Source organism: Conger conger, chromosome 7, assembly GCF_963514075.1.
Source record: "Conger conger chromosome 7, fConCon1.1, whole genome shotgun sequence".
NCBI classification, from domain to species: domain Eukaryota; kingdom Metazoa; phylum Chordata; class Actinopteri; order Anguilliformes; family Congridae; genus Conger; species Conger conger.
The window spans coordinates 41,979,815-42,268,172 of NC_083766.1; the positions used below are offsets into that span (position 1 = coordinate 41,979,815).

Below are 288,358 nucleotides of genomic sequence, written 5' to 3' on the forward strand. Positions count from 1 at the left end.
CCCCCTATGGTTCTTTTCTAATATTGTGGACATATACTTTCACGTAAATTCACCGAATATGGTATGCATATGGGTCTCCTCAAGACACACACATTTCTCATTTGCATCCCTTAACTTTTCCAAACAGGAAGTGAGCTATTCTGGATTTTGTGTGTTTTTAAGTGTTTTTACACGTACCAAACTCTGAAATACTCCTCCTAGGGGGTTCATCACATTCACACCAAATGTGGTGAGAATGGTCTCAGGATAATCCTGATGCTAAATTGAAAGGATATTTCTGATAGGTCAAACGGTACGGCTATGGCGAGGCGTACAATTTGAGGTCTCGCTGCGGCAACAGGAAGTGGTCGTAATTTCATTCTAGATGGTCTGATCTGGTTGATATTACACAGATATGTTCGTTGTGGGAGTGTAATCACATCCATATCCCAAAAATGACTCAATGTTATCGTGCCACCATCTGGCAACAGGAAGTGGCCTTAATTTTACTCGACATCTTCCGATGTGGCCGAAAATTTAGAAATATGTATATTGTTGGAGTGTAATTAAATCCATATTCCAAAAATGACTCAATGTTATAGCGCCACCATCTGGAAACTAGAACATTGAATGAACTTAATATCACTCAACATCTTCCGATGTGGCTGAAAATTTTGAAATAGGTTTATTATTGGAGTGTAATCAAATTCAAAAACCATACACGGCTCAATATTATAGCGCCACCATCTGGAAACAGGAAGTGAGTGTTATATCATTGATGCATTCCAATAGCAACACCAACATCTTCATTGATAAAAGGGGAATTCCTGTGCACACTATACATTGCCAAGGAAGGTGATTATTTCCAAAGTGTGTACATATTGTTAAACATGTCATTGGCACAACTATGCCACCAAGGCGGTTGCGCCCATGGTGCTTGGGCCCGTTCATTGCTGCTTGCAGCTATATTTATTATTATTATTCTTTTTTCTATATGCAAATGGGCCTTTTTGAGGTGCTTGCCATGCATAAAAAGTCTGGGAATTTTGCAAACACATCAGAAATGAGGACCTTCAGGAACGATTAGATGCTCAGACCTGGGCGTGGCCGAGGGACTCCACAGCGCCCCCTATCGCATTGTCATCTATTGTGGGCAGGCACTTTGAGCTACCTTCACCAAATTTAGTACGCATATAGCACTCCTCGGACCAAACACATTTCTAATTTGCATCTAATCAAATATACAAACAGGAAGTCAGCCATTTTGGATTTTGTGCGTTTTACACGTACTGCACTTTTAAGTACTCCTCCTAGGGGGTTCATCACATTCACACCACCTGTGGTCAGAATGGTCTCCGGATATTCATGATGCTAAATTGCCAGGATATTTTTGATAGCTCAAACGGGACAGTCATGGGGAGGAGTACAATTTTTATGTCACGCCGCGCCAACAGGAAGTGGCCGTAATTTCATGGTCTTCATTGTCTGATCTGGCTGATATTTTAGAAATACGTTTATTGTTGGAGTATAATCACATCCATATCCCAAGAACGAGTCAATGTTATAGCGCCACCATCTGGCAACAGGAAGTGAGGTCTTTATCATATTTGTATGCCTTCCTGCTAGGGCATTCATCACATTCACACGAAATGTGGTCAGCATGATCTTAGGATAGTTATGACCATAAGCTGTGAAGGGATTTTTGATATCTCAAACGGTATGGAAATGGCGAGTCGTACAGTACACATATTGCGTGCAAAAAAAAGACTTTTTTTTCGACATCGTCCGATCTGGCTGATATTTTATAAATATGTTCACTGTTGGAGTACAATATGAAATATATACATATCAATCGGGGCGTGGCTAGACAGCGCCCCCTATAATTATTATTCTCTTTTTTTTCAATGTATTTTGCATTTTTGAGGTGCTTGCCATGGATGAAAACTCACGGAATTTTGCACACACATGAGAAGTTTTGGCGCTCAGGATGTATCAGATGCTCAGACCTGGGCGTGGCCGAGGGACTCCACAGCACCCCCTAATGCTTTGTCTTCTATTGTGGACAGGCACTTTGAGCTACCTTCACCTAATTTGGTCTGCATGTGGGCCTCCTCTGAAAAAAGACATTTGTCATTCGCATCGAATCAAATATGTGAACAGGAAGTCAGCCATTTTGAATTTTGTGCATTTTACATGTACTACACTTTTAAGTACTCCTCCTAGGGGGTTCATTACATTCACACGAAATGTGGTGAAAGCGGTCTCAGGATAGTCATGATACTAATTCCAAAAGATATTTTTGATATCTCAAACGGTATGGTCATGGCGAGGCGTACAATTTTCATGTCACGCCGCGCCAACAGGAAGTAGCCATAAATTCATGGTCTACATTGTCTGATCTGGCTGATATTTTACAAATATGTTCACTGTTAGAGTGTAATCACATCCATATACCAAGAAGAAATCAATGTTATAGCGCCACCATCTGGCAACGGAAGTGAGGTTTTTATCATGTTTGTATGCGTTCCTGCTAGGGTATTCATCACATTCACACCAAATGTAGTCATCATTTTCTTAGAATAGTCCTGACCCTAAATGACGAAAGGATTTTTGATATGTCAAACGGTTTGGCAATGGCGAGGCGTATAATACACACGTTACGCCCAAAAACAGGAAGTGGGCTTAATTCCGTTCTACATCATCTGATCGGGCTGATATGTTACAAATATATTCACTTTTGGAGTGCAATCACATCCATATCCACATTCATCTGGGCGTGGCTACACAGCGCCCCCTATGGCTTTTTTCTAATATTGTGGACATATACTTTCTCGTAAATGCACCACGTCTGGTAGGCATAAGGGTCTCCTCAAGACACACACATTTCTCATTTGCATCCCTTAACTTTTCCCAACAGGAAGTGAGCTATTTTGGATTTTGTGTGTTTTTAAGTGTTTTTTCACGTACCAAACTTTGAAATATTCTTCCTAGGGGGTTCATCACATTCACACAAAATGTGGTCAGCATGATATTATAGCCCTGACACACAACTATGAACTGATTTTTAATATCTTGGAATGGTATGGCTATGGTCAGCCTTAAAATTAACTTGTAATGCTGCCCAAACAGTTCATGTTTTAATACAATTATGTATTAAATCATTTCAAAAAGGTATTAAATTCTACATTGCCTGATTTTGAGGCTACAACTTTTCACATATGTTCATTGTTGGAGTCTCATCACATCCATTAAGCAATAATAGTTCACTATTTTCGCTGGAGACTCATTATATCCGGTCTTAAAACTTCAACGCAAGTCGCAAATGACTCTCCCATTTCTAATACGCGACTGCCATCTACTGGCAAAAGTTGGTATTGCATATATCTTGCAATGACGTTCAATGTTATTTGGTTTAAAAAAAACCGTGTTGTAGCATTTTAAGGACTCAATACAAAACAGCTGTTCGGAAAGTTAGCTTGAAAACCAAGAGGCGTTATTAAGGAATTCGAGCCGTTTCTATTTGACTTCATTCGATTGAAGTGAATGCCGTAACCCAATTAAATGTAATTCGCGTCGGAATACACATAATAGCCTACACTGTCAACGTGAAATAAAAATATATAGAGTTTTAAATCGATCCTATATTGGGACATTTGTTATGATGGCTGGTGCAACGGGCATTTTCGGTACCGTTGACCATAATCGAATGCTAGCATTTATATCATTACACTGACCAAGTCCTGTTAAAAAGCACATCACCTTTGTGGAAACAGTGAAGTTGTCTACACAATCTATTCTAGTCACAGACTAACTGCGTCGCTGTAACTTCCCCCCATTTCTGATACGGGGATTCCATTTATTGGCAGAAAGTGGAACTTTTATATTTTTCTTCCTTCAAGTGATTTTTCAACGATAGGTTTTTGTTTTTTTTCTAGCGAGCCAGTAGGCATAACGATGTATGATTTACAGCTGCAGCCTACGTGACAAAATGTATTGACAACACCCAGCCCGACGTTTCTTTGAATCTATTTTCATTTTTGAATAGAATATCTGAAATAAATATTAAAGACATTTAATGACTGTCTTTAACTGGCAGGAGAGTAGCATATATTTAAAAGAGTCAAAAGTCAAAAAGAAACGTTAACGTTTGAGATGGCTCTGGTCGAACTCTGTGTTAACATGAGACCGTTATGTTCAACAAAGGTATGGCATGCAGGTCGTTGCGAGATGACGCGCATTGGCTAACAGCAGCCAGCCTGTCCACTGTCTGTGTGAGTCAAAAAACAGGTCAGCTACGTTTGTTTACATGAATAGAAAACTTTCAGTTCAATCGCCAGCTATGTAAGTTTATTTTGCTTGTCATTAAACACGAATTAAGAGAACATACAATTTCGCTAGGAATTTTTGACTTAATATGAAAATACCGGATTGAGGGCAGAGACTTGGCATCTCCTTTAGATTTGGCTGAACAAATGCATTTCAGGCAGCATAATTACCGGTGAAATGGAAAAGAATGATGCTGGCTAACTCGACGTTTAATGCAATATTATCCGACACTTCGGAGAGAAATTATTTAACCAGGATAAAAGGAAACATACAACTTTTGGCCAATAGATAACGTACGTGTATAAGAGGGCAGTATAGCTTAATGGTTCAGACAGTGGATTAAGACATGTAAGGTCCGCGGTTCCATCCCCGGTGCGGCCACAATAAAGTTGAATAGTTTCTTTACGCCAATGGTTTTATTTTGAGTGCATATTTATAACCGAATGACTTCTCAAGCGTAAATTGTGCCTCCCGCTGTAAAATCTATTGAAATTAATTAATCTCTGCTCTCCATACAGGACTGGAGCATATTATTACACTGTGCAAGCAAGAAGTAATTTTTGTTTCATTCTACATTGTCTGATGTGGCAGAAACTTCACACATGTTCATTTTTGGAGTGTAATCTCATCCATATACCAAGAAAGGCTCAATGGCATAGCGCCACCATCTGGCAACAGGAAGTGGCTTTAATTTTACTTGACATCTTCCAATTTGGCTGAAAATGGACAAATATGTTAATTATTGGAGTGTAATCAAATCCATGAACCATACACGGCTCAATATTATAGCGCCACCATCTGGCAACAGGAAGTGGCTTAAATTTTACGTGACATCTTCCAATTTGGCTGTAAATGTACAAATATGTTAATTATTGGAGTGAAATCAAATCCATAAACCATACACGGCTCAATATTATAGCGCCACCATCTGGCAATAGGAAGTGAGGCTTATATCATTGATGCATTCCAATAGCAGCAGAAACATCTTCATTGATCAAAGGGGAATTCCTGTGCACACTATACGTTGTCCAGGAAGGGGATTATTTCCAAAGTGTGTACATATTGTGAAACATGTCATTGGCACAACTATGCCACCAAGGCGGTTGCGCCCATGGTGCTTGGGCCCGTTCATTGCTGCTTGCAGCTATATTTATTATTATTATTCTTTTTCTTCAGGCAAATGGGCTTTTTTGAGGGCCTTGCCATGCGTAAAAAGTCTTGACATTTTGCCCACACATCAGAAGTGGTTGCTGTCAGGAGCTCTCAGATGCTCAGACCTGGGCGTGGCCGAGGGACTCCACAGCGCCCCCTATCGCATTGTCTTCTATTGTGGGCAGGCACTTTGAGCTACCTGCACCTAATTTGGTGGCCATATAGCGCTCCTCGGTCCAAACACATTTCTCATTCGGATCTAATCAAATATCCAAACAGGAAGTCAGCCATTTTGGATTTTCTGAGTTTTACACGTACTACACTTTTAAGTACTCCTCCTAGGGGGTTCATCGCATTCACACCACCTGTGGTCAGAATGGTCTCAGGATAGTCATGATGCTAAATTGCCAGGATATTTTTGATAGCTCAAACGGGACGGTCATGGGGAGGAGTACAATTTTTATGTCACGCCGCGCCAACAGGAAGTGGCCATAATTTCATGGTCTACATCGTCTGATCTGGCTGATATTTTAGAAATACGTTTATTGTTGGACTATAATCACATCCATATCCCAAGAACAGGTCAATGTTATAGCGCCACCATCTGGCAACAGGAAGTGAGGTCTTTAACATATTTGTATGCATTCCTGCTAGGGCATTCAGCACATTCACACCAAATGCGGTCAGCATGATCTTAAGATAGTCCTTACGCTAAGTTGTGAAGGGATTTTTGATTTCTCAAACGGTATGGAAATGGCGAGTCGTACAGTACACATATTGCGTGCAAAAAAATGACTTTTTTTTCGACATCGTCCGATCTGGCTGATATTTTACAAATATGTTCACTGTAGCAGTACAATATCAGATATATACATATCAATCGGGGCGTGGCTAGACAGCGCCCCCTATAATTATTATTCTCTTTTTTTTCAATGTATTTTGCATTTTTCAGGTGCTTACCATGGATGGAAACTCACAGAATTTTGCACACACATGAGAAGTGTTGGCTGTCAGGATGTATCAGATGCTCAGACCTGGGCGTGGCCAAGGGACTCCACAGCGCCCCCTAATGCTTTGTCTTCTATTGTGGACAGGCACTTTGAGCTACCTTCACCTAATTTGGTTTGCGTGTGGGGCTCCTCTGGACAAACACATTTCTCATTCGCATCGAATCAAATATGTAAACAGGAAGTCAGCCATTTTGAATTTTGTGCATTTTACACGTACTACACTTTTAAGTACTCCTCCTAGGGGGTTCATTGCATTCACACGAAATGTGGTCAAAGTGGTCTCAGGATAGTCATGATACTAATTCCACAGGATATTTTTGATATCTCAAACGGTATGGTCATGGCAAGGCGTACAATTTTCATGTCACGCCGCGCCAACAGGAAGTTGCCATAAATTCATGGTCTACATTGTCTGATCTGGCTGATATTTTACAAATATGTTCACTGTTAGAGTGTAATCACATCCAAATACCAAGAAGAAATCAATGTTATAGCGCCACCATCTGGCAACGGACGTGAGGTTTTTATCATGTTTGTATGCGTTCCTGCTAAGGTATTCATCACATTCACAGCAAATGTAGTCGTCAATAGTTCCGACCCTAAATGACGAAAGGATTTTTGATATCTCAAACGGTTTGGCAATGGCGAGGCGTATAATACACACGTTACGCCCAAAAACAGGAAGTGGGCTTAATTCCGTTCTACATCATCTGATCGGGCTGATATTTTACAAATATATTCACTTTTGGAGTGCAATCACATCCATATCCACATTCATCTGGGCGTGGCTACACAGCGCCCCCTATGGCTTTTTTCTAATATTGTGGACATATACTTTCACGTAAATGCACCACGTCTGGTAGGCATAAGGGTCTCCTCAAGACACACACATTTCTCATTTGCATCCCTTAACTTTTCCCAACAGGAAGTGAGCTATTTTGGATTTTGTGTGTTTTTAAGTGTTTTTTCACGTACCAAACTTTGAAATACTCTTCTTAGGGGGTTCATCACATTCACACAAAATGTGGTCAGCATGATATTATAGCCCTGACACACAACTATGAACTGATTTTTAATATCTTGGAATGGTATGGCTATGGTCAGCCTTAAAATTAACTTGAAATGCTGCCCAAACAGTTCATGTTTTAATACAATTATGTATTAAATAATTTCATAAAGGTATTAAATTCTACATTGCCTGATTTTGAGGCTACAACTTTTCACATATGTTCATTGTTGGTGTGTCATCACATCCATTAAGCAATAATAGTTCACTATTTTCGCTGGAGACTCATTATATCCAGTCTTAAAACTTCAACGCAAGTCACAAATGACTCTCCCATTTCTAATACGCGACTGCCATCTACTGGCAAAAGTTGGTATTGCATATACCTTGCATTGACGTTCAATGTTATTTGGTTTAAAAAAAACCGTGTTGTAGCATTTTAAGGACTCAATACAAAACAGCTGTTCGGAAAGTTAGCTTGAAAATCAAGAAGCCTTATTAAGGAATTCGAGCCGTTTCTATTTGACTTCATTCGGTTGAAGTGAATGCCGTAACCCAATTAAATGTAATTCGCATCGGAATACACATAATAGCCTACACTGTCAACGTGAAATAAAAATATATAGAGGTTTAAATCGATCCTATATTGGGACATTTGTTATGATGGCTGGTGCAACGGGCATTTTCGGTACCGTTGACCATAATCGAATGCTAGCATTTATATCATTACACTGACCAAGTCCTGTTAAAAAGCACATCACCTTTGTGGAAACAGTGAAGTTGTCTACACAATCTATTCTAGTCACAGACTAACTGCGTCGCTGTAACTTCCCCCCATTTCTGATACGGGGATTCCATTTATTGGCAGAAAGTGGAACTTTTATATTTTTCTTCCTTCAAGTGATTTTTCAACGATAGGTTTTTGTTTTTTTTCTAGCGAGCCAGTAGGCATAACGATGTATGATTTACAGCTGCAGCCTACGTGACAAAATGTATTGACAACACCCAGCCCGACGTTTCTTTGCATCTATTTTCATTTTTGAATAGAATATCTGAAGTAAATATTAAAGACATTTAATGACTGTCTTTAACTGGCAGGAGAGTAGCATATATTTAAAAGAGTCAGAAGTCAAAAAGAAACGTTAACGTTTGAGATGGCTCTGGTCGAACTCTGTGTTAACATGAGACCGTTATGTTCAACAAAGGTATGGCATGCAGGTCGTTGCGAGATGACGCGCATTGGCTAACAGCAGCCAGCCTGTCCACTGTCTGTGTGAGTCAAAAAAACAGGTCAGCTACGTTTGTTTACATGAATAGAAAACTTTCAGTTAAATCGCCAGATATGTTAGTTTATTTTGCTTGTCATTAAACACGAATTAAGAGAACATACAATTTCGCTAGGAATTTTTGACTTAATATGAAAATACCGGATTGAGGGCAGAGACTTGGCATCTCCTTTAGATTTGGCTGAACAAATGCGTTTCAGGCAGCATAATTACCGGTGAAATGGAAAAGAATGATGCTGGCTAACTCGACGTTTAATGCAATATTATCCGACACTTCGGAGATAAATTATTTAACCAGGATGAAAGGAAACATACAACTTTTGGCCAATAGATAACGTACGTGTATAAGAGGGCAGTATAGCTTAATGGTTCAGACAGTGGATTAAGACATGCAAGGTCCGCGGTTCCATCCCCGGTGCGGCCTCAATAAAGTTGAATAGTTTCTTTACGCCAATGGTTTTATTTTGAGTGCATATTTATAACCGAATGACTTCTCAAGCGTAAATTGTGCCTCCCGCTGTAAAATCTATTGAAATTAATTAATCTCTGCTCTCCATACAGGACTGGAGCATATTATTACACTGTGCAAGCAAGAAGTAATTTTTGTTTCATTCTACATTGTCTGATGTGGCAGAAACTTCACACATGTTCATTTTTGGAGTGTAATCTCATCCATATACCAAGAAAGGCTCAATGGCATAGCGCCACCATCTGGCAACAGGAAGTGGCTTTAATTTTACTTGACATCTTCCAATTTGGCTGAAAATTGACAAATATGTTAATTATTGGAGTGTAATCAAATCCATGAACCATACACGGCTCAGTATTATACCGCCACCATCTGGCAACAGGAAGTGGCTTAAATTTTACTTGACATCTTCCAATTTGGCTGAAAATGTACAAATATTTTAATTATTGGAGTGAAATCAAATCCATAAACCATACACGGCTCAATATTATAGCGCCACCATCTGGCAATAGGAAGTGAGGCTTATATCATTGATGCATTCCAATAGCAGCAGAAACATCTTCATTGATCAAAGGGGAATTCCTGTGCACACTATACGTTGTCCAGGAAGGTGATTATTTCCAAAGTGTGTACATATTGTGAAACATGTCATTGGCACAACTATGCCACCAAGGCGGTTGCGCCCATGGTGCTTGGGCCCGTTCATTGCTGCTTGCAGCTATATTTATTATTATTATTCTTTTTTCTATATGCACATGGGCCTTTTTGAGGTGCTTGCCATGCATAAAAAGTCTGTGAATTTTGCACACACATCAGAAATGAGGACCTTCAGGATCGCTTAGATGCTCAGACCAGGGCGTGGCCAAGGGACTCCACAGCGCCCCCTATCGCATTGTCATCTATTGTGGGCAGGCACTTTGAGCTACCTTCACCAAATTTAGTACACATATAGCACTCCTCGGACCAAACACATTTCTCATTCGCATCTAATCAAATATACAAACAGGAAGTCAGCCATTTTGGATTTTGTGCGTTTTACACGTACTGCACTTTTAAGTACTCCTCCTAGGGGGTTCATCACATTCACACCACCTGTGGTCAGAATGGTCATAGGATGTTCATGATGCTAAATTGCCAGGATATTTTTGATAGCTCAAACGGGACGGTCCTGGGGAGGCGTAGAATTTTTATGTCACGCCGCGCCGACAGGAAGTGGCCGTAATTTCATGGTCTACATTGTCTGATCTGGCTGATATTTTATAAATACGTTTATTGTTGGAGTATAATCACATCCATATCCCAAGAACGGCTCAATGTTATAGCGCCACCATCTGGCAACAGGAAGTGAGGTCTTTATCATATTTCTATGCCTTCCTGCTAGGGCATTCATCACATTCACACGAAATGTAGTCAGCATGATCTTAGGATAGTCATGACCATAAGCTGTAAAGGGATTTTTGATATCTCAAACGGTATGGAAATGGCGAGTCGTAAAGTACACATATTGCGTGCAAAAAAAAGACTTTTTTTTCGACATCGTCCGATCTGGCTGATATTTTAGAAATATGTTCACTGTTGGAGTACAATATGAAATATATACATATCAATCGGGGCGTGGCTAGACAGCGCCCCCTATAATTATTATTCTCTTTTTTTTCAATGTATTTTGCATTTTTGAGGTTCTTGCCATGGATGAAAACTCACAGAATTTTGCACACACATGAGAAGTGTTGGCTGTCAGGATGTATCAGATGCTCAGACCTGGGCGTGGCCGAGGGACTCCACAGCGCCCCCTAATGCTTTGTCTTCTATTGTGGACAGGCACTTTGAGCTACCTTCACCTAATTTGGTATGCATGTGGGCCTCCTCTGGACAAACACATTTCTCATTCGCATCGAAAGAAATATGTGAACAGGAAGTCAGCCATTTTGAATTTTGTGCATTTTACACGTACTACACTTTTAAGTACTCCTCCTAGGGGGTTCATTGCATTCACACGAAATGTGGTCAAAGTGGTCTCAGGATAGTCATGATACTAATTCCAAAGGATATTTTTGATATCTCAAACGGTATGGTCATGGCGAGGCGTAAAATTTTCATGTCACGCCGCGCCAACAGGAAGTAGCCATAAATTCATGGTCTACATTGTCTGATCTGGCTGATATTTTACAAATATGTTCACTGTTAGAGTGTAATCACATCCATATACCAAGAAGAAATCAATGTTATAGCGCCACCATCTGGCAACGGAAGTGAGGTTTTTATCATGTTTGTATGCGTTCCTGCTAGAGTATTCATCACATTCACACCAAATGTAGTCATCATGATCTTAGAATAGTCCTGACCCTAAATGACGAAAGGATTTTTGATATCTCAAACGGTTTGGCAATGGCGAGGCGTATAATACACACGTTACGCCCAAAAACAGGAAGTGGGCTTAATTCCGTTCTACATCATCTGATCGGGCTGATATTTTACAAATATATTCACTTTTGGAGTGCAATCACATCCATATCCACATTCATCTGGGCGTGGCTACACAGCGCCCCCTATGGCTTTTTTCTAATATTGTGGACATATACTTTCACGTAAATGCACCACGTCTGGTAGGCATAAGGGTCTCCTCAAGACACACACATTTCTCATTTGCATCCCTTAACTTTTCCCAACAGGAAGTGAGCTATTTTGGATTTTGTGTGTTTTTAAGTGTTTTTTCACGTACAAAACTTTGAAATACTCTTCCTAGGGGGTTCATCACATTCACACAAAATGTGGTCAGCATGATATTATAGCCCTGACACACAACTATGAACTGATTTTTAATATCTTGGAATGGTATGGCTATGGTCAGCCTTAAAATTAACTTGTAATGCTGCCCAAACAGTTCATGTTTTAATACAATTATGTATTAAATAATTTCAAAAAGGTATTAAATTCTACATTGCCTGATTTTGAGGCTACAACTTTTCACATATGTTCATTGTTGGAGTGTCATCACATCCATTAAGCAATAATAGTTCACTATTTTCGCTGGAGACTCATTATATCCAGTCTTAAAACTTCAACGCAAGTCGCAAATGACTCTCCCATTTCTAATACGCGACTGCCATCTACTGGCAAAAGTTGGTATTGTATATATCTTGCAATGACGTTCAATGTTATTTGGTTTATAAAAAACCGTGTTGTAGCATTTTAAGGACTCAATACAAAACAGCTGTTTGGAAAGTTGACTTGAAAACCAAGAAGTGTTATTAAAGAATTCGAGCCGTTTCTATTTGACTTCATTCGATTGAAGTGAATGCCGTAACCCAATTAAATGTAATTCGCGTCGGAATACACATAATAGCCTACACTGTGAACGTGAAATAAAAATATATAGAGGTTTAAATCGATCCTGTATTGGGACATTTGTTATGATGGCTGGTGCAACAGGCATTTTCGGTACCGTTGACCATAATCGAATGCTAGCATTTATATCATTACACTGACCAAGTCCTGTTAAAAAGCACATTTTTGGTTCCTTTGTGGAAACAGTGAAGTTGTCTACACAATCTATTCTACTCACAGACTAACTGCGTCGCTGTAACTTCCCCCCATTTCTGATACGGGGATTCCATTTATTTGCAGAAAGTGGTACTTTTTTTTTTTTTCTTCCTTCAAGTTATTTTTCAACGATAGGTTTTTGTTTTTTTCTAGCAGCAGTAGGCATAACGATGTATGATTTACAGCTGCAGCCTACGTGACAAAATGTATTGACAACACCCAGCCCGACGTTTCTTTGCATCTATTTTCATTATATGAATTGAATATCTGAAATAAATATTAAAGACATTTAATGACTGTCTTTAACTGGCAGGAGAGTATCATATATTTAAAAGAGTAACACATGAAGTCAAAAAGAAACGTGAGCGTTTGAGGTGGCTCTGGTCGAACTCTGTGTTAACATGAGACCGTTATGTTCAACAAAGGTATCGCATGCAGGTCCTTGCGAGATGACAGGCATGGGCTAACAGCAGCCAGCCTGTCCACTGTCTGTGTGAGTCAAAAAACAGGTCAGCTACGTTGGTTTACAAGAATAGAAAACTTTCAGTTAAATCGCCAGCTATGTTAGTTTATTTTGCTTGTCATTAAACACGAATTAAGAGAACATACAATTTCGCGAGGAATTTTTGACTTAATATGAAAATACCGGATTGAGGGCAGAGACTTGGCATCTCCTTTAGATTTGGCTGAACAAATGCGTTTCAGGCAGCATAATTACCGGTGAAATGGAAAAGAATGATGCTGGCTAACGAGACGTTTAATGCAATATTATCAGACACTTCATAGAGAAATTATTTAACCAAGATAAAAGGAAACATACAACTTTTGGCCAATAGATGGCGTACGTGTATAAGAGGGCAGTATAGTTTAATAGTTCAGGCAGTGGATTAAACACAATAAAGCACAATAAAGTTGAATAGTTTCTTTAAGCCAATGGTTTTATTTTGAGTGCATATTTATAACCGAATGACTATTCAAGCATAAATTGTGCCTCCCGCTGTAAAATCTATGGAAATTAATTCATCTCTGCTCTCTAGACAGGACTGTAGCATGTTATCACAATGTGCAAGCAAGAAGTTGTTTTTGTTTCATTCTACATTGTCTGATGAGGCTGAAACTTCACACATGTTCATTTTTGGAGTGTAATCTCATCCATATACCAATAAAGGCTCAATGGCATAGCGCCACCATCTGGCAACAGGAAGTGGCCTTAATTTCACTCGACATCTTCCGATGTGGCTGAAAATGTAGAAATATTTTTATTATTGGAGTGTAATTAAATCCATATTCCAAAAATTGCTCAATGTTATAGCACCACCATCTGGCAACAGGAAGTGGCTTTAATTTTACTCGACATCTTCCAATTTGGCTGAAAATGTACAAATATGTTCATTTTTGGAGTGAAATCAAATCCATAAAGCATACACAGCTCAATATTATAGCACCACCATCTGGCAATAGGAAGTGAGGCTTATATCATTGATGCATTCCAATAGCAGCAGCAACATCTTCATTGATCAAAGGAGAATTCCTGTGCACACTATACGTTGTCCAGGAAGGTGATTATTTCCAAAGTGTGAACATATTGTGAAACATGTCATTGGCACAACTATGCCACCAAGGCGGTTGCGCCCATGGTGCTTGGGCCCGTTCATTGCTGCTTGCAGCTATATTATTATTATTTTTTCTCTTCCGTCAAATGGGCATTTTTGAGGGCCTTGCCATGGCTAAAAAGTCTTGAAATTGTGCACACACATCAGAAGTGGTGGCCGTCAGGATCTATCAGATGCTCACACCTGGGTGTGGCCGAGGGACTCCACAGCGCCCCCTATTGCGCTGCACCCCCCCCCCATCGCATTGTTGTCTATTGTGGGCAGGCACTTTGAGCTACATGAACCTAATTTGGTACGCATGTGTGGCTCCACAATTCAAACATATTTCTCATTCGCATTGATGCAAATATGTGAACAGGAAGTCAGCCATTTTGACTTTTGTGCGTTTTCACATGTACTACACTTTTAAGTACTCCTTCTAGGCGGTTCATCACATTCAAACCAAATGTGGTAAGAATTGTCTCAAGATAGTCATGATTCTAAATTGCCAGGATATTTTTGATATCTCAAGCGGTATGGTCATGGCGAGGCGTACAATTTTCATGTCACGCCGCGCCAACAGTAAGTGGCCATAATTTTGTGGTTTACATCGTCTGATCTGGCTGATATTTTACAAATATGTTCAGTGTTGGAGTGTAATCACATCCATATGCCAAGAACGACTCAATGTTGTAGCGCCACCATCTGGCAACAGGAAGTGAGGTCTTTACTATATTTGTATGCTTTCCTGCTAGGGCATCCATCACATTCACACCAAATGTGGTCAGCATGATCTTAGGATAGTCCTGACACTAAATTATGAATGGCATTTTGATATCTCAAACGGGATGGAAATGGGGAGGCGTAAAATACACATCTTACGCGCAAAAACAGAAAGGGGGTGTCATTTCGTTCCACATCGTCTGATCTCGCTGATATTTTAGAAACATGTTCCCTGTTGGAGTGAAATCACATCCATATACACATCCATCTGGGCGTGGCTACACAGCGCCCCCTATAGTTATTTTCTTATATTGTGGACATATACTTTCACGTGAATGCACTAAAAATGGGAGACATGTGGGTCTCCTCAAGACACACACATTTCTCATTTGCATCCCATAACTTTTCCGAACAGGAAGTTAGCCATTTTGGATTTTGTGTGTTTTTAAGTGTTTTTTCACGTACCAAACTTTGAAATACTCTTCTTAGGGGGTTCATCACATTCACACCAAATGTGGTCAGCATGATATTATAGCCCTGACACACAACTATGAATTGATTTTTAATATCTTGGAATGGTATGGCTATGGTCAGCCTTAAAATTAACATGTAATGCTGCCCAAATAGGAAAATTATGTCTTAAATAATTTCAAAAAGGTATTAAATTCTATATTGCCTGATTTTGAGGGTACAACCTTTCACATATGTTCATTGTTGGAGTGTCATCACATCCATTAAGCAATAATTGTTCACTATTTTCGCTGGAGACTCATTAAATCCAGTCTTAAAACTTCAACGCACGTCGCAACTGACTCTCCCATTTCTAATACGCGACTGCCATCTATTGGCAAAAAAAAGGTATTGTTTCTCGTTTTCTGGGATAAAGTGATTTCTCAACGACAGGTTTTATTTATTTTTGCGAGCCATTAACCATAACGATGTATGAGTAACATTGGCAGCCTACGTGACAAAATGTACTGACAACACCCAGCCCACAGCAACGTTTTTTCTCATCTACCTTAATTAACTCGATTCAATAACTAAAATAAAAAACAGGCTTTTACTGGCAGGAAAGTATCATATATGTAAAACATTAACACATATAATGCATATATTGCATTGACGTTAAATGGTGTTAAAAAATCGTATTGTAGCATTTTAAGGACTCAATACAAAACGGCTGTTCGGAAAGTTAGTTTGAAAACCAAGAAGCCTTATTAAGGAATTCGAGCCGTTTCTATTTGACTTCATTCGATTGAAGTGAATGCCGTAACCCAATTAGTAATTTGCATCGGAATACACATAATAGCCTACACTGTCAACGTGAAATAAAAATATATAGAGGTTTAAATTGATCCTATATTGGGACTTTTGTTATGATGGCTGGTGCAACGGCCATTTTCGGTAATGTTGACCATAATCGAATGCTAGCATTTATATCATTACACTGACCAAGTACCGTTAAAAAGCATATTTTAAGCTCCCTTCTGGAAACAGTGAAGTTGTCTACACGGTCTACTCTAATCACAGACTAACTGCGTCGCTGTAACTCCCCCCCCCATTTCTGATACGGGGATTCCTTCAAGTGATTTTTCAACGATAGGTTTTTTTTTATTTTTATAGCGTGCCAGTATGCATAACGATGTATGATTTACAGCTGCAGACTACGTGACAAAATGTAATGACAACACCCAGCCCGACGTTTCTTTGCATCTATTTTCATTATATGAATTGAATAACTAAAATAAATATTAAACACATTTAAAGACTTAAAGACAGGCTTTTAACTGGCACGAGAGTATCATATATTTAAAACATGAACACATGAAGTCAAAAAGAAACGTCAGCGTTTGAGGTGTCTCTGCTCGAACGCTGTGTTAACATGAGACCGTTATGTTCAACAAAGGTATCGCATGCAGGTCGTTGCCAGATGACACGCACGGGGTAACAGCAGCCAACCTGTCCACTGTTTGTGTGAGTCAAAAAACAGGTCAACTACGTTGGTTTACATGAATATAAAACTTTCAGTTAAATCGCCAGCTATGTTTGTTTATTAGGCTTGTCATTAAACACGAATTAAGAGAACATACAATTTCGCTAGGAATGGTAACTTAATATGAAAATACTGTATTGAGGGCAGAGAGTTGGCATCTCTTTTAGATTTGGCTGAACAAATGCGTTTCAGGCAGCATAATTACCGGTGAAATGGAAAAGAATGATGCTGGCTAACTAGACGTTTAATGCAATATTATCCGACACTTCGGAGAGAAATTATTTAACCAAGATAAAAGGAAACATACAACTTTTGGCCAATAGATGGCACCCGTGTATCAGCGTGCAGTGCAGCGTAATGGTTCGGGCGGTGGATTAAGGCACGCAAGTTCAGCGGTTCCATCCCCGGTGCAGCCACAATAAAATGGAATAGTTTCTTTAAGCCAATGGTTTTATTTTGAGTGCCTATTTATAGCCTCATGACTTTTCAAGCATAAATTGTGACTCCCGGTGTAAAAACTATGGAAATTAATTAATCTCTGCTCTCCATACAGGACTGTAGCATGTTATCACAATGTTCAAGCAAGAAGTTATTTTTGTTTCATTCTACATTGTCTGATGTGGCTGAAACTTCACACATGTTCATTTTTGGAGTGTAATCTCATCCATATACCAATAAAGGCTCAATAGCATAGCGCCACCTGCTGGCAACAGGAAGTGTGGCATAATTTCATTTCACATTGTCTGATTTTGCTGACGCTTTAGAGATATGTTCCATGTTGGATTATAATCACATCCATGTTCCAATAAATGCTCAATGTCATAGCGCCACCTGCTGGCAACAGGAAGTGGTCTTAATTTCACTCAACATCTTCCGATGTGGCTGAGAATTTAGAAATGATTGGAGTGTAATCAAATTCAAAAACTATGCATGGCTCAATATTATAGCACTACCATCTGGCAACAGGAAGTGAGGCTTATATCATTGATGCATTCAAATAGCAGCACCAACATCTTCATTGATCAAAGGGGAATTCCTGTGCACACTATACGTTGCCCAGGAAGGTGATTATTTCCAAAGTGTGTACATATTGTTAAACATGTCATTGGCACAACTATGCCACCAAGGCGGTGGCGCCCATGGTGCTTGGGCCCGTTCATTGCTGCTTGCAGCTATAGTTAATCTTATTTTTGTTTTGCACTTTGAAATTTTGAAAAGGAAGCAAGAATGATCATTCACTTGGACTAATGTTCTCTTGTTTTGTCCTGTTGTTTATCTTACAGTTTTCAGTGAAGACCTACACTCCAGCTTATATTTCATCAATGCATCTGTGCAAGAAGTAGTGTTTGCCAGCACTACAGGGACCTTGGTGCCCTGTCCCGCAGCAGGTGTACCACCAGTAACGCTGCGCTGGTACTTCGCCACTGGGGGGGAGATCTTTGATGTCCCAGGGATCCGCCATGTGCACCCCAATGGCACCCTCCAGATCTTCCATTTCCCCCCTTCAAGCTTTAGTAACTCAATCCATGACAACACATACTATTGCACAGCTGAAAATCCTTCAGGGAAAATTAGAAGCCAAGATGTACATATTAAGGCCAGTAAGTGGACTGCTCATGTTATACTTTTTTGTTCATAAATGCATTGTTTTGTGGTTAGTGGTTATTTTTATTAGCCCTCTGACATATAAAAAGTAACTCCCAAATTATATAATCCCTTTTGGAATACGTAGATAATTTAGGTATCTTCATTGTAGATATTTAAATGTATGTATGTATTTCATCTTCATTTAAGTTAAGTATAGTATATCATTAAGTATAGAATTATGCTTATATGATATACAAATCAATACAAACAAAATCACTGAGATCACATTTTTGCCCCATTCTAATAATTCAGGTGAACATTAACCAAAAGCTAAGCTCCTGACCTGTATCTGCATGATTTAACACTTTTATCCAGAGTGCCTATATAAATTAGATCAGAAGATAACACTCTATAATATACACTCTAATGCAGGATCTATCAATGAAACACACAAGTTTTATGCTACAGTGCTTACCAACACAGTTTGTGTACAAGCGCTGTTGAAAGACTGATACAAGAAATGTGGTCCCAAATGGGAAATGAAACAAGTGCAAAATCTGTGAGTATATTGCCTCTGACTTTAATATCCAAAATTGTAAATGCACTGTACAGAGCACCACTTCAGGATTATAAATTAGGCTCTTTGAGAGAAGGTTTGAATCTTAAACAGTCTGCCCAGTGGTGAGTGCATGTTGTTTGAAGTACAGTAGACATATACAGGGCTGTTGTAGAGGATCTGTGCTGATACACCCTGATGGAGAGCAGGCTGATGTTTGTGTTTGGGCTGATCAATTTAATTTTCTTTTGACTTACCTTCACTTAAAACATAGCATTTTGTGATTAATGATTAATGCTTTAGATAAAATGTGCAAACATCTTAGAAAACAGCATACATTATTAATATTTTTTGAATGGATAGGTTTAAAATAACAATAGAAAAATGACAGCATCTGTCATTCTAGGTCCTATCAACCTCAGCTCATTCACAGAGAAGGGATACAGTGTTGTTTGAGGGTTTGAGGGTGTTGTTGTTGCAATTCCTCTCTTAACAATAAGGAGTCCAAAATTAGCGATTGTATCTTTAAAAAGAAATATGTAGAAGAAAAATGTGATTTTATATATAGTATAACACATTTGTTCATATATGGCTTCAACAAACTGCCTCCTAAATCATGTTTTTCCCTCAATGTGTTTGCTACCTCCAGTTTTACGGGAGCCCTATACTGTTCGTGTGGAGGACCAAAAAGCCATGAGAGGCAATGTAGCTGTCTTCAAGTGCATTATCCCTGCCTCTGTGGAGGCCTACATCACTGTTGTGTCGTGGGAGAAAGACACGGTCTCACTTGTCTCAGGTAGGCCCCCGGTTATTTATTAATGCATCAAGCTTATGTGGAACGTTCAGCAGTAAAATAACCGTGTTTTTGGCTTTGCGGTAGCTGTGGTAGAAGTTACACTTTCATGTGTTATTCATACAGTACATTTATGAATAAAATGCCTTGTTAATGAGAGAGGAATATCAAGGTATAAATCAGGTTTTAAGCAAGAGATTTGCAAAGGCTTCGATAGGCAGCTGCACTGTAAACTAATTGCGCGAGCTGGCATTTGGTTGTAAGGTTACGTAACAGCATGCAGGTGAGCTTATAAATTGAATTGTCATGCCAGGGGGGACAGAGGAACCAGAAGCAGACACAGGGGTGTGGAAAAAATGGCAGCTTTTAATGACGTAAGCGTAATCCAGACAGGCGAGGGTTCAAAACCGGGAAGGCAATCCAAAAAACAGGGCAGAGGTCCACAAAAACAAGCAAAGAGTCCAGGGAAGCAGGCAGGGGTCATACACAGAAATCCAGAAGCAAAAATCAACGAAACAACAAGACAGAATGCCACAAGGGCAAGGGCTCAAGAACAAGGGGGCTAGAACAGGGGTAAAGCGGTAAAGGGATAAAAGGAAACAGGAAACAACAAACTAGCAAGGTGCAACTGAAACAGACAGGTATAAATACACAGGGGAATGAGACAAACTACGTGGGGCATGGGAGTGAGGGCGGTCTAACAAATAAACATCAGGTGAGACACATGAAAGGGTAATAACACAATAACTTCCTCGACCTGTCGGCCGCCTTCGATACAGTCAACCATGAGATTCTTCTCTCATCGCTGACTGGGATGGGTGTCATAGGATCTGCACTCGCTTGGTTTTCCTCCTACCTCTCTGGTCGCTCCTACCAGGTGACTTGGAGGGGCTCAGTCTCTGACCCACACCCCCTACAAACTGGAGACCCGCAGGGCTCAGTTCTTGGTCCTCTCCTCTTCTCGCTATACACCACGTCTCTTGGTTCTGTTATCTCTTCCCACGGCTTCTCTTATCACTCCTACGCTGATGACACCCAACTCTTCATTTCCTTCCCCCCCGACACCCAAATCACCACACAGATCTCTGCCTGCTTGGCTGATATCTCTGCGTGGATGACTTCCCATCACCTGAAGCTCAACCTTGCCAAAACTGAGCTTCTCTACATCCCTGCCAAGTCCTCTCCGTCAATCGACCTCTCACTGACTGTGGAGGACTTTGTAGTTTCTTCCTCCCGTGCAGCAAAGAATCTTGGGGTAACTCTTGATAACTGCCTCACCCTGGCTCCACAAGTATCCTCCACTGCCAGAACCTGCAGGTTCTTTCTGTACAATATATGCCGTATCTGTCATCTCCTGACGGAGAAAGCCACCCAGCTCCTAGTCCAGGCGCTCGTAATTTCCCGCCTGGATTACTGCAACTCCCTCCTAGCCGGTCTCCCAGCTTGTGCCATCAAGCCCCTCCAGCTGGTCCAGAATGCTGCAGCCCGCCTGATCACCAGTCAGCCCAGGCCGGCTCATGTCACCCGGCTTCTCATTGGCCTCCACTGGCTTCCTATTGCCGCACGCATCCAAGTCAAGGCCCTAGTATTGGCATTTCAGGCTGCTAAGGGGACTGCCCCACCTTACATACAATCCTTGATCACTCCCTACACCCCAGCTAGACCACTCCGGTCTGCCAGCTCTGGTCGCCTTATGGTTCCCTCACTACGAGCACCTGGCGGTCGAGCTGCAAGTTCACGCCTGTTTTCCGTTCTGGTTCCTCAGTAGTGGAATGACTTGCCTACCACTGTCAGGACAGCAGAATCCGTCCCCCTATTTTGACACAGACTAAAAACACACCTTTTCAAACTCTACCTTAGTCCTCCCTTCTGATTTCCCCCGCCCCCCTTTCTGATATCCCTATCCCTCTTGTCTAACCCCCCCCCCTGCCAAATGACTAAATGTAAATGTAAATAAGGAGGGGGAAACAAAGACGTGGACTGGATTCACAAAGACACACATGTAATACAAACGGCTCTGGACTAGGGAGTAGACAATTGCACAGAATCAGGAGATGTAGTGATGAGAGACAGTTGCGAACTCTTCGCTGAAAGTAAGCAAGTAATCAGTGATAGAATAGGGAGGCGGAGTTACAGAACAGAATTGAAACTGGAGATGCGTTAGTAAGTTAGTTACGTGATTAAATCTAAACTACCCAAATTAAGTGACTGTTAGTTTGTTAGTTAGACAGACAGTAAGTGTATTAATATGATTAGTACTGTGCAATATCTAAATAGGTAGTTGTTAGTAAGAATAGTGTTTTACAACATTAACTAGAGAAAGAAGACGGAAGTAAGGAATGCAAGATTGGGAGGAAGGTTGAACCCTGAAACTACTGTAAATACCCGAATAGTGGAACACGCAGACAGTGGAGTGACTTGGGCTCGTAAACATTCAGACACAGACATTACAGGGGAAGACGAGTGCAAAGACTAGTTAATGTAAACAGAACGCCAGATATGAATATGAAAAATAATAAATTACAAGAATAACGATGATAAACTAACAGACAGATAACAGGAACATAACATGAATAGCAAATAGGTTTGCAGCATCGCAGGCAGTGCATGATCTGTTTCAAAAGAGATGGAATGAACCAATAGTCTATAGATGAGGAGGGGGGCTGAAACTTATCGAATTCTGCATTGGTTCAGGTGTGTTTTTAGGGAAAATTATCTGCCTGTGCTGCGATTGCAATTAAAGTTTTAAAAATGTGAGAGGGCATGTACCCCCTCAGTTTGGATGCGCATGGTGCCACTGGCAGTATCTTTTCTCTTCCCATTCTACTCCAGCCAGCAAAGCCCCATGCCAGCATAATCCCATCACAGCCTGTCTCTAGTCACCGTCTGATTTTTCCCTCCACAAGACTGGAGTACAGTATGCCAGTTGTGTCACTTTGCACTGTATTGACCCAGTTCCCCCACAATTGAAGCGATAATTCACATCAGTTAAATGGAACACTCTTCTCTTCGATTGTTTCCTCCCCCAAGAGGGAAATTTGATTAATATGGGGCATTTAACCAACTCAATAGACAAGCTAATAATATGGGTGGACAGAAGGCAAATACAGGGATTTGGATCAGTTTTTTTCATCCACCAAAGTGAAAGAATAAATTCTGAAATTCTAAATTCTGAAATTCGTTCCCTTCACTATTATGCTGTGGATATTGCATGGATGGATTTTTGACATATTCGTATATGTCATATATAACAAAAATATTTATTTTTTGTTATCTTAATTTCACTTCAGTAAGGACATCTGGGTATACCCAGAACTGATCACAATTGCATACAGTATTATTCTGTCCTCCAGCGTGCGTCCTTAAAGCACGCATTCGACAGATAGATAAACAGTCCGTACTTGAGTGATGAATGAAGAAAATTCAGAATTCAGAAATAAAGTTATTTCTTTTACTGGAGCATTGTCATGGCTTCTCTTATACAGAATCTATGAAACTAAAATAATAACAAAGAAACTAATCCGTTTCAGTTCGAAGTAACCCATACAACATCATGTATTCGTAATCATGTAAATACCCTAATAAAGCAAACAATGAGCAAATTCGCTGAATGAATTTGCTGTCTAAGTACAATGTGGAAATCCACTACGTTAACTAAAACACCATGAGGATTTTACTGGGTGATCTGCTTATTTTACACAGCATCACAATATGAATTCACTAAATATTAATATGTAAGAAATCCTGAAACTCAGGGGAACAATATCACTCACAAGCAAAGCTTCTCCAAGGCTTGAACACGTGTAGATGTTTTTAGATTAGACTGAGAGCTTAGTAGTGTATCAACTACTGTCCATGTGGGACAAAATGGCTGACGTGGGTGGGACTCCCAGGGAGAGGAACCACCTGACCCCCTGTAAACAGGAACTAAATCATAGCTGCCATCCCAAAAATGGCCAGTAGGTGTCACTAATACACAGGATCATTAATGCAGTATCTAACATTACATGACAAGTATTATGAAAAGATAATTTGCTTTAATATAATTGTATAAATTATTAATATTTCCTATGGAGCTAATTGCATGGGTGCTGGCTTAATTACTGAGGTCTGCTTGAATTAGCCGCCAGAGCTAAATGTTGCCAGAAGCCAGAATAAAAGTTTATACGTTGTTACATCAGTATGTCCACCTCACTGTTTATTGTGCTTTAAGGTAGACGTTGTTTGATATTTAACAATATTTTATTGGTTTCGGTGAAGATCAGCAGATACACAATCTAATGTGTATGTCCACTGACATTGACATGAGAGCCAACAACAACAAACCCATTTATTCCTGAGGAATATGCTCTTGCTAAAATTGGTTGCTTATACTGTAAAAATGGTAAACACATTTTCCTGTCATCGAACTGAGCATGACTGGTAATAGTCAGTAACATAGTTTTATAATGTGTCATATTTTATTGCCATCAACAGTCAGGGCATTTGAAAATGTTGCCATTTCCCATTTTCCTCCTTTTTTAAAAAACGACAGACTAAGGACTAAAATGTAAACGGATTATGACAGCCTCTCATCGAAGAGATTAAAAGCATTTCTGTTTCATTTAGTAATGATAGGCCTTTGCATGAAATGCAAGTTAACATAACAATAATGTAAAAAACAATAGAGAGCCAAAGTGTGACATCTTTTCTGAGTTCAGTGCCAGAAGAAGATTTACCAAATGCTTGGTTTGATATTGCACAAATTGACATTAGCTCAGGAAGAATAATTTGGTTAAAGTGCAGACTGTCACCTTTAATTTGTGGGCATCCATATTGGGTGATCCATGAAGGATTTACATCCCTTTTTATATACCCCCTCCCCCCGATTTTAAAGGACCAAAAGTAATTGGACAGTTGACTTCTCATTTCTGAGTCAGGTGTATTCAGTTGCTGCCTTTACGCTAACAAATCACATTTCCCCAGTAAGGAGTGAGTGACTGCACAGTTATATTGACAGATATATGTCACTGTTACGACCTCTGTCGTAAGATTTGTTATGTACAGTTGTGCATCTTGTATGGATGCTATTGGCAACTTCGGTTTCCTGTTATTTTCTTTGAAAAGGCCAGCAGTCATATTGATCTAGGTAGACTAGCTCGCCGAATCTGTAATGTTCCTGTATTTGTCCTGTGTGTATGTATGTTTATTCTTGTTATTTATTCATTTTTGATATTGGTTAGTGTTTTCCATTACAGTTCTCATTTGTCATCCCCTGTTATGTCTGCGTCTGAATGTTTACCAGTCTAGTCACTCCCCTGTCTGCGTGTCCCACTATTCGGGTGGTTACGGTAGTTTTCAGGTTTTCAACATTCCTTCAAAAACTCGCGATTCTTACTTCCTGCTTTTTCTTGGTAGTTAAATGTTGTAAAGCACGATTCTTACTAACTACTACTAATCTAGGTTTTGTACAGTACTAATCCGATTAATACACTTACTGTCTGTCTAACTAACTAACTAACAATCACTTTTATTGGGTAGTTTAGAAATATTCATGTAACTAACTCACTAACGCAATCTCTTAGTATTTCTGCACTATTCTGTAACTCCGCCTCCCTGTGCTATCCCTGATTACTTGTTTAGTTTCAGCAAAGTGTTCGCACCTGTCTCTAACTATCACTACGTCTTCAAGCTATGCAAATGTCTACTCCCTAATCCGGAGCCATATGTTTTACATGTTTTGTTACGTGCATCCAGTCCGCGTTTTCATCTCCCTCCCATTATTATGTTATTACCCTTTTATGTTTCCCCACCTGTTGTCTATTTGTTTAGCCCACCTTTTTCCCAGCCCCGCCTAGATTGTCACCTTCCCTCATGTATTTAAACCTCAGTCTCTGCATTTTTCTTTGTCAGAACGTTGATCAGTTTTAGTGCCGAATACCTTGTAAGCCTAAGTCTTGAGATTCTTGATAGACACCCCTTTGCCTTTTGATTTCCGAGCCTGCCTTGCCCTTTTGTTTTGTTTGCTTTTCTGGTTTTCGACATTCTGCTTTGTTTTCTGGTCTTGATTCTTGCCTTCGTCATTTTGTACTTTAGCCTTTTGATTTTCTGGATTTTTGACCCCCTCGCCTGTTTTTTCGACTATTCTTTTGCCTTTCATTTTAGTCTTTGTATTGGATCTCCTGGCTACGATTTCGGACTATTCTTTTTTTTCAACTTTATGTTTAGATTTCGGACTATTAAACACGATTTTTGGATTATCCCGTGGTTTGCGTTTGGGTTCTCAGAGCCGTACATAACAGAATCCCTTTGTGTGACTTGAGAATTACTGATTACTTTGATTGACTTTTGTGTGGCCATATTTGATTGACTTTTGACTCTTGCTTTAGCCTTTTTGATTCATTTACTGACTGGATTTTGTGTATGCCTCGTTTTCTTAGTCCCTTTTTTGTTTGCTGATCGGATTTTTACCCTTGTTTCATCCTTTATTACTCTGATTACTGCCAAGTTATTTTTCGTTTGTTTGCCCCAGTATATCACATGTGTTCGACCCTGTTCGTCCACCTGGACTTTGAATTTATTTTGTCCCTCTGCTCACAATATAGTTGCTCCACTCATTTTAAGTGTTTCCAGCTGGATTGCATCCTTCCAATGGGACACTTCATTATTCTGCTTTATTATTTTTGAAAGTGATCCTGGGACAGGGATAGGGGTATCAGAAGGGGGGGGCGGGGTAAGTCAGGAGGGAGGACTAAGGTAGAGTTTGAAGAGGTGTGTTTTGAGTCTGCGTCGAAATAGGGGGAGGGATTCTGCTGTCCTGACAGTGGTAGGCAAGTCATTCCACCACTGAGGGACCAGAACGGAAAACAGGCGTGAACGTGCAGCTCGACCGCCAGGTGCCCGTAGAGGGGGAACCGTAAGGCGACCAGAGCTGGCAGACCGGAGTGGTCTAGCTGGGGAGTAGGGAGTGATCAGGGATTGTATGTAATGTGGGGCAGTCCCCTTAGCAGCCTGAAATGCCAACACTAGGGCCTTGAATCGGATGCGTGCGGCAATAGGAAGCCAGTGGAGGCCAATGAGAAGCGGGGTGACATGAGCCGACCTGGGCTGACTGGTGATCAAGCGGGCTGCAGCATTCTGGACCAGCTGGAGGGGCTTGATGGCGCACGCTGGGAGACCGGCTAGGAGGGAGTTGCAGTAATCCAGGCGGGAAATGACGAGCGCCTGGACTAAGAGCTGGGTGGCTTTCTCCGTCAGGAGATGACGGATGCGGCGTATATTATACAGAAAGAACCTGCAGGTTCTGGCAGTGGAGGATACTTGTGGAGCCAGGGAGAGGCAGTTATCAAGAGTCACCCCAAGATTCTTTGCCGTACGGGAGGAGGAAACTACAAAGTCCTCCACAGTCAGTGAGAGGTCGATTGACGGAGAGGACTTGGCAGGGATGTAGAGAAGCTCAGTTTTGGCAAGGTTGAGCTTCAGGTGATGGGAAGTCATCCACGCAGAGATATCAGCCAAGCAGGCAGAGATCTGTGTGGTGATTTGGGTGTCGGGGGGGAAGGAAATGAAGAGTTGGGTGTCATCAGCGTAGGAGTGATAAGAGAAGCCGTGGGAAGAGATAACAGAACCAAGAGACATGGTGTATAGCGAGAAGAGGAGAGGCCCAAGAACCGAGCCCTGCGGGACTCCAGTTCGTAGGGGTTGAGGGTCGGAGACTGCGCCCCTCCAAGTCACCTGGTAGGAGCGACCAGAGAGGTAGGAGGAAAACCAAGCGAGTGCAGAACCTGTGACACCCATCCCAGACAACGATGAGAGCAGAATCTCATGGTTGACTGTATCGAAGGCGGCTGACAGGTCAAGGAAGATGAGGACAGAGGAGAGGGATTTTGCTTTAGCAGAGTGGAGTGCCTCAGTGACCGCGAGCAGGGCAGTTTCAGTGGAGTGGCCACTCTTGAAGCCAGACTGGTTGGGGTCATGGAGATTGTTGTGGAGAAGATAAGTGGACAGTTGGGAGCAGACCGCCCGTTCCAGGGTTTTAGCGAGAAAGGGAAGAAGAGAGACAGGCCGGTAGTTGTTCAGGGCAGAGGGATCAAGAGTAGGTTTTTTGAGGAGGGGAGTGACTCTGGCCCTCTTCAGGGAAGAGGGCATGGTGCCGAGAGGGAGGTGTTGATTAGAGAGGAGAGAAAAGGGAGAATGTCCTCAGATATAGACTGTAGGAGGGGAGAGGGGATGGGGTCAAGAGGACAGGTGGTTGGGCGGTGGGAAGTAAGGAGTTTCAGTGTGTCGGCGTCAGAGAGGGGAGAAAAGGAGGTTAGGGAGTTGGGGAGGGTAGGAGGGTCAGCAGGGGTGGAGGGTTGGGAGAAGGAATTGCGAATAGCAATTTTTAGGCCAGAGGTGTCCAATCTTCGTCTTTAGCTGACTGGTAACGCGTTCGTTCAACAAATATTTGGACAAGTGAGAGGCCGGGGTTCAAATCCCACCTCGGAATTTTTCACCTGTTACACACATACACCGACCCTTTCTGGATAAGGACACCCCTGGTTTAGGCAGACAGGACCAGAGTTTTTTTTTTTTTTTTTTTCATTCCTGCTCCCTGTTCTACCTTCCATTTGACCCTAGACTGGGTCATAACAGAATTGGGGGAGTTTTTATTTTCTTCTTTAGTGTGTCGGTGGCACAGAGTAAGACTGACTGGGAGATAAAGTCAGTGCTGTACGAGGAGTAGGGCATCCTACCTGAGGAAGACAAGCTCACAGGTGTTGCGTCTCAAATGAATGAACCATGGACACTGTGTCCTAGTGTTGCACGCTCATCTCTGGGGGATCCAATGTTCACTCTTCGTTTAAAATAACTGGAGCCAGTTGGCAGAAATACTAGAAACAGTTCCTAAAACTCCAAGATTTTGATCTTGAGACTGACCAGGAGATTAAGATAAGGGAGCTGCATACCAAGGAAGCCCACTCCTTTGCCACTTAAATCTCAGGTAGGTTTTCCTACTGCGGCATCTCCCATACCAGCCAATTCCTGGTCTCCTGTAGACGCATCCTGTGGCAAGGGCACAGTTTGTGGGAAGGAAGCAGGTGCTTGTAGTGAGGGAACCATAAGGCGACCAGAGCTGGCAGACCGGAGTGGTCTAGCTGGGGAGTAGGGAGTGATCAAGGATTGTATTACATTACATTATTACATTACATGGCATTTAGCAGACGCTCTTATCCAGAGCGACGTACAACAAAGTGCAAATTAAACACAAGAACAAGTGCAAAGAGGACCTGAGAGGACAGTATAGTTCCGAGTCCTAGTGTAAACATGCAGAAAATCAGAACCCTTTAAGAGTACAATCAACTTTCAAACTAGCATACCACAATTGCAGCTAGAATACAAAAAATAACAATACCTATACAAGTAACAATATCTATACAATCTATACATAAGTGCCATTACAGTCTAAGGCTAATCATGGTGGTGAGTTGGGAAGGAAAGGTGTAGCCTGAAGAGATGGGTCTTCAGTCTGCGCTTGAAGGAGGTCAGAGACTCTGCCGTTCTGACATCCAGGTCATTCCACCACCGTGGGACCAGGACAGACAGCAGTCGTGAGCGTGAGGTGCAGGTGTGGCGAGGAGGAGGTGCCAGACGGCACAAAGTGGCAGAATGGAGGGGTCTTGTTGGTGTATAAGTCTTGATACGGGATTGAATACATACAGGGGCTGACCGTTTAACTGCCTGGTATGTGAGCACCAAAGTTTTAAATTTGATGCGAGCCATAACAGGCAGCCAGTGGAGGTTGCGGAGCAGGGGGGGTGACGTGAATGTCTGGGAACATTGAATACCAGACGGGCTGCAGCATTCTGGATCAGTTGTAGGGGTCTGATGGCAGATGCTGGAAGGCCAGCCAGCAGAGAATTGCAATAGTCCAGGCGGGACAGGACCATTGCTTGAACAAGGAGCTGAGTGGAGTAGGTGGTGAGAAAGGGTCGGATTCTCCGGAGTGGTTGACCGTGTCGAACGCCGCAGAGAGATCAAGAAGGATCAGGACAGAGGAGAGAGAGGTTGCTCATGGAGCCTGAAGGGACTCATTGACAGAGAGGAGGGCAGTCTCCGTCGAGTGGCCAGGTCTGAAGCCGGACTGGTGGGGGTCCAGCAGGTTATTCTGTGAGAGGAAGGAAGAGAGTTGGTTGGAGGCAGCTCGTTCAATGGATTTGGATAGAAAAGGAAGGAGAGATACCGGACGGTAGTTTTGAATGCAGGAAGGGTCTAGAGTGGGTTTCTTTAGGAGCGGGGTGATGTAGGCCCTCTTGAATGATGAGGGAAAGCAGCCAGAGGACAGAGAGGAGTTAACAAGGGAGGTGACAAACGGGAGGATGTCAGGCGTGATTGCCTGAAAGAGGTTTGAGGGGATGGGGTCCAGGGCACAAGTAGTAGGGCGGTGGGAGAGCAGGAGGTGAGGCACATCAGCATCTGTAAGGGGACAGAAAGAGGAGAAAGAGGGGGCAGACACAGAAAGGGAGGCAGGCATAGAAGTGGTGGTGGTCGCGAAGATGCTGCAGATATCTGCAACCTTCCCGTCAAAAAATACCGCAAAGTCATCAGCAGTGAGCGAGGACTGAGATGGTGGGGGAGGTGTGCTGAGGAGAGAGGAGAAAATGGAGAACAGTTGACGAGGGTTAGAAGTGGAATTCTGGATTTTTGTTTGGAAGTAATTTCTTTTGGCAGTGGTGATAGCAGAGGAGAATTCCGCCAGGAGAGACTGGTAGGAAGACAGGTCCAATGGGTCTTTTGATTTCCTCCACTTCCTCTCAGCTGCACGTAGGCTGGGCCTGGAGGAACGTAGAAGGTCAGAAACCCATGGGCTGGGAGGGGAGGATCGAGCAGGCCGGGAGACAAGCGGACAGACAAGCGGACAGAGAGAGTCAAGGGCTTAGGAGAGAGAAGAAAGCAGTGCGGAAGATGCGGAATCAGTGGGTAGTTTGGAGAAGGATTCAAGAGGAGGGCGGGAAGCGGTGACTCTGGGGGCAAGGGAGGAGGGTGATAGAGAGCGGAGGTTACATTGGACAGAAACAGTGGGGGTGAGAGAAGGGGAGGGAGGCAGAGAGGCTAGGGGGATGGAGAAGGAAATGAAGTGGTGATCGGACTTGTGTAAAGGGGTAACAGTGGAGGAGGAGTTCCTCAGAAAGATCAGGTCGAGAAGGTTTCCGGCCTTGTGAGTTGGGGGAGAGTGATGCAGAGAGAGGTCAAAGGAGTGAAGTAGTGGTAAGAACGCAGCAGACTGGGAGGCTTCCAGGTGGATGTTGAAATCTCCCAGAAGGATAAGTGGGGTGCCATCCTCAGGGAATGAGCTGAGTAGAGTGTCAAGCTCATCAAGGAAACTTCCCAGGGCACCTGGAGAACGATAAACGACGACAATATTAAGTTTAACAGGGTGAGTAATTGAGACAGCGTGGCACTGAAAGGTGGATAGGGATAGGTCAGTGAGGGAAAACGCAGAGAATTTCCAGGAAGGGGAGATCAGCAAGCCAGTGCCACCTCCACGGCCAGAGGGCCGGGGGGTGTGTGAGAAGGAGAAGGAGGATGAGAGGGCGGCGGGGGTGGCGGTGTTCTCTGGTGTAATCGAGGTCTCAGTGAGGGCAAGGAACTGTAGGGACAGGAGGGAGGCATAACCAGTAATGAAGTCAGCCTTCCGTGTGGCAGACTGGCAATTCCATAGCCCCCCTGCAACTGTGAAGTTGTCACAGGGGGTCAGTGAGGGGTAGCAGAGGTTGGTGGGGTTCCGTCGCTGTGGAGGGCCACGTCACTGGAAGCGCGTTCTGAAGGGGAGAGAGCAGACTGTAATGGGGTGCTGACACACCATACCATTCCAAAATGGGAGGGAGCGTCGCTCTGAGCACACCTATATAAACTTAATTACTAATGCAAACTAGCGATCTAATAATTATCCTAACAATTGCAGCGTCCAAAGTATCTAACTGATTCTGATCACCTAATCAGAATAACAGAACCAAGCGAACTGCCGGCAGCTGGTGAAAAAACACACTAGATTCGATAACTAATAACAAAAATGCAACACACCTGGTCTAACTAACGCAGCAATTTGACAACAAGTCTACAACAGCTGATAGACTAACAAGATTTCCTTTTTACCTACTGCTCACACGCAAAAAACACAGAAACAATACTTGTTGGTCTTCAACTACACACAGCTAGTGGAAAAACTGCACTTCACTGTATGTAAGGTGGGGCAGTCCCCTTAGCAGCCTGAAACACTAGGGCCTTGAAACGGATGCGTGCGGCAATAGGAAGCCAGTGGAGGCCAATGAGAAGCGGGGTGACATGAGCCAACCTGGGCTGACTGGTGATCAGGCGGGCTGCAGCATTCTGAACCAGCTGGAGGGGCTTGATGGCACACGCTGGGAGACCGGCTAGGAGGGAGTTGCAGTAAGGAGCTGGGTGGTTTTCTCCGTCAGGAGATGACGGGTACGGCGTATATATTATACAGAAAGAACCTGCAGGTTCTGGCAGTAGAGGATACTTGTGGAGTCCTCAACAGTCAGTGAGAGGTCGATTGACGGAGAGGACTTAGCAGGGATGTAAAGAAGCTCAGTTTTGGCAAGGTTGAGCTTCAGGTGGTGGGAAGTCATCCACGCAGAGATATCAGCCAAGCGGGCAGAGATCTGTGTGGTGACTTGGGTATCGGGGGGGGAAGGAAATAAAGACTTGGGTGTCATCAGCGTAAGAATGATAAGAAAAGCCATGGGAAGAGATAACAGAACCAAAAGACATGGTGTATAGTGAGAAGAGGAGAGGCCCAAGAACTGAGCCCTGCGCGACTCCAGTTTGTGGGGGGTGAGGGTCAGAGACTGAGCCCCTCCAAGTCACCTGGTAGGAGCGACCAGAGAGGTAGGAGGAAAACCAAGCGAGTGCAGACCCTGTGACACCCATCCCAGACAGCGATGAGAGCAGAATCTCATGGCTGACTGTATCGAAGGTGGCCGACAGGTCGAGGAAGATGAGGACAGAGGAGAGGGATTTGGCTTCAGCAGAGTGGAGTGCCTCAGTGACCGCGAGCAGGGAAGTCTCAGTGGAGTGGCCACTCTTGAAGCCAGACTGGTTGGGGTCATGGAGATTGTTCTGGAGAAGATAAGTGGACAGTTGGGAGCAGACCGCCCGTTCCAGAGTTTTAGAGAGAAAGGGAAGAAGAGAGACAAGCCTGTAGTTGTTCAGGGCAGAGGGGTCAAGAGTAGGTTTTTTGAGCAGGGGAGTGACTCTGGCCCTCTTCAGGGAAGAGGGCATGGTGCCGGAAGAGAGGGAGGTGTTGATTAGAGAGGAGAGAATCTCATAAATAAGAGAAATCCATTTGAAAATCCATCCAACATAATTTCTTCCGTCAGAATTTAAATAAAACGTTAAACCTTTATTAATATTATTTTCAGGCTACCTATCTACATAGCCAAAAAATAATAACACATCTTATTTGTCGGCCTCTTTGATATTGAGCCCAACCGGATGATATTAGCGATGATATATGCTTGGAGATAACTAATGCACTAAATGCAGTTTGCATTTACAGTACTGGCATAAATTGATAACACTACGCAAGATGGGGGAGACCAGAATCATACTTTTTACTCACCTGTGACTCACTCAATTTCAGCAGGTCATATAAGAGTAATTTCAACCCTAGTGCAACCATTTAAGTCTTTGGTAATATTATGTATACCTTTCATCCTCTTGCATTAATATAAGAAAACTGACAAAGACAACCTGTCACTTTAAGACAACCAACCTTGATATGGGGCTTGTTGTCACAAAAAGAGTTTTCAGTAAATATTCATAAATATTGGAGTCACCAAATAAGTTCTACGTTTGTAGAAATTAATATTACAAATATGTTTATTTAGAACACTCTGTTTAAATTAAACAGTTTTACCACCAACTTTAATGGACATAACCAGATAACATTTCAAATGTGTCGTGATGGACATTTGATTTAGGCTATAGATTTGACATGATAAATTACATGTGACAACTAACCACAAAGTAAATGCATCCCCAACAGTGCATTTTTTCTAGAATTGTAGCTAGTGACCACATGTTGTAGCCTAACGAAAGAAAAACCAATAGAAATGATAGCCCTCCCTTCACATTTTTCAAGGTTGATAATAATTTGAAGATTAATTAATAGGATAGACACATAGATGAAAAACATCAATTAGTTTTTGACATGAAAACAATAATGATATGTGGCTTATTCATGAAATGACTCTGACCCCGAAATTGAACATTTTGATCCCAAAATCTTTGTACAGCACCTTCTAGGGAGTGAGATGCAAGCAGTGTGACAACCAACCCGTGTGACAACCATATCTGGTCTCCCCTACATAAGACTGCTCTGTGATGTTGGTAGTAATCAGTACATCATGGTAGGTGTAGTAATCATAACTTTTTTTTAAACAAACGGTAGAGGATATCCAGAAACAACCTAACACTTTTAGGTGTTTGCTCAATTTAAATATATATATTTATATATATATATATATATATATATATATATATATATATATATATACTTATTAGAGCAAATATTTCCACCGGTGCAGTTCTAGGACACTCCTGGCAATCATAGTTTGTAATTCAAATGAAAAGCTTGTTCAAATGCGTTCTCGTTACAGACAGGTGTGTAAGAAAAATAATGAAATACCATACCCGAGGGATCACAGTGTTACGGCGGCGGGGACAGAGGAACCAGAAGCAGACACAGGGGTGTGGAAAATGGCAGGTTTACTAGCAGGTGAAGGGGCAGACAGCGCGTCGTCAAAAAGCAGGCCAGGGTCAAAAACCGGGGGGTCAATCCAATAAGGCAGAGGTACAGAAATCCACAACACACAAAGAATAGTCCAGGGAAGCAGGCAGGGGTCAAAACAGGACATCCACAAAAATCCACAAAGGCAGGGACTGGGAAACAAGGGCAAGGAAACAAGGAGACTAGAACTGGGGGAAGGGATGAAGGGCTCAGGACTCAAAACAGGACAAGTACAGAAACATTACACACAGTCTATATATAAAGAAAAGAAAAAAACTGTGAACAATATATACAATGTAACTGATGTGTTTTCCTGCTTGTGGGATTTATATGAAAGACAAACTGAACAGCATACGATTCACAAAAACTGTTAATTGTTTTTTTACTAGGCTGATCATGCGCGCATTGCATGACAAAAAGGTCAGAAATTAGAAATAGGCAATGCCATGGACTGTGTTTAGTCTGGGTTAAGTAGGTTTGCGGTGAAAGGGTGAAATTCAGACCTGTCTGGCCACAAAATTGCAATAAGCTAAACCAAAATGGCAATGAGCTGCTTGAACTTGACTGACACACCTCCTCCTGCTTCAGAAGCGAGTCCCGAAATTACCAGAGGCATCTGGATTGTCCAGAAAATTTTTAATCAACAGCACGCCTGATTGCAACTCACATGGCCCCTGTTGTCAGCACCGGTACTGATGACAGTAGGTCAAATCAAAACAATTTGGTGATTGAAATCCATCAATAGTGGTACACTGTAAGTAGACTTGTAATTCAAGTAAAAATGTAACCCCAATTCAGTTAACTTTTAACTGCTCTAACATTTTTGCATTCAAGCTAGGTTTTGAAACAGCTAGTAGCTGATTGACCAGTTCAGATCAGCCCCATACAAAACATGGTTTGACCAGCTTAAGCTATGTTTTGGAACAGCTGGTAGCTGGTAATTTCAAGGTAGTCATAGCTGGATTTTACACAAGTGCTGCCTACCAGCTCCATTGCCATTACCACCTGTAGCCCCTACCTCAGGTGATTGTTCCTATGAGATATGTGGGCACTGTGTACCATGTTGTGGATTATGTAATGTGTTGCTTGGCCAAGGCAGGTGATAGGAAGACACAAGAGGACAACAGATGGTGTTGAGGTTGATTTATTGGCACCAAAGTGCAGATTATTTACAGTTATATATATTTTTTTTAAACTAGAAAACAAAAACTGAGAAAAACAGAAACAGAAGTACATTATAAACAAGGCAATATATTGGTATTGATATTGGTCTAATACTAAAAAAGTGCATAGTACATACTACAACTGACTCAGCCCCCTATCAGTGCTAACTGAGCACCTTATACTATGTGACCTGCTCAATCAAAAGTCAAATTGACCCCAAAACGTATTTTGAATTTTATAAACTACTTGTATGTAAGCTTACTTATTATACCAAAGTTATTTATCACTCTCCTCCAGATATTGTATCCCTTTGCATTTTGAGTGCCAACAAACCAACAAACCAATGGAAGATTTATTGAGGCTGGGAAACTACTGGCACTGAACTTGTGGACTAACAAAACTCCAGGGCTGTATAAACCCTTTAAAACTATATTTGCATATATATAACATTTACATTGGCAATAACCCTGTCCACTTCTCCCTTTGTGGTTGAGTTACATTACATTACATTACATTATTGGCATTTGGCAGACGCTCTTATCCAGAGCGACGTACAACAAAGTGCATACCCATAACCAGGGATAAGTTTGCTGAAAGACCTTAGAGGGAAGTACAATTTCAACTGCTACCTGTACAACAAAGATAAGGACAAGGGCCATTTTTTATTTCTTTATTTTTTTTAATTTTTTTTTTGAACAAAGAAACAAACAAACAGAGCAAAAGTGACCAAAGTTAATTACCCAAACACTGCTTACCTAGCCAATTAAAAATACCGATACACAAAGCAAGTCACAGAGACAACAATTAAGGTTCACAGGGAGGTAGGGAGGGATGGGGAGAGGTGCTGCTTGAAGAGGTGTGTCTTCAGCTTGCGCTTGAAGGTGGGGAGAGATTCTACAGTTCTGACCTCAACGGGGAGTTCGTTCCAACACCGTGGAGCCAGAACAGACAGTAGTCGTGAGCGTGAGGTGGAGGTTCGGAGAGGGGGAGGTGCCAAGCGGCCTGTGGATGCTGAACGAAGAGGTCTGGCAAGGGTGTAGGGTCTGATGATTTTTTGTAGATAAGCTGGGGAAGACCCTTTAACTGCTTGGAAGGCTAGCACCAATGTTTTGAATTTGATGCGAGCCATGACAGGCAGCCAGTGGAGGGAAGTAAGCAGGAGGGTGACGTGTGTGTTTGGGAAGGTTGAAGACCAGACGAGCTGCTGCATTCTGGATGAGTTGGAGGGGTCTGATGGCGGACGCTGGGAGGCCAGCCAAGAGGGAATTGCAGTAGTCCAGGCGGGACAGAACCATCGCTTGGACCAGGAGCTGGGTCGAGTAGGGGGTGAGAAAGGGGCGGATTCTCCGTATGTTGTATAGGAAGAACCTGCAAGATCGGGTCACCGCCGCAATGTTCTCGGAAAGGGACAGTCTGCTGTCCATCACCACACCGAGGTTCCTTGCACTGGGTGACGGCGTGAGTGTGGTATACCCGAGGGAAATGGAGAGATCCAGATGGGGAGAGGTATTAGCAGGGATGAATATCATTTCAGTCTTGCCTGGGTTGAGCTTTAGATGGTGGTTGTCCATCCAGCTCTGGATGTCCATCAGGCAAGCAGAGATATCGTCCGCATAGCAGTGGTAGGATAGCCCATATGCAGTGATCACAGGGCCAAGGGAGCGAGTGTAAAGAGAAAAAAGAAGTGGGCCAAGGACTGAGCCCTGGGGAACTCCTGTGGCGAGGGGCCGAGGTGTCGATACCGAACCAGCCCAGGCAACCTGGAAGGAGCGACCAGAGAGGTAGGACTCAATCCAGTCCAGGGCTGTGCCACAGATGCCTGTTGCTGACAGGGCAGACAGGAGGATGGAGTGATCCACAGTGTCAAAGGCAGCAGAGAGATTTAGAAGAATGAGGACAGAAAAGAGGGAGGGAGAATGAGATGAAGTGGTGATCAGATGTATGCAGAGGGGTAACCGTGAAATCGGAGCATGAGCAGTTCCTCACAAAGACAAGGTCGAGGACATTGCCCGCCTTGTGGGTTGGAGAAGAGTGTTGCAGGGAGAGGCCGAAGGAGTGGATTAGCGGTAGGAAGGCAGCAGCCTGGGAGGCTTCTAGGTGGATGTTGAAGTCTCCAAGGAGAATCAGTGGGGTGCCATCCTCAGGGAAGGAGCTGAGAAGGGTGTCTAGCTTATCAAGGAAGTTTTCCTGGGGCCCTGGAGGACAGTAGATAACTGCAATGAAAAGGTTAGTAGGGTAGGATACTGCAACAGAATGGAATTCAAAAGTGGATATGGACAGGTCAGAGAGGGGGAGAACAGAGAATTTCCATGAGGGGGAAATTAAAAGACCAGTACCACCGCCACGGCCGGAAGGCCGGGGAGTGTGCGAGAAGGAGAAGGAGGATGAGAGGGCAGCGGGAGTGGCGGTGTTGTCAGGTGTGATCCAGGTCTCTGTGAGGGCAAGGAATTGTAGGGAGGCATACGCAGGGATGAAGTCAGCCTTCCGAGTGGCAGACTAGCAGTTCCATAGTCCCCCTGTGACAGCAAAGTCCTCACAGGGGGTCAGCGGGGGGTAGCTGAGGTTGGAGGGGTTCCGATGCTGTGGAGGCCCACGTCGCAGGGGGGGTCTTCGAGGGAGAGAGCAGACTGGGATGGGGGGAAACATAACATCACAAACTGGGACGGAGCAACTTCTATGCAACCAGTAGAAGTGATTAACAGGTAATAGACAAACAAACTGGCTCAAGCCCTAACCCTTGCTGTTCAAATGAACAATTTAAAAATCTACATTACCGCGTCTAGAGGAAAGTCCGCAGCGATACTAAACACCTGGTCAGAATGATGCACTTACTGACTAAGGACAACTTTCGCGAGTCTAATATACGCTAGCGTCGCTCTGACACGCCTATTTAAATCGCCTACAATTGCTCACAAGCAATATCAAATCAAAGCTAATCTACTGATAAATAGCTTAAATAGCTGTGGAATTTAAGACAAATGTTCAATCACTCTACAGGTATGCAACCAGTAGAAGTGATTAACAGGTAATAGACAAACAAACTGGCTCAAGCCCTAACCCTTGCTGTTCAAATGAGCAATTTAAAAATCAACGTTACCGCGTCTAGAGGAAAGTCCGCAGCGATACTAAACACCTGGTCAGAATGATGCACTTACTTTTTAGTTATTGAGTTATTGAGTTATTGAAAAAAATGTTTCCGTTCATATTTATAGAATAAAAAACTGTGATGTAATAAAACTGCAAAATGGCGATGCCAAATTGTTAAGACTCTCTGCTGAATGCTTGTTAAATGCTTGAACGCTATATTCTTTATAGTTAAAATTGACAGTAAAATATTATATTTTACTGTAAATTTGCCATTGAGACATGAAGATTATGAAAGCCAAGATATTGTTCTTCAAAATGAAGATGAAAGCCTAAAACAGCCAAAACATTTTTACCTAAACATTTTTACATAGATTTATGTGAAATTGGCTGTCATGACTGATTATGATAGAATGGGGAGCACACCTTTTACCTTGTCAAGACAGCAAAAATAAATACATGAAAATGAGAAAAACTAAGAAAGCAAATATAACTGAATAATAGATCATCAGAACAGAAATAATGAAATAATTTTGTTATTACCTAAGAAGTAAAGGCAGCAGAATTATTTATGATGACAGAAATTGGTTTAAAAACTGGCGGAGTGGTGAATTTAGATAAAACTGAATTTAGCTATACTTCATATAAAAGGATTTAATGGAATGATTAATGTCCACATGATATGAATCACCATATAGTTGATGGAGCACATATTCTTAATGTGCTGCTCGTATTTATTCCATGTTGTGATACATTCCTCTTGTAAATAATTAGTGCCCTTAATCAGAGTTGATTCAGCCTTAATGAGACCAACATGTTTAACATGTTGCTTGATTCTGTCTCTCTCTGAAATGGGCATTTAAATCATTAGATGAAGGAGACATGGGTGTGGACCATCACAAAAATCAGGCTAAAAATAAACTGTAGGTCGCAGACCAATTTTGCTGTGAAAATATCTGTCTTCATTATATGACAGAGCTGTGACAATCATAATACATTCCTTGACACTATTGCTTTGAAAGTGGACATTATCTTTGGAGCCAGAGATGTGCGTAACCTTCAGTAATTTTGTTTTAGGCTATGGTCCAATGCAGTTTGATCCAATACTGGCTGCTAAAGACATTTGAAAGTATCTGTGCTGATGAAGTCCAATATATTATTACATAATAACACATGTCATAATTAAGCTGCTGTGAGTGAAAACCAAGTTAATCAGAGTATGATTTACTTCTCAACAAAATAGGACTGCTTAGCAGCCATTTGAAGCTGGCTGTTTTAAAGCTAAATTCAGCAGCAATTCATAAGCCTTAATGTTTTTACTAACATGCCATTAACCTGTCATGTGGCTTTGAATTTATCTTTGCCTTCAAATTAATAGCTTTCCACGTTTCCACTTTTTAAATTAACCATTGACAGAGAAATTCATTGGAGGGGGCAAAAATTAATGTAGGTTTTTATATGTATATTCAATAGTGTGCATTTTCTTTTCTTGTGAGCAAATCGGGTTTTTGTGAAAGGTACAATAGGTAAGATTTTGACCATTCCCTTCTGTAGGGGTCCTCGCACGGGACTCCAAATTATGTAGGGTCCTCGCACGGGCCGCCAAATAACGCAGGGATTTTACTCTCTACGAAACCGGGGCGCCAGTTAAACGTTGTGTAGCAGTATAACTGCAAAAAGTAATCAGTCTCATAAAATTACTATTATCAGGAATATCTAACCACAAATTTAGTATTTTAATTAATAATTAAAATAACCAATACTAATGATTAAACATACCGATAACCTGAAGGTTGGAAGTTCTTCGAAAGACTGCTTTAACTCGGCTCTCATGTCTATGCGATTCCAAAACGGACACCGGGGTTTAATAAAATATATTTATTAAACAAACATACAAACACATAACAGATAAACTAACGGGAAGTTAGTAAGGAAATTTAGTTTGGTATGTGTGTGTGCGTGTGTGTGCGTGTGTGTGGCGCGCGCAAGCGCGCGTGTCGCTAGAGTTCTGGGTGTGGTAATGAGTTAGAGTTAGCTGTGAGAAGGGACTACTTGCGTAGTTTTACTCTATATATGCGCAAAAGACGGCGAATCAATTCACGTACATATATATGTAGCTAACCAAACACATTACAATGGTTGGATGGTAAATATTGAAACACAGATTCACAAAAACAGTTAAGACTAAACTAAACACTGGCTATGCCTGAATGTTTGTTTTCTTACTGAGTCCATACGCATTGCTGGATCCAAAAGACATGCTGTCCTTGTAGAAGCGGCGATGGTGCTGTGAATGGTGTCCGGGAGAGATGCGCAGGCTGGGGTGTTCCCGTCTTAGCAGCGCGTTGTCGTCTGATCCGCTGGTCCTTTTCCAGGTGTAAAAGTTCGTTGCTGTTTCGTTGTTGAGCTTTATTGGGGTAAACTGATGTAGCGTTCCGCGTACAACAATTTCCACTCACTATAGGCCACGTAGTTACCGCGAGGTAACTGGGTGTGTCCGTAGGCCTGGTAGTGCGCTGTGCAGCATTCAGCCTCTGTCCGAGTCTCGGAGCAGATGAGCTGAAGCGACTGGCCAAAAGGGGTGCGTCGAAGAGAAGAAGCAGAAGAAGAAGCAGAAGAGCCAGAAGAGAGATCCCAAGAACGTGTCTTGCTCTTATACGGGACCGTTTATTGCTCCCGCCATTACGGGATTGGCTGAACCAAGTTAGACGTCATTCGTGGTGGACGTCGCAGAATTTTCCTGTGGGAATGTGGAAGTTGTAGTCCCTACATCCCCCCTGTGGTCTCAGGATGCGGCTGAAGCCAGTGTTCCTCGAGAGCACAAAAGTCAGTTCACAGTCCACAGGTCAAGTACATTGGGTCGGTAACACAGTTCACAATTGACTGACAAACATCCAGGCATTTATCAACAATTAACTAAACTGGTCTAAAACACATGATACAAACAATGTGAAACACTAAGGTCGAACAGTGAATACATTGTCACAAAACATGAGAAACCTTGGTGAAAGGGTTAGTCGTTTTGTTAGTTCAGGTGTTTTGTTAGTTATTGGATGGTGTCCAGAAGGTGGAGCACCAACAGGAATGACCCAGCCATGAAAATGTTCAGATGATGTAGGGGTCTAGGATGGAGAGGCTGTAGCCTTTTTGGAAGTCTTGTTCAGACTGACCAATTGTTCTAGTCCCTACAGTCAGGTTGCTGACGAGGGTTGTCATCTGAAATATGTGGGGGCATTTTCAAATTAGGGCAGCTTTCTGTATCCAAGCTTAACCTTATGGCTGTGTCATCAGGAAGGAAATGGAGAGGCGGTCTCATTTCTAAATGATGTGGTAAGCTCACAAGTGGTCTTGTCTTGCTTGGGGAAGAGGTGGAGTAAGGCACACTGGGGTGTGGCAATATACTTGTAAAGATTACACTGTAGTTTCTACATGCAATACTTTATGATGGTTCAGTAGGTGTAGAAAGAAGCAATGAACGTTTACGAGTTATAACAGGTGTCGGATTTAACTCTACAGTACCTACTTACGATCTGCGTTTGCTGCTGCTACATGCAAATCTAAGTGGCTGCTATAAACTACCTGTTTATTTTGCCACCCCCCTTTGGTAGGAAAGGTGTGCAAAAGAAAGTGGTCAAAGCTTCAGCTGGGAGTCTGCCTGTGAGGAGACCACGGCTATAGATCAGTCTTATTCAGTCTTTTGATGGAGGTTGAACAAGACCAGATAGCTCTTTGGAGTGGTTACTCAAGGCATACACACTACTGAACAAAGGTTAGAGGCTTTAGTTGTCCTCCGAGGAACTGAAGAAGCTCTCTTCAGACAAGGTATCTTCCCTATCAGAGTCATGCTGGTGACTCTGAGGCTTGGGCCTACCGGGTCGGTCTTCTCTCCAATTCCGGCTGGAATCAGAGTGTGAGAAGCGACCACGGTGGCTCTTAACCGGGAACTTACTCACATGCCGTTGTTTTGAGCCATTAGATTTTAATGGGGCAACTTGGGAAGTGCCGGCGGGCTTGGTTGGAACAACGTGCTCAGCTGTTTCCAATACCTCGTTCCTGGGCACAATCCTTAAAGTGTCCCAGACCATTTGGGCTTCATTTCTTAATTCAAGGGCTGAGTGCTGGCCCCTTGAAAACAGTGAAACATGAGTTCGGACACAGGGGTGCAGGTTGTGCACAAAAAGGGATTTGAAGGCTTGATCTTCATCTAAGCCTGGTCCGTTTCTGCCCTGGAAAAAAGCATGTTTAAGACGTTGGTAAAAGTCTTTTGGTCTTTCTGTACGGCTGTGTTTAACCTCCACAGATTTGATCATGGCTGTGGCCTGATCAAACCGTGGCAGGTACTCAGCTACCAATGCTTCACAAACCTTGGGATAGCTGGAACGAACCTGTGGTGGAAGTTGTTCCATAAATGTATGGATCTTTCTGGTAGAGGTTTTCCATACCAGTCGTACCTTTTCTCGATCGGTTGCCCTGGGCAGATCCGAGAGACAGTTGTCAACTTCTCTCAAGTAACTCTGAATGTTAAATTCGGAGTCCTTCGGGTCAAATGTGTGGACATACTTCGCCATGGCCTCTAGCTCCTCAAAGCGAAGACCATGTGAAGTTGCACTAGTCTGCCTGTTTGGGGAAGGAGAGCCTGAAATCACATTTGAATGTGAATGCGTTTCATGTGGAGCTCGACGTCCTCGGTTTGGTTTAGAGGGTGGAGCTACAAAACTGTCATTCTCACAATGGTTGGCAGAAGATGAATTGTCGCTGTCAGTGTACTGTACAGAGCTGTCACCTATCCTCTCAGTTATAAAGGGAAAGCTAGCGGGATTAGCGTTGCTTTTTGTGTGCCCAATTAATAACGTTAGATCTCCTCTACCGTGTCCACGGGAGGGTTCCCTGACCTCCTCACGAGAGGGGTGGGCATGGAAGGTGCAATCCTGTACTTGCCTGACTGTTTCTCCCTTGGGGAGATGGACCACCGTTGGGATGGAGTCCCCCCTTTCCCTCTCCAGGGAAGAGGTGGGCAAACCATTGCATGGGTGGTCAACAGCACTGCAATCTGAGGAGACTGACGAGTCTCCATCAGAGCAAGCTGTGGAACCGGGATCTGACAAACCCGAATCAATTTGTGACCCCCCTTCCCCCGCCTTGTGGTGTAAGGAGGAAGCAGGAGATGGGCAAGCCTGAGAAAGCAGGCTTACAGAAGAGAGTGGATGTGGTAGCTTGTGGCATCCACTCTTCAACTGAAATAATTCCTCTCTGTAGGAACAAAGATCTGATTCGGCTGAATGCAGATCACGCAAGTATTGTACTGCTTTCTTGCCAACAGTTTGAAGCTCAAGTAAAACACTGGTGTGTTGTCCTTTGAGGTATGCCATCTCTGATTCTAAGTTTTTGTTGCTCTGAAGAGCAAGACTAATCTGTCTGGCAAAATTCAAGACCAGACAACTTAGAATTGGGTCTTTTGACTGGGTGGGTGAGTGACCTTTCTCGTTGATTAAGGAGAACATTTCTTTCCTACAATCAGTGAGGTTCATCTGATTCAGGAAAGCTACGTAGCCAGGTGCTAAACCTTGGGCTAAAAAGGAAAGGTACTCATCAATAGATATGGGTTCCATATCTCACGCCAAATAAAGCTAAAAGCTGAATCAGTAACTTAAGAGGGTACTCTTGAAGTTAACTATTTCACAAGGGCCTTGAGCTCCTAAAAGTTGGCAATGAATTGGTCACCAAAATCACAATCCAACATACAAGTTGTGATGAAGGATAAAGAATTTAAAACGCTCTTTGAATATTCTCTAACTATAGTACAAGGTAGCTATAGCATCACACAGGGACTCGAGTTGCACTAGCGGTACTGCAATGCAACAACAGCAAAATGACCGAACATATGGCGGATATTCAGACCGTAAAATAGGAACTGTGATGCTGATCACATTAATCCTAAATACCAGAATGTGATTGGTTGAAATTACAATTAAATTTGGATTTAAATGTAAAATTCAATTAATTATTAAAATTACTTTGACAAAGTAATTATAATTAATAATACAGTGCGGCTAATAATACTATTATTGATAATACGTATTATACCGGAAGGTAAATGCCAATCAACAAACTACCGTGTAAGATTACGAATGTAATGCCACAATGTTACACGAGGGGGCAGTATATTGAGAAAGCGGCTCATGCAGGCTTTCAAAAATGGTACAAGGGTGACATCTAGCGGTATTTTCAAAAAATTGCACTGGTGGCAATTTAGCTGAGAAAGAATGCCGAGAATTCGTTCTGGAGTCACGTGACATGAGCCAAAGCTCGTCTTTCTCACGCAGAGCTCCAAATTAGGAAGGGGAATTCGTTATGAAGTCACAAGACATGAAATTTGAGCCAAAGCTAGTCTTCCTCACATGGGGCACCAAAATATGTAGGGGTCCTCGCACGGGACTCCAAATTATGTAGGGTCCTCGCACGGGCCGCCAAATAACGCAGGGATTTTACTCTCTACGAAACCGGGGCGCCAGTTAAACGTTGTGTAGCAGTATAACTGCAAAAAGTAATCAGTCTCATAAAATTACTATTATCAGGAATATCTAACCACAAATTTAGTATTTTAATTAATAATTAAAATAACCAATACTAATGATTAAACATACCGATAACCTGAAGGTTGGAAGTTCTTCGAAAGACTGCTTTAACTCGGCTCTCATGTCTATGCGATTCCAAAACGGACACCGGGGTTTAATAAAATATATTTATTAAACAAACATACAAACACATAACAGATAAACTAACGGGAAGTTAGTAAGGAAATTTAGTTTGGTATGTGTGTGTGCGTGTGTGTGCGTGTGTGTGGCGCGCGCAAGCGCGCGTGTCGCTAGAGTTCTGGGTGTGGTAATGAGTTAGAGTTAGCTGTGAGAAGGGACTACTTGCGTAGTTTTACTCTATATATGCGCAAAAGACGGCGAATCAATTCACGTACATATATATGTAGCTAACCAAACACATTACAATGGTTGGATGGTAAATATTGAAACACAGATTCACAAAAACAGTTAAGACTAAACTAAACACTGGCTATGCCTGAATGTTTGTTTTCTTACTGAGTCCATACGCATTGCTGGATCCAAAAGACATGCTGTCCTTGTAGAAGCGGCGATGGTGCTGTGAATGGTGTCCGGGAGAGATGCGCAGGCTGGGGTGTTCCCGTCTTAGCAGCGCGTTGTCGTCTGATCCGCTGGTCCTTTTCCAGGTGTAAAAGTTCGTTGCTGTTTCGTTGTTGAGCTTTATTGGGGTAAACTGATGTAGCGTTCCGCGTACAACAATTTCCACTCACTATAGGCCACGTAGTTACCGCGAGGTAACTGGGTGTGTCCGTAGGCCTGGTAGTGCGCTGTGCAGCATTCAGCCTCTGTCCGAGTCTCGGAGCAGATGAGCTGAAGCGACTGGCCAAAAGGGGTGCGTCGAAGAGAAGAAGCAGAAGAAGAAGCAGAAGAGCCAGAAGAGAGATCCCAAGAACGTGTCTTGCTCTTATACGGGACCGTTTATTGCTCCCGCCATTACGGGATTGGCTGAACCAAGTTAGACGTCATTCGTGGTGGACGTCGCAGAATTTTCCTGTGGGAATGTGGAAGTTGTAGTCCCTACACTTCCTATCAAGACCATTCCCATCCTATCATTGAAAATTTGTGTTTATAATCCTTAAATTTGGGTTTCAAAATATGCAGTCACTTGGTACCAAAACATCGTATAGCTGTACAATAATTTAAGCTCATTGGTTGAAAATTGGTTATAATTGCCACAGCCAATGGCATTTCAACATCAGTGCGTTCACAGAGAATGAGTGGGATAAACAGTGTTGTGGTTTCAGCATCTTTGTTGCTGCAATTCCTCTCTAGACTGTTACAAGTCCAAAATGATCTGTTGTACCTTTAAAGTCTGTGTTTATGCTTCTTCTTGTTTTTGTTTTTATGTATTTCATTTTGAGTGCGCAGGAACAAATAGGTGTATTTGTTTATGCCCATGTTAATGCTTTTTAGTGCATGTGAGAGTCTGTGTATATTTCTTGTAATGCAAGAAATCTGTGCTTGTGCATACGTAAAGTTGTATATACAGGATAACATGCTGCCGTGCTTGTGATGTCGTGTAGCAAGTTATTTCTGTTCTTTATCTTATTTCATTCATAGGTTGTCTATTGCACATCTTCATCTGGTTAGTTTAATTGCCATGAAGCCAATATAATTATAAAAGATTAATATTAACAGAGCATATAATATTCTGTTTATTAATGAAAAGGATGCAATAAATAAGTGAATGAATTAAATTGCACTAGTATTGAACCATTTTCTTCCTGGTTGGTGGATCCTGTGCAGGACTAGAGCCTAATCCTGTGTTCACACTATGAGCGATTTAGTTGATCAGTTGCTGGAAGTTGCGGGCAGCAACATGAACAAACTGGGCAACTGAGCAATAAAAGAGCCGATAAAAGTTGCCCATGGCTTAACTTTTTGCAGACATCGCCCGTCAACAGCCAATCAGAATCTTGGGTTTCATATTTGTTGTAAATAATTGTTCCGCCTAGTTTTGGGGCCGAAAGATTGATGAACAGCTTGTGATGATGGTACATTGCAACAGGTTTTATAGTTTAAGAGGATTTACAGGATAAGCGGCTTAAAAATTATGCTTGTTGTGCAATGACTGTTGCCAAGTTTACAACAGTCTGTCACGTTTCAGGTCTGTTTCGCCATGTTTTATGTTCATTCATTTTGTCTTAGTCTTGTATTGTCTTATGTATTATGTTAGTCTAGGTTCGTCATGTTGTTTAGTTTATTTCGTGTTACGATTTATTTTCTCGTCATGTCTAATTATGTTTCGTTACGATTATATTACCTTGTTATGTTGAGTGGTTATCATCTTAGTTTCGTTTTGTGTCATGTTTTGATTTATGTTTATTGTTACGGAGACTGGTTACTGTTTAAACATACACTTTTACATGTCTTTCCGCAAACCTTGCGTTCCGCTTTTTCTCTCTCTCTCTCTTTCTGTCATTCACACCCTAATTGTTTCCATTTGTCTATTTACTAAAACTACTAACGCTAGATCAGGATTGGGTAGAACTAACAAACTAATCATGTGTTCATGTTACCTTACGTTTCTCGTGCATGTCATTTACTAATTTACTACTGCTAGGACAGGATAGGTTTATTACTAACGATTACTAATTACCTTGTTAAACTTGTCATCCATCGCACCTGTTTTCCATTTCCTTGCTACGCTCTAACTAATTGTCTACACCTGTCTACACCTGCATGCGAAATTGTCTGCCTCTAGTTTACGACGCAACGCTTGAGCATTATTACTGATTGATTCACGTTAAGATCCAAGCCTGTTTTACCGACCATCGTTTATTGATTTCTGTTTTGTTGACCATTGTTTGTTTTTTGATGACGTCTTCGCCTACCGTTTTGTACCTTTGCCTCGCTGATTGTTTCATGATTTCAACTTCCGCATTGCCCTCGACTACGACTCTGCCTGCCGTCCGCCTGTACTTCTGCCCCGCTGACGGCTCTCCTGCTACCGGACCTTCCTGCATGTCTACCGACTACGAGTTTGCCTCTTCCCTCGGCACCGTGCTTTTTGTTTGTTTAGTGTTTGTTTGGCTGGATCTACGTGTATGGACTTTGCTTGTTTTGACTACGCTCCTGGGATTCGTCCCGAATAAAGCCCTGCCGGGACTTTATCTAACCATTGTTTCTGAGTCGTGCATTTTGGGTCCAACCCCCACGCACCCGTCTCAGTCATAGGTTGAAAAAATAAAAGCATCGCCAGGTAAAATCGGCTTAGGAGCACTAACGCTAGCTAGTATAATCGTACGTAACATGATAATTACCTATTGTCATTCAATACTTATCAGTGCCATAACACAAGGGTTGGGTATGGCAAATATATGTATTTTGCTCTGCCAAAATCAGTTGCATCGACCCCAATACTCGTAGGCTTTTTATATGGCACTGGATGGCTATTGCTAGTGGTGTATTTATTTAGAGATGATCGGTAGCTGCTAAGTTAGCAACCGAAGATATATCACTAACTAGCAAAAGCAAGTAATAATTATCAGTCTCATTGCACAACCACAGGAACTTGAACAATAATTGATATCTTAAATGTTATATTGTGTATTGCCGTCCTTCACTTCAATTGATTAGCTGCATGAGATCACAATGAGGAAACAATGGGAAGCTCTTGTCCCTCCCTCAGCCTAGTACACTTGAGCGACCCGTCAACCAAATCACTCAGTGTGAACACGGGATAAGGTATATATGTACCTCTATATACAGTGGCAGCAATAATTATTTGATCCCTTGCTGATTTTGTAGGTTTGCCCATTTACAAAGAATGGAACTGTGTAGAATTTTAATCATAGGTACATTTTAACATTGAGAGACCGAATATCACAAAATAATCCACAATAACAACATATTCATTTTATTAATTTATTATCGTATTTTTTCATGAAATAAGTATTTGATCCCCTACCAATCAGCAATAATTCTGGCTCCCACAGACCAGTTAGTCTTCCATTAAGAAGCACTCCTAATCTCAACTCATTACCCAAAACACCTCTGTCAACTCGTTACATCGTTATGTAGCTGTATAAAAGACACCTGTCCACACAATCAATCAGATTCCAACGTTTCCACCATGGCCAAGACAAAGGAGCTGCCTAAGGACATCAGGGACAAAACTGTAGACCTGCACAAGGCTGGGATGGGCTACAAGAAAATAAGCAAGCAGCTTGGTGAGAAGTTAACAACTGTTGGAGCAATTATTAGAAAATGGAAGAAACACAAAGTCACCGCCAATCTCCCTCGGTCTGGGGCTCCACGCAAGATCTCCCCTCGTGGGATATCAATGATCATGAGAAAGGTCAGGGATCAGCCCAGTACTACACAGGAGGAGCTTGTTAATGACCTGAAGGCAGTTGGCACCACAGTCACGAAGAGAACCATCAGTAACACACTACACCGTAAAGGATTAAAATCCTGCTGCGCGCGCAAGGTTCCTCTGCTGAAGAAGGCACATGTACAGGCCCGTCTGAAGTTTGCCAAAGAACACCTGGATGATCGAGAGGAGGCCTGGGAGAAGGTGATGTGGTCAGATGAGACCAAAATAGAGCTATCTGGCATCAACTCTACTCGCCGTGTTTGGAGGAAAATAAATTCTGAGTATAACCCCAAGAACACCATCCCCACTGTGAAGCATGGAGGTGGAAACCTTATGTTTGGGGGTGTTTCTCAGCTAAGGGGACAGGACGATTTCACCGTATCGAGGGGAGGATGAATGGGGCCATGTACCAGGAAATTTTGGGCGACAACCTCCTTCCCTCAGTGAGAGCACTGAAAATGGGTTGTGGATGGGTCTTCCAACATGACAATGACCCAAAACATACTGTTGGTAACACAAAGTTTTACCAAATAATTAAAGTGACCGTTTTCTCAGGAAGCAGCAAATCCGATGTTTGTGTCTTGAGTCAGGAAAGTATTTATTGCAGGAAGCCAGCATGAAGGATTCACACAAAAGTATCCATCGAACCATTGGAGTTCGGGGACTTTCTACAAGTACATTTGCATGTATTCAAATTTTGGTGCTAAATACAGTGTGACCTCTGATTGGTCATTTGTTATACAGGGTTGCCCTATGGGCTGCAATTTCTACCGCTGTGTTTTATTGGTTGTCTGTAAAACAATGGAAGCTTCGTGTGGACATTAACATGCATATGTGAAGTTTTTGTAATACACAAATCTGTCTGTCTCCTAACAATACGGACAAGGCAACAAATGAGTGGCTCAAAAAGAAGCATATTAAGGTCCTGGAGTGGCCTAGCCAGTCTCCAGACCTAAATCCCATCGAAAATCTGTGGAGGGAGCTGAAGCTTCGAGTTGCCAAGCGACAGCCTAGGAACCTTAAGGATTTGGAGAGGATCTGCAAAGAGGAGTGGACCAAAATCCCTCCCAAGATCTGTGCAAACCTGGTGAAAACTACAGCAAACGTCTGACCTCTGTGCTTGCCAACAAAGGTTTCTCCACCAAGTATTAAGTCCTATTGTTCTACATTACATTACATTATTTGCATTTGGCAGACGCTCTTATCCAGAGCGACGTACAACAAAGTGCATACCCATAACCAGGGATAAGTGCGCTGAAAGACCCAATACTTATTTCATGTGAAAATATATTAAATTTATAAAATTCATATCATGTTGTTATTGTGGATTATTTTGTGATATTCTGTCTCTCAATGTTAAAATGTACCTATGATTAAAATTCTACACAGTTCCATTCTTTGTAAGTGGGCAAACCTACCAAATCAGCAAGGGATCAAATAATTATTTCTCCCACTGTATGCGTCTCTGTATGCAAGTATGACTATATGCTAAGGCTACCAATCAATATTTCATTGTACATTCAATGAGCACTTTATTAGGTATTTATTCCAGTTAGAGGTTTGACCTCTATCCACTTAATAGGTTTGACACGTTGTGTGTTCAGAGATTCTCTTCCACACACCGCAGTTGTAATTCATGGTTATTTGCATTACTGTCACCTTCCTGTCAGCTTTGGCCAGTCTGGCCCTTCTTCTCTGACCTCTCTCATTAACAAGGCATTATTGCCCACAGAACTGTTGTGACGACCATGCCCGGTCTTTTTCAGCTGTTGTTGTAGCTGTCGTCCAGCAGGTGGCAGTGCTGCATGCCATCCCTCCCTTCCCCTGGAAATTCTAAGTGTTGATTTGATAATTAGTTGATTAGTCACCAATTTTCCTGGTTGTTAGCACCTGGGAAAACCCTTGATAAGTGGCTTCACCCAGATGCTCAGGGGATTGATTTCTTGTTGGCTGTGTGTTGCTGGCTGTTGGTATTTTGGGGACTTGTTATTTTGGACTTCCATACTCCACTTGCACTCACACTCAAACAAAACCCCAAATTGATTCACTCTGACATGCATTCAGACAGAAACAGATTATTTCACATAAATTATTTCAAATTATTTTCCTTGTCTGGTCTCCATGTTTTGTTGTTGACTGCACGAATGCTGGTCGTAAAACTGTTGTGTGTGAAATCCAAGGAGATCAGCAGTTTCTGAGATGCTCTAACAAGCCTGTATGGCACCAACAATCATGCCACAATCGAAATCACTGAGATCACATTTTTCCCCATTTTGACATTATCTGAAACTCCTGACCCGTATCTGCATGATTTTATGCACTGCACTGCTGCTGGATGATTGGCTGATTAGATGATCACATGAATAAGTAGGTGTACCTAATAAAGTGTTCAGTGAGGGTATATTCATCATGCAACTAGTGTTTCATGTTTATTTTTCTCTTCAGGAATTTCCATTTTATTTAATTGTGTTTATGAAAATAATGAAAGTTAGCAGTAATTATTTTTTTTACCATCATACCTTTGATAATTCTTTTACTTGAAATTATTTTCATAGTTGTTCACATAATGATGTGCATTTACTCCATTTTTAAAAGAAGTATCAACGTTAGTAGTTAGTGCAGTCGGAATCTGCATCATAATTAATTTGGTAGGCAGTGTGGGTGGCATGGTGGTGCAGTGAATGGCACTGTCACCTCACAGCAAGAAGGTACTGAGTTCAAATCCCAACTGAGGGCCTTTCAGTGTGGAGTTTGCATGTTCATGTACACATGGGTTTCCACTGGTTACTCTGGTTTTTTCCCACAGTCCGAAGACATGCATTAAGCTAATTGATATGAATGTGTGAGCTAATGGTGTGTAGGTCCTGTAATGAATTGGCAACCTCTCCAGGGTGTATTCCTTCTCCTGACCGACTGCATGCTGGGTTAGGTTGCTTTCACAGTGCAGGCAATTCTGGCTTGTTTTTAAAATCTGTTCCTTAGGACAATCCACACTATTGTTTGTATGTGGCTTTTTCTTGGTTTGCTGCGCTGTTTCAGGGGGAAAACCTGCAGAAAATCTGCAGGGTGAATTTCAGAACTGTACAACAGTCATTCACTGCATGAATCAATGTGTTTTCAGCAAATTTAGCCACACAAAATGTGTTAATTCAAGCTGAGAGGACCATTAACGCTAGAAATATAGCCGTGAAGACAATTCAGGAGATTGTTAAAAAATATGCGATATCTCCGATAAAATAATTTAGCAATTAGCTATAGGAGGGAATCCAGCAAAATCATTGAGAACTAAATTATCTAGTTAAATTAGCTAGTTAGCGACCCATAGATAACTATAGCAAGCCATATTCGATGAAGTACATTTTGTATTAACGTTTGAAGCCCAAATGATCAGCTACAATTCTACGGCACTGTTGAAGCCAAACTATCATTGTTTGATAGGAAGTGGACTGCCCCCAGCCGATTTATCAGAGTCCACAAAATGGTCAAATACATTCTTGGGAAGGACTCTTCGGTTCTGGCTGGTATCTCAGGTGGTTTAGAGAGTGGACTCAGTAGTGGACCACCTGAGCCGATGGAGTAGCAGAGTGAGAGTCATTTAAGAAGTAACTATAAAATATGAAATAAATGAGTATGCCTTGTATAATCACTCTCTTCTCTGTAGGCTGAGCACTGCTTTTAAATTTTTTGCAAAAAACCGCACTGCAATTAAAAGTTGTAATATATACATGGTATATCGGGTGATCAAGTTCGCCTTCCAGGTTGTTTGCGATCTCTTAAATAGATTTACGTGCAAATCTATATTCAAGAATTAACTTTTCGTCTGTCATGTAGTCTAGAGCATTTTCTCTATCACGACATTTTCTTCCTCCAATGGCAAAAAAAACTCAGCTATTCCTTTGTTGACTGAGATTTAAGGTAATCTGTAGCTAACCTTACATTTTATTGTCGTTAAGGTGTTTTATGCAACACTTAACGGATTTTAACGGATTACTTAAGGGAAAATGCAATACTTAAGGGTGTTTTTGAGGGTTTCTGACATTTCACTTTAGGAAAGTCTCAAGAGACACTTCAGGGTTTGTTGCGCAACTCTCTTAAATTTAAGGGAAACTGAAGGGAAACCTTAAGGGGAAACTACACTTAAGGTGTTTTATGCAACTGGGCACAGTGCCTATTTGATCATCTGATAATTTTTTTATTGACATTTTTTTAAAACAGTAATACCGCAACACGCAAAAATAAACTGCTTACATGCCAAGGTATCATCCTAATACACAAGCAAAAAAAACACAGGTAAAGACTACAGTTAATGTTTACAGGGAGTTAGGGAGGGATGGGGAGAGGTGCAGCTTGAAGAGGTGCATCTTCAGTCTACGCTTGAAGATGGCAAGAGATTCTGCTGTTCTGACCTCCACGGGGAGTTTGTTCTACCAACCGTGGAGCCAGAACAGACAGTAGTTGTGAGCGGGAGGTGCCAGGCGGCCTGTAGTGGCCAAACAAAGAGGTCTGGCAGGCGGTCTGGCAGGCTGACGATTCTTTGGAGGTAAGCTGGGGCTGACCCCTTGACTGCTTGGAAGGCTAGCACCAATGTTTTGAATTTGATGTGAGCCATGATAGGCAGCCAGTGGAGGGAAGTAAGCAGGGGGGTGACATGCGATCCAGGTCAGGGCTGTGCCGCAGAGAGATCTAGAAGAATGAGGACAGAGGTGAGGGAGGCTGCTCGTGCAGCATGGAGTGATTCACTGACAGAGAGGAGCACTTGCTCTGTCAAGTGGCCAGATCTGAAGCCAGATTGATGGGGGTCTAGCAGGGTGTTCTTAGAAAAGAAAGAAAAAAGTTTACAAGAAGCAGCTCATTCTATTGTTTTAGATAGAAAAGGAAGAAGAGATACCGGGCAGTAATTCTGAATTCAAACATGGTGGTGTAATTCTCCAATACAACAGAGCTCTCAGTGAAGCCAGGGTTCTCTCTCAAAAAGTTTTAATAGATGGCACTCAGGCCCCCAGGTTGGTGGTGCTTCAGGTAGATGGAACTTTTGTATTTTGATACCACCTTAAAGGTAATTTCCTGCATTCTGGGGCCTTAAAAAACACACACTAAAATGCCTTCTGACAATGACGGTTAAAAAGCAAATGTCCAAATTTATTTTAAATTAATTAAGAAAACACCATTAATTTCTCCCATAGACCATCTATTGTTTTTATCTGGAAGCTAACACATTAGCTAACAAGCCCAAATGAAATGTCAACTTACCACTTACAGAAGGTATACTTAGCTAAGAACGTTTCTGGAAACACGCTTAAACGTTAAGGTAGAGCTTAAGGTATAACTTACGAATGACATAGCGTTAAGAAGGCTTCGGGAAAGCAGCCCTAAGCAGTGAGACGTTACGATACGTCTTGATTATTATTGTTGAAAATCCATTTGAAACCATATATAAATATAGTTTAAATCTGATTTGAAGAAATTGGATTTCATGTGGATTCTTCTCCATAAATACAATCAGATTCCAGTTATATTTGGCCTGCCTGTCTGACCTTAAAGGTACAATAGGCAATTTCGGACGTGTAACGGTTAAGAGAGGAATTTCAGCAACAAACAACCTCAAACCACAACACTGTTCCCACAGTCTATGAATATATGTAATATAAAGCATTATTATACAGTTCAGTGTTCTTGTGTACTGTTCTGGAAAGCTGACAGTGATAAACGCAACAGAGCCTGCCGTCTTTTCCTAGTGTTCTAGTAAGAAAATGTTCGTTGAACAAGTGACTTTATGAAATCTTGACTTTGGTGTCCTACACAACACTATTTATATTTTTTGTCTTTTTTAAGTTTTCACTTTAACTAACCAAATATATTATGACCAAGCAAGTTATTTGGCTATGTAACTAGCTGGCTATATAACTAAGATATGATAGTCTACCACAAACGATACAACTGTAACTTGAAGAAATAAAGATTTAGCTAAACTCAGATGATTGAACACATAGAGATAAAAGTGTAGAATGTGTAGCTGCCTGAATTGCACTCCAAACAAGCGATCACTGAAACTCTGTATACTATTGCTTATATTCATAACAATATCTAGTTATAAATAGAAATTGTCCGAAATTTCCTATTGTACTTTTAAGGACTATAAACACTGGCAGAGGGTGAGTCAACATGTCAGTGAGCCTTTTTCAATAATAGGAAGGGATTTACAATGGTCTTGCAAGAATGTTTTAACACAAAAATCTTACCTACATTGACATTTTTTACATTTTTGTCATTTGGCAGACGCTTTTAATCCAAAGCGACTTCCAAGTGCATAGGTTCTTCCACAAGTTAAAGCATCACATCCATAACTAGTAAAATACACATGAAGTGTTGTTCTAAACATGGAGTCATCATAAGTGCAATTTTTTTTTTTTTTTTTTGATGAGATGAGAAGGTCACAGTCATCTGCAGATCCTTTACAACCACCTCACTGTGCCCTTCCCCCTCTCTAGGCCCATCCCTTCCTTTTCCACTTTCTCCCCCCTTACAGACTCTGATGTTTCTCAACTCCTGCTCTCCCACCGCCCTACAACCTGTGCCCTTGACCCTATCCCCTCTTCTCTTCTCCAAACTATCACACCTGACATTCTCCCATTTGTCACCTCCCTTGTCAACTCCTCCCTGTCTTCCGGCTGTTTTCCGGCATCCTCCAAGAGGGCCCACATCACTCCGCTGCTAAAAAAGCCTACCCTGGATCCCTCCATCATCCAGAACTACCGCCCGGTATCTCTTCTTCCTTTCCTTTCTAAAACTATAGAACGAGCCGCTTCTACTCAACTTTCTTCCTTCTTGTCTAACAACAACCAGCTAGACCCCCATCAGTCTGGCTTCAGATCGGGCCACTCGACAGAGACTGCGCTCCTCTCCATCAGTGAGTCACCCAATGCTGCACGAGCAGCCTCCCTCTCCTCTGTCCTCATTCTTCTAGATCTCTCTGCTGCCTTCGACACTGTGGATCACTCCATCCTCCTGTCTGCCCTGTCAGCAACGGGCATCTGTGGCACAGCCCTGGACTGGATTGAGTCCTACCTCTCTGGTCGCTCCTTCCAGGTTGCCTGGGCTGGTTCGGTATCGACACCTCGGCCCCTCGCCACAGGAGTTCCCCAGGGCTCAGTCCTTGGCCCACTTCTTTTTTCTCTTTACACTCGCTCCCTTGCCCCTGTGATCACTGCACATGGGCTATCCTACCACTGCTACGCGGACGATACTCAACTCTTCGTCTCGTTCCCGCCGTCTGATACGCAGGTTTCAGCCCGTATCTCTGCTTGCCTGAGGGACATCCAGAGCTGGATGGACAACCACCATCTAAAGCTCAACCCAGGTAAAACTGAAATGATATTCATCCCTGCTAATACCTCTCCCCATCTGGATCTCTCCATTTCCCTCGGGGATACCACACTCACGCCGTCACCCAGTGCAAGGAACCTCGGCGTGGTGATGGACAGCAGACTGTCCCTTTCCGAGAACATTGCGGCGGTGACCCGGTCTTGCAGGTTCTTCCTATACAACATACGGAGAATCCGCCCCTTTCTCACCCCCTACTCGACCCAGCTCCTGGTCCAAGCGATGGTTCTGTCCCGCCTGGACTACTGCAATTCCCTCTTGGCTGGTCTCCCAGCGTCCGCCATCAGACCCCTCCAACTCATCCAGAATGCAGCAGCTCGTCTGGTCTTCAACCTTCCCAAATACTCACACGTCACCCCCCTGCTTACTTCCCTCCACTGGCTGCCTGTCATGGCTCGCATCAAATTCAAAACATTGGTGCTAGCCTTCCAAGCAGTTAAAGGGTCTTCCCCAGCTTATCTGCAAAAAATCATCAAACCCTACACCCCTGCCAGACCTCTTCGTTCAGCCTCCACAGGCCGCTTGGCACCTCCCCCTCTCTGAACCTCCACCTCACGCTCACGACTACTGTCTGTTCTGGCTCCACGGTGGTGGAACGAACTCCCCGTTGAGGTCAGAACTATAGAATCTCTCCCCACCTTCAAGCGCAAGCTGAAGACACACCTCTTCAAGAAGCACCTCTCCCCATCCCTCCCTACCTCCCTGTGAACCTTAATTGTTGTCTCTGTGACTTGCTTTGTGTATCGGTATTTTTAGTTGGCTAGGTAAGCAGTGTTTGGATAGTTAACTTTGGTCACTTTTGCTCTGTTTGTTTGTTTGTTCAAAAAAAATAAATAAAATTAAAAAAAAAAAAAAAAAAATGGCCCTTGTCCTTATCTTTGTTGTACAGGTAGCAGTTGAAATTGTACTTCCCTCTAGGGTCTTTCAGCGAACTTATCCCTGGTTATGGGTATGCACTTTGTTGTACGTTGCTCTGGATAAGAGCGTCTGTCACAAATCAAATAGCCTTAGCACATAGTTAGCACATAACATTATCAATTGGTTCTTTTTGTGGAAGTAATGTTATAACAGACTGGGGAATAAAGTAACCAGCTAATGTTAGCTAAATTTACACAAGATAAGTACAGCCTGTTGCCATTAGAAAAATTACCAATAGCCAGACAGCAAGTAAGTTTGTCACGTCCATGCCCTTCTATTGTTTTTCCCTTTTCTATGTTCTCTGCTTTCACTCCTTGTTTTACCTCTCTCCCCATTACATATCTCTGCCCCCCACTCCTTATATGCATTTCCTTGCTGTTTCTTGGTATCTGTTCCCCAGCACTTACACCTGTTTATCGTTTAGTTAATTGGTTAGTATATTTAAGCCTGCCTGTTTTGTTCTTTTGTGGCTAGTTCGTCAGTTCTGTTTCCCCTGTGGTAAGGTTGTTCACTGGTCAGTTCTAGCCTGTTTTCTGGCTAGGCTAGGCTAGGCTAGGCTATGTTATGTTATATAACTCCTGCCTGGCTCTTTGGTCTTTCTGGATCATGTTTTTGTACTTTCTACCCGGTTTCTGAACTTATCCCTGGTTATGGGTATGCACTTGTACGTCGCTCTGGATAAGAGCGTCTGCCAAATGCCAATAATGTAATGTAATGTAATGTAATGATGGAATGCACATGTATAGATTTTTCTGCCTTTTTTTCTTTCACGGTATCCTTTTTTCCCCCTAAGCTGCCTGCTCCTGTGCATGAGTGACTCCGAGCTGAGCTGAGACAGTGAATCGGCATGGTATTACGTGTGACTCTTGGTGTGATAAAGGCACATTTTTTTCTGAATTGTTTTTGTTGCATACTGCACCAAACTGCATCTCCACCTTCTGCTTGCTGTCTGACCCATTTTCCTCTGAATAACAAGACTCAAACCCATCACAGAGGAAAAAAGCCATATACACATTCTGAGCAAGAAATCATAATGTAGCATGTCAAGCATGAGGCGAGGAGAAAGACCTCGCCCTCTCTGCATGGCTGTTTCTCACCAAACGTTTGCATGTTAGTCACCCCCACTCCACTGCAGCGTGGGGACCAGAAAATAGCTTATTTGTCCACTTCCCTGTTTTCCTGGCTGCACTCAATTTCAGCTGGAAATTTCAACTGTATGCACCACCATCCCTCCTCAGACAACAAGCTGGAAGCTGCCCCAATGACTGCAGAAGGGGTTACAATATTATTTACAGTGCAATCCATAAGTATATGGAGATTACTACAATTTCTGTTCTTTTGGCTCTGTACTCTAGCACACTGGATTTGAAATGAAACAATCAGTGTGATGACCGGACTGTCCAAATCTGGGGGAGAAAGTGGAAAAGGAAGGGATGGGCCTAGAGGGGGGGAAGGGCACAGTGAGGGGGGCAGTGGTTGTAAAGGATCTGCGGATGACTGTGACCTTCTCATCGAAGAAATCTGCAAAGTCATCAGCAGCGAAGGAGGAGGAGGAGGCGGTGCGTTGAGGAGAGAGAAGAAAATGGAGAAAAGTTTCCGGGGGTTAGAAGCGGAGTTCTGAATTTGTGTTTGATAGTATTTTGCTTTGGAGGCAGTGATATCGGAAGAGAATGCCGCCAGGAGAGACTGGTAAGTCATGAGGTCTGAAGCGTCTCTGGATTTCCCCCACTTCCTCTCCGCTGCGCGGAGGCTGGCCCTGGAGGTACGGAGGGTGTCAGATATCCAAGGACTGGGAGGGGATGTGCGAGGTGGCTTTGAGACAGGGGGACAGAGAGAGTCAAAGGCGGAGGAGAGAGATGAAAGGAGGGTGGCAGATGCAGAGTCAGCGGGGAGTTTGGAGAAGGATTCGAGAGGGGGGAGTGAGGCGGTGACGGTGCTGGCAAAGGAAGAGGGTGAGAGGGAGCGGAGGTTACGGCGGGCTGAGGAAGTGTGGGTGGGAGGAGGGGGAGGAGGATGGGGAGGAAGAGGGAGGGAGAATGAGATGAAGCCATCACACGCCAAGCCGCTAGAGAGAATTATGGGATCTTGAATTGAGGGATACATTTGCACATTTGAGTAAGGATGGAATCAAGCCTTTTGAATAGAAGCTCTGCCAATGATGAACAGTTATTTGAAATCAAATTTACTCAACACTATAAATGAAGCTATATTTGATGTACACACATACACACATTTGTATGTTTGTTATACTTTATATTTGTTGTATTTTTCAAGCTTTGGCAATATGTCATGCAACCTCATGCCAAAAAGCACATTCCAGCTTCCCTGTTAATTACAATAAGTAGAATTATTTAATTTGGCTTGTTCATGTGTCAGTATTTTCCCTTTGTCAACTGAATTGTGTGTGTAATGTGGACCTGATCATACTGATTGCAGAGGTAACCTAGAGGTATAGAAAGGGGAAACTTTCTTCCAATTTCAATGCATTCCCAGGTTGTTCTGCATCCAGGGTGACCCATCTTTGACATGCTAATGCAGATTTCTAGGTCTGAACTCTCATCCTGGGACTTCTGCCTGCAGAGATAATTCCTCATGTGTCACTTGTCAGGGCATGTGAAATAATGAGACTCAGATATCCTATTTCAAATCAATCTCATTAAATTATTTCAATTTAGCTACGTTATTAATAACGGACTCAATAGTAATGATTGAATAAATCATTCAACAGTCATACAGTTGAATTAATATTATGAATTCAACAACAACTTATATGAGTTCGATTTTATATAAGTAGGCTCAAATATCATTCTTAAATAGCTAGTTGGCTTAGTTCAGTGTTGGAAAAACATTGAGACGGACAACCGGTTACAATAAAGAGTATTTAATGAACACAAATTTTAATCATAAACACAGCTAAATAAAAAGGGCGTGACGGAAAAGTTATGTGTTGAAGAGGGAAGAAAGATGGAGGACAAAGGAATGCACGTACACGTATGCCCGCGTCGAGAAAGTGAGCGAAGGAGACAAAGGAAGAGAGGAAGAGCACGTGTATGTGAGTACACGTAGCGGGTGAAGAGGATGGGGGAAGGAATTGGTAGAGAATATAGCTTGGGCCTTATAATGGTGGACTATGTTTATAGCGTGTAATGGCGCGTACACCTAGTTGAAATTTGGGTGGTCAAGAGACAAATTAATGTAATTACCACAACAAGGGTACTTACGCTTTGGGAAGCGTTTCTGTGAGTTTGCGGTGCTTGATTAAATTAATTTAGAAACTTAGTTCACGTAATTTAACAGTCCACTGACTATAAACCCGGAGAGCCGTAGGCCATTCTCTAAGGGTTATTTGTACGGAAGAGAGAGAGAGCGTAGAATGTAATGGATGATAATGCGTCAGTTGTAAACAAAACAATTTAAACAAAGTTACACAAATAATTAATCTAGAAGATACAATGTATTAGAAAATGAACAAGACTAATGCCCAGATGCGCAGCCTTACTTGGTGGCGAATATCCGATGATATTTAACCAGTCTCAAATAGCTGGTCGTCATCGGTAGGCAAAGTTTCTTGTTTGGAGAATCTGGGATGCTCCAGGGAATGAACGCTGCCCAGGTACCGTTGTCCTGGGGGAAGGGCGTCTCTGGCGGGACCAGGGAAATGGCCGGTCATCTTCTGGCTCCAAAGTTGATTAAAACCGCACAATGTATGTGCGATCTCCGATAAAATATCGGGTCCTTGCAAGTATTCAGATATATCATTTTAGAACTAGCAGGCCCAATGAATAGAACCGTGATCAAGGCTTCAGACACAAAGGGAGTGTTCTTTAAATTAATTAGGTGGGAGTCTCTTTCGGAACGAACAGCACAGGATAGCCGTAGGTTAGAAAGAGGCCGTTAAATTCGCGCCTGAGGCTTTTGTGAGGTCCAGCAGTTGCGTATTTCCGGCTGATACTGTATTGGTTAAATGTCCATTAAAATTACAGTGGGAGGTGGCGTGGATTGCGTCATCAATGGCGTAGACAAAGGCTTTTCCCTGTTTCAAAAAGTTATTACGTTGGCCCCAACAGAAATAACAGAAAGTGAGAGAGCTTACCGGCTCTCTGATTTGAATCAGACATAGTAAGACTATTATACACACTTTTCCACAAGGGCGGAGACAAAAACAAGGAAGACATGATGATGACAACCTAGGATTATTATTATTTAGTCTCCAAACTCCAACCTTGCCCTTGCTGTAAGACCGGAATGTGCTAGCTACCCCCTTCTAGGAGAAGCAGAGACATTAAGGTCAAAGGCTGTCTGTCTGCTGGGAGAGAGACTCCTAGTAAGCACTTAATGTCACACACATTGTCAATTAAGAATAAATTAAGAAAATTACCCTTACAATATCTTCTGTAGAATTTTAAAGAGTGTGACGGTCCAGAGGACCGCACAGGAGAAATGAACGTGTAGCTGTGGCGTGTCAGTGGCCGACAACTGACTGGGCAGTCAGATTAGCGCCCCTCCTGACGGGCAAGGCTAGGGCTGCTTACGTCAGCATGGACCAAGAAGACGCCTTGGAGTATGAGCGGCTGAAGGAAGCCATACTGGACAAGTACGACATCGACCAGGAAACGTATCATCTTCAGTTCCGAGGAGCCCAGGTGGGTGATGAGGAGACCCCCAAAGAACTGTATGTGCGCCTACGAGACCTTTACCAATGATGGGTACAACCACGAAACCACACCAAAGAGCAGATCGGGGAAACGATCATTCTCAAGCAGTTCCTCTGCCTCGTGTCTCCTGAGCTCCAGGTGTGGATACGGGAGCGCAACCCTGACTCTGCTGCTGAGGCCGCTTCGTTGGCGAATGTCTTTGTGTCAGCTCGTCGCAAGACCCAACCATGGACGTATGCCAAATGGAAGGGGAGCAGAGAGTCCAACAAACCCCATCGTCAGCCTCCAGCACCCAAGCCAACCAGCAGCGAGGGTAAGTCTGTGTTTGATAAGGGTGGTCTGGCCAAGCAGCGCCTTACTAAGTCTAGTAGCCCCAAGGCCCCAGTGTGTTATCAGTGTGGACAGGAAGGTCATATTAGGCCCAAATGCCCCAATAACCCAGACAACCAAGCTAAAATTTGTACTGTGCCTAGAGATAGCTCTCCCAAGAAACACGTAGCTCTCTACTGCTGCTGTAGTTCTGAATGGGCAGGAGGTTAGTGCACTTGTTGACACAGGTAGTATGGAGTCCTTAGTATCCGCTGACCTAGTCCCAGTACACATGAGGAGCTACACTGAGATGACCCAATTACGCTGTGTTCATGGGGAGGAAAGAGCATATCCAACTGCCAGTGTACATGTTGAGGTGTTAGGACAAACGTACCTGCTTGAAGTTGGGGTGGTAGATAGTCTGCTATATCAGATGATTTTAGGGCAGGATTTTCCTACCCTGTTGGACCTAGTACCTGCTAAAAGAGAGTGTAATGTGACAGTGACCAGAGCAATGGCTAAGAAAAGTGAGACAGAAATGCCACTTGCGGCATTGCCATGGTATGACAGTGAGATTGAAGCTCAGCCAGGGAAGACAAGGAAGTCTAAGAGGCAGAGGAGACAGGAGAAGTTTCAGTTTGGGGTGGCTCACAGTGAGGAAGAGTCTAGCCCAGAGCAGCTGGAAGTGCCTATACAGATTCCACAGGATATTGGGTTATTGTAGCAACAGGATCCAGACATTCGCCCATTATATCAGCAGTCTCAGAAGGAAGAGCAGCTCAGTGATAATGGGGGAGAGCAAACAGGACATGGGTTTTCACTCAGAAATGGGTGAGGGCTGGAAGCAAGGATGGTAGTTCCTCAGAAGGTCAGAGACTTAGTCCTTGAGTTAAGCCATTCTGTCCCCTGGGCAGGCCATTAGGCAGACAGAAAACCATGGCCCGAGTCAGCCGTCATTTTTACTGGCCCAAGATGTCCAAAGACATTGCTGAGTTTTGTAAGACTTGCCCTGAGTGTCAGAAAACAGCCAGTAGATGTCCCCCTAAGGTCCCCTTAGAGCCCCTTCCAATAGTGGGAACACCTTTTAAGCAGTTGGGGATGGATGTTGTGGGCCCCCTTGAGCGTAGCAAGGCTGGGAATCACTTTATGCTGGTCATCACAGACTATGCCACCAGATATCCTGAAGTTTTTGCACTGAAGGTAGTAAAAGCCAGAACAGTAGCTACCTGTCTCATGCAGCTTTTCTCTAGAGTGGGTTTCCCTAGAGCCATAATCAAGGATCAGGGGTCTAACTTTATGTCCCAGCTCCTTAAGCAAGCCTATAACTTGTTAGGGATTAAGCGCATACGGACTACCCCTTATTATCCGCAGATGGATGGATTAACTGAACGCTTTAATCAGACCCTCAAACAGATGTTGAAAAAGTTTGTGGACGAAACTGGCACTGACTGGGACAACTGGCTCCCGTATGTTCTGTTTGCCTATCGTGAAGTCCCACAGGCCTCAACTGGATATTCGCCATTTGAGCTGCTTTATGGACGTGATGTGCGTGGCCCCTTGTCGCTGTTGAAGGAGGCCTGGATGGGAGAAGAGCAAGTTCCCCAGACTCAGAACAGCCTCTCCTATGTGCTGAAGATGAGGGAGAAGCTGAAGAGCATGGCGGAGCTGGCTCAGGAGAACCTTGAACAGGCGCAACAACGACAGAGGACGCACTACTGTCGAGGACCCGGCCCTAGGCCCCCCTGATGAGAGATTGACGGGGGATGGGTTAGGAAGGAATGCATTGTTAACCTCTCACACACGCAATTGAGGTGGTAGCAAGAACGCCCGTAAGAGGAAAAATATGTGGTTCAAGATAAATTTACAACCGTTTATGGACACTGAGGAGTCTGAAGTCAGAGGACTTAGATTTAGGGTTTCAGAGAGCAAGGCTAAAGGTCACGCGTAGAATGTGTTCTAGCATGACCGTGGAAGATGCTCAACATGCTGAACGGGTAATTGGTGACCCAGGGAGTTTGGCGTTCAAAGAAACAGTAGATGTGATAACATACTTAGTTGACACGTGTGGGCTTGCTCCTACAGGGGAGGGGCACAATGCCTGGTTAAAGCAACAGGATGAGGAAAACAGTGAAGATAATTGGGAGATCAAAGAGTATGAGAAGATGGAAAAATGTAGGAGAGATAAGGAAAACGGAAAGGATGTCAATACCGAAAGAAGATTAAGAGGCTTCAAGGGCCTTCCTGATTATAGTACAAATAATTTATCGGATAGATTCAAAGGACTAACAGTGGAGGAGTTAAATGATGAATTACACTCAGCTATTAGCTGGATTTCTTTTGTAGATCCCTTAAGGCGCCACAAAAAGGGGCACCTGAAGAGTGTATTGAGATGGTGGCAGGCACTAACTTCTGGCTTGCATGAGGTCAAGGTGTGGAGGAAGTCAAGGAGAGACTATGAAATTGAAACAAACACCAGTGATGAATAGATTCCTTAAAAAAATACAAAAAAGCTAGTGTTTTTCCACTCGTATATTGAGATGGTGGAAACATGAGCTAAAGGGGCACATGAGATAAAGTATTGGGGAAATTTCTTTTGAGGTATGAGAAAATGACAGTAGGACAAACAGAAGTAATGAATATAGTCATTAAAAAAGTTGCATAAGAGATAAATGTCTTCCCACTCGGTATACTGGGGGCATTTCTTATCAAAAAAAGGTACACTCTTATACGAATAAAGGATATATAAGGAATAAGCTTTTAGACCTTAGGATAGCATCTTAGAATTTTGCTTCAGAAGATATCTATATGGATATGGAGAGAGGAGTGACGTACGCGGTGCGGACTCAGCCCAAGAGTTGTGGCAGCGGGACTGATGTCGAAGAGGTGTTCATGCGCATCCCTCATCATACAGAAAAGCTGGTGAAAGAGTTAAAGGGCTTTTACGACATGCTTGGAGCCGTGAACTGCACCTGGAGGCCAACAGACGGGATGCGGGGTTCCTCCACGCTACAGAACACCTTCCTGCTGGACCCACGCAAGAACCTGAAGCCTCCCCCCCTAACCTCAGTGTCAGTGAGGAGAGGCATATGCTGCGGCTGCACTGAAAAACCCCCAACGTGTTCGAAGACATACCAGTGCACATCCCATACAACAGGCAGGAGAAGTACGAAGTGCAAAGTCACGTCTTTCGAAAGTCTGGGTCCTGATCCTGCCCCAGATTCCCAAACCAATGCAGCTGTTCAAAGAGCTCACCAACAGCAAGGAGGAGGGATCAAATCCCGCAGAAAACGAGATAGCTATATTTAGGGCATGGGTGGTAATTATAATCTATATTACTTGTAAAAGTAGGAAAAGTAGTACATAGAAGCTCAACGTTATAAGTTTCCTTTCATTTTTATGTCTTATTTTTTAGTAAGATACTAATATACTATATACGATATAAATAAGTAGTAGACTTTAGGGGTGTTCGTACCCATTGTATTAATGGAAGTTCAGTAGCTTTTATCTCCGTGAAGGGGGAGCCATAAGATAAGGTAAAGGCCAAAGAGGATGATGGGTATTTTAGGGGTGTACCTTGAATTTCAACATCATGGTGGAAAGGTGAATCAGAAAGAGCTAAAGGGGTATATGTAACTTGCATGTGATCAGCAAACTGAAAGATGATATATATCCTGTAATTTATATAACTCTATTCTTTTGATTGATTATAATAAAGTATATCTTACTATAATCATATGTGATAAAGATTCTTTTAGAGGAATACATTGAATACAGGACATCGTATACCAGATTTGCATCACACCCTTCACTTCGAGACTGGGCTGGAAGTTCAGTAGAACTTACCAGGGCTCCAGAACGTTCGGAGTACTTGAGTTCGTCCCCGAGACACCTCATGGTGAGGTACTGCTCGTGGGAACGTGAGGTCTGAGCTCGGCAAGGGGTCCGTGGCTCACGACACTACGACCAAAAAGCCAAAGCCAGGAATTTCCAAGTTGGAGACAAGGTGCTGGTGATGCTACCCAATGACAACAGTAAGCTGCTGACAAAGTGGCAGGGTCCTTTCCAAGTCATTCGCAAGCTGGTCCACCACGTATGAAGTTGCCAAGCCAGAGAAAAAGAGTTCCAGACGGGTGCTGCACATCAACCTCTTGAAAGAGTGGTGTGAGAGACCCAACCCGAGTGCTGATGTGCTCATGATCCGACGTGTGCAGGATGAGGATAAAGTAGAGGAGCAGTCACCATCAGAGGGCGCTCTCGACCTCAGTCACCTCTCCCCTGCCCAGAAAGCTGATGTCCGTCGTCTCTGCAATCCAGCCTTGTTCCAGGAGAAGCCAGGTCACACCACGCTGGTGGACCACCACATCACCCTGTGTGAGGGGGCAGTTCCCTGTCGCATGAGCTACTGCATCCCTGAACGTCTCCTTGCTGCTTTGAAGGAGGAGGTGGAGGAGATGAAGACCATGGGCATCGTCGAGCCATCCAAGAGCGATTGGTGTAGTCCAGTCGTGTTGGTGCCTAAAAAGGATGGGACCTGTGTCGACTTCAGGTACCTCAATTCAGTCTCCAAGTTCGACTCATACCCGACACCGAGGATCGATGAGCTGATCGACTGTCTGGGTGCTGCAAGGTGGATGACGACCTTGGAACTCAAGAAAGGTTATTGGCAGGTCCCACTGAGCGACGCTACCAAAGAGCTAACCGCCTTCCGGACCCCGTGGGGCCTGTTTCAGTTCTCTGTGATGCCTTTTGGGTTGCATGGAGCCCCAGCAACTTTTCAGAGACTGATGGATCAGGTGCTCACGGGAACCAATGGCTATGCGGCAGCATACTTGGATGATATCATCGTATACAGTTCATCTTGGGAGGGGCATCTCCAACACCTGCAGGATGTGCTGCAGAAGATTGAGGCTGCAGGCCTGACCATCAATCCGGCCAAGTGTGCCTTTGCCAAGAAGGAGACCGAGTATCTGGGCTATGTGATCGGTGGAGGGGTCATCAAGCCACAGGTGCAGAAGCTGGAAGCCATCCAGAAATGTCCCCTGCTGCAGACGAAGACTCAGGTGCGATCCTTCCAGGGCATGGCAGGATGGTACAGGAGATTTGTGCCAAACTTCTCTGTCAGGGCGGCTGCCCTTACAGACCTGACGCGTAAGAACTGTCCAGTGCAAGTCCGATGGTCGGAGGAGGCCAGGATGGCCTTTCAAGACATTCAGACTAGACTGCCTTATGTAATGAGCCTGTTTTGTACTGTCCTAACTTTGAACAGCAGTTTGTGTTGCAGACTGACGCTTCTGATACAGGCATAGGAGCTGTGCTGTTGCAGGGTGAACAAGGTGATCGACATCCGGTGGCCTACATCAGCCGGAAGCTGTTTCCGAGGGAGGTGCGCTACTCCACGGTCGAGAAGCAATGCCTAGCGGTCAAATGGGCCCTTGATGCTTTCAGGTACTACCTCTTGGGCCGCGAGTTCCTCCTGGAGACAGACCACTGACCATTGCAGTGGATGCATCGCATGCGTGATTCGAATGCCAGGATCACCCGCTGGTATCTGTCCATGCAGCCATACCGGTTCTCCATCAGCCACGTTCCTGGACGAGACAACACCACCGCCAACTTCCTCTCCCGCCTGCCGGCGTGAGACCAGAGGTGGGGGGGTGTGTGACGGTCCAGAGGACCGCACAGGAGAAATGCCCAACTCAGCTGCTACACTCACTCACCTTCACGCTACATACATGAAGGGTCTCACATATATACTGATATTACGTGATGCTCAACTTATGTGAAGACCCGATACATTTTACTGATAACATAAACGCATGGACTTGTGCCAACGGGAAGACGCACAAGCTACTGGCAAGAGCTATGCGGCTACCGCAACAACATCTGCACTTTATTCTGTGAGTTTTTTCAGTGGTAAATTTCTCCCTGTGACCTGAAAAAAACTTACTGTTGAAAATTAAATTGGTTTGCTCTAAAAATAGGCTCACAGTGCTACTGACACTGGTGTAGCTACGTAGCCTATTTCCCTCTAAAACACAACTGATTGAATATTACCAGTAGCAAACTTCACTTTTATTAACCTTAAGCTGAAATTGTACTTCCCTCTAGGGTCTTTCAGCGCACTTATCTCTGGGTATGCACTTTGTGCTCTGGATAAGAGTGTCTGCCAAATGCCACTAATGTAATGTAAGCTGCAGTCCCCTCCAAAAGCATTGGAACAGCAAGGTGAATTCCTTTGTTTTTGCTACGTTGTTACAAAGACAATTGAGGTCAAAAGATGTGCATGAGATGGCAGATCAGAATTTCAGCTTTGATTTCCTGGTATTTTTATCTAGATTTGTTAAACAACTTAGAAGATATCACTTATCAGACCACCCAATTTTTATGTGAGCAAAAGTATTGCAAAATGTGACTGACATGTGTTTCTTGTTACCCAGATGTCTGAATGAATGTCTACTCTTGGTTTTAGCCTTGGGATTTGCCTGTGAAGACTGCATTTGTGTTAGGAAAGATAAACCAACACGAAGACCAGAGAGCTGTCTTTGGGAGAAAAGCAAGCCAATTTGAAGCTGAAGAATAGAGAATCATCTGTGAAGAAAAAAATCAGTCAGTGACATTACAAACAATCTCCACAGGGCAGGGGTGAAGGTATCTCAAACAACTGTTTGAAGAAGACTTTGAGAGTAGCACTATAGAGACTATACCACAAGATGCAAACTACTCATCAGTAGTAAGAATTGGAAGGTGCGATTACAATTGGCAAAGAAGTACAGAGATGAGCCACAAGAGAAGGGATCTGCTCATGATCCAAAACATACAAGTTCATCTGTGAAACATGATAGAGGAAGTGTCATGGCTTGGGCTTGCATGGCTGCTTTTTTTATTTTATTTTTTTTAGATATTTTTTAGGCCTTTTTCAGCTTTATTGGACAGTTTATAGAGACAGGAAGAATGGGGGCGAGAGAGAGGGAAAGACATGCGACAAATTGTCAGACGGTTGGATTCGAACCGTTGACGTCGCGACAATGAGCATGCGGTCAGTGCTCTGCAGGCTGCGCCACCGAGACACCCCAGGGCTCACTAATCTTTATTGATGATGTAACTCATGATGGTAGCAGCAGGATGAATTCTGAAATTATGGAGAAATGCATCCAAACTAACCAAGAGGAAATTCATCATGCCGCAAGATAATGATCCCAAACACATATATCAACAAAATACTTAATTAATTTCTTGAAATCAATTAGGTAACTATTTAAGTGTGCTCCTCTGATAATAATTTGGTTGCTGATTCAAAGAGAATATTTGATTGAATCCTCAGCAGCCTGCCCAGTGGTATGTTGTTTGAAGTAGACCACCATAGTTACAGTACCCATAGGAGGTATTAATGCATTGTGTGTTGGAAGCTACTAGGGCTGATAATTCACTATCATGGGATATATTGGTGTAAAGGCTCACCAAATCAAAAGTGGCAAGTATACAGTGATCACCGATGTTATGCAGGGATTCAGTAATATCTAACATATGCCCCATGTCCCGGTTATAAGAGGGGAGCATTCATGGCTTCAAAATGAAATCAACAAACTTGGAAATATTCTCATTCAAGGAACCAACCTAGTATGCTACAGTGTATTGTTGTGTGTTTTATTATGTATTTAAAAGAATCATACAGCTGTGTGTGTATTTGGCTACAATAGTTTTTATTTATTATTTTCCTTGCATGTTGAAATGAAAAGGTATGCCATGAGAATCAATGCTTAACAATAATTGATTTTTATGGCAATGAATTATTTGAATATAAAAGACTATGCTTTTTGAAATTCAAACAACCTGTTCATTGTTAACATCAATGTCCATGCAGACAATCTAACAAAAGATATGATTTTATTAAAATGTCCCACATACAGAAAGTTTTAATTTATTGAGTTCTGGAATACAGATGTCAAAGTGATTTTTTTTGTGATTAAACAACCAGCTGTAGTTATGCTTCCGTAAGACACTCACCAGGCTGGGTGTGTAAGGATGAGGAAGGTGCCTTTGTTGCTTGATAAAAATCAAAGATCGATGGCAAAGGGTTAAAGTGCCAGTATGGTAGCACAGATGCATGCAAGGAGCACTTTCTGTTCATAGAAACAATTCATTTTATTCCCAAGGACCCTCCCTTCACCCTTAGCTTCATTAACCATGTGGACTGCTGTGTTTGGGAGGGAAGTAAGGCATCAATTCCTGAGAGGTGACTCCAACAGCTCTGCCAGGTAGGAGGAAGAGAGGCATCAGATGGATGCTGATATCAGAGCTGGGAAACACAAGGTGACATGAAGGAGAAGACTGCAATGATATGCATGGTATGAATGCAATAATGTGAATGTTTTATGACAAAAGGATTTTCGGCCCATCTAAGCTTGTCATTTCACCAACTCAGCTTCTGCAGTTTCTTTGTTCTGAAAGATCATATGGATATTCTTAATTCACCTTTGGAGTCAACATAAAAATTGAGAGCTTCATGCCACCATTGTAATTTCCTTAAATTCACCAGTATCTTTTATTTGAACAAGGTACAAGGTAATTTTTAATTTTAAGCTGGAAACGTGCTGTAAACTAAAAAATAATAGTTATTGACATAAGCTTTATTTTCCAACATGTGGAATGTCTTGCATTTTTCTAATTAAAAACATTCCCTGAAAAACAGGATCCGCAATTATTGGCACCGCTGGTTTAATATTTTGAGCAAACAGCCTTGGCAAACATGACAGCCATGAGTATTTTCCTATAATTTGTGATGGCCCAACTCCATATGTGACAGTAGGTATGATGTGATTCTCCTTGTATACGTTCCTCTTTTGCCACCAAACTTGTTGATTGTGTGTATGGCCAAAACCTTCCATTCTGGTCTCACCTGACCGTAGCACTCTCTTCCAGTCTTAATTCCAATGATGTTTGGAAAATTATAGATGCTTGGTTTTATTTATTGTGCTCAGTAAGGGCTGTCTTCATGCCACCCTTCCAAAGAATTTGCTGGTATGGAGGTGCCATTTTCTGTTTTTCTTTTTAGACTTAGTGACCCCAAGACACAGCCAATCTTGGCAGTTCTTAAAGAAGTAACATGGTGGTTGGTCACACTTTCTAGGTTTTTTATGCAATTTGCACAAGAGGGCAATGAAGAAACACAATAAACGTATGAAATATGTCCGTTCTTAAGTTTTGGAGAAGTATTCATTAGAAGTTTATTGTCCTATTTTCAACCAGTTGGGAATGTTCTCCTTCTAGTGTGTCACACGAGGATAACCACTCCTCTTATCCCTCCCCTATAATTCATGACCCATAGTTTGTGCCGCTGGCCTCCAGGAAAGACAATGCAAATATTTGACTAACATTAGATTCACTGAAATTAGAGTGCATTTTAAGGACTATTAGACTATTTCTGGTTATATTGATTCAGCTCGCTTGCTAGTTTGCATTCATAAGGCGGCGTTATCGATATCGTTAGCGAGCTACTTTGCTGTCATAAGGACGTTATAGTTGTGCTTTTAACTTAACTTGGATAGCTAGCTTGCAAATACAGAAAATAATGATGCAGTCATTGACTCATTAGCACCGTTGCTAATCTCATTGTCGCTCTCACTTGCCAGCGTAATGTTAGCATTTTATGTTTGCTGCCTTATTTACTTGTATCTGACTCTTCCCTTTGAAGCTTTTGAGTTTGAAGATTTTCCTCTTTTTTTTCCCTGCTTTCGTTTTCCCGATGTTAGACGACATTTCTCAAATAGTTTAAGTATGCTGTGAATGTATGCTAGCTTACAATGTGATCTGCCACTAAATAACTGAAAACTCTGGCTTGCATAAAAGGCCAGTCAAAAGCATTTACTTTAGGCCTATGGGAATGAGACAGTGCAGTGAGGAGGAGGGCACGCAAATAAGCCTGCATTTTGCGTAAGGTTTTGTTTTGTTTATTAAGCATAGTTTTATTTGTAGGACTTCAATTAACATGATACGGAAGCATATGATTGATAAAAAAAGATTTAAGACATCCTAGGGAGGCCCCTTCAGCAGGGCAGGCCCTGGGCTGCAGCCCATGTTGCTCATTGTTTTAACACAACCATGCTTTAAAGTGGTATGTTTTACCGTTTATGTACTTTTTGTACCGATTACCTGACTTGTGATTATCATCTGTGTCTTCTGAATTGCCAGACGTTGTGGGTTGATGGTGGCACTGTCCAGATTCAATCAGCCATCCCGCAGCCCAATGCCTATATTCATTTAATTATTACATTGCATGATATTAGTGCCATTTGGCAGACGCTCTTATCCAGGCCGACGTACAACACTGAAAGACCCTAGAGGGAAGCAAAGATAAGGACCAGTGCCCGGTTGCATAAAACACCTTAAGTATTTCGCTGAACTCTGACACTTAAGGGTTGATTTCCCCTTAGCTAAGGGAATTACGTGAGGGTGTTGCATATAAACCCTTAACTGTTTCCCTTACCTAAGAAAACCGTCTAAGTGCTTTGCTGCAATGGTTGACGTTTTACTGTAGCAAAATTTGACCGTAACCATGGATGCGTTATCTCATCGGTTATGATCATTGACTATAGGCTGTACAATAAAATAAGGTTTTAACCCCTAACCTATGGTAGCCTAGCTATATTTTAATTTGCGAAAATGGAAAATACGGAAAACAAAAAAGGAAACCAAACTGGACGGATGAGGGGAAGTGAAAATAAAAAACATTTTAAAAAGCGAACTCAATCCGACTGACAGTGACCAAAAAGAGAAGATGTGGGATGAAATAATAGATTAGATTAACGCTAAAAATATAGCCGTGAAGACAATTCAGAATATGAGAATATGCGTATCTGTGAAAAAAGAATTGAGCAATTAGCTATAGGAGGGAATCCAGCAAAACCAGTGAGAAATAAAGTAGCATAATAGCTAGCTAGTGGACACCTGAGCCGATGGAGTAGCAGAGTGAGAGTCATTTAATAAGTAGGCTAACTATGAATTATGAAATAAATGAGTGCCTAGTATAATCACTCTTCTCTGTAGGCTGAGCACTGATTTGAAAATTTTAGCACAAACCTGCAGTGCAATTAAAAGTTGTAATATATATACGGTATATTGGGTGATCGAGTTCGCCTTCCAGGTTGTTTGCGATCTCGTAAATAGATTTACGTGCAAATCTATATTCAAGAATGAACTTTTCATCTGTCATGTAGTAGAGAGCATTTTCTCTATCATGAAACATTTGCGGAGGGACATTTTCTTCCTGCAATGGCAGAAAAAACTGAGCTATTCCTTTGTTTACCGAGACTTAAGGTAATCTGTAGCTAACCTTACATTTTACTGAGGGAAACTGTGGTTAAGGTGTTTTATGCAACACTTAATGGATTTTAACGGATTACTAAGGGAAAATGCAATACTTAAGGGGTGTTTTTGAGGGTTTCTGACATTTCACTTCAGGAAAGCCTTAAGAGACATTTAAGGGTTTGTTGTGCAACTCTCTTAAATTTAAGGGAAACTTAAGGGAAACCTTAAGGGGAAATTACACTTAAGGTATTTTATGCAACCGGGCACAGGGCCTATTTGATCATCGGATTTATTTCTGTTTTTTAATTTTTTTATTATAGTACCGCAACACGCAAATGTATGAGTGAACCGCTTACCTAGCCAACATCCTAATACACAAGTAGATATCACAGGTAAAGACAAAAATTAAGGTTTACAGGGAGGTAGGGAGGGACAGGGAGAGGTGTGTGTTCAGTCTGCGCTTGAAGATGGCAAGAGATTTTGCTGTTCTGGAAAAGGAAGGGATGGGCTTAGAGGGGGGAGGGGCACAGAGAGACTATATGAGGGACTGCTTTTTTTCACAAAATGTTGTCCCATCTTGCAATTTTAAACAGGAACAATTACCAATGTGGTTGTGCCTGCAATCAATTTATATAAAAAATGTAGACACGAAATTGACTTTAACCCATGTTCAAATTCACGTTTTCAAATGAATGTCTCCTAATCATATCGCAACTAATTCTTGTAGCATAGACTATAAAACGATGCAGTATGTTGAGATAACAAGGAATTCAACAAGGCAAAATTCTAACAGGACCCAGCAAGTTATTTCGGGAGCGTGTCTATGTTCCCACAGCTCTATGTTCCCACAGCCCTATGTTCCCGCAGCTCTATGTTCAGTTGACTTCACACTCAGCAGGCTGCTTGCATGGGGCCTGAAGAAATCCAGTGTATGTTTGTGCAATTTAGACACCGTACACGTTCAATTATCGTTTTTAATGAACAAGCAAACAAGCGAAATAAGAAAAAAAAAATACACTATTTATGCAGTTCACTTAAAACTGGAAAGGGCTCTACATCAGTACTTTTCAACCTTTTATGTGCCAGGAACAGGCATCTGCTGTCCTTTGAGGACTATTTTGACATCTAAATATATAAAGTTCAGTTTACGCGATCAATAATAAACATTTAATTTTGAAAAAAAATTAAATCTTAGAAATGTGGGAACATAGGGCTATGGGAACATAGGGATGACCCCGTTATTTCAAGCGGAGTTTTAAAACGGAAGAATGTAGGCCTTATAAGACAAAAAAGCAAACTATTAATTCCTCCTTCCCTTCCACTAAACATACTCCAGACAAATGTGAGGAGAGATGATACAAAGTAGCCAACTTTCCTCATCACGGAAAAGGGAGATTTTGATTCATAATGAGAATCTCAGAGCCACTGGTCTCAGTCCAATATTCATCTCATGTCTGAAATGTATACCCAGGGAAAGCCCGCAATCTAAGCTGCTCGGACATTTCCAATACGTCCTTTCTTGGAGCATGGTCTCCACCTCTGTGCATGCATTACAGCCATCTGCTGGCAACTCCTAACTGAGTTAGGTTCTAAGACCATACACATCAGAATTGTTATACAAGGCACTCATTCTTATTCCTGCAATTAGGATCAAAATCGTGTTATTCTGACGCACTTATGACCTTTTATTCTGTTTTATTCTGAGCAATTTTATACATCTCGGCTGTTGTGGTAAGAATGTGAGACAGGGAATGAAAGTAAGCTGAGGATGTGAACAGCATAAGAGTACTTTGGATGTCTTCATAGCAAACCATTGTAACACCTGTACGACTTCATTCACACGCTCTTTATTGCAAATCTGTCATGAGACGATAAATATGAACATCACCAAGGTCATCAGTTTAATCAATACAGGGAATAGTGATGCGGAAATGTTGTCAGGATAAGGGTGGCCTGCCAAAAGGTGTTTCTTGGCTGTGGGAAATCAGCTGATAATATGAAACCTCCCGGGCCATCTTTGCTCAGATCTGTGTTTAGAATGATTCTTCCCATTCTCACAACCACCACCAAATGTGATCACTTGAATCCAGTGCTGTCTGAAATTCTTGCAATGTTCCAACAGTAGGGGGGAGTGTATATTTAGAATATATTTCTGTATTATATTATTACTAATATAGGCCTACATTTCAAGAACACAAAATCCACGAACTCCGCCACAAAAGTAAACTAAAAGTAAACAGTAAACTAGAAATTTTAATAACTTCATTCTGTGCAATAACTGTCATTTCACAAATAATGATGGCCAGGATCAGCATAGCATTATATTGTCAGCTACATAGGTTAAAGTTGAATTAAGGTTAGGAAATCAGATGCTAGATGGGCAGCGTCACCGAGGTGAACTCAAAGTAATTTTTAAAAATACATTTAATATCTCTCCAACCAAACACAAGAATGGTAGATTGTGCACTCAACGCATGTCTATGGTCCTCACAATAAAGAACACAGCATAACGTTTTTGTTTATATGCTCAGTATGAGTTAAACCAGTGATTGCTATTCCACTGAATACAGACATCAATTGATCATATTCAACTTTGCAGCTTCTAGATGTGATTGGTGTGCAACATATATTTTTCCTCTGATTGCACTGCGAATATTGCTTTAAAATGAAATGCATATTTACACATATACGGTCTCTTCGTTTGACAACGTACAATAACTTTCTTTAAAAACTGTCAACGCTGGTGAAAGCTCTCTCTCCCTCAAAAGGAACTGCATCGTTCTGTCCCAAATTCATCTGGTATAAATATGGTGAAAAAAAGACAAAGGGGAGAAAACCTTCCAGTAGTGTTATGTTTGAATATTTGTTTCTTTAATTTTTTAGTTAGTGGGGCACAAATCTTTCCTTCAGAAATAATTCATCTCAACCTGTTTAACTTATTTTTAATTGATTGACAATATTCATGCGTCAACATGTTAGAAAAATCAGTTTCAATGACAACGCAGTGGTGGAGACTTCCCCTGATTTTCCTTGAGTATCAATACAATAATTCACAATGCTTTGTAACATCAGATATAGTCAGCTCCCCACAATAAGGCAGTTTTGTGTGAAGAAGGGGGAATAAGAAAAATGCAGAGGAAAAAAGGGAAAATAAGAAGAAAAATGAAGAGGAAAGAAAATAGAATGTGCTTAGGATTCTTGTGCACACATTTCAGTGAAGCATTTTTTTTTAAACATGGTGAATTAATGAAAATCAGTGCTTTTTTCATTTTAAGGGAACATTGGTGTTGATGAAAAGGTTGTGAGTTTGATCCCCACCTGAGACATGGCAGCTGTCATCAAAATCTCCCACAATGTGTTTAAAAGCTGTGTTGCAATATTTTATTGGTGAAAATGGATGGCGCAGGACAAGACATGATGCGAAAGAAAGGGAACCGTGAGAAAGGGAAAAAATGGATGGGCAGAATGAGTCCTTAATGGTCAAAAATGGAGTGCAGAGAGGTGGAGATTTGATTCGTATGAAGCAGAGCAGAGCATGCGATTGGAAACAAATGGAATGGAAAATGGACCATGTGATTGGTTTTTGTTAGCCAGACTCTCCTACTCTCGGTACCACACTCACACTTGGTGGGTGGAACAGATCTGTTAGGGGTTATGTGTCTTGCTCAGGGACACATTGACAAACCCAGGATGGGGATCAAACTGGCAATCTTCCAACAGCCAGACTGATCTTACCTTCTGAGCGAATGTCCTCCCGCTTAAAAATGTTTATGCATTAATGTAAAACCCATAGAAACTAATGTTTTATCTGCTCCAAAATAATCATTTCAGACTAGATCTTGTAAGGGAAAATTGTTTGGAACTGAGCTTGCATTTTTTAGTTCTGCAAATCCATCTTCAAAGAAATGCCGTTCATCAAAGACTCAAACTTTGAAATGTAGACCAATATTATATTTAAGGCTCATCATTTTCTGATTTTATTATTTATTTAAAAATCTTTATTTTTAGTTTATTTTTCATTTTAAAAAAGGTAGAAATCGGGTTATAATAATGCGCATTTCCGGGATAAATATTTTAGTTTCATTTTTAAACATTGTCCATTCTTTTAACCATCGGCTTTGTGATTGGAGTAATGATTGCACTATCCTGGAGATTGGATACATTGCACCTGCTATTTCAACTGCACATTTAATGACGTTCGCACGGTGACATAAACAAGAAGGCCAAACATTGCCATAATAATGACTAAGTCATTCCAATACAAAATACTAAGGAATCCTGTTTAATCACTTAACCCTCTGGGGTCTGAGGGCAAAATGAGGAAAACTGGTGACTGTGCCATGCTCTGAAATTTGTGTCATTTTAATCAACTTTAAATAAAGTGTTTCATATCTTTGTTTTCAGCACAAACTGAGCTACAATATTACGGCAACAGTAAGAAGGTCAGAATCATATGTTGGTTGTAAATTGCTCTAGAATTACACAAAGTCAAGATTCAAAGGTTTCTGGTAAAATCTCATAAAGTTAATCATCCAAATAGAAAGGAAAGTTGATCTGATCTTGTCGGTGTCACCGGCAACACCGCCGACCCCAGAGGGTAAAACTGCACCGCCAGAGTACATTTATTTCCATTCAATTCTTTTTAACAGTGAAAGTCATAAAACTAACAATTCTATTTGTATCAATTATTACTCCTGTTTTAGCAACAACAGTTCCTTATTTTTTGTGCGGTGACAAAAGAAGTATGGCGTGACCTGAACTTCTATGCATTTTCGAACTTCACAGACGACATGAATCAGGATAAAATTGGTTCTCTTTTCATGGAGTTACTTGTTCCTGCTTCTGTCTGGGAGACACAGAACCAAACACCAATTACTTTTTGATTCCAGGGCCAAAGCTGCTAATTATAACTATTATAGCTGTAGCTGCAAGTAACACCCTTAGCTGGTTGCTGCTGCAAAACAAGGAGTCCTTAGGCATTTGCTTTTATTGCACCAAAGAAAATGACATTAACTTGCTTTTACGACCGTATTTTCTCTGTGACCATGCTGTCTTTCAAAACGCACACCCAAACGGTGCAAAACTCCACTGTGGCAATGGCAATGGTCCAGAGAACCAAATCCATAATAGATTATAATTCCAAAAACATTTCAAGGAGAACATCAAGAAGAAAAAGAAAATAATTATTGTGAAATTTGGTTGAATCCTTTTTTAAAAATCCGGGAATTTTTCTTTTTTTTTTCAATAGTCGCCTAATACACAGTGGGTCTCATTCATGAAACGTGAGCAGAACGAATTTGTGTGTAAAATGTGAGTAGAGGGAAATTTACGGGTTTTTGGCATTCATCAACATTTTAGTAGCTCCGATCTTTTCGTAGCTACTAACAAAATCTACACCTGCTGCTGACCACGCGTAGTGCTTGTGTAAATTCAAGAATGCACATAAATAATGCCTGTCACTATTGGAAATTTACATTTTAATTCATATTGCGCTCTGTTATGTAAACAATACGCAGATGCCTTTGAAACACGTGATATGAACATGACAAACAATTAAAAATATAACACATTTAGTTAAATTAGTTGGCAATTAGCAGGTTTAAGATCCAGATTAGGTTCATGATTGTGAATTATCTATGAAAATCGACTCAATAGATTACACATTCTTTGTGATGCATTTGCTTACATAAACTGGAAAAACTTTCATTCCGTTAATGTGCAACTGATCTGTGAGGCACACGCTGCTACTCAGGCCGTTGTGGAGCGCACAAATGGGGTCTTGAAGGCAAGATGGATCTGCCTGGACAATAAAGGTGGTACCCTTCTTTATGCACCCGGGAAGGTGTGCAAAATAATATTAGCCTGCTGTGTCCTGCACAATGTGGCCATTAAACAGGGCCTTCCCCTGCCTGAAGTCCCCAATGCAGAGCAACGACTGCCTCCGGAACCAGCTCTTGGGCCTCGAAATGCGGCTGCTATACAGACACGCCAGGGACTTGTAGAACAATTTTAAGGTAAGTGTTGCTAAGACTGAATAAGCTGTGCACATTTTAGGCCGACAAGCTTTGCAAAAAGTTAGTTTCATTTGTATTTTGTTTTATATTTATATACAACATCCTGTTTCAGTAGGCTACCTCGGTTCATTTTCAGGTCATGCTCTTTAAAATGTATACAAATAGGCTATATTTAATTATCAGAGTAAAAGAGAGTAGCTTGATTATCTTGTAGTAAATAAGTGTTTTCCCTGGATAAACACAGACATCACACAATACTGACAACATAACACTTTATTGTTGAGGATGCAAAAGTGCCTTGCAGAATTGTTAATTTCTTGGAGGGACGTGTTGATTTGGTTGACTGCTGTAAGTAGACTTTCTTGATTCCTCAGGACCTCATCCGTAAGGACAGCCAGATCACCTCTTCGGCCTCGGTACCTGGGTGCAGCAGGAGCAGCAGCGGCGGCAGCAGGTGGTGTAGCTATATCATGGGAGGAGCACTCGCCAGCTAGAAATATGAGACAACGTTTGTTTTTTTTCGTTTTATGTGAGGCTCTTTTTTCATTTGAAAAAAACATTAAATAAATCTTATTTGAAAAATGTTTAATTTACATTGGCTGCAGACTGACTTATTTTTACATTACATTACGTGGCATTTAGCAGACACTCTTATCCAGAGTGACGTACAAAGTGCAAATCAAACACAAGAACCCGTGCAAAAGTGGACCTGAGAGGACAGTACAGTTCCGAGTCCTAGTGTAAACATAAAGAAATTCAGAACCCTTGAAGAGTTGTTTGGAGCTGTACAGTATAAAACAGAGCTTTAGACTATTAAGATTCAAATAATTTGAAGACGATGCATACAAAACTGCAGTGGGCTATATGTTATCCGTATCCTTTCTTGAAATGAATGTTAAATAGCTCTACATTCCGACACTGATATCCATTACGCACCATATCGCGCAATATAACATTACTGGTTTCCCGTTTCCACTTCATTCAATCCGAAGAGAAACCCCCACAAATGTTCTGTTTGTTTGGTGGGACTGTACGACCTAGGTTAAACTATACTAACCACTAAGCTATCAGTGATGGTTTTCAGAATGTATTATGATACAACAATTATCACCTTACCATCTGGGTTTGATGTTGTCTCCAGTGGAGGCATGTCGGTGTCTCCAGCAGGTATAATTCCTGACAGAGAGGTCTCCCCAATAATGCCAGCGATGCACTCGTCAGCAGGTGATATTTGTGCCTGTGACCCTCCTCCTCCTGTGGCTGATGCATGTTTTTTTTTGTGCGCTTATGCGTTTCTTTGCCTCCAGTTTCATGTCAAACCATTTACGTTTAACCTCGGATATGGGGCTATTGTCTACAGAGGCAACATTAACAGCATCTGTCACCTCCTTCCAGGCCTTCGCTTTGCCTGTCCCTGTCACAACACCACTACTGATAGAAGAAAATAAAATATTTTTTACCCAATAAAATATATTTCACCCAAGATGATTTCGATCTCCGCTTTTCTTTCTTTCCTTGTTTGCGCCATGATGACTGACAGGTCGACTGGATGCGTCTACACCTCCTTATATGGCAATCATTGTCTATTCATGGGCGGGGATTTATGCTAATTGCTGATTACCGGGAGCGCGCTTTCACTTTACGATGGATTGGCATTCATGATCATACACATGTGTTTACGATCAGATCTGAGTTTCCCACGGCGTTCATGAATCCGGAGTAGGTTTTTAGTAGCGTGGACATTCATGTGCAAATCATGTGCACATAGATTTACTAACTTTTCATGAATGAGACCCAATGTTTGTAGAATGAGGTTGTAATTGTGTAATTGTTTGCTCATAAGAGGGTACGATGGGAATAGAGTGCTACAGTTTGTAGTCCTAAAACATTGAACTAATTTTGATTTGATTTTGATTGGACTATTTACATTGCATTGCAGCGTAGGCTACTATTTGCAATCAACTCAATATTGAGAAATTAATGCATTAGTGGATTAGTGAAAGGACACAAATGTAAAAAGAAAAATGAGAACGTGAATTTAAAGTTTAATTTTTTGCTTGTTATAAGACGACAGAGCCACCCCGTTTTCAGACCGTGTCAGTGGAATGTGGATATTGGTTTGTTTGTACCTATAACATGGAGAAATAAGCCCTTTCTTTTTTTTCTAAATTTACGAGAGGTCAGCGTATGGTTTTTTCTTGTTTGCTCAAAAGAGGATAAAAACTATACTACCTTTTAACCCACAAATAGTGATTTCAAGTATATTTGCAGTCTGTGGCGTTCACACATCACCAGTTAATCCAAAAATTGGGTGAAAAAACATTAGTTTTATGCTGCTAAAACACAGATTTGTTAATAACTCTTGATTCATTTTTCAAATTGCCATGCCACTCACACTGTAAGCCCATCATTCTTGTGTAAATGCAACAATGCAAAATCCCTATGTTTCAACATGCCCCGTGTTAGTTTGTGCCCCGGTCTCCCCTACATTTTTACCCAGAAATGTATAATTGAAAAAAAAAAAAAACATTCTACACTACAGGTCATAATACTGTCACTATTTATGTATTTATGCTTATTCTTGTTATTTATTCATTTTTCATACATCCTTGTTTTCCATTACAGTTCTCATTTGTGATCCCCTGTTGTGTCTGCGTCTGAATGTTTACCAGCCTAGTCACTCCCCTGTCTCACTATTCGGGTGTTTACGGTAGTTTCGGGTTTTCAACATTCCTTCCAAACTCGCGATTCTTACTTCCTGCTTCTCTTGGTAGTTAAATGTTGTAAAGCACTATTCTTACTAACTACTACTAATCTAGATATTGTACAGTACTAATCCGATTAATACACTTACTGCATGGACGTGCGGCCAGGGTAGGCAGGGTAGGCAGTGCCTACCCTATGATAATCCAATCAAAATTACCAAACAAAACAAAAATAAAAATAAATGTTTTACATGTAAATGTAAATAGTTTTTCTAATATTTCATGTGTTTTATTGGTCCTGTTCTTTTTGCTCAAAACGGAGTCTAAAACGGCGTTAAAATATGTCGTGAGGCGCTAGGCTGTACAGGATATGCTGCAGCACTCCGTTTCATTGTAGTGGAAGACGCGCGCCCCCGCCTCTCGTTACTCTCAGTGGAACAGGCGCGTCCTCGCCTCTCATTACTTTCAATGGCAGAGTAGGCAAGAGCTCTTCTGCCAACCCTGCTGAGGATTCATTCATTCAGGTGACTTCAGAATCCATGCGTATTGCCTGGTTTGCGTGTTTTACAGTAGCCAGGGTAGGCAAGCCTACCCTGGATGACGTGTCACCTGTGTCATATATGTGTCATCTGCGCGAGGCTTCCAGCCATAACGGCGCGAAACCACAAGGTGCTTAGAACCTACAACACAGTCAGAAACATGTCGATGCAACAATTTCACAACTTTAGTAAGTTGGTTTTAATTAAAAAAGGCAGACCAACACCAGCACTTCCCGAACTTCATCAACGCAAGGGACAGAAAATTGTGCGCTCCTTCCATCAGGAGTGGTATGAAAGAAGAGAGTGGCTTTGTGGCTCAGCTAGCAATAGCAGGCTATACTGTTTTCCGTGCTTGCTCTTCTCAAGGGAGAGAGACAACGTCTGGGTAGGAGCCGGCTACTTTTAAACGAACTGTTGTCGATCTAAAATGAAGACAGATTCAGCAACTGTATGGCTTATTTCTCGCTTCAAATGTTTTCAGAAACACATTTCAGTGAACTATTTTCGTAATATAACAGACTGTAGCAGCCAGGCTCGTTACTTCCGGGTCCGCGGGAGACAGAGACAGACGAGGCAGGAAGGAGAGCCAACGGGCCAGCAGACCGCTTTATTTAACACCAGTCAATAATGTACCTTAAAATAGGCAAAAGCGGAGACAGCATTAAATACATCGCAACATAATTATTTCCCATATTATTACCATTTTTTCAAAGTCGTCTTCTTGTCTCTCTGCTCCGTTTCCTCCGTATCCGTAAGCTTTGAAAAAACGTGCACAAGTATGCACGTAATGAACGCAGATTATGGACAGAACGCTCCGTCCGGATCCGTATGTGTATTTAACGTAGAGCATAAATGGGTCTTAACTAGGTTGGCAACTATTAACTCGCAAGGCTTATCACAGAGAAGTGGTTTTACAGTTAAACAGCATGATGTAACCAGGGTAAAAGACAAATTAATGAAAGGAACAAAAGAGAAAAGAAACAAGAATCAAGCGAGAAACAAACCGCGACTGGCGTCGCTCGCCCGCTTGTGCCAGCCGTGGCTATCTAAAAATACAAACAAACGGAGCTATTGTTATGCAAAGGCGAGACGGAGACTCGCTTGCGTAAAACTCCAAAAAACTCTTCTTTGCGTCACAAACTGGTGGCATATCCGCATACGTCTTCACCTTCTTGGGTGCCTGGGTAATGGACTCTACAAACAGGGAGAGAATACTGATAATCCAAACATGGGCGAGATCGCCGTGAATTATCTAGATTTAAATGTCCTGCGGGTGAGTGGCCACCACAACTGATCTGTTTTAGGTTTACTTTATCAGATAAAGATTCCTAAGTTTAAAATAGCCGCTTTAGAAGCAAGCGTACCTGGGCTTGGATGCCTCAGCACATGGATACACAGCTCTTCCTGAACACCACGCAGGACCCCAGCTAGTCGTTTCTGCCACGGCCTATCTAGAATGAGCCCCGTAGTGGCAGACCTCCTCGGTCCCGCCCACTACATTGTGTTGGTGGATTTTTGGAAAGCTTTGTGTGATTCTTAATTGGGATGTAGTGTGTAAACTGTGCAGTGCTTTGAATGACACTTTGAATGAAAACGCATTTGTAGACTACCTCTTGCGCCCCTAATTTAAAAAGTCTAACTAGGCCTAATATCTTTGAGAATTTCATTTAAGAATATCCCTTGCCTACCCAGTCACCGACCTCACCGACTTACTAACTAACTAACAGTCACTTTTATTGGGTAGTTTAGAAGTATTCACGTAACTAATTCACTAAAGCAATCTCTTAGTGTTTCTGCACTGTTCTATAACTCCGCCTCCCTATGCTATCCCTGATCACTCACTTAGGTTTCAGCGAAGTGTTCGCACCGGTCTCTGACTATCACTACGTCTTCAATCTATGTAAATGTCTACTCCCTAATCCGGAGCCGTATGTTTTGCATGTTTGGTTACGTGCATCCAGTCCTTCGTCTCCCTCCTGTTATTATGTTATTACCCTATTATGTTTCCCCACCTGTTGTCTATTTGTTTACCCCACCTTTTTCCCAGCCCCACCTAGATTGTCACCTTCCCTCATGTATTTAAACCTCAGTCTCCGTTTCTACCATTGTCAGAACGTTGATCAGTTATAGTGCTGAATTACTTGTACGCCTATTTCTTGAGATTCATAAAGACACCCCTTTGACCTTGATTTTTCGAGCCTGATCAGCAGTTTCTGAGATACTCAAACCACCCTGTCTGCCACCAACAATCATTCCAGTCATATTTTTTCCCCATTCGGATGATTTATGTGAACATTAACTGAAGCTCCCCTATCTACATAATTGTATGCATTGCACTGCTGCCACACAACTGGCTGATTAGATAATCGCATGAATAAGTAGGTGTAATAATGTAAAAATCATAAAGTGCTTGGTGAGTGTATATATTTTAGCAAGCCCAATTCTGTCTGTAATTTGAAATGTAAAGTTAGGCTTTTAAAGGTGTGTTCATGCTGCGCAATGCCAATGTCAGGATTGTGGGACAGAGGAACCAAACAGACTCAGAGTGAAGGTGAAAAAAGGCAGGCTTTAATGAACAATATGGCAGATCCAAAACGTAGCAATTCAGTTCAAAACCAAGAAGACAGACAGGCAAAGGTACCAAAACAAAAACCAAAAGAACAGGTAGATATCAGAACCAGAAAAATCCAAAAGCAGAACAGACAGAAGGCACAGATACGGGGAAGCTAGAACTGGGGTAGGGAAGACAAACTAGCAACGAGGAACTGCAAAAGGACAGGTTTAAATACACAGGGGAATGACACAACCTACAGTGGTGTGAAAAAGTGTTTGCCCCCTTCCTGATTTTCTTATTTTTTTTAATGTTTGTCACACTTAAATTTTTCCTGATCAAACAAATTTAAATATTAGTCAAAGACAACACAAGTAAACACAAAATGCAGTTTTTAAATGAAGGTTTTTATTATTAAGGGAGAAATAAAATCCAAACCTACATGGCCCTGTGTGAAAAAGTGATTGCCCCCTAAACCTAATAACTGCCACCCTTAGCAGCAACAACTGCAATCAAGCGTTTGCGATAACTTGCAATGAGCAGGCTGGTTCCTCCAAAACTCTCGACGATGTGTGCTAAAAGTTTATCAATATATCTGTATTAAAGTATGATATGTACCCTTTATAGTTCCAAACTGATTCACTGCTAAATTGTGCTAGGATTACACAGTGAGCCCAGCCAGGGGGGGGGGGGGGGCGTCTTGAACTGTGGAGACCAAACTGTCAAGGACACGGGCAGAGCAAGATATGACTGTACAGCTGATTTCTCCGGGACTCTCAATGTTTCATGCCAGGAGTGTATCTATTTGACCTAGAACATTAATTATAGCTGAGCTTATGAAAACGCAAGAAACCACAGTGAAAACTGTTGAAATGAGAGCAAAGAATAATTAATCAAATGTTTAGTATGTCTGTATATTAGAAAAGTATATTAGAAGTGAATATTAATTAAATGTTTAGTTTGTCTGCATATTTTCAATGATTACTGCTGCTTAGTTTGTCTTATAAAAGCGAAAGATACAGAGTGACGTGTATGGATGACGTGTTAGAGGGAGGGCATCCAGAACTTTATGAGGTCTGGTAGTTTGCCAAGAGCAGGTGCGGGGTGAAGTGAGGACACGTAGTTGGCAGAATGCCCTGAACTTTGTACAGAGTTGGCAGAGCATAAGGACCGTTGGCAATTTGCCACAATGACGTTGTGGGAGGAGCGTTGGGAGGAGTTACGATAAGAAAAGTGTGGGTGATTTGCCAGAATGAGGTTTTAGGAGGAGTTGTAGGTGGAGTAACTGTGTATAAAATGGGTGTACAAATGCCAGTCGGGGTTCAGTTCTGGAGAGCTGATCCGGCTTTATGCACGTGTGCTAATAAAGTCTGATTTTCCTGAAGATCTTGCTGCCTGGTGTCGTCTTTTCCCTCGCGAAGATGTTTTTCGACAAATTGAAGATTTGGACTCTGTCGTTTCCTAGACACGACAGGTTTTCGAGCATGAACCGCCTTTTTAAGGTCATGCCACAGCATCTCAATAGGATTCAGGTCAGGACTTTGACTAGGCCACTCCAAATTCTTCATTTTGTTTTTCTTCAGCCATTCAGAGGTGGACTTGCTGGTGTGTTTTGGATCATTGTCCTGCTGCAGAACCCAAGTTCATTTCAGCTTGAGGTCACGAACAGATGGCCGGACATTGTCCTTCAGGATTTTTTGGTAGACAGAATTCATGGTTCCATTTATCACAGCAAGTCTTCCAGGTCCTGAAGCAGCAAAACAGCCCCAGACCATCACACTACCACCACCATATTTTTCTGTTGGTATGATGTTCTTTTTCTGAAATGCGCTGTTACGTTTACGCCAGATGTAATGGGACACACACCTTCCAAAAAGTTCAACTTTTATCTTGTCAGACCACAGAGTATTTTCCCAAAAGTCTTGGGGAACATCAAGATGTTTTCTGGCAAAATTGAGACGAGCCTTAATGTTCTTTTTGCTCAGCAGTGGTTTTCGTCTTGGAACTCTGCCATGCAGGCCATTTTTGCCCAGTCTCTTTCTTATGGTGGAGTCATGAACACTGACCTTATCTGAGGCAAGTGAGGCCTGCAGTTCTTTGGATGTTGTTGTGGGGTCTTTTGTGACCTCTTGGATGAGTCGTCGCTGCGCTCTTGGGGTAATTTTGGTCGGCCGGCCACTCCTGGGAAGGTTCACCACTGTTCCATGTTTTCGCCATTTGTGGATAATGGCTCTCACTGTGGTTCGCTGGAGTCCCAAAGCTTTAGAAATGGCTTTATAACCTTTTCCAGACTGATAGATCTCAATTACTTTCTTTCTCATTTGTTCCTGAATTTCTTTAGCTCTCAGCATGATGTCTAGCTTTTGAGGATCATTTGGTCAACTTCACTTTGTCAGGCAGGTCCTATTTAAGTGATTTCTTGATTGAGAACAGGTGTGGCAGTAATCAGGCAAACAGACATCAGGTTAGACACATGAAAGGGCAATCATACAATAACAAGGGAGGAACAAAGACGTTTGATTGGATTCACATAGACACATGTAATACAAATGGCTCCGGATTAGGGAGTAGACAATTGCATAGATTTAAGGAATGCAGTGATAATTGGAGAACAGGTGCAAACACGTTGCAGAATTAAGGCAGGCAATCAGATATAGAACAGGGATGTGGAGGTACAGAGCAGTGCAGAAATAGAAAGAATATGCGATTAAACTATAATTACCCAAAACTAGTGAATGTTAGTTTGTTAGTTAGACGAACATATTAGTGTGTTAATATAATCGGGATTAGTAGATTAGTGCCATCATGAATGGAGAGAAAGCGGGAAGGAAGTAAAGCGAGACGGGGAAGGAATCGTGGGAAACCATAAAATTCCAAGTGACTCTACATAGAGAAGTACATAAAGACACAGACATCACAGGGGAAGACGAGTGCAATGAATCATGAAAGTAAATGGAAACCAGACATGAATATGAAAAATAATAAAGTTCCAAAAACGCAGAACCTGACAGCCAATTTCAGACTGTAGACATCCATGGTTCTCCCCTGAAGCACTTGCTCTCCCCAGCTGCTTTTTTTTCAAACCTCAGCCCAAGCAAAGGAAGTCTTCCCATACAGCTTCGGCATACAGATGCTGGGCACCCAGTTGGCACACTAGAGAGCAGTGAACCATGACCATGGACCACAAGCTGACTGAACCAGCTGCTCCCTGGGCAACACATTTACTAATGTGTGCCTCCCCTGTGGAACTGTCAGTTGGCACTGCCCAGATTCGGCAGTCATAGCTGGATTTCATACTTTTAATCATTCTGTGATGTCCAAAATGTCCAAAAACTGTAGAGCATAAAATTTAGGAATGAAGATAAAATAATTAATGAATGTAAGTACTTCAAATATGAACTACATTTTTAAGCTGAAAAAGGGATTTTATTCTTTCACATTTTATTTTTTTGTACTCACATTTGCACATAGTGAGTATCTGTGAGATAAGTTTAGAAGTGATTGGACTAAAAATATCAGTCATTGCTACTCACTCACACTTTTAATATTCACTGAAGATGCTACACAATTATATTGCATCATGCTCTTGTAATATCATTCATTATTGCACATCTCTACTCTTTAATACATTTTCACATTTGTCATTGTTCTTTACATTTTTACATTCCATAAACATTTCCTCTCACTATTTATTTCTGTTTAGTAGTTGGCAAATATATTTCCTTTGATTCTTCCGTACATTGATGTTTGGGGTTTTCTCCTCCTCCCTATGAAGCACATGATTAAAACAAGTGAAACAAAACATCTATGGCTGGATCTATGGCTAGATGGTGTCGAACCAGCAATTCTTCTGAAATAGGAAAATCTATTTGCTTGCTTACAGAAGCCTCTTGCCTAATACTTTAGTTCCACTTGGCAGCTGTTAGCAAAGAGAGCACTGTGATTTTGCATAAATATAATTTTGATGACAAAGACATTAAACAAAAAATTTGCATATAGGTCCCTTTACATAATCCATAATCTGAATTCCTTAAAGAAATTTCAAGAAGGAACACATTCAATTGCGACCATGTTGCTTTTTGACTGAAGAGAGTAACTTCCATTTTTACTCCTGCCTTATTGTCTTGTGAATATGCCTTTGACAATAATGTACTGCATATTACAGATATAATTGTACATTGCAGTGGCTCCCTCTTCAAACATTTGTTGGTCTAAAAACTTTGTTCATCAACCATGCACCATTTAAATTAACCATTAAAACCATGTTAATTGGGAACACATAGACCTGCATGCTTTTCCACAAAATCAGCATTTTATCTTTCGATACAACCAAGCAATTCCGTGAATATTTTATTTATTTATTTTTTTCAGATTTTTCCCTTTTTCTCCCAATTTGGTAGCCAATTGTACCTCGTCTGATTCAATTGGAGGTAATCGTATTAGATGTACCGCCCGTACCCCGTCCCTCGGCGGCCCAATTATTGCCAATTATTGCTGCCCCACGTGAGCCGGCCAAACTTGGCTTTTGGCAGGACCGAGAATCGAACCCCAGTCCCCGGTGTGCAACTGCAGCAAACTGCAACCGCAAGTCTGCTGCGTCTTAGCCTGTTGCGCTACCGCGGCTCCCCCCCCGTGAATATTTCTAAGAAATATACGAAATGTACTGAGGATTTTATATTTTTCTTTATTTAATTATATTTTTATCATCGCTTTCTATTTCTCAAATGCCTCCTAGATACTGCAACTGTGGCTTTTGATGGGTGTGCATCCTGCTGGTGGAAATGTGTGACTCGTCTCACTACAGTCAGGTTTTTACCCTCCTCCCATTAAAAAAATAAATAAATCGCCTGAAGACACTGAACCAAACATGAGTGTGCCTGTGTGTGTGTGTGTGTGTGTGTGTGTGTGTGTGTGAGAGAGAGAGAGAGATAGATAATCTATAATATAATCAAATTAAAACCCCTCATATTAACTATGGCTCACAGATAAAGTTTCAACTTCTTTTTACCTTTTCTTTGATTTTTTTATAGTGATTATGTGGTAGTGACCAGTGCATTATATCCCATTCTACATATGATGTGCTTGGACTGCTTCTGAGTGAATATCTTCTGTGCACACGGTGGATCACGCCCAAACTGGACTAAACCATGGAGCAGGGGTATACCAACACAGAGATCTGTTCTCAAATACATAGTACCTACTTGATATTGTTCTTATCTACAGTATACAAGCTGTCAACAGGAATGAAAAGAAGAATATATATATATAGCGCTGTACTCTCTGTATTTCCATGTGACATAAAAGGGATGGGTGATATTTGGATTATTCCTGATATACAGGTTTAATTCTTTGCACAAAATGAGACATATTTGATGTATACACTCAGTGATCACTTTATTAGGTAGAAATGTACACCAGCTTGTTAATACAAATATTTAATCAGCCAATTATATGGCAGCAACTGAATGCATAAAAGCATTCAGACGTGATCAAGCGCTTTAGCTGTTTTTCAGACCAAATGTCAGAATGGGGAAGAAATATGATCTAAGTCACTGTGGAATGATTGTTGGTGCCAGACAGAGGGGATTGAGTATCTCAGAAACTGCTGATCTCCTGGGATTTTCAGACAACAGTCTCTAGAGTTTGCAGAGAGTGGGGTGAAAAACAAAAAACATCAGGTGAGCAGCTGTTCTGCGGGCCAAACGCGTTGCCAATGAGAGATCAGAGAAAAGAGGAAAAGGGGCACACAGGAAGGTAACAGTAACACAAATAACCATGCATTACAACAGTGGTATGCAGAACAGCATCTCTGAACCCACAACACGCCAAACCTCTAAGTGGATATGCTACAGCAGCAGAAGACTTAATAAGTCTATATGTATATATATATATGTATATGTATACAGTGCATCCGGAAAGTATTCACAGCGCTTCACTTTTCCCACATTTTGTTATGTTACAGCCTTATTCCAAAATTGAATAAATTCTTTTTTTCCTCAAAATTCTACACACAACACCCCATAATGACAACATGAAAGAAGTTTTTTTTTTTTGCAAATTTATTAAAAATAAAAAAACTTAGAAATCACATGTACATAAGTATTCACAGCCTTTGCTCAATACTTTGTTGATGCACCTTCGGCAGCAATTACAGCCTCAAGTCTTTTTGAATATGATGCCACAAGCTTCCTAGGCACACCTATCTTCAGGCAGTTTCGCCCATTCCTCTTTGCAGCACCTCTCAAGCTCCATCAGGTTGGATGGGGAGCGTCGGTGCACAGCCATTTTCAGATCTCTCCAGAGATGTTCAATCAGATTCAAGTCTGGGCTCTGGCTGGGCCACTCAAGGACATTCACAGAATTGTCCTGAAGCCACTCCTTTGATATCTTGGCTGTGTGCTTAGGGATCGTTGTCCTGCTGAAAGATGAACCATCGCCCCAGTCTGAGGTCAAGAGCGCTCTGGAGCAGGTTTTCATCCAGGATGTCTCTGTACATTGCTGCATTCATCTTTCCCTCAATCCTGACTAGTCTCCCAGTTCCTGCCGCTGAAAAACATCCCCACAGCATGATGCTGCCACCACCATGCTTCACTGTAGGGATGGTATTGGCCAGGTGATGAGCGGTGCCTGGTTTCCTCCAAACATGACGCCTGGCATTTACGCCAAAGAGTTCAATCTTTGTCTCATCATTTTGTTTCTCATGGTCTGAGAGTCCTTCAGGTGCCTTTTGGCAAACTCCAGGCGGGCTGCCATGTGCCTTTTACTAAGGAGTGGCTTCCGTCTGGCCACTCTACCATACAGGCCTGATTGGTGGATTGCTGCAGAGATGGTTGTCCTTCTGGAAGGTTCTCCTCTCTCCACAGAGGAACGCTGGAGCTCTGACAGAGTGACCATCGGGTTCTTGGTCACCTCCCTGACTAAGGCCCTTCTCCCCCGATTGCTCAGTTTAGACGAGCAGCCAGCTCTAGGAAGAGTCCTGGTGGTTCCGAACTTCTTCCATTGCCACTGTGCTCATTGGGACCTTGAAAGCAGCAGAAATTTTTCTGTACCCTTCCCCAGATTTGTGCCTCGAGACAATCCTGTCTCGGAGGTCTACAGACAATTCCTTTGACTTGGTTTGTGCTCCGACATGCACTGTCAACTGTGGGACTTTATATAGACAGGTGTGTGCCTTTCCAAATCATGTCCAATCAACTGAATTTACCGCACAGGTGGACTCCAATTAAGCTGTAGAAACATCTCAAGGTTGATCAGTGGAAACAGGATCCACCTGAGCTCAATTTTGAGCTTTGAATACTTATGTACATGTGATTTCTTAGTTTTTTATTTTTAATAAATTTGTAAAAATTAAAAAAAAAACTTATTTCATGTTGTCATTATGGGGTGTTGTGTGTAGAATTTTGAGGGAAAAAATGGATTTATTCCATTTTGGAATAAGGCTGTAACATAACAAAATGTGGGAAAAGTGAAGCGCTGTGAATATTTTCCGGATGCACTGTATGTATATATATATATATATATATATATATGTGTGTGTATATATATATATATATATATGTATATATATTGATATATGTTGATATCAGATCTGCTTTTGCCCACCATTTGACTGTCTGAGCAGATAAATGCTTTCATGCCAGTCATACACGATCCATAGACTGGCAGTATCATCATCACAAGCAATTTTTCATAAACAGGCAAAAAAGTTTTTCTTGTTTTCTCAGGAACAAAAACTTGCTGATGCAGTGTCATAGTAAAATGGGAAGTGTTAAATCATGTCCCTATACAGACAAATTTTTTTGCATATCATCACAACAATGATAGAATACAGGCAATATGAGGCAGTTGTGACTGGGCATTTCAAATTAGAAATGACAAACTGACTTTTTAAATTAAATGCACCTCAAAAACCTTCAAACTTACCAAAACACATTCCCTTGGCTGAGAAACGGTTTTGTTACTACCAATACATGAATGATGCAAAGCCTGTGGAGCTAGTTTAGGCAGACAAGTCGAGAAGTGCCACCCCTTCACATGTTGATGTCTAATTGGAGGGGCTATATAAACCTTACCTGTTCCTTACCAGCATCCTTACCTTGCTCATTTAGCTTGCTGTACTGCTCTGGAAATCATACAAAAGCTGCCCTGCTGCCTGGCTCTTTCTGCGGCATCGCTCATTTTGGTATCCTGTGTTGCCGTTGCTCATATTGCATACCATTGCTGGATTTGGTAGCTGCATTTGCTTGAATTGTCCTGCTTATTCCTGAATCATGCATAAATGTTTTTGCGCTCCCACCACCACCCCAGCATCCAACTTTCCCATGAGGGAGGGGGTTTGTAGTCACTCCCTGTTTTGGCTTGCTTACAACAGGGAGTGATGAGAGGCAGAGCCTTGACGGCAAAGTTTGTATTTACATTAAACCTCAATATATACTGACTTGACTAAGTGGAGAGGCTAGAAATCTCAAAGTAAGTGGACTTACTTAAAAAAGTATTAAACCTATTGGCTACAATATGGCCTCATTCAACCTACTACCACCGACAATATGTTGTTAATGCAGTTCCAAGATCGACCACTGGTAAAGATAATGAGATTCTGTATGCAGATAAAGTGGCTTCAGAAAGTATTCAGACCCCATAAGTTCTTGCACACTTTATTGTGTTGTAGATTAAATTTTAAATGCATAACATTGCCATGTTGGCCCATCAATCTACACTCAATATCCCACATTTCTTTAAATTTATTAAAAATCAAAGACTGAAATCTCTCATTTACATACATATTCAGACCTTTTGCTGGGGCACCCTTAGATTATGGGCAGCTGTATCCTTGAGATGTGATCGACGTGATGAGATTGATTAGACATAGTTTAGAAAGGTACACATATTTCTGTAAGGTGTACTATAAGGTCCCACAATTAAGACTGCATATCAGGACAAAAGCCATGAAGTGCAAGGAACTCTGTGATAAAATTGTGGCAAGTCATAGATCAGGGCAAGGGTATAAAACCATTTCTAAAGCTTTGAGTGTTCCCTGAAGCACAGTGGCCTCAATAATTCTGAAATGGAAGGAGTTTGGAAGCACCAGGTCACGGTAACAGCTTCGGAATTCCTCTGCAGAGACGGAAAAACCTGCCGGAAGGACAACCCTCTGAGCAGCACTCCATCAATCAGGCCTTTATGGTAGAGTGACTAGATTGAGTAGCCACTAAAAGGACTCTGAGAGCATGAATAAAAAGATTTTCTGGTCTGATGAGACTAAAATTGAACTCTTAGGGAAGAACTCCAAGCACTATGTCTGCCAAACACAAGGCACTGCTCATCGCCTGGCTCATACCATTGCTACGGCATGGTGGTGGCAGCACCATGCTATGGGGGTGCTTCTTAGCAGCAGAGACAGGGAGACTGGTCAGAATTAAGGGAAGGATGAATGCAGCAAAATACAGAGAGGTCCTTAAAGAAAACCTGCTCCAGAGTGCATGCAACCTCAGACTGGGGCAACGGTTCACCTTTCAGCATGACAATGACCTGAAGCATACAGCCAAGACAACACTGGAGTGGCTTTGGGACAAGTCTCTGACTTTCCTTGAGTAGCCCAGCCATTTACATTTGTGTTACATCATGAGAACGGAGGTTACATCATGCAGCTCTCACTTTTACAGAATACTTAAGCTGTGTCAGATTCGATTTTGGTCAAAAATGAGATATGCAGACTTCAAATACTCGTCTATCATTTGGTGATAAATCCATTCCGCATCACAATGAGAAAATATGAAAAAAAAAAAAAAGTATATAAAATCTACCCGAGTCCGGTCGTATTTCCTGTTGGTCCTCCACATTCTTCTTTGCTGGTGCATCAGCTGTAGTTTTGCAAATGAAGTGCTGATGAAAATGACATATATGGTAATTGACCATTACCATGTACGTCAAAATAAGCTAAGCTGCGCCCACTCTCTCGACCACGGTCTCAACATTCCTTCAAGATGACGCTACCCATAACGTAAACTCACTGTGTTCCGAACAGAACACAAGGAAGTAGTCACTTCCACCAGAAGTTAACATCCATTCAATGGTAGTCTTTCTCACGAGAAGTGTGGTTTATGATTATAGTTGCTTTTTGACTATCCCAGACACCAAAACACTGATTGATGTGAATTGGACCAATATTTATAGAGAAAATGACAAATAACTGCACAAGCCCGAAGGTCCAAACTGCCTGCCCAGTTCGTAGTCTCTGGTTAGCAACAGCTTCCCCACCACAATGTCCCAGTGGATCAGCATTACCATGTCACTGTATGCTGGAATTGAGTGGGTATGTGACTCATACCAAGTTTTTATGAAAATGGAAGGAATCACACTTTACACACACAAAAAAACCACTGCTGATCAAGGAGTATTTTTAAATTTATTCTTCATAAAAGTTGCACTGTTGAACATAGTCAGCTAACTTCAGTGAGTCGACATTACCATTAAGCCAGCTACTGCAAGAAATAATGGGTTGTTGATGGAGGTCTGATACCATTTCTTCAAGGTGACAGCCTTACATTATGCTGTTGAACTCCTCATATGGGTGTCCAGTTACAAAATGCTTTGATAATGACAACACACATTTCAATCATGAATAAAAATAATGACTTGGAAGAAATAAAGTAAGCCAAGTAACTTAACATGATGGCACAGCTACCTATAGCTAATGTTAGCCGTTGAACATTTATTGTGGTGAGTCAGTGTGGGAAAGTTAGTTTTATGTTCAATGTTGCTCTTCAACCAAACAGGCCACAGTGCTCAAAATAACCGTTTAGTAATCAGAGGAGCTGAGAGAATAAACACTTGTTTTATCGCACTTTTAATATAACAAAATATTTTTGTCAATAACTTTGAAATCACAATTATAACACATCCCAGTGTGGGAGTGTGGCACAACATTTCATTTATCCATTGAGCCCATTATTTATTTATTTTATAATATTTATATGTATGCAACAATTCTTCATTTTTGTGGCTCAGGCTGCTCATATTTAGGGACCGTCTGAAAAGTGGTATTGTCTGAAAACAGGTTTTCACATACAAATGTTAATAACTTTCTAATCACAGCACTCAGAGTGCTCACATAATGTGTTGAGGATCAAGAGGACATGAACATATGGGCACAACTCCTGGTTCCTGGCAGGAGTTCATGTTAGAACTTATTATTATATTAAGAAAAAATATATATATTTGTTTTAATAGCAAAAATCTAATCAAAATATTCTCCAATTAATGCCATTCATTAGCAACAGCTTCCCCACCACACAGTCATTGCTAATACAACAATGCAGTGCGTTGGACAATGCTCACTTCAGACACCAACACCTTCCATTTAAAGCTACTAGTAGCTCACTGTTCAAAGCCACAGGTCTTGCCAAATTTCCATCACAAAATCTACTTAATCTTATTTGAACATATTTTTCAACCACGATTGGACTTTCAAAATAGCCTAGTTTGGTGTGAAAACTGCAGACATGGCAACACTGGAGGCTGTGCCATCACCTAGCCACATACTTTGGTCGAAACAAATAAAATAACGTAACTAAGATAACACGCTTCTTTTGGCCAATCTTTACGGAACACTTGATGGGGAAATGAGTGCGATGGTGTTGGGAGTAAATCTAGAATCTCTCTAATGTATTATTTCAGTTGAATACAGAAAAAGTCGTTGCTATCGTCGGTATATTTTCTTCAGTGAATGATTTTGATCACTGGTGGGTTTACCATGATGTGACACATTGGAACTGGTAATCGCCATTGTATCGTTTACATTCTGCCTTCTGTCACCAGAATGGTTGTGGCGAGGGTTTATCCGCCCTGTGGCTCCCCGCCGAGATTCCTCAACCACAATTGTTTCTCTCACTTGCCCCTTTTCATCAATTAGGCCTTCTGCGCACACAATTAATTGTCTTCTCACCCCTTTTAATATCCCTTCTACAGGGAAAGCGTGTAACCTGAAGCCACTTGCCCTACTTTTTGTGCTCTAGCTTTGAACTTTCTCATTAATAGATCTGTATCACTGCTGTACCATGCTCTGGTTTTATGATCCCCAAAAGGTACGTCTAGTACTTCAGCATCTTCTGGTGGGTACAGACAATTTTTAACTTCCTCTTTATAATCTGTTAATCTCCATACTACTCTTCCTTCTCTATTTATGGCTTTTCGCCTAAACCTCATAGGTCTGGTATCTGTTTCTCCACTTCGGTTAACCATCAGCAGCCAGATGGGCCCGTAGTTGTATGTCTGTTCAATAACATTTCTTAGTTGGTCGTCTCGTTGTCTACCCATAATGGGCTGGGCGTATGTTGACTTTTCCTGACCTTCCTAAAATTTGTTGCAACTGTCGTTTACTTTTGGGTTGTGCAATTTGACTAATCTTATTTTTGAAACTTTCCGCTAGGGCTCGTCCCTCCTCTATTTCAAATCCCAGATAGTTGACTTTGTTTTGCCCTATTTGACTTTTCTTTAGGGATACCAGTAACCCATGTTCCTTCAATCGTTTGAGGATTTTCGCAATTGCTGCTAGATGCTCTTCTTCAGTGTCATAAGAGAAGAATATATCATCAATGTATATCATACAATCAATACCTTCAAGGATTCTTATCATTTCCGCCTGAAACACATTTGGGCTATTACAAAAACCCTGTGGGAGCCGTGTCCACACATATGCCGTGTTCTTAAACGTAAATGCTGTTTTGGCTTGACTAGCTTCATCGATTGGTACACTCCAGAACCCATTAGCTAAATCTAGACATGTTTTGTATTTTAGTGCCTGTATCGTTTTCAAACTGGCTGACGGGTGAATCATTTGTCTCCTATCTGGTGCGGTGACGCGGTTCAGTGCCTTATAATTAATCACTATTCGAAAAGTGCCATCTGGTTTGCCCACGGCTTGTAACGGGCTATTTGTTATAGTTGAAGTTACTCGCTTCAGTACCCCCTGTTGTTCTAATTCAGCAATATTTACCACCAGCTCCTGGATAGCTGCTGCTTTTACAGGGTATTGTCTTTGGTATTGATGTATTCCTCCTTCTATTGTGTATGGTTTCATGTCGATCAAACCACATTGATTTTTACCTATAGCATATTTGCCTTGCATTAACACTTCTTTCAGCTTTTTAGGGTCGCAGTTAGTTAACTCAATCTGTTTATCAGCTATGCATATCGGTTTATACCAATTTAACCATTTTAATAACCCTAGTTGTTTAGCTGTTGGAAATCCTATTATGTTTATGTCTCCTGCTATTGCAGGTCCAAATGGCCCTTTAACTTTTTCCATCAATTGCATAGTTCCACCTATTCCCATTACTATTACTTAATTTCCTGTTGACTCCAGGTCTAAGCCTCCAGTTATCATATCTAGTTGGGCTCCGGTATCGATTAGGTACTCAACTCCATCAATCTGTACATAGGGTAGATTATCTTTCTCAATTATTGTGTAATGTTTGATCTCTTTCTCAGGGAGGCTCATGCCCTTGTCAATTTCCTATTGGGGGGCTGTCTGCCGGCGTTTTTCTAAAGCTGCTTGTCTCTGGGCCCGGATTTCCGCTCTCTTCTCCACTGTAAGAGCAGCCCACTCCTCGTCAGAGTATTTTTTATATTGCGTTCTTTTTGACCCTAGGTCTGATCTAGCCTGTGCGGGTGTGGAATCTTCCCTTCTCCTGAGATGTTCAGGTATTGGGTTTGACGGAATTCTGGGTGCAGAGGGGTTTGCTGTCCCTCCCTTTTCTGCCTTATCTTTTCTTCCTTTTTCTTTTTCCTTCTTATCAGCTGCCCTTTGAGCGTAGTATTTTGACACTCAATCTGAGCATTTTACTGCTTCTCTCATTTCTGTCATAGTGCTTCCTTCGGGGAGGGCCAGGAACCTTTCATGTCCAGGCCTGTTTCGTGTAACCTCGATTAGGGCCTCCTGCAACTGAGAGGCGGGAACAGTAGCAGCCAGGTCATTAAAAACATACAGATGGCTGCTGCCTTCTTTTAGGCTTACTTTTGCATCTCTTAATGCTGAGATTAGCCCCTGATTTAGATGATATCCAGCTTCTGCCAATATCTCATTGTCTCTGAGGCTCGTATTAATCTCATATAGTAACTGTACAACAGGGCCTTCGATCTAGTAGGGTGTTGCCCATAAGGGGGCACATGACTCAAAATTGCAGTTATATTTGGACCCAATTGAGCGGGATGTACATCTGCTGCTTGGGAGATTATCACCTGACGCGCCGTATCCTGTTGAGCCAACAGTAATCTCCGTTCATACCATCCTCCCCTTTGATTATGCCCATCTAATATTCTACTAATTGCCCATGACACACCTGCTCCAGCACTCTGGCCAAGGTTGCATGGATCCGCTAAGTGCAGCGGCCAAGGAAAAGGCCTCTGCACTTCATGGAACAGTGATTCAACCGCTCCGAAATATACTTCTATATGTGGGTCTGGCATATCACTAACAGCCTAACTAACAGGGCTCAGTCCTTGGCCCACTTCTTTTTTCTCTCTACACTCGCTCCCTTGGCCCTGTGATCACTGCACATGGGCTATCCTACCACTGCTATGCGGACGATACCCAACTCTTTGTCTCGTTCCCGCCGTCTGATACGCAGGTTTCAGCCCGTATCTCTGCTTGCCTGAGGGACATCCAGAGCTGGATGGACAACCACCATCTAAAGCTCAACCCAGGTAAAACTGAAATGATATTCATCCCTGCTAATACCTCTCCCCATCTGGATCTCTCCATTTCTCTCGGGGATACCACACTCACGCCGTCACCCAGTGCAAGGAACCTCGGCGTGGTGATGGACAGCGGACTGTCCCTTTCCGAGAACATTGCGGCGGTGACCCGGTCTTGCAGGTTCTTCCTATACAACATACGGAGAATCCGCCCCTTTCTCACCCCCTACTCGACCCAGCTCCTGGTCCAAGCGATGGTTCTGTCCCGCCTGGACTACTGCAATTCCCTCTTGGCTGGCCTCCCAGCGTCCGCCATCAGACCCCTCCAACTCATCCAGAATGCAGCAGCTCGTCTGGTCTTCAACCTTCCCAAATACTCACACGTCACCCCCCTGCTTACTTCCCTCCACTGGCTGCCTGTCATGGCTCGCATCAAATTCAAAACATTGGTGCTAGCCTTCCAAGCAGTTAAAGGGTCTTCCCCAGCTTATCTGCAAAAAATCATCAGACCCTACACCCCTGCCAGACCTCTTCGTTCAGCCTCCACAGGCCGCTTGGCACCTCCCCCTCTCAGAACCTCCACCTCACGCTCACGACTACTGTCTGTTCTGGCTCCACGGTGGTGGAACGAACTCCCCGTTGAGGTCAGAACTATAGAATCTCTCCCCACCTTCAAGCGCAAGCTGAAGACGCACCTCTTCAAGCAGCACCTCTCCCCATCCCTCCCTACCTCCCTGTGAACCTTAATTGTTGTCTCTGTGACTTGCTTTGTGTATCGGTATTTTTAGTTGGCTAGGTAAGGAGTGTTTGGATAGTTAACTTTGGTGACTTTTGCTCCGTTTGTTTGTTTGTTTGTTTGTTCAAAAAAAAAAAAAAAAAAAAAACACGCCCCTTGTCCTTATCTTTGTTGTACAGGTAGCAGTTGAAATTGTACTTACCTCTAGGGTCTTTCAGCGAACTTATCCCTGGTTATGGGTATGCACTTTGTTGTACGTCGCTCTGGATAAGAGCGTCTGCCAAATGCCAATAATGTAATGTAATGTAATGTAACAGCCATTTTCCCACCTAATTATTAATTTATATTTATACTATTACTTTATTAGAATTTACTGTCCTATACAGTCTTCTAATATTGTAACTTATTCTAAATTACCTCGATTCCTTTCGAGTTCGAGTATTACGGTTTCACTACTTAGGTGTCCAGCACCTTTCTCGTCAGTGCCAGTAATTAACTCGAGCCTCACGAGTAGGAATCTACTCGGGCTGTGCCTCAATAGGCCGTGAGCAGTTCTCAACTACTCGAGCCCCACGTTGGGCGCCAAAATTGTCGTGAGCCACGGACCCCTTGCCGAGCTCAGACCTCACGTTCCCACGAGCAGTACCCCACGAGGAGGTGTCTCGGGGACGAACTCAAGTACTCCGAACGTTCTGGAGCCCTGGTAAGTTCTACTGAACTTCCAGCCCAGTCTCGAAGTGAAGGGTGTGATGCAAATCTGGTATTCGATGTCCTGTATTCAATGTATTCCTCTAAAGAATCTTTATCACATATGATTATAGTAAGATATACTTTATTATAATCAATCAAAAGAAGAGTTATACAGCTGACATGATATATATCATCTTTCAGTTTGCTGATCACATGCAAGTTACATATACCCCTTTAGCTCTTTCTAATTTACCTTTCCATCATGATGTTTAAAAGTCAAGGTACACCCCTCAAATACCCATCATCCTCTTTGGCCTTTACCTTATCTTATGGCTCCCCATTCACGGAGATAAAAGCTACTGAACTTCCATTAATACAATGGGTACGAACACCCCTAAAGTCTACTACTTATTTATATCGTATATAGTATCTTAATGAGAAATAAATGACATTAAAATAAAAGGAAACTTATAATGTATTACTTCTATGTATTACTTTTCCTACTTCTACAAGTAATATAGATTATAATTACCACCCATGCCCTAAATATAGCCAGCTCGTTTTCTGCGGGATTTGATCCCTCCGCCTTGCTGTTGATGAGCTCTTTGAACAGCTGCTTTGGTTTGGGAATCTGGGGCAGGATCAGGACCCAGACTTTCGAAAGACGTGACTTTGCACTTCGTACTTCTCCTGCCTGTTGTCTGGGATGTGCACTGGTATGTCTTCGAACACTTCGGGGGTTTTGCAGTTCACGGCTCCAAGCATGTTGTAAAAGCCCTTTAACTCTTTCACCAGCTTTTCTGTATGATGAGGGATGCGCATGAACACCTCTTCGACATCAGTCCCGCTGCCACAACTCTTGGGCTAAGTCCGCACCGCGTACATCACTCTGTTCTCCATATCCAGATCCTGCATAGCTCTCTCTTCAACAGCTCGTAGATATCTTGTGAGGCCAAATTCTAAGATCCCATCCTAAGGTCTAAAAGCTTATTCCTTATATATCTTTTTTGCATACAAAAGTGTACCTTTTTGATTAGAAATGTCCCCAATATTTCAAGCGGGAAGACATTTATCTCTTATGTAACTTGTTTTTTAATGACCATATTCATCATTTCTGTTTTTCCCACTGTCATTTTCTCTTACCTCAAAATAAATTTCCCCAATATTTTATCTCATGTGCCCCTCCGGTTTGGGAATTTCCACCATCTTAATATACAAGTGGAAAAACACTAGCTTTTTTGTATTTTTTTAAGGAACCTTTTCATCACTGGTGTCTGTTTCAATTTCATAGTCTCTCCTTGACTTCCTCCACACCTTGATCTCATGCAAGCCAGAAGTTAATGCCTGCCACCATCTCAATACACTCTTCAGGTGCCCCTTTTTGTGGCGCCTTAAGGGATCTACAAAGGACATCCAGCTAATAGCTGAGTGTAATTCATCATTTAACTCCTCCACTGTTAGTCCTTTGAATCTATCCGATAAATTATTTGTGCTATAATCAGGAAGGCCCTTAAAGCCTCTTAATATTCTTTCGGTATTGACATCCCTTCCGTTTTCCTTTTTTTTTTTTCTTTAGCCAGGCATTGTGCCCCTCCCCTGTAGGGTTGGGGTATTCTCAGTCAGGGGGGTATTCTCCCGACTTCAGACTCCTCTACTGACAAGTATGGCTGCTCATTATCTCTGAACCACATATTTTTCTTCTTACGGGCGTTCTTACTACCACCTCGATGGCGTGTGCGAGGGGTTAACAATGCATTCCTTCCTAACCCATCCCCCGTCAGTCTCTCATCAGGGGGGCCTAGGGCCGGGTCCTCGACAGCATGTAGTGCAAATGAAAATAGACAACGAACATTACTGTATTGTAATAAAATTAGCATTTCAGTACAACAATAAACAACTTGTGGGCATTGTATTGGAATCATGTATAGATCTGTGGTAAAAGGTCAAAACCACTAAATTGCTTAGCAAGCACATTTTTGCTGTCATTCATTCATTCATTATCCTAACCTGCTTATCCTGAACAGGGTCGCAGGGGGGCTGGAGCCTATCCCAGCATACATTGGGCGAAAGGCAGGAATACACCCTGGACAGGTCGCCAGTCCATCGCAGGGCACACACACCATTCACTCATACCTACGGGCAATTTAAACTCTCCATTCAGCCGAACCTGCATGTCTTTGGACTGTGGGAGGAAACTAGAGTACCCGGAGGAAACCCACGCAAATACGGGGAGAACATGCAAACTCCGCACAGAGAGGCCCCGGCCGACGGGGATTCGAACCCAGGACCTCCTTGCTGTGAGGCGGCAGTGCTACCCACTGCACCATCCGTGCTGGCAAATTAATATTTCACGGTTTTAATTTCCTGTCTTTTGAGGCCTGCACAAAATGGAACCATTTCACTTAAAACATTGTTTTTTGGGATTAATATATTATAGTTAATATAATATAACAGCCTATTATGTGAGGTGTGAGTCGATAGTTCATGACTGATGTTAGCTAATAGTTAGCATTGACAAATGTCAGACATTATAACGTTAATCTGGCTAGCTACTGAAATAATTTACACTTCTAACTTTCTATTATTCCACTTGGCGAGGTTACCACATTGGTATTCATAAGTTACAAGATAAGGATAGGTAGCTATCAATTTATTATTCAATTCGTTTATTTATTTTTTGGCACCAATAGTCCTCCATAGCTTCATTATCTGAGCATATGTCGTTATGTCCCTCAGGTGTTTAGGGGTAGGAAGGAGTGCGTAACATATATTTTGATGGGTGTTGAGCATGTTCAGTGAAAATAATGAGGGCCACACGAGAATTAAAGCGCAGAACGGTGTAAAGAACAAAGAACACATTAAGGTCACAAGGCCAAGGGACACAGATGTTGCCAAATAAATGAAATAAACAAAATGAACAAAACAAAACTAGAAACATAGATAGGCTTTTGTTACTTGCTGGATAAGTCAGTCAGCCTATCTGACTACTCTAACATAAATTACACAGTTGGCAACCACCCCTTTCCTAATGTGTCTAAAACACAAAATCTACCTACATGCAGCAATGATGTATAGAGGCCTCTGTCTTACCTTCCCCAGGGCCTGGACTATACACCCAGATAAGCACACATACACACAAGTAGGGGAGTTTTAACACACATACACAAATTGTTACAGAGTGAGATTGGTGAGAGATCAGAGCGGCAGCAAACAAACAGCTTTTATCTTGAGGAGGAAGGATGTGATTGGTGGAGGCGGGACCAGGTGATGATGGACAGGTGGGACAGTGAATGGAATTGTGATTGGTCACTTGCAGAGTAAAAACGGAAGGAAAAACGGAGGGACACAAGTAATATATATATTTAACACTTAACTATATGAGTGAAAGAAATGTACTTATTGAAGTATTCTAACAGCACTCATGGTACCCACAGACATTTGGATTCAATCTGGCTTGAGAAAGAATGAAACATACATGCAATTACTTGGGAAAACCACGGAAATGAAAGTGGAAATTACTTGAAATTGATTATGAGATGCATAGGAACATGGGAAAAGACTAATTACCCTCCTTGGCCTTCAAGCCAATTGATGGCAAGCTTTTGGTATGCTGAGTCTTTCATGAAAATTATGCACTGTATATGTTCTGCATAGATTTATGACATGAATGGTTACTGGGATAGCATTGCGGTCTCTGAATCCTGACAATATGGGATGATATTTGCTCTCTTGTGCTGGGTTTCCATGGAAACAGTGTCAGAGTTGACTGGGGACTGCAGATGGATCAATGCCCTTCATCAGGTTACACAATTGGACCATTACATACAACTGGTGCTGTAATGGGCCTCTCTGCCCCTAACGGATCCCATGGTACCCCAAGACATTAGGAAGGATACAGCAACCAAGGAAATTGTAAACCTTCTCATTGGTGAAAGGAGGGTATTGCTTCCTTAAATATGTTTGCTCATTTCAGGTATTGCCATCCCAGTGTCTTCCTTCTTGAAATATGGTATAAACTGCTAGCAGCATAGTGATAATGGTAAAAGGCACCTTCATAATTTTATCACATTTTTGACAAATGTTAAAATATGTTACATAGTCTGTCTCTGCCAGTTTTCATAAAGTGCCACACAATGTGCAATTAATTATTTCCCGATTCGTATGGGAAAACATTGCAAAAAACTCTTGAAGTGGAAGATGGAGATTGTTACCCACGACCTTATTTGAGACTCTAATTGCATGAAATTGATCATTCAAATAAATCTAATGAAATTCCTGTGATGAAGGATTCTTCTGGTGAAGGCAGGATAGTACTCTGTGCATGTCACTTTCTGGTGCACTGCATAGGCGGCAGTCTCCCAGCAAGCAATCATGGCTTCTGTCTGACAAGCAAGTCCAAAATCCACTCCCAGGATTTAATCCCAAAGCCACACAATGCTGGCCTTTTAAAGTAATGATGTCAGGTCTCATTCACACAGAATCTGTTAGCATGTGGTAATCATGGTGGTATATGTACATGGAAGGTGGCCACCAGCTATTAATCTGAAGTATGTCAGGCCCATGTAGCTTGCCTTTGGACAGCATAATCTGTGGCCATCTGTGGGTCAACTACAAAAGTCTGACTACTAAACAACCCAGTCTGGCCATTCTCCATTGACCTCTAATCAGCAAGCCGCTTCCATCCGCAGAACTGCCGCTCACTGGATGTTTTTTGTTGAGTAAACTCTAGAGACTGTTGAAAATACGAGGAGGTTAGCAGTTACAGAAATACTCAAACCAGTCCATCTGGCACCAACTATCGTGCAAAATAGTCAAATAGTCAAAATAACTTTTTCCCCATTCTGATGTTTGACGTGAACATTAACTGAAGCCCCTGACCCGTATCTGCATGCTTTTATGCATTACCCTGCTGCCATATTACATTACATTATTGGCATTTGGCAGGTGCTCTTATCCAGAGCAACGTACAGTTGATTAGACTAAGCAGGAAACAATCCTCCCCTGGAGCAATGCAGGGTTAAAGGCCTTGCTCAAGGGCCTAACAGCTGTGCGGATCTTATTGTGGCTACACCGGGATTAGAACCACCGACCTTGCATGCCCCAGTCATTTACCTTAACCACTACGCTACAGGCCGCCCTATGATTGGCTGATTAGATAATCACATGAATAAGTATGTATTTATTCATAATTGTTTTTCCGAAATAATGTCTATTGTGCATGATATTTAATTGTGATAGTGCTATATCCCTCTTTTTACTTTTACAAGGAGGGAGCAAAAAAGGTTCCCAGAGGAATTAACTAATTTACTAAAGGGGCTGTGATTTATTTCTAGCTGGATATTTTTAGCAGACTGTCTGGAAGGCAGCTTCTGCCCTGGAAAGAGGGTGGGGTCACATCTTTGTGACTCATCTGTAGTGATTTTAGCTACCAAAAGAAGGCCCCAGGACATATTTAACAAAGGGCAAAGCTGATAGTAGCAGGTGACAGGCAGAGATTTGGTGACTGGTGCTTCTGTGATTAGCACTGCTGAGGCAGTAAAGTGATTGGTATTGTACAATATAGGCATAGATCTGTTGTTGTGCCAGTGTATGTGCCTTCCTTTGAAAGTGAGATCCACAGGGCTCCGGTTGAAAATAGCAGCGAGCTGCACATTGAATGTTCTGCAGCCCTTCTTGGACGTGGTGCTAATTACTTCCTCTCCTGGCTCCTGATGCTTGCAACATTTTGGTTGTGTTTCACAGTGATGTAGCCCATTGTAACAATACACCAGCACAAGCTTTGTCTGTCTAAAAGCAATTTGCTTGACAATTAATTTAAACTCTTGATGCTTGCTCAAAGTCAACACAATAAACACCACCCCCAACTCCAATGAAAGAATGAACACTGAGGTAAGAGGCTTTATCTAGAAAATCTGTGTTGATCTCCATAACGTTTGATGTCTTACTATTTAGTACAGATGGTTTGCAGCTGTACAGCTGATAGATAACCATACTTTTCTCAAGTCTTTCTTTCAACCGGGGATTTCTGTGGGAATCCCATGTAGAGCAGTTTAGCAGATGGAAATTGGCTGAGGTTTTATTCCCACTTCCCACATATTTACAGCATATTAAAAGCTTTTTTGCTTCCTCCAAATAGGCTGCCATTTAGCTGGATCAGAAAAGTGTTACTTCATCCGATAACAGGGTTTGGAATTATGAATGTGATCTTTTTAAATAATTTATACTGAATTTGGTATCAGGCATCCTTTCTAACTTAGTCTGTAATATACAGTACTGTGCAGAAGTCTTAGGCACCCTAGACTTTTGTTGTGTGTGTGGTGGTATAAAAGAACACATTTGAGATTTCTAAGTATTCATTTTCCAAAAGATTTAATTTTAGAGACATTTGTGTATTTCATTAAAAAAGTAACATTGTACAGTAAGCAAATTACTACTTTTTACATAAAACCGTGGAGTTATCCAACATGCTTGGAACAACCTCCCTGCTGATTGTCTTAGCTAACACTGTCCTGCACTTCTATATCTCAGAGAAGTGATGCAGTTTTAACGCCGAAGGGTGGTCACAAAAAATATTGATTTAATTCAGTTTTTAGCTATTCTGCCAAATTACTAAAATGTAGTGTAAAATGTATAGTACATTTATTTAGGACCTTTCATTTAATTATTTTTGAAATAATCTTATCTGTACAGAATGTTATGCAGGTGCCTTTTACACAGTACAGATATGGATCAGTTTCATGTTACTTGTCCGGGTTGTCCTTCAAAAATGTTGATGCGGAAACAGTGGATCAGTTTCTCAATAAACAGCATTCTATGTACATAGAAAATGGCATAAAGTGGGAGGAAGAGAGGAGACCACATAGTGGGTTAAACATTAATATTATGTCAATAATGAATCGTAAGAATTAATCTACTGTGGTAAATCAAATGCAAATCATTCTATTTAATTGGAAATTATATACACAGGGATCAGTATGAAAAGCAGGCCTTTTCTTGCATATGCTTTCTAGCAGGAGCAAAAGTGGTCTAAGGAACACATTGCAAATAAGGTAAATAATTACTCAATAATAACATTAAACTAAATTTAATGACGTATTAAATTTGACATGTAAAAGTAGTTTTTGTTGATCTACCTACCACAGTTGAAGATTTTTATTTATTTATTTGGATAAAAAATGGAAATGATCTTTGGGCAAGTGAGGAACCTTTATTGAGCATTTATAGTTTGTGTGTATAAAGATCTCTGCTAAAGAGGCTGTTCTGTCTGGATGAGACAGAACCCAGCATGGAAGCTGTAATTAACAGCCAAAAGGGGGACAGAGGCAGTGTTAAGTGCACATCATCCTCAAATTGTAATAATCAAGAAGGATCCGGTGCCCTGAGGTGACTGTTGACTTTGCATTCTGAGCAGCCACCCTATTGCACTCACATTATTTTAATGTATTTACATATCATCAATAAATGGAGGGCACTGTAATGTAGTTAATCTACATTAAACAATACTGCACAGTCGCCATTGGGCATGAACAGATGGGTGCGTTTAACAACCCAACACACATGTACATATCACATACACACATTCTGTACTTGCACACACTTCTCACACATACAGTAGACGCACACACACACACACACATACAGTAGTTTTGTGTTTCATTTAGCGCTCCTGCCTTGGGAGATATGGTGGGTGACGGCAATAAAATAAAAAAGCATAAGCATAAGCAGGCTGAGGTACATAGAAACATTGTTTCCATCATGACAACCAGACATTGTTGCCCCATTAACTGACAGGGGGACAGAAGAACCAACCAACAAACTCAGGGGTATGAGAAAAATGGCAGGTTTAATGAAGTAGATGGGGCAAATCCAAAATGTAATCCAGGGACAGGCGATGGTCGAAATCCAGGCAGCCAGGTACATGTGGGGCAGGCAGAACGTAATCGAAAACAGGCAGAGTTTAATGACCAGAAGAATCCAAAAAGAGCAAAACCAGACAGAATAAAAAAAGGGCAGAGGTATGGGGAAGAGGAGGCTAGAACCAGGGGGAAGGAATACAAGGGCAGAAACTCGGAAACAGAAAGAGACAAACTAGCAAAGAGCAACTGAGTAGGACAGATATAAATACACATGGGAATGAGACAACCGGGGCATGGGAGGGCGGTCTAACAAATAAACATCAGGTGAGACACATGAAAGGGTAATCATACAATAACGAGGGAGGAACGAAAATGCAGGACTGGATTCACATAGACAATTCACATGTAATACAAACGGCTCCGGACTAGGGAGTAGATAATTGCTCTGAGTTAAGGAACGTAGTAATAAGGGAGAGCAGGTGCGAACACTTCGCTGAATTAAGGCAGGCAATTTAGAGCTATAACAGGGAGGCAGAGTTATAGAGTGGCCTGTAGGGCGGCCTGTAGCATAGTGGTTAAGGCAAATGACTGGGACACACAAGGTCGGTGTTTCTAATCCTAGTGTAGCCACAATAAGATCCGCACAGCCGTTGGGCCCGTGAGCAAGGCCCTTAACCCTGCATTGCTCCAGGGAAGGATTGTCTCCTGTGTAGTCTAATCAACTGTATGTCGCTCTGGATAAGAGCGTCTGCCAAATGCCAATAATGTAATAGAGCAGTATAGAAGTAAATAAAGTTAGTCTGTTAGCTTACGTGATTAAATGACGAATTACCTGAAACTAGTGACTGTTAGACAGACAATTAGTGTTAATATAATTAGTACTGTACAAAATCTATGTTAGTTCTTATTAGTAGATTAGTGCTATCTACAAATATGAATGGAGAAAAAGCAGAAAGTAAGAAAAACAAGACTGAGAAGGAATCGTGGGTAACCGGAAAATTGTGAATCACGCAGACAGGGAAGTGACCCCATCTACTATGCAGAGAAGTCTGGTCAGAATTGGTCTTCATGGAAGAATTGCGGCCAAAAAGCCATACCTCCGACGTGGAAACAAGGCCAAGCGACTCAACTAAGCACAAAAACACAGGAACTGCAGTGCAGAAAATTGGCAGCAGGTTCTCTGGACTGATGAGTTAAAATATTTGGCTGTAGCAGAAGGCAGTTTGTTCACCGAAGGGCTGGAGAGCGGTACAAGAATGAGTGTCTGCAGGCAACAGTGAAACATGGTGGAGGTTCCTTGCAAGTTTGGGGCTGCATTTTTGCAAATGGAGTTGGGGATTTGGTCAGAATTAATGGTCTCCTCAATGAAGAAAAGTACAGGCAGATACTTATCCATCATGCGATACCATCAGGGAGGCATCTGATTGGCCCCAAATTTATTCTGCAGCAAGACAACGACCCCAAACATAAAGTCAATGTCATTAAGAACTATCTTCAGCGTAAAGAAGAACAAGTCCTGTAAGTGATGGTATGGCCCCCACAGAGCCCTGAGCTCAACATCACAGAGTCTGTCTGGGATTACATGAAGAGACCAAAGCATTTGAGGCTGCCTAAATCCACAGAAGAACTGTGGCTAGTTCTCCAAGATGTTTGGAACAACCTACCTGTCGAGTTCCTTCAAAAACTGTGTAAGTATACCTAAATAATTGATGCTGTTTTGAAGGCAAAGGGTGGTCACACCAAATATTGATTTGATATAGATTTTTCTTCTGTTTCTTCACTTCTTCTGTTCATGCATTTTCTTAATTGATAAAAATAAACTTTTAACATTCCTATTTTTGAAAACATTCTTATTTTACAGCATTTTTTCACACCTGCCTAAAACTTTTGCACAGTACTGTATATTACATATGATCATCTTCAGTTTTCTTGTCCTTGTGATATTGCATATTATTACAATATAATTTCATTGCTCTGTTCAGTGACTGGTTTTTTTTTCAGCCGCCTGACGGGCCGCCAAATATCCACTGCAGTTTGAGAACATAGTAACCATATTATTTTGTAGTTCATATATACAACTACTTTCTGTAGCCCTTCCTGAATGCAGGACTTTGCTGGTTTAGATGGAAATGAAATAATCTGTTGGACTGGTAAACATGCTTATATGAACATTGTTGGATCATTATTCAGTTAAAAGAATTTAATATGAATTGTTAATTTCATTCTGAATTTTATCTTTTGGAGGGTTATGTTAAACAATTCTGACATTCCTGACTTATAATTAGAACGTTCCTAAAATGTCTCCATTTGACTCTGTGTTCTCATCTTTACATTATCCCCATCCAAATGGGAATCTAACTGGAATGATGATGTCTTGTGTTTGCTGGGCATATCGTCTCTGTAACATCCACATCTGTTTAACCATGCCAGCAAATGCTCATAGAGCCTTTATCTCTTAGGGTGGGCTGAAAGCCAGGCCAATGAGGTCAGTCTTGTTGTCATATTCTGGATACTCACAGCCAGGGCCCCTTGTCTTTTGGGACAACGTGCTAAAAATGGTGACATCGTCTTGTTCATCCAGGTCTGCTTGTTACATTGACTTGTTTATAAGGGAGGGAAATTAAGACTGGATGGCAGGGCAAGTCATACACTATCCTTGGTAATGTGTACGGTAATTGTATTGGATGGAGCAGTGTTAGATGGATATAGTGACGGAAAAATGGTACAGTACTATGTGTAATTATTTATCTGAACATTCTGTAATATTCAGTAAACAGCTTAAAGAGTTTTCACTGTTCCCCAGTGGTCTAGAAGGACTTAATCTGCCCAATGCCCTACATGCATAACCTGTCCAGCCTCTTCAGCACAGAGAGATGCAGAGAAAGAACAAAGACAGAACGGGTGCTGTATTGAACTTCTGTTTTTCCCATGATTTTTTTGTTCCCCTCCGCACATTAGTGCTTGTTCAATATGATGTGGCCTAGACAAGAGAGGCATAGCAAAGAGTTGTTGGTGAGAGCAAGCAAGGAGATGATAATCCTAATTCCAAATGCGGTGTAATGCAGTCGGTGTTGCTGGCAGACGTCACCTATTTCAGTATGGTGAGGTTGTTAAAGAGCTTTTAGGAGCTCGTACAGCCCAGCAGTTTGCTTTTTCCATTGCCTTATTTGTCCTCTTCCAGCATGAAAAGTATGCATTTCCCATCAATAACCCATTTGCCATATGCATCTAATCCAGCTCTTAGTCTCTATTGAAGGGCTGCTGTTACCATGTCACGTCCACCGTGTCACTCTTCACCGTTGCCATAGCAACCACCTCACCTTCCTTCTCTGGTCATACCAGAGATCGTGTTCTGGTCTATGGAACACTGTTTGTCAAAGGAGAGAAGGCCTGAAAGGGTGGATAGAGATACAGAAAAAAGTGGCACATTTCAGGAATCCCAAACAGCTCAGTGTTTCAGGTGTACGGGACCAGAGGAACCCAGCGCAGACTCAGAGGTAACAAAAATGGCAGGTTTAATTGCGAAGGTAGAAAAAGGGGCAGAGAGCATAATCCACAAGACAGGAAAAGTTCAAAAACCAGGTGGTCAGTCCAAAATAAGGCAGAGGTACAGAGATCCAAAAAGGCAGGTAGGGGTCATAAAACCGAAATCCAAGACAGAAAACAGGCTACACCGGAACAAAACAGAGCACAACCATACAGAGGGGAAACAGAACTAATGAACTCACAAATAAGAAGAAAACAGGCTGGCTTATATCGGATAACAAATTAACTAAACAATTAACAGGTGTGGGTGCTGGAGAACAGATAAGACACGAGAAACAGCAGGGTCAACCAAGGAGGAAATGCATATAAGGAGTGGGGGGCGGAGACATATAATGGGGATAGAGCATAGAAAAGGGAAAAAAACAAATAGAAGGGCACGGACGTGACAGTTTATATTTTTGTTCTCTCACTTTTCTGCCTGTCAGATTTGGCAAGGAAGAGGGAGAGGGAAGGAAAGAGAGAGGGGTGGGTGAGGGAATGGGAGGTGGGTTCTGAATCTGATATGACATCTCTGCTTATTGTAAATTTCCAGGCTTCATGGAGTCTACATTTCAAATGCCCTATCACAAAACACTTCACTTCCCCTCAGCTGCAAAGCAGGCTATCTATCTGCCTGGTCTCCTCTTCATTGTGTAGACAGCCCGAAGCAAAGTAAGCACAGCCATTTGTGCGTTTGCCCTGTGTTATATTGCATGTGCAGATTACAGACAATTACACCATCATTAAAGGCTAATTGCCTTGGACAGCAGGAATTATAACTGCAATCAGAAATTAAAATTCAATTAAAGATAACATTCTGGCAATATTTGCAAAGGTGAGAGATTTAATTTGGCTGCCTTTCCATCATGTATGTTTAGATCAAAGCATGTAGTAGGAATTCAGTTAGACTATATGGGTCCACAAAATGTGTCATAAAAATGTGCTATAAAATGCATAATGGAGACTGATAGTTATGAGAATGGCAGGAATATCAAGCTATGGGTGAAACGAATGCCAAATGCTCTTCCCTTTCTCAATTTCTAATTGTGTCTGTAATAAATGTATATAACACACACATACAGTATAAGAACAGTTGCCAACACATGAAGAAGCCATTATTCTTTTATGGGTTTTATTTTCAATGGTGTAAAAAGTGCTGTAAATGGAATGAAAAGTGCATAAAGTAGTGCATGTAGTACAGATGTTCAAAGAGAGTTTAGACCAGGGGTCTCCAATCTTATCCTAAAAGGGCCGGCGTGGGTGCAGGTTTTTGTTTTAACCCAGCAGTAACACACCTGATTATACTAATGAACTAATCGTGGTCTTTAATCAAGACCTAGATGAGTAGAATCAGCTGTCTTAGTCCTGTGCTAAAACAACAACCTGCACACACACCGGCCCTTTCTGGATAAGATTGGAGACCCCTGGTTTAGACCATACCTACTTGGCGCATAAGCATTGTTGAATCATCCAGAAATACTGGCCTTAAAATAATGTCAAGACTCACCTGCCAAAAACATAAACAAAATAATTCACAAATTCTGAATCACTTCCTTTAACTTAAGAGCTTGTTACAAGCAGCTTCCATCATATGCATTTTCAGTACATGGCAATTCTTGGCAAAATAATGATAGAAAAAACAAAACACTATAAAAACAGAAGGGAGCCATTTCGGTCTCCATGGTAACATCAATTCATATTCTATAGGTAGTGCAGCTGTCAACAAGGGCATTGCTGACTAACCCTCATACTGGCAGTTGATCGAGGGAGGGATAGAGACAGAGAGAGAGGAAGTGAGATGGGTGCGTACACGTAAAATCCATCCTAAAAACCAAAGCACAGTACCGAGGGAGAAGGCAGTCTCGTAATCAGTACACCATGCAAGAAGTCCGGTAGCCAGGAAAGCTGTCAGTGGGGCAGAAGTACAGGCAGGCGGTAGGCAGGCTCAGGGTCGAAGACGGCGCAGACCGAAGTCTGCTCCGCGGGGCAAAAGTACAAAAACAGCAGGCAAAGTCGTGGTACAGGCAGGCAATGGTCAACAAAACAGAAGTCAATAAACTTTGGTCAATAAACAGGCTTGGATTGTAACAGGTCGACAATGGCTTGACAAAACCACTCAAAAGGTGCACTGACAAACAGGGGGCAACAGTTTCACAAAGACATGACATGAAACTGAGCTTTATATGCAGGTGTAGACAGGTGTAGACAATTAGTTTAAGAGCAGCATGAGAATGGAAATCAGGTGTGGAGGATTGACAAGTTAACGAGGTAATTAGTAATCGTTAGTAATAAACCTATCCTGCCCTATGTTGAGGAATGTTGTGGAGGGAAGCAAGGACAGGTGTGATGTGTTGATGTTTCTGGATCTGCACTGTTCTGAATGTACTGGAGCCTGAGGAGGCTCTTAGCAGGAATCCCAGTGTGACAAGGCGAGTTACTCGCTGTTGTCCCTAATGGTGCAGTAATTGGGGTGGGGGAGTGGCACCGGCAGGACCTCATCTTTTGAACCTATCTCTTGGCATTTAACTTAGACCACGTTTCTGTCTTGTTATTATCAAACTGTAGAGGGGGCCTCTGTTATATTGTGTGACTAAGGTTGAACCTTACATTTATGCACCCGGTTACATTCTGGCGCTGCGAGCAGGGTTAACTCTTTTGGTGTAAAAGCAGAGACGCGTGTCTTATGATAAGAAATACAGAGAAAATACCAGTTGGTTCAAGTGGTTAGTAATAAACCTATCCTGCCCTAGCGTTAGTAAATTAGTAAATGACATGCACAAGAAACGTAAGGTAACATGAACACATGGTTAGAATGTTAGTATTACCCAATCCTGATCTAGCGTTAGTAGATTAGTAAAAAGACAAGGGAAATTGAAACAATTAGGGTGTGAGTGACAGAAAGGGAGAGGGAGAAAGCAGGAATGCAAGATTTGCAGAAAGACACAAAAAAGTGTATGCTAATCAATGAACAGTACAACATAACATGAAACATAAATTGTGACATAACAAGTTTGCGAAATAATGACAATAAACTATATAACATGACATGGCAAGACTAAGAAATAAATGGTAACAAGAACTAAACATGAAACATAACATGACTTGACAATGAAACGTAACAAGAAATAAAACATAAAAACGTGGCGTGGACTAACATAATACGTGACATGACAATAACGTAACTAAGACAATGACTAAACATAAAACATGACATGACAAGCATGAAACGTGACAGGAAGTTTGTCCAAGCAAATTTGTTTCATACACAAAAACAGTTGCAGCATTTATATACCTGTTTGTCTTTGAGTGGCACAGGAACAATGCATATGCTGGTGAAATAACAATAATGAATCAAATTTATTACACGCTTTTCACTGAGTGAATGATCTTAAATATTATAGAGAAACAGATCAAGAGATTTTATATAAAAATAAAACGATAAGAAACAAACAATAAAAAATAACTTTTAATAAAAAGTGCAGTTTAAACTTGTTAAGACTCTGAGGAGCCCTGCTGGTCCAGGACAGTACATCTAACAGAAGGCATGTTCCCTTGTGGAGGAGGGCTTGGTCTTGGGGATGAAAAGTCAAAGACTTATTGGACCGGAGATGATGAGAGGAATGTTGTGGAGGGAAGCAAGGACAGGTGTGATGTGTTGATGTTTCAGGATCTGCACTGTTCTGAATGTACTGGAGGCTCTTAGCAGGAATCCCAGTGTGACAAGGCGAGTTACTCGCTGTTGTCCCTAATGGTGCAGTAATTGGGGTGGGGGAGTGGCACCGGCAGGACCTCATCTTTTGAACCAATCTCTTGGCTCCCTACCTTTTAAATGTTTGCTGCTGTCGAGCACGTTCGCTAGTGTCCCGTGTTGCACGGCTATAGACTAGTTGTTGGCCGGACGACCTAAGGTGCGCAGCGGCTGGTGCGCGTGGTGTGTAGCCTATATTACACCTCCGTGCCTGGAGTCTTCTTGGTGTGGCTTCTTAGAGGCGCACTTGTACTTTTCTTTATTTTCATGTATTGAAGCAACTGGTATAGGTAGGCTGTTGTTAGGTTATTCCTTGGACTTTTAGGACTTGTCTCTTGTTGTATGGTGGGCTCGGTGCTGATTGGTGGCGGGGTTAGTCAATAGGGGTACCCTCCTCACGTGTTAGTGTGTAAGTGTTAATGGCACCTGAATCACATATAGTATCACCTTGTTTGCAGTAAGGCTTGCTGTGAGAGAGCACTGGGTTGTAACTACACATTGGGAGCCCTGAAGGTGAGTATGCCCCATCCCATCAGCGTCGTCACCCACCATCCTTAACCTTTACATCAGTCTATTTTATCCCTATTTATTCTGGTAAAACTGATGTTCAAAATAAATATATTTTTATACGAATATGAGCATTTGTCTTAACCTCATTATTGCCTTCCAGCATCAGAATTGATTTAATAAAGTAATTGCATTTAACTTAGACCACGTCTCTGTCTTGTTATTATCAAACTGTAGAGGGGGCCTCTGTTATATTGTGTGACTGGCCGTACTTTAGGTTGAACCTTACATTTATGCACCCGGTTACACCAGTAAAGAGAGTGTTGCAGTAATCAAGCCTTGAGGGACGTGCAAAAGTGTTGAATGACCTGCTCCTCTCTATCGATTCCGGTGACTGTGCCGTCCTGATTCTTCTTGATCTTAGTGTAGTGTTTGACAGAGTGGATCATGACATTTTAATTGACCGTCTCCAGTAAGGGGTTGGTGTTGGTGGCACTGCCTTGACCTGGTTCACATCCTACCTTAGCGATAGAAGTTTCTCTGTCAACTTTGGCAATTTCTCCTCTCCCCCAGCTAGTCTCTCCTGTGGGGTCCCACAGGGTTTCATCCTCAGTCCCATTGTGTTCTCTATTTACATGCTTCCCCTTGGTAAAAGTATTAAAAAGTACAACATTTCCTTCAATTGCTATGCAGATGACACACAGCTTTATCTCCCCCTGAAACCAAATGACCAATGCAATCTAAACAGTCTCATGGACTGCCTTGAGGAAATGGCACAAAACTTCCTGCAGCTGAATGAAAGCAAGACCGAAGTTGTCCTATTCTGCCCCTCTGACTCCATCAAATTGATCTCCAACAGCCAAGGCAACCTGTCCACTCTTGTCAAACCCTATGTTAGAAACCTTGGTGTGATATTTGACTGCGCCTTCAAGTTTGACGAGCAGGTAAATGCAGTAGTATATTGTCCTGAGAGGCTTCTGTGTCCCTTGGGGGGGTGGACTATATGATGAATTCTTTCCAGTGGTCCACCCCCCACTTCTCTCTCGCCAGGTTCTTGTTGCCGTGCATGTCCACCAGAATGCCGTCCTGGAGGAGGTTTTGGATCCTCCTCCGGAGAGTGACCAGGTCTACGGATGTTTTCTGGTAGACCTTGATGTTCCTCGTCTCCCACAGGACCTGCTTCACGGTGTTTATGATCCTCCACTGACGCTGGAGCACGGTGGTCTTGCATCCCCCCGGCGGACCGTAGAGGATGCCCTCAGCCATCAGGGAGGACCTCGGCAGGAACCTGCTCAGGGAGACAGAGGAACAAACAAGGCCCCAGACCTGCCTGGCCACGGAGCACTCCCAGAACAGGTGGTGGATGTGTTCTGAGTCAGTGCATCCGTGGGGGCAGCGTTCAGTCAGGGCTAAGTGCCGGCGATACATAAATGTTCTGGTGGGGAGACACCTATGGGCTGTCATCCAGGCAATGTCTTTTTGTTTGTTTTTGAGACACTTATGTGTCACATTTGCCCAGATGACTTGCGGGTCCAGTTCTGCCCCCCCCTTCAGGAGCGTTACAATTTGGCCAGATCTTAAATGAGCCATAATCATTTTATAGCTCCACGAGGTTAGGCCAGCCCTGGGCAGATCCGTCCTGTAGGCAAAGTCCTTCAGGGCTCGGTAGATGTAGGGGGGGTCCCAGCTATAAGGTATGGTGAGGTCCAGCACACCCAAGCCCATTGCTCTGAGGAAGGGGGTGGCATAGTGCCTGGCAAAGGTACCAGAGGCCTTACCCACCTTCCCTGCATTCTGGACAAGGGTGGCCAGACCCTGCACCATGATGATGTTAACACTGTCTGGGACCCCCCGCCCCCCATTCCGCTCCTCTTTAAGGAGGGTGACGCATTTAACTTTTCCATAGTGCTCCCCCAGACAAAGCGGAAAGCCATCCGGGTAATTAGCTTCCCGGTGGCTTTGTCTGGGGGAAACACCCTCCCCACATAGAGCAGAATGGGTACGACAATTGCCTTCAGGACGAGGATCTTACCCGCCATGGTCAAGGGCCGTGCACTCCAGCTCCTGATTTTATTTTGGACGTGGCGGAGGGCTCCCTCCCAGCTGGTTCTCCCTCCTCCATCAGCCTGGAAGGTCACCCCCAGGAGCTTGATGGTATTCCTACGCACAGGGAAGGAAACGGTCAGCTCCTCACTCCAATGTGGAGACAGAAACAGTTCACTCTTGTCCCTGTTGACCAGGGCGCCAGTGGCCACACAGAAGTCGTCCAACACCTTGGTGGCACAAGCGATAGAACGACTATCTGTGGCGACGATGGCAATGTCGTCCATGTACGCCATCACCTTTAGCCGTTCCCCCCCCGCTCCAGGGAGTGGATAGCCCACCACCCCTGGATTGGTCCTGATGGCCTGAAGGAACGGTTCCAGGTAGATGACGTACAGGAGAGATGCTAGAGGGCACCCCTGCCTGACGCCAGGCCTGACATCGAACGGGGCAGAGGGCTGTCGATTGACAACCACTCTGCCCATTATGTCTGTCAGACAGATCTTTGTCCAGCGCAGGAGGGGGCCAGGAATGTTCATTTTCTCTAGCACTCTCTCCAAGCACACATGACTCACCCGGTCAAATGCCTTCTCTTGATCGAGACTGAGAAGGCACAAGGGGGACCTCCGCTCCCCGGAGTGGATGATTAGATCCCTCGCGAGGAGCAGGTTGTCATTTATGGACCTCCCCTGCACGCTGCAGGTCTGGTCCGGTCCGATCACCGATGTTATCAGGCCTTGGAACCTCCCCATCAGCGCCTTCGCCATGATCTTATAATCGGCTGAGAGGAGGTTGATCGGCCGCCAGTTGCGGAGGTCCTTCAGGTCCCCCTTCTTTGGGACAAGAGCTACTGTCTCAGTGAGGCGCCTAACTGCCCCTCCCTTTACGCAGCCCTGAACACTTCCGGCACGTCCTCCTTCAGGAGATGCCAGTGAGCCTGGTAAAACTCAGCTGGGATTCCGTCAGGGCCCGGAGCTTTGTGTGTATTCAGGGAGTGCACGGCCCTGGTGAGCTCCTCAGTGCTCAACTCCGCCTCCATCTGCTCATCTCCCAGGCGTCTGTCCAGGCAGCCCAGGAAGGTGTCCATGAGAGCCCCGTCTGAGGGCCACCACCACACCTCTGCTGTTAAAGAGAGACAAGATGTTATTCGTCTTGGTTTCGTGCCCTGCGGAAGAAGAACCGCGTGCACTTCTCATCCTCCTGGAGGCCCTGGAGTTTGGAGCGGAAGGTCTGTTTCTTCCGCTCTTCCCGGTAGAGGGTGGTGAGGCTCTGCCGAGCTTGTGCGATTTCGCTGCTAACATCCAGGCCTCGGGACTGGAGGAGGCTTAGTCTTTGGAGGGCAGCATTGTGGCGTTCAAAAACTGCCCTCCCTTCCTTCGCCTTCCTCCGCCCGACTGCCCGGAACTAGCCCCGCACTCGCTCCTTCACCATCTCCCACCACTCCACCGGGGAGTCAAAGAGATGTTTCAGACTCACCCACTCCAGGTATCTTCTCGAGAAGGAGAGACGCACCTGGGGGTCTTGGAGATGGCTGATATTCATCCGCCAGAGCCCCTTACCCACGGTTATAGGTTTCTCCCAGACCAGTGACACGGTTACCATGTGGTGGTCCGAGAAGTGCACCGCCTTGGTGGAATAGCTGTGCACCCTCAAGCCTGGGGAGAGCAGAAACATGTCAATTCTGGATGAGGAGGAGCCAGAGGAACTCACAAAAGTGTGTTGGGGAGTTGAGGCGCCCCCGGCGTCGCAGAGGGAGAAATCCTCGATGAGGGACCGCAGCAGGGTGCCGGAGCGATCCGGCCTTGGTTTGCTGCGGTCCTCATCTCTTAAAGCACAGTTGAAATCTCCCCCTACGACGACGGGCATTGTGCAGTGTAACAGCCTTGGTAATTTAGTGAAAAGGGAGACTCTCGGCCACGCTGGTGGGGCCGTACACGTTGATGACCCTGAGTGGGGAACCCCCGACCTTGAGATCGGTGACAATGCTGTGTGCTGTTATTTTGGCATAGGGATTTTTCATCAACGTGCCGACCCCATCAGCTCTGGCGATGTTAGAGCCAGACCAGAGAGAGTCTCCCATTCTCCATTCCTCCCCCAGAGCGCCATCCCACTCCCGAAACGGAATTCCACATTCCTGGAGCAGGACGACGTCTGAGGGGATCTGTGACAGAATGGAGAAAACAGTGGTGCGTTTGTCGGGGTGTCTGATACTACGGGTGTTGAGTGTGGTGAGTGTGAAGTTGTGTGCCATGGTTTATTGTTTGTGTGTGTCTGGTGATCCAGTATGGCTGTTAGCCATATTCTGACAAATTTGGTTGATTGTGTTGAAAATTGTATCCGGGTTATTGTGGCGCCTACTCACCCCCTGACCATGTTCTCCTATGGGTCCCTCCTGACTGCCTGGGAGGTTCCGTCCTGGAGAGGTGGGGGTGGTTGTTCTTGCCCCAGGCCTCCCCCCAGGGCCTGGGGCAAGAACAATGGGGGTGTCAGAGTCAGGCTCCTCTTTGACTGTGGTGGCAGTGGGTTGGGTAACAGGGGGCGCTGTTGAGGTGGGGGTTGCCGGTGTTGTGCTGCAGGGAAGGGTTAGTAGTGTTTGTGTTGTGGGGTTTAGGCTGTCAGGCTGGGGCAAAGGGGGAGTGGGTGCTCTAATGCGTGGTGTGGGGATAGGGTGAGGTGAGGGTGGGGGGGTGGGGGGGGGGGGGGGGCAGTCATTGACGGTGGTGGGGGCACGGAGCTCCGGGCCCTGTTCGCGTACGAGAGGGGGCAATCACGGAAGAGATGCCCCCTCACCCCGCAAGGATTACAGGGCCTCGGGTCACGGCACGCCCTGGTCTCGTGCTCGCCGCCACATGACTTGCACTTGACCACTGTGCAGGCTGCGGCCAAGTGACCTAACTCGCCGAAGTTCCTGCACAGCTTGGGCATGCCGTAATAAAACACCACGCCCCGGTGTCTCCCCAGCGTGATGGTGCTGGGGATGTGACATACCCCCCCCACTGCAGAGGGGTCAGGCTTGAGCTGGACCAGCCATTTCCTGGCCCCGGTCCAGACTCCATCCTCATCCAGGACCCTCCTGGCTTCAGATTTAACTTGCCCGTACCTGACCAACCACGTACTCACATCGTGGTCCTGTACAGTTTCATAAAAAAACTGCACAGTGACCACTTTGCTTTCCGTGTCGGACAGGGGCTCAACCTGAAAGTTGTTGAGGGGAGACCTGTCTTTCCCCTCTCTATAGAGGTTCCAGAACCTCTCCAGGACATTAGCATTCTTAAGGCTAACTTCAAAAATATCGGCATTTCCTGGAACCTTCACCAGGCAGTTCAGGTCGCCTGGCACGAAGCCCATGGCTCGCTGAAGCACTGCCCGGCTAAACTCCAGGCGGGTCATACCTGTCACTCTCCTCTGACTGTTGGCTGTTGGGGCAGCAGCATTGGTTCCCCCCTAGTGGACGCTGGCTCGGTGGCGCCCTCTGCAGCTGCGCCATTTGCCCCTTGCTCCACCAGGGGGCCTACCCTGTCGCTGCTGCCCCCCTCTCCGCTGTTCAGGAGGGTTAGCCGGACGGCATTGTGGCGCCGCACACCTGGCTGAGCCGCCGTCGTCATTCCTGCTGGGGGCCGGAGTCCAGCTGTAGGCAGAGAAGAAGTGGGCGAAGAGAAGAGAAGAAGCAAAAGAGGCAGAAGAGAGAGATCCCAAGAACGTGTCTTGCTCTTATACGGGAAAGTTTATTGCTCCCGCCATTACGGGATTGGCTGAACCAAGTTAGACGTCATTCGTGGTGGACGTCGCGCAATTTTCCTGTGGGAATGTGGAAGTTGTAGTCCCTACAGTGCACTGGTTATCAGTAGCCTATACTGTTCACAGGGGATGTCGAAAACCATCTCCGGAAATGACAAGGATGAGAAAGTTGATCCCAGCACGTTCCAAAATCTGTATTGTCGCACATATACATTGTCTCCCAACATTTGCCAATTGGGTATTGTTAAAATGCGTATGCCTATATTCTGCAATCCACATATTTATTAGTAGCCTTATTAGCAACAATGAAACAAAATGTGGTATCACATCATTTGAATCTAGATTGCATGATGGCTCACATAACTACGGGGACAAGCAATGCTAAAACCATTTTAGCGCTGCAGCAACATCAGGGACACTTGGCAAGATGGACTCATGATCGACGAATGGAGTTTGTGTAAGATTTGATAGAGCAGCGTTCAATTAGCTGAATTGCAGGTCTTTGTGTGCACTTTTCAACTAATGGGACACACTCGTTATCATGATAGGCTATTTCTGACCGCTTTCAAGATGGCAGTTATTTTGGCTAACATTAGCTATGGATAGCTAGCTAGCTTGTTAGTTACTAGTAGCTAGTGATACAACTGCACAAAGCTATAATTAAGCTAGTCAACTAATGTGTTACTTACCTAGCTATCTATCTATACTTCAGGCTTAACTTGCCCTGCTGCTCTAGGATCTGATTTCCCAAAATAACTAAAATAACAAAATATTTTTGACCCTGGATCAATGGGTAACATACTTTACACCACAAAAAAAACTGCTATTCCAGCCATCGAATGTCTATTGGTGTGTCTTGTTGTGTTAGCTAGGGGGGTCAATCGGTACAGTGCAAACATGTAGTCATCAGTGGTTTAATCGCTTGAATCTAACACGGGCCATGAAGAGACACATGGCACACCAGGGCGGGCATCCATTAATTTAGGGGGAAATTGACGTTGAAATGAGCCAATGTTTAGCCACATGGGCTGAACTCAGAGAGAATGTCAGTCTTGTTGCAGCCCTGTGGGCGCAGCATGGGCCAAAGCATTCTGTTTTTTTGTGTCCTGCACAGACCATTAACACTGTATTTCCACAGGGCTCCAAAGGGGTTCGCAGCCACGCAGAAAATTATTCCTGGGTGTGTAGTATCAGCGGGGTTGGGGGAGGTGAAGGGGGAATGATGGAAAGAGATGGAAAAGACTGAGAGACAGGGAAGAAGGGAGAAGGAGAGAAAGAGATTGCTTTTTAAAGTAACTACTACCCCTCCCCCTCTCTATTAAGTGATTTTTTCTCTGTGTATGCAAAGAGAAGTGTAAAGTGTTCACACGTTTGGAGTCTCCCACTGAGTGTGACGTCACAAGACAACAGCCTACACAACTGATCCCCATCACCAATGTGCTCCACCGTCTGTTCCAGACAATTGATCACAGCCTGTCAAATTAGTGCACCTGGGCTGGATGTTCCAGAGAGAGGGATTGCTGAAGCAATCATCGCATCATTACTTGCTATACTTCCATTGTGAGGGGGAAAGAGGATGGGGGTGGTGGGATAGGGCTATGACTAGACAGGAAATAAGACATTAGAGATGAGTGATCACATGTAGTTTTAAATAGGGTCAGCCTCTAAATGTTGTTTCACTACTTGTAGCTGGTTAGCGGGGTGTATGGCTCCATGTCTTTTGGTGCGTGAGTGATTAGATCCAACTGGTCTGTCTGGTTTGCCTAATATTCCATCACCTTAGCTGTGTCTGTTCACTCCTGCCCAATAACTTGCTTGTCTACTTGTATTTGTTATTCTAAAAACTCCTTGGGCCTCTTCTGGGAATGGATGAATGTGATTTGAGTATACATGCTCATGTAAGAGAATTGTGCGATGCTTCCTTCCAGCCAGGCTAGAGCAGAGTGAAATCCACTGTTGTTTGCAGCAGTGGCTACAATCACCACAAACGTTTAGCTAAATACTAACACAAGTAACGTCAGTGAAATAGCTAGCTAAATGGCTTGTGTGGAAAGCGACTACTAAAGCAGATGTTTTACGAATCATATTAGACTGCGGTTTTCTTAGCCCTTTGCTCTCACATGGTTGTCTGCAACGGCCAGAATCTTGAGGGTTGAGAATGGGGGTGGGGACGTTTTTGTGTGTAAACACGTGAGTCCTATCCACTTTGCCCCCTTGTGGTTTAGTCTTTGACATCCCAAATGATTTTTGCATTCATATTTTTTAAATTATAAAAACTGTGACATAATAAAACCGCAAGTGAGAACAGCAGTTTAGATGCTTATCAACAAAGCAGGGAAATAAAACTCCAGCCTTCCCCTAACCATGCTCACGGTTTGCAACCCTCACCTTGCCACAGGCTCAGACAATAAAAGGCATATTCTAACAATCCTTGATACCATTTCTCTATGTCAAAATTCATGTTCCAATACAAGAACAAAAATATACAATTCAGGAGTTTCATGAATAAACACATTGGTTTTATTTTCGTAGCTCACTTTTATTGCATGTCCACTTTTATTTCCAGTCTTTATATTATTCAATACAGATATAGTTGATATAGAACCAAATATCTCACCCTAGTTATGAAGCTATGACTGACTAGATTCCTGACTAACGTTGAAGTTTATTTCGTAATCCGTTCTGCCATTTTTTGCTCTGGATAACGTAATTATGAAATATAGATACATTTTTGATGCAGGTTGGTTAGAAAGCATTATGGTGACTAATCCTTTTTGGACACTTTGGGCATGTGTTATAAAAACATACTCTCATATATGTGAATAAAACACATTTTCTTTACATTTTGTATCAAAAAACTTTTTTTATAGAAATTTATAAAGTTATGTAAATTTTAATTTTGTGATCGGATGTCTTGTCGATGCTGGAACTTTTAAATGTATCTTCTTCTTTATTTCAACACTCACCTTAAAATTGCTCTACAAGTTGCTGGTGTGTCTGCATAGCAGCCGCATTTCGAGGCCCAAGAGCTGGTTCCGGAGGCAGTCGTTCCTCTGCATTGGGGACTTCAGGCAGGGGAAGGCCCTGTTTAATGGCCACATTGTGCAGGACACAGCAGGCTAATATTATTTTGCACACCTTCCCGGGTGCATAAAGAAGGGTACCACCTTTATTGTCCAGGCAGATCCATCTTGCCTTCAAGACCCCGTTTGTGCGCTCCACAGCGGCCTGAGTAGCAGCGTGTGCCTCACAGATCAGTTGCACATTAACGGAATTAAAGTTTTTCCGGTTTATGTAAGCAAATGCATCACAAAGAATGTGTAATCTATTGAGTTGATTTTCATAATTCACAATCATGAACCTAATCTGGATCTTAAACCTGCTAATTGCCAACTAATTTAACTAAATGTGTTATATTTTTTATTGTTTGTCATGTTCATATCACTTGTTTCAAAGGCATCTGCGTATTGTTTACATAACAGAGCGCAATATGAATTAAAATGTAAATTTCCAATAGTGACAAGCATTATTTATGTGCATTCTTGAATTTACACAAGCACTACGCGTGGTCAGCAGCAGGTGTAGATTTTGTTAGTAGCTACGAAAAGATCGGAGCTACTAAAATATTGATGAATGCCAAAACCAAAAGTGTTAATTCAGCTATATCATTTTACATTACAAGAATAGGTTGTATGGGGTAAAACATCTAGAGCTATGTCAATAGGACATACAATTCCTTTCTAATGAATAAAAATATTAGCAGAGTACCAGGACCAATGGAAAATTGAGCGGTAGATTATATAATTAACGTCCGTATATTATTGTTGAAAACAACACAACAACAACACATAACATTTCAATAGCGATATTCTTGTGGCATTCACGTTGTCCTGCAATTGCAGCCAGTGCATGGAATTAGAAATCCTTCTTCCCAGAAAGTTCACTTCTACTTCCTGGAACAATCACCTTCATAAATGGTTTGGCTTGACGTGTCGTTCGTAATGATAACGTTTTTGGAGGCATGTTTCTGAAGTACTAGTCCCTGGTGGAGCGTATCCTCAATACTCTTTATGTTTATTCAGTAAGTAGGCTACTTTGGCTACTGACGAAACAGCAGAAATGTAGTGATATATACGTGTGGTTTTCAAATGCAGCACTGGTTTTATTGTTGGTCAATTTCCTATATTTGAGTGAATTGCAAGTCTCCGCTGCATAATGACTGTTCAGAAAGAAGTGAGTTATTAGACAGAGATTAAAAGGAGTGTTCTGGTTTGAAGGAGTTAATGTTTCTGTGCGGTGGCATTATCGAGAAAGAGATGATCTTACCACTGTTGTAATGTGTGGTTATTTGCTTTACTGTCACCTTCCTGTCAGCTTTGACCAGTCTGTCCCTTCTCCTCTGACCTCTCTCATTAACAAGGCATTTTTGCCTGCAGAACTGCTGCTCACTGGATGTTTTTTATTTTTCGCACCATTCTCTGCAAACTCTAGAGTCGGTTGTGCATGGAAATCCCAGGAGATCAGCCGTTTCTGAGATACTCAAACTACCCTGTCAATGATTTCATGATCAAAGTTGCTTAGATCACATTTCTTCTCCATTCTGACATTTGGTCTGAAACAGCTGAACCTCTTGACCATGTCTGCATGCTTGTATGCATTTAATTGCTGCCGCATGATTGGCTGATTAAATATTTGCATTAACAAGATGGTGTACAGGTCTGCCAATAAAGTGCTCACTCAGTGTACATTTCAGTTTGTAGCCTACATGTCTATGACATGCAATGACGATCAACAAACAATAATACATATTTTTCTCTTCCACATCACAAATCAAAGGGCAAGACTGACAGTGCTCTGATCCAATGGCGTTGGGTATTGTCAGATTGACAGCCCTCTTGCCCAATAGTGATGGGATGGCACTGGTACACCCTAAAATATGATTGACCCCCTTTGAACATGTGCCTGGGTCTGGGTCAAATTTGCTGCATGAGCTGTGACCCTGGGTCTGCACTGAAACTGCATCTAGTCCTAATTTCAAACTGGAGCTACTTCAGTCAATTGGCCAGTACAAGAAAATAAAGAATGGGGTTGCCAATATGTTCCTGAGGAAATGCTGCTGATTAACTGATAATGAAATCAATGCTAACTGTGTGATTGATGTTACAATGTCGCTGGAGACCTCTGACTTAATTAAAATCCAGCCAATAATGAATTTAACCCAAGCCAGCGGTTCTCACCGAGGGATAGCACATCCCCATAAAATGACTGGCAGGTTCAAAATACTGTGATCTGATTGTTCAGCTCTGACAGAACATGTGACTGTTGGTAATTTGATTATACTGCACTGATTGCACCACCTAGTGTCAGTGGTGCAGAAGCTCAGTCTGTGGTCCTTGGATGGTATTTAGTGAAGGACAAAATAACATTGGTGGAGGAAATGCTCAAAAGAAATAAACTGAACATTGTGAATATCATAAAATAGAGTCAACCTAGTATGAGGTGCTTTGAATTTAGTTTATGCATCAATTGTACTCCCAAATATGCATATTAGATATAGGGCCAAGAATGATCAAGGATTTGTTAAATGTTCTATGGATCCAACTGAGGCCTTAAATAAAACACTCGAACAAGACAGATATTTTATTTATTGTTAACAATATGTGTTTAAGTGAACACACATTTCGTTTGCAGCTTAGTTAATGAAGCAGGTGTGTAGGAAAATCTTTCAGATTAATACTTATCTCTATTTTTGCTGATATTGTAAATACGTTTCTTTTCATGCATCCCTGCCTAACACTGGCTAAATGTTAGGGGGTATGGTAGCCACCAGCTGTCAACACCTTTCTCTCTAATGGTGATAAATGGTACTTATTACATTAATTTCAACTGATCTCCTTCAGATGAAGATACTTAATCCATAGTGATCAAATTGCATCCTGGTAATTACTGATCGCATAACCTTTTAAACGACAGTGCCTCTCTTTCAGTGCCCTACATCATAACCCAATCCATTACTCACATGTTTATTACCTTTACAAGATCTTCATGATAAGAAGCACGGGTATAGCTCTAATCTCCCACAGGCTTGTGAAATGCATGGCAATTCTTGTTATGTAAACAAGAAGTCTTCATCAGCAGTTGAGCAATGTGCATGTTCGCCTCCATCCAGAAATAATGTTTTGCTCAGCTATTCCGTGAGATAATTGTAGCCTGTCAAATGTAGTACAGAGATGCTGAGCTGGCTGCACCTGATTTGGATGTGGGAAACTGCCCAACACAACACATTATTTTCATGGTATTGTTTATAACACATACATCTTGATGAGAGAGCATTTCGATTTTGAATGGAGAGGTATAAGGGAAGGTCCATCTATATTTCTTTTTCTTCACAGATTTCCTCACTCTTCCATGACTTGTTTAATATTAATATATTGTTTCATATAATCCATAATCCAAATATTGGATTATGGATTGCAGTTACATTATTGGCATTTATATTATCCAGAGCGTCTGCCGAGTTATACATAAGGCGGCTGCACAGGACAGTAGCTAATGAAAAATGGCTGTCATGTACATGTGACGCCAAGGTAGGTTTCACTGTATTCGTGTATTTGCGTGCATTTCCTCAGCAACCCTGTCTGATAACAGAACACAGTTCTTCCAGTCAGGTAATGTACTGGATGTCAGTACACCCAAAGATGCATATTATTACAAATTCATGCCCTCTTTTATCTATGTGATCCCATTAGATGCACATTGCAATACACGCAAAGCAACAAGGGATAGCTGCGACACAATCGAAAACCAAAAACATGGCCGTGCATTAGCCAGCTAGCTAGCTATTCTGCTTGCCACAGCTACAATTGCGATCTTTTGAGAAAGTGCTGACTCCTCAAGATGGTGTTTTTCAGAAACACAAATGGTGTACAGTGCTTTCTCATAAGCCAAGATTTGTGAAACCCTGCTTTGGCAATCATAGTTTGAGAGCAACAGCATAGCCACCTTGAGCCAGTGTGTAAAATATGTTTGTCATTACCTGTTATTACATTGAACAATTAAATTGTTCAAAAAGCATGTGGTGGAATGGGAGTGTAAGCCAGTCATAAGTAACATTTGGTCTCATGCGCTGGTCAGCTTGCTGACTTCCCCCTCCTGGAGCATACATTGTTAGCCCCCACCGTTGGCACACATGTCTGTGGGGGAGAGCTAGAGAAGGATTCTTAGAGGCACCTTCCTTTCTCACATTCCAGAACAGGAATATTGGAGATGGTATAAAGATGTTTCATGATAATCCCAGGTCAGAATATAGTGATGTTTGGTGTTATTCTGATTGGTTCAGTGTGACTGGTGTAATGGTCTAGTTTTTGTAACAGTCTACCTTTGATAGCATAACCATTCAGGAGCCGAGGGGAAACTGGGCAAAAGTTGTCTCTGTAGAAGCCATGTGTTTTAGCCCCCTGCCTGGTGGGCCTGGCTGTAAATTATAGATGGGTGACTCACTGTTAGGGTCAAGAACTAAGGCCTGGATTTCGGAGATAAGGAGAAGAAACCAAACAGTCTGGGATGTCTCCTTTCCTTTCATTCACCCAAATCAGGTTTATCCCAAAGGTATATTACCATGAGAGGCACAAAGACATATTTACAGCATAATGCAGTTATCATGAAAACTACAGCATTCATAGATATGATGGGGCGGCCTGTAGCATAGTGGTTAAGGTCAGGAAGGGCTGCTATTTGTGAGGGGCCTGAGAGCTGGGGTTTAAATGTTGTTTAGATTACCTGTTGGGGAGTTAAGATGTATGAGTGGTCCAAGGCCAGTTGGGTCATGGGAAAAGAATCCTCCCGAACATTTGTGACCTCCCTGTGACCCCATACCTGGTCACTTCCAAGGGGGAAGACTCCGGACAATGCCACATTGCCCTCATTTGGGCACTGCTGTCATTACACCGGTGACTGCTCTCTTAGATTAAATATTCAAAACTGCTATTAAGATAGTAAATAGACCCAGTAACACCTTGAAAACATTGCCCATGTGATCCTTGTATTATTGCATTAAGTCTTATGTAATGGTAACAGGAATTGCATGTAAAATGGATAATCAGGAGGGAAGTTTCATGATAACTGCAACATAATAAAACATAAAGGTAACTGTTTGGTATGGATGTGATCTGATAAAATCAAGGAATCGAATGAGATACATTTCATACCAAATGGAATGTAATAAACTATAGTTTCAGTATCCCAAGGGAAAACCTACACGTCCTCTCTTGGTAATCATCTCATTTTCCCTACTCAACAACCCCCAACGGTGGGGGTCTAAATTCCAGATTTGACCACCCCTCCAGGTTGATTTATGGCACTGCCGCCTGGTTTCAAACGTATGATTTGGCATAAAAGCAAGGGAGACAGACCAATCTGGGAAGATCGTATTCGACTTCCCACACAACATGTCTTGTGTATGTATGTATGTATGTGTAGCAGTGGAAGATCGTATTCGACTTCCCACACAGCATATTGTACGTGTATGTAAGTATCAGGAAGATCGTATTCGACTTTCCATACGGCATATTCTATACTCTGTGTTTGTGTGTAGTCCAAGCAGGCTAGGTATGATTATTTACTCTATCTCTATTCTTAATTTGTGTATTTTATACTTGATTGTGATATTCTAAAGCTAATAACCTACCTGTCTGCGAATAAACTATTTTGTTTGGAACTTGCGTGATCTCCATGACTCTAATTCATCTTGTACCTTTTCAGCCTAAGTTACAACTGAATACTCAGGGGGAAATGGTGGCCGAAGACCGACCGATCGGCGGGGCGGTACCCATGGCAACGGACCCAGTATATTCTTAAACATAATTGTGCTCTGTTCTTGTATGGAGGATAATAATTAACCCAACTAATGTTCTCCCAGCAACGCCAGAAGGACAATCACGCAAAACCCCCTTCGGCCCCCGCTAAATTCCGCCATTGGGTTAGCTGTGGGGTTTTACAGGAGATTCACAGAATGAATGTACAGCTGACAAATCTGCAGAAATTGCGTGATGCAATCCGGTCAACATGAAACAGAATCTCAAAGGAACATTTTCAAAATCTTGTGGAATCCTTATCACAGAGAATTTAGGCTGTTGTGAGAATAAAGGGAGGTCCTACCCAGTATTAGTATTAGTTCCTAATAAAGTGCTCAGTGAATGTATAAACAGTCCAAGGGAAATGTTTTATTAACAGCACATATCTGGTACATAGATGGTACCTAATTGACCTGTACAGACCAGCTCTCAGCTCAACATGGTTTAGCTGGTTCCCCAGTTCAGACCAGACCAGGTAATACAATGTAAGTAAATTCATAACACCGATGTCCCAGCGTCATAAAGATATCAGAAGCTGTAAATGCTAGCTAAACATGAGCTAACATACAATACACCAGGTTAGGGAACACAAGCTGTATTTCTTAGCTAGATGAATGTCAGGCACCAGAACACTGAACCCAATAGCAAGACCACAGGCGATGAAATACAAGTGAATGTCTTTATTATATTTTGGGCAATTCAGACAGGCAGGGGTTAATTTCCAGGAAAGAGTACACGGGCAAACAGGTACAGCAGGGATGATCCAAAGAGTAGTCAAGTCACAAGCAAAGGGTCAAAAACACAAAGGCAGTCCAAACAGAAACAGGATCCAAAATCCGAAAATCCAAACCGGGTCCAAATACAGCCGGGCAAAACGGAACAAGAGGGTAATGCAAGAGGTGGTGGTTAAAAACAAAATAGGTCGTAACAGGTATCAGACAGAATATACCGCTGGAAAGTATGGCAAAGGGTCATCAGATAATCTGGCAATGAAAGACAGAAACAAGGGGTTTAAAGGGGCTTAAATTACTTTGCAATCAGGGTTGATTTGGCAGAAGCACCATCACAATCCTGGTGTAATTAACTATTTTCTCTGATTAGCTGATGTTTTCAATAAAAGTGCACCAACAAGCAAAACGCACCAACACAAAAACAATTTTTTTTTTTACATAAGATATGGTGGGAAAAAAAACAAAGAAATAAGCGGTCCCACAGCTTCACAGCAAACGAAATGGAGATACTGTTTTAGGACTATGGTGTCCAACAAAACCAAGAAAGAACTATGGTTAAACATCGCTCCAGCCCACAGAGAAAGTTGGAAATCAGTTTATGAATATCATTTAAAAGGCAATTAGGCAACATGTTCAATAAAGTGCAACATGCAGCCTTTTTAATTTATTCTTTTATTATTTGCATGAAAACAGTGCCATTAATGTGGTATTTTAGTAATATTATTAGCCAACTGTAGAATTATTAGTGTATATATTGCTGAACAGATTGAGATGTAACTAAGAGCAACAGCTGATTTCAGAGGTTTGCGGCCGTAACAGTGGTGGCCACTAGCGGAGTGAGCTGACAACATCGCTAAGGTATAGCTAAGAGTGGTCCAGACCAACCTTACGAAAGTACGACATACAGAAGGTATACTTAGCTAAGAACGCTTCGAGAAACAGGCTGAAACGTTAAGGTAGAGCTTAAGGTACAATTTACGAATGACGTAGCGTTAAGAATGCTTCGGGAAACGCACCCTTGACCATTTTCTGAAGTAAGCCTATCTTCTATTAAAGCAATTAATTTAAATGTAATGTAAAGAGAGTCTAATGCTGCCTTCACATCATATTGGAATGACAGAATTACCAACTTCTGATTGAGAAAACAGTTCACGTCAACCTCGGAAATTAAACGTGAGGCAAAAAACTAAACCCATTAACAAATGAAGCGCCCACATGCCATGCCATTTCTATACCATGATGTTTGAACTTGAACTCGCTGTTATTGTTCGTTGTTTCTTCTGTGAGCCTAACCAATCGGCTCGGTATTTTAATATGCGCTTTTTCCGAAGTAGGCTACACCTTGCCCCAAATAGGCTAAAGTAATGTAAAGAGAGGCCATACATATAAACGATAGCCTAAGCTGGCTACACCCTATTTATAGCAAGCTTTTTATGCATTTTATGGAATTCATATTAAGTGTGAATAAGCTTTAAGCACAAACTGAATTTAAATTAATTTTACTTAAGCATTAATTAATCAGGATTACCGGAATTTCATTTCACCCATTTTCCACCCATTTTCATGTTGAATCCTGTTGTGTTTTTATATAATATGAATAATTATAATATTCAGTTGCCTAATTAAAATAATTCTGCCACTCAAAATCAAAATAAAATATAAATGAATGGAATAATAAACGCACAAAGCAGGCTTTACAATGGTGCGCTTTCATTTCTGTGCACAATACGAACAGCTGAGACCACTCGAGAACTTCTTTTGGCTGCTACAAACAAACCAACATCCGATAAATCCCACATTATTTGTGATGTCAGTGAATTTTGTTTGGCTAACATTTGCTAAATGAGGCTCAATGAAAGCTAGCTCATGTTTACTCCAACTCCTATAGAGCTCAAATAGGACAAATACATTGTTGTAAACTAGTTACTGTACTCTACTGGATGAGCGAAATTGTAATTTATTGGATCACAGATGCCCCACACAGCTAGTTCAGACAATGGACAGGCTTTGCAAATAAGTCTGTTTTTCCGAATCGGATTGTCCAAGACCATAAATGACCATTGAATCTTGAATGACCAAAGGATATCTTTAGGTGTAAAGCCAATGGTAAAATGGTATATGTATTCCATATTTAGTTGCAGATATTGATAGTAGAATGATGTGGTATAATTACACAATAATTAATGTAGTTTATTTTGCTGTTTAGTGAGCAGCATTTTTCACCACTGCGATTTGAAGTGATTCATGCTTTTTTGGCTTTATCTTGTTGCAATGATGGAAAACAAATTTTTAGTGGTTACATTTTGCCTTGTATCCCTGTGTCTATGCCTCCACATGCACTTCATTCTCCAGTGGGTCATTATAGTTATAGCATATGAGACTGGGCTATGGGATGGCTGTTTGACCGGCAAACGACGGGATGGCAGTGGCATATTTCTAACCCTTTCCCTGCATTGCTTAGTAATGAAGTTTAAACAAAAATGTTTCCTCTCATCGTGTGGTTGCAGGAGCAAGTCAAGCAGTCACATGACACAGGCATCATGAAACTAGCCGCCTTTCATGAAGGGGTTAAGCACAGGAACTCTCGAATAATCCTCACGTTCCACAAGCAGGGTGCCAAATAATGTAGGGGATATGCCTCTACTAAGATATTGTGTTATGATTCATTATGATTTGAGTGGCACACCACTCATCTAGTGGAGTACAGTAAGTACTTTCAAATTATATATCATAATGTTCCATTTGAGCTTCCATACAGTTTTCTAGAAGCTGGCTTAACCATAATTTTTTGGTATGTGCTTTACACAATCTTGGCTGGAAGGAAAAGGACACAGATTTTTGAGAACGTCTCGGCATGGTTAAGGTGTATCACGGCCAAGCTAATATGACTTTGGAGAGTGAATCAGAAAAGAGAATTGAGAAGAGAAGCACTTCTGAGCTGGATGAACCTGCATTTGTACACAGCGCAACTGTAAGTATTAACATTATTGTTTGCACTATTTGAATTACAGCGCGCTAGCTACATAATTTTTTCTGCTTTGCCTTTGCCACATTTTGATCAACAACCTATATAACTTTTCTAACTAAACTGAGCATATGTAGCTGCAGTACAGTATTTGTTTGTGCGCTTCATCTTGCTATGAAATACAGATTTTGTTCCCTGACTTGGGCAAGCTTACTGTAGATTGAAACAGGGCTATTGAATCTGGTCTGGTCTGAATCTAATTGTATCTGGTCTGAAACTATGTTTAGAAATGGCTGGTTATCTGCGTGCCCTTAATAGGATTCAGAATCTTTTTAGCAGGCCCTTAGCAGCCTTTGGAGTGCGGGCCTATTTCCTGTTGAACGTTCATAGAACAGAAGTAAACAGATGCAGTGTATCGCCTCTTCAATTGCAAAACCTCTTCAGTTACAAAACCGGTGCGACAGGTCCTACCTTAAAGTGAATTCTATTATCTAGGTGAAATTCGTTTAACACTTACTGATGTAAAATTATAGTCTACTTAAAAGGAGAAAGTGAATGAAACATCCCTTTAATCCGCTTTTCTCTAGCTACCTAACATTCATTCAAGCTGCTTCATTCACAATTTGTAAAAGCAAACAACTCAATTTCTCTGTTTACAACATTGCTAAGTTACATGCCACTACAAGAGAGCTGGTACTGGCTATGAGTTAGCCGACCCTCTCTTTCCAAAGGTTGTATTAAACTTTTTTTAGTTAGACGTTACATTGTAAACCTGTGGTGCAGGGTGGAGCTGGTCCAGACTCCAATTTAAGGTCTGCAATACAATATTCTAAACTATTCTGGTGTTATAGCTAGAAATGTGGTTGTTAACATTAGCTCATCCAGTACAACATTAACTTAACATTCAGTAAAAAATGTTACAACGTTTGCTGTTGATAATAGCTTCTAAAGCTGGACAGGGATATAATGTTAGGAACAGTATTTGGGTAGCATTTTGTTTCTCACTTTGTGCTACACTTCTTCTTTATGCAGCGATATACTGTATAGACTAAACGTAAATGTTCAGGACCCGCTGTAATATTAGCTACAAGAGAACTTCTGTAAGCTTGATGTTTTTTAATGTTAGCTATAGCTAACGTTGCACTATGGTGGTCAGTCACAGTAATTAACGTTGCTTTGAGTTGTGAATTCCTATTTCAGCATTAAACATCAGTTAGTTGCTATGTTAGTATGTTTGTATTTATTTATAGGGGGGGCAAAATAAATCTTGCACTGGGGCCCATCATAACAAGCTTCTACCACTGTGTACAAGTGTTTTTAATAATGTGCTCAGGGAGTGCACAATTGCGAAACGCATACAGAGGAATGTGACCCCAGGGCACACATCAAAATGTTACATTCACGTAAAGTACAGAACAAAAGCGGTGTTTTTTTTTTAAATATCTGAGTGCATGATTACATATTTTGGTGTGTGTACCAAGGTGTGTTATGCGTTTTAAGTAATGTTAATTGTTCCTGTTCTAACATTTCATTATGTTTGTTCATAAGCAAGATAAGGTTTTTGTTTGTCGTTTTTGTGATGTCCCTCACTGCAGTGTGGTATGACCTTCAGAGGAGACATCCCAGTGCAGCACAGTGTGTTTTATGTATTTTTTACCTTTCACTGTTAAATGTTAATCCCTCCTGAAGTCTGACCGCTTGTCCACGCCATAGCAGGTGGTAACATTACATTACAGGCATTTAGCAGACACTCTTATCCAGAGCAACATACAACAGCACATTGTCTTCTTACAGTTTGATATTATAGTGATATTCTTTTTTTATAAACATACAATAGGTAAGATTTTTGTGTTAAAACATTGTTACAAGACCATTGTAAATCCCTTCCTATCATTGTCATGGTGGGAGGTAATGACCCAGTGTGACCACCAGAGGGCTGGGGCTCATTGTTTTCACCTGGGCTTCATTAGCGCCAGGGGAATTCTCCCACGGAAGAGTATTTAAGGCCGGTACTGACGGTCTTTCAACGCTTTTGTGTCCAACTGTTTGCTCTTGCGCAAAACCGGTATAAGCACAAGGTAGACTCTGTCAGTTACGAGTCAGGTACTGTACTGGTGTGTGTGCCTTTACTAAACAAAACAAAACCGATAAGGAAGGCGTTCAGTATTAAGGGTTGTACACTGAAGCCTTCCTTAAGGGTCTTTGGGTCTCTTTTTATTTTGGGCTCGTGTGAGCCGGTGGTAGAGGGACGTCGTCCCCGGTGATGTATTTTGGTTTGTTTTTTCTTCCTGAGCTGCGTCTCAAGGGTTTTATTTTTCGTGCCTAGTATTTTTTTCGCTAGGTTGTATTTTCTTTTGATTCTCTGTCTGCAACCGTCAGTGCTCGCCTTTTAAGCACTAAGTTTGGTTTGGTGTTTCGCCCTGTTTTATAAGGGTTGTTTTATGTTCAACAGCCGTTTGGGCTTTATTTCTGTTTTCATTCAAAATCACCTTCGGGTTAGTTTCTGTTCCTCCCCGTTTCGGGAGAAGGATTTACTTTCTGTTTCTGTGTATCCCTGTCCTTCATCTCCCGGAATTTTGTGGCGAACACGTTTGCGTGTTTGCTTAGAAGGGTTTTACCCTTAGTCGCTTCTGGCTCTCCGCCCAGCCCCGACCTCACAATCATTGAAAAAGGCTCACTGACATGTTGACTTCACCCTCTGCCTGTGTTTATAGTTCTGTACCAAAACATTGTATGTCTGTACAATAAGTCAAGCTCATTGGTTAAAAATTGGTTCTAATTGTCACAGCCAATGGCGTTTCACCATCAGCATGTTTACAGAGAAGGGGGAGGGATAAACAGTGTTGTGGTTTGAAGGTGTTTGTTGCTGCTGTTCCTCTCTTGACTGTTAGAAGTCCGAAATAACCTATTGTACCTTTAACCTCAAATACTTATTGTCATGAGTAACTGTGCTTGGTAACAGGGCTCTGGTGAAAAAATGACAACTATAAATGCTTTATACTGGACAAAAAACATTTTCTTCTTGTTTTGGGAGGTTTTGGATAGGTTTTTGGACCCCAAGGTATTTTAAGACCATATGCTGCTGAAAATATAGTAATTCAGTGTATCAGGGTACACTGCTTACGTTTGGCTTAGAAGTTCTATCACTCTCAGATTTTGCACACTTGTGGTCAAGGAGTTTATAATTCAGGAAATGAATATGTTTACCTCCTACCTGTTTCTGATTCTTAGGATTGCATTGCAAAATAAAGGAGAATAACCTTTTTGCATTGTCATCTACTTTGTTTTGTATTTTATATCTAAATTATTTAGATAAACCACATTAAGTTGGTTTTGTGTCTTGCTTCATTTAAGCAAGACGCTGTAATGTCTGTGTAATGCTCATCCCAAAGATATAAAGCCTCAAAGTAGAACACTGAAATGGTTGAGGGTTGCTGGATCTTGAGGGTTGCGCAAAGGGTTTAAGTACTCGTGACTACTGTTGAAGTTGAAAAGCATAATATAAATTAAAAAGCAATTAAAACCAGTTAGCAAGCACACTGTTAAGCCAAGGGATGTGCCAAAAAGCTACATAGCTGTTTACACCATTCCGATTATTTTTACTATCATTTTTACAAGAATCATGTACGTACGTACGTACACAAATCCAATATAGGATTTACGGTGCTCACAGAGGGTAACAAGAGGCGGGGGATTTAGACAGAAATTGGAGAACAGAGAAACACAGATGGCAAGAGATGTATATATGCGTGAAATGTATATATGGCAAATTGATGCATTCAAATTGCTAACAGGAATATATGCATTCAGTGGCTCGCCAGGCTTTGTTTGGAACTATTTGAAACCTACATGACCCAGGTACCTGCCCCAGACGAAGGTTAGCCGGGCAGCAACATTGCCCCGCCGATATACCCCGATTGAAATTAAGTGAGCTTCATGGTACAAAAAAATCCAGGGTTAGCATTTAGGTTAGCTTGCCAACCCCAGTTTGTTGTACAGTCACCAGCTCCATACTCAACATGGTTTGAACAGCTCAAGCTATATTTTGTAACAGATGGTAGTTTATAAGTTCAAACTGGTCATAGCTGGATTTCCCACCAGGGTTGTCTGCACTCCCCCATAGGCAGATGGAGGAGGGGTGTCAGAGCTCCACCCCACATTCACCCCAGACTCATTCTGTCTCCCACCCCCCATGGTACTCATACATAATTAAAGCCCTTCTGTGCATACCTGTCAGTTTGCTTAGACAAGCTGTCAGGCACAGGACCAGTGCAGTGGAGCGCACTGGATCGTTACTATTGACCCTGCTTCACTGGATATGGCACACAGAGACACACACACATGCAGACACACATAGACAGACACACACACATGCATGCACATGTACAGATGTGCACACACAAATGTATGTATGCATCACATACAGCGCCCTCCAAAAGTATTTGAACAGCAAGACAAATTCCTTTGTTTTTGCTAGATAAAAATACAGCTGAAATAAAAAATAAAAGCTGAAATTCAGATCTCTCATCTCATGTACATCGTTTGACCTCAAACTCAGTTAATTAGTGTATATAAAAACAAATTGATCTAGTTGTTCCAATAATGTACATACAGTCCCTCAAAAAGTATTGGAACAGCAAGGCTAATTCACAAGACAAGAGTTTTTATTACTTGATATTTACACCTACATGTGTTAAACTACTTAAAACATTGCACCTTTGGTATCAGACCACCCAATTTCTAGGAGGATTAATTGGAAGAAGTATCCACAACCAAGATTTTGATATGGCTTGTTAGCTAGATATTTACTTACTCGTCACTTAGCTGCCCTCCTGGACCCCTTGGTTGTGGATACTTATTCCAATTAACCCTTCTATTGTTGCCGAAGAAGTTGGTGAGTACTGCAGGATGTAGTAAGGGTTCAAAGTTATTACTGGCAGTGATGCAAACTCTGTGTTTGGTTGTCCGTGTTGTCTTTCTCGCTCACACAGTTCTTCCCCTGTAAATTCCAGTTCAAAACTGTTGAAAAAGTTAGTATTTATTTGTGAAAATCGAAAAGCTTGTCCTCAAAATTGCCAATGTCAGAGCCGTCTGTCATATTGCTCAGGCTAGCTAAGGTAGGTTCCGTGATATCCGTATTTTCGTTGGAGAGTCATGTGGGTGGCCTGTAGCATAGTGGTTAAGGTACACGACTGGGAACCGCAAGGTCGGTGGTTCGATTCCCGGTGTAGCCACAATAAGATCCGCACAGCCATTTGGCCCGTGCTCCAGGGGGGATTGTCTCCTGCTTAGTCTAATCAACTGTATGTTGCTCTGGATAAGAGCGTCTGCCAAATGCCATTAATGTAATGTAATGTAATGTAATGTAATGATTGCAAGGGTGGAGTTTGAGCGCCCGTTACCTTCTGGGTAACACAGGCTGGAGATTCAAGCCATGTCCAGTTAGAAGTTTCCCTATATTTAGGAAATGGCTACACTGACAGTGATTTTAAAAATGCCTACACACATAATTTAAGCATTTAATCCAAATAAGCTCAACTGAAAAAAGTGTGACAGTGCTCCTTTAAGCAGTAAAATAATGGCTTACAGTGTTTTTGGAACATGCATTTTTATGATCTCTAATTTAAAGAGGAAAAAGAAAATCAAAAAATCTGAAATGAATGCAAAACACCAGAAAATTAAGTCTGGTATTGTCACATCTGTGGCCTCTCGCCATCTGTGTTTCTCAGTTTTCTCCATTTTCTGTTTAAATCCCCAGTGTTTTCGCCTCTTGTTACCCTCTGTGACCACCGTAGTCTGTTTTCTGTTTCAGTCACTCATTCATTTGTTTTACCAGTTCTCCATTTAATGTCTCTGCCTCCCACTCCTTATATGTATTTCCTTCCTGTCATTCTGTCATTTCTCTCACCTGTTTCTCGTTGTCTGCTAATCAGTGTTATATTTAAACATGTCCTTTTCAGTTTCTCATTGCTAGTTCATCTTTTCCAGTCTTCCGAGTCTGCCATTGTTATTCCTTTCCACCGGTTCTAGCCTCTTCTTCTCCGCACCTTTACCCGGGTGATATTTGGTCTGGTTTTGCTGTTTTGGATTTTCTTTTCTTTTTTTCTTTTTTTATCTGCCTGCTGTTTTGGATTTTGTTGTTTTACCTTATTTGGACTCCCCTCCAGTTTTTTTAACAGTTTTTTTGATTTACCCTGTATATACCTGTCTGCATGGATTTCGACCTCTTTTTGGACTATGTTTTGGATCTGCCCTCTGTTATTAAAGCCTGCCTTTTTCACGTTATGCCTGAGTCTGCCCTTGGTTCTCTCTGCCCGGAGTTATAAGTTTACATTTTGCAATTACAGTAGTCCTCTTGTTGGAGAAGAGGGGTGCAAGATGTTTTGCTTTGGCAAGTCCTGGAAAGAACCATGGTCTTTTCACCATGATCTGAAAAAACAGACACAATCTGAAATGATTAAAGATATAGACTAAATTATATGTGTTATTCTACCTATAGGGAGGTTCCACTAACTTGACATTTTGTGAGAGTGACAGGTGATGCTGTTGTCTTCAGAAGCAGAGAGGGGGCACAGGTGATGTTGTTTATGTCAGGAGCAGAGAGGGCAAAGGTGATGCCGCTGTTGTCTGGAGCAGAGAAAGGGCACAGGTTGTACTTTTGTTTCATATGAGAAGAGAGGCAAAGGCAGTGTTGTTGTCCTCAGAGGACAGAGACAGTGTTGTTGTCACCAGGAGGAGAGCGAGGTATAGTGACAAAGTTACTTTCAATAAATCAATTTTTAGTCTGGTGGGCAAAGCTCTTTTCATACCAAAACTCCTCTCAACCCCAGCAGAGGTAACCCCAATTGTGGCCATGAGAGATAATATGCTGTCGTAGAGTGCTATCAAATCCACCAATTCTTTGTAGTTACCCTCTAATAGACAGCTCTTGCATACCAAGATAGGCTGTCGCATCAATGAGACAAATGAATGCATCTCTGTTTCGTCTGAGTTTCACATTGTATTCATTCTCTGCAAACACACTCCGTCGTCAATCAATTAATTTATAGGCACCCAAATGTAATTGGAATTAATGAACTTTTCAGAAATGTAAATTTGCTGCTATCACTCGCTACTTATATATTTCACTTATCCACCATTTGTCATACTACAATGCAATGATCGAAAACAAAATCGGATGATGACACTTCAAAATCATTAATTGGACCAGCACAATGTCAATATTCATTCATATATATATATATATCCATTGGCATGTTATTTTATGCATTTTAGCCTATAAGGAGTTAGTAGACCAAAAAAAAAAAAAAGGATTACTTTGACTTGTATGAGAAGGCCCGCCCATTTTGAGGTAGCTTGGCCTTTTACCTCCCCTGGCCCTCAGCACCACTTCAAACTGACAGTCCATTTTGGCCTGTAGGTGTCACCGTTTACACATTTTTTCCAATATTACAAAAGTGAATTTTTCCAAAGAAGAGAGAAAAATGCTTTTTCAAATGACAATAACATTTAGAAATGGGGAAAATTTATACTTACTTATTTACTTTAATAATTTGATCTCCCTTTCCTCTCAAAAAGAGAGGAGGTACTACCTCCCTTACCTCTATTAACCAGCCTCCTCTGATGCATATAATGTTTTGGGAAGTGCACCTTCAGTTTTGAGAACATTAAAAATGCTGTCAGAAAAGGCTTGTATGTTTGGGATCATGAGCAGATCCCTTATTTCTCTACACTTTGGCCTTTCCATCACTTTGGTAGAGGTTAATCTTAGTCTGATCAGCCCTTAAAACCTTGTTCCAGAACTTTTGTGGCTCATCTCTGTACTTCCTTGTAAATTTTTATCTAGCCTTCTGATTCTTACTACTGATGAGTGGTTTGCATGTTGTGGTATAGCCTCTATATTGCTATATTGCCCTCAAAGTCTTCTTCAGACGGTTGATTGCAATACCTTCACCCCTGCCCTGTGGAGATTGTTTGTGATGTCACTGACTGATATATTTTTCTTCACAGCTCTCACAATGTTTTTATCGTCAGCTGCTGTTGTTTTCCTCGGTCGATTGTTCAATGTCTGTTGCTCTGTACGCCCGCAGTTTCTTTCTTTTCCAGGACATTCCAAGTTGTTGTATAGCTTGTTGTAAGCTTCAAAATGGCTTGCTTTTCCCCCAAAGACTGCTCAATAGTCTTCATTTTGGTTTGTATTTTCTTACAGGCTCAGGTGGTAGGAGCAGTCGTCCGGCAGTCGGAGGGTTGCTAGTTCGATCCCGCCCTGGGTGTGTCGAAGTATCCCTGAGCAGGACACCTAACCCATAAATGCTCCTGACGAGCTGGTTGGTGCCTTGCATGGCAGCCAATCGCGTGTATGAATGGGTGAATGAGAAGCATCAATTGTATAGCGCTTTGGATAAAGGCGCTATAAAAATGCCAACCATTTAACACATATTTTCCCAGGCAAAACCCAAGGCTAAAACCAAGAGTAGATATTCAGAACTATTTCTTGTTTAACCAATCAATCTAACAGGACTCATCTGGGCAACAAGAAACACCTGTCGGTTGCTCACCTAAAAATTGGGTGGTCTGATACAAAAGGTGATATGTTCTATGTTGTTTAACAAATCTAGATAAAATACCAGGAAATAAAAGCAATTAATGCAATTAATGAAACTTACATTTCAGAAAATTAATTAATTAATTAATTTTATCAATTCATTTTATTATATCCTCCTATATTTGGAAACACGGCCCTATTTCATGTACATTGCTAACTCAATTAGCCCGATTGTTGATGGTTTGGGATAAAGTCAGGAAGTTAGGTTTCATTAAGGGATTTCACAATGTAGATGGGCTTGTTGCTGGGTTTTATGCACAAACCTTAGGTTTAAGGTTAATTTAGGAGGATGACATGTATGTAGTCTACATAAACCACCTCATGAAATCACTTTGAGAAAGCAGAAATTGCCTCTGCTTTTGTAAGCGAGGTTCTTGTTGACAAACAAGCTATCGTTGTAAGAAGAGCATTTAGAAGGGAAAGTTTTTTCAGAATGACAAGACCTTTCAAGGCTTTCTTTTGAGGGATTTAGTCGTGATGGAATCATTTACGTCCTGCAATTAATGGAAGTGCACATTTCTCATCAACTGCCAACACTGTATTGCGCTCTCACACAGGCACATTTTTACATGATCTTGGCGATGCTGAAAATACAATACATTTTATTTGTCTACTCGTACATAAATGCAACATACAATGCATAATCACTATTGTAAATTGTATTTCACATCTATGAAAGTTATGCCGGATTTAATTCATCAAATAATTTCACACTAGATGCATCAATTTATTCTAGATTGTTCAAGCTCCATATAAGAAAAATACAAAAAAAAATTATTCTTCTTATTATTAATAATAATATTTAGATTACAATTCTAATTTACAAACAGTGGCAACATTTTAGGTGGAGAACCGAAACAAACAAATGTTACACATATTTTTTGTGTGTACTATAGTCTAAATACAATAAAATACAGTTTGACAATTGACAGGCTTCCATTTCTCAAAAAATATTCAATTATTTGTTTTTTCATTAGAATTTTTTGCCTTTCACCTTGTTGATTTGTGTTCTGGCTTCTCAATTAGCTGATTGATTTTTGTAGTGCATAGAAACAGTGTCAGGGTTCACATACAATGATCCACGTGCACACACACACATGGAATCAAAGGATAAATGTCTGAAAGAAAAGATGTCTGACACAGTAGCCGCACTGCAGTGTGCTGCACCTTGACAATGACTGCAGTTGGAGCGAGGGGGTGTGCACAAGGGGCGGTGGGGCGGTTGAAGGGGGTGGGGGTTGGGTGATAGTGTGCGGATTTCGCTTAGACATGGAAACAAAATGCCAGCCACTATTTGCCTCCATCCTCTGACAGTGCTCGTATGCAATGCTCTAGGGAAAAAAGGTGCTTTGTGGGAAACTCATTTGGGGTCAGAGAATCCGAGTGTGAAGTTAGTGCTGGCTGCATTATTCATGAGCTGGGGAGACAGAGGAAGATGGAGATGAGAAAAGGGGCAGATGGAGAAGGGATAGGAGGTAGCAGACAAATACAGCAGGTAGTGGGAGCTGAGCTCACTGGGCCCTGCCTTTTCACCACAATAATAAGATGTCTGATGTCAGAAAAGCCAGACAATGGATCTTTATTAAACCTTTCATTAAAACTTCCTATTCAAGTGACAAAAAATACAGCAGTTCCATTTTTATTTTGCCATATTTTATTTCAAAATGTATGGTTCTGGTCTTCTATAGTCTGTCTCTGTTTAATACAGAGCATATTTTTATTTTGCTGCACTTTACTGTACCCCTTTTATTGTTCTTTGATCCAGTATAGGAACCAATCCAAGAATATCATTATCAAGAATATCAATATTCATTTTTAAGATAGAATACACATCCTCCTGCTTATTTCACATCCTTAGACAGATGTGAGTTGCATTTGCAGAAAAGACTTTTAGCTTATAATTATAGATGTTAAATTTAAAATTACAATTAGTCTCTCTATCCGTCATGAAGGATAGATGTGCAGTAATTCGTACATGATTCTGCTCTACACATTTCCCTCAAAGACGAAGGGGAGGTTTTCATTTGACATGACCATTTTATACGCAGCTGCAGGTACTAAATGATTGACACTCATGTATGCTATTTTATTTCAAACTGTATTTTGGCCAATCATTTTCTAATTACACATTATTAACATATGCATGCAATTACTTAATGAAAGATGGCAATACTTTAGGTTTTGTTCCGTGCTACAGTACATGACATATTTTGCCTGTTGTCCGTATATTTTGTATTTTCTGTTTTACCTATATATTGTTGAATTGTTGACCGATACAATGACATAACAGTAGACACTTTTTACCATAACAGATAGAACTACCAAGATGTACAATACATACTTAAGTATTACTCATGAATGTTTAGTTGATTAGAACCTGTTCAGAGTCATGTTTCCTGTTGATCACTCCATCCTCCTGTCCGCCCTGTCAGTAACGGGCATCTGTGGCACAGCCCTGGACTGGATTGAGTCCTACCTCTCTGGTCGCTCCTTCCAGGTTGCCTGGGCTGGTACAGTATCAACACCTCGGCCCCTTGCCACAGGAGTTCCCCAGGGCTCAGTTCTAGGCCCGCTTCTTTTTTCTCTTTACACTCGTTCCCTTGGCCCTGTGATCACTGCACATGGGCTATCCTACCACTGCTATGCGGATGATACCCAACTCTTCATCTCGTTCCCACCATCTGATACACAGGTTTCAGCCTGTATCTCTCCTTGCCTGAGTGACATCCAGAGCTGGATGGACAACGACCATCTTAAGCTCAACCCAGGTAAGACTGAAATGATATTCATCCCTGCTAATACCTCTCCCCATCTGGATCTCTCCATTTCCCTTGGGGATACCACACTTACGCCATCACCCAGTGCAAGGAACCTTGGCATGGTGATGGACAGCAGACTGTCCCTCTCCGAGAACATTGCAGCGGTGACCCGGTCATGCAGGTTCTTCCTATACAACATACGGAGAATCCGCCCCTTTCTCACCCCCTGCTCGACCCAGCTCCTGGTCTAAGCGATGGTTCTGTCCCGCCTGGACTACTGCAATTCCCTCTAGGCTGGCCTCCCAGCGTCCGCCATCAGACCCCTCCAACTTATCCAGAATGCAGCTGCTCGTCTGGTCTTCAACTTTCCCAAATACTCACACGTCACCCCCCTGCTTACTTCCCTCTACTGGCTGCCTGTCATGGCTCGCATCAAATTCAAAACATTGGTGCTAGCATTCCAAGCAGTTAAGGGGTCTTCCTCAGCTTACCTACAAAAAAATCATTAGACCCTACACCCCTGCCAGACCTCTTCGTTCAGCCTCCACAGGCCGCTTGGCACCTCCCCCTCTCCGAACCTCCACCTCACGCTCACGACTACTGTCTGTTCTGGCTCCACGGTGGTGGAACGAACTCCCCGTTGAGGTCAGAACTGTAGAATCTCTCCCCACCTTGAAGCGCAAACTGAAGACGCACCTCTTCAAGCAGCACCTCTCCCCGTCCCTCCCTACCTCCCTGTGAACCTTAATGGTTGTCTTTGTGATTTACTTTGTGTATCGGTATTTTTAGTTGGCTAGGTAAGCAGTGTTTGGATAGTTAAGTTTGGTCACTTTTGCTTTGTTTGTTTGTTTGTTTGTTTATTTGTTCGTTAAAAAAAAAAGAAAAAAAAAGAAAATTAAAATAGGCCCTGGTCCTGATCTTTGCTGTACAGGTAGCAGTTGACTGTATCTGTTAACTAGGGATTACATACTTGCAGCTCATTTCACCCACCTCTCTGCAAACAAACACTCTCTCTCTTGTTCTCACTCACTCTCACACACATACACACTGCTGCTGGCTGTCTGTCACACACAACAGCATTTAGACCACAAGCTGAAAACCCTTCAGGATATCAAATCCATGGTCTCTCATTTCTCATTTCTCAGGTCAGTGCTTACAATCGCAACATTCCTGTCCTTCCTTCCATCCATCATCTCCCTCGCTTTTCTTTGCTCATTCCATTCATTACATTACAAAGCATTTAGTACAGTACTCAACGAACTATGTAAAAATCTGTTCTTTTTAAATTAGTTTGTTATATATGAGTAAATATTAATATTTGCCGGATTGTTACATTGTTACAACGTTAATATTTTCACGTTACAATATGCAATACAAACAATGCACTATGACAACACTGATGTTTTGACAAGGTTATGTATGTTCAGCAGGTATAGGCCAGTAATATTTATTTCAGTTTGGGGTTCTGTCACCCAGAATGCAATGTAAGGGTTATTCTTCCCCTGTGTAGTGTAACGGCACGGCTCCACTGCAACCATCAACGTCAGCCATTGAACACTGAGGGAACGAATCCGTTGTAATTAATGACAGCGGCTCCACTGTAGCCATCGCTTCACGTTCGATGACAGCATCAAAGTTAGAGAATCGCAGAGGTTCATTTCTCAATGGTTGACGCACGCGTTCATTTAGTGAATTGATATTAATGAGAAAAGTAGTTGTTCTGCTTGTTTTTTCTTATTTAACTCCATACAAAAGTGGGATGTATGAGAGATTTATGAATTATGAGAGACTGTGGCTAGATAGCTAAATTAGCTGGGTACAAATGAACCAGAGCATCGTTGCTTAATCTTCTGACATCAGCATATTCTCCTGGGGATAAGTGTATATATACACTCAGTCAGCACTGTATTAGGTAGACCTTTACACCAGCTTGCTAATGCAAATATTTATTCAGCCAATCATTTGCAAATGCATAAAAGCATGCAGACATGGTCAAGAGATTCAGCTGTATTTCAGACCAAATGCCTGAATGGGGAAGAAATGTGATCTGAGTAACTTTGATTGTGGAATGATTGCTCATGCCAGACAGGGTGGTTTGAGTATCTCAGACACTTGTGGGATTTTCACGCACAACAGTCTCTAGAGTTTGCAGAGAATAATGTTAAACAAAAAAAGTCCAGTGAGCAGCAGTTGCACAGACAAAAATGCCAAAAAAGCTGACAAGTGACAGTAATGCAAATAACCACACACTACAACAGTGGTATGCAGAAGAGCGTCTCTGAACACACAATGCATCAAACATCTTAATTGGATAGGCTACAGCAGATGAAGACCAATAAGTCTAAAAAATAAGTCTAATAAATACCTAATAAAGTGCTCACTTAGTGTAGTATATGGTATAACATAGGTCATTATTTATTGTGAATGCTGTCACCCCCACCACACATCTCTGGGTTATCCACAGGATGAACATGATCTTATCACATACCATTCATATCATAATGTCTTCAAGTGCATTCTTTATTTACAGTGAAAGCAAGGAAAAATAACTCCTTACTTCTGTAATATTATTTTACACCTTGTAGACGATACTGTTTGAATTGAAACAAACTGTGAGCCTCCAAAGATGTTGAAGGGAAAGTCAATGCAATCCATTAATGCCAAACCTTTCACATACAAATGTTGTCAGTTATTACATTCACAGTAGTTTTACTTGACGGGATAACTGCAGAAACCAGCAGACTAGCTTGTTAGCTTTGCAGGCCTTTGAAACAGTGGACATCATAGGTGATTAGGCTATAAATTAATGTATCTTTTTCGTAAAACAATAACACATAATGGATAGGGAGAGAGGACACACCCAACACTGTAGCAAGGTGCACACTAACAGAGAGCAATCATAAAAATAAAAAGATAATCGCACATTCTGTTATGCTCCCAAGAAATGTATTTCAAAAAACAGAAGACACTGTGTTGAAATATCATTTTTGTGTGCAGCTATCTAAAACAATATGACAAAAATAAAGTTGTGTTTGCTATATTAAGGATTAGTTGATTTCTGTTTGTTATCACAAGGACTAATTCTATATCCAAGCCTATTGTACAATCGAAGTGGTTGAAGACATCATGGGAGATGAAATAAACTGCCTGTCTGTATCACGTCTGTGTTCCTAAAGGGCAAACAAGTTTGAAATCTTTCTTTGATCTTTGTTTTTTGTCTCAGGATCTAGATTTCTCATCACATCCATGGGAGCCTTGTACATAGTGGATGTACAGAATGAAGATGGATTATATAACTATCGCTGCATCACACGGCATTGCTACACCAGCGAGACCAGGCAAAGCAACAGTGCTCGTCTCTTTCTGTCAGGTGAGGTCACCTCATTGCCATGGTTGTATGTTCCGAATCACCTTGACAGAGCTCTAATGCACTTCCTAATCTCAGGCCTGTATTCAAGTATCCTAAATTCATCCTAATCTTTGACTTGCAATGTTTTGCCTTTTTTGATATGATTAATGATTGATTGATTTGATAGGATGCATTTGAAATGATATGATTAATTGGAGTGAATGCTTATAAAACATCTTTTTTTTTGCAAATAAATACAGTTCCTTGTAATTGTGTTGTGGAAAGATTATTGATTGATTGAACTCCAGTCTTGTACCTCCTCTTTTCCCTCCTAAATTTGTTGTTTCTCTCCCTGAAGACCCTACAAATTCAGCGCCAGTGATTGCAGATGGCTTCAGCCGGCAGGTGGTCACAGCTGGCCATCAGGTGGAGCTGCCATGCAAAGCTTCGGGACACCCACCCCCTAAATACCGCTGGCTTAAGGACAGCCGTCCACTCCAGCCAGACAGCCGCTTCCACCAGAGCATGACAGGCCTGCTGATAGAAAACACCCAGCCAGATGACACAGGCAACTACCTGTGTGAGGTCTGGAACAGCTATGGCAATGCCGAGGTTGTCGGCTGGCTGCTGGTCAAACGTAAGTCAGTAGCTCTGTGTCTTCCCACTATACTACCGTCCAGTTTTCACTCCATAAATGGACTACTGGGAAAATGAACCAAACAGAGAGATTTGGGTTCATTATATGCCCTCAGTAATAGCATCACTAATGGCTCTACCATAGCTCTACACACACCACACATTCATTGGCATAATCTCTATTCTTAATGTCTTTGTATTTTGGTACAGCTAATACCTCATGCAGCTTAAACTCATATTCATTCATTTTCATGCTATACGATGAGTGTACTCTCCACTGAGGTGTGGTTTACTGTCATGCTGCAGAGCCCTTGAAGGCTGTGATCAGCCCCCGAAAGGTGAAGGGCAGTGTGGGCAGCCAGGTCTCCCTCTCCTGCAGTGTCATTGGCTCAGAGGAGTATGAGCTCTTCTGGTACCGCAATGGAGAGATCATCCATCCCGGTGTCAACGTGCGCATCATCGGAAATAACCGGGAAAACCTGGTGATGGATGGCATGGTCAAGAGTGATGGCGGTGCCTACCAATGCTTTGCCAGGCAGGGGAAAATGTCAGCTCAAGACTTTGTTCAGGTCATCTTGGAAGGTAAGCATATCCTTTCAAATGCTTTTCCCGTAATTTGTACTGTAATTTTATGTAATACAGTATAAATGACTTGTATCACCATCACCTTCTCAAGCAAGGTACAAAACGGAAGCGGTTCAGTTACGGCAGTAATAAGCTGAGTCATCAGGTGGAGAGAAGATCATCTTCAATGTTCCCTGTAATGTGCATAATATTGCAAGCTAAATATTTATGGTAGCAATGCAGATTGAATACAGTGTATAAACAGATCTTCTCAATGCTGTGATTATCCAGAGATAATCAGAGCAAATACTGGTAAGAGGTGTTAGCTTTTCTTTGAAATCTTAAGGGGATACCCCAGTCTCATATTACTGAGCAGGTGTGTGTGTGTGTGTATGTGTGTACTCAGGCAGTTGCTTTGCAGTTGGGGGTAGAGTAATTGATCGTAGCAGCACCTACGCACTAATGAGGCCTGTGGTGCTGCCACAGTGTGACTGCTATTATTGAAATATCTCCAGGATGCTGACCTTGCTTCCAGTATAGTACCAGGACTCAGGTACACAGGAAGCAACCGGACTCAAGGAGGGTTTTTTTTTTGCGGGATTACTGTGTTTATCCCCACATTTACATTTTTGGGCTTAATCTCTAATATTGTCTGTGCAGAAATTATGAGGGAGGATAATGCTGTCAAACAACTTGTATTCGAGACAGGCCTTTATTTCTTATTAGGCTTCTGTTGTAGAATTTTATTCTTAGAAATAAAGTAAAGGGCTACACTTAAAGTGGGCCAACACTGTTCAACACTTCCTGTAACCGTTCAGAAACGCAACTTGAGTAGCTAAACCATTAATGAAAGCCAAAACAGATGCGTCTTCATAAAATACCAACTTGCCAGACACACCTTCATGAACAATAACAAATTAGCGTAGATAACAGCAAGTTAAGGATCTTTTTTTCCTAAAGTGCGTTTTATTGTGAGACATGCGTTTCATTTGGAGCAGCATACCGGTAGGATATCAAAAGATTTTCGCTTAGGTTTGGGATTTAATTAACTTTTGGACTGTTTGATTCAATTGCTAAATGTTGGGACTGATGGGCACTGAAATCTGGGGGGTATTTGATTGTTCACTGTTAAGTTTTATGTAGTTGAAAGACTGTCAGGATTTCCACCCGTCTGTTTATTGCGAGTCAAGGCAGCCGCTTTCATTCATTCATTGAACGTGCGCTGTGCTGTAAATACATGGAAACCTTATTGCGTAGCCAAGTAGCCTAAATTGAGTTCATTTTCAATTTTGCCTGATTTACTTTTGATTAAATTCGTAGGCTGGAATGCCTCGCGGCAACAATTGTGTTTAAATCTATACTGCTTCAGCTTTTGGCAAGCTACTCAGAAGAGGGTGGCAAGCGACTGGTAGCTTGAGAGCAACGTGTTGGAGACCCATGGTGTAGGACAACGACTTTTCATTGGCAACAGTATTAAACCAACCAACAATATAAAATATTAAGAAGAGCTCTTTTATTTCATTGAGTTAAATCGAAACAATGTCTTCTAGTGCTCATGGACTGATAGCCCTACTGATAGGCAATATTACCCTGGCTTATATTTGGGGGCCGGCCTTTATTTGTCCAAATCGACCACCCCCCGGCTATTATCCGAGGCCCGGCTTCAAATAGAATCCCGGACCCAATTTGAGGATTTACTGTAAATTATTTTGTTAATTTAGTCTACTCCATTTCACAAAGGGTTTAGTGCTGCCCTCGGTATATGAACTATATATCACTTGGCAGTCAGCTAAACACCTTCCCTCCATCAAGACTCCGGAGACAGTTATTCCGTTGTCCACAGGTTTATTGACATAAGGGACAGGGTGAAACGGCGAACAAATCAGACAATGCTTCTTGTGAATGCTTGTACATACAGTGGGGCAAAAAAGTATTTAGTCAGCCACCAATTGTGTAAGTTCTCCCACTTAAAAAGATGAGAGGCCTGTAATTTTCATCATAGGTATACCTCAACTATGAGAGACAAAATGAGAAAAAAAAATACAGAAAATCACATTGTCTGATTTTTTAAGAATTTATTAGCAAATTATGGTGGAAAATAAGTATTTGGTCAATAACAAAAGTTCATCTCAATACTTTGTTATATACCCTTTGTTGGCAATGACAGAGGTCAAACGTTTTCTGTAAGTCTTCACAAGGTTTTCACACACTGTTGCTGGTATTTTGGCCCATTCCTCCATGCAGATCTCCTCTACAGCAGTGATGTTTTGGGGCTGTCGCTGGGCAACACGGACTTTCAACTCCCTCCTAAGATTTTCTATGGGGTTGAGATCTGGAGACTGGCTAGGCCACTCCAGGACCTTGAAATGCTTCTTACGAAGCCACTCCTTCGTTGCTCGGGCGGTGTGTTTGGGATCATTGTCATGCTGAAAGACCGCCACGTTTCATCTTCAATGCCCTTGCTGATGGAAGGAGGTTTTCACTCAAAATCTCACGATACATGGCCCCATTCATTCTTTCCTTTCCACGGATCAGTCGTCCTGGTCCCTTTGCAGAAAAACAGCCCCAAAGCATGATGTTTCCACCCCCATGCTTCACAGTAGGTATGGTGTTCTTTGGATGCAACTCAGCATTCTTTCTCCTCCAAACACGACAAGTTGAGTTTTTACCAAAAAGTTCTATTTTGGTTTCATCTGACCATATGACATTCTCCCAATCCTCTTCTGGATCATCCAAATGCTCTCTAGCAAACTTCAGACGGGCCTGGACATGTACTGGCTTAAGCAGAGGGACACGTCTGGCACTGCAGGATTTGAGTCCCTGGCGGCGTAGTGTGTTACTGATGGTAGCCTTTGTTACTTTGGTCCCAGATCTCTGCAGATTCTGCATTCACTAGGTCCCCCCGTGTGGTTCTGGGATTTTTGCTCCCTGTTCTTATGATCATTTTGACCCCACGGGGTGAGATCTTGCGTGGAGCCCCAGATCGAGGGAGATTATCAGTGGTCTTGTATGTCTTCCATTTTCTAATAATTGCTCCCACAGTTGATTTCTTCACACCAAGCTGCTTACCTATTGCAGATTCGGGCTTCCCAGCCTGGTGCAGGTCTACAATTTTGTTTCTGGTGTCCTTTGACAGCTCTTTGGTCTTGGCCATAGTGGAGTTTGGAGTGTGACTGTTTGAGGTTGTGGACAGGTGTCTTTTAAACTGATAACGAGTTCAAACAGGTGCCATTAATACAGGTAACGAGTGGAGGACAGAGGAGCCTCTTCAAGAAGAAGTTACAGGTCTGTGAGAGCCAGAAATCTTGCTTGTTTGTAGGTGACCAAATACTTATTTCACCAAGGAATTTACCAATTAATTCATTAAAAATCCTACAATGTGATTTCCTGGATTCTTTCCCCCCATTCTGTCTCTCATAGTTGAAGTGTACCTATGATGAAAATTACAGGCCTCTCTCATCTTTTTAAGTGGGAGAACTTGCACAATTGGTGGCTGACTAAATACTTTTTTGCCCCACTGTAACTAAATATATCATGAACTAAGGTTACTTTCTCTTTTACTTGTACATTTAATCTATTAACGTATTGTCTTTTACAATCACTATCATGTATTCATCACAAGTAATTATTAGTATTTATATCCTTATGAAATATTTATTACTGTAGAAGTTAGCTATGCCATGAATTCAGTGAACACAGATAGCTCGGTAACATATTACAACATAACATGACAATGAACATAACATAACACATCTCTGAGAAATAATGAATTATGATTGTAGATGAAACAAACATATGATTATGTACCAACAATGCAACAAAAGGCTGAAGATGTTTGCAGATATTTGCTGGATATTTACTGGATCGAACAGATCAAATATTTTACATCCCATGAACACTTCTTACATGCCTGACTAATGGCTCTTGGGAAGTCACGTCACTCTTAATTATTACTCTCTGTTCTCAGCGCTCACCACTTGATGGTGCCAAAAACACATTTACATTAAACAAATGTAATTACCTAAATACATTATCAGAACTGGTTTGATTAGTTAATCTAGGATTGAATCATCCACAATTCATCTATCTCTACAAAAACATTGCAATCTTTACAGTTTATAGACAAGGGAGACACAGATTATTATTATTTTTTTACTTTGAAATTGAGGAACTCAGGCTCCCAGAATATAATATTTTGTTTTGGGGTTGTAGATCACTAAATGGCAACACTGGTGAGGGCATATTTTTTCACCAAGTGAAATCCTACAGAATACAGAGCCAAAAGAACATAAATTGTACAACTATACAAATACTTAAGGACTGCACTGTATAAGTAGCCATCAAGGGTGCCTTCAGTTTAGGAGGTAGCTGTCCTGTAGCTGTGCCACTGATCCATCACTTAACTGGATGCCTTTCCTTCCTTCAGATGGTACACCAAAGATCTTGTCTGCCTTTAGTGAGAAGGTTGTCAACCCGAACAAGGTAGTTTCACTGGTGTGCAATGTGAAGGGGACGCCCCTGCCCATCGTCACTTGGACCCTGGACGATGATCCGGTTGTGAGGGATCCTAACCATCAAATGGATGTGGTCATACTTGGCGAGGGCAATGTGTTGAGCTACCTGAACATCTCCAATACTCAGGTCCGGGACGGGGGTGTCTACCGGTGCACTTGCAACAACACAGCGGGAGTGGTGTCCTACCAGGCTCGAATAAACGTAAGAGGTGCTTGTCAGATCAGCTCCTCAAAAAAACACACATAACTCCTTTTGGTTGTTGAAGTTCATGCATGCTTTATGCCTACTGAAAGTGCCTAACTAAACTTCTGTTTAGTTCTGTTTCTGTTCTGTTTTTTCCCCTTCAGTTGCTTCAGACTTTATTTTGTGATTTTGTGTTGATATTTTCCTGCCTTTTCTGAGTTACATCTTCAGTTCCTTTGTCATGTTCTGTAAATGGTTCAGCTCGTTATGCAGTTTCATTCCTTCATAATCCCATTGCTTTCTCAAGTCCATGTCAAATTGCAGTAATGGTCCTCCTATTTATTCTTGATGTATACCTAATGAACCTGTGAATTAAATTAATCTCTTAAGAAAATATTGCCATAATGATGTAGCGCTACTTTTAATAATGTGATGCCATTTTTACAATTTAAATACAATTTAAATTAAGGTTAATGAGTTGCACAATCTGTTTTCCCCCTGTTATGGACGTGGCCTTATTGCAGTGGCGTCTAGTGAGCTCAGAATGACCAGCTATACCAGTTTACGCATTGCAGATCATTTCTACCCCAGTCTACTTTCCGTGCGGACTGTGGAGAAAGAAGTCTATAGGTGTCCGCAAATAATGTTGATAAAATGTGAATGACTTGTAATGCAAATATAATGAAATGCATAAGGCATAGGCTACTAAATAATACCTAATTGGGGAAAGCTGGCTATATCTGATGGCACTGAGTATTTTGTGAATTAATCGTTGTATTGATAGCCTATTCAAGGAAAATCAGGGGAGGTCTCCACCACTACTTAGTGATTAAAACAGATTTTTGTAAATTGTATTTATCATTCAACACAATGTGATGAAGCCATGTGTTAATTCCCGATTGATTAGTCAGATTTGTTAATCAAGGAACATTAAAGAAAACAGTTTGAGATCAATGATTGGTTTAAAGGAAAGTTCTGTGCTCACGAGACGCCACTGCCTTCTTGTCCCCATGGCCCTTTAATTAAAAGCTTGTACATTCCAAAGTTTTCAGTGAGTTGCATTTTTGGTTGCCATGGTTTTTTTTTCCCTTTTTCAATACCTTTTCAATATAATTTCAACACCTTAACGTTTTAAATCTAGTACCTTCATCTATTTTGTAAGTGGATCACATAAATACATATAAACTTATGAAATGAGATTCACTGATATTTTCTGACAAATTCTGTTTTTGCAAATCTCTACTGGGCAGACAAATGTAATAATACTACATTAAAATTTCTTGACACACATTATTTTTTGGAAGATTTGCCAATGACTTAATGTGTATTTATGTAACATTTGACACCTGCAGAATTGCTTGCATTCATTTGTAGATTTCTGAGACATAGCAAGATGTGCAAATTTATCCACAAAGTTTTTCTTCACCGAGTCTACTCCTGCCAATCAAGTTTTAAGACGTCTTTAGGCCCGCATTACTCCAACCAATCAAACGCACCCATTTCAAGGGCATTTCCTCTTCGGCATATGGCAACATAATGTCTTTTGATGTATTCAAACTGATCCATGATCCCTGGTATACGAACCCAACACTGTAGTCTGAAAAACATCCCCATACCATGATTTTGCGCCACCATGCTTCACTGTCTCCACAGTGTACTGTGGCTTGATTTCAGTACCCGGGGGTTGTCTGACGTACTGTTGACGACCACAGTACAAGAACCCGAAAATAAAAATTTTAGAATAACAAGAATAACACGGCAAAATGTAAAGTTGATTAATTCTCACCGGCCCGGTCAACCGGGTTAACAAGCTGGTGTACAGATCTACCTAATAAAGTGCTCACTGAGTGTACATTCATGTGGTTGGCAGACTTGCTAAACCTTTGTGCTTTGTTCTCAAGTAAACACCCCATTCTCAAAGTCATTTTAACAAGAGTCTTATCTCTTATGTTTCATTGAAGGGGCTCCAAGGATCCGGCCAATGAAAAACCTCACGGCCATAGCTGGGAGGGACACCTACATTCACTGCCATGTCATTGGCTATCCATACTACTCCATCAAGTGGCACAAGAATGGCAACCTGCTTCCCTTCAATCACCGCCAGTGTGCCTTTGAGACCAATGGCACTTTGAGGCTGTCAGATGTCCAGAAGGACATGGATGAGGGAGAGTACACCTGCAGCGTGTTGGTCCAGCCAAAGCTGTTCAGGAGCCAGAGTGTGTACATCACTGTGAAAGGTAGGGCCATGAAATAACTTAATGATGAGAACAGGCCACTAGTGTACCTTCTGCAAAGTTTGCCTAAAAGCTAAATAAGCATTTAGCACCCAACGTATCAAGCAGGTCTTGAAAGCTTCCAGTGTTTCTGCCTCTACTACGTGTCATGGCAAGCTATTCCACACAGTGACTACTCTGTGTGAAAAGATACTTCCTAATGTCTGTGCAGAATTTACATTTATGCCCTCTCATTCAGCTGAACAAACTCACTCTGAAGAATTTCCCGTAGTTCACTTTGTTACTTCCTTAAATGCCTCAATTAAATCACCCAGAACAGATTAGGCATCTTTTACACATGGAATGAATCTTATTGCCCTTCTTTTAACTATCTCTTTTTTACTGCTACAGCACATTGACTAGAACCTGAAAGAGGTTCCAATTTTGTCCCACGCATAAAGTAATCCTGCCTTATGTTTTTATTTCCCACCTGTGGAACTTTACACTTTACAGAGTGTGTTGGTGCTGTCGGAGTCTGCCTGAAATTAACATCTTATTTACAAGGGTTTACAAGCTACATTTTGTGAAAAAGGCAGATAAAACGGCACAGCTAAAACAGGTGTTTAGTGTATTGAATATCTTCACTGCGTGTGGCGATGTCCATGCCATGTAAAAGCATATCCAGTGCAGGAGAAAATTTTCTCCCAATTTGGTAGCCAATTGTACCCCATCTAATCCAATTTAGGGCTAGTGTTAGATACACCACTCACACCCCATCCCTTGGCGGCCCGAAGGAGAGCGACACACCTTCTTCAAGCCGTCTCATCTCATGCTCATGACCGTGATTCCAAGGCGTCCAAGGTGCTTCTTGTGCAGCGATCAGCTAAGCCTGCCATGTCCATGCTTTGGAACAGCAAGCCAATTATGCCGCTCCGCGAGAGCAGGCCAAACTTTGGAGGATAACTAATCAAAACAAACAGACACTCTTTCCGCAATGGACAAAAGCGATTAAAAGCAGCATATCATTGCATTTAGCCTTCTCATCAGCGGCAACTTCAATTACTGTCACTATGGTACTTCAGTCACTTCCCACTGCTTCACATGGTTGATTTAATCAATTATTTTGTAAGTCATTTCAGTGACAAATACCCAGCCTTAATTATTGCTAGGCTGCATTAATCATTCATTCATATTTATTAATAATAATTTGTTAGATTTTTTTTCTTGTTCTGTGGACATAGTTTGATTCTTGTTGCAAAGATTATTTCAGTGCATCTTCTAGATCTATATTTTATATGTCACAGATTTTGGCGGCGGCTTGGATGGTGCAGTGGGTAGCACTGCCGCCTCACAGCAAGGAGGTCCTGGGTTCTAATTTGCATGTTCTCCCCGTGTTTTTGCGTGGGTTTCCTCCGGGTACTCTGGTTCCCTCCCACAGTCCAAAGACATGCAGGTTAGGCTGATTGGAGAGTCTAAATTTTAAGAGTCTATGTAATAGCCTGTAGGTATGAGTGAATGGTGTGTGTGCCCTGCAATGGACTGGCGACCTGTCCAGGGTGTATTCCTGCCTTTCGCCCAATGTATGCTGGGATAGGCTCCAGCCCCCCTGCGACCCTGTTCAGGATAAGCGGGTTAGGATAATGAATGAATTTATCTGGAATCCCTTTATTATAGTTATTACTGCAGTTGACGTTATTGTTAGGTATTGTTAGGTAGCCTGGCACTTAACAATTTAGGCGACCTGTCCACAACAGTTAAGACTGGACAGGTCTTAACTTTCTAACGTCTTATGACACGGAAGAAGGACAAGATGCAGAATAAATCTGGGTATAATCAGCTAAGGTTGCGAAATGGCTGTAACTCGAAGAAACCCTCGTACCTAGAAGCTAGCTAACTAGCTAGCTAGTACCTTTATTAGTCACAGGAAAAAATACAACCAAAATTAATCTGGAACCCGATTATAATAGACTACACATAATGTTAACACTTAACACTGGAGTCAAACTATGTTACAACAGTTAGGATTCGCTTCCAAGAGGACGAACCAAAAAAACCTTTTTAACTTGAGTGTCACATTTCATGTTTGTCATGTCATGTTTTATGTTTAGTTATTGTCTTGGTTATGTTATTGTCATGTCACGTATTATGTTAGTCTAGTATCACCACGTTTTTATGTTTCATGTCATGTTATGTTTCATGTTTAGTTGTTGTTACGATTTAATTGCTAGTCTTGCCATGTCATGTTATATAGTTTATTGTCATTGTTTTGCAAACTTGTTATGTCACAATTTATGTTTCATGTTATGCTGTGCTGTTCATCGATTAGCATACACTTTTTCGTGTCTTTCTGCAAATCTTGCATTCCTGCTTTCTCTCCCTTTCTGTCACTCACACCCTAATTGTTTCAATTTCCCTTGTCTACTTACTAATCTACTAATGCTAGATCAGTTGGGATAACAACACCATCCTCACTACCAACCATCGTTAATAGTCCATATGCATGCAGAGACATGACAGCACAGCACACTCTGGGATTACGTCCTAGAGTAAATCTCACCTGCATGCAAACCTGTCCCCAACCCTTCTCCGTCTTCCAAGCAGAGTTGGGCATCGTAATAGATTCATGATCCATCTTGGAACTATTGTTCCTTATCTCTATGTGCAGTAACACTCTGGTGGATGCTCACCCCAAACACAACCATTTTGTGCCAGAGCACTCAGCACATGTCATCTGAGGTTGAGAGAGAGGGAGAGAATAATGAAGCCAGTGAGGATAACTATGTGGCCAGTTTCAAAGATCCAGTTTCCCCCAGATACTTTCCCCTCTCTTTGGTTGGGGCTTAAGAGACTTATAGTCCAATGCACAATGCATTTGGACCTTAATATATATTGAGTGTGGGGCAGTCACAACTTTGCCTGTCACTGAAATTAACACAGAATGTGTATTGTAAGGATAATAGAGACCTAGTGCAACATAACTTTCAGATTTCAGAATGTAGCTGCTTCTCATGTAGGGGGTTGTGTAATTCATACCATTTTGCAAATCCCTCCATTTTGCTCTATCTGTGTTTGTGCAGAGAGAAGGGAAGGGCGCATGTGCATTAAACATTGTGACACCTCCATTATGCCTAAATTAATTTTCTCTGTTAATGCTTAAAATCTGAAGCGGTTTAGGAAATCCCCGGAGTCCATTATTTTGTTGTGAATTAAATAAGCTCTGAATTGCCACTTATTTTAATTTAATTTTAAGTCATTGATTCTCAAAAGCTGTTAATCTTTCCATGTGGCTTTTGAAGAGGGGGCTGGGATAAATTTGTTGTGTTAGAAATAAGTGCTGTTTATTGGCACTTTATTGGCGCTATTTATTGCATTTCATGATTTTTCAGATTATTTTTTTGCAGACTGAAAATGTCTGTTTTAATAGAGGGGAAAACTAGCATATTTATTGATATCATGTTATGTAACATTAGAAGAAGGATCTTCCTCAGGATCAGCCCCGTTAACCTTTCTGCTCAATATTATTTTTCACTCAAACAGTTTTACACATTTGTTACACAGTTTTACACAAGTTTTACAAGTGGATTTACCAGGTTTCTATTTGTATCACAGTTTTGATTATTTGGCCAAATATCCACTGCAATTTATTTTCTGTTTTAAAACAGAATTTTTTGTAATTTAGATTACAGTGAAACTGGGTTACGTGTTTGTTTCTCTCAGGTGAGCTAGGCTATTGAGTTAGGCTATTGTTTTTACTGGCTGGCAGGCCACAGCTTTTGTTGTAGGAGGAGCCAATAGTTTGCACCCTGCTTAGGGTATAATTACTGGCACACCTGAACATTAGTGTGCATTACTGTTGTGCAGTGGGTTGGTAGCATTTTCTGTATTCAGCGTCAGTGTTATTTAAGCAGTTGTGTAGCGCACCAGCGGCAGCTGGGTGCGGCAGCCTCGGCTGCTTGCCTCGGCGTACAAAGTCGCAGGCGTACAAAGTCGAGGGTGTCTATCTACGGGTGTCTGAGAGCCTGATGTTTGATTTTGTTTTTGCTGCCTGCCCTCATTTCACTACGTAGTATTCCTCTTGTCCTCCCTAGTTCCCTCCATGTGTTTCCTTCCCATCTCTGTCCTCTCTCCTCTCCCCAGGTCCCAGCCAGGTAGGAGGTTCGCTTCCCGCCAACATGGGCAGAATATCTCAAACCTCATCTTCCCTCCCAGATCCGCTGGTATTGATCTCTGTGTGGCTGGTGGCCTCTGGAACTGCCAGTCCGCCGTCCAGAAAGCAGACTTCATATCTGCCTATGCCTCCCACCTCGACCTTGACTTTCTTGCTTTAACTGAAACGTGGCTCTCACCAGAGAACACAGCCACCCCGGCTGCCCTTTCCTCTGTCTTCTCTTTTTCCCCACACACCCAGAACCTCTGGCAGAGGAGGTGGCACAGGTCTCCTAATCTCATCCTCATGGAGATCTAGTGTCTTCTCCTCATCCTTCACCTTCTCCTCTTTTTAATTTCATGCGGTTTCTGTTACTTTGCCGTGCAAACTGTTTATTATTGTTGTTTATCGCCCCCCGGGTCCTCTGGGGAGCTTCTTGGATGAAATGGACATCCTCCTTAGCTCCTCACCAGTCAATGACACCCCCCTGATCCTCCTGGGTGACTTCAACCTCAACTCAGAGTTCACCCAGTCTACCTTTCTCTCCCTCCTTTCTTCTCATGACCTTACCCTCACTCTTTCCCCTCCCACCCACAAAGCAGGCAACCTTCTTGACCTCATCTTCACAAGGAGCTGCACAACAACCAACCTCTCTGTAACACCACTCCATATATCATCTCTTTTTCTCTTCCACTCTCCTCTAACACCCATCCATCTCTCCCACCATCCACTGTCACCTGTCGGCAGAACCTACGCCACCTGTCTTCCTCCACCCTCTCATCTACAATCCTCTCCTCCCCACCATCCGCGGAGTCTTTCTCTCAACTGTCTCCCGATGATGCTGCTACAACTCTCATGTCCTCCCTCTCATCTTCCTTTGACTCTGTGTCCCCTCACCACCAAATTAGCTCGGGCCTCCCCCCCCAGTCCTTGACTTTCTGATGCTCTACGAGCTGTCCGAACCGAACTGCGGGCAGCGGAGAGAAAATGGAAAAGATATGGCTTCCTTCCATGCCCTCTTATCATCTTTCCATTCTCCTCCATTCTTCCATTCTTCTCCTCTCTTCTGGCCCCCCCACCCCCCCCATCCTGATGACTTTGTCTCCTTCTTTCAAAAGAAAGTCGACGCCATTCGCAATTCCTTCTCCCAACCCTCTCCCCCCGCTGACACTCCTACCTTCCCCAACTCCCTAGCCTCCTTTTCTCCCCTCTCTGACTCTGACACATTGAAACTCCTTACATCCCACCGCCCGACCACCTGTCCTCTTGACCCCATCCCCTCTCCCCTCCCCCCTCCTACAATCTATATCCAATGACATTCTCCCTTTTCTCTCCTCTCTAATCAACACCTCCCTCTCTTCCGGCACCATACCCTCTTCCCTGAAGAGGGCCAGAGTCACTCCCCTGCTCAAAAAACCTACTCTTGACCCCTCTGCCCTGAACAACTACCGGCCTGTGTCTCTTCTTCCCTTTCTCGCTAAAACTCTGGAATGGGCGGTCTGCTCCCAACTGTCCACTTATCTTCTCCAGAACAATCTCCATGACCCCAACCAGTCTGGCTTCAAGAGTAGCCACTCCACTGAGACCGCCCTGCTCGCAGTCAGTGAGGCACTCCACTCTGCTGAAGCCAAATCCCTCTCCTCTGTCCTCATCTTCCTCGACCTGTCGGCCACCTTCGATACAGTCAACCATGAGATTCTTTTCTCATCGCTGTCTGGGATGGGTGTCACAGGGTCTGCACTCACTTGGTTTTCCTCCTACCTCTCTGGTCGCTCCTACCAGGTGACTTGGAGGGGCTCAGTCTCTGACCCTCACCCCCCACACACTGGAGTCCCGCAGGGCTCAGTTCTTGGGCCTCTCCTCTTCTCGCTATACACCATGTCTCTTTGTTCGGTTATCTCTTTCCATGACTTTTCTTATCATTCTTACGCTGATGACACCCAACTCTTTATTTCCTTCCCCCCCGACACCCAAATCACCACACAGATCTCTGCCTGCTTGGCTGATATCTCTGCGTGGATGACTTCCCACCACCTGAAGCTCAACCTTGCCAAAACTGAGCTTCTCTACATCCCTGCTAAGTCCTCCCCGTCAATCGACCTCTCACTGACTGTTGAGGACTTTGTAGTTTCCTCCTCCTATATGGCAAATAATCTTGGGGTGACTCTTGATAACTGCCTCACCCTGGCTCCACAAGTATCCTCCACTGCCAGAACCTGCAGGTTCTTTCTGTATAATATACGCCGTATCCGTCATCTCCTGACGGAGAAAGCCACCCAGCTCCTAGTCCAGGCGCTCGTCATTTCCCGCCGGGATTACTGCAACTCCCTCCTAGCCAGTCTCCCAGCGTGTGCCATCAAGCCCCTCCAGCTGGTCCAGAATGCTGCAGCCCTCTCTACGTGCACTTGGCGGTCGAGCTGCATCTTCACACCTGTTTTCCGTTCTGGTTCCTCAGTGGACTCTAAACACACCTTTTCAAACTCTACCTTAGTCCTCCCTCCTGATTTCCCCCGCCCCCCCTTTCTGATATCCCTATCCTCCTCGTCTACCCAAAAAAATAAAAAAAGGCACTTATGATGACGACTATATGTTTAGAACAGCATTCCATGTGTATTTTCCTAGTTATGGATGTGATGTTTTGACTTGTGGTAGAACCTATGCACTTGTAAGTCGCTTAGGATTAAAAGTGTCTGCCAACTGACAAAAATGTAAATGTAAATGTAAAATGACTTACATGGCTCACTTCGTATTAAACAAACTAAATAGCTACACATGGTCATTTCTTGGTCTATCAGAATAAATGCTCAGTTATTTATACAATAATACACAAGAAGGAGTGACTTAGTGTCATATTGTCACTGCTGTGCTGCATTCACAGTTTTACCAACATGTCTCGTAAACATTTCATGATATGTATTCATGGGTTTATGATATGTCTGATACAATGAATCAACTGAATGTAAGCTAAGCAGTTTGGTTTTGTTCTGAGTGACTTATCACACTCACAACCAATGAAAGCATAGCAGAGCCACAGAAAGAGGGAGTTGTGTCAATGGAGGGTTGGTGGTTGGTGGTTACATGGTTCATGTAGGCTTCAAACGATTCCAAACGAAGCCTGTTTGAAAGCATCTGTTTCTATTATATCTATTCTATATGTGACTAGTAAACAATATATACATTGATGTGCTGTGTATACACTGATCAGCCACAACATTAAAACCACCTGCTTAATATTGTGTAGGTCCCCCTCAAGTCGGCAAAACAGCTCTGACCCATCAAGCACATCCTTTAAGTCCTGTAAGTTGCGAGGTGGGGCCTCCATGGATCTGACTAGTTTTAGACCAGGCCACCTTCTTCCATTGCTCCATGGTCCAGTTCTGACACTCACATGCCCGTTATATGCGCTTTCGGCAGTGGATAGGGGTCAGCATGGGCACTCTGACTGATCTGCGGCTACACAGCCCCATTCGCAGCAAGCTGCGATGCACTGTGTTCTAACACCTTTCTCTCATAGCCAGCATTACATTACAGTAGATCAGACCAGACGGGCTAGCTTTCGCTCACCATGCCCATCAATGAGCTTTGGGCGAACTCGCTCAGATCCTTACCTCGCTCAGAACTTCAAGAACTCACTGTTCACTTGTTGCCTAATATATCCCAATTTTGAATAAGTTGATCAATAAAGCCACAAATAGCCTATGCAATAACCACACAGAGCAAGTTAGTCTGTAGCTAATAAGAGTGGTACTCCTTAATAGGAACAGATAGCTTAGCTGACTGGTGCTATAACGTTAACAGTAACATAACATTAATTCATTTGAGCCATGTAGTGGTTAGAAACAATTTAGGTTTCTTTTGGATATCATAATGGGGCGGCCTATAGCGTAATGGTTAAGGTAAATGACTGGGACACGCAAGGGTTGGTGGTTCTAATCCCGGTGTAGCCACAATAAGATCCGCACAGCCGTTGGGCTCTTGAGCAAGGCCCTTAACCCTGCATTGCTCCAGGGGAGGATTGTCTCCTGCTTAGTCTAATCAACTGTACGTCACTCTGGATAAGAGCGTCTGCCAAATGCCAATAATGTAATGTAATGTAATAATTTCAAGACCACCTCCGAGCAGAATACAAATCACTTGCTGATGTTAGGCTATATCTATCAAATAAACATCTATTTTTCCACAGCATATGGAGCCTCTGTGTCTTATTGCTGGATAACTTTAACTTATCTAACATTATCTGTTAACATTTAGTTACCTAAATGTACTAGTTTGGTGTAAATTAATGAGCTAACATGCATTAAGCCACTATGAGGTTGAGGAATGGCAGAGAGCCAGGCGCGACTCAGGGTAATCCCTTGTAAGCGGGCACGCGAACGTGTCCGCCACTAAACCCTGGGAGGTAGAGGAAACGGAACACAACTCGGAGACAGCTCCGATCAAATAAAGAAAATGGCCCCAAAAAACGGCTAAGGAAAATAAAGCAACCCTTAAAAACCAGGGCGAATAACACAACCAAAATGAGGGCTAAAAGGAGAGCCCTGTAACCCCAGACCGGGGATCCCAAAATAAAAGTACAAACTAGTAAAAAAGACTAGGTAAAAATAAACAACCGTGAGTCGCAGCTCCGGAAAACGCACAAACCAAAATACATTTACCTGGGACAACGTCCCTCAACTACAGGCTCACACAAGCACGAAAAATAAAAAGAGAAAGAAAACAAAGAACCTTTAGGAAGGCGTCAGCAGTGTACACACACTCGCAAACCGAACACCTTCCATACCTTTTTCTTTTAAGTGTATCAGAAACCCAAACCAGCACATTACCTGACTCAGCAATCACTGAGTCTACCTTGTGCTTACCAGCTTTGTGCCAGAGCGAACAGTGGACACTAAAGCGTCGACCGCTGGTCAAAGAGGGTTTTAAATACCTTCTGGAGGTAGACACCCCATTGGCACTAATGAGCACCAGGATCCCCTGGTGGCCACAACCGGTACTACCTCCCAACCCTGACAGCCACATTGTTAATTCAATATGCTAATGTCCTAATAAGATTAGTTGTCACGTTTCAGGTCTGTCTCGCCATGTTTTATGTTTATTCATTTGTTTTAGTCTTGTATTGTCTTATCATGTATTATGTTAGTCTAGGTTCGTCATGTTGTTTAGTTATGTTTCGTTACGATTTATTTTCTTGTCATGTCTAGTTATGTTTTCATACGATTTTATTACCTGGTTATGTTGAGTGATTATCGTCTTAGTTTGCTTTGTGTCATGTTTTGATTTATGTTTATTGTTACGTTAACTGGTCACGGTTTATGCATACACTTTTACATGTTTTTCCGCAAACCTTGCGTTCCGTCTTTTCTCTCTCTCTCCTTCTGTCATTCACTCCCTAATTGTTTCCCTTTGTCTATTTACTAAAACTACTAACGCTAGATCAGGATTGGGTAGAAACTAACAAACTAATCATGTGTTCATGTTACCTTACGTTTCTCGTGCATGTCATTTACTAATTTACTAATGCTAGGGCAGGATAGGTTTATTACTAACGATTACTAATCTCCTTGTTAAACTTGTCATCCATCGCACCTGTTTTCCATTTCCTTGCTACGCTCTAACTAATTGTCTACACCTGTCTACACCCGCATTTATAGCCCAGTCGCGCAACTGTTCACTGCGAAATTGTCTGCCTCTGTTTACCACGCAACGCTTGAGCATTTACTACCATTGATTACACGTTACGATCCACGCCTGTTTACCGACCATTGATTATTGATTTCTGTTTTGTGACCATCGTTTGTTTTTTGACTACGTCCTCGCCTACCGTTTTTGTACTTTTGCTTCGCTGATTGTTTCATGGTTTCGACTCCCGCTTCGCCCACGACTACGCCTCTGCCTGCCGTCCGTCTGTTCATCTGCCCCGCTGACAGCTCTCCTGCTACCGGACCTCCCTGCACGTTTACCGACTACGAGTTTGCCTCTTCCCTCGGCACCGTGCTTTTTGTTTGTTTACTTTTTGTTTGGCTGGATCTACGTGTATGGACTTTGCTTGTGTTGACTACGCTCCTGGGATTCGTCCCGAATAAAGCCCTGAGGGATTCTTTATATTACTATTGTTTGTCGTGCATTTTGGGTCCAACCCCCACGCACCCGTCTCATTAGTATCACAATACAGTTAATTTTGCTTTCTTTGCCTTTGAAGTGAACATCACATACAGTCAAAAACACTGCAACTGTAAGGGCGCTGCTGCATTGTTTGGAACTATTGAGACTTTCCACAATCCACAATGGTCCCATTGGAGTGAACGGAGTTGAAGCAATTCTCTGCCTCTGTTCCTGCAGTACATATTTCATATAATCATACATAACACAATATTTTTTATTTTCTTCCATTTCTTATGATGGACTTCCATTAATGGTACTGTTATCATTCCTGTTTTTTTAACATGGAATGTACCCCCACCCATCCTCCAGTTCCTCCATTCATCCAGCACTTCGAGTTCCCGCACTTCTCCATTGGTCAGAGGGTCTTTATCCCCTGCATGGTGGTGTCCGGTGACCTGCCCATCTTCATTACCTGGCACAAAGACGGCCGGCCCATCCCAGCCACCCTGGGCGTCACCATTGACAACATTGACTTCACCAGCTCCCTGCGCATCTCCAACCTCTCGTCCCGGCACAATGGCTGCTACACCTGCATCGCCCGCAATGACGCTGCCACCATGGTGCACAAGAGCAAGCTGATTGTTCGAGGTGAGCGGAGACCCCTCTCAGAACTGCAATGATCCCATACAATCCACATACAGGCACAAGCACAGGAATCAGATCTCAGAAAAAGATCAATTTAGAAAAAAAATTTTTTGGAAAAAGCTCAAAACATATTTAAACACAGACCAATAAACCACCATCTCTGCATATTCAGCCTCGTCTCATGCCTGTTTCATTAGATGTCAGCCTATTGTTGCTAAGGTCTTGAGGTTACATTTTAAATTATTTCTGACTGATGACATTCAAATACTTGGTGTAGGGAAAATAATGTAACTCCACTTTGAGTTAAAGGTCTTGGCACAAGGCAGTCTCTTTTGATGGTTATTTCTTAAGTTTAATGGTCAGCCAAATTGTCAACCTGCCCCTTGTGTCCATAGGTTCACCATAGTGATGACTATAGTCATGTGAAGAGATGACTAGTATATTATATATTTATCAGTTGGTATTTCCTGTGCAGTTCCTCCCAGGTTTGTTGTGCAACCTAAGGACCAGGATGGTATTTACGGGAAAGCTGTGATTCTCAACTGCTCTGCGGAGGGAACCCCAGCTCCCACTGTAGTGTGGAAGTTTTCCAAAGGTGAGCTCACTGGGCTGTTGTGACAATGTGCTTTCCAGTGGTTTCCTTGGATCCAGTGGTTCCAGTGGTTGTTTCATGCTCCTTTCAGCTATGTTTGCACACAGAACCAACGTTACTGACTGTTTATCGTTATACGATTAGTCACAGCCTTCACACACTTTGCATTTGAAGAGTGTGGGGATGATTTGTAGCTCTCACACAATATTAGAATTAAGCCATTCAATGTCAATATTACCAACCTACCTAGATGTTTTATCAGTGAATTAACTATGTTTGTTAATGTGCAAACAATTGTGAAAAAATGTGTAATGAAATGTAACAAGTGTTTTATATCACTTGAATACACTATGTTTGCCATAGACTTAATATCACATGACCATATACAACCACACAGATTACATTTCATTAATGGCATTTGGCAGACGTTCTTATCCAGTGACGTACAGTTGATTAGACTAAGTAGGAGACAATTCCCCCTGGTTCAAAGGCCTTGCTCAAGGGCCCAACAGCTGTGTGGATCTTATTGTGGCTACACTGGGGATCGAAACTCCGACTTTGCAGGTCCCAGTCATGTATTTTACCCACTATGCTACAGGCCGCCCCCAGATAACAATTTACAGTGGCTTCAGAAGGTATTCAGACCCCTTCAAGATCAAGATGGCGCCATGGACGGTCGCCTTGGTGTGTCGGTGCGCGTTATATTGTCTTGTTTTGTTTGTCAGTTCAGTGTTTTGCGATAATTCTGGGAGCTCATACACCAGAGAAGAGCTCATGAACATCAGGGCTACAACCCCTATGGATTTATTTCCCACATTCATCGCCACATCTGTGGAACTACTGAACATTGTGGTCAAAGGTGTGCTCACCTTTGTACATGCAGTGAAACGCCGGAGGAGAGGAAGACGCGCTGGTGTGCTTGTGTGTCTCCGCCGAAGCGGATATCGCACTGCGTTACCTGGAATATTTCTCTCTAACGTGCGTTCACTGGGAAACAAACTGGATGAACTTCAGCTACTGTTGGGTAAAAACAGAGACTTTTCTTCATGTTCTGTTTTGTGCTTCACGGAGACGTGGCTGTGTGGATCGATACCGGACTCTGCGCTGCAGCTCGCAGGCTTCCAACTCTTCAGAGCGGATCGCGACACAGAACTCTCCGGCAAAACGAAAGGCGGAGGTTTGTGCTTTTACATAAACAGTGGCTGGTGTAACAACATCACAGTGATCCTACGACATTGTTCTCCTGATCTGGAATCTTTTTTCATAAACTGCAAACCCTTCTACTCCCCCCGTGAGTTTGTTTCATTCATACTAGTTGGTGTTTACATTCCACCGCAGGCTAACATGCAGGAGGCACAGCGCATACTCGCCGATCAGATACTGTGTGTGGAGCGGACAAACCCGGACTCTTTAGTTATTGTCCTCGGCGACTTTAACAAAGGAAACCTCAGCCATGAACTCCCCAAATACAGACAGTTTATTAAATGTCTGACCAGAGAGAAGAACATCCTGGATCACTGTTACCCCACAGCTAGCAGAGTTTATCATGCCGTCCCCTGCGCTGCACTGGGACACTCTGACCACGTCATGGTCCACCTGATTCCTGCATACAGGCAGAAATTAAAGCTCTCTAAACCTGTTGTGAGGACATCAAAGAAGTGGACCAGTAAAGCTGTGGAGGATCTTCAGGCATGTTTGGACTGCACTGAATGGGATGTTTTCAGGACTGCTACCAACAATCTGGATGAGTACACAGAGGCGGTGACTTCCTACATCAGCTTCTGTGAGGACAGCTGTGTACCATTACGCACCAGGGTGGGTTACAACAACGACAAACCTTGGTTCACAGCAAAACTCAGACAGTTAAGGTCAGAGAAGGAAGAGGCATTTAGGAGTGGGGTCATGTTTAAAGTGGCCAAGTACAAGTTTAGCAAGGAGGTGCGAGACGCTAAACGACTGTACTCAGAGAAGCTGCAACACCAATTCTCAGCCAATGACTCTGCTTCTGTCTGGAAAGGGTTCAGACAGATCACCAACTACAAAACAAAAACCCCCCACTCCATGAACAATTCACGCCTGGCCAATGACCTGAACGAGTTCTACTGTTGCTTTGAAGGTCAATGGGACAGTCCTGACACCATCCCCCATGACACCAGCCACCAGCTCCAGCTCCAGCCCACCTCCTCCCCCACCTCTATCACAGCAGGAGCCTGGGCCACTCCACAGCAACTCAGCTCAGCGACACCTCTGTCCTTACTGGAAAGAGATGTCAACAGGAGGCAGAACCCCCGCAAAGCAGTCGGGCCAGACTCTGTCTCTCCATCCACCCTGAAGCACTGTGCTGATCAGCTGTCTCCGGTGTTCACAGACATTTTAAACACCTCACTGGAGACTTGCCATGTACCAGATTGCTTCAAGACCTCCACCATCATTCCAGTCCCCAAAAAGCCAAGGATCACAGGACTGAATGATTACAGACCCATCGCCCTGACCTCTGTGGTGAAGTCTTTTGAGCGCCTTATGCTGTCCCACCTCAAATCCATCACAGACCCCCTCCTGGACCCCCTGCAGTTTGCCTACAGAGCCAACAGGTCTGTAGATGATGCAGTAAACATGGCTCTCCACTTCATCCTACAGCACCTGGACTCAGCAGGAACCTACGCCAGGATCCTGTTTGTGGATTTCAGCTCTGCCTTCAACACAATAATGCCAACTATGCTACAGGACAAGCTCTCCCAGCTGAACGTGCCTGATTCGCCTGCAGGTGGATCACAGACTTTCTGTGTGACAGGAGGCAGCACGTGAAGCTGGGAAAACATGTCTCGGACTCCCGGATCATCAGCACCGGTTCCCCCCAAGGCTGCTTTCTTTCCCCTCTGCTCTTCTCCCTGTACACCAATAGCTGCACTTCCAGTCACCAGTCTGTCAAGCTCCTGAAGTTTGCGGACGACACCACCCTTATTGGACTCATCTCTGGTGGGGATATATCCGCCTACAGGTGGGAGATTGACCATCTGGTGACCTGGTGCAGTCAGAACAACTTGGAGCTAAACGCTGTGAAGACAGTGGAGATGGTTGTAGACTTCAGAAAGAACCCAGCCCCACCCGCCCCCATCACCTTGAGAGACTCCCCTGTTAACATTGTGGAGTCATGCCACTTTCTGGGAACCATCATCTCCCAGGACCTCAAGTGGAAGTTGAACTTCAGCTCCCTCACCAAAAAAGCCCAACAGAGGATGTTCTTCCTGCGGCAGTTGAAGAAGTTCAACCTGCCAAAGACAATGATGGTGCACTTCTACACTGCCATAATTGAGTCCATCCTCACCTCCCTGAGGCGTGCAGGAAGGATTGTGGCCGAATCCTCTCACCCCGGACACAGACTGTAAGAAACACTTCCCTCTGGCAGGAGGCTGCGGTCCATCAGGACCAAAACCTCTCGCCACAGAAACAGTTTCTACCCATTTGCAGCTGGCCTCATCAACAAGGCCCGGGGGACCCCCCACTGTCACAGAACCATTACAACCGTTACAGACACTTTGCATCAACGCACTGCCTCCCTGTGATTAATGTCAACTACCGTAAATCCTCAAATTGTGCCCGGGGTCTTTTATTTACTGAGGCTGCACAAAGCACAGGCCTTTATTTGGGGCAGGCTTGTATTCGAGGCAGGCCTGCATTTCTTATTGGGCTTCTGTTGTAGAATTTTATTCTCAGAAATAAAGTAAAAGGCTACACTTAAAGTGGGCCAACACTGTTCAACACTTCCTGTAACCGTTCAGAAACGCAACTTGAGTAGCTAAACCATTAATGAAAGCCAAAACAGATGCGTCTTCATAAAATACCAACTTGCCAGACACGCCTTCATGAACAATAACAAATTAGCGTAGATAACAGCAAGTTAAGGATCTTTTTTTTCCTAAAGTGTGTTTTATTGTGAGACATGCGTTTCATTTGGAGCAGCATACCAGTAGGCTATCAAAAGATTTTTGCTTTGGTTTGGGATTTAATTTACTTTTGGACTGTTTGATTCAATTGCTAAATGCTGGGACTGATGGGCACTGAAATCTTGGGGGTATTTGATGGTTCACTGTTAAGTTTTATGTAGTTGAAAGACTGTCGGGATTTCCACCCGTCTGTTTATTGCGAGTCAAGGCAGCCGCTTTCATTCATTCATTGAACGTGTGCTGTGCTGTAAATACATGGAAACCTTATTGCGTAGCCATGTAGCCTAAATTGAGTAAATTTTTAATTTTGCCTGATTTACTTTTTATTAAATTTGTAGGCTGGAATGCCTCGCGGCAACAATTGTGTTTAAGTGTATACTGCTTCAGCTTTTGGCAAGCTACTCAGTAGGGGGCGGCAAGAGACTGGTAGCTTGAGAGCAACGTGTTGGAGACCCATGGTGTAGGACAACGACTTTTCATTGGCAACAGTATTAAACCAAGCAACAATATAAAATATTAAGAAGAGCTCTTTTATTTCATTGAGTTAAATCGAAACAATGTCTTCTAGTGCTCATGGACTGATAGCCCTACTGGTAGGCAATATTACCCCGGCTTGTATTTGGGGGCCGACCTTTATTCGTCCGAATCGACCACGCCCCCGGCTATTATCCGAGGCCCGGCTTCAAATAGAATCCCAGACACAATTTGAGGATTTACTGTAGGCCCGGGACCCCCCATTGTCACAGACTCTTATCCCGCCCCCATAGACTTCATATTTTATATTTAGCACTTTAATAATACTGCTCACACCCCACTTCAGCATCATGTTGTATTGTAAAAAAAAAAATATTTTATTTTTTTATATTCTACATTACATTCCACCTCATTTTTCTATGTTTCTATTTTTTGTATTATTCTTATGTTGTCTGCATGCACCCACATACCACAGCAAATTCCTTGTACGTAAAAACTACATGGCGAATAAAGTGAATTCTGATTCTGATTCTGATTCTGATTCACTTTTTGCACACTTAGTATTCGGTGAGCGGATGCAAGTGCACATTGTCCCCACGGATGGTGAGGACGATGGTATGGAGGCCATAAAGAACCCAGGGATCACGGTTTAAGAATTGCAGAAATTGGTTGCCTCTTGGAGTCACCGATTCTCAAAAAGAAAAATGGCACCTCCATACCAACAAACTCTTTATAAGGGTGGCATGAAGAAAGCCCTTACTGAGCACAATAAACGAAACCAAGAATTGGTGCCAATAATTTTGTAATTGTAATTAAGAAAATGTCAAATTTTTGGTTGAAAAATGTATTGATTGATTCCATTAAATCATTAATAAAGCACAGTGCACAAATTGGAAAATAAGGTCAATAATGGTATTATTCTTTGAGTTTACAGCATTTTCTGTGTATATTTGTCAAGGGCGCCAATAATTCTAGACTTGACTGCATATCTACTAATTGATTGGTTTTATTCAGTAAAGTTTACAGTGTGAATTACCTACAGTAAGTGCAATCATTTTAACAGTTCCCAGCAGTAAATGGATAATTAACATTCCTAGTGCCAATTACAGTATAATATTACAATTACAAGTGATAATATGAAATGTGATGTTTGTATTGAAAACCAGCTTTAATTGTAAGTAAAGCACATTAATGTTTCTCTGTCCCATTCGATCACATCTCTTCTCCTCGCAGGTGCGGGTGTGCCCCAGTTCCAGCCCATCCCCCTGAACTCAGGCTTTCGACTCCAACTTCTAGACACAGGATCTCTGCTAATCAAACATGTCCTGGAGGAGGACAGCGGCTACTACATGTGTAAAGTCAGCAATGACGTCGGAGCTGATGTCAGCAAGTCTATGTATCTCAATGTAAAAAGTAAGCCCCATCTCTTCCCTTGCTGTCCTTCCAGTTGATTAGACAATCCTCCCCTGGAGCAATGTGGGGTTAAGGGCCTTGCTCAAGGGCCCAACGGCTGTGCGGATCTACACTGGGGATCGAACCACCAACCTTGCGGGTCCCAGTCATGTACCTTAACCACTACGCTACAGGCTGCCCTTCTGGAGGTGAAATGCATGGTCAATTGGGTGAATATGGCGACGATCTGTACGTTTCTGCTACAGTAGCTTATTTATTTGAATTTGCCTGCACAGTCACAGATCTGGGTGTTACTGTCATGCCAATGAAGGGTTACGTTATGGGGCACATGACAATCTCATGGATAGCAGTGTTAATGTAGTGTGGTTGGCTTGGCTTGTTCGCTAGTAAGCACGGATGGTGCAGTGAAAGCGAAGGCTGGTAGCAGGTTATCGCGACAACACTCCCCGATGACGTAACCCTCAAATTCAAAAGAACGTTGTTGCCCTTGGCTAGAGGCGAGTTCGTCTTTAGCTGACTGGTAACGCGTTCGTTCAACAAATAATTTGGACAAGTGAGAAGGCCGGGGTTCAAATCCCACCTCGGACTCAGGCAATTTCTCACCTGTTACATTAACATGCTCCAGAAGCTTACATTGTGGGGTATATTGCTATTGAAAGCACCAATTGAGGGAAGGAAACAAGAACATTTTCAAGCTGTTTAATATCCCTCAGAGCACAGTAAAGTGGAGTGGAATATGGCACACTGTGAGTCTGCCTAGAACAGGCCGGCCACAAAGGTTTGAGTGTCCATGCGAGAAGGGCACTAGTTAGAGAGGCCGCCAAGAGGCCTATGGCAACTCTGAAGGAGTTACAGTCCTCCACTGCTGAGATGGGACAATAATACAACAGTAGCTAGGGCACTTCACCACTAGCTAAGGCACATTATGGGAGTGGCAAAAAGAAAGCCATTGCTGAAGAAAAGTCCCATGAAATCTCAGCTAGACCAGAAGGCATGTGGGAGATTCTGAGACCAAATGGAAGAAAATTCTATGGTCTGATGAGACAAAAGTTGACATTTTTGGCCTTAAGTCTAAGCGCTACGTTTGGGGCAAGCCGAACACCGCACATGCTGATGAACACACCATCCCTACCATGAAGTGTAGTGGTGGCAGCATCATGCCATAGGGATGCTTCTCTGGTGCAAGACCTGGTAGACTTGTAAGGGTAGATGGTCAAATGTATGCAGCAAAATACAGGGAAATCCTGAAGGAAAACCTGATACAGTCTGCAAGTGAACTGTGGAGGAGATTCAACTTCCAGCCAGACCCAAGCACAAAGCCAAAGCTACACAGGAATGGCTTGAAAGCAAAAAGGTGAATGTCCTGGAGTGGTCAAGTCTCAACCTCAATCCAATTCAGAATTGAAAGTGGCAAAAACTGTCCAAATGTGCGAAGTTGATAGAGACTCATCCCAATAGACTCAAAGTTGTAATTGCTGCAGTGGTGTACTTAGTAGGTGCAGGGGTCCATCCATCCATCCATCATCACCCGCTTATCCGGAGTCGGGCAGTAGGCAAAGCCAGGTATTCCAGGCGTCCCTCTCCCCAGCAACGCATTCTAGCTCCTCCTGGGGGATCCCGAGGCGTTCCCTGGCCAGGAGAGATATAATCTCTCCAGCGGGCTCTGGGTCTCCCTCGGGGTCTCCGCCCAGTTGGACGAGCCTGGAAAACCTCCAAAGGGAGGCGCCCAGGAGGCATCCTGATCAGATGCCCGAACCACCTCAATTGGCTTCTTTCGACGCGAAGGAGCAGCGGCTCTACTCCAAGCTCCTCACCCTAAGGCCCGGCCACCCTACGGAGGAAGCTCATTTTGGCCGCTTGTATACGCAATCTCGTTCTTTCGGTCACTACCCAAAGCTTGTGACCATAGGTGAGGGTTGGGACGTAGATCGACCAGTAAATCGAGAGCTTCGCCTTCTGGCTCAGCTCCCTCTTCACCACAACGGTCCGGTGCAACGCCCGCATTACTGCTGATGCTGCACCGATCCGCCTGTCGATCTCACGCTCCCTTCTACCCTCACTCGTGAACAAGACCGCGAGATACTTGAACTCCTTCACTTGGGGCAAAGACTCCTGGAGGGAGCAATCCACCGTTTTCCGGCAGAGAACCATGGCCTCGGACTTGGAGGTGCTGAATCTCATCCCGGCCGCTTCACACTCGGCTGCAAACCGCTCCAGTGCGTGCTGAAGGTCACGGTCCGATGAAGCCAGCAGAACCACATCATCCGCAAAAAGCAGAGATGCTCTCCTCACCTCGGCTGCGCCTTGAGATCCTGTCCATGAATACCACAAACAGGACCGGTGACAAGGGGCAACCTTGGCGGAGTCCAACACCCACAGGAAACGTGCTTGACTTTGTGCCGAGAATGCGGACACAGCTCTCACTTTGGTTATACAGGGACCTGATGGCTCGTAACAACGGCCCCGGTACCCCATACTCCCGCAGTACACCCCACAGGGTTCCCCGGGGGACATGGTCGAAAGCCTTCTCCAAGTCCACAAAGCACATGTGGACTGGATGAGCAAACTCCCATGACCCCGCCAGCAACCCTGCCAAGGTAAAGAGCTGGTCCACTGTTCCACGGCCAGGACGGAAGCCACATTGCTCCTCCTGAATCCGAGGTTCGACCGTCGGTCGGAGCCTCCTTTCCAGCACCCTAGAGTAAGCTTTCCCTAGGAGGCTGAGGAGTGTGATACCCCGGTAATTGGAGCACACCCTCCGGTCCCCCTACTTGAAAATGGGGACCACCACCCCGGTCTACCACTCTACAGGTACTGTCCCCGACCTCCACGCGACACTGAAGAGGTGTGTCAGCCAAGACAGCCCAACAATGTCCAGAGCCTTCAGCATCTCAGGGCGAATCTCATCTACACCCGGCGACTTGCCACTGAGGAGCTTTTTGACTACCTCAGCAACTTCCGCCAGGGATATAGGTGCAGATTCCCCCGAGTCTTCGTGCTCTGCCTCTTCCACAGAGGACGTGTTGTTCGGGTTCAGGAGCTCCTCGAAGTGCTCTTTCCACCGCCCGACAATATGTTCTTGGGTTGCCGCCCCGACAGGCACCGATGACCTTCTGGCCACAGCTCCTGCTTGCCGCCTCTGCAATGGAGGCTTTGAACATGGCCCACTCGGACTCCATGTCCCCAGCTTCCCCCAGGATGCGTGAGAAGTTCCTCCGGAGGTGGGAGTTGAAGACCTCACGAACAGGGGCCTCCGCCAGACGTTCCCAGTTCACCCTCACTACACGTTTGGGTTTACCGGGTCTGTCCGGCAGCCTCCCCGGCCACTTGATCCAACTCACCACCAGATGGTGATCAGTTGACAGCTCTGCTCCTCTCTTCACCCGAGTGTCCAAGACATATGGCCGCAGGTCTGACGATACGACCACAAAGTCGTTCATCGATCTTTGGCCTAAGGTGCTCTGGTACCAAGTACACTTATGAGCTACCCTACGCTCGAACATGGTGTTTGTTATCGACAATCCATGACCAGCACAGAAGTCCAATAACAAAACACCGCTTGGGTTCAGATCAGGCAGGCCATTCCTCCCAATCACCCCCCTCCAGGTTTCTCTGTCATTGCCCACGTGAGCGTTGAAGTCGCCCAGCAGAACTATGGAGTCTCCGGATGGCACCCTTTCCAGGATGCCGCCCAGTGACTCCAAGAAGGCCGGATACTCTGAACTGCCGTTTGGTGCATAAGCACAAATGACAGTCAGAGCTTTCCCCCCAGCGACACGTAGTCGCAGAGAGGCGACCCTCTCGTTCCCCGGGTGAAACTCCAACACAGTGGCGCTCAGCCGGTGGCTTGTGAGTATCCCCACACCCGCCCGGCGCCTCTCACCTTGAGCAACTCCAGAAAAGAACAGAGTCCAGCCCCTCTCCAGGAGTTTGGTTCTGGAACCAGTACTGTGCGTGGAGGTGAGCCCAACTATATCTAGTTGGTACCACACCGCCTCCCGCACTAGCTCCGGTTCCTTCCCCACCAGAGAGGTGACGTTCCACGTCCCCAGAACCAGTCTGCGAGGCCGAGGATCAGCACGCCCGGATCCCCGCCTTTGCCTACTGCTGGGGCAGGGATACTTATGCAATCTATTATTTTCTGTTTTTATACTTGTAATTCATTTAGATCAATTCATAGAAATTTTTATAATTTTGTTCACTTTGACATGATGGACTGTTTTTCTGTTGATCAGTATCAAAAAGCTTAATTATATCCATTGTGATTCTGTTGTAAAACAATAAAATATGAAAAAGTCCAAAAGTGGGGTGAATACTTATTGTAGCCTTGTTACGACCTCAAATTCACGTGCGTTACAATAACCAGGTGTATGTTAGTGGCCATAACATGAAACCACTTCAACTATAACCACAACTTGAAATAAAATAAGTCAAAAGTGATGTGTTAAAAAGCAGAGCAAGGAGTTAGATATGAATTAGGTTTTAGTTAATAACTTTAGCCTAAGCATATATACAAGCCATGCTTGCGCAGGTAGCAGGGTCTCACCCTCGTAGATGGTCTGATGTTGGAATTGGGGTGATCTTTTATCGTACTGACCACCTGCACTCTTAACATAGACAGTTTTCCATAGCTACGTAACACGTAGGCTACAATTAACAAGCAAGCTGTAGAAAACTAAAGAAAAAAGTTAGGCTTAAGCAGCAGTTCTCAGATGATGTACCTCAGTGGTTCTCAAACTTCTCATCAGGTACCTCCAGCCAGATCCAGGTATTTTATATGCTACATCTCAAACACACCTGATGCAACTAATAACAGATGCATGCAATACCTGGATGCAGCTGGGGGTACCTGTAGAGAGTTTTGGGAACCACTGATCTACCTGGTTGAAAAAGTTAATTAATTAAATACAATACATGAAGACTAACTCCAGCAAAGGCTCACAGCATTTTTTGGCATGCTGCCTGATCATGGCATGATAAAAGCTGAATACAGCTTAACAAATCCAGGTCTTTTTACCATGCCCATTTTCTTGTTCACGCTCATGGGACCCACAAAGCTCACACGTCTCTCCATTTGAATGTTATTCAGTACCATGGTAGATGCATCATGTACCAAATCTTGAAGGTCACTTGTTTTTTTTAATCAACTCTCCAACCTCTTCCCCCAACAGTTCCAGCCATGATCACTTCATACCCCAACACCACACTGGCCACACAGGGCCAGAGGAAGGCCATGAGCTGCATAGCACATGGCGAGAAGCCCATCATGGTGCGCTGGGAAAAAGAGGATCGCATCATCAACCCAGACATGAGCCGCTACATAATCTCTGTCAAGGAAGTGGCAGATGAGGTCATCTCCACCCTGCAGGTACTCACACCCGCCTCAGGGGAGAGCTTCTGAAGGAGCCATTGCCATGACATTGCTGATTAAGACAGTTGATTTTTTTGTTTAATTGTGGCTTTTATATAAACTTCAGGCTTGGGTCAATATACTAATTAAATATTTGTATTTGTATTTGTATTGCATTTGGAATACTTTCTTCAAATATTATTCAAAAGAAACACATTTGAAATATACAAATTATTTTAATTATTTTTTATTTTAATTATTTTAAAATACTTATCAAGTACTACTTTTGAACTACTTTAATCTAATACAGTGCCCAAGAATGTAGCAGCTGTTGGGCTCCAGCCACTGCCAGGGGAGGTGAAGTCATGGCCTGATGGTGAATGAACACACCTGACATCAATCGGGCAATTAAGATGCGCTATAAATTGCGAGTGGCCTGTCTTGTACTTTGACTCCTGCTTGTTGGAGAATCTGCTGTAATTACTGACAATGCAAGCGACATGGTTGTTGCCTTTGTCCACTTTGATTTAGCTGTCTGTGAAGAGGATAGGGGTGTTCAAAATGATGTTGAAAAGGAGGGAATTCAGCAACCTATCTACTCCACTGATTTTGACCATGACTTCTCAAAACACAGAGGGGCTTTGCTCACACTCTTTAGCTTTCCATCAAAAATGTCCTAAAATCAGCAGATTACCTTAACAAGGTCATTTCAATAGTTCCAAACATCGTCTATCACTGTCCCCAGTCAACTGTCGCCCAGGATATCTTAGAGGGGAAAATCCCATTGTCACATGATGGGACTCCCAGCTAAACATGATCTGCTCTGTTCTAGAGTCTGAAGAAACAAAGTTAAAACAGTTGACATTAACCAAGCTATCCGTTCATGAGAAGAATGTCCTTTGTGAAGCTGTTGATGCTGTTGAGGCCCTTAAGACTGTGTGCAAGGGTTGAATAGTGTGATAGCCAGCTAGATTATTCTATGTACAGTATTTGGGGATTATCCAACCATCTGAGTCACTTCTCATCCAAGTAGAATGGTGAACTCAGCAACAGCCTGAAAACGTCAATTGACAAGCTGCTTACCAGGTGTGAAGACTTCTGTTTTAGGCTGACGCTTCCAACTAGAGTAGTCTAACTCCCACTGTCAGTTTCACCAACAGACAAAGAAAATGAGCAACCCAGTGAAGCACCAGCCAGGAGGATTGGATTGGACATGCTATTTGATTTTATGCAGCAGCCAAGTTCCTCTAAGCATTCAGGATGGGATGCCACCAGAAGGGATATTGAGGAATATTTTGAAAGTCCACGGATGCCCTGCAATTCTGAAAAACCCACACTACTGCATATCCCACACCGCTAAACTAGCTGCAGACTACCTGCATATCCTTGCACCCTCTGGAGCTAGTGTTTAGCATCATTTAGACCAGATTGTTGCTCACTTTCTGATCAAATGTCTTTCTCCTTTTAAAAATTTGGATGTCTATGTTTTGAATGTTTAACCAAAAATATGATGTGCATTTTACTAAACAATAGATTTCTTATTATATTTCATATACAGGAGCTTGTATGGCCAAAATTACTTTTTGCACCTTTGTGGTAAAGGCAAATAAAATTCTGAAATTGTTATGTCCTCATAAAAAATACTATTCTAAAAGAAACAGAGCATTATAGAGGCTTGTTATGTCTCATACTGTCAAGTAATTTGTTTTTCATTGGCTGCAGTGTTCACAGTCAATAAATACCAATAATACGGTGAGTCAAATATTCCAAAAGAATGACAAAAAGTATTTCTAAGGCCATCACATCACTAAGGCCATCACATGTATTTGACCCAGGTCTGAACAACTTCCCTTCATCATTTTGTTCCAGATTTTGCCCACAGTAAGGGAAGACTCTGGATTTTTCTCCTGTCATGCAATCAACTCTTATGGGGAAGACAGGGGGATCATTCAATTAACAGTACAAGGTATTGCACTCATATATTAGTAGCTGAGTATCATAGATAATGAGAATGTGCCTGCAGAAATTATTGATAGCTCTGCCAGTGACCTCTTCCATGCTCCCGCCCCAGAACCCCCTGACCCCCCAGAGATTGAGATTAGGGAGGTTCGAGATCGGACAATTGCCCTCCGCTGGACCATGGGTTTTGATGGCAACAGTCCCATCACTGCCTATGACATTGAGTGCAAGAACAAATCAGGTGAAATCTTTACCTTCCCCACTCATTTACTCACCTCATGCACCAAGATTGATTCAATGATATATCAAAAGTGTATCTGGTGTTCTCAGTTCAAGTGTTCGCTGTTCACAATATGATGTTTTTACCTATTCGAAATGTCCCACAACTCCTCTACCAGTGTTTTCAATGTTTTTAAACCTTAGTATAATAGAAACAAACGCACATCCAAAGTATTTAGCGCAGGTGCAAGGTAAAAAAGAAGAACACAAAGTAACACCCACACACTGAAAACTTAATGAAACCTTGCCTTTTGTCAACAGCAACCTGGAAAACTGTCCAAAGAACCAAAGATGTTTCCCCTCAGCTGAACCAGGCCACAATCATTGACCTCCACCCGTCTTCCACCTACAACATCCGCATGTTCGCCAAGAACCACATTGGGAAGAGCGAGGCCAGCAACGAGCTCACCATCAGCACAGATGAAGCAGGTAAGTCTAGTGTAGCTAGTGTCAGAGCCCTCACCAACAGGTCTGCCATGTACAAATCACCAATTAATCAGTGTAAAACTTTACCTCCACAGATTAAAACCACAACCTCTAATCATAACTAACAGGGTCATTGGTGCGAAAATAAACTTTTGAAAAAAGAATAGCATTGTTGGGGAAAGTAAAATAAATATATAATTAAATTAATACATTGCAGAGTGACTCACTCTCCCTTGGCTCCAATGCATTAATGAACAAGAGCTGACCTGGCAATAAAAGGCAGATCTTTCAATTGGTGCCTACAGTTGTAAATGTCAGACTGTATTCAATATTTTGCAGCCCACCTCTTTGACAAGTTGCCCCCCCCCTGTCTGTTTTGAAGTGAGGTAGTTTGTGATGGGGCCTCCAATGAATATTTACATCACTCTTTTGGCTAAGTTTATCTGTCAGTCTAGATATTGCAAATATTTACAGAAACACACACACAACACAGTGAGCTCCACAACATTTGGGACAAAGACCGACTCACTGACCACTTAATTAGGTAAACCATTCTCGTACTCGGAAGGACCTCCCGTTGCCAATAAGGATGCATATTCATGCTGCAAATCCACCACATCCCAAAGGTGCTCTATTGGATTGAGATATGGTTACTACGAAGGTCATCGGAATACATTGAACTCACTTGCATGTTCCTGGAACCAGCTTGAGATGAACCAGCTTGTGAAATTATGTTATCGAGCAGGAGATAGCTATCAGAAGATGGGTCGACTGTGGCTATAAAGAGATGCTCATGGTCAGCAGCAATACACAGGCTCCCAGACACACTGCTAACTGATCAGGCTGGACTGTAATGAATCAAGTAGATGCTTTTATTGATCATGGTATTAACTGACATAAATATTTTAATTCAACAAGCCACTTATGAATCTTCCAACTGATTTTGTCTATGTCCTACGCGTGAAATGAATGACTGCATCCTTGTGAATTCTGCAGACTGAACTGGCAAATGATAGCCTACTAATTCAGAAAAGATAGTGTGCCTCGAACAGAAACAGCTGCCGACGGGTAAGACGCGGAGAGAACAGAAGTGTTATATTATACACTTTAATCAATTTAAGATTTGTTCTTACCTTAAAAAATAATTCACAGATAAGCAACAAAGAATGAGTGGACTAATGGCTGCTGATCCTGCTCCCTGCCATCCATCCACCTCCCCCCTTGCACAGGTGGGCTTGTGCTGCCTCTGGGTGGAGGGGATGAGCTGGATGATGAGCTCGAGGGACACCGGTCTCCTAGTCTCTGCACCCTGGTACGGCCTGGTACGACCCCTTCCTCACTGTGCTTGTTCCTGAGCATCAGATCACTGTAGGACCGGCACCCTGTCTGAATGGCCTCTTCAGGACCTGCAGCACTGAGCTGACATGGAGGAATTCCCTCACTCATGGATGGCAGAGGAAAGGCCGACAGAGCACAAAGGAGAGCCTACAAGCATGGAATTGCTGAGGAAAGAAAAGGGATGAAGTCAGTTTATTCACAAATCACTGCACCAACCCTGACCAACAAACTACTGATGCAACAATCAACAACAATAAACAATCTCTCCCCATGTATAAATTACCCATTTGTGTATCTACACTGTACTGCATACTGAACAAATTACTCTGCTGGAACAATGGGCAAATGCTTCTGAACAAACTAAAGTTTTGTGAAAAACAATCAATAGGAACAGTCTGCTTGCCGATTGTTTACAGCCTCATGGCAGGGTGCAGCAGGGTGCAATAAGATAAGGTGGAGTTTCCAACGTCATTAACACAATTATAACTTGTCATTGTGGGCTTAAAACCCACTTCATCAGAAATATTGATGCCTCTTTAGGATATTTAATTACAATTTTGTTCAGTACGGAACACATTTGTCGGCAAAATGTATGTAATTCAACAATTACATTACATTACAGGCATTTGGCAGACGCTCTTATCCAAAGTGATGTACAGTTGATTAAACTAAGCAGGAGACAATCCTCCCCTGGAGCAATGCAAGGTTAAGGGCCTTGCTCAAGGGCCCAACAGCTGTGCAGATCTTATTGTGGCTACACCGGGATTAGAACCACCGACCTTGCGTGTCCCAGTCATTCACCGTAACCACTATGCTACAGGCCGCCCGTGTGTATGCGTTGTGTGTTCAGAGATGCTGTTCTGCATACCACTGTTGTAAGTGTGGTTCTTTGGGTTACTGTCACCTTCCTGTCAGCTTAGACCAGTCAGGCCATTCTCCTCTGATGTGCTCACTGGATTTTTTTTTTTTTTTTTACACCATTCTTTGCAAACTCTAGAGACTAGTGTGTGTGAAAATCCCAGGGGGTCAGCAGTCTCTGAGATACTCAAACCACCAACTGCCACCAACAATCATTCTGTCACTTAACGTGAATGTCAAAGTCACTTAGATCACATTTTTTACCAATTCTGATGGTTTATGCTAACATTAATTGAAGCTCCTGACCCGTATCTACATGATTGTATGTAAATATAGTTTGTTATTATACACCAATCAGCCACGATTAATTGGGCCAGGGAGTGCATTGTTTTGTTATTTAAATATCTTGGTACGTACTGGTGTTCATGATCATGTCTTAAAAGGTACTCCAGGACTTTTTTAAAATAAAGACCACCCACCATATTTAAAAATATATCCATCTAATCAGTTTCAGCCTTCTTCCCTCCATTGGAATTACATGGCACTGCATGTGGTGAAACTTCTGTAGGGTTGCATAAGCATATTATGTTTCTTTCCAGCTTGCTGCAGCAACATTGCCCAAATAAAATAAAATAAAAAAGATAAAAACAAGAAAGTCAGACTTATTTGCATTGTGTTTGAGGGTCTGTTGTTTTTCCATTTACTAATGGTTAAGGTTAGGATTTGGGGAGGAAAATCTGATTCTATATCCTATGAGGCAATTCATATTAATGTTGAATATAAATATATTAAATTTAAATATATGTTTGCTAGCTAGCTATGTGACAAACCAACCATAGGAGACGAAGTTTGGCTAACTTTACTGTTCAAACTAGCTCACGTAACAGAATGTTCAAAGCCAGGTACTGGCTAGCTTTGCCTATCCTGCTAGCTATGATAGCTATCTATGTAATTAATGTAGTGGCAGGCAGAAAGGCAAAAGAAATGAACAGAGAAGATGTCATGCCTCATGCAAGCATTACATTACATTACATTATTGGCATTTGGCAGACGCTCTTATCCAGAGCGACGTACAACAAAGTGCATACCCATAACCAGGGATAAGTTCGCTGAAAGACCCTAGAGGGAAGTACAATTTCAACTGCTACCTGTACAACAAAGATAAGGACGAGGGCCAATTTTATTTTTTTATTTTATTTTTTTTAAACAAACAAACAAACAAACAAACAGAGCAAAAGTGACCAAAGTTAACTATCCAAACACTGCTTACCTAGCCAACTAAAAATACCGATACACAAAGCCAGTCATAGAGACAACAATTAAGGTTCACAGGGAGGTAGGGAGGGATGGGGAGAGGTGCTGCTTGAAGAGGTGTGTCTTCAGCTTACGCTTGAAAGTGGGGAGAGATTCTACAGTTCTGACCTCAACGGGGAGTTTGTTCCACCACCATGGAGCCAGAACAGACAGTAGTTGTGAGCGTGAGGTGGAGGTTCGGAGAGGGGGAGGTGCCAAGCGGCCTGTGGAGGCTGAACGAAGAGGTCTGGCAGGGGTGTAGGGTCTGATGATTTTTGTAGATAAGCTGGGGATGGCTTGTGCTAGCTGTTGATATCTGTTGGAAACGTCACATTAAGGCAATGTTGTGTTGTAAGCTTGGCAGTGACAACTAGTCTACTGCTGTTGTTGGTTTAATGTATATGCTTTACAGGACTTAACAACATAGCTAGCTAGCTAGAAGTTGCCATCCTAATGTTCCTTAGTTATTTTGGGAAATCAGATCCTAGAGCAGCTTAAGCCTAAAGTATAGATATATGGAGTAGCTTAAATATAGCTTTGTACTGTTATATCACTAGCTACTAGTAATTAACAAGCTAGCTAGCTATCAATAGCGAATGTTAGCTGAGCTAACTGCCATCTTCAAAGAGGTCAGAAATAGCCTGTCCCATTTGCCGTAAAGGGCATACTCCTTAAATCCACTACCACCCTCCTCCATTCCATGCCCCGGAAACCAATTTTTGTGGACTCCCTCCCTCCACTGTCCCATTTTTCTAAAAATATTTTTTGTAAAAATATTTAGCCACATTTTTGTGCCGTTATTATCACGCATATCATCCTACCCAGAATGTCAGTTTGTTTTTGTGGGTCATATCCGACAAACAAATTTGGCAATTTAAAACAGGGAAGTGGGTTTATGTATTCGGTTGTAGCCTACATAAAATCAGCTTGTCTGCTAACAAGCACGGCAGCTACAATTATTTCAGTAGCCTTCGTAAACATGCATGGATGAATTCAACCAACCATTTCGAAATGGCATATTTATTACCAATACATTTGTTACAGATGTTACAGTGGGAAATAATGTTTTTCAGTGCAAACTTTTGCGATGACTGACATATGAAGCGCCATATAGGATAGGTTCCATTTCACTAATCTACAGAAGTGTTTCCAAATTACTGTATGTGAGATGCAACTGACAATAGCCAAGAACATAAAACTGTTACAGTACACGGTGTTCAGATCGGATACATTGGGATTCTGGGATTAGCCTATGGAGCTGGTCAACCAGATGTTTCAAAACCTAGCTCAAGCTGTTTTTTTTCAGCAGAAAAGGATGTAATGTTACAAGGGATGTAATGTTACAAGCAATGAGAAAACAATGATATGGACCAGGTCTAGTTTGGTTGTAGCCCATTGAGATACCAAAGTACATTTTAAATATACATATTAGTCATTTGGCAGATGCTTTTAATCCAAAGCGAGTGCATAGGTTCTTTCACAAGTTAAAGCATCACATCTAGCAACTAGTAAAATACACATGAAGTGCCGTTCTAAACAAAAATACAGTCATCGTAAGTGCACATTTTTCTTTTTTTCTTTTTTTTGGGTTAGACAAGAGGGATATCGGAAAGGGGGGGGGGGGGAATCAGAAGGGAGGACTAAGCGGATGCATGCGCCAATAGGAAGCCAGTGGAGGCCAATGAGGAGTGGGGTGACATGAGCCGACCTGGGCTGACTGGTGATCAGGCGGGCTGCAGCATTCTGGACCAGCTGGAGGGGCTTGATGACAGAAGCTGGGAGACTAAAGTAGTAGAGAGTTGCAGTAATCCAGGCTGGCAATGACGAGCGCCTGGACTAGGAATTGGGTGGCTTTCTCTGTCAGGAGATGACGAACCTGCAGGTTCTGGCAGTGGAGGATACATGTGGAGCGAGGGTGAGGCAGTTATCAAGTGTCACCCCAAGATTCTTGGCCGTATGGGAGGAAGATATTACAAAGCCCTCAACAATCAGTGAGAGGTTGATTGTCTGAGAGGACACTTCAAAGTATGTCTTTGAATTAAACACAAGCTAAATGACAAGGGAAACACTGCCTGTTATTCACATTCCTGGATGTCAGCTAATTTGCCATTCTGCCTTTTTGGCAGTTGCACCATCCTTTACAATATACAGTCACTGGCTAACAGACAAGCTAACTTTTCACTGTTAATTTTCAATGGGGCCTCGTTTTGGAGAATATCAATTTTAAAAACAACTGTAGCATATGAAAACCCGCACTAGTCTGTTTAAAAGTAGGACTGGTCCTAATTGGGTTAGAAACTGTACGCTTTAAAAAGTGTGTAGAAGAGCACAAAAAAACTCTTACGAAAATGTTAATATTTTCACTTCTCGTTTTAATAAAAACTTATGAGATTTTCAGGATGTGCCTCTGTTAATACAATAATATTGCACTCTTATTTCTGCACTTAACTACTATTTGCACTACCGGGTTAGATGTGACTCTCATTCCGTTGTCCTAGTATACTATGCGCAATGACAGTGGCGATGCAAGGTAACAGCATGATTGGCTCATACTGAACAGTGCATTAGAGATATGACTGCTATGTGAGTGTTTCCCTTGCTTGATGCATGTCCAAAAGTGTTGGTTTCTCCTCAGCTCCCGATGGTCCACCGCAAGATGTTCAAATTGAAGCCGTCTCCTCTCAGAGCATTAAAGTCACCTGGAAGGTATACTTCTGTGTACATCTAGCAGCATATTTGCTATTAAAGATGGCATACTTGACTGAATATCTGCAAACATAAATAAAAAATTCATATCTCCTAGTTTCTGTGTCACTGTATGAACAGGGTCCTTGCCTAACATTACTGTTTAGAGGGATTATTTTTGCACTAGTTAAACAAATGTTACTGGCCTTTTCTATTGTTATTTTGTGCAATGAGATATTTTGTTTGATTTGTAAGTCACTGTATTTGAGCATCTACTAAGTTGAATGTAATGTTAATATTAATCTTTTCTGATGTTTCATCCAAATTGGCCAAACCACTTAGAATATCTGAACTGAGTTAAATGCTGATGTCCCAAGCTTATCTTCCACACAGGCACCCAAAAAGCACCTGCAGAATGGTATGATCCGGGGGTACCAAATTGGTTACCGGGAGTACAGCACAGGAGGAAGCTACCAGTTCAACGTAATCAGCATGGAGACAGCAGGGGACAGCGAGACAATGACTCTGGATAATCTGAAGAAATTCACCGAGTATGGTGTGGTGGTGCAGGCCAGGAACAATGCTGGCACAGGACCCTCCTGCCAGGAAGACATTGCCACCACCCTGGAGGACGGTCAGTCTGAACACCTAGGGGGGTGCAAATGAGCTTTAAATGAGGGGGCAGTGGGGCGCTGATTTTCCTAAGCCTATTTACATCATTGCCAAAAGTTTAGATAAAAATACATACCTATGATAAATAGATGTTGCTTGCAATTCGTTACCCTTACCATAAAAATATAAATATTACAGTGTGAGTTATGTTAAATAAAATACAATATATTAAAACATTTATATTGGTGTTTTTGTGAATTGCATTCATGGCAAATGTAATGTAGCAAAGAAAAGTATTCAGGCAATGGTATTTTATTGCCATTGGTATTAACTAGTTGGGTTAACATTATTAGTAGAATCTACTTCTGTTCTGTTCTAGTCCCTCAGGCCAGAGTAAAATAATGCCCCCCATGTTTATCAGAAGAAATAATGCCTGCTTTGGAAAGACTGCCCTCTTCTGATCATTTTCTATGTAGCCAAGAATATTTCTAAATTGTGCGATATTGACATTTCACTTATATTTACGTAAATGACCAGAGACCACTTGTTCATGCCCACCTTCCTCTTCCTCCCCCTAACAGTCCCTAGCAGAGCTCCTGAGAATGTTCAGGCTTCAGCAACATCCACCGAAAGCATCTCAATTTCCTGGCTGACCCCTGCCAAAGAGGCGCTCAATGGCATCCTTCAGGCTTTCCGTGTCATTTACTGGGCAAACCTGCCAGATGGAGGTACACAAAATGGAGGATGCAGTCGAGGATGTGGTCTCGAGACTAGAGATCTAGCATCTCTGTCTTGGTACCCATATAATCCTGACATTACTTTCAAGACAGATTTTATGTCTGACTTGAAATGTGTGTTATTATAGTTGTTTACAATACTTTGAATCGATACTTGGTGTTGAAACAAGTTTTGTGGATACTTTTTCATTGCCATTTTTCAGGCACCTTACAGTTACTTTAAGATTTGTTCATCTGTGGTGTATGTGCTTTGCAGAATGTCTTCCCCCTGCAAAGAGCACAAATATATTTGACATACAGTCCCCTCTAAAAGTATGCGATCAGCAAGGCCAATTCCTTTGTTTTTGCAATACACTGAATACATTTGGGGTTGAGATAAAAATATGAACACAAGACAAGAGTTCCACTGATTTCAGCTTTTATTTCCTGGTATTTATACCTAGATGTGTTAAATTACTTTGAACATAGGCACCTTTGGTATCAGACCGCCCAATTTTTAGGTGAGCAAAAGTATTGGAACAGCGAGTATTTAAGTAAATGAAAGTCAATAACACATATTTGGTAGCATATCCCTGGCTTGCGGTGACTTCATCAAGCCCTCAACTCATTGACATCACCAAACTGTTGCATTCTTCTTTTGTGATGCAGCCTCTTTCAGTTGTTGTTTGTTTCGGGGTTTTTTTTTGCCTTCAATCTCCTCTTCAGCATGTGAAATGCATGCTAAATTGGGTTAAGGTCTGGTGATTGACTTGGCCAGTGTAAAACCTTCCAGTTTTCTCCATAATGAAGTCCTTTGTTGTGTTGGCAGTGTGTTTTGGCTCATTGAAATTAGTTTGGATGCATTTCTCCGTAAGATGGCAGATTGAATGTTTTTGTATACTTCTGTATTCACCCTGCTGCTACCATCATGAGTTACATCATCAATAAAGCAGCCATACAAGCTGAAGCCATGGCATTTCCTCCACTGTGCCTCACAGATGAGCTTGTATGTTTTGGATTGTGAGCAGATCCCTTCTTTCTCCACACTTTGGCCTTTTTCCATCTCTTTGGTAGAGGTTAATCATCAGTCTACAAAACTTTGTTTCAGAACTTTTTTGGCTCATTTCTGTACTTCTTTGCAAATTGTAATCTCGCCTTCCATCTTGTGGTATAGCCTCTATACTGCTGCTCTCTAAGTCTTCTTCGAATGTTTGATTGAGATACCTTCACCCCTGCCCTGTGGAGCTTGTTTTTGATGTTACTGACTGATGTTTTTCTTCACAGCTCTCACCAGGTTTCTGTCATCAACTGCTGTTGTATTCTTTGGTCGATCTGTTCGATGTATGTTGTTCAGTACGCCAGCCGTTTCTTTCTTTATCTGGACAGTCCAAGTTGTTGTCCATGCTATCCTCAATGCTTGTGCAATGGCTCTGATCAATTCCCCCTTGAAAATAGCTTGCTTTTCTCCCAAAGTCAGCTCTCTAGTCTTCAAGTTGGTTTGTCTTTTCTAACACAAATGCAGTCTTTACAGGCAAAACCAAGAGTAGACATTCAGAACTATTTATCGTTTAACCAATCAATCTAACAGGATACATCTGGGCAACAAGAAACACCGTCACATGTTCCAATACTTTTGCTCACCTAAAATGGGTGGTCTGATACAAAAGGTGATATGTTTTAAGTTGTTTAACAAATCTAGATAAAAATACCAGGAAATAAAAGTTGAAATTCTTCTGACCTCAAACTCAATTGTCTTCAGTGTATAGCAAAAACAAAGGAATTGACATTGCTGTTCCAATACTTTTGGAAGGGATGTTGGCTAATTTAAATACTGCAGTTGGTGATGATTTCATTTGGATTATATATTTTTTTGAAAAACAGGGCAAAGGCAGCTTTCACCACCAGGTGAGGCTTCAAATGCACAGGTGTTCTATATACAGTATATGCAAGGCAGTTTTAAGAAAAGGCTTATATGACCATTTTCTGTCTGTTGGAGATGTAATTTGCAGTTTTACCACCAGAAGACGACTAATGCACATTGCTTTATGGTGTTAAATAAATGTCACTATTAAAGATTTTTGTGTGCCATTTCGATAAATGTACAGGCTAATACACTGCTTTAAGGTACATTTTTTTCTTCATAAGAGTAAAACTCAGTTAAGGTCATTATTATTCCACTGCTGTAAATAAAACTAGTGGTTTGATTACATAACTTAATTATGATAAGCTATAATTTAAGACAAACTTAATGCTAGGCAGAAATGCTGTGGCTGGTGTTAAGGCAGTACAAGTGTCAAGTATGAAATAGAAAGGTGTGGGGGCAGAGGATGAGCTAGGGAATATAATATCACGTTTCTTTTTGGTTTTCTAAATGGAATGAAATGAGAGAAAAAAAAGACATACTATGGGACATATGGGAGAAACCAGTCAAGCGAGAGAATCACACCCACAGAGAGAGTCACATCTCTGATGCTTGATATCAGTGGTTCTCATTACAGGTCCTGGAGAGCCGCACAGTGTGCTTGTTTTTGTTTTCACCTTAAAATCAGCAGTCGATTTAGACCCAAGAAACAAGGTGATGTAAGTTAACTGTGTAATCAACTGCTTTAATTGATTAAGGAAGTGTAGAGCAACAACAAAAACCAGTAGACACTCCAGTACCAGGAATGAAGATCACCGCTCTATATCAGTCTGGTCTATGTGACATTTTGAGGTTTTGTTTGAATCAACATTCTGTAATGGAAGCTTTGTTAAATCTTATTGATCTCAGCATCATTGTTCCTTGCATAATCCTCACCAAACAGGAGTGACAAGCCAGACTGAGACAGCGGTAGCATAGAGGAAGTGACATGACTGTTTATGTCATCCCTCAGAGCTGGGCGAGATACACAACATCACCACCTCCCAGCCTTCCCTGGAGCTGGACGAGCTGGAGAAGTACACCAACTACAGCATTCAGGTGCTAGCCTTCACACGTGCTGGGGACGGGGCGCGGAGCAAGCAGATCTTCATCCGCACCAAGGAAGATGGTATGCGCCTTCTCTGGTTTTCCATCCAGTCTCAGTCTACATTTAAACCTAGCTCATTATTAGCTTCAAGCTAACAGTGTATTAAAACTAGATTTTTTAAAAAGTAGCTGCTGTTGAGGACAGCCTGTGTTCTTTGTGGGATGGATTTGACAAGATGCTGGAAACATGCCTTCCAGTGAATCTGGTCCATGTTGGCATAATAGCTTCATGCATTTGCTGCACATTTGCCAGCTGCACATTCATGCTGCGAATCACCCATTCCACATCCCAAATGTGCTCTATTGGATTGAGATCTGGTGACTGTGGAGGCCATTAGAGTACATTGAGCTCTTGTTATGTTCATGGAACCAGCATGATATTACATGTCCTTCGTGACATGGCATACTTGGGCTACAGAATTATTGGCAGTATGGCACCCTTGATAAATATCCACAAAAAAATACTGTAAACGAAAAAATTATTAAGCTACATTATCCAACATGTGTAACGTAGTGTTATTTACTCATAGTTCAATGGAATCAACCAAATTCTTACATTTGTCAAAAAAAAGAAAAAAATTCAAAAAAACAGGTTTCACAATTATTGCCACCCCTAGTTTAATACTTTGTGTAAACACCCCTGACGAAGGTGACAGCCATAAGTCGAATCACTAATTTGATAAGGTAGATAGAGAACACATTTGGGGGGATTTTTGACCGTTCTTCCATGCAGAACTGCATGTGTGAGTGGGTGTGGCATAGTATTATCATAGTAATATAATGTACTGTATTTAAGGATGACATATTGCTTGCTACCAATGACCTTGCTTCACTCAGTGGGTGTTAGTGTCTGTCCCTCCCTATTTTCCCTCAAGTGCCTGGTCCTCCCGGTGGAGTGAAGGCAGCGGCTGCAACCAGCTCGGTGGTGTATGTATCCTGGCTGGCCCCACTCAAACTCAACGGGATCATCAGAAAGTACACAATCTTCTGCTCCAAACACTATCCCATGGTAGGCAGCCAGCTCAGTGCACCATCTCCTATCATCCTTCACTCTGCCCACACTGTCCTGCAGTCAGGACTAAGCTTAGAATATCCACAAATTTAGGGCCAAAATTAAGAAAGCTACAATTACATACAAAGAAGAGTTTAGAGGAAACAATTTAAGGGCTGCCTGGAATGGGATGCAGCCAATAACTGGCTGCCATAATAAGGGGAAAAGGGGACTTAGTTTAGAGGGTTTTCTAATTCTAAGGAACAATTGGCTGACAGTTTAAATGAGTTTTATTTAAGGTTTGATCAACAGGATTTTAGAAGTCAGACAGATGAGGAGGAACTAAGTAATTACCATCAATGTTGATGCTGTTGGAAAGTTGTTCAGGTACTCTCACTGCAGAAACAGCCCAGATCCTGATGTACTTTGTGGCAGAACACTTGGAACTTGTGAAGGGTAGTTATGCAGTATTTTACTTTATCTTATCTTTATGAAATCTCTTGAGCAACAAAAGATTCCAGCGATCTGCCTGCAGGTGCAAAAGTTGAGGTACCAATATAGCCCCCTTTCCTACACATGGGATTCTGCCATGGAAAGGCAGATGCAGTGCTTTTTTCCTGGACACCATTGATGCCATGATGGAGGCCAGGGAACTGATCAGAGCCCACTACTGGCGGACTGCTCTGTGGAACACCTCACCAGGAGGCAGAGCCAATCCCTGTTACCCACTTCACTCAGAATACTGCAGGACACTGCCCACCCCTTGTGGACCTCACATATTCCCTTGCTAATCCCTGGGTAATCCCTGGTGGCTGCAGAGGCAGAAGTGGAGCACTCTCTGGACTCTCCCATAATGTCATCAGTTGGGGACACAGCTCTGTGTCTGCAGATTCTGGTGGAACTGCAGGCAGGAGCCACTGAGCAGGAGAGGGGCAGCTCTGTGGGATTGGCTACCAAGCCATATACAGTGAGTATGGCAAACCCCAGGACATCAGAGGAGAGGGATTCATTTTTGTTCTCACCCCCCTGTAGAGAGATGGCTGGAGTGGTGAGAGGGAGATCAGAGAATGTTGCTCAGGACACTCCCCCCAACAACACTGGTGCTCAAATTGCATCTGGAAAGCCACACATCAGGAATCTGACCAAGAGAGGGCACCCAAGGTGGACAGCTGACAGTTGGAGCACCGGCTTCCCATACTCTGGCTTCCCCATTCCCAAGTCAGCACACCCCTAAACTTCACCCACATGTCGTCCAGAGAACATGTGACAGCCGCTTCCCTGCATTTAGAGTGGTGGAACAATGATGGACTGGGTTCCTTCCAGGCTCCGTCAGATCCTCTGCCTAGAGAGGGAGCAACTGTGACTGCTGCCTTTGATCCCAGGACAGAGGTTAAAGGACAGCCAGTCAACAAACTGGTGTTCTTGGAGGTAAAACAGGCATCACTTCCATCCAGGAAGTTGTTTTATTTCCAGCTGAATATACATATTCAGTTGTGTCATTAGTTCACTAGACAGTTCTCTGGTGTATTTGTTGTGAAGAGATAGGTGATTGTTGGAGTCAAAGACCAATATACGCCTCTGACAAGGGACGACAGGGTCCTAAGGCCATTTCTTTTGTAAGAGGGACACAAATAGAGATCGGACAGATATTACCCCCTAAGAAGCGGATCCAGAATACATGCAGCTGTTGAAACCTGACCGGATCACAGGCCAGATGGCAAAGATTCCAGCAAGGTAATGGAGTTTAAAAGGGACTGTGGGAAACATGCTATGCTGCAAATACAGTGGTTTTGTGTTTGCTTCTGCGATAAGAATTTCAGCGACCGCAAGGTTCCTACACTCGGGGCAGTCGCAGTGCATTTTGGCCTGTAACAGGCAGAGAAGTCATGCAGCAAGATTGCCCATAATCCATAGTGGTTTAGGGTTTGCTTTTCACACAACCACCACCAGGTGGCAAATGTGAGGGCATAGAGTATATCATCCACTGCAGTTAACTTCAATAGCACTGGCATCTTGTAGATTACTTTTAAATCAATCTTTTAGTGGGACTTTTTCTATTGATGGATGGTACCACATAAATTTCCAGTGCCGTTGACCGTAATCAAATTCTTTTGTTTTCATCATTCTACTGAATTTTACTACTGTTAAAAAGCAAATTGTATGGGTTAGTGTTGGCTTATGCTAGCTACAGTTGTATCACCACTGCCGTGAAGTGAAATGGACAAACTATGTTTTCTGTGATAAATGTATAGTTGAGTTCATGTCTGAAATCCATGCCACAAAAAATCGAGGCTGTTTTGAGAACAAAGAAAGGCCCTACTCAGTATTGTTATAGTGTATAGTGTTCCAAATAAAGTGCTCAGCGAGTGTAGCGTCGTCATGGTCAATAGATCTGTTAAATGCAATACATTTAGGAAATACAACATTTTAGTAACACTGCCATGTGACATAAAAGTTTGAAGATTGTTGTTTGCTAAATTAAATCTGCTATTCTAGCTCTAAAAGCATGGTAGTGACGTGTAATCTGGCATCCGCCTTTTCCCTACAGCTAATGTTAATACATTCAAGTTGCTCAATTTTCCACCACAAAAATCTACCCAGTGCATACTGCAATATGCAAGTAAGATTGAGTGTAATTCAAAGGCATACTTTGGTATCTTGATGCAGCCAAGCTGGTTGATGTGTAGCCGGGTGGATCTGGTCTGAACTAGAACTTGCTTTATAGTGACGTGGATGTTGTTATCATTAGCGAATCAGTACAAACATTAACTATGTTAAAGTAAACAGATGTTTGTCATACAATTTAGCTGTCCCTGGTGTAAAATCCAGCTATGACCAGCTACTCTGCTGTTTCAAAACATAGCTTTAGCTGGTCGAACCATGTTGAGTATGGAGCTGGTCTGACTAACAGTTTTTTTTTCAGCAGGGGTTGATATTCGCTTGCCAAGCTGGACAGGAATGTAACATTGCAAGCGACCATGTTAGTTTTTGGCTGTGGCTTTACTGCCTTAAGAACTTGTGAGGGACAAAGTGAGGTTTCAGATCAGTTTGCTTCCTTGTGTTCACCCACCCCCACCAGACTCTGAGGGAATTCTAATGTTTATGTGGCCTACATGCATTTGTCCCTTGTTCTAGACTAGATTAATTCAATTCAGCCTTACTCCATTTAATAGACGTGAACTATGCTTTGATTTGTGAATTGGATAACTGCACAGGTTTCTTAACCTCGTGGGCTCGATATGTTACTTATGTTGTATTTTACTCAAATCAAATGGCCAAAATGACAAAGAGACTGGCAGGTATTTGTAGATAAATTAAATTCATAATAATACATGACTGAGCTCGGTTTATGATTTACTCGTTTTACAAATGAATTTTCCCCATTCAAATGAATTGAAATATAATTAATCCGTTCCAACTCCCAAAAATCATTTTTTATGGGTTTTAAAAGGTGTAGTTACAAGAAAAATGACAATTATAAAAACATAATACAGTAAAAGAGAATGCAAAAGAAATAATGTAAACTGGTTTTATTAATAAGATGGGACGATTTGTGCACGAGGAAAACGATGGAGCAGGGAGGAGGAGGATTGTTAGTGTTTGGAAGGAGAATCTCCTTCCATTAAGACTTCAGGAATTTTCTGGCGTTTTCTCTCTCACTTCACTTAATCTAGGCTTTTTGGACGCACTTTCTTCACTTTCCACACTTGCAGGTCATTTCAATAGAAACTTATCAAGTTAAGTCTGCTTTTTCCTGCCTTTCAAAATGTTACGGAAATGCGCCAGAGCAGTGTCATTAAATAAAGCAGCTGCATGACCTGTAGATACTTTTTCAGGATGATTTTTCTCTACAAATTCAGAAATATCCTGCCACTTTGCCAACACTGCCTTTATGTCACTCGTAGAGATAGCCTTCTCCTCTACAGTCTCCTCCTCCGAGGAACCAATCTCTATCACCGCATCCGAATGCTGCTGCTCCTGAAGCTGCAGGAGTTCATCTGTCATCAGCTCCTCTGAGTGTTCCTCGACGAGCTTGTTAATGTCCCCATCGTTAACCTCGAGGACTTGCCAAGAGACACTATCTCCTCGACTACAGGTGTCTCAGACTTAAACCCCTCGAAGTCTCTTTCGGATACGCAGTCAGGCCACAGCTTCCCCCATGCAGAATTCAGCGTTCTCCTCGTTACACCCTGCCAGGCCATATTAATGATTTTCAGGTAGTTGACAATGTTGTAGTGCTCCTTCCAAAACTCACGAAGGGTTAGATTTGCATTTTCGGTGACTTAAATGCACCGACGAAACAGGTGTTTGGTGTACAATTTCTTTGAAATTAGAAATCACCTGTTGGTCCATGGGCTGCAAGATAGGGGTGGTGTTGGGTGGAAGGTACCGAACTTCTATGAATTTAAATTCATCCAGGATATCATCTTCGAGGCTAGGAGGGTGAGCAGGAGCATTGTCGAGGACAAGGAGGGCCTTGAGAGGAAGATCGTACTCCAGAAGGTACTTTTTCACTGCTGGTCCGAAGACAAGGTTGACCCACTCGGTGAAGAATTGCCTGGTGACCCAGGCCTTAACGTTTGCCCTCCACATGACCTGCAGCTTCTCCTTCAGGATTTTGTGTGACGGAATGGTAGACAAGGAGCGGCTTTATCTTCCAATCTCCACTCGCAGTGGCACAAAGTGCGAGAGTTAGCCTATCTTTCATAGGCTTGTGGCCTGGCATTTTCTTCTCCTCTGCAGTTATGTAGGTTCCACTGGGCATCTTTTTTCCAAAAAAGGCCAGTTTCATCACAGTTGAATACCTGTTGTGCGACGTACCCCTCGGCTTCGACGTATTCACGGAATTCACTCACGAAAACCTCAGTTGCTTTCGTGTCAGAACTCGCTGCTTCTCCATGCCTGACGACGCTATGAACACCAGTCCTTTTCTTGAAATTATCAAACCAGCCGCGACTGGCCTTAAATGCGTCTGCTGATGTTTCGTCCATCGATGTTCCAGGGGTCTGCTTCAGGAGATCCCCATACAGCGCTAGTGCTTTCTCGCAGATGATGGTCTCTGTAATCGTATCCCCTGCGATTTGCTTCTCGTTGATCCACAGGAGAAGCAATTTTTCCATCTCTTCATGGACAGATGTGCGTTGTTTGGAGAGCCTGGAGACACCCTTTGCTGTTGTAACAGCCTTGAGCTCCTCCTTTTTCTTCAGGATGGTGCATATCGTCGACATGCTTTGGTCGTATTGACGTGCTAGGTCCACTACACGCATTCCTTTCTCATGTTTATCAATGATTTCCTTCTTCAATTCTATCGTAATCAGCTTTTTCTTCTTCTCAGCACTGTTCTTTGCACTAACCTTAGGACCCATGGGTAACACAACTAATTGTTATAAAATAATAGCAAGAAATGCACAAAACAAAAAAAATAAAACACTGGGAAAACACAATAGGGATGCTTCCACAACGAGATATCCACGTGAACTGAGCGAGTGGTGGCCGCGCTTGTTGGGAGAGCGTGTGCGAGCTCAGCACCGCCTAGCGGTCGCTGCATGAACCTCGCACGTACTGTGGATTTCCACTCGTACTTCAAGACAAAAATTTGCACGAGCCTCGGCTCGTACAACAAATTACTCCTACACACTGGTGCACTTGCACTGCGAGGTTCTACTGTACTTGGATTTACTTGCTTTCTAATAATGCCAGCACAATGAATGCACAATGAAACATTAAATTATTACCATGCGCTGTTAAGATTAAAAAATAATATTATATAATATATAATTGTTTGTGATTATGCACTGTAGCCTATGTTGCATTTATGTATGAAACGAGAGGACAAATAAAGTTGTAAATATTGTATTAATTGCTGGAGCTAAATTATTCCCTCACAACTAAATCAGTGGCTCATAAAAAGGTCTTGCCATTCTGAAAAAACATGTTTCCTTCTAAATGCTCTTGTCACAGACTGAGCTGTGACGCTTACGCAGCGCAAAGCGCACAGCAGCCATTTACCGGCATATTTAGAAGGCAAATGTTTGTCCTTTATATTCTATTCAGAACGTTCGGTCAAAACTAATTTCTCATCTGTATTAACTATCTACTTTCAAGAAATACAACTGTACACACTGTCTGTTAAAAACATTATCATTTATTGGTTGAAACTTTACAATTACATCACCGCATTCAGTTTACTCACCACCATACCGCCTCGCACTTTACTTCCGGGTTGGGAAACCGAGGGACACTACCACTAGGGGTAAAAGTAGAGGGGTTTCCTGGGGTGATGTTGGGTCGGACTATTTTCACAGGGGTGTTTTGATGTTCTTTGATTAAATGGGGGTTGTATCTTTTTAGAAGCTATTTTGGTGAAAGGAAATGGTTTTGTGCTTTTGTTTATTTTGTGTTTGTTTCTTTGAATTATAATTTTTTAGTAGCAATATGATTATGAACTTAATTGATTTTCTGTCAGACAGTGGGGTTGTCCAGGAGGTGCGGCTTCAGCTATCTCCAGGCTGTATTAGGCCGGATGGCTCAGTTGGAGAGGGGGGAACAAGAAAACGAGTCGGAATGAAAATTGGCTGTGGTTACACAGGGTCTAGAAAGACATAGCCTGGTGGATTTGTATGCCTGTTTATTTTCATTGTTGTTCAGTTTTTCATTTTGCATTTGAGTGTCAATACACTGTAAATATTTGCACAGATTTTTTGGAAAAGACAAATAAAAAAGGAAAATATAAAAATACCACTTGACAATGACAATGTAAGCTTCTTATGATGAAAAAGGGCACTTCTGTCCCCCTACTGTGGGAACCTGCAAGTACATCGGACCACTGTGGATTAATGCACTAACATATGCTATCTGGTGGTGGTTGTGCAAACAACAAGCAATTACTTAAAACCAGAAAAGATCTCCAACAGATCTCCGGAGGCAGAAGCACCAAATGACACACAAAACCACTGTACCCATCACATTATTGTGTCCCCAGAAGGAAGAATGGCTCTAGAGATTGACACAACAGGGCTCTAACATCACCCTTAGCACAGCACAAACAGCTAGAGAACTTCCTCATTGCAGGTAGAAACGACAAAAAAGGAGACTTTCAGTTAACACAATGACTAGACACATCTATTGATGGACACTATCAGAGGCTTGGAGATGCCTCTATTCCCCCACAAAGCTGGAACCCCAGCACAGACTGCTGGATTCTGTTACAACAGTTGGACTGCAGTTCCCTATCAGTAATCTGGGGTAGACATTCTCGCCTTGAGATTGATTGGATGATTTCAAACTTGCACTTCATTTCAATGTCTGCTGACGTTAAACGATGGTGTTTGCTGGATTTGGTGAATCAGATGCAGCTCTCTGACATTTATGAGAAGCAGTTCAAGAGGAAGGCTCTTGCCACCCTGAAGTTTTAGCTCCTACATTCAGTCCCAAATCAGAGGACTAAAATGTATAAACTCGGTAGGCTGAATTAATCCTTAAAAGTAATCCTTGCACTGAAGCACTCTGTATTCCTAGCTTTTATGCCATATTGAATTGTCTCCATGTATGTGATCTAATTTGTTTTGTCTGTCATTGTTGGACTGTGTAGAATATTCTACTTTTATGGTTTTATGGTGATTGTGATTTTTTTTTTTTTATCCTTGTTGCAACCTAATTTCCACTGGTGGGACAATAAGGTTTGACTTGACTTCTTCCCTGCTGAGCTCCACTCCTGTCAGGCTGCACAGGGCAGACCGTGGGGCAGGGCAAAACCACACATAGCATTTGGGGTCATGCTTAATGTTGCATAAAGCCACAGGCTACTGTGATAAATTACCTAATTTATATGAACCCCATGGGAATGACAATTGTTTGGGAAACTGTAGCCAATATCGTACAGTGCAGTAGGCTGCATTTTCTTAGCATTGGCACATTTAGTCAGCCACATATATCGGGCTACTCAACAGAGCCATTCATGATTTAAACTTCACAAAGAAACATTAGTATTTCCAATACTATTTTAGACATTACACCTCTCCCAGAAGCTCCTGGAGTCTCCAGGAATTTGGCCTGGTACCCACGAGAAGTCAGAAATCTCAAGCAAATCAGCAATCTCCACCACAGGCAGAAATGAAGCATGATCCAGTCGCGAATTGAGAAACGATCAATCACTGACAAACTGTAAAGTGCATGGGAATCCCCCTTCAGGGAATCCCCCTGCTTGCATAGATTCTGTCAGGCACATTAATGGGGATCCATAACGTTTTCAATACACGTTTGCTTTACATTTGTATTCCATGGTATTGCATCTAGATTTTCTCCCTTGTCAGGTCTAGCCAAAATCCCCACTTAGTCTCCATTGTGAGGCATATATTTTATACTTTGCACCCGCCATTTCTAGACTTGGCTACAGTAACTTGCAGAAAGGCCATTTGGTAAACCAGTTCTAAAAGCATAAGGTGAAGTGAAGATGAGGCCCAGATATACTGATCTTTGCTGTTTGGCTCCTCCCCCACAATCCCCCACCCTTGCAGGTAATGAATGAGTTTGAAGCGGTGCCCAATGTGTGTTTTTATGTTGTTCCAAACCTCAACTGGAACCAGAAGTACATTTTTTGGGTTGTTGCAGTTACAGCGGCTGGCCAAGGAAATATCAGTGACATCATCACTGTTGAACCTCTTGCTAAAGGTATGCAGCACAATCTCACCTTATAGTGGCATCTGAAATTCTTGTGATTGTCTTAATAAGTGCTCGTGAGAGAGAAGCCCACAGCCTACTTACACATAGTGAGCACTTTATTAGCTATTTATTAGACTTATTTTTTATACTTATGAAGTCTTCTGCTGCTGTAGCCTATCCATTTAGAGGTTTGATGTGTTGTGTGTTCAGAGATGTTGTTCTGCATACCATGGTAAATGGTAAATGGTAAATGGCAGTCACTCACACACTCATACCTACGGGCAATTTAGTCTCTCCAATCAGCTTAACCTGCATGTCTTTGGACTGTGGGAGGAAACCGGAGTACCCGGAGGCAACCCATGCAAACACGGGGAGAACATGCAAACTCCACACAGAGAGGCCCCGGCCGACGGGGATTCGAACCCAGGACCTCCTTGCTGTGAGGCGGCAATGCTACCCACTGCACCATCCGTGCCGCCCCTCAAATTAACTTTAACGTTTTTGCTTGAGTTATGCTTGGGTGCTGCCACTGTGGTATGCTTGGGTGTTCTGCTATTCAGATGACTACTAAGCAGTGTTCCTTAACCCTGGCTCTAAAGTCTTTATTGAAAAAAAACCTGTGGCTTAGGATATAGCTGAGGCTCCAACCTGCAACTATAGGGCCAAACCTGGCTTCAGGATAGTGATGGGCAGTTTGCAAACAAACAGATGTTTTTGAACGAATCTCACATGAACAAATTGACTTTTGCCACGTCCAAAATGTGTTTGTTTGGCTCTCCCCAAAAATGCTGAGATCTGCCTGCCTTCCCTTCATCGCAGTGATTTTAGTGACACAGTGTCCGATAGAACTAATCAGGTCAGCTTTTGAGTGAAGTTCCAATCATGCCAATCAAACAACCACAAATGAATGACCGTACATACCTACGTCAGGCAAGCCATAGAGCCATACTGAGTCAGTGAATGAAAAGTGACCGAAAGACGTAAGCCGTTAACAAGCAGCGCACATTCTGCGGATCAACTGAATAGTTGGATACCACAGATAATATCTAGCTAAATTCTGTCTTTTCATTTTCTGTAATAAAGACACTTAGGCTAGGCAATAAAAGTGAAGAATGATTTTGCAAAAATCCACAACATGCATTGTGTCATTTAATTTTTTTAGCCAGCATATTGTAGCTAGCTACAGGCTGCAATAATATATTTCAGGTATTGTCTTAATTGCATTGTTTTATTTTGTCATTTAAATGTGGTTTAATCATTAATAATTACATCATAATTTTAGCTAATGTTACATTATATATAATGTGATTGTATATCATTTTAAATATGTCTTAACAACATTGACAACATCTCATTGCCTACAATTTCTTATAAAACCTGAAATGAATCTGTGAAGATGACCAATCCAAAAAATTAAAATATTGCGTTACTTTTGTTTTCTTGGATTAATAGTCTAGGCAATAACAGGGCAACAAGTGGCATCAACTAATGCTGTCTAAAAGACGGGTAATGGTTATATAGCCTATTAAACTTTGGTTGTATTTTACACAATATACAAAATTAATGTTTATAGAGGAAATGATAAATGAATTCCATAACTGGACTGGGTGATATTCTGAGGGGGTCACATGCGGGTGCCTTGTTTACAATGCAAACCAATATAGTTCAATACTGTGAAGAACCAAGGAACATATGATGCATATCATGCATGTACTTTCCAGAAGTACAAGTGAATTAACAAATGGAGCCAAAAGATGCGGCACACTGAACTGAACGAGAGTTGCCGTCACTACTTTATTCTGTAGTGGCCCGTTCAGTATGTACAGTTACATATCGTTTGAGTTAAAAATAAAGTTAGTCACTGCTTCCATCAAAGTGATTTTCATGCTAGTGTCATATAACATTTGAGTGTGAATGCAGAAATGTTCTGTCATTTGAGAGCAGCTTTCTCTGTTTTCAGCAAGGGGACTCCAACTCCTGTCATCATCGATGGCAGGCGTAGTGTTCACAGTAATGGCAGCTTTGTCATGTTTTTATCCTTGTTGCAACCTAATTTCCACTGGTGGGACAATAAGGTTTGACTTGACTTCTTCCCTGCTGAGCTCCACTCCTGTCAGGCTGCACAGGGCAGACCGTGGGGCAGGGCAAAACCACACATAGCATTTGGGGTCATGCTTAATGTTGCATAAAGCCACAGGCTACTGTGATAAATTACCTAATTTATATGAACCCCATGGGAATGACAATTGTTTGGGAAACTGTAGCCAATATCGTACAGTGCAGTAGGCTGCATTTTCTTAGCATTGGCACATTTAGTCAGCCACATATATCGGGCTACTCAACAGAGCCATTCATGATTTAAACTTCACAAAGAAACATTAGTATTTCCAATACTATTTTAGACATTACACCTCTCCCAGAAGCTCCTGGAGTCTCCAGGAATTTGGCCTGGTACCCACGAGAAGTCAGAAATCTCAAGCAAATCAGCAATCTCCACCACAGGCAGAAATGAAGCATGATCCAGTCGCGAATTGAGAAACGATCAATCACTGACAAACTGTAAAGTGCATGGGAATCCCCCTTCAGGGAATCCCCCTGCTTGCATAGATTCTGTCAGGCACATTAATGGGGATCCATAACGTTTTCAATACACGTTTGCTTTACATTTGTATTCCATGGTATTGCATCTAGATTTTCTCCCTTGTCAGGTCTAGCCAAAATCCCCACTTAGTCTCCATTGTGAGGCATATATTTTATACTTTGCACCCGCCATTTCTAGACTTGGCTACAGTAACTTGCAGAAAGGCCATTTGGTAAACCAGTTCTAAAAGCATAAGGTGAAGTGAAGATGAGGCCCAGATATACTGATCTTTGCTGTTTGGCTCCTCCCCCACAATCCCCCACCCTTGCAGGTAATGAATGAGTTTGAAGCGGTGCCCAATGTGTGTTTTTATGTTGTTCCAAACCTCAACTGGAACCAGAAGTACATTTTTTGGGTTGTTGCAGTTACAGCGGCTGGCCAAGGAAATATCAGTGACATCATCACTGTTGAACCTCTTGCTAAAGGTATGCAGCACAATCTCACCTTATAGTGGCATCTGAAATTCTTGTGATTGTCTTAATAAGTGCTCGTGAGAGAGAAGCCCACAGCCTACTTACACATAGTGAGCACTTTATTAGCTATTTATTAGACTTATTTTTTATACTTATGAAGTCTTCTGCTGCTGTAGCCTATCCATTTAGAGGTTTGATGTGTTGTGTGTTCAGAGATGTTGTTCTGCATACCATGGTAAATGGTAAATGGTAAATGGCAGTCACTCACACACTCATACCTACGGGCAATTTAGTCTCTCCAATCAGCTTAACCTGCATGTCTTTGGACTGTGGGAGGAAACCGGAGTACCCGGAGGCAACCCATGCAAACACGGGGAGAACATGCAAACTCCACACAGAGAGGCCCCGGCCGACGGGGATTCGAACCCAGGACCTCCTTGCTGTGAGGCGGCAATGCTACCCACTGCACCATCCGTGCCGCCCCTCAAATTAACTTTAACGTTTTTGCTTGAGTTATGCTTGGGTGCTGCCACTGTGGTATGCTTGGGTGTTCTGCTATTCAGATGACTACTAAGCAGTGTTCCTTAACCCTGGCTCTAAAGTCTTTATTGAAAAAAAACCTGTGGCTTAGGATATAGCTGAGGCTCCAACCTGCAACTATAGGGCCAAACCTGGCTTCAGGATAGTGATGGGCAGTTTGCAAACAAACAGATGTTTTTGAACGAATCTCACATGAACAAATTGACTTTTGCCACGTCCAAAATGTGTTTGTTTGGCTCTCCCCAAAAATGCTGAGATCTGCCTGCCTTCCCTTCATCGCAGTGATTTTAGTGACACAGTGTCCGATAGAACTAATCAGGTCAGCTTTTGAGTGAAGTTCCAATCATGCCAATCAAACAACCACAAATGAATGACCGTACATACCTACGTCAGGCAAGCCATAGAGCCATACTGAGTCAGTGAATGAAAAGTGACCGAAAGACGTAAGCCGTTAACAAGCAGCGCACATTCTGCGGATCAACTGAATAGTTGGATACCACAGATAATATCTAGCTAAATTCTGTCTTTTCATTTTCTGTAATAAAGACACTTAGGCTAGGCAATAAAAGTGAAGAATGATTTTGCAAAAATCCACAACATGCATTGTGTCATTTAATTTTTTTAGCCAGCATATTGTAGCTAGCTACAGGCTGCAATAATATATTTCAGGTATTGTCTTAATTGCATTGTTTTATTTTGTCATTTAAATGTGGTTTAATCATTAATAATTACATCATAATTTTAGCTAATGTTACATTATATATAATGTGATTGTATATCATTTTAAATATGTCTTAACAACATTGACAACATCTCATTGCCTACAATTTCTTATAAAACCTGAAATGAATCTGTGAAGATGACCAATCCAAAAAATTAAAATATTGCGTTACTTTTGTTTTCTTGGATTAATAGTCTAGGCAATAACAGGGCAACAAGTGGCATCAACTAATGCTGTCTAAAAGACGGGTAATGGTTATATAGCCTATTAAACTTTGGTTGTATTTTACACAATATACAAAATTAATGTTTATAGAGGAAATGATAAATGAATTCCATAACTGGACTGGGTGATATTCTGAGGGGGTCACATGCGGGTGCCTTGTTTACAATGCAAACCAATATAGTTCAATACTGTGAAGAACCAAGGAACATATGATGCATATCATGCATGTACTTTCCAGAAGTACAAGTGAATTAACAAATGGAGCCAAAAGATGCGGCACACTGAACTGAACGAGAGTTGCCGTCACTACTTTATTCTGTAGTGGCCCGTTCAGTATGTACAGTTACATATCGTTTGAGTTAAAAATAAAGTTAGTCACTGCTTCCATCAAAGTGATTTTCATGCTAGTGTCATATAACATTTGAGTGTGAATGCAGAAATGTTCTGTCATTTGAGAGCAGCTTTCTCTGTTTTCAGCAAGGGGACTCCAACTCCTGTCATCATCGATGGCAGGCGTAGTGTTCACAGTAATGGCAGCTTTGTCATTCGAACAGTGAAAGCAGAGGATTCTGGGTATTACACTTGTGTGGCCAGTAACAGCTGGGGATCCAATGAAATTGTGCTGGACCTTCAAGTCCAAGGTAAGCAGAAGAGTTAAAGGAACTGCATTTGATTTATTTGATATGCATCATACATTTGACTGTTTGTTTCTTGAGATAAAGATGACACCACTTTATCCATCATTTTTGTTTTGCCTCTAGTTCCACCAGACCAGCCACGACTCACAGTGACCCACAGTGACCAAGACAACTACCATGTCAATCACTCTGTCCTGGATACCTGGGGACAACGGGGGAAGCTCTATCAGAGGTGAGTCAGATTTCACAGTTACAGTACCATGATCAGTAAGGCAGGCTTTTTGTCAAAGAAGTCACAAGTGTCATAGATTCCTAAAAATTGAGAGAATTTTTGCCATGTGCCAGTCTAAAAGTCAAAAATCTCCTCCATCTTTAGTGCAGTTTTGGATAATAACCTAAACCTAGCCCACTGTGTTCAAGGGATGGGATCGAGATTTCCATCCTTGTCAGTTGTTGCAATGTAAAACATGCTGTACACCTAAACAAACTTTAAAGAAATAAAAACGGACACATAAAAACATCACTTCCTGATATGTTTAAGAATTAGGAAACTTTAGTTTTATCATTACTCTGAACTTCCGTCCACGTATAGTGGCCTCTCAGTTACAAAATCAATGCAATGTAAAATACAGTAACGCATAAAGCACAAACAAATAGGTATATCCTTCCAACAGAACAATAACTAATTGGGGTTTAGTCAACGCTTTAACAAGCACAACACTTCCAAAAGCAAAATTGCTGTAGTTGCTGCTAGGGTAAGCGGTTATGTGTTTTTTCATTTTGCTATATTTATAGTTAGCCAACTATAAATTAGCGATCACCACAAAAGAAAATGTATGATCAGTCCTTGTAACGTTGGATTGCAAAAATTTCTATAAAACTAGGACTTGATTCTCTCATTAAAATAAACATGTAAACTGCGGGTGATCCAAATATTCTGATGATGAGTACCCTTTAAGATTAATGACATTTTTCCGAACACGAGTTCTGTGCAAGTAATTGGATCATTATCCGTGATGATTGGATAAATGTTATTTTTTTTTGTAAGAATGTAAAATTATAGCGAGTGGTGTTACATTGAAATCTGTGGGCCTTCTAAATGTAAGCCAGTGTTATGATTGTTGAAAACGTATTGAGAGCTATCAGGGATTGTAACTTCTGTCAAAAGTAAAAGGTACTTCTGTCTGTCATAGTTTGGTAGTGTACTGGATATTTAATATATATATATATAACGTTTTGGACAGAACCCTACGGACCCTGATAGCATACATTTGCCCGACGTAGGCTGTGGCTAGATCTTGGGTGTGTCCCAATACTCAAAAAATGTATCCTCTCCTTTCTTTCACTACCAACTCATCTCCTCCCTCCTTTCAATGTCCCAATATATAGTACTGTGCAAATGTCTTAGGCACCTGTATAACATTCTGTACAGATAAGATTATTTCAAAAATAATTCAATGAAAGGTCCTAAATAAACATACTATACATTTTACATTACATTTTAGTAATTTGGCAGAATAGTTAAAAATCAATATTTTTTGTGACCACCCTTAAAACTGCATCACTTCTCTGAGAGATCTGCAGTTCTGTAAGACAATCAGCAGGGAGGTTATTCCAAGCATGTTGGAGAACTTGCTACAGTTCTTCTGCAGACTTTGGTTGGTTCCTTGCTTTTTATCTCAGACAGCCTTGATCAAGTTTTCATGTAAAAAGTCAACTGCTTACAGTAATATGTTACTTTTTTGAATGAAATACAAAAATGTCTCTGTAAAATTAATTATTTTGTTTTAACACACTCAAAAAAATAAACATATATATAATAAAGTCTAGGGTGCCTAAGACTTCTGGGGCCTCATTTATAAAACTGTGCTTAGGATTCACGTCAAAAGGTTGCGTAAGCATGAAACCTAGGACGTGCGTACGCAAAAAAATATTCTGATTTATAAAACAGTGCATACGCACGTCCCACGCCAGTTTTCCTTTATAAATCACAATCAACTCTAAGTGTGGCGCAACTTTGCCAGCTTCATGTCCCGCCCACAGTTGCCTATAAATAGGCAGTGAAACACCCCTAATGAATATGCATTTCACGAAGACGACAATGGCAAACGCTGAAAAGAAGGCCAAGAAAAGGGATTTCAGCCATTTGATTGCCTCTGAAAAGCTACAGGTGTGGGAATTATCCTGATTGATTGTAAATGACGAACAGTTCTGCACAACGAATGTGATGATGTAGATGATAATAATAATAATAATAATCATAATAATACACGTTATTTGTCTAGCACCATTGAAAACACAGTTACAAAATTAAGAGATAAAACGAACAAAAATGTATAACAATAAACACATTATAAAACATAATATATGAATATAATAACAATATATGAAACTATGCTCGTATCTGCCCGACTGACGCATTGTAAACGGCATCAGTGCAGCGCAATTTGTCCGACTGTTCACCATATTATTTATGAGAATACATTTAATAACATGAAGTATTGTTTAACAATTCGTCTACATATTTGAGGGATTATTTTACAAGAACATCTCCGTTTATATTTATCATCCTAAATCATATTTTTTGGGCACTCCAGGGAGCATCAATCAAACAGCTGTTTGTTTATTCGTTGTAAGAGAGGCTTTTATCCGTTTTTGCAAATTAACTCTTCGTATATGATACGCGAGAGGTAATATTTCATTACATTACATTACATTGCATGGCATTTAGCAGACGCTCTTATCCAGAGCGACGTACAACAAAGTGCAAATTAAACACGAGAACAAGTGCAAAGAGGACCTGAGAGGACAGTATAGTTCTGAGTCCTAGTGTAAACATGCAGAAAATCAGAACCCTTTAAGAGTACAATCAACAACAATCAATTTCGATTTATTTTACACAGTGGTATCTGTCGTATATCATTTTCGACTTCTCTCGTTGCCAAATGTTGTGTTGCACTTAGGAAGGGAGAGAACCCGTATAGCGAGATTCAACAATACAACACTTTAATAAGTATATCAGGGACGACACACGTCCTTACAGCAGCCATACCCAGCCACAACTCCCGGCAAATCTTTATACCTTTTTACATCCTGTTTCACTTCCCGTTTTCCTGGTCTTACGTCACGAGCATTAAAGGCACAGTTTCTCATTTCTCCAGTTAATGTGCGTACGCATGGGTCAGAGTTTCCGTGGAGAACCGCACATTTTCCCGTCAAGTTCATTTTTTATAAATGCCAAAGTTTGCTTAGAAAGTGGCGTACGCATTCTTTTGTGCCTACGCAACGTTTATAAATGAGGCCCCTGCACAGTACTGTAAGTATATAAATAAAAGGGAAAATTAAATAGGGGAATTAATACAAAGGTAAATAAATACAGAAGCCAAAATATCAATTTGATCAATTAATTAATGCCCACAATTATATTAGGTACATTTAATGGTATATTAATGTATTTTTCAAGTCATTTATTTATTTTGACAGTTTCCGGTCATCCATATAAAAGTAGCCTAAACTGACCTGTGACAAAGTGATCCAAAGAAATTCTTATATATTCATTTTTTTCTGGTGTCAGACCATGCCTACTTATATTGGATATCCACTTTGCTCTTCTTTTCTCTGACAACCATTGTGTTTCTTCTCTCTGATGGCTACTGTAATAATCTTTGCCAAACATAATAATGACTTGTTTAACCCCCGTTCAGCAACTATGCACTGTACAGAAAAAACATTTAAAATCTTGATTATCACTATTTCTAATCAGTATAGCTGACCTGGGATTTTTCTCAATAGCTTTGGCCAATTTTCTGCAATATTTCTAATGTTCTCATAACTGTAGACTTGCCAAAAGATTTTATGCATACAGCACAACCTTATGGTCCACCTCCAAAAGCATGTGCCTCACTACAAATATTTAACTAATATTTCAAAATTAAATAATTGTTTCAATGAATTAGTCAATGTTATCAAAATGAAAAGTCCCTTTATGATTGTTTGAAATATGAAATAATTTTTGTTACAGTGACTTCAAATCAGTTTCTCTTTCTGCTGTACAATATTTCACATTGAAATATGTAAAAGACCACTTGCAATTGTATTGATACTGTGAGACAGTAAGACATTGATTGGCCATCATTTCAACCATGTGCCTTTGTCCTCTTCTGACTCATCCTCTGTTTTGAGGTCTTCTCCTAACCATATGACCACACATCCTTACTCCTCTTCCTCTTCCTCTTGGATGAGCAGGCAGTTGCCCCCGTTCAGTGTTTTAAATTGAATTAGGGCATGAATAGGTGGCAGGTTGAAAGAACCAGGTTGAGAATTTAATCAGGACACCAGGTAGCCCCCTACTCTTTGGAAGAGTGCCATAGGATCTTTAATGGCCACAGCAAGTCAGGACCTCATTTTAACATGTCATCCAAATGACGGGGACTCCATCACAGTGTCCCCACTGCACTGCAGTTTACTTTTCACCAGGGTACATTCTGCAGTACTCAGAGGACAACAGTGAGCAGTGGGGGAACATTCCCATCAGTCCCAGTGAGCGCTCCTATCGCTTGGAGAACCTTAAATGTGACACCTGGTACAAGTTCACCCTCACAGCCCAGAACGGAGTAGGCCCGGGTCGCATCAGTGAGATCATTGAGGCCAAGACACATGGGAAAGGTACTTGTGACTTTTCCCATTTCACACTTTTCTTCCACAGGCTGAATTTTGTTTTTAGCCCCTTTAGGTTTCCACAAATGTACATCTGAGTTCAATGAGTGCTGTATCTGCCAATGTGACAGACATTGCATAAGAGGATAGAATTGGGGTTGATCAGAGGAGAGATTGTACATCTAAATTTGTCCATCAGTTGTGCATTTAAATTGTACTTCTTATGGTGATTGACTTTAACCCTCTCCACTAGCCCTCTTGTGGTTCAGTGATTGACATTTTCAATTATTGTTGCATTCATATTTAAGTCATATAAATATGAAATAATAAAACTGCAAAACAGCAATGCTAGATTGTTAAGACTCTTCCCTAGCGAGAACAGCAGTTTACATGCTTATCTGCCTCTTATTTGCAAAGCAGGGCAATAGAACTCAAGCCTACCCCCTGCCCCGCTCACAGTTTACAACCCACACCTCGCCGCAGAATCCTTGATACCATTTCGCTACATCAAATAATCATGTTCCAATATAAGAACAAAAATATAGTAGTTCAGGACTGAATACAGATTTTACCTAAGCGAATGTCATCTTGAACTACTTCTTACTTAAGTGTTATGGAACGAGAACCCATGGTATATCATGGTTATGCTAGCAGGGTGGTTAGTCACAACGCAAAGTGCAACCCGACCAGTCAATAGAGACAATGGATCGGACCCATCCATTGTATAATGTTCCATAAATGCATTGCTTGGTAATTTCAGTGCTGAACTAATGTGAAGCACGATAAGCTTCTCCTACCCTTTCCAACAAGGTATAATATATCATATTCAGGTGACGGACAGATTAGGAATATCACTGCGTTTGCATAGCAGAATGACTATACAGATGTGCGTAATTACGGGACTTGCTATGAATAAACCTGTAATAGTATCGGCTAACAGGGCTCTGGTTGTAACAATAAAACCAATAAAACGACCTTTCAAAACAGTCTAGAAGTCTAATCTGACTGGAGCGAGGAAATAACAAACGGCAGAGAAGTTCTCAGACACAGAACCCTCAGGTATCGGCGAGTCCTGTGAGGCTCTTTATTGAGAGGATTGAGACTCCAACAACCATGTACACCACCTGACTTAAGGAAAGTCAGCAACCACGGATATTCACCAGACACTCACCTAGGCTCATCTGACTATGCAAGAGACTTACAAATGTGGCAACAAAAAGCACCTACTGCACCAAGGGTTATTCAATACAGACCCCTGGACGGTTGGCGAGTCCCGTGAGGCTCTTAAATCAGAGGGGCGGTCATCCACGACCATGCATTTAGTCTCAGTGAAACACCACACTAATAGCAAACATACAATATGCTTCTCGGCTCTACTGCCAGTGCGGGAGTCTAAGTACACAATCCTAAGTACACAATCTGCCATGGAGATCTGCCACCACAGGTCCCCAGACCTAAAAGGATGTCTTCTCCAACAGCGGTGTCTTGAGCCTTAGTGTTATACACCAGGGTCATTGAGTTAGTTTGGAGCAGGTTATGAAAATGATCCCAATTGAGGGGCCATGGAAATATGGCCGCAGTAAGAAATTCGGCTGAAATCTGAGTAATCACATTAGTACTATTGTCGAGGACCCGGCCCTAGGCCCCCCTGATGAGAGATTGACGGGGGATGGGTTAGGAAGGAATGCGTTGTTAACCCCTCGCACACGCTATCGAGGTGGTAGTAAGAACGCCCGTAAGAAGAAAAATATGTGGTTCAGAGATAATGAGCAGCCATACTTGTCAGTAGAGGAGTCTGAAGTCGGGGGACTTAGATTCAGGGTTTTAAGGAGCAAGGTTAAAGTTCTGACTGAGAATACCCCAACCCTACAGGGGAGGGGCACAATGCCTGGCTAAAGAAAAAAAAAAAAAGGAAAATGGAAGGGATGTCAATACCGAAAGAAAATTAAGAGGCTTCAAGGGCCTTCCTGATTATAGCACAAATAATTTATCGGATAGATTCAAAGGACTGACTATAGAAGAGTTGGAGGATGAATTACACTCAGCTATTGGCTGGATGTCCTTTGTAGATCCCTTAAGGCGCTGCGGAGAGGAGCACCTGAAGAGTGTATTGAGATGGTGGCAGGCATTAACTTCTGGCTTGCATGAGATCAAGGTGTGGAGGAAGTCAAAGAGAGACTATGAAATTGAAACAGACACCAGTGATGAATAGGTTCCTTAAAAAAATACAAAAAAGCTAGTGTTTCCACTCATATATTAAGATGGTGGAAATTCCCAACCGGAGGGGCACATGAGATAAAGTATTGGGGAAATTTCTTTTGAGGTATGAGAAAATGACAGTGGGAGAAACAGAAATAATGAATATGGTCATTAAAAAACAAGTTACATAAGAGATAAATGTCTTCCCGCTTGAAATATTGGGGACATTTCTAATCAAAAAGGTACACTTTTGTATGCAAAAAAGATATATAAGGAATAAGCTTTTAGACCTTAGGATAGCATCTTAGAATTTTGCTTCAGAAGATATCTATGGGCTGTTGAAAGAGAGAGCTACGCAGGACAGCTGTAGTCAAGCTGGAGTGGCGCGCTCCCTCTGCGCGCCACTCCAGGATCTGGATATGGAGAACAGAGTGATGTACGCGGTGCGGACTCAGCCCAAGAATTGTGGCAGCGGGACTGATGTCGAAGAGGTGTTCACGCGCATCCCTCATCATACAGAAAAGCTGGTGAAAGAGTTAAAGGGCTTTTACGACATGCATGGAGCCGTGAACTGCACCTGGAGGCCAACAGACGGGACGCGGGGTTCCTCCACGCTACAGAACACCTTCCTGCTGGACCCACGCAAGAACCTGAAGCCTCCCCCCCTAACCTCAGTGTCAGTGAGGAGAGGCATATGCTGTGGCTGCACTGCAAAACCCCCGACGTGTTCGAAGACATACCAGTGCACATCCCATACAACAGGCAGGAGAAGTACGAAGTGCAAAGTCACGTCTTTCAAAAGTCTGGGTCCTGATCCTGCCGCAGATTCCCAAACCAATGCAGCTGTTCAAAGAGCTCATCAACAGCAAGGAGGAGGGATCAAATCCCACAGAAAACGAGATGGCTATATTTAGGGCATGGGTGGTAATTATAATCTATATTACTTGTAGAAGTAGGAAAAGTAATACATAGAAGTAATACATTATAAGTTTCCTTTTATTTTTATGTCTTTTATTTCTCATTAAGATACTATATACGATATAAATAAGTAGTAGACTTTAGGGGTGTTCGTACCCATTGTATTAATGGAAGTTCAGTAGCTTTTATCTCCATGAAGGGGGAGCCATAAGATAAGGTAAAGGCCAAAGAGGATGATGGGTATTTGAGGGGTGTACCTTGACTTTTAAACATCATGATGGAAAGGTAAATTAGAAAGAGCTAAAGGGGTATATGTAACTTGCATGTGATCAGCAAACTGAAAGATGATATATATCATGTCAGCTGTATAACTCTTCTTTTGATTGATTATAATAAAGTATATCTTACTATAATCATATGTGATAAAGATTCTTTAGAGGAATACATTGAATACAGGACATCGAATACCAGATTTGCATCACACCCTTCACTTCGAGACTGGGCTGGAAGTTCAGTAGAACTTACCAGGGCTCCAGGACGTTCAGAGTACTTGAGTTCGTCCCCGAGACACCTCATAGTGAGGTACTGCTCGTGGGAACGTGAGGTCTGAGCTCGGCAAGGGGTCCGTGGCTCACGACACTATATCAAGACACAAAGCACATAGAATAGTAACAACAACAGAAACAACATATGGGTGCATAGTATCGTATATTTTGTAAATTCATAGAAAACAACAGTGTATACATGGCAAATATCACCCCGTTCAGTAATTAGTCCAAGTGAGCCATATCGTATCACTAAATGAATTTCACATCCACATTAGTGCATTGAACTTTAACAACAATAGCGACACATCTGTGCATTGTATGGCATTAAAAGCCAGAAGTAGGGTGCTACATCTTTGCTTATAACATTAAGTTAACCCCCAAATCTTCTGACGGCGAGCATCAGAACCCAGTGAAAGTTAGCATGTGTTGTCTTGAAATGCCTCCGCAAGTTATATTCTAACACACCGGCCTCGTACCAACTGATATAAACACATACTTATCTGTCCTTTGAGGGTTAAATTGTTGGTTTTCTGTGTCAACTTTTCGCTTTTTTACAGTAGAAAGAGACATTCTAGCGATCAAGTGCGTGCTGTTGTGAATGATGTTTGGAAGGTTTAATAAGTGCTCTAGACGTCAAAGCGCAGAATGCGATTGATAGCTTGCGTCAGCCAGGGTTGACGTCAATTGGAACGAGATGAACAGAAATAATTCTGCAGCAGCATACAGAAATTATACAGCGGAAATATTCTCTTTTTCTTTTAATTAGTTGCCTGGAACCACTTAAAGGGCCAATACAAATGACCTTGCGGGCCGGACCCAGCCCCAGGCCGCCAATTAAATAGGCCTGCTATACACACACAACAGACATAAACAATAACAACAACGAACGATTGGGTTGCTACAACCAATGGTGTTCCAATGTCAGCACGTTCACAGAGAAGGGGTGGGATAAACAGTATTGTGGTTTGAGCGTGTTTGTTGCTGTAATTATAAGGTTGAGGAATGGTGGACTATGGCGAATGTGTCCGCCACTAAACCCCGGGAGGTCGAGGAAACTAAAACAACTCGGAGACAGCTCTGATCAAATAAAGAAAATAGCCCCAAAAAACGGCTAATGAAAATAAAGCAACCCTTAAAAACCAGGGCGAATAACACAACCAAAATGAGGGCTAAAAGGCGAGCCCTGTAACCCCGGACCGGGGATCCCCAAAATAAAAGTACAACCTAGTATAAAAGACTAGGTAAACAAAATAAACAACCGTGAGTCGCAGCTCCGGAAAACGCACAAACCAAAATACATACTGGGGACAACTCCCCTCACCCACAGACTCACACAAGCCGAAAACAAAAGAGAAAAAAACTAAAGAACCTACAGAACCAGCACAATACCTGACTCATTTAACAGTGAGTCTACCGTGTGCTTACCAGCTTGGTGGCAGAGCGAACAATGACACCAAAGCATCGACCAATGGTCAAAGAGGGCTTTAAATACCTTCTGGAGGTAGACACCCAGTTGGCACTAATGAGCACCAGGTGAAAATAATAAACCCCTTGTGGCCACAACCGGTACTACCTCCCAACCCTGACAGTAATTCCTTTCTTGTCTGAAATCTCTCTTTTTGAGTTGTAAACTGAGTGTCTTGCTTCCGTTTTATAGATAGCATTAATCATATTATTAACAAAAACAAAAATGTGATTAAGCCGTGCCAGTGCAAAAAAAAGCCATGCACTGTCACCCTGACATGCACTGAAGTTTTGTTTGAGCCACACCCCAGTTTGTGACATGGCGGCAAATGAACGCGCAAACTATGCCCTGCTTGTTGATTGATAGGGCTATTCAAACCAATCTGCTGAAGGGGACATGTAGCTAGCATGGTTACGTTAGCTATGAAGTTATGTAAATGGTGGTAGAGACATCTGCTGCTGTAGATACACAACACTGGACTATATAAAGCTGCAAAAAATAAAAGCAACAATGAATTGTTGAGTTTGTGAGTATGCCTGCTTATGTTACATTAATTACGTTAATTTTTTTATTTTTTATTTTTATTTTTACAGTTACGTTAATTTGAAACATTTTTTTATTCGAAATGTATTGGCTATTACACATGAAAACGTGGTTTCGGTTAACGTAGTTATGAAGGTGGAATAACCATATGGCCTATTTGCCTATGCAAATCCGTACATGGCATCAATGATATATTAGGGGTATAGACAGCATAGTCTGTGCTTGTGAAAATGAGTCTCGTACAGGTGTCCTAGAGCGCACAGACCAGTGGGAATCCAGTGGTCATGGTCCAATGTCATAGGTAAGGGCAGGTTTGAGGTTCTGCAGGACAAATTTGTGGAGTTAGCAGAAAAGATTAGGAGCAGAACCTGCACGATAGTCTATTCTACCTGTGCCACGTGCAAGAAGAGGGAAGCAGCACTTTATCTGGAGGTTTAACACGTGGCTGCAACTTTTTTATAAGAGGGTTCATGGGACATTGGGACTCCTTTTGGGACAGGGGTGAACTGTACAAGCAAGATAAAGGTCTTAACATTGGAGTGTATTACTAACTGCCAGCTTCAGATAGTAGTGTAAATATAATTAAAAATTAAATTAAAATTAAAAATATAGAACAAGCTTGCTAGGGAGGTGAGACTATTATCATGGGAGACTTCAATTACCGAAATATTAACCGGAATTTGGTGACCGGACAGGGAAAAAGTGAGGAGGAATTTTTGATAAATGACCTTTTTTTGACACAGTATGCCAGTCAGCCTACGAGAGGGCAATCGATTTTAGGTCTGGTAATATGTAATGATTCAGGCAGAATTTGCAGGATAGAGGTAATGGAACCACTTGGGACAAGTGACCATTCCACAATAAGTTTTGATGTATTTTGGCAAATTAAAAGGGGTTCCTCCAAGTAATGTAGACAGGGAACAAGTTCTTGATTGCAGAATTGTGAATGAAAAGTGGAGCAGGTTCAAAAGGGTTATACTTGACAGTGTAAATGTATTCCTAAGAAATGTGAATTGAGAAAACAATCTGCACAGTGGATGAATACAGCTATACAAAAAATAATAAACTGTATCAGATATATAAAAAGGACAGAGAGTAATAAAGCTGAACATTGTAATATGCGTGGTTAAAAAAGAACTAAGGTTATCCAAAAGGCAATTTGAAAGGAAAATCACAGATGATGCTAAATGCAGTCCCAAACGCTTTTTTCAATACTGCAGTAGGAAAAGGAAAATTAAAGAGGAGGTCAAGTGCATTAAGAATAACAAAGGAGAACTGCTGTATAAGAATAAAGATATTGCTGAGGCCTTAAATGGCTACTTTGTTGAGATTTTTACCAGGGAGGAGGTTACTAGTAGGCCGGAAGGCATGCTCAATACTAACAATGTTTTAGCCAATATTGGGGTAGGGGATAAAGAAATATTGGATAAATTACATAAACTCAAGACAAATAAAGCAGCAGTCCCAGATGGCATATTCCCAAGGGTACTCAAAGAGGTAAGTGAGATCATTTTTAAACCACTGGCAAGTATTTTTAGACAGCCATAGAAACTGGAGAAATCCGGATGACTGGAAACAAGGTAATATAATACCAATATATGAGAAAGGGGACCATACTGTATTAGGAAACTACAGGCCTGTCAGTCTAACTAACATGTTTAATACTGGAATCAACTGGAATTATTTCTTGAAAAGAATAACATTCTAAGGGATAGCCAGCATGGTTTTCGATAGGGTAGGTCATGCCTGACAAACCTTTTGGCATTCTTTGAGGAAGCTACCAAGTGATGATAGCAGGGCTTATGATATTGTATATCAAGATTTCCAAAAAGCATTCGATAAGGTACCACTTGACAAACTGAGGACAGTAAGAATTGTAGGAGCCATTTCGAAGTGGGTTCAGAATTGGCTACGGGAAAGGACACAAAGAGTAATAGTAGGAGGGGCCTTATCCGAGCATAATCAGTGTATTGTGGGAAGTGGAGTCCCACAGGGATTGGTGCTGGGGCCACTGCTCTTCCTCATTTACATAAATGACCTAGACATGGACATTGAAAGTAATTTAGTTAAATTAGCAGATGATACAAAACTAGGAGGTTTAGCTAACAGTATAGACCAGTGGAGGCTCCTCCATAGAGGTGGAGGAGGCCTGGCCTCCCCAATAATTTGAGAGAAGAGAGAGATAAAAAAAAAACAATAAATATATTTATTTTATTTATTTATTTTAACAAAAAACATATTTTTTATTTTTTATATTCATATTATTTTAGTTTTGTTCATAAATCTAAATTTTCCCATGGCTAAAACCCAATATTGCAATTGGTAAGCAACAGGCCAGATTTCCCTATCAGTTTGTATTAAGGGAGGCCAGGCCTCCCCTAGGAAATTCGCTTTTCATAGAAGTCAATGTAATGCATTTTTTTTCATGCCAATATGTGATTGGCCAGATCACTGAAAATGGGTGGGCAACGGAGGCCTGGCCTCACCATGCATTGTGTCCAGGGCTGAAAGATTGACATTTTGTTCGTCCAATCACATGCTACTGGTTCATTTGGAATCAACTGTCCTTTCCTTTCCTATTCAACACAGAAGCCATTTTGAGAATTCGCTAGTCACTTCAGTCAAACAAACACTCGCCATAGTGGCTACGAGTGTCCTATCAACTTGTGCTTTTCAGGAAATTTAGAGAACACCCCTGGCTATCATCCCTGGAGTTTATAGCTCATTTGGCCAAACACTTTTGCTTAAAACTACCTGAGAGATCTTGGGCTGGAGATATGCAGATTCCAGATACTAGGGAGTGAGAATGACATTCAATAGTTCATGTTAGACACCATTTGGGATTTATTGAACAGTTTTATTTTTAATGTAGTCCATTTCGTTTTATTACAAGTCAATTTAATAATCTTCCATATCAAATTACCGAATTGTTGCTCTGTGAGGAAATTCACTCTAAATACGAATAGAGTGCTGCCCTCTAGTGGATAACGTTAACGTTAGATAAAGCCAACTGGAACCATATTTTTACATATTTTATATTAAATATATTGAATAAAACTACATATGATAAAGAAAGTGTTATCTTATCTTTTTTATATGCTAAACTTGATTAAATTGGTGATTACATGTTGAAGCTGTAGAAGAATGAAAAATGTAAGCTAAACAAAATTGTTTTTAACTACATAATTAAAATTCCTGCCTTTTACACATGTTCACTTGGCATTTATATTACATCCAAACGTCATTTCTCAGCTTAATTATCAGGCAGGCTCATAGACTTACAGCAATGTCATTTCTTCAGGAAGGCACAAGGCTAAGCTCTGCACAATGAATTTCATCAGCCAGAACTTTCTGACTGTAGCTTACACTCCAAATAGTATGCCTTTGGCAGATAAGAGAACAGGGAACATTCCATCGCGAGTGAAGTGAGCAAGCGGAAAAAAATGGCCTCCTCAATTCTGGAAGTCACCAGCCTCCACTGGTATAGACTCTACTAAAGTAATCCAGGAAGACTTAAACAGAATCCAGAAGTGGGAGAAAACCTGGAAAAGGAAATTCAATGCAACTAAATGTAAAGTTCTACATGTGGGAAATAAAAATATAAGGCAGGATTACTTCATGGGGGGTACAAAATTGGATAGTGCTCAAGTGAAAAAAGACTTGGGGGTCATATTTGACCAAAGCCTTTCAGGTTCTAGTCAATGTGCAGTAGAAGTAAAGAAGGCCAATAGGATGTTAGGATACCTTACCAGGAGTATTGATTATAAATCCAAGGAAGTTATACTCGCCTTATACAATACTCTTGTTAGATCACACTTGGAGTACTATGTGCAGTTCTGGGGACTGCACTATAAGAAGGACATAGAGGCACTAGAAAAGCTTCAGAGAAGGGCAACCAGATTGATTCCATATGTAAAAGATAGGAGTTACGAGGATAGATGCTTAATCTCTTCAAGTTTAGTAAAAGGAGGCTTAGGGGGGATTTGACTTAACTTAAATGAATTAAAAGGGATTAACAAAGTGAAGCATAGGGGATTCTTCAGGTTGAGTTAGGTTAGCAGAACGAGAGGACACATAGGAAAAGGCGAGCATTGGTGGGATGAATGGCCTGTTCTCGCCATTACTTTATGTTATGTTATGATAATAGAAAGTCATGGCAGTGCATTCTTAATTTTGTGGGGGATAAGTGACAGATATGTGGAATCATAATATATGCCCTACTCCACACCAGATTCACAAAAGCAGGGAAAATTCCTGCAGGGTAACGATCTATTCCCAAACTCAGAGAACTACAGTGGCTGACTAGCTAGCTGCCTAGCCACTAGCCAGGGACGTTATGTCACTTCTTAAGGTTCACAGAAGATCCGTGTTTATTTGTTGATACGCAAATTCAAACTACAGGCAAACTGAACGTAGCTTTCCACTATGCTGTATCTAGATAAAAATGAACACCTCATTAATTGTACCGCCACCATATAAAATGCATTGGCAAAGTTTATCATTACATAAAAATATATCAAATTGTACAGATGCTTGTATTGGCATAAAAGTAAAGTCATTAGGCCAGTCAATGTTATCATATTATATAAGGTAGAATTTTGAGTGCAGAACCCTGTTGTTCTTAACAGCAACATATTATTCACAGATTTCATGCCAATCAAGTCTCAGGTAGAAGCTATAGGGAAGAGGGATGAAAACATGAAGAATTGTAATTTTAACCAATGCATTTTTTTTATTGCACATGATCGCTCAGCATGCCTGGACATAAACTACAAATTTCTGTAACTGTGAGGTTATTAGGCTATCTAACTTACAATGTTAACATTTAACTATTAAGATGGTTTGAAAAAAGTTAGAAAATGCTAATAAATTTGTCTGTACTCCACTTAAAAAAAGAAGAAGATACAACCCCTATAACCCCATAAGCAGTATCGGTTAACTGGTTAACTGTTTAAAAAATGAGATGGTAACCGTTTGCAAAAACTGATGATTTGTCATATCCCTAGTTTGCATTATCAATTCGATTTTTGGCTGGGTTTTTGCATGATCATGTGAAAATGATAATGCAAATGGAAACAATGCAATTGTCACTCTTGTGCTGTGAAAACATTAACATTACATGATAAAGGGCCAATTAAATTATCATTTGATTTTTGTCATGGATAATGTGGTTACAATATGAAGCTCATTTTAAATGTGATTTTGCATTTTCATTTAAATTATGTCGTTGTAGAGGATGAGAAACTGAATATGAAATGGAATTTTGCATTCACATTTTAATATTGTCCTATAAGGTGCATACATTAACATTAAAATGCAAAGCAGACCTGGCAGGAGGGCTGAGTCAGGAAACAATGTAGGGTTTGACACAGGAGAATTGAAACACGGAATGAGGAATAGATGTGCATGAAGGAAAACAGTTGACGAGGCACAGGTGAGATGAATGAATGAAAGAACAGACTACAGAAAGCGAAGAGGGACACAACACACAAAATAAACCAGGAAATAGACAAAAGGCAGAACCAGCTGAATATAGAGTATGGCAGCTAAGCTTTCCTCTATATGTGGCGAGTCGCCACAAAATTCCTACTGTCGGAACCTTGCAAGTACTTATTCCTGGCTGGTGGCATCCTGGCCACAGAGGCAAATGAAACAGGAAACCACTGTTAGCATTTTTTGCTCGATTTTCCCTTCTCTTCGTTTTTAAATCATAACTTCTGCCTTGATATGGTTAAATGGACTGCATTAACATTGCGCTTTACCTTCACCATCAAGCCATGGCTCATTTTCTTCAGTCTCAGCTACAGGAATAAACCATGAAACAGTCATTTTCATTGCTCTTCACAGGTTTATATACAGTCAGGTCCATAAGTATTTGGACACTGACACAATTTTAGTAATTTTGCCTCCACAATGGATTTGAAACAGAACAATCAAGATGTGATTGAAGTGTCGACTTTCAGCTTTAATTCAAGAGGTTTAACATAAATATTGCATTAACCATTTAGGAATTATAGCCACTTTTCTACATAGTCCCTCCATTTTCTGTCTGGAGTTGATTTCAAGTGTTAAATCCCTTGAATTAAAGCTGAAAATCTAGATTATTTCATTTCAAATCCAGTGTGGTGGTGTACAGAGGCAAAATTAAAGAAATTGTGTTGCTGTCCGAATACTTATGGACCTGACAGTATGTGTTAACTGCAGTTAAAAAGGCAAAAAATAAATGTATTCATATTTCTGTCACTCGAAAGTCTTAGAATGAGAAAACAACCATAAGAAATATCACATAGAAAATCTAATATTTATATAATTATAAGCAGACCCAAATTGGAAAACAAAACTGTTTCAAGTATGAAACTATACAGTATGTCTAACAAACACACATATATACGCAATGGTGGTACATACTTCTAAAACATTCCTCTCTCCTCTAACTGCTTTCTTGACAGAACCAAAATGGAAGAATCTTTGTAGCTGGACAGCCCATATTCTTCATGGGGTACCTCTATCTGATTGTTTTAGAACGGAAAGCTACCAGGATGAATTTTTCAATGGAGCTGGCCAATTGGCTCTATGATGTTGTTAGTGAATGTTACGGACTGAAGCATTGTAGGATTTATGGTAAACCCCACCCCAATCTTTTCACCTCAAGAAAGATTGTTTTTCTTTATTAGAAAAAATGTGACCAAGCTCAGATTGAAAATGCACAAATAAATATTTGTTTTATTGACATTTGATTATGAGTGCTTTATTGCTCACTGGAGACCTGGTCAGTCTGTGAGGGTTAATTGACATCTTTTCTATTTGTCAGTAAAAACACCAGGCCCTCAGAAACTCAGAACACGCAGCAGCAGACTCTACGCATGCACATCGACATTCCCAGGGCTCAGCTGCTGATTGAGGAGAGGGACACCATGGAGACAATCGGTAAGGTCCTCTTGCCCCTGCTCATGCACTCAGCTCCTCTCTGGCTCATCCCACAGCCCATCAATGAACTTTTGAGTGCAGTCATTTCAGAGAAAAAATGTGCTATATTTCCCTTAAAGTCAAAACATCTAATTTACCCTGGAGCACTGCTATCAGCATCAGTTTAAAAAGCATCATTCCTTGTTTCATTAGGTTGTGAAGACAAAATGCTTTATTTTATTTCCAATTTTGTGGAAATCCTGTTATTTATCTTACAAAATTCATTGATCTCTGCACACCTTATGAAGTCTGTGATATGTGACTGCATGACCTGCATTGACTGAAACTGGGATTACATACTGCTGCTTGTATCTGGGATTATACAGGCTGACTGCTGTTTTTAGCCATATTTACCCAACTCCTGTGAGGCTTCAGCCATTCTTTCCTGGTATCATCTATCCCCTGTTGGGGATATGCCTTTACTTATAGGATTGCGAGGGGTTCATGTACTATGGACTACATTGCAGTCCATAAGTATTTGGACAGTGGTACAATTTCTGTTCTTTTCATCAGAGCACATGGCCTGCCTTCGACCTGTGGCATTGTATTTATAGCTCCGTCCGTGCTTGGCCTTCCACGTAAGAGCCAATGCTTGATTAAATGAGCTGACTCATCAGTCTACATCACCCGTTTCATGATGGAGGCCTTTGTGACTTATTCAAGAGAAGAACAGTCAAATGTTTTCCATGTTTTCCAAAAGTAGTCCTTTGTGTTCTTTTGAAGCAATCACTATCTTTGCCACTAAGAAATTTTGCACAGCATATAGATTCAACACAAGTTTGAAACAATGTATGGAACTATGGAGGTACTTCTTGTGACAGTCGTTTCCCTCATTCCCAGACGACAGGTCCACAGTGCTGCTGACTGATGCTGATTTTGGGGAGACATCCAAACAGAAGTCGTCCACCGTCACACACACAGTCCACTACCACTCTGTTTCCCAGACCACTGGGCCACTGGTGGATGTATCTGATGCCCGACCAGGAACCAGTAATGCTCAAACCTTCTTATGTGTTTTATGTAATTAAATGGTAAAAGTGACTGAGGCCTGTCTTCAATGCTTGTCTTTAACTTGGACTCACGATGCAAAAAAATTAATAATTACAAGCATTTTAGAATTGTATTGAGACTTTAATTCTTTATCTTTTTTCTAAATAAGATGAAAAAAATTGCGATGAGGTAAGACAGTTTGACTCATTTCAGGATTAAGAAAATTTTGGATTATAGTTCAAACTATAGTTCAAACATTGTTAATAGCCCCATTACAACCATGAGCTCTGATATTATTCACAATAATACTTTATGGTCTAAAACTGTGTTTTATGTCAGACACATTTCTGTGCCAACACCAGAAAGGCCAGAATTAGGGCATTTAGTCTTGTAAATGCAATAACCACCTTCCGCTTCCATAAATATTTAGGGTTAAAATATATGCATTTTAAAAATTCTAAAACTGTTTGTACGGTGGCTCTGAAGTGCAAGACGCATGCTACATTTAGAAACGCACTGTGAATACGGAAAGCACATTCACCAATTTGATAGACCATATGCTGCATTAAGAAACGTGCTGTGAATTCAGAAAACACATTTACCTATTTGACAACATGCATGATACATTTAGAAAAGCGCTGGCAATTTGGAAAATGCATTGATCAATCTGACAACACTTACGCTCCATTTAGAAATGTGCTGCAAATTCATAAAACACATGCAAATACAGAAATGCTGCAAAACACGGATGGATGGATGGTATTGCCAGCTAACCAGCAGGCCGAGTTGCCAGTTTTTTGCCAGTCAAATAAAATAATTCAGATTTTATTGTATAAATATAGAATATACAACTAGTATTTCTGCCCATTATTAGCTACAAAATTCTAATAAATTCACTAAGTGACACAATGAAAGGTGTGCACTAGCTGGCTGTAGATGCTACGTGGAAGATGCTATAACATTACGTTGAAACAGAAGGGAGAAATTCTGGTTTTATCATAATGTGCTAAGCTGACATTAGCTAATTAACTGTTTATGATACTAACTGAAGTAAAGGTATTATCAGCTAGCTAGTAGTGCCTGTGGGAGAAGTGTGCTTATGTAACCCAAACATGAACATTCAACACACAGGTAGACTTTGTCTTGTCTTGTTTCTTGCATTTTAGCGCTTTTGTCAGTGTGCTGGTAATATGCCTTGAGACATTTTTCCCTTAGCCCATGTAATAAAACCGCTATAATTTAGATATCAGTTCAGTCATGCTCTTTATTTCAAGAAAGTAGATAGAGTAGACTGCTGTGGATGCAGAAATATCAGCTGCTGCTGGGTGTCAGGCTTGGCCGTTCTAGATGTTACAGTTTTTGATGATTGCTTACGCAACTCTTGCAACTCTTGCAATCAAAACCTAACAAGCCTTTTTCAAAATGGCACTTTCGCAACAAAATTATACACATTTTACAGAAGAGTAATTTCAATTACTCTTTCAAAGCAGCAACACCACATGGATGTACTTTATACAAAGCACTGCTGTCTTTAGTACTTTTTATACCTTTTACATTTTCTCATACAGGCTTCTGTGAAAGATTGTTCCAGGACAGTACATCTACTTGCATTTCAATGAACACATAAATAGAAAGGCTTCAGCGAAAAATATATAAGCCTATTTTTTTGCTATTGCAGGTTTTTACGACAACAAAAAAAACACAGAATTACAGAATTACAAAAGTAGAATTATATAACTGTAAACTCACAGAAACAAAAATAATGACATAGTATTTTCAGGAATTGTAAGGGATGGGGTGGATGGTTTATAGATCCCGCCTTCAGCTGGGGTCTGGCCACATCACCTCATCCACATCACAAGCAATGTCATCCCTGGCTAGGGGAGATTATGGCCGCCCAAAATGCACCTGCCTCAGGCACATACTGCTTTGTCTGAATGTATCTATGCAGTGCCAATATGACACAATCTACTGCCATTACTGTATTAGACTGTATTACTGTATTACTAGTACAGTGACACTTACTTGCACATAGTCATAGCAAAGGTCTTTGACTCTAACACTGTTCCTCTCAAACAGACCTAATATTGTAGGACTATATTGTATTGTACTGTGATACAGAATGATGTGCAACAATTACATAGGTACAGTCTACAGTGTAAAAAGTTGAAGGCGTACCTGTTCTCCATTCTAAAGGTCCATATTATGGATGCTACCGTGTACTGACCCAGGTTGGGCTGGACTCTCTGCCCAGCCTCCCTCATCATGATTTATGATATGGTCCACCTTATTGGCCCTAATATGTCTCCATCTATTGGCTGGTCCGCTTTTGTAATGTTCTGAGTTTGTTCTGTCTGTATTTAGTGTTATTATTGTTTATTCTTGTTATTTATTCATCATCATGCATATCTGGTTATTGTTTCCCATTACAGTTTCACATTCATGATCCCCTGTTATGTCTGTGTCTGAAAGTTTCTCAGCCCGAGTCACTCCCCTGTTTGCGTGCTTCACTATTCGGGTGGTTTTGGTAGTTTCCGGGTTTTCAACATTCCCTCCAGACTCGAATTCCTTACTTCCGGCTTCTCTCGATAATTAAATGTTAATTAAATAATTAACTACACTTACTAACTACTACTAATCTAGATATTGTACAGTACTAATCCGATTAGTACACTTACTGTCTGTCTAACTAACTAACTAACAGTCACTTTAATTGGGAAGTTTAGATTAGTTGCGTAACTAACTCACTAACGTAATCTCTTATCTTTTCGTAATCTCTTATCTTCTGAACTTCCTGCCTTACAGACCCCACTACCCGCCTCCCTGCCAAAGCTGGCCCCGCCGCACGAAACCGCTACACCAGCCAGTGGACTCTGAACCGACTGCACCCGCCTAACTCCTCCCATACCTTGTCCACTGACTGGAGGCTGCCCACACCACAGGCTGCTGGCTCTGTAGACAAGGAGAGTGACAGTTACAGTGTCAGCCCATCTCAGGACACAGGTTGTGATTGATTGATTTTACTTCATTTCAGGGTCTGAAATATAGCCCATAGGAAAAAAGGAAAATATAAAAGCAACATTTGTGATCTTTTATATTATCTTATATACTTCTCTTTTATACACTCACTGAGCACTTTATTAGGAGCATGTGTACACCTGCTTATTTATGTGATTTTCTGATCAGCCAATCGGGTTGCTGCAGTGTGGGTGAGGAGCTTCAGTTAATGTTCACATCAACCATCAGAATGGGGACGAAATGTGATCTAAGTGACTTTGACCGTGGAATGATTGTTGGTGCCAGACAGGGTGGTTTGAATATCTCAGAAACGGATATCTCACACACAGTTTGCATAAAATGGTGTGAAAAACAAAAAAACATCCAATGAACAGCAGTTCTGCTGGCAAAAATGGCTTGTTGATGAGAGAGGTCAGTGGAGAAGAGCGAGACTGGTCAAAGCTGACAGGAAAGCAACAGTAATGCAAATAACCACATAATACAACAGTGGTATGCAGAACAGCATCTCTGAGTACACAACACGTCTTAACTGGATAGGCTACAACAGCAGAAGACCAATAAGTCAAAAACACAAGTCTAATAAATACCTAATAAAGTGCTCGGTGAGTGTCTGTGTCCAAAATCACAGTAAGAAAGGAATGTGTTGTCTTAAACATAGTGGTTGATCACACTTTCTAGGTTTTTATATGCAATTTGCACAAGAGGGAATTGAAGAAACAATGAAAGTATTAAATATGTCCATTCTTTAGTTTTGGAGAAGTAAGAGTTTTAAATGTATCGTCATATTTTCAACCGGGTGAGAATATTCTTTTAGTAGTACGTCACACAAGGATAACCACTCCCTTTATCCCTTGCCACGCTGCTGGCCTACAGGAAAGTGGGGGCACCTCATAGCTAATTGACAGTATTCAAAACCATGCCAGTTCGGGTGAACTTTCATATCGGGAAATTTAGGCTTAGAAAAATAACTTTAAAAATACATTTAAATGACTGAATAATTTAAAGAAATTGCGCACATTTGTTTTATAGTTGCCTAAAGACAACTAGCAAGTGTGACATCCAACCACCATGCTACTCCTTTAAGGGATTTTTAAAGGTCATATCAGATTCACATTCAATACTATCATCAATACATAGAAATAAACAAGAAGATTGGCTTAACCTTTGCCATAGCATCTATTCTCATTACTAATTGTCCTATTTCCAGCTATAATCATATATTTACTTAAGGGAGGTTGGAGCCCCTGACCACTCAGAATTCTGGTCAGATATTTTTTTCATTTCACTGTCAACGGTTGAAAAGTCAGTTCAAGTTAAAATCACTACACTGACCTTTTCTGAATCAACAGGTTACCACAGGGTTGTTCCCCTGAAAGTTCACGAAACCACAAAATTGGGTTCAAATTGGACATAATGAGCTTGTGTGCACATTATCCTGTGTGTACATCCATTTTCAACCTAAAGGTTATGTTATGAAAAATAGCCAATTTAATAAATTCCACAGCACAATGAGATCAGTTTCTGTCTCAACCTGATGAAACACCAGTGGGATTACACTGAAAATAAATTGAGTGTGTTATCAAACAGACACAAACTGCTTGGGTGCATGTAAATTTGTGTCCCACAGCATCCTGTCACAGTTTATGGAAATGCAGCCATGGTTTGATGGATCCAATACTTTAAATAGATCCAATAAATCTGTCTGTTTTTGTGCCCAGATAGGGCAAGGAGCAGCATGGTGTCAACTGAGAGTGCATCCTCAACCTATGAAGAGCTGGCACGGGCCTATGAGCACGCCAAGATGGAGGAGCATCTGCGCCACGCCAAATTTACCATAACTGAGTGCTTCATCTCTGACACCTCCTCCGAGCAGATGACCGCTGGCACCTACGAGTATACCGACAGCCTGACTTCAAGCACACCCTCTGAGTCGGGCATCTGTCAGTTCACAGCATCCCCGCCCAAACCTCAGGATGCGGTGCAGGTCATGAACATGGCCATCCCCAAGGCTCACAGACCAGGTGAGCTTGCACATCTTTATCTTGGGCTTGCTTGTGTTTTTTTTGGAAGACAGCCACATGATGCCAATGATTTTTTTGTTTTCAATCAAATTGACTGTAAATTAGGGGAGAGAAGGTTAGTTGTGACATGAGTAAGATGTCACACTGTTCATTCCTTCTGAGTTACTACTTACCTCCAAAGTGTTACGTAGGACTGATGTCATAGTATCCTCGCCTCACTGTGCAAGCTGTACTGGATTGGACCAATCCTAACAATTAGCATGTTGCCATTAGCTAGACTGTCCCCCGGCTTTTTTCTGAATACGAATGTTGTACGAGTAACTGGATTCATTGTCCGTGAACAGAGAATTGGCCTGCTTTATTTATTTATATTTTACATTGGCTTCAGTAGCTGTAAATCAGTGACAATGCGTAACATGAAGTTAACACTGTTTCGTGATTGGCCAGTTCCTCCCCGTTTCCTCCCCCTTAGATCAATAAAACTACTGCCTGCCGTCATTTTCTTCCTGTTGTGTTAACTTGTTCCAATCGTAGATTAAGGATATAACTACTTAACTAGTATCTTGTTATTGTGTGATCAGGGGTGCATTCACAAACATTAGTGAACCTATTAAAACTTTTTCTGTGACAATTTGAAAAGGTAGTGCGCTGCTAACAGACATGGCTGGTGACAGGGAAGATATGACCCAAAGTAAACACACAGCCATGTGCTTCAAACAAGCTACGGTAACTTTACAGATAAATGATGTGAAATTATTAAAAATGCCAGAAGATGCAGTCACGCTTTTGTGGACATGGACATTGCATGCATATATATACACTGCTCAAAAAAATTAAGGGAACACTTAAGGGACATATCGGATCTTGATGAACGATTTATTAAAGTTGAAAATCTTTACTGATGTACATTGTATAATTTGCTGAGAACAAAATTACGTAACAATGGTCAAAGGAAATTGTTGTGTTCGTGTTCTGAAGAAGCAGGCTTGATTTATTCCTCAAGTTCTCACTTTATTTATATGTCTCTCCAAGTTATATCCATGTGCATTCTTCATGTCCTAATGTTAACACCTCGTTCAATTCTAGGCTTCTGTATTCCACATGAATCTCACAGGTCTAATTATTATTGCCAGCTCGTGGTGAGAACATGTAACAACTTCTAATCAACACAGAAATCAAAATCATCAACCCATTGAGGGCTGGATTCAAAATCACACCGAAAATCTAAGTAAAAAGTTTTAATCACAGGGTGATCCAACTTATGTGAATTCTATCATGGCAACTCATAATGTGACTCAGTAGTGTGTATGGCCCCCACGTGCCTGTACGCACTCCCAACAACGTCTGGCTATGCATCTGGGTCGGCGGATGGTGTCCTGGGGGATCTCCTCCCGGTCCTGGATCAGGGCATCAGTGAGCTCCTGGACAGTCTGTGGCGTTACTTGGCGGCATCGGATGCACCGATACATAACGTCCCATAGGTGCTCAATTGGATTTGGATCAGGGGAATGTGAGGGCCAGTCAATGGCATCAATGCCCTCCTCACCCAGGAACCGCCAATACGCTCTGGCCACATGAGGCCGGGCATTGTCCTGCTCCAGGAGGAACCCAGGACCCACTGCACCAGTGTAAGGTCTGACAATCGGTCTGAGGACTTCATCCCGGTACCTAACAGCAGTCAGGGTACCATTGGCTATCACAAGGACATGCCTCCCCTCTCTTTTTACCTTTCCTTTGTTCAGTGGGACACGTGTGTTTACGTGTGCTTGCACGCACATACACGCACACACACACACACACCTACCCTACTAACTTCCCGTTTACATTTACATTTTTGTCATTTGGCAGACGCTTTTAAACCAAAGCGACTTACAAGTGCATAGGTTCTTCCACAAGTTAAAGCATCACATCCATAACTAGTAAAATACACATAAAGTGTTGTTCTAAACGTATAGTTTTAAAAATATCTATTTTGCACTTGAAAAGGAGTGTTTTTAGTCTGCGTCGAAATAGGGGGAGGGATTCTGCTGTCCTGACAGTGGTAGGCAAGTCATTCCACCACTGAGGAACCAGAATGGAAAACAGGCGTGAACGTGCAGCTCGACTGCCAGGTGCTCTTAGTGAGGGAAACAGAAGGCGACCAGAGCTGGCAGACCGGAGAGGTCTAGCTGGGGAGTAGGGAGTGATTAAGGATTGTATGTAAGGTGGGGCAGTCCCATTAGCAGCCTGAAATGCCAACACTAGGGCCTTGAATCGGATGCGTGCGGCAATAGGAAGCCAGTGGAGGCCAATGAGAAGCGGGGTGACATGAGCCGACCTGGGCTGACTGGTGATCAGGCAGGCTGCAGCATTTTGGACCAGCTGGAGGGGCTTGATGGCACAAGCTGGGAGGGAGTTGCAGTAATCCAGGCGGGAGATGATGAGCGCCTGGACTAGGAGCTGGGTGGCTTTCTCCGTTAGGAGATGACGGATACGGCAAATATTGTAGAGGAAGAACCTGCAGGTTCTGCCAGTGGAGGATACTTGTGGAGCCAGGGTGAGGCAGTTATCAAGAGTCACCCCAAGATTATTTGCTGTATGGAAGGAGGAAACTACAAAGTCCTCAACAGTCAGTGAGAGGTCGATTGTCGGAGAGGACTTAGCAGGGATGTAGAGAGCTCAGTTTTGGCAAGGTTAAGCTTCAGGTGGTGGGAAGTCATCCACACAGAGATATCAGCCAAGCAGGCAGAGATCTGTGTGGTGACCTGGGTATCGGGGGGGAAGGAAATAAAGAGTTGGGTGTCAATGGCGTAAGAGTGGTAAGAAAAGCCATGGGAAGAGATAACAGAACCAAGAGACATGATGTATAGCGAGAAGAGGAGTGGACCAAGAACTGAGCCCTGCAGGACTCCAGTTTGTAGGGGGTGAGGGTCAGAGACTGAGCCCCTCCAAGTCACCTGGTAGGAACGACCAGAGAGGTAGGAAGAAAACCAAGCGAGTGCAGATCCTGTGATACCCATCCCAGACAGCGATGAGAGCAGAATCTCATGGTTGACTGTATCGAAGGCGGCCGACAGGTCAAGGAAGATGAGGACAGAGGAGAGGGATTTGGCTTCAGCAGAGTGGAGTGCCTCAGTGACCACGAGCAGGGCGGTCTCAGTGGAGTGGCCACTCTTGAAGCCGGACTGGTTGGGATCGTGGAGATTGTTGTGAAGAAGATAAGTGGACAGTTGGGAGCAGACCGCCCATTCCAGAGTTTTAGTGAGAAAGGGAAGAAGAGAGACAGGCCGGTAGTTGTTCAGAGCAGAGGGGTAAAGAGTAGGTTTTTTGAGCAGGGGAGTGACTCTGGCCCTCTTAGGGCAACAATGGCAAGGAAAAACTCCCTGGCTAACAGGAAGAAAACTTGAGCAGAACCTGACTCAGTGAGGGAAAACAACTGCAGCTGGTTGACACCGGTTTGATACGTAGACCAACGGAGAGGCACTGCCCCACGGTGGAGAGAGACAGAGAGAGTAGAAGCATTTTTGGGAGAAAAACAAAATAACCTGACCAAAAACCCTGTTACTAAACCAGACAACAAATAAAGCATGAAATAGCGGTTTTGGATGCCACTTCAGGGCTTTGCTGAGCTCCTGGACATTAATGGGCATAGGAGGCTTATTTATTTTTTACATATCGTGACCATTGGTTCCAAACCGACAATATTGCAAGGTCTGGCACTTACGCCTCTCAGTGTACACCTCACATATAAAATCTCTGTACACCCCAAAAACCAGGTACAATTTCGGCAAGAGTCACTTTCCTTAAACACAACATAAGCACTGCCGCAACTTTCAGTCAAATTTTTTCAGCTCAAATTTTAGTCAGGTGTGAAAAAATGCTATAAAGTAGTTTATTTTTTATCAATTAACAAAATGCTAAGTGTGTGAACAGAAGAAAAATCTAAATCAAATCAATATTTGGTGTGACCACACTTTGCCTTCAAACCTGCATCAATTCTTCTCGGTACACTTGCACAAAGTCAGGGATTTTGTAGGCATACAGTCAGGTGTGTGATTAACTAATTATACCAAACAGGAGCTAATGATCATCAATTTAATATATAGGTTGAAACACAATTGACTGAAACAGAAACAGCTGTGTAGGAGGGTTAAAACTGGGCGAGTCTGTCTAGGATTGCATGAAGAGACAGAAGCATTTGAGACTGCCTAAAAGAAGAACTGTGGCTAGTTCTCCATGATGTTTTGAACAACCTACCTGCCGAGTTCCTTCAAAATCTGTGTGCAAGTATACCTAGAAGAACTGATGCTGTTTTGACTTCTTCTGTTCATGCATTTTCTTAATTGATAAAAATAAACTATTAACATTTCTATTTTGAAAGCATTCTTATTTTACAGCATTTTTTCACACCTGCCTAAAGCAGGTGGAAGAGAAGGCAGCCAGCAGCCGCAACTGGAACTGCTGCGGCGAGCGCTCTCCTGGGCAGGAAGGCCTGGTTGATGGGTGGTTGGGGGCTCTTACCGGAGTAACCAGCGGATGGCTCTGTTTGGTCGGGTAGCCTGGAAGGGGTTGCCGTAGGATGCTGAGACTCCAGAGCTTGGATCCTAGCGTTCATATGTAAAAGCAAACCCTGCATGGAGACCAAAGTGGACAGGACCGGATTGCTGGCCATTTGCTGTCACTAAAAGTTAGTGACAGGTTGAACCCTAGCGTGTTTGGAGGCCGGTGCTGTAGAACTGAAATCCCGGGCACAGTTTTTTTTTTTTTTTTGGTGTTCGCTTTCCGCCAAGTAACTAGCGGGGAACATGTGATCTCTGTCGGAGAAGCAACATACTCTCGGAAAAACTGTAAAAGCTCTTGGTGCAAATGATCAGGGAGCCTTGAATGCTGTGGCTGTATAAAGTGAAGAGAATTTTCTATGCGGGCTAGTCGCCAATTGAGACGTTTTGTCTAGTTGCCAACTTGGAGCTGGGGCAGGTTATCCTCGAGATCGACATGATGGTGAAAAGATGCACAGTAAGAACATTTCAAACTTTTTAAAAGTGATTTTTTTGGTAAATGCATACTGAGTGAGTGGTGTTTTGAAGTGAGCTCAGCAGCGAAAAGCAATGGCAGGGGGACTGCTTAAAAGTACCTTCATTCAGAGAGCAATGTGGTTGGTGTTGGTGAACCAGCTGGGTGTCAGCTGATAGCTGAGAAGTAGGCAGACTACTGTGGTCTGCCTGAACTAACGCTATGCTTAATAAATGGCAGGAAGGAAGTACATATTAGGAGTGGGGAGGCGGAGACACGAAATGAGACACAGGTGGAACAAATGAATGAGGGAATGAAACTGGAAACAGACTATGTTCGCAGAGGGAAACAAGAGGTGATAGGGAAACAGAAAACCAGACATGAATATGAAAAATAATAAAGTTACAGAAACGCAGAACGAGACAACTCTGTAGAAGTGCAACAAGTATGATGTCCCCCTGTGCTTGCAGCTAAACAGGAACTGTTTTCAAAAATTTGAGGTGTTTGTGAATGGCATCTATATTGTATGTAGTTTGTGTGGTGATATCAATAAATTCCTTAATCAAAACATGTATTTGTTTCTGTCTTCTATCTGGCTCACTGAGTATTGCTTTGTGGAAAGGCTTTGTCTTAGAAGTAGGGAGGGGTCAGGCCAGGTGTGAAAAACCTGCTTACCTGGCAGGACCGCATACCACATAAATATTCGTTGAAGAAAGGCCATTAGCCCTCCCATTGTCAACTGCTGCTGAAAAATAGTACTGACAACACTAGGTTTTTGTAATTTATTTTATATTTCTAATTGGATTTGCTACAATATTTTGTCATATTTTGATACCCAAGACTGAGATTTCAGAGATCCAAAAACTTTGTTACAGTAGATTAGTATGTGTTTTTACAGCATTACTGTATGTGTTCAAAACTACTATTTACAATTTGTGTGATTCTAGAGCAATTTACAACCAACATATGATTCTTACCTAATAACCCTTGCCATATTATTGTAGCTGAGTTTGTGCTGAAAACGAATATATGAAACACTTTGGAATCACTGTATATAAAGTTGATTAAAATGACACAAATGTCAGAGCATGGCACAGTCTCCAGTTTTCCTCATTTTGCCCTCAGACCCCAGAAGGTAAAGGACTCACAGAGAACAAATCTGTCGGCTCATCACCGAGTGGTTAAGCACTGTGTGTGATCACCGAGTGGTTAAGCACTGCACTGCTCTCTGCCATTTGTGCTGTGCCAAAATTGTGGATTTGTTCCTGTGCAAGGACTTGGAATATCAGTGAAAATAATAGATTTGCATGTAGTGGAAACCTTCAATGTTTTTAACTCCGTAATCCTGTTTTGTGGAACAGGCCCCAGTTCTACTATATAATATACTTTAATGTAGCTTTAGTACAGTAATGCATTTTCTTTGATTATATACAAAACTGCCTTTTAGAGCTTTCTGCTCTGCATCCACCTTGTGTAATGAAATGTTGGAAATTGTTGATGTACTGTTCTAATCTGTCGGCTCATCACCGAGTGGTTAAGCACTGTGTGTGATCACCGAGTGGTTAAGCACTGCACTGCTCTCTGCCATTTGTGCTGTGCCAAAATTGTGGATTTGTTCCTGTGCAAGGACTTGGAATATCAGTGAAAATAATAGATTTGCATGTAGTGGAAACCTTCAATGTTTTTAACTCCGTAATCCTGTTTTGTGGAACAGGCCCCAGTTCTACTATATAATATACTTTAATGTAGCTTTAGTACAGTAATGCATTTTCTTTGATTATATACAAAACTGCCTTTTAGAGCTTTCTGCTCTGCATCCACCTTGTGTAATGAAATGTTGGAAATTGTTGATGTACTGTTCTACCAGAGTTAGCTTGTATGTGTGCAGTCTATGACAAATTTAGGATCATTACATTTTATTAAAGGACTTAAAAGTTATATTCTGAAATACTTTTAAACTGCAATTAATTACACTTAACTTTACAATACCAGAAAAGTAAAATGTACATAAGAAAATACAAATACATTTTTATGTTCTTGAAATGTTTAAGATGTTTTTCCACTGTGATGGATTATCAAGTTGATAAAACGGACGGCCAAAAATGATACAGCAAATAGTGCACAGAGCTACAGGTCCGCATTGCACTCACCGTACCAAAGTTGTTTTTTACACTGCCTGTGCATTTACCCCGTGCTCTTGCTTCCTTTCCAGGAGGTGAGCTGGTGCACCTGCCCTCCTATCTCCGGATGGACTTCCTTTTAAACCGTGGCATCCCTGGGGCAGGGCGTGAGGGGTGCTTGGAGCCTCAGAAGAGCCGCAGTCTCAAGCAGCCCCCCATCCTGGAGCCCACACCCACGGAAGCCCCACCCAGCAGCAGGGATGCTCAGCAGTGGCAGCCAGGGACTGCCTCTACGCTGCCCCAGTGTGAGGGCACAGACTTGGTACAGGCCTCCAAGCTCAGCAGCTCTCAGGAGTCCCTGAAACAGAGCAACAACCCATACGCAAAGTCGTACACTTTAGTATAACACAGAGCATGAATGAGACTGCAGACACAAAGACGAGCCCTCAGCACACATAACACACAGACTCTTGTGAAAGCTGTTGTATACACTCACTGAGCACTTTATTAGGAACACCTGTACACCTACTTATTCATGCAATCTAATCAGCCAATCATGTGGCAGCAGTGCAATGCATGAAATCATGTAGATATGGGTCCGAAGCTTCAGTTAATATTCACATCAACCATCCTGATGGGGAAAAAATGTGATGTAAGTGTCCATGGAATGATTGTTAATGCCAGACAGGGTGGTTTGAGTACCTCAGAAACTGCTGATCTCCAGGGATTTTCACGCACAACAGTCTCGAGTTTTGTGGGAATTGTAGGAACAACAAAAAACATCTAGTGAGCAGCAGTTCTGCAAGCAGAAACACCTTGTCAATGAGAGAGGTCCGCGGAGAATGTCCAGACTGGTCAAAGCTGACAGGAATGAACGCAAATAACTACATATTACAACAGTGGTATGCAGAAGAGCATCTGTGAACACACAATGCATCAAACCTCTAAATGGATAGGCTACAGCAGCAGAAGAATCAGTAAGTCTAATAAATACCTAATAAAGTGCTGACTGAGTGTATGTTTCCAATTTCCAGAAGGTCGGGTTACTTTTACTCTTGCTTTCCTACTTAATTTCTTTTACTTCAGCATTAATTTCTTTGACAATACTCCATGCAAAGATTGTCAAAATAATGTATTTAAAAGAGAGAAAAATACTGATATTATTATAAAGAGGATTGTTGACGATTATGACGATGATGCTGCAATGATGCTGATTATAAAAAAATATATAATTATATTGCTGTACAAAAACAGAAAATCTGTAAAGCAAATGAGAGTAGAATAAGTATAATATGAAGGGATGTTGTTTCATCCATTTATTTTTTCATGCATCCCACAGAGTGGGAACTGGCTGGAATATATATTGTTTTTCTGGAATATATTGATTTATTATTGGGGGAAACTGGAAGAACTTTGTGAATTCTCTAATTTGTCCAATCATTCAAGATATCTTTTAAAATGAACTGCCTACAGTATGTCTGCATGGGGACTGAATCCAAAAAGTAAATAATAATATTTACTAACTATTATTATTATTATTATTATTATTATTAATAAGTGAACAGTTGGTTCTCATACAACATACATAGTGTTGGATGCAGGAGAAATGGGAGGCATAAAGTCCTGAGTGACTTTGAAAAGGGCAAAATCGTTATGGCCAGATGACTGGGTCGGAGCATCTCCAAAATGACAAGGCTTGAGGGGTGCTCCTGGTCAGCAGTGGTGAGTACCTACCGACAGTGGTCCGAGGAGGGACAAACCATGAACTGGCAACCGGGTTTTGGGCATCTAAGACTCATCAATGCACAAGGGCAACAAAGGCTGATCCAAACCGACAAAATGTGTCACAAGTTGCAGAAAGTTTTTATGATGATTACAGGAGGAATGTGTCACAACACAAGTGCATTGCACCCTTCTGCATATGGGGCTGCGTAGTCGCAGACTGGTCAGAGTGGCCATGGTAACCCTTGTACACTGTTGAAAGTACCTGCAATGGGCATGTGAGTATCTGAACTGGAACTTGGGCAATGTTTTACTGGGATAATCTGGGCTGAGCATTCATGTGGACATAAATTTGATATCATTAATCATTGCCTCATATCATTGCCGACCAGGTACCCCCCTTCATGGCATACCATTGGGCACCTTCAGAGGTCTTGCAGAGTCCATGCCTCAGTAGTTAGAGCTATTCTTACTTTTCATATTCTTTGTATTGCTGGCTGTGGGTTCAAGTTGTTATCACTGTTATTTGCACCAGTTTTCTGAGTGGTATTCTGGCTAAATACAAGCTGATACGTATTTCAATTTAGTCATTACAGTTAACCATTTGTGAAAGGTTCTACATGTTCTGCCCACTCCTGATGACAATAAGCAAACACATGATAGTCATTGATTGTGTAAATGCCTTGTTTGTGTACTATGATAACGGTGACCATTCATGTTTAATGAGGTGTGATTGGCTAGTAACACTGCCTGTCGGTGACCTGACAACTAATGGTTTTGGTGGATTAAAGAATACATTAACCATAAATTGGTCTCCTGGTATCTCCTCCATGCTCTTGAGACTGTGCTGGGAGACACAGCAAACCTTCTTGAGACCATATGTATGGATGTGCCATCCTAGAGGAGCTGGACTACCTGTGCAACCTGATTGGGCTGCAGGTACAGCCTCATGCTACCAGTAGTGACAAGGACACTAGCAGAACACAAAACGAGAGAAGAATCAGTCAGAGTCTGAGGCCACCACATGCAAAACCATTACCTTTTTGAGGGTTGTCTTGTTATCGCATCTCCATTGCACCTGTTGTCACTCATTTGCACAAAAGCAGGTGAAATTGATTCACAATCATCTGTGCTTCCTAAATGGACAGATTGATATCCCTGAAGTTTAACTGACTTGGTATTACACTGTGATTGTTGAAGCCATTTTTATGGAAGTCATAATATTTTGAGTTTATTTGCTAAGCCCTGAAAAAACCTGTGTTGCATATGGAGTTCGAAATTGGAATGTAAACAGTTGACCAGTGATATCTAGCATAATGTAATTTGATTGGCTGTTAGAGTTAGTATAAAATAATCGAAACCCCGCGAAACAGCCAGAAGCCGCTGGACCTTGGAGCAACAGTCTTTTGACCTACGCAAAACTACGCAAAACTACACAGAACTACACAGTTGGTGTATAAGAAAAGATCCTAAGTTTTTATACTGTATGATTTGTAATTCATAAGTAAACAGACAAATGAAGAACTTTGGATTCAAGACTTTTATTTTCTGACGTTTTGTGTCGAGTACAAAAGAACTTTGAGGTCCTAAGCTAGCGAGTCAGCTTGCTGCACTCACATCAAAGTCAAAAGACTGCTCAGCAAAGCCAAAGACTTGGCTTATAGTTAAAATACTGGTCGAGATAATCAAAATATCGAGTAAATTCAGAAGATTGCTCGACGAAGCCGAAAGACGAGCCGCGTGAAAAGACTGCTTGAAGACGCACGGATTCGTGAGGACGGCTAGCTAATCGACTGGGCTGAGCTAGTGAAGAAACTAGACCAAGACGGCCGAAAACTATGTCGCAGCTTGAGAACACAGACAGAAAGCCAGAGGTACCTTGAGTGTGAGACGTCGGCTGAATGAAGCTTTCCTTGGAACAGGTCTGATATTCTCTCATTGACTATTAGCCTCCCTGCTAACGCTAACCATCGTCTAAAAGCTAAAGTAAACGTCCGCTGGATATTCGGTTCTGAAAGTCTAGTCATAGAGCTTTACTTCAAGGAATCTTACATAACCAGTAACTCTTTTCACAAATGTTGTGAATGCATAAGAAGAGTAGAAGCTGTGGATAATTCGAGGAATTGTGACAGTTTTGCGTGAAGATTTTTTGAGTGAAATTACATGGCAGATAAAAGCGCAGCTTCGCGTGTTGACCAAAAGAGGGAGCCAAAGCCCACCGAAAAGGCTGTAGAGGAGAAAATACAAAGGCTGAAAGGTGAACGCAAGGGAAAGTTGGCACAAGTAACCACAAAGAAGAATGACAGTCATATTGAAGGAAAACAAACACAACGTTAATTTCATTAAAGATGAAGCATTGCTAATATTTAAAAGATACTTAGGACAGTATGAACGGATTAATGAAGAGTTGTGTGAGATAATAAATGAAGATGATAAGAAAGCGGATCAAGATGCTTATGAGAACAGATATTCTGAATTCAAGCGGTTTATAGAAGACACAAACAAATGGATTGCAGATGTCTTAAAATATGAGGAAGATGATATTAGGCCACATGATAGTGTATCCAAAGTTAATTCTGTGGTAAGCCACACTTCCAGTACTAATTCTGCAATGCTGAGAATTAGCTGTGAAGCGCTGTTGGTAAGAGCCGCAACAATGAAAAAGAGAGAAGCAATTGAACAAGAAGAAATTTGCTTGAGAATGAAAAGGAGAGAAGCAATTGAACAAGAAGAAATTCGCTTGAGAATGAAAAAAGAGCAATTTGAGCTTGACACCGAGCTTGCTGCCTCAGATGCCAAATTAAAGGTGTATGAAGAATTTGAAGATGCTCATGAGTCTATTGGTGATGCTTCAGATAGAAGAAAGTCATCGTCAAGGTTTGATGGTGGCAGCAGCATGCCACGTCCTAATCATCATGATCACACTGATTCTTCTACAGACAGCCTGCACAAAGTGCTGCAGCGTCAAAACGAAGTCACTCAGATGCTCATTAAACAACAGAGTTTGTCTCAACTACCTCAAAAAGACATACCCACGTTTACAGGAGATCCTCTGACTTACAGATCTTTCATAAGGGCATTCGAGCATGCTATCAACAGTAAGACAGACAGTCATCAAGATCGACTGTACTACCTTGAACAGTTCACGAGTGGAGAGCCACTTGATCTCATTCGGAGCTGTGAGCACATGAGACCTGATAGAGCTTACAAAGAAGCCAGAGACCTGCTTGATCGTCACTATGGAGATGAACTGACCATCGCTACAGCTTATATCAAGAAGGCTATGGAATGGCCTCAGATAAGGCCAGAAGACAGAAAAGGATTGAATGCCTTTGCTTTGTTCCTGATTGGATGTTGTAACACAGTGAATGATGTGGAGTACATGGAGGAAATGAACAATCCTACCAACATGAAGTCCATTTTATCCAAACGTCCATTCAAATTGAAGGAAAGATGGAGAAACTATGCTTACGACATTCAAGAAAGAAGAAGAAAAAGAGCTAGGTTTCCTGATTTAGTGGAATTTGTGTACCGTCAAGCTAAGGTTGCCAATGACCCGCTGTTTGGAGATATCCTAGATTCCACTTCAGGTAATCAGAACAACTCAAAGAAGCAACCTATCATCAGAAAAGGCAAGTCTAAAAGAAGCAGCTTTGCCGTGAATGTGTCTGCTACTGAAAATAATGTCAGTAAAAGTCAACCTGAGAAGAAACCTTTTGCAGTCAAGTCAGCAAGTGTCTTCCAAAGTCCCTGTCTTTACTGCCAGAAGAACCATGCACTGAATGTGTGTAACAAGATTTGAGAACAGCCTCTGAAAGAAAGAATTCAGTTCTTGAAAACAAGTGGTCTTTGTTTTGGGTGTCTGACAGCAGGTCATATGTCCAAGGACTGTAAGAAAAGGGCCTCCTGCCCAGATTGTTCACTCAAGCACCCAGCTATCTTGCAAGTTGTTAAGGAAGATGCTTCACCGAAGAACAACAGTGCCGATGACAGCTCACAAGGCTCAAGTCAAGTCACAAGTGCTCTTGTGTCTGCAGGGTGTAGAAGAGGTGACCATACTGGGGCCGGGAACAGTGAGTGTATTCTGCCCATCGTACCTGTGCAGATAAAACACAAGAAAGGCACGAAGATAATCAAGACCTATGCTTTCCTGGATCAAGGAAGCACAGCGACTTTCTGCACTGAAGACTTGGTGAAGACGTTGAATGTGCGAAGCAGAAAGACAGAATTTGTGCTTCGTACCATAGCTATTCACTTTCTGTTCTTGCGCTATGTACTTACCGACCTGGAGGTGTGCCGTTTAGGGGAGCAAGATTACATCCAGCTGCCCAATGTGTATACTCAGCCAGATATACCTGCAAAGAAAGCCGACATCCCACAGAAGGAAGATTTGGTGAAGTGGTCTTACTTGAGTCAAGTCCATCTCCCAAAACTTGAAGCAGAATTTCATCTTCTCATCGGTGTCAACGCGTTCAAAGCCATGGAGCCATGGGAGATCATCAGTAGCCAGAATGGGTCGTCAATGGGCCAATCAGCAGATGCCAAGAGAAAGAATCAGATGATAGCAAAAGACAAAGTTTCTACTGTATTTCTGTGATAAGTATCGAAGACATGCTGATGAAGCATTACAATGCAGATTTTCCAGAAAGACAATGTGACGACAGACGAGAACAGTCTCAACATGATAAGCGGTTCATGCACACGGTGACAACATCAGCACAGCTCGTGGATGGTCACTTCTGCATCAAGCTGCCCTTGAAGGATGACAAGGTGAAGATGCCATGCAACCGTGGTATTGCTGAACAGAGGCTTAACTCTTTGAAGAGGAAGTTCAGTAGGAATATAGACTTCTTTCAAGAGTACAAGGCTTTTATGGACAACATACTGGAAAAGGGCTACGCAACAAGGGTTCCGAAAGAACAGTTGAGTCGCAGTGATGGAAGAGTATGGTTCATCTCACACCATGGGGTGTACCATCCGAAAAAGAGGAAATTGCGAGTCGTCTTTGACTGCAAGGCAACTTACCAAGGTGTGTCGCTAAATGACCAGTTGTTACAAGGGCCTGACCTAACAAACAGCCTCGCCGGAGTGTTGCTGAGATTCAGACAGGAGCCTGTCGCCATGATGGCAGATATTGAGTCCATTTTCTACCAGGTGTGGATTCCAGACACGGACGCAGATATGCTACGCTTTCTCTGGTGGCCAGGTGGCAATCTGAATGTGGAAGCACAAGAGTACCGAATGTGTGTGCATCTGTTCGGTGCTACATCATCCCCTAGTTGTGCGTCTCATGCACTGAGAAGGACAGCAGAAGATATAGCTTCAAATAGCACCCCAGAAGCCACACAGACAGTCCTCAAGAACTTCTATGTGGACGACTGTTTGAAGTCGGTAGCCACAGAAGACAAAGCCGTCGCTCTTGTGAGGGAGCTGATGACGTTGTGTGCCAGTGGTGGTTTCCATTTGACCAAGTGGGTCAGCAACAGCAGATCCCTGCTGGGCTCGATTCCTGACCAAGAACGAGCGGCTGAAGTCAAAGATCTCGATCTGGAGCATGATGAGTTACCAGTGGAATGAGCATTAGGCGTGCAGTGGTGCACAAGTTCTGACAGCTTCAGGTTCAAGATACACCTGCCGGACAAGCCATGCACAAGACAGGGCATTTTATCTGTTGTTAGTTTGGTGTATGACCCTATGGGCTTTTTGGCACCACTCCTCCTACCTGTTAAGCTCATTTTAAGAGATCTCTGCCAAGAGAAGAAAGGTTGGGACGAAGACATCCATGAAAGGCTATGCCGGACATGGATGAAGTGGCTGACAGACTTAGACAAGCTTTCAGAACTCAGTCTGAACAGATGTTTCGAACCCCCTGCATTTGGGCCCACAAAGGCTGCTCAAATCCACAATTTCTCAGACGCCAGCCAAGATGGATATGGTGTTGTGTCGTATCTCGTGCTGACAAATGACCAGGGTGAGAAACATGTATCATTCTTAATGGGAAAGTCGCTCCACTAAAACAGATCACTATCCCGAGAATGGAGTTGACAGCAGCGACGGTTGCAGTCAAGATCGACCGGATGCTGAAAGAAGAACTTGAAGTTCCCCTGATGGAGTCGGTGTTCTGGACAGATAGTACAACAGTACTAAAGTACATTGAAAACGAGCTCTTCGCTTCAAGACGTTTGTGGCAAACCGTGTCTCTTTCATTAGAGAGGCGACAGCGTCTTCTCAGTGGAAGTATGTCAACACCCCACAAAACCCAGCAGATCAGGCTTCTAGAGGTTTGAAGATCCAGAGCTTCATGGACAGTAAGAGCTGGTTTCAGGGACCTAGTTTCCTGCCAAAAGAAGTTGACTGGCCAGAACAACCTGAACAGTGTACTTACCTGACTGAAGATGATGTTGAGGTGAAGACATCCGCTGCAGTGTCATGCACAAATCCAAACAAGTGCACAGATCCACTGAACCAGCTTGTTGAGTATTACTCCAGTTGGCATAAAATGAAAAAGGCAGGAGCCTGGATTTTGCGTGTGAGAGGGACGTTGCGGCACCTGAGCAAGAAGAGAAAAGAGTTTGAGCAGAACATACAGCAGAATGAGAATGATCCAGATAAATGCCGATCCATAGTTGAACAGCAAATAGTGATGTGCAAGAAGAACCTGGAAAAAAGAATACTTACCGTGGAAGATCTATCCAGAGCTGAAATGGAACTGATTAAATACAGTCAGAGACAAGCTTACAAGGAGGAGATACAAGCATTGCAGCCAGGAGGCTCCCGTGTGAAAAAGAACAGTTCTATCTTCAAACTGGATCCATACTTGCAAGATGATGTGTTGAGAGTAGGAGGACGTCTGAACAGATCGGCGATGCCTGAGGAGGCCAAGCATCCTGCCATTCTACATAAACAGCACAGAATAGCCCACCTCATTCTCCACCACATCCATCAAGTGTCTGGACATGGAGGTAGGAACCACGTCTTAGCCATATTACGACAACAGTATTGGATACCAAAAGCCAATGCAGCAGCAAGAAAAGTGATTTCAGAGTGCAACTTCTGCAGAAGACTGCATCCAAAGGCAGGAGAGCAGAAAATGGCAGATCTGCCGCAAGACCGTCTGCTCCTTGACAAACCACCCTTCACCAACACAGGTGTGGATTATTTTGGACCTTTCGAGGTCAGAAGAGGATGTGCAAAGGTCAAGCGTTATGGAGTGCTCTTCACATGCTTAACTGTCAGAGCAGTGCATATAGAAGTAGCCCATTCTCTTGACACCGATTCATGTATTAATGCCATATGGCGTTTCCAAGCCAGAAGAGGCCAAGTGTCAATCATTCGTTCCGACAATGGCACAAACTTTGTCGGCGCTGAACGAGAGCTGCGTGAGGCATTAGCAGAGCTGGATCAGTCTCGTATCAGTGAAGTCATGATGAGAAAGGGTGTGCAATGGATTTTCAACCCACCTGCTGCGTCTCACCACGGCGGCATCTGGGAGCGTCAAATCCGCACAGTGAGAAAAGTGCTGAGCTCCGTTGTGAAGCAGCAGCTCTTAGAAGATGAAGGACTAAATACTCTCCTTTGCGAAGTTGAGAGCATCATCAATGGGAGACCCTTAACCACAAACACAGATCACCCCAATGACCTCGAGCCGCTGACGCCGAATCATCTGCTCGTATTGAAAACACAGCCTAGTTTTCCACCTGGTGTGTTCACTAAGGATGATGTCTACGTCCGCTGGTGCTGGAGACAAATACAATATATGGCGGATCTATTCTGGTGAAGGTGGACTCACGAATACCTACCGCTCCTGCAAGAATTATAAAAATGGCTCGGCCTGAAAAGAAGTGTCAAGGTTGGAGATGTCCTCGTCGCAGATTCGTCCCTGCCAAGAAACTCCTGGATGTTAGACAGAATCATGAGGGTGATGCCCGACTCCAAAGGCGTTGTCCGAAGTGATGAAGTTAGGACGAAGACCAGCATCATTCAAAGGCCCATAACTAAACTTTGTTTATTACAGGGAGAAGACTGAAGATGAAGAGAAAGATTTGAATAGACTAAAAATACTTACCAGAGTGGACTGAATATTGAATAGAATAGAAATACCAGTTTTGAATAGTCTGTAAAAAGTGTTTAGTTGTTAATATTTACCAGTTAATGTTTACCTTAAATACTTACCTGTGAAGAGCAGAAGATCCTTGTTAAAAGGAATTGAGAAAATGTTAAATGTAGGAGTGTAAATGGCTCCAGTTTGAAGTTTAAGTTGATAATTGATATGCTAAGGCCTAGTCAATTAGGGGCCGGGTTATGTTGAAGCCATTTTTACGGAAGTCATAATATTTTGAGTTTATTTGCTAAGACCTGAAAAAACCTGTGTTGCATATGGAGTTCGAAATTGGAATGTAAACAGTTGACCAGTGATATCTAGAATAATGTAATTTGATTGGCTGTTGGAGTTAGTATAAAATAATCGAAACCCCGCGAAACAGCCAGAAGCTGCTGGACCTTGGAGCAACACAGTCTTTTGACCTACGCAAAACTACACAGAACTACACAGTTGGTGTATAAGAAAAGTAAAGATCCTAAGTTTTTATACTGTATGATTTGTAATTCATAAGTAAACAGACAAACGAAGAACTTCGGATTCAAGACTTTTATTTTCTGATGTTTTGTGTCGAGTACAAAAGAACTTTGAGGTCCTAAGCTAGTGAGTCAGCTTGCTGCACTCACAGTGATGATTAAGTGCTCACTTAATTTTTTTGAGCAGTGTACAAATGACGGTTTAACAATTGATATAATTGACAGTGCAGAAAACCTTGAAATGTACTTCTATGCATGCGATCTGACAGATGGCCATACAAATGGGCAGAGATGAGTGGACAGGTAGTGGGGACAGACTGACAGAATCACAACTGCATGAGGAGAAATAGTACGGTTAAACTTAATTGTGTACTACATTGTTTTTGTTAGGACAAGATTTGAGCTGAGCTCAGCACAAGTCATTTTGTACTATTTTGGGAAGTGCACCCCATGTGCCTCAAACAGAAAATGGAAGGACACAGGACCATGGGTTAAATTATGTTTGGACACTACAGACTGAGAAGAGACAGGAGAACTCACAAAATATTCTCCCTCTCTGCGTGTTACTGCACACCAGCTTTGTGACACTTGCACATATTTACATGTGTCAGACCCAAAACTGAGTGCAATTCCCTGGGCCACGTCCAAATATGATGTGGAGCTCATGACCGGGGCTGCTCCATTTCAAGTTACCCTTAAGTCAGAGTACAGGCCATGTAAATGCCAATATCCCCTCCGCATTGAGGCTGAGGAAGGAATTGGCCCTGATGTGTTGCTAAAAGCTGGTGTTGTGGTTCCCTGCCCTAACTCTCTGTGCAATACTCTGATTCTGGCTGTAAAAAAAAAGCATGATGGATCTTGGCATTTATGCAAGATGAGCTGTAAACAGCGGTGTTCAACACCGTGCTCCAGTGTTACCAACCCAACTACTATTTTGGCCCAGGTCCCAGGCAATGCCAAACATTTTACTGTGTTTGATCTTACAGTTTCTTTCAGTATACTTGTTGATATTCATTCCCAAAACTGGCTTGCTTTTACATTTAAGACAAAACAATGCACCTGGTCTAGACTACCACAAGGGTATGCAGAGTCACCGGCTGTATTCTCTGCTGTGCAGGAGAATTTGGAACAGTTCCAATTCTCTTCGGGGCACTGTCCACTAATTTAGTATGTTGATGACATTCTTGTCTGCTCACCAGATAAGGACAGCTGCATCCACCACTCGCTCAAGCTGCTAACATTCTTAGCACACAGGGCCATAAAGTCAAATGAGAAAAACTCCAGTTCGGCCTGACCAAAGTTATATCTAGGCCAAACTATTTTGAAAGCTGGGAAATCTTTGAGAACTGACAGAATCCAGGCGATTCTCGATCTTCCTTTACCCCAAAGTAAAAAAACAGGTAATGTCTTTTCTAAGTATGACAAGTTATTGTAGACAGCGGAGCCCTGACAACTTGGCCCATGGCCTAAATCTTTCTGCTAACGATAAGGTTACGTGGACAGAGACGTCTTTTCAGAAATTAAAAGGACTACTAGCATCAGCACCGAATTTGGCCCTTCCTGAAATGAGCAAACTGTGGATGAGAAGGCTGGTTATATGTCTGCCTTCTGCTGTTCTTCTGCAACAACATGGTCATAGAAACAGGCCTGTTGCATATTATTCCCAGAGACTTGATGCTGTCACGAGGGGTCTCCACCCTTTTCTGCAATTTCAGCAGCTGCTTCTGCTGTTACGGCTTCTGCATCGATCGGTCCCTCATGTTTTCTTACTTCCTCAGTAAAAGCTAGTCGGTATGGACAGTTGGTGCAAAGCCTCCTGGAGGCCATTCTTTTGCCTACATCTATTGCAATATGTAAATGTCCCTCTCATACAGGCCAGTCTGACTCTATCTCTCACTGCCAAGGCTGCTGTCTCAGCCGCTGTCTCAGCCCCTCCCAACAAGACTCTGCACACACAGGCTGCTCCTCCTTTTTGTTTTAAGATGTTCCTTTTTGTTTTAAGATGTTTTTAATGTATTGTGTATTGTACTTATTATTATTTTCAAAATGTTTTTATGTTAATGTTCGAAATAAAGAAACATTCATTCTACTGAGATACCATTGGCCAGTATACAGGACTGTTAAACCATATTTACCACGGTATTTGTTTCCCTACTATGTGAAATTGACACATGGACAGGATCATGGATCAAAAGGGGGAATGGTATAATGGTGTTAGTTGTGCTGTAAATAATGCAGGGGTCAGAAGGTCCCAAATGCAGCCCACCCTGCTCCACAGGATCACCAAGTTCGTCCTCCAGGGAAAGCTGATGCAACAGCGGTAGCAAAGGCCCTGCCAATAGTCCTCACAGGTATCCAGGGGAGGGCCCATTATACAACACCCCTATGAGGTGATTACAGGGCGGCCCATGAGAACTGGGTGTCACCCCCCTGGGTTGATGCAGGACAAGGACCTGTCAGACACTTTAATGGTAAGTTACTATGTTCAGCAAACCAATGTTCTGAGATCTGTGCATCAACAGGTCAAGCAGCTCTCCCAGTGCCAGTCAGTGGCCTCTGCACGATCTGCAGCCAGGAGACTGGGTGGTCATGAAAGAATTCTGGAGGAAGAAGTGGCACCAGCCTAGGTGGAGAGGGCCTTAGCAGGTTCTACTCATCACGCCGACAGCCGACAGCAAGTGGAAGGCTGTGTCTTCTGGGTCCAAGCCAGCCACTGCAAAAGGGCTCCACCAGCACCAAAGGAGGGATAAGGGTGGAAGACCCACCTCATCCGACGCGCAGGCCGTACAACTGAACTGACTAAATGGCCCAAAAGGTATGCGACTACAGGGGAAGAAGCTTGGCTGACCCCAGGAACTGTACCACATGACTACTGCTACTAACTCCTGGTAGCGCTATGCTAAGGGGACTGCAAAACAACACCATTCCTGTGTAGCACTTGTAGCCACAACATTGTAGAAAGGATATGTAATGTACGGGATAAAACACTTTGTTCTGGTATAGCACCCTCTTCTCGCCTTGGAACCTGGGTGTTATCTGATTGGTATTGGCTTTGTGGGCACTCTGTTTATTCAGCCCTCCCTGATGACTGGAGCAGAGTTTGTGCCTTCATTTGTGCTTTATATAATTCCACATTCGTAATTCCTGATATGTCCACATACAGACACACCACACAAAGCATTTATGATAATCATTTACAATATTATTGATAGTAGTGATTTTTATGTTTGTTAAAATAGTCAGTAAAACATGAATGATGTTACACCCATAATCAGTTTGTTAGTTGCGTGATCATCTATTTGATTCATACATGATTATAATGTTTTTTGGATCTTCTTTTCATCTACAACTTATGATTTTGATTATCTACAATGTTTTGCTTATAAGGATCATCCGATGGTTAATGTATGCATGTGTAACAGATGAGAAATTGCCTGAGTCCGAGATGGGATTTGAACCCCGGCCTCTCACTTGTCCAAATATTTGTTGAATGAACGCGTTACCAGTCAGCTAAAGACGAACTCTCCTCTAGCCAAGGGCAACAACATTCTTTTGAATTTGAGGGTTACGTCATCGGGGAGTGTTGTCGCGATAACCTGCTACCAGCCTTCGCTTTCACTGCACCATCCGTGCTTACTTGCGAACTAGCTGAGCTAACCATGCTACACTTGCATCTGCCAGTATCCAGAAGTGACACTTGGTTGCTCTAGGACAGGGGTCGGCAACCCTGGTCCTGGAGAGCCGCAGGGTATGCTGGCTTTCGTCTCCACCTTAAAATAAGCAACCGATTCAGACCCAAGAAACCAGGTGAGGTGAGTTAACTGTGCAATCAACGGCTTTCATTGATCAATTAATGCCAAGTAACAACGAAAGCCAGCACACCCTGCGGCTCTCCAGGACCAGGGTTGCCGACCTCTGCTCTAGGAGAAGAGAACCAGGAAATTTCCTGGGATTACCGGGCTTTTCAATTTCCCCTGTGTTACTGGAGCTCTGCACTGCACATATCCACAGATGACCATTGTTGTCATCCACATTCTGTTATTTTAAGTCAATTATTACCTGATTGAGTAGATGTGATCAGAAAATTGTTTATGTTATCATGAAATGATAAAAGGAGGGAAATTTAAGGGTAATTTTCTTAATTACCAATGTGTGTTTTAACATAGAGACAATCACATGATTGTAAAGTAACCTTTTATTATAATCTTTATTACAAATTATAACATGTATGCTGAATTTAGTGCTTAGGAAATATGCTTTCTCTGTCTCTCAGACAGACAGGCAGCCTGTGAGATTAATGTCTCCACTTTTACTAGCTTGCACATTCCGATCTTTTGGCAAGGTTAGAGTTTATCTGGAGACTAAATAATAATAATCTTAGGTACTCAGCATCATGTCTTCCTTGTTTTTGTCTCTGCTGTCAGGGGTGTGAAGTTGACATTGTGTACAGAGCTGTAAATGAGTAAAACCCACTCCATGCATTTTGTGACCTGTGATATGTGTACCTTCTATTAGATAAGTTGTAGATTTTTTTTTTTTGGTAATGATTTTGCAGTCTCCAGCTGTCACCGATACCCAGTTCACCCATGTATTGTTTAGTAGTTTCTGCTGAGTGATACATTTTAATGTGAGGTTGATGAAGTTCTATCTTGTTGTATTGCTGTTGAGGTTGATGAAGTTCTATCTTGTTGTATTGCAGTTGTATTTCTGTTAATGGCTCATACTGGTTGCATACCTGTAGAGTGATTGAACGTTTGTTTTGAAATTGCTGCGTTTGTCAGGAGTTTGTCAGGAGATTAGCGCCAATTTGATACTGCTTGTGAGCGATTTGTAGGTGCTTTAAATAGGCGTCTTCAGAGCGACGCCAGCGTATATTAGTCTCGTGGAAGTAGTCCTTCGTCATTAGTGCATCATTGTAACCAGGTGTGTGGTATTGTTGCGGACCGTCCACTAGACGCAGTAAAGTGTAATTTTATCATTGCTAATTTGAACAATCTAAGGTTAGGGCTTGAGCCAGTCTGTTTGTTGTATTGCTGTTGTATTTCTGTTAATGGCTCACACTGGTTGCATACCTGTAGAGTGATTGAACGTTTGTTTTGAAATTGCTGAGTTTGTCAGGAGTTTGTCAGGAGATTAGCGCAAATTTGATACTGCTTGTGAGCGATTTGTAGGTGCTTTAAATAGGCGTCTTCAGAGCGACGCCAGCGTATATTAGTCTCGTGGAAGTAGTCCTTCGTCATTAGTGCATCATTGTAACCAGGTGTGTGGTATCGTTGCGGACCGTCCACTAGACGCGGTAAAGTGTAATTTTATCATTGCTAATTTGAACAATCTAAGGTTAGGGCTTGAGCCAGTCTGTTTGTTGTACTGCTGTTGTATTTCTGTTAATGGCTCATACTGGTTGCATACCTGTAGAGTGATTGAACGTTTGTTTTGAAATTGCTGAGTTTGTCAGGAGTTTGTCAGGAGATTAGCGCTAATTTGATACTGCTTGTGAGCGATTTGTAGGTGCTTTAAATAGGCGTCTTCAGAGCGACGCCGGCGACGCCAGCGACGCCGGCGACGCTCCGTCCCAGTTTGTTATGTTATGTTTCACCCCATCCCAGTGTGCTCTCTCCCCCGAAGACACCCCCTGCGACGTGGGCCTCCACGGCGTCGGAACCCCTCCAACCTCAGCTACCCCCCGCTGACCCCCTGTAAGGATTTTGCTGTCACAGGGGGACTATGGAACTGCCAGTCTGCCACTCGGAAGGCTGACTTCATCCCTGCGTATGCCTCCCTCCAGTCCCTACAATTCCTTGCCCTAACTGAGACCTGGATCACACCTGACAACACCGCCACTCCCGCTGCCCTCTCATCCTCCTTCTCCTTCTCGCACACTCCCCGGCCTTCCGGCCGTGGCGGTGGTACTGGTCTTTTAATTTCCCCCTTGTGGAAATTCTCTGTTCTCCCCATCTCTGACCTGTCCATATCCACTTTTGAATTCCATTTTGTTGCAGTATCCTACCCTACTAACCTTTTTATTGCAGTTATCTATCGTCCTCCAGGGCCCCTGGAAAGCTTCCTTGATGAGCTAGACACCCTTCTCAGCTCCTTCCCTGAGGATGGCACCCCGCTGATTCTCCTTGGAGACTTCAACATCCACCTTGAAGCCTCCCAGGCTGCTGCCTTCCTACCGCTACTCCACTCCTTCGGCCTCTCCCTGCAACACTCTCCTCCAACCCACAAGGCAGGCAATGTCCTAGACCTTGTCTTTGTGAGGAACTGCTCATGCTCTGATTTCACGGTTACCCCTACATACATGCATACATCTGATCACCACTTCATCTCATTCTCCCTCCCTCTTCCTCCCCATCCTCCTCCCCCTCCTCTCACCTACCCTTCCTCAGCCCGCCGTAACCTCCGCTCCCTCTCACCCTCTTCCTTTGCCACCACTGTCACCGCCTCACTCCCCCCTGTCGAATCCTTCTCCAAACTCCCCGCTGACTCTGCATCTGCCACCCTCCTTTCATCTCTCCTCCGCCTTTGACTCCCTCTGTCCCCCTGTCTCAAAGCCGCCTCGCACACCCCCCCCCGTCCCCTTGGATATCTGACACCCTCTGTACCTCCAGGGCCAGCCTCCGTGCAACGGAGAGGAAGTGGAGGAAATCCAGAGACGCTTCAGACCCTTCCGCTGTCACTGCCGCCAAAGCAAAATACTATCAAAAACAAATTCAGAACTCCGCTTCTAACCCCCGGAAACTGTTCTCCATTTTCTCCTCTCCTCAACGCACCGCCTCCTCCTCAGTCCTCCTTTGCTGCTGATGACTTTGCCGATTTCTTCGATGAGAAGGTCACAGTCATCCACAGATCCTTTACAACCACTGCCCCCCTCACTGTGCCCTTCCCCCCCCCCCCTCTAGGCGCATCCCTTCGTTTTCCACTTTCTCCCCCCTTACAGACTCTGATGTTTCTCAACTCCTGCTCTCCCACCGCCCTACAACCTGTGCCGTTGATTACACAGTTAACTCGCCTCACCTGGTTTCTTGGGTCTGAATCGGTTGCTTATTTTAAGGTGGAGACAAAAGCCAGCACACCCTGCGGCTCTCCAGGACCAGGGTTGCCGACCTCTGCTCTAGGGTCTTTCAGCGAACTTATCCCTGGTTATGGGTATGCACTTTGTTGTACGTCGCTCTGGATAAGAGTGTCCGTCAAATGCCAGTAATGTAATGTAATGTTATTGTGGATGAATCACTTTGTTCAAATCTCGGCCAATTACAATTGTGGAGTGGGGTAGTTCTCTTATGGATGAAAAAAAGCTATGAAAGAATGCAGCGTCATCTGTATTTGGGCTGTAGATACTGGCAATTGTGGTATTAATGTTCATTGTACTGTTCATTATATATCTGACTTGTTGAAGAATGTGCACTTTAACCACGTGAATTGTGTGATTCAAAATCTGAGTGTGGCAAATCACAGGTAATTTAAGACATAATGGGTCTTTGTCCCAAACATTATGAAGGACACTGTACCCTAACAGTTGGTACATTATTGACCTTTCCTGGTGGCTCAGTGGGTCTGTGGATAGCACTGTAGCCTCCCAGTAAGAAGGCCCATGGCTTGAGTCACTACAGGGGTCTTTTATATGTTTCGCAAGAAGTTATGAAATGTGGTGCATTCAAAGTGAGAGGAAGACTCCAGGAGCATGACCTTACACCATACTTCAAGTGTTCCCTTAGAAATGGAGGCTAGTATGCTACAAAATGATTTTTTATTAGGCATCCTACATGCCTTTAAGTGCAGTGCAGTCCGTATTTGGACAGTCATACCATTTCTGTGGCGGACAAGGTGCAGACTGTCACCTGTAAATTGAGGGTATTTACATCAAGATTGGGAGATCCATGTAGGAATTGCATCCCTTTTTTACAATCCCTCCATTTTAGGGGACCAAACTTAATTGGACACTTGGCTTCCCAGCTGTTTCTGATGAGTTGGGTAAACTCAATCGCTTCATTATTTGTCTTGATCCTCGGCTTTTGATTGCCTTTGGAGTCTGTCTTTGGTGTTTGTCAGCATAAGGACCAGAATTGTGCAAATGGCAGTCACGGAAGCTGAGAAATAAGAAAAAAAGGGACAGGCACAGGCCAAATAGGCTAACAAAAATAAACGGTTTGAAACATCATTAATATTAAAATGTCATTACAAATAATCAACCAACATATAACAAGACAAACACTTTTGGGCCTTTCCCCTATGCCTCCCTCAAGTGGGATGACACTGTGGGAACCTGTCATTCCCAACAACAAACCAAAAAATAAAACATTGTAAGAGGGGAAAAAAGAAGAACAACTTCACAAACTACAGAAGCTACACTGCAAGATGCAAAGCACTAGTTGAGCAGGATGGCCAGGCTACAGTTCGCTAATGTAACAGGCTCAGAAGGACACCAAACACCTTCGATGCAGATTGTAGACAACGAACACTGAGAAAGCAGGAGCACAGAGAAAAGATATGTCAGGCTTAATGACAGACAGTTCCGCAGCCACATACAGTCTCTGCAGCGGATATGACATCAGCATAAAGGCATTAGACAAGACAGTCTCTCAACAATATGGCTTTTATCTTATTAGGCTTTTAGTAGGGTCTTATTGCATCCCACAGCAAACGGAGTAGTATTACTTGTTACAAATTAACAGAAATTGAATTTTATCAAGTCACTATAAAAATAAAATACATTTCCAAAACAGTAGCACATACACTCACCCAGGACTTATTACACTTACTTATTCATGCAATTATCTAATCAGCCAATTGTGTGGCAACAGTACAATGCATACAATCATGTAGATACGGGTCAGGAGCTTCAGTTAATGTTCACGTCAACCATCAGAATGTGGAAAAAAAAAGTGATCTAAGTCACTTTGAGCATGAAATGATTGTTGGTGGCAGGTATGGTTTAGGTATCTCACACACTAGTTTTCAAAGAATGGTGCAAAAAACAAAAACACACAATGCATCATAACGTTAAGTGGATAGGCTACAGTAGTAGAAGTCTAAAAAATAAGTCTAATAAATACCTAATAAAGTGCTCACGGACTGTATGTGTATGTCACATGAACTGAAATTGCACTTTTTACTTGTGAGTGATCATTAAGAGCAAATGGGAATTAAGATATGTTCCATAGGAAAATGAAATGAAAATACAGAGATATGCTTTCTTCTTTTAATAAATCCTAGTGGTACAACATTTTATTAGAATAAAAATATAGTCATACCAGTTGTCACATGTGGGGTACAGAGGAACCAACACAGATGCAGGGGTAACGTGCAAAAGGCAGGCTTTATTTAACAAGGGGCAGACAAGAATGTAGTCCAAAAAACAAAAAACAGGCAAAATCAAGGATAAAGACCAAACCAGTGGAAGTACAAATCGAAATCCAAGAAACACAGTCAAAAGCCAGGCAGATGTAAAAAAACCCAGAAAAATCTAAAACTGAAAAACCAGAGAGAAAGCCGCAAGGCCAAAGGACCAGGGACGAGGAGGCTAGAACTCAGGGAAAGGAATACAAGGGCACAGAACTCGAAAAACTTGGAGAGGCGAACTAGCAAAGAGCAACTGAGAAGGACAGGTATAAATACACATGGTAATGAGAACCTAGGTGGGGGCATGGGAGTGAGGGTGGTCTAACAAATAAACATCAGGTGAGAAACACGAAAGGACAATAATACAATAACGAGGGAAGCACGAAGAAGCGGACTGGATTCACAAAGACACACATGAAATACAAACGGCTCCGGAATAGGGAGTGGACAATTGCATAGAGCAGGTGCAAACACTTCGCTGAATCAAGGCAAGCAATTTATATACTGATTATAACTGATTTAAAATCTTTTACACGCAAGTTCTGCTCCTATTCCCACACCTTCAAATGCATGTCCCCACAGTCACCCTGTTTCCCCACTCTATTTAAATTTCCTTTGAAATGCCTTGATTTGAGGTCTAGGTGCCGATAACTATTTGTCTTTGGCCTAACCAGGAAACCTGAAATTATTGGAGTGTTTTGAGAATACATTGAGGCACAGACATCACAGGGGAAGACGAATGCAATGAACTATGAATAAATAAACAGAAGACCAGACATGAATAATGCAAAATAATAAATTACAGGAATAACAAAATTAAACTAACAGACAGAACTCAGGAACATGACACCTGTAGCAGGGAAAAGACATGTCACAGGCTAAATGACAGACAGGTGTTGTTAAATGAGAGTATGCGGCTTTAAGTGTGTGTGTGTGTTTGTGTTCGCACTGGGCACATGTGTGTGTAGCCATGTGGGAAGGTTGAATGTTCTCCTGAATATGTGCGGTTATACAGGCATGCTTGCACACCGTAGACATGTGTTTCAAGGAGAACAGAGAAACTAAGATGGAGGGAAGTTTGAAACTAGCTGGAGCTAGTGAGTAAACTATGGTGCATGGAGTTGCGAAACAGATCAAGGATAACCTTGCGGTCATCAGTGTGTGTTGAGATCAGTAATGCCGTGTTATGACCGGTCTATGCGTGACGTATATTAAATCTAACACGGCACGGCAGATGGCTTGCAGCCAACCAAAAGAAAATGTGTACAGTAACCATAAAACACATTGAGCATTAAAAGTCATGTACATTCAGTCACAGGAATTATGGTTGAGTTTAAGCTAGCTATATGCCAACAATAGCCTAATCTGCATGTCTTTGGACTGTTGGAGGAAACCCACGCAAACACAGGGAGAACATGTAAACTCCACACAGAGAGGTCCCGGGATTCAAACCCAGGACCTCCTTGTTGTGAGGTGGCAGTGCTACCCACCCCATGTGCCACCCCACTGGCTCTAAGTGATGTCAATCATTGTGTGCTTCGAACGCTCAAGAAAAATCCTGCATATGATGTGAAGAAGAGTCTTCTATGAATCTTTGAGGCAAGAACACATAGGCTACTACTGTTCTTAAAACAACAACAACATGTTGTTCACTGTTAGTACAGCTAGCTAGTTACTTAGCTAGCTAGCTAGCTAAGTAAGTCTCTGTTTCCACGCACTGTTTTGCAACAAAAATTAACAGTACAAGTCATTTGTTGCTTTTCATTGTGTTTGTAGACTACTTTTGATAGTGTACATGTGGTTAGCCCTGCGGTTAATCTTAACCAACATTAGCTGGCTAGCTAGCTAGCTAGGTGGAAGCTCCTAGCTCCCCTCTTCAAACCCAACATGTGGACAAACAAATTAAGGCTCTTTACTTTGTCCTATTGTTTAAGGTCTTTAATTTCTTTGAACGTGTTCTCAGGGTAGACTGAACTAAAAATGAAAAGGAAACGGGATATTCAAAACTGCTTCATTAAGAAGGAACCTCAGGCAGAGAACAGGGACAGTGCAGATCAGGCTGAGAGCACTGAAAGCAACAAATGTCAGGGTGACGGTCAGCCTGAATGCAGCCAGGGACCATCATGTGTTGAAAAAAAGGGCCAGACCAGCAGCCATGGACTTTCAGGTGAAAATGCAGACATGAAGAAAATCATTTAAAATGTAGTCATATTCATACCACATATTAGCCTATATCATTAGTTGTTTTGCAGGATTTTACAGTTGTTCATGAGTGAACAAAATAATTGACTAAATTACCTACTTTAAAAATTAATTTTCAGATAATCACTGTATAACATACACTGCCTGGCCAGCTGGATTTAACTAAGCTGCAGTGATTAATATGTTTTAGCTGGCAACAAGTTATTTAAATGTAACTGATGCAGTGTGAGTAGCTTCTCATTTCTTAAACAACCATGTCGGAAGACATATCCTGTGGTCATGGAAAAGATATTAATCTGTTTCAGAAGGGTCAAATTATTGGCCTGCATCAAGCAAAGAAAACAACTAAGGAGATTGCTGAAACTACTAAAATTGGGTTAAGAACTGTCCAATGCATTATTAAAACCTGGAAGGATAGTGGTGTACCATCATCTGCGAGGAATAAATGTGGTCGGAAAAAAATCTTGAATGATCGTGATCGGTGATCACTTAAATATTTGGAGAAATCTTATCGTGAAAAATCAACAGCAGAACTCACGGCTATGTTTAACAGTGAAAGTAAGAGAATTTCCACATGCACAATGCAAAGCCAACTCAAGGGATTAGGACTAAACAGCTGTGTAGCCTTAAGAAAACTACTCATCAGTGAGGCTAATCGGAAAAAAGGCTTCAATTTGCTAGGGAGCATAAAGATTGGACTCTGGAGCAATGGAATAAGGTCATGTGGTCTGATGAGTCAAAATTTACCCTTTTCCAAAGTGATGGGCGCATCAGAGTAAGAAGAGAGCCGGATGAAGTGATGCACCCATCATGCCTAGTGCCTACCGTACAAGCCTGTGGGGGCAGTGTCATGATCTGGGGTTGATGCAGTTGGTCAGGTCTTGGTTCAGCAACGTTATGCGCCCAAAGAATGAGGTCAGCTGACTAACTGAATATACTGAATGACCAGGTTTTTCCATCAATGGATTTTTTTCTTGGCACGGGCATATTCCAAGATGACAATGCCACGATCGGGCTCAAATTGTTAAAGAGTGGTTCAGGGAGCATGAGACATCATTTTCACACATGGAATGGCCACCACAGAGTCCAGACCGTAACCCCATTGAGAATCTTTGGGATGTGCTGGAGAAGGCTTTGTGCAGCGGTCGACTCTCCCATCATCAATACAACATCTTGGTGAAAGATTAATGCAACTTTGGACGGAAATCAATGTGACATTGCAGAAGCTTATCGAAACAATACCATGGCGAATGTGTGCCCTAATCAAAGCTAAAGGTAGTCCAATGAAATATTGTATTGTGAGTGTGTGACTTTTTTTTTTTGGGACGGGCAGTGTAATTTCTAAACATGTCACATGGATGTAGGTCATCATTCATTCATTCATTCATTCATTATCCTAACCCGCTTATCCTGAACAGGGTCGCAGGGGAGCTGGAGCCTATCCCAGCATACATTGGGCGAAAGGCAGGAATACACCCTGGACAGGTTGCCAGGTGAGCAGGGCCTTTGACATTCGCAGGTCAAGTGAGATTAAAACACCCCTCAAAAAATGCCGCTTGCTACATAAACCAAAAGCTTTTTCACTCAGTTCAGCTACAAGCTGTGTGTGACCACATCGATATCTATGTGGGCTGGCCAGGCTCAGTACACGACTCTCGTGTACTGAAAAATAGTCCAATGACCTCAGTGGCTTATCCACTTGCAGGACACAGCAGTTTAGGGGATGGAGGCTATCCTTGCATCTTGACACCCATCACTGTGATCACAACATACAGGGAGCCAATGACAGATCCAACCCTGGCCCAATTCGGAAAGTTTACATACACTTAGCTTGAAATCCTTAAAACTCATTTTTAATCACTCCACAGATTTCATGCAAACTATTGTGTTGGCAAGTCAATTAAGATATCTACTTTATTCATGACACAAGTAATTTTTCCAACAGATTATTTCACTTTTAATTCACTAGGCTATATCACAATTCCAATGGATCAGAAGTTTACATACATTAAGTTGACTATACCTTGTGGTGGCCCGATCAGGAATCGGTACACCACTGGAGTGGAACGGCCCGTGCGCCGGCGCCAAGCGCTAGGAAACATCATTAACTACGTGTATTTCCCCAGGTCGTATTTAACAGAGCCGCACCGGGGAGAGAGCCGGCGAGGAGAATCAGCACCATGGCCAGTGACACGGGGAAAGACGCATGGGGAATGTGAGGAAGAAATGATTAACCTTTCTCATTGGACAGGCGCAGCCGTATGCCAGCCACATGGCTAAAACCCAATATTGCAATTGTAAAGCAACAGGCCAGATTTCCCTATCAGTTTGTATTAAGGGAGGCCAGGCCTCCCCTAGGAAATTCGCTTTTCATAGAAGTCAATGTAATGCATTTTTTTTTCATGCCAATATGTGATTGGCCAGATCACTGAAAATGGGTGGGCAACGGAGGCCTGGCCTCACCATGCATTGTGTCCAGGGCTGAAAGATTGACATTTTGTTCGTCCAATCACATGCTACTGGTTCATTTGGAATCAACTGTCCTTTCCTTTCCTATTCAACACAGAAGCCATTTTGAGAATTCGCTAGTCACTTCAGTCAAACAAACACTCGCCATAGTGGCCCATCAACTTGTGCTTTTCAGGAAATTTAGACAACACCCCTGGCTATCATCCCTGGAGTTTATAGCTCATTTGGCCAAACACTTTTGCTTAAAACTACCTCGGAAGTCGGCGAGATTCTGGCGCTATTTGAGATCTTGGGCTGGAGATATGCAGATTCCAGATACTAGGGAGTGAGAATGACATTCAATAGGTCATGTTAGACACCATTTGGGATTTATTGAACAGTTTTATTTTTAATGTAGTCCATTTCGTTTTATTACAAGTCAATTTAATAATCTTCCATATCAAATTACTGAATTGTTGCTCTGTGAGGAAATTCACTCTAAATACGAATAGAGTGCTGCCCTCTAGTGGATAACGTTAACGTTAGATAAAGCCAACTGGAACCATATTTTTACATATTTTATATTAAATATATTGAATAAAACTACATATGATAAAGAAAGTGTTATCTTATCTTTTTTATATGCTAAGCTTGATTAAATTGGTGATTACATGTTGAAGCTGTAGAAGAATGAAAAATGTAAGCTAAACAAAATTGTTTTTAACTACATAATTAAAATTCCTGCCTTTTACACATGTTCACTTGGCATTTATATTACATCCAAATGTCATTTCTCAGCTTAATTATCAGGCAGGCTCATAGACTTACAGCAATGTCATTTCTTCAGGAAGGCACAAGGCTAAGCTCTGCACAATGAATTTCATCAGCCAGAACTTTCTGACTGTAGCTTACACTCCAAATAGTATGCCTTTGGCCAGCACAAAGACAGATAAGAGAACAGGGAACATTCCATCGTGAGTGAAGTGAGCAAGCGGAAAAAAATTGCCTCCTCAATTCTGGAAGTCACCAGCCTCCACTGCTCCAGACGCAGCTCCAGGTTGGCAGCTCGACAACACATTTTAATCACCAAAGAAAATTCTCTGCCTTATACAAAGTTCCTACCGGATCGTTTGTACCAAGAACTTTTCCTGTTCTTCTGAGAGCATGATTCATCTCCGCCAGAGATCATATCTTCCCCTACACCCACTGGGTGGAAAGCGACCACCAAAAAGAAAAACTGCGCCCAGGATTCCTGCACGACAGCACCAGCCTCCAAGCAGCCTGGAGTCCCAACCTGCCACTGTAGCCAGTGAATTCCAGCAAAAGCAACTGGCCAGCAGCCCAGTCCTGTCCACTTTGGTCTCCATCCAAGGATTGCTGTCAGACATGGATGTTAGGATCCAAGCTCTGGAGTCACAATGTCATCCTACGGCAGCCCTCGCCAGGCTACCCGACGAAGGAGAACTGTCAGCAGGATTCCCCAGTTACTCCATCCCCCAACCACCCATCAATGAGACCTTCCTGGCCAGGAGATCGCTCGCACAGCAGGTCTGGCTGTGGCCACTGATGTGTCTTTCTTTCCAGTGTCTTTCTTTCAGTTATCTGAGTGTAATTACAAAAATTTATCTGTGAGGCGTACCCTGATAGGCATATAGAGCTTGCTCTATTGTCGGATCTGACCATCACCTATGGCGGCTCCCTGTTTTACGAATACAAGTCCTTCTCAGCTAAAGCCGCCATGTACATTCATTCATTCTTGCTTTGATAAAAACGGTAGCTAGATTTTTAAGCATTAACTGCTCTTTTCAGGTCCTGCCAAAGTGTCTCTATTGGATTCAAGTCAGGACTTGACAAGTCACCACACCAAAAAAAAAGTTTTGATTATTTTCAATAATCAGAATTGGCTCACCGGGGCCCCCTGCTGGAGCCAGACCCGGGAGGGGAGCTCGTCGGCGAGCGTCTGGTGGCCGGGCCTTATCCCATGGGGCCCGAACTGGTCACGTGGGGTCGCCGCCCTGTGGGCTCACCACCTGCAGGGGTCGGCATCGGAGTCGGGTGCTTTGCCCAAAGGGCAGTGGGCAAAGGCGGGGATCCGGGCGTGCTGATCCTCGGCGTCGCAGACTGGTTCTGGGGACGTGGAACGTCACCTCTCTGGTGGGGAAGGAACCGGAGCTAGTGTGGGAGGCGGAGCGGTACCAACTAGATATAGTTGGGCTCACCTCCACGCACAGTACTGGTTCCGGAACCAAACTCCTGGAGAGGGGCTGGACTCTGTTCTTTTCTGGATACTCACAAGCCACCGGCTAAGCGCCACTGTGTTGGAGTTCCACCCGGGGAACGAGAGGGTCGCCTCTCTGCGACTACGTGTCGCTGAGGGGAAAGCTCTGACTGTCATTTGTGGTTATGCACCAAACGGCAGTTCAGAGTATCCGGCCTTCTTGGAGTCACTGGGCGGCATCCTGGAAAGGGTGCCACCCGGAGACTCCATAGTTCTGCTGGGCGACTTCAACGCTCACATGGGCAATGACGGAGAAACCTGGAGGGGGGTGATTGGGAGGAATGGCCTGCCTGATCTGAACCCAAGCGGTGTTTTGTTATTAGACTTTTGTGCTGGTCATGGATTGTCGATAACAAACGCCATGTTCAAGCATAGGGTAGCTCATAAGTGTACTTGGTACCAGAGCACCTTAGGCCAAAGATCGATGATCGACTTTGTGGTCGTATCATCAGACCTGCAGCCGTATGTCTTGGACACTCGGGTGAAGAGAGGAGCAGAGCTGTCAACTGATCACCACCTGGTGGTGAGTTGGATCAAGTGGCCGGAGAGGCTGCCGGACAGACCCAGTAAACCCAAACGTGTAGTGAGGGTGAACTGGGAACTTCTGGCGGAGGCCTCTGTTCGTGAGGTCTTCAATTCCCCATCCTGGGGGAAGCTGGGGACATGGAGTCCAAGAGGGCCATGTTCAAAGCCTCCATTGCAGAGGCGGCAAGCAGGAGCTTTGGCCAGAAGGTCATCGGTGCCTGTCAGGGCGGCAACCCAAGAACCCGCTGGTGGACACCAGCGGTGAGGGAGACCGTCAAGCTGAAGAAGGAGGCCTTTCGGGCTTGGCTGGCCCAGGGGTCCCCTGAAGCAGCAGACAGGTACCGGGTGGCCAGAAGGGCTGCGGCTTCGGCAGTCGCTGAAGCAAAAAACCGGGTATGGGAGGAGTTCGGGGAGGCTATGGAGAAGGACTTTCGGTTGGCCTCGAGGAAGTTCTGGCAAACCATCCGACGACTCAGAAAGGGAAAGCAGGGCTTGTCTCAGGCTGTTTTCAGCAGGGGAGGGAGACAACTGCTGACCTGGACTGGGGATATTGTCGGGCGGTGGAAAGAGCACTTCGAGGAGCTCCTGAACCCGAACAACACGTCCTCTGTGGAAGAGGCAGAGCCCGAAGACTCGGGGGAATCTGCACCTATATCCCTGGCGGAAGTTGCTGAGGTAGTCAAAAAGCTCCTCAGTGGCAAGTCGCCGGGTGTAGATGAGATTCGCCCTGAGATGCTGAAGGCTCTGGACATTGTTGGGCTGTCTTGGCTGACACGCCTCTTCAGTGTCATGTGGAGGTCGGGTACAGTACCTGCAGAGTGGCAGACCGGGGTGTTGGACCCCATTTTCAAGAAGGGGGACCGGAGGGTGTGCTCCAATTATCGGGGTATCACACTCCTCAGCCTCCCTGGGAAAGCTTACTCTAGGGTGCTGGAAAGGAGGCTCCGACCGACGGTCGAACCTCGTATTCAGGAGGAGCAATGTGGCTTCCGTCCTGGTCGTGGAACAGTGGACCAGCTCTTTACCTTGGCAGGGTTGCTGGCGGGGTCATGGGAGTTTGCCCATCCAGTCCACATGTGCATTGTGGACTTGGAGAAGGCTTTCGACCGTGTCCCCCGGGAAACCCTGTGGGGTGTACTGCGGGAGTATGGGGTACCGGGGCCGTTGTTACGAGCCATCAGGTCCCTGTATAACCAAAGTGAGAGCTGTGTCCGCATTCTCGGCACAAAGTCAAGCACGTTCCCTGTGGGTTACCCCTTGTCACCGGTCCCTGTTTGTGGTATTCATGGACAGGATCTCAAGGCGCAGCCGAGGTGAGGAGAGTGTCTGGTTTGGTGACCTCAGAATCGTATCTCTGCTTTTTGCAGATGATGTGGTTCTGCTGGCTTCATCGGACCGTGACCTTCAGCACGCGCTGGAACGGTTTGCAGCCGAGTGTGAAGCGGTCGGGATGAGAGTCAGCACCTCCAAGTCCGAGGCCATGGTTCTCTACCGGAAAACGGTGGATTGCTCCCTCCGGGTTGGGAACGAGTCTTTGCCCCAAGTGAAGGAGTTCAAATATCTTGGGGTCTTGTTCACGAGTGAGGGTAGAAGGGAGCGTGAGATCGACAGGCGGATCGGTGCAGCGTCAGCAGTAATGCGGGCGTTGCACCGGACCGTCGTGGTGAAGAGGGAGCTGAGCCGGAAGGCGAAGCTCTCGATTTACTGGTCGATCTACCTCCCAACCCTCACCTATGGTCAGAAGCTTTGGGTAGTGACCGAAAGAACGAGATCGCGTATACAAGAGGCCGAAATGTGCTTCCTCCGTAGGGTGGCCGGGCTCAGCCTTAGAGATAGGGTGAGGAGCTCGGACATCCGGAGGGAGCTCGGAGTAGAGCCGCTGCTCCTTCGCATCGAAAGGAGCCAATTGAGGTGGTTCGGGCATCTGATCAGGATGCCTCCCGGGCGCCTCCCTTTGGAGGTTTTCCGGGCTCGTCCAACTGGGCGGAGACCCCGAGGGAGACCAAGAGCCCGCTGGAGAGATTATATATCTCTCCTGGCCTGGGAACGCCTCGGGATCCCCCAGGAGGAACTAGAATGCGTTGCTGGGGAGAGGGACGCCTGGAATACGCGGCTTTGCCTGCTGCCACTGCGACCCGACTCCGGATAAGCGGGTGATGATGGATGGATGGATGGATGGAGATGTGGACTTGCATTTGACTTGACAAATAACCAGACATTCTCCTAAATATTTTTCTGGGACAGAACAGAATTCATGGTTCCTTCAAAAATGGCAAGTTTCCAGGTTTTAAGGCAGCAATGCTGTGAGATCAGATGGGTATTGAGGTTTCTCATGGTTTCCACTTTCATAGTCTCATGAATCCATTCTTTGCACAGTCTCGTTCTTATTGTAGGGCCATGAACACTGACATTAGCTGAGGCTAGAGAGGCCTGCAGGTCTTCGGCTGTTCTTCTGGGATCATTTGTGACATGCTGGAAGAGTTGTCGCGGCACCCATGGTTTGGTGGAGTCCCAGAGCTTTAGAAATGGCTTTGTAATCATTTTACAGATTAATATATTTCAACAACATTTTCATCTGGGATTTACTTTGATCATTGCATACCAACCCTATGAATTTGTATTATTTAAAGCAGTTCTGCAAAGAAAAGTGGGCTAAGATTTCTGATTGATATGAAACTATAGGAAGTGTTTGATTGCAGTTACCCACAAAAGTGATTTGTGGGTGACTGTCATTAAGTCGCTGTGTATACCCAGTAGTTAGCAATGACTTTGTTTAATTGGTGGGTAGTAACATACTACATTTACTCTGTTACATTTACTTGAGTACGTTTTTTAATAAATTGTACATGTAAAACCCCACAGCTAACCCAATGACGGAATTTAGCGGGGGCCGAAGGGGGTTTTGCGTGCTTGTCCTTCTGGCGTTGCTGGGAGAACATTAGTTGGGTTAATTATTATCCTCCGTACAAGAACAGAGCACAATTATGTTTAAGAATATACTGGGTCCGTTGCCATGGGTCGGATATGGATTGACCTGCCCCATATCCCGCTTACAGCTGGCCAGAAACGGATCAGTACAATTCTTAATATTCTCCGTTCTCAAATGGGGCCGTATTGTACGCTTGGTGGTTACTATAGTTTTACTCGTTTATCTGACTCCATTTAAAATATAATTTAGAAATTTGGGTTTGCAACTTGGGCGGCACGGATGGTGCAGTGGGTAGCACTGCCGCCTCACAGCAAGGAGGTCCTGGGTTCGAATCCCCGTCGGCCGGGGCCTCTCTGTGCAGAGTTTGCATGTTCTCCCCGTGTCTGCGTGGGTTTCCTCCGGGTACTCCGGTTTCCTCCCACAGTCCAAAGACATGCATGTTAGGCTGATTGGAGAGTCTAAATTGCCCATAGGTATGAGTGTGTGAGTGAATGGTGTGTGTGCCCTGCGATGGACTGGCGACCTGTCCAGGGTGTATTCCTGCCTTTCGCCCAATGTATGCTGGGATAGGCTCCAGCCCCCCTGCAACCCTGATCAGGATAAGCAGGTTCAGATAATGGATGGATGGATGGTTTGCAACTTACGCGGACCTCGGGAGTGATTACATTCGACTTGTACCTGCGCCACCATTACTCAATAGATGCTCCCGGGATTAGCATTACTGCTGAAATCTCAGTTCGGTGGAGAACTCAGAGGCTGAGGGTCCAGTCAACACAATACATGCAAACCTGCCATGATAGTTGCGAGCCCAGGTCGGCGTAGCATTAACTGGGCTCCTTAGAGCTAATTTGGCAAGAACTGGCGCCGTAACGCCCATGGGTTCCCTTCGCACCAGATTACAAGAGCCGTGCGTCCCCCGACCCTTAAGGGACAGAAATTGCTGGCCGCACAGCTTAGAACTACCACAGATGTACCGCCCCGCCGATCGGTCGGTCTTTGGCCACCATTTCCCCCTGAGTATTTCAGTTGTAATTTAGGCTGAAAAGGTACAAGATGAATTAGAGTCATGGAGATCACGCAAGTTACAAGCAAAATAGTTTATTCGCAGACAGGTAGGTTATTAGCTTTAGAATATCACAATCAAGTATAAAATATACAAATTAAGAATAGAGATAGAGTAAATAATCATACCTAGCCTGCTTGGACTACACACAAACACAGAGTATAGAATATGCCGTATGGAAAGTCGAATACGATCTTCCTGATACTTACATACACGTACAATATGCTGTGTGGGAAGTCGAATACGATCTTCCACTGCTACACATACATACATACATACACAAGACATGTTGTGTGGGAAGTCGAATACGATCTTCCCAGATTGGTCTGTCTCCCTTGCTTTTATGCCAAATCATACGTTTGAAACCAGGTGGCAGTGCCATAAATCAACCTGGAGGGGTGGTCAAATCTGGAATTTAGACCCCCACCCTTGGGGGTTGTTGAGTAGGGAAAATGAGATGATTACCAGGAGAGGACGTGTAGGTTTTCCCTTGGGATACTGAAACTATAGTTTATTAAATTCCATTTGGTATGAAATGTATCTCATCCGATTCCTTGATTTTATCAGATCACATCCATACCAAACAGATTACCCTTATGTTTTATTATGTTGCAGTTATCATGAAACTTCCCTCCTGATTATCCATTTTACATGCAATTCCTGTTACCATTACATAAGACTTAATGAAATAATACAAGGATCACATGGGCAATGTTTTCAAGGTGTTACCGGGTCTATTTACTATCTTAATAGCAGTTTTGAATATTTAATCTAAGAGAGCAGTCACCGGTGTAATGACAGCAGTGCCCAAATGAGGGCACTGTGGCATTGTCCGGAGTCTTCCCCCTTGGAAGTGACCAGGTATGGGGTCACAGGGAGGTCACCAATGTTCGGGAGGATTCTTTTCCCATGACCCAACTGGCCTTGGACCACTCATACATCTTAACTCCCCAACAGGTAATCTAAACAACATTGAAACCCCAGCTCTCAGGCCCCTCACAAATGGCAGCCCTTCCTGACCTTAACCACTATGCTACAGGCCGCCCCATCATATCTATGAATGCTGTAGTTGGGAGTTTTCATGATAACTGCATTATGCTGTAAATATGTTTTTGTGCCTCTCATGGTAATATACCTTTTGGATAAACCTGATTTGGGTGAATGAAAGGAAAGGAGACATTCCAGACTGTTTGGTTTCTTCTCCTTGTCTCCGAAATCCAGGCCTTAGTTCTTGACCCTAAAAGTGAGTCACCCATCTATAATTTACAGCCAGGCCCACCAGGCAGGGGGCTAAAACACATGGCTTCTACAGAGACAACTTTTGCCCAGTTTCCCCTCGGCTCCTGAATGGTTATGCTATCAAAGGTAGACTGTTACAAAAACTAGACCATTACACCAGTCACACTGAACCAATCAGAATAACACCAAACATCACTATATTCTGACCTGGGATTATCATGAAACATCTTTATACCATCTCCAATATTCCTGTTCTGGAATGTGAGAAAGGAAGGTGCCTCTAAGAATCCTTCTCTAGCTCTCCCCCACAGACATGTGTGCCAACGGTGGGGGCTAACAATGTATGCTCCAGGAGGGGGAAGTCAGCAAGCTGACCAGCGCATGAGACCAAATGTTACTTATGACTGGCTGACATACATGTAATAGTTCTTTTTTACTTTTACTCCATTATATTCAGCTCCATTTCTCTCACTACATTTTCAATTCATTTTTCAAGTTCTGTTCAATTTTTTCTCAGAGTTTGCCAGGTGTCTGGGTAAATGATGGAAAGTTCCGCCATGCCTCACAAATAAAGATGTGTAGGTACAGATACAGCATAAAGCTCTCTGGGAATCATTCTTGCTCATTCATTATTTCAATGTCTTTTCACTTCTCTATTTCAGGTTTGGTCTGCTAAAAAAGCCTACCCTGGATCCCTCCATCATCCAGAACTACCGCCCGGTATCTCTTCTTCCTTTCCTTTCTAAAACTTTAGAACGAGCCGCTTCTACTCAACTTTCTTCCTTCTTTTCTAACAACAACTTGCTAGACCCCCATCAGTCTGGCTTCAGATCGGGCCACTCGACAGAGACTGCGCTCCTCTCCGTCAGTGAGACACTTCATGCCGCACGAGCAGCCTCCCTCTCCTCTATCCTCATTCTTCTAGATCTCTCTGCTGCCTTCGACACTGTGGATCACTCCATCCTCCTGTCTGCCCTGTCAGCAACGGGCATCTGTGGCACAGCCCTGGACTGGATTGAGTCCTACCTCTCTGGTCGCTCCTTCCAGATTGCCTGGGCTGGTTTGGTATCGACACCTCGGCCCCTCGCCACAGGAGTTCCCCAGGGCTCAGTCCTTGGCCCGCTTCTTTTTTCTCTCTACACTCGCTCCCTTGGCCCTGTGATCACTGCACATGGGCTATCCTACCACTGCTATGCGGACGATACCCAACTCTTCGTCTCGTTCCCGCCGTCTGATACGCAGGTTTCAGCCCGTATCTCTGCTTGCCTGAGGGACATCCAGTGCTGGATGGACAACCACCATCTAAAGCTCAACCCAGGTAAAACTGAAATGATATTCATCCCTGCTAATACCTCTCCCCATCTGGATCTCTCCATTTCTCTCAGGGATACCACACTCACGCCGTCACCCAGTGCAAGGAACCTCGGCGTGGTGATGGACAGCAGACTGTCCCTTTCCGAGAACATTACGGCGGTGACCTGGTCTTGCAGGTTCTTCCTATACAACATACGGAGAATCCGCCCCTTTCTCACCCCCTACTCGACCCAGCTCCTGGTCCAAGCGATGGTTCTGTCCCGCCTGGACTACTGCAATTCCCTCTTGGCTGGCCTCCCAGCGTCCGCCATCAGACCCCTCCAACTCATCCAGAATGCAGCAGCTCATCTGGTCTTCAACCTTCCCAAATACTCGCACGTCACCCCCCTGCTTACTTCCCTCCACTGGCTGCCTGTCATGGCTCGCATCAAATTCAAAACATTGGTGCTAGCCTTCCAAGCAGTTAAAGGGTCTTCCCCAGCTTATCTGCAAAAAATCATCAGACCCTACACCCCTGCCAGACCTCTTCATTCAGCCTCCACAGGCCGCTTGGCACCTCCCCCACCTCTGTTCTGGCTCCACGGTGGTGGAACGAACTCCCCGTTGAGGTCAGAACTATAGAATCTCTCCCCACCTTCAAGCGCAAGCTGAAGACGCACCTCTTCAAGCAGCACCTCTCCCCATCCCTCCCTACCTCCCTGTGAACCTTAATTGTTGTCTCTGTGACTTGCTTTGTGTATCAGTATTTTTAGTTGGCTAGGTAAGCAGTGTTTGGATAGTTCACTTTGGTGACTTTTGCTCTGTTTGTTTGTTTGTTTGTTCAAAAAAAAAAAAAAAAAAAAAAAAAAGGCCCTTGTCCTTATCTTTGTTGTACAGGTAGCAGTTGAAATTGTACTTACCTCTAGGGTCTTTCAGCGAACTTATCCCTGGTTATGGGTATGCACTTTGTTGTACGTCGCTCTGGATAAGAGCGTCTGCCAAATGCCAATAATGTAATGTAATGTAATGTAATGTTTGACGCCAGAGAGAAAGAGGTAGAGCTCTTTGTGAAACCGAAAGTCCTGACTTAATCCTATCCCCAAGTGTCAACAGACTAATCGCTAAAGCTTGGCTTGTAGCCTTTTATTTAAAAAAACTTGAAATAGAAACACAACTAATGAACCAAAAGGCCAATCTTGCAACCCCAAACAAGACAAGGAGAAAAAGGGAATAAGCAAAATCAAAAATTACAATTAACATTTTACAACAACTATTTTTGAAGGGACCTGGAAACCAGGCCTCTTATGTAGCCCAGTGCTGGTGGGCAGCACATATTCTTACAGTCTGCCCCGAACAGACGTTACAGCTTTAAAGCCAAAAGTCGAGTGCCAAAAAACGGATTTATTCTGCTCACACACAGATATATTCTGCTAACACTCAAACCACTGGGCACACACTCAAATGTGTTAAAAATTTTAGGCTACATACCGACACATTTTGTGGATGATCTGACCTAAATCAGACACATGGGCATGTTGTAAAAAAATTCTTGCTTTTTAAAAGTGCAAAACCTGTATATTGCCTCCAGCTTTAATATCCAAAATTGCCAATACACTATACAGAGGACCATTCTAAGAGCATGAATTAGGCCCTTTGAGAGAAGTTTCTGAATATACAGTGATGAGTACATGTTGTTTGAAGTACAGTCTACATATACAGGGATAGACCTTGGTGTAGAACAGGCCGATCTTATTATTGTGGCTGATAAATTTATTTTTCCTTCAGCATTTGCAAACATTTCACTTAGTCTTTGTGATTAATAAATCATTTTTCAGGTATCCCTGATATACTAAATGTATTAGGTTCACAAAAATGTTGTGATCGTAATTGCTGCATTCAGAATTCCTTGTTTAGAACATGCTATGCTGTTGCAACCAGCAGATGGGGCAAAGAAAACCCGTCATGAGCCTGTTTTTAAAGTCTAAAGAGTAAAAAACCTTCAGATGAAAAGTCAAGCCTGATCTTGTAGCCAATGTCTCGTGACAAGTGGCTAAGAACTTGAACATGTCTGTTCTTGACTACTGATCCTTTGGAAGAAAAGCAAAGATCTACAAATGGTCTGAGACAGTGTCTGGGAAGAAAACAAAATCTAAATGGAAATTAGACATTGATAAACGTGTATGCACGTGTGCGCATATATATATACATGTGTCAGGAGAGTGTAGATTTTGTAAGATTTTGTTGCATTCTATTACTTTAGAATTTATGTATTTATATTGTATAGCTTGCAGTAGAACTGGATAATTCATGTTCATGCAAATATAACCTTTAATGTTATCACATCCCTCATCACTGTCTAGTCCACGATAAGACTCCCGACTTTGACCATCAGTAACTTTCCATGAGATCAGCTATCAGCCGTTTCATTTACATATCAAGTCAATTCTTTGCTGCTTCAGTGCACCGACAACATTATGGCTGAAGGGTAATCTCTGCAAGTAACAGCATGCACTAGCCTTCAAAGACAAGTTTGATTCTTGTTAGACTTGTTTTGCAAGATCTAGAACAGTGTTCCTTTTCTCCCTGAACTGCTCATATTGCATGGTTGCACTGATGCGAGTCAGTGATGTTTGGAGCATGATGAAAATGTGGCTTTACTTCCTGAAGCTCACTATGTCAGATCTGGGGATGGACATCAGTGCTGTCTGTTCCAGCATACTATTATGAGTACAAATTAGTCTTGGCGAGCAAATCACACTGGGACAATAATTATAATGCGTTCAAGAGAATGTAACTTTTTACAACCTTTCAAAACGTGTTATTGCTAAATGGACATCATAGTACAATACAATAATGTATACTTCAAATAACTCACAATGAAGGAAGGGCATTAAGTATGGACAACTCTTGTTCATTGTACAGTATAAAAGAATACAGAATCTTATCATCACAAATACATTTATTTAATGTATGAAGACCATTAGAATCCTTTGAATTTTCCTTTTATCTGTTAGAATACAAACATGCTAACATCTACATGGGAACACAGAAAATAGAATGTTTGGAAAACATTTAGAGGAAAACAAAAATATGGAAACATATTTGCGAATGAAAAAAGGCACCATGTTTTAGGAAATCACAGAAAATATGAATCACTGAAATTAATATTTCACATGACCAAGCCATCTTAAGATGCAGTTCAGCTGGTGAGGGTCTTCTCTCATGGACAAATGGATTAAATTACTGAGCCACCCATCATTTTGATCTGAAATTGCAAATTACAACATGAACATATTTATTTTGCTTCAAAGGTATTTCTTAATGAGGCGGCACGGATGGTGCAGTGGTTAGCACTGCCGCCTCACAGCAAGGAGGTCCTGGGTTCGAATCCCCGTCGGCCGGGGCCTCTCTGTGCGGAGTTTGCATGTTCTCCCCGTGTCTGTGTGGGTTTCCTCCCAGAGTCCAAAGACATGCACGTTAGGCTAATTGGAGAGTCTAAATTGCCCATAGGTATGCGTGTGTGATTGAATGTAGGTAGGCTTACACACTAATTTTATCTAATTGCTTGGAATTGGGCATGGCATCATCACAAATTCACGCAGTGGTCTCAGCTCCCTTTTCAGGTCCATTCAAACTACAATGTGCCACAATATATCTGCACTGTCCCCCAGGCCCAGACGATGCCACCCAAAGATGGGCAAGCTCTGGCTTTTGTACCCCTACTTCCTGGTACTCTGCTAATGGGAAGGAACAGAAATAATGGGAGTCAGGGTGCTCCGTTACAGCCTCACCATGTCCAGGCACCCTGTGTTCCTCTCCACTGCCCACACAGCCCATTTGGATTTCCTGTTCTCCTTGGCATGTCCCTGTGCAGTGGTCCTGGCCTCCTCGCACAGACTGGCAGCCAAACCCACCCGGATATGTCTGGTGCAGCTCTGGCTCCAGCAGGCTCTGGCCCTGCCAACTTACTGCAGGATGTCAGCACGAATGTATCCAAGTTCTATAGTGCTCCGCCCACCTCTCCCAGCCTGCAGGCGTTCGGAGAGGGGCCCGCCTACGTCTTTCCTGAGGTGCTCTCCCTGGCTGATGCTATGATGTTATTCCAGTGCGATCCAGAAGCTGAAATGCAGTGTGGTGCAGTGGAGAAGCAGTCTGGTGCAGTCCCTGGACCAGGAGAGGGAAGCAATGCTCAGACTCAGGAGGACACACTGGAGGACAGGGACTGGGCCACTTCTGTCCAGCAGCTGCTGGCTTCACCAGACCACTCTATCCCCTTGGCCACTTTGGCTGAACACACAACAATTGATTTCTTTGGTTACTTGGACAACTACGGCCATCTTCTTGACTCCCAGTTTGGAGAGTCCATGCAACCCCAAGAGGACTCCCTGGAAAACAACCAGCCATTTGCCCTCTGGTGACCTGTAATAGTTCTGCTCCTTGATATGGACAATACTGCCTTGCCATATGATTTCTGGCCAGTGTATTCCTACTGCAATCTCAAATTCACAACTTATATCACACAACTGAATCTGGCTGAAAGTTGCATATAGCAGTACATGATGGTGTAGGAAACATATTGAATGAAATATATTTAAAGATAAAAGCTTGGAGATTTATTCTGAGAAGACAGTGTGTTTGGGACAAATATCCATTATCCATTAAATGACAGCAATGTTCATACATAGTCCCCCCATTTCAGGGCACCATAATGTTTGGGACACAGGGCTTCACCGGTGTTTGTAATTGCTCAGGTGTGTTTAATTTCCTCCTTAATGCAGGTATAAGAGAACTCTCAGCACATAGTCTTTATTCCAGTCTTTCGATCACCTTTGGAAATTATTATTGATGTTTACCAGCATGAGGACCAAAGTTGTGCCAATGAAAGTCAAAGAAGCCATTATGAGACTGAGAAACAAGAATAAAATGGTTAGAGACATCAGCCAAACCTTAGGCGTACCAAAATCAACAGGTTGGAACATAAATAAGAAGAAAGAGAGCACTGGTGAGCTTATTAATTGCAAAGGGACTGGCAAGCCAAGCAAGACCTCCACAGCTGATGACAGAATTTTCTCCATAATAAAGAAAAATCCCCAAGCAACTGTCTGACAGATCAGAAATATTCTTCAGGAGTCAGGTATGGATTTGTTAATGATCACTGTCTGCAGAAGACTTCATGAACAGAAATACAGAGGCAACACTGCAAGATGCAAACCATTGGTTAACTGCAAAAACAGGATAGCCAGGTTACAGTTTGCAACCACAGTTCTGGAAAAAGGTCTTATGGAGCAGATTATGGAAGATCCACTCAGTGAGCAATTTATTAGGTAGACCTGTACACCAATTTGTTAATATTGAATTAGTCAATCATGTGGCAGCAACTAAATGCAATCCCATAATTCCAAATTTGTACAGTAAAAATTAATGGAATCATTGGCATATACACTCACTGAGCACTTAATTAGGAATACCAGTACACCTATTTTTCATGCGATTATCTAATCAGCCAATTGTGTGGCAGCAGCGCAATGCATAAAAGCATGCAGACATGGTTAAGAGGTTCAGCTGTTGTTGAATGGGGAAGAAATGTGAATTTTGACCATGGAATGATTGTTGGTGCCAGACAGGAAGGTTTGAGTATCTCAGAAACTGCTGATCTCCTGGGAATTTCACGCACAACACTCTCTAGAGTTTGCAGAGAATGGTGCGAAAAACAGAAAACATCTAGTGTGCAGCACGAAGAAGAGCATCTCTGAACACACAATGCAAACCTCTAATTGGATAGGCTACAGCAGCAGAAGACCAATAAGTCTAAAAAATAAGTCTAATAAATACCTAATAATGTGCTCACTGAGTGTCTATCACAGTGATGGCAAGAGTCTGCTGTTACTGGCTACATATCTTCATTGATGATATAACTGCTGATGGTAGTAGCAAAATAAATTTGGAAGTGTAGGCACCTCATATCTGCTCAAGTTCAACTCATTGGCCAGGCAATGATCCCAAACATACTGCTAAAGCAACAAAGTTTTTCAAAGCTAAAAAATAATCAATTCTTGAGTGGCCAAATAAATCAACCGGACTGAACCCAATTGAGCATACCTTTCATATGCTGAAGAGAAAACAAGCCCTCAAAACAAGCATGAGCTAAAGATGGCTGCAAAACAGGCCTAGCAGAAGAAGACACACCCGTCAACTGAATCGCAAGCTTTAAGCAGTCATTGCATGCAAAGGATATGCAACAAAATAATGAACACGTTTACTTTCATTAACTTAACATTGCTGTGTCACAGGCGGCACAGATGGTGCAGTGGGTAGCACTGCTGCCTCACAGCAAGGAGGTCCTGGGTTTGAATCCCTGTCGGCCGGGGCCTCTCTGTGCGGAGTTTGTATGTTCTCCCCGTGTCTGCGTGGGTTTCGTCCGGGTACTCCGGTTTCCTCCCACAGTCCAAAGACATGCAGGTTAGGTTGATTGGAGAGTCTAAATTGCCCGTAGGTATGAGTGTGTGAGTGAATGGTGCGTGTGCCCTGCGATGGACTGGCAACCTATCCAGGGTGTATTCCTGCCTTTTGCTAGGCCCTGCGACCCTGTTCAGGATAAGCGGGTTCAGATAATGGATGGATGGATGGATGCTGTGTCACAAATATTATGGTGCCCTAAAATGAGTATGAATACATGAATACAATATGAACCAAAAAATATTTGCATGCTGCAAATACTATACTACAGCACATTTTCTCCAAAATGTCAGCAAACAGATTGAACAGTTTTTTTTACAGCACACTGGTCCCTGCAAATAAGACTATGAACTAGGCAATTATAGCCTTCCTGGATCAGTTCCCGAACTCCCAGACACATGTTGTGAAAGTAAAGCTCTCATCCTGTGGGAATTAGGGGGACAACGGCAGCTTACTGAGTGAAAGGGTGAAGTAGTCTGAATTAGCCAGCAGCTTGGAAACACACAGAGCTTTCCCACCCTGTGCTATCCCCCTGGGCCAGTTCCCATGCTCAAGGTGGGGGAGGTATCTGCTAACCACCATCAAACACAAATGGAAGCATGCACGCACACACACACACACACACACGTACACATGCTCACAAGTCTGCACAAATGGAAAGTTTAATTTGTTGAATTTGATTGATTGAATAGATTATGTCGGTCTTTGTGGGTCATGGTGCAGTTTTGTGTTCAGTCTATTCATGCATTCAATATGAATGCCTGATAATCCATTGCTTCCAATAACCTCAATTACAACAACAACCAATTACAGCTCAACTACAGCTGCACAAATACATTACAGGAATTTAATGTGCTTGTGATTTTCCAGTTTGGGTTAGGCCCATAAGAGAGAAAAACAATGGTCCACATTGCTAAAATGCTCTGAATGTGAGTCTTTGGACAGTGGGTATGCATCATAAAATAAGTAACAAACAGTAGCATTTAAACAATGCTGCCAAAAAAATCGCATATGCAAAAAGTATAAAAATAAAACATTGGAAAAATATATTTATATGTATAGAAAAAAGTATGTTGCTTCTGTTATCCAAACAGTTATGTACCTAGGCATTTTTACAGGGAGATTATATAATGGAGCCTTATAAGTCAAAAGTTCAAGCAATCATAACATCTGTCCTCACATGCAATGAATACCATTACCAAATATTTACATTCTCAACAGCTGGTATGTCACTGTAGAGTTTGGAGTATAATGTTCATGTTGGATGGGAGAGAAAGTTCTGTGCAAAGTTCTGTTCTGTTGAAGCTCTACTGAAGTTGAAATAGATCTAACATGAGACAGATGCACAGAGAGAACTGCTGGGATCTGGGCGGTCCATGGCATTGCCTTCTGTGAGCTTGAGGATCAAAACCTTCCTCTGGGGCCTTTTGAGGGTAGCGGGTTCTCCACAGTGTGAAGTTGCCTGTGGTGTCTTCTGAGACAGTGTTTTCTGGGGAAGCGAGATCTTTGCTGACATAGTCTGGAGTGTCGCGGTTTGGAGTGCCATCATCTGGAGTGGTTTTATCTTGCCAGGCCTGACCTGATGTAGTGTTGTTTGTGGGCTAGTCTGGGATTGCGCATTTTCTGCTGGCGCAGTCTGGTGTGGGGTGGTCTGTGCTGGTGGAGAGTGGTGTGGCATGGTCTGGGCTGGTGCTGTCTGGGCTAGTGTGGCCTGGTGTAATGCATTCTGGGCTGGTGCAGTTTGCACAGGCACAGTTTGTTGTGGGGTGGTGTGGGTTAGCACATTCTGGTGTAATGTGGCCTGGGCTGGCGCAGTCTGGCATGGGGTGATGTGGGCTGGCGCAGTCTGATGTGGGGTGGTCTGGGCTGGCAAAGTCTGGTGTGGGGTGGTGTGGGTTAGTATAGTCTGGTGTAATGTGGCCTTGGCTGGTGCAGTCTGGTGTGGGGTGTTCTGGGCCAGAGCAGTCGGGAGTGGGGTGGTGTGGGTTAGCACATTCTGGTGTAATGTAGCCTGGGCTGTTGCAGTCTGGCAAGGGGTGATCTGGGCTGGTGCAGTCTGATGTGGGGTGGTCTGGGCTGGCACAGTCTGGTGTGGGGGGGTCTGGGCCATGGCAGTCTGGTGTGGGGTAGTGTGGGTTAGTACACTCTGGTGTAATTCGGACTGGACTGGCGCAGTCTGCTGTGGGGTGGTCTCGACTGCCACAGTCTGGTGTGGGGTGGTCTGGGTTGGCACAGGCTGGTGTAGTGTGGTCTGGGATGGCATGGCCTGGTTTAGTGTGGTCTTGGCTGGTGGAGCCTGATGTGGGGTGGTCTGGCCTGGCATGGCCTGATGAATTACAATTTGGGGCAGTGTGGTCTGCCGAACATCTGGGCAGAATTGTGGCATTTCTCCATGGGAGAGCAACACAGTGATGATGTTGGCATACCCTCCCTGCATTGCCAACTGCAGTGGTGTAAAGCCCTGGTCATCAACCAGATTAACAATCTCAGGGCAGTTCTGGACAAGCTCTTTGACAACATCACAGTGGCCACCCTCCACCGCTAGGTGGCAGGCAGTGCGGAGGGTGCAGTTTGTACCACACGGGTCGGCCTTCTCTTCTATTAGCATCTTGACAGTGGGTAGGTAACCACGCTGGGCTGCTAGGTGGAGGGCAGTGCAGCCCTGGGCAGTCTGGGCCTGGATGTCAGCCTTGTGTTTGATGAGGAGCCGGGAGGTGCTGGTGTGGCCTGTCTCAGCTGCCACATGCAAGGGTGTCCACAAGCCAGTGGCTGTGACGTGAATGTTAGCGCCCAGCTCGATGAGGATCCGTGCAACTCTGTACTGCCCCCTCTGACAGGCCAGATGCAACGCTGTCCTCCCGTCCGAGGTCTGTCTGTCAACATTGGCCCCCGCCTGTTTGGCCAGCAGTTTGACAATGGCCAGGTGACCCTGCCAAGCTGCAAAGTGGAGAGGGGTCCAATTGTCCTTCCCCTGGACATGGATGTCGGCCCCCCGGCTAAGCAGAACGCGCACCACATTCTCCTGCCCGTGCTGGCAGGCAATGTGCGATGGGGTGCGCCCCTCAAAGTCCACCTCATTGATGGCGGCATTGCGGTCCAGCAATAGGCGGGTGATGGTCTCATCACCATTCTGGGCGGCGAAGTGCAGTGGGGTGTAGTGGTCCTCATCTTTGGCATTGATGTTGGTCTTGCGGCCCAGCAGCAGCTCGGCAATGTTCTTCAGCCTCTTTTCCGTGGCTAGGTGGAGCGCTGTGGAGCCCTTAGTATTGGGCAGGTTGGGGTTGGCATTGTTGAGGAGCAGGAACTTCACTGCTTCCTCGTTGGTCTGTTGGATGGCATAGTGCAGCAGGCTGCAGCCACCCTCCAGAATCAAGTCCACGTCCTGTGGCTGCAGGATCTTCATCAGCTTGGTGATGTCCTGCGTCTTAATGGCTTCGCACAACTTTTTTCTTTGCACATCCAGGGTCCCTGAATCTGTAAAATACAAAGGGAGGACATACAGGCTTATTCGGCTGTATCAGCTAATGATAACACTTATAAAATTCATGGGCCAAGCCATCACATATTGGTACTTGCTCTATGATTGTTACTTTTTCTGAAATTACTTTTTCTCCTTTAATCAAATTGTATGTACTTCATTCGTTGAATTTGTAAAGCATGGTAATGGCATCTGCCAGATGAATGCAATCTAATGCTATATAAAGCATCAAAAGAAATGGTTATGGGGTCTGTGAAAATGTGCTATGATAATGGAGGTGAAATGGTAAAACAGGATTCCACAACATAACAGTATTTTGCAAACGTGTTACATTTCTTCATGTGAACGGAACATGTCTGCCCTTTTGTCCAGGTCATGCATCTCCATGACCTCTAAATCTCATCTGAACAGAATTTTGTCAAGTGTCACATTATATAACTAGTTATGCTTCCTCTTATTAGCAGATGCACACATACAGAGTTCTGTTGAATGATAAGATATGACAGATATGACATATTTTCCATATTCTTTGTGTGGACATTCTCTCTAGTCTTGCCTGCATTTTCTTTCTCAAATGATAGGGTGATGGAACCCTGGGAGGAGAAGGCAGAGTCAACGGAGGAGATCCCAGAAAGCCTCTTGTTGGTTGTGTCTTTGCTCTGGGAGCTTTCCTCCTTGACGCGGTCAAAGCTCCGAGAAATCCCTGAGTCCACCTGACTCAGCAGTTCCGACAGACTGTAGTCTTTTTCTGGCAGCATGGCAGACTTTGGTCGTACTGGCCTGGAATCTTTCTCCTATATGAAACACAGCACTCCACTTTACTACTGCTGAAGAAAACAATAGCTTGACAATAGTGAACAGTGTCACACAACGACTTTAATAAGGCATATCTCAGCCAATACATGGCTAGAATATTGAGAAATGTAATGAATGTTTGATGTGCAAATCCTTGATGTGTATGACTTTGAAATGAACACTGAACCATGTAGTTTAACTGCATTCTCGTAATCCAGTGTAATCTCTTGTAATGAAGGCATTCCAATTAATAGTAATCATCTTCAGAAGGTAAAAACAAGACCATGGTATACACTTTTAGCAGAAGCACACATTTCTTATGTACAGTTAACATTTGCCAAAATTTTTATTAATTGTAGTATTGACACTGGGAAAACTGTAATTGAATTCTGAACATCGCACACATCTGAATTAAATCCACACAAATGTAGTTATTTCACTGGACTTAAATAAAACACACACACACTGCATCCAGGTTTCTGTTTGGTTTGGAATTGGTAAGGTAGGTACAGACTAAAATAATTAAAGGGTAGGCAGCACTTGGCTAGATGTTAATCATTGGGATATTAAGCCCAAAGTCAGCATGTTCTACCTGGACAGCATGTGCATGATGGGGGCTGGCCTCTGGCTCAGCAGCCACTCCCTTGGACTCTTCCTGGGGTTTGGAGCACAGTCCTTCAATCTCAGATGTGATCTCTGCACAGAAAACCAAAACCAACAGAACCATTAACAACATGAACTAATGCAGTGTGATGCTAATTGTTTTAATGATCTATTTCTGTCCCTATACAGGACAATATAACAGCACTGTAGTCTACACACCTCTGCAATGATCTCAGTCTCCGTAAATCGTATGAGACATGAGAGAGATGAGCTTTAGCTACAGGTCACAGAAGGGTTTTATAGCACAGATGTATTATATACAAGTCCTCTACCACCACATTTATACCAGCACATTATGCCAAGGGTGCATATTCAAAAGCCCCCAAGGGACACCTGGAGGTCATTCACCGTGAAAGGTGGGTCTGGCTTGGGGGGAATAATGCCAGCACTTCTGCATCAGCGCCAGGAAACCAGCACAGGCCTGAGGCCGGCAGCGTGGAATGGCACCCAGCTCTGGTCGCATGCCCTTCACCACCTTCACCATGATGTGCAGGATATTGTTCTCCCCTGGAGGCAGAGAAAACAGGGACAGATTTCTCACTACCCAAGTTTCGGGTTAGTTCCAGCCTGGGAGGTGGTTCACACCATCGTGCATCTGCCTCTCCTCCCCATCCAGTTCCACTACCTGCCTAAGGAAACTCACCAGTCAAAAGAACCAAAGCAAACAGAAATGCTGCTTTCATCTCAGGCCCTTTTGTTTCTTAGGTCCAGTCAAGTCCTGGTGACAATCAACCCTCTTAAACGTGGGAAGCAGAAACATTTTTACAGAGTGTAAAGGACAAGGTATTTTCACAATGTTCTGGTAGCACAGCTGCCAAGGCTGCACCCTTGCTCACCAGGGTCAGAAAATTCCTTCAGCTGCTGGGGCACCTGATACATCTGGGGAAAAAACCTGCCTGCAGCTTTCTTGATGCCTGGCATTGCCGGCATCTTTTTTCCTTTGAGTCAGGCACGTGGAACTAGGATGGGGGGGGGGGGGGGGGAGTCATTCCAAAAACAACCTTACAAAATGAAACCACACTAGACCAATGAACGATGAGGTTGATCTAAATATGGCATTTTAATTATGGATACATATTTTTTAGTCAGTCCAAGAAAATGCAACAGGGACTCAGGGGTTCAACTTTTTCCTGTACTGATGAAACTACTACATACCTGAATCACTGGCATATATCTTCATAAGCAAAACTTCATTTTCTTTTTCATAATCATTTACTGGAAAGCAAGACTGAGGATAACAATACTTGTCTGTCTAGAATGAGTCACTTTTTTTCTTTTTTTTTCTTACCTTGATATGGCTTTTTTTGTGAAAGTATACCCCAGATGACAATGGAGAAACTAAAAAAGCAGAAAAAAGTTTAATATGCAGCAAAATCTAATTTATGTCATACATACTTTGGTCTGCATTCAATTTCTTTAACCAGCTGTCAAAACAAGTTAGATTTAAGACAAGTTACAATTACACAACTTAAGAGTGGCTGATTTGGAGTAGAACTCATATTCTATGCAAATCATTAACTATACCAACCCACAAAGGAGATTTAAGTTAAAACATTTATTTTGTCATTTGTTTGAGTTTACTGATTAATTATCCTGTTGCCATTTTTGTGTTGTGAGAAACACAATAGCCTTGGGCCAGTCAAAGTTAATGGACAAATAACTTGTCAAGGCTGAGCCTTGTGGGTAAAAAGCAGCTGACCTGTACACGTCATGTTTGATGTCGGAGACCCTGTCTTTTGCTATGATCCTCTCTGGCGGTAGATAGGCAATCGTGCCACAGAAGCCATCACGGCTGATGTCATCGGCCCTGGAGAAACCATTCCACCTCGCAAGGCCGAAATCAGAGATCTAAGAGGCAAGACGGAACAGGATGGGTCTTTGAAAAGACTTTGATTAAACGTCTAAGTTGTTATGGTTACTAGGACAAGCCTTGCCAGCTCTTCCTGGGAAAAACCAGACCTGCTCAGTCTGTGCTGTGCTACCTTTACAGTTTATTTTTTATCGGGATTCAATGCAGGGTGGGAACGTGTGACAGGAGCCAGGTACACTGTTGTAAGGTGGAGACGCTCTGCCTATGATATGCTTTTGTGGGCGAGCCCTCTTGTTACTACAGCTCAGATTTTCGTGTTGAGACTGGCCTACGCTCCATGATTACATATGGGATTAATAAAGCTGCTCTGAAGTGTTCAAGCTCCAACTTATTTCCCTCCTTCCATTAGTCATCCAGAGGAGGGCTGACTGATGGACAAATGCTGGGAACCAATTTAATGGAGAGCTCTCAGATTTGTTTCCCCCTCCTGCAATCGTCCAGTGTCAAGTAAACAAAAATGAACAATGGAAAGCTCCCATAAAACTGGGAGATTCCCCCATTACAAATGTTTCAGTTGGGGATCTATGTCATCTCTGAGACACTGTGTGTGAGGTCTTTTAATAGTTGTGGGACAAGATCATTGAGTCCCTTGGCTTTCTCATTGGTTATTGGTCCAAATTCCAGGGGGAGCTCTGCTATTGCACTGTTGAGCAGTACACTCAAACAGAATCACTTCCATAAAATAAAATACCAATAAAAATTGGTAAAAATAAATCACTATATTAAAGGATAACAACAAAAAGGACAACCAGGAATTAGAAGTCATGCCTGACCTTGACATGGTAATGGGCGTCCAGCAGGATGTTGGCAGGTTTGAGGTCCAGGTGCAGCAGAGGGTGGTTCATACAGTGCAGGAAGTTCATGCCCACAGCTGTCTCATGGATGATGCGGAAACGCAGCTCCCAAGGCAGCATCTCGGAGGCCAGCAGTGTCTCAAGGGAGCCTGTCTCCATGTACTCCATCACCAGGCCCTGTGGGTCACTGCAGATCCCATATACCGGTAGGATGTAGCGGAACTTGGCAGCCTCCATCTTCTTCGCCTCTTCCAAAAGCTCAGCGCGCTCCCTGCCGAGGAGAAAACCAAGCAGTCACTCATGCAGAAGTGGAACCAAGACACAATGCA

The 288,358-nt window shown here is 42.6% G+C and overlaps 2 protein-coding genes across 2 annotated transcripts in view; one reads left to right on the forward strand and one right to left on the reverse strand.

The window, feature by feature from the left end:
• Positions 1 to 19,900: 19,900 nt before the first annotated feature.
• Positions 19,901 to 241,322, forward strand: LOC133133289 (cell adhesion molecule DSCAM-like). The gene is given in 31 exon segments (XM_061249396.1): positions 19,901 to 20,018; positions 151,016 to 151,162; positions 151,500 to 151,778; positions 152,084 to 152,359; positions 156,768 to 157,064; positions 159,001 to 159,276; positions 169,871 to 170,149; positions 170,622 to 170,741; positions 176,390 to 176,569; positions 181,741 to 181,937; positions 183,789 to 183,885; positions 183,991 to 184,119; positions 184,419 to 184,586; positions 190,708 to 190,778; positions 191,151 to 191,391; positions 191,951 to 192,097; positions 194,959 to 195,114; positions 195,968 to 196,101; positions 204,600 to 204,753; positions 207,871 to 207,875; positions 208,146 to 208,240; positions 209,762 to 209,925; positions 210,046 to 210,068; positions 210,070 to 210,154; positions 214,399 to 214,587; positions 218,801 to 218,825; positions 227,063 to 227,178; positions 228,058 to 228,207; positions 231,013 to 231,210; positions 232,944 to 233,246; positions 240,451 to 241,322. Coding segments are annotated over 31 exon segments (5,118 nt in total). The 5' UTR covers positions 19,901 to 19,915; the 3' UTR covers positions 240,765 to 241,322.
• A 37,387-nt stretch (positions 241,323 to 278,709) lies between these two features.
• The window catches only part of LOC133133827 (receptor-interacting serine/threonine-protein kinase 4-like), a 13,417-nt gene continuing 3,768 nt past the window's right edge, over positions 278,710 to 288,358 (reverse strand). Inside the window, exons 2-8 of the mRNA XM_061250068.1 lie at positions 288,009 to 288,300; positions 287,065 to 287,213; positions 286,654 to 286,703; positions 285,714 to 285,872; positions 285,295 to 285,398; positions 284,464 to 284,701; positions 278,710 to 283,903 (exon numbers count right to left, since the gene is read on the reverse strand). Coding sequence (XP_061106052.1) covers positions 281,757 to 283,903; positions 284,464 to 284,701; positions 285,295 to 285,398; positions 285,714 to 285,872; positions 286,654 to 286,703; positions 287,065 to 287,213; positions 288,009 to 288,300 — 3,139 coding nt within the window. The 3' untranslated portion in view covers positions 278,710 to 281,756. The remainder of the gene's footprint in view (positions 283,904 to 284,463; positions 284,702 to 285,294; positions 285,399 to 285,713; positions 285,873 to 286,653; positions 286,704 to 287,064; positions 287,214 to 288,008; positions 288,301 to 288,358) is intronic.